This window comes from Antechinus flavipes, chromosome 4 (genome assembly GCF_016432865.1).
Source record: "Antechinus flavipes isolate AdamAnt ecotype Samford, QLD, Australia chromosome 4, AdamAnt_v2, whole genome shotgun sequence".
NCBI classification, from domain to species: Eukaryota; Metazoa; Chordata; class Mammalia; order Dasyuromorphia; family Dasyuridae; genus Antechinus; species Antechinus flavipes.
Window position 1 is genome coordinate 373,615,508 of NC_067401.1, and position 238,432 is coordinate 373,853,939.

Consider the following 238,432-nt stretch of genomic DNA (forward strand, 5'->3'; position numbering starts at 1 on the left):
TATCCTAGGCAAATCATCTAACTGCCTGTTACCCTCAGGCAACTAAAATTGCATTACAGGGAAGTTTCAGTTCTGCATTGAACTGTTCCTTGTGAGGGCTTCCCTGTATCAATGATATCACCAAGAGAGAAAGAAAGGAAGAAGAATAAGAAGGAAGGAAGGATAAGAGGGAAGGAAGGAAAAGAGGGAAGGAAGGAAGGAAGGAAAAGAGGGAAGGAAGGAAGGAAGGAAGGAAGGAAGGAAGGAAGGAAGGAAGGAAGGAAGGAAGGAAGGAAGGAAGGAAGGAAGGAAGGAAGGAAGGAAAGAAGGAAGGAAGGAGAGGAAAGAAAAGAGCAAGGAAAATTTTGAAGGATTTTAAAAGTCAAAGAGAAGAATTTGTGTTTTAGCCTAGAGACAAGAAGGAGCCACTGGCACTTCTTGAGCAAGGATGTCACGACAATACCTTAGAAATATAAATTTGTCAGTTATGTGGAGGATGAGGAAAGAGCCTGAAGGAAATGAGACTGATTGGGATGTCCAGGTCAGAAGTGAGAAGGCAGTAACCTAGGGCGGTAGTTGCGTGAGTTGTTACTGCTGTTGTTTGTCTTTAATTTTCAAGGGCAAGGTCTGAAATTGCCCATGGATTGGATATAAGTGAGGCAGAACTGTTCAAAGTCATCAGAGAGAGAGCACAAATGTAGACTATATCATGGAGGAAGAGCCAACAAATATGGCAATGGATTAAATATAAGTGAAGAGTCAAGGATGGCTATGTTTTCTGACCTGTGTGCCTCAAAGGTTCATGGTGCCTTTAATGAATTTTTTTTTCCTGAAGGAAAATGCAATGGACACTGAAGACTTAAACAGACCCCATAGTAATGAACATCTTCCTGATGCAAAAGGCAATGGAAATACCTGAAGTATAGAGAAAAGAATGGACTAAGGAACCAATGTCCAAGTACCAACAGCCTTTGGTAGTACCTTCTAAAACAGTTTTGATTCAAACAGATGCTGAATAATTATCAGTCACATCAATATGGTGCTGGATAGGATTTGGTGGAATGGGAAGACTTTAGGGAGAAAAGATATTGAATCATTTCTGTTTTAGACACATTGAGTTGAAGTCATTTCTTAAAATTAATAAAACTATTATTTTTAAAATATTATCTGTTTCATCATATTTAAATTGACTTCCTGCTTCCCTTTCATTAGCCTGAAGGAGTGAGATTTTACTATACACTTTTTAATTCAGTCTCAGGATTATTGCACATCTGCAGCATAAGCATGATATGGTAGAATGTACTAAACAGCTGGCAAAAAATACCCACTTTGGAACACAACAGCAGGGACTCTCCATGCTCCTGTTTCCCTCAGAAAACTTGATTAAGGGTGGTAAGGGAAGAGAAGTATATATCCTCCTTGCTACCAATCAGTCTTTAACAACACCCAGTAGCATATTCTTGGGAGGTGAGGGGAAGGTACTGAAACACCAGAAAGTGAAGGATCTCATAAGAAAAAAAGATTTCCAGCTTCCTCTACAGAGCCTGTGAAATAAAGTTAAACCAACTGCAACCTTCCTCCCACTGCTGTCTTTCATTTCAACACAGAGTTAGCAGTAGGTGGACATAGTCCCATCTATATGTATATTGACAGGAATATCACAGGACACAAACACACAGAAATGAAGAAAATAAAAGATAAGAAAATAGAAGATATAGTCTGTCCCTAAAGATATAGCAATGAATTAAGTAGAGAGAGCAGTTTCTTGAACAAAGTGGGTACTCAAAATATTTGTTGCCTTTGAATGTGTGAAAACCTTATCTAGACTGATTATAAAAAGAAAATGGAAGTTTATTTATAGATTTAAATTAAGAAAGAACCTTTGAGGTCATCTGATCCAAAACCTTCATTTTATAGAAGAGAAAACTGAGACCCAGAGAGGTTTCTCAATCAGCCCAAGTTCACACAGCTAGTGAATGAGAGGAAGGACTCTGTTTTTTGCTTTTTTATCTAAAAAATGGGGACGATACTACCTGCCTTCCACTCCCTCCAAACATTGTTGTAAGGCTTAAATGAGATAATGGATGTATTTGGTGGGGGAGTTGGGGGAGAAATAAAAATATAGAAAGTGCTATTACAAATGTAAGGGATTTGTAAAGAATTACACACTTAAGAGATAAAACTGCCTATACAGTCCCTTCAGCGTCAAAGAGAGTTAATAGGCCCACAGATCAAGGTGGAGGGATATGTGTGGACTCGACAAAGGGGTCCCTCAAAACGTAGAAATGGCCTTCACTCTGCCCATCAACTATCAGAAGACACTGAAGAGCTGGGTTTTGAAAATGCATTTTTTATTATTCAGCCTTCAGCAGAAATGTCACCTTTCTAAAAGCAAGCTGTTATCATGCGTTCCCTATGCCAAACACGCTGCCTCTGAGGAGATGGATTTTATCTCAACATTTTTACTGATTTGTGTTCTCTTTCAAGGAGTTCCATGCCTTAAGGCACCTGCAACACTAACAGCACAAGAAGGTAAGGTTATGGTGGAACCGTCGTGGACGACATGAAACAGTGATTTTTGAAAAACAGGTCCGGAACTGCCATCAAAGCTGCAGCACACAGTCACCCTGCCCAATAATTCATGTCCTCTCAGTATGTTTCATTGTCTTCTGTTGGGCTCCCTGGTTGGGACCATATTCTCAAAGAAACTCAATTCTGTGACAGGGCACCCATCAGCAGGCTGGGCCGCATGACAGGCCCAGAAGCAGCCAGCACAACTGCCTTCGATGCTTGCCAATAAGCCAGATGCTGCCACATATTGGCATCTGGGTCCTGGAATAGCAACCATGCTTTCAGTCTGGCTATGGATTTTGACCCCAGCTACTGGAGGAGACAAAAGGAGGAAAAAGAGACAGGGAACAAGGGGCGGGAGGGAAAGAGGGAGAGAGGACAGTCTTTTGGTAATTTCTCTGCTAAAGATCTAAGAGTTTAGGCAACAAAAGCCTCATTTGGAAGCTGCCGAGGATTTTGGGATGGGAGGGTGAAGAGGAGGCAGGGAACATTCTCCAGACCCCGGGAGTTAGCTGAGCACTAGGGGAGAGAAGGGGGGCTGATTTGAAAGGAGCCAGCTGCAGTAGAGAGCAACTGCCCAACAACCCCCCAACACACACACACACACACACACAATGTGCCCACCCATGATTACTCACAGTAAATTTGCAGCAAAGTAGGAGAAGGTGGCAACAGAAAGCAGCCTGATGCTTTAAGATATAACCTGATTAATGGAAGCGAGTGGATGGGAGTAGGGAGGGTATAGAGGCCAGGTGGGGCAATGAAGTACTGAAAGATCCTTGGGAAGGGGAAGGTGGAACCTTGAGGCTTGTGGTAGATCTCCATCGGCTCAGGGTGCTGAGAGGAGTCCTGGTCCTGCCTGATGCAGTGGGGCAGAGTGGGCAGAAGTGGGAGACATTGAACTGAGTAGAGTTTGCTAGGACTGCAGGGAGGGAGCAGGAAGCAGAGAGAATCCCTTTCCCCATTTTCCATGATGAGAGGAGACTTAATACCAGTGGATAGCATAAAGGACGTTGAACGCCAAGTCCTATGTTCAGGTCCTAGATCTAACACATTTTACCCATATAATCCCAGCAAGTGATTTATCTCTTTGGGTCTCAATTTCCTTATCTTAAATAAAATGTTGATAAAAATATTTGTACTACCTGCCTGATTTTACCTCACACTGGACTGATGTGATGATCAAATGAGATCGTGTATATGTAAAGGGTATGGTTTTATAGAGATAAAATATATACATGTGTATATGTGTGTGTGCATATAGACATATTTATCAGTCAATGAACATTTATTAATTACTGTATGCCAGGCAATATGCTAAACGCTGGGGATCCAAAGATACACAGTTATGTTCAAACTATACACCAGAAATAAGAAAAATAAAAACATAATGAAAGTAAAAACCAGAAACAGTGAAATAACCAAAAGAGAGAAAGCACACACATTAAGAAAGAATGAGAAAAGTTTTCTGGTGAAAGTGGAATTTTAGCAGGATTTGAAGATTTGAATGAAATCAGGAGGTAGAGATAAAGAGGGAGGACATTCCAGGCATGGAGGAATATTTAGTGGAAATATGCAAATTTTGGAAATATTTTTCTTTGACAAACAGCAAGAAAGTCACTGAATTGAAGAAAACATGGGGGTTGTAAAATGTAAAAAATATTGAAAAGGTGTGGGGATTTTGAATGCCAAACAGGATTTTATATTTAATCCTAGAGGTATTGGGGAGCCACTGGAATTAGTACTGAGTATAGTAGGGAAATGGTTAAGCCTGTGCTCTAGGAAAATCATTTTGTTAGCTGAATGGAAGTGGAATGGAGTGGGGAGAGACTTGAGGTAGGCAGATCAAGCAGCAGGCTGTTGTAGTAGTATACTCATAAAAGATAAAAGCTTTTGTCGGGGTGCTCTCAGAAGAAAGAGGGGAATATATTAAAGTGATGTTACAAAAGTGAAATCAAGAGGCCTTAATAAAAGAGTAGGTATAAATAGTTGGAGATGACAACTAAGTTGTGAAACTATGTGACTAACGAGATAGTAGCTTCCGTGACAGCAACATGGAAATTCAGAAGTGCAGAGGGCTTATGAGGGGAAACAAATTCAGTTTTGGATGTGATGATTTTAAAATATCTACAGGATATGCAATTCAAGATAGCCAACAAGCAGTTGAAGAGGATAGAAGTCAGCAGATAATTTAGGGATGGATAAGTAAATTTAAGAATCATCAGCATAAAGATGAAAATTGAATTTATGGGAGTTGATGATAGAAAGCGAAGAGAAAAAGGGTCCAAAAGAGAACAGTCGCAGTTAATGAACATAACCTTGATGAAAATTTAATAAACATCACTGAAAATGAGTAGTCAGATGGGGCAGCTAAATGGCACAGTGGATAGAGCACCAGCCCTGAAGTCAGGAGGAGCCAAGTTCAAATCTGGCCTCAGACACTTAACACTTCCTAGCTGTGTGACCCTGGGCAAGTCACTTAAACCCAATTGCCTCAGCCAAAAAAAAAAAAAAGAAAAAGAAAATGAGTAATCAGAGAGGTAGGAGGAGAAATGAGAGAGTAGCTAGTAGCCCTAATACTTTAGAATTCATAAATTATTTAAATTAGTGAGAGAACTTTGTTAATGTAGTTGTGAATTAGATCCTTTTGAAGGGCCAGTTAGTTCCTCTCTGCTTCCCAGACAATAGCTCCAACCCAACCCATATGGTCCTCTATATTACAAACATGTTATTGATAACAAGAGGTAGTGGAAGAGAATATTCGTATGGCTCAGTACAAATGTATCCCCACTATGGGAAAAATAGCTTAAAATATGTCCTACTAATAATAGTTTGGGCAGAAACATTGACTTTATAAATCAAAGCCAACATGTTTATATTGAGACAGTCAGGTCATCACATGAGCAGAGAGACAGATGGAGAAATTGCTGACAATGCAAATGACATGCTGAAATATATGAAGTTATCTAAACATATTGCAGAGGCTTGTCAGTAGGTCAATATATTTACCACTGGTCAAAATAGACCTTATTAGCAATCTCACATGATATCTCAATGTCTTACAAACCCCAGTCCCTTGGTTTAATGCTAAAACAAGGCACTTTACTGTACTCGTTATCCTCCAATACTTGCTCATCTTTAGTGACCAATTTAAGATTACTGTCTCAATATTAATGTTATTAATCTGGACACTTTCATAGATGTCTTCAAAAAGAGTTCTCTCACTCCTAAAGTAATCTCATCAAACGTGATCCTGTAATTTCTCAGATCTCAACTGTCATCTGGGAAAGGATGCCAAAGTGCCTTTTTCAAGACTACACCCAAGCATGTAGTATATAGCCTTATTCTATAAGTGTAAACAAGCTATACAATCTCTGGGACACAAAACCTAGCCTTCTATCCCTCACAGGGACAATGAGACCAAACAATATAACACAAGTAAAAGCATTTGAAAGCGTTCAACAAATAGGTCACATAAATGCAGGGGACAGTTAATACAAGATTCACTCAAGCCTCATTTATAGAAAACCTGCAAAATATGTGGCACATTTTTAAGGCAATTAATATACGGACACGATGTCTCAGGAAGCTAATTATCTATTTTTTTAAAAAGCTGTTCCTCCTGTGCAAAAATAATGTTCATTCTCCAAATAGACAAATTTTGGTCTACCTGAAAGGTGCTGATTAAGCTATGATTACCCCAAGTCAGTAGCAAGCATAAGCCCCTGAATCCACTGACATCCCAGCTTGAAGCAACACAATCTTTTCCTTCCTAGCAATTTCAGGTTACCCAACAACTCTTCACATTGATCTCCAAAAAGGGAAGGTCTCGTTTCTTTCTTTAGTTCTGAGTCTACAGATAATACTGCATGGATACCAGTTCTGCTTAGAACACTGAACACCTGGTCAAGCTTAGAAAGTATAACTAAACCATAGAATCAAAGAATCACAGAACTTCAGTTACAAAGGTTCTCAGAGATCATTTTAGTGCAACATATATACCTTATCAGGAATCTTATTCAACAACTTGGACAAATGGTGGTCTCTACTTGAGGATTGCTAGTGTTCTTACTACATCCCCAAGCAACACTCCACTTTAGACATATCACTCGAATTATTAGTTCTTTTTGTTCTTATCTCAAACAGAAATCTTCCTGTCTGTTAACTTCTATCCATTTCTTCTAGTTCTGACTTATGTGCCCAAACAATTAAAAAAAAATCTATCTTCCCTCCAAATGTTTAAAAGCAGCCTCCACTTTCTGCAAGAATTTTTAGTGACTCCTTATTGCCTACAAAAGAATCTCAGATAGGTACTTAATGTCCTTGATAACCTGTCTCCAGCCTACTTTTGTTTTAGAAACTAGTTTAGAAAGTGACTCTGTGGATAAGAGTGTTGGGCTTGGAGTCAGGAGGATTCCTCTTCCTAAATTTAAATTCAGGCTCAGGCACTTACTGTGTGACCCTGGGCAAGTCATTTCACTCTATTTGCCTCAGTGCCCTCGTCTGCAAAATAAGCTGGAGAAGGAAATGGCAAACCACTCCAGCATCTTTGCCAAGAAAACCCCACACAGGGTCATGAAGGCTTGACTAAAATGACTGAACAACATTGATAAAGAAAGCATCCAGAGAAGCCTAACCAAAATATGAAGCTTGAGTTCATGCTACATGAGGATTATTTGAATGAATTGGGGAATATTTAAGACAGAAAAAATTTGCAATGATCTGATGCTTCAAGTGCTTTAAAGATTATTATATGGAAGAAAGAATAGACTTGATCTGTTTGGCCCCAACAGGCATAACCAAGAACAGTGGATAGAAGTTGTAAATTGCAAATTAGGCTTGAGTGAGAAAAAATTTCCAGTTAAAGCTGCCCCAAAGTGGAAGGGTCTGTATTTTACTAGAAGTCTTCCTCAAAAGGCCTGATGAATAGTTCTTGGAAAAATGGAAGAGGAAATACTCGTTTAGAAAGATGTTAGACTAGATGACCACTGAGGCTTCCTCTAATACTAAAATTTTGGGATACTGTGATTTTTACAGCTGTATCTCATATTACTTCCTTTTGTGCCCTCCATGCTTCCAGGGTCACTAATGATCTAATCCAGGGGTCCTCAAACTACAGCTCGCAGGCCAGATGCGGCAGCTGAGGATGTTTATCCCTCTCACCCAGGGCTATGAAGTTTCTTTATTTAAAGGCCCACAAAACAAAGTTTTTGTTTTTACTATAGTCCGGCTCTCCAACAGTGGGAGGGACAGTGAACTGGCCCCCTATTTAAAAAGTTTGAGGACCCCTGATCTAATCAGTGACCATGGTCAGAAAATATCTTCAAAAATAGAAACTCTTTTTGAGTTTTTAGTGTGAACTCCTCTTTAAAACAAATTACTTGCTGAAGTAGATTCTTTGGGGGAAAAGGAAATCTAAATAAACCTTAAAGTAAAAGATGATGAGTTACAAAATATAAGGGAGGAAATGAGATTGAACTCATCTATATTTAGCCCTAAATCATGAATTACATTATCATTAATTGGGGAAAACAATTATGTTTCCCTCCAGTCTATTACTTAATTTTTTTTTGGTGGAAAAGGGTCTAAAAGTACATGTACATACAGATATGTGCATGCACACATATGTCCATACACACAAACCATGAGTAAACAGATTATTGATGAACATAAATACACATAAAATTATATATACGTATATCCCATTGATGCATATGTATAGACATCTATATGGTTTATCAACATGATACACACCTTCACATGCATGCAAACATGTACATGAATATAGTTGTGTGCACAGTGTGGATATATATACATGTGTTTATATATATATATATATATATATTGTATATATGCATTTGTGTCTAACATATCAAATCAATATTCTCTTGGATTGAATTTTACTCTAGGAAGGAGTTACTTCACCAATGAACTCTTCATTCATATTTGTGAGAACTCTCATTCTTGCAGCATATAAATCAGAAAAGGGCAGTCTAAGAACCAGAAAGAAGAGGAAAGAAAGAAGGGATTTTCCTCAGTTCTTCAAATCATTCTGGGATATCTTTATCCCCCCCGCCTTTGGACAAAGCCAAGTCTCTCAAATACTTATTATGGCTTTTTTTCCCTCTAAGACAACCTTGAAGCATGGTGTGGTGACAACAAACTTTGACAAACAAACCTTTTTTGATCCCTTATGTTTTTCATTGTCCCTAATCTACTTCTCAAGAAAATTATTGAAATCCCAAGTATACTAGAGATATAATATGACAATCTAAGGGAAATATCCCTTTTAATCAATTCTCTAGATATCCACTAATTACTAAATAAATTGAATTCCATGAGAAAAGTGTATCTAAACTTTTAGAATTTGGAATTATGGAATTCTGTGTCTGCACAGTGCTTTGGACTTAATTAAATGCTTAGGAAATCTTTGCTGAATGAATAGGTCAAAAACCTGTCATTTGCCTCTTGATTCTCATGCCTTCTCTCTGTTAACTATTTCCTTTTTATCCTATCCACAGCTTGCTTTGTATATATTTGTTTGCATGTTGTCTTCCTCATTTGCTTCCTAAGGGCAGGGACCATTTTTTGCCTCTTTTTATATGCCCGCACATCATAGATGCTTAAATTTTTAAAATTGAATTCCAGAGGGCCTGATTAGTCCTTCCTTTTGATAGTTAGCAAGAGATGCAACAGGGGATAAGAGAAATGGTGCTAGATTTGGACTGGGAAAACTTGGGCTCTGGTTCTACTTTTGGTTTAATAGTTGTATAACCCTGAGTAAATCATTTACTTTCCCTTTCTCCAAATCTCAGAGATTCCTTATGTGTAAAATGAGGCTTTGAAACTAGAAAGTTTTAAAGATTTCTTCAAACTTTTAAGATTTTCTGATGAGCAAATTGCATTTTTGGAAGTGACTTTGCAACAATTTGTCTTGGTGACCAATTTCTCCAGAACTTGAGCTTTTTAAAAAACCACATCTTACATCTGATTGAAAGATGCCTTGTTCTTCCCTCTTCTTCCCTTGTTACACCAACAAAGAGTTTTTCTGTCAAAAAGCAAACTAAAACTGTCCAGAAAGATAATTTCTAAGCTTCTTATTTTCCTACCACTTTTCTTCAGAAAGGAGATATTGACTGAACTAGTTCTCAATGAATATGACAACAAATCCTCTCTTAAACGACACTTGGGCTCCAGGAACATTCCTGTTTCTGGGACAGTTACATTTTCTTGCTAACCATTATGGAATTAAAGAGAATCTGCACCTGAATTCAGTTTGACAAAACTTTCATGACAAAAACCCTGACCCATCTGTTTGACCCCACCATGGGGGCTGTTCTTCCTAACTTTACTTCTCTCTTGTTTTTCATGAAGTTGATTCTGCCCATATTTTTCCCTGAAGGAAGATACCTGTATCAAAGACAAAAATCATGAGAGAGGAACAGATTGCAATTTTAAAAAGACCCACAAATGCAAGCTGCATCATTTGACTACTTGATACCGCTATCATAAATCTCACAAAAGGGGAAGCTCATTCTCGAGTTTCCTATTTACTGTCCTTGGGAGAACAAGTGATTCCCGAGTCACAAAAAACCTGTGGCACTTTACTTCCTATTTCCCTATTGCTATTATGTTTAGTACTTTATTTAGAAAGAGCTGACTTCCTAGCCTTTGCCATTCAGGAGCCCTTCAACATAAGGGCTTAATACAAGATACTTAAAATGAGCTGAGTAGACATCAAATGCTCCAAAACCTAAATTAATTAGATGATAGTTTTAAGTTCTGCAATGAGAAAAAAGTACCAATTTTTAATCTTACTATGCCTGCCAACAAAAGACAAAGCTATGCACTATAATAATTAAAAAATTAAGGTAGACCAAGACAAAGTTTTGAGCATGATAAATTTATTAATAATTTACTTCCCCAGCAAAGATATGACCTAATTATGGGGTTAACAACACTTTTTATAGGTTGGAGGAATATCAAAAAAATAGGAAATTTAATCATATATGGAAGAAAATAAGATTGGATAGAAATTGGGAATAAGGGGCTAGTAACAACTTGCTTCTTCCCTCCTGTCTGAGAAATGCTCATTGTTTGAGTCCTGCAAAGAGAGAGCAAGCAATCCAGACTTCTTTGGATAACAAATCAGATACACTTAAAGGATAGGTTGGTGGTTTAAAGATACTAGACCAGACTCTCTGGTGTACCCCTGCATCCTTCAAGGGTAACAGATTTCCTTGACACAAGAATAGAACAATGATTAACAAGAGAACTGGATTTCTAAGCTTAATTCATTACAGGCCAGCTAAATTCCTGAATTAAGTTCAGTAACAAAGAATCATGACTTAGGTAGTTACAGGACAAAATCAATTAATTGTAAAAAGAATCAATTGAAAAGGATACAGAATCAATCTGATTATTTCAATATAAAGACAGAATTTAAGGCAAGGTAAGGGGGGAGAATACCACTATTTCATCTTTGCTACTATTCTGGAAAAGTTAAAGGACTTTGAAGTAGAAAATTAACAAATGTAGGTAGGTTCTCTAAACCTATTTTCATCTCTCCTAACCTTCAGCTCCCATATTCTAATCTGGGGATGAATAGATCTAAATCCTGCCTTACTCCTTTCTATGGTCTATTCTTATGGCAGAATAAACAAAAAATTATGCAGATTACAGACACAAGTGGAGATGTCAGACAACAATATAAAGGTGGAAGGAAAGAGAGAGAAGCGATTTCTAAAAACCAAGTTCTTTAGTGAACTCAGCATCAATCAACAAGTCTAATACAGAAGTGATGGGCAGAAGTTGCAAATTATTAATATCAGAAAAAACTGCCTCTATTACTGCCCATCTTCAAGCAAAAGCAAATTGATCAATGGGATACATGCCAGTTGAATTCCTTTGTATAAATTAGATTAAATAGCCTTGAAAACTACTAACTATAAAATCTTATGATCCTATGAACTGGGACAAGTAGGAAATGCTATAACTTAATAACAAACTGACAACATGTGGCCTTTCCCCTCAGAACTGGAAAATGATAGTAAACTTGAGAGGAATTCAACCTTCCTTCTTTGAATTTGTAAGAGAAGATTAAAATATATCCTAGATTTGGGGAGCACAGATATTAATAGATTCTGAGACAGAGAGGCAGGATCCTATAGCTTAAAATTCTGCTAGCAAATTCAACTCAGGCAGGATGGGAAGTTCTCAAAAGTTAAATTCAGAAAATATTTTTTTTAAAATCCATTGAATAAGAAAAGGGGGTATCATATATAAAGAAATTAATATGCATACACAGGAAACTCATTAGCCAACTCATCTTTAAAAATATAAAAATAAAGACAGGTAACACAGGATGAATACATAGTCATGTCATACAAGAACAGTGTCAAGAGTGCTACAATTCTGAAAGAATTAAGCCTAGTGAAGAAAGCTAAGGCCATAAAGACATTTTTAAAATCCATATTGTAAAAAAGAGGAAAATCAAGAAGGAATAGGACTGCTGCTCAGAGTAGATAAGACGAAGATAGCAGAAAATAGACAGAAAGCAGAACCACTCAAATCTTATATTGCTTTATTTTTTCTGCCAAGGAGAATGCTCACTGAACTGGAAAGGATAGAACAAATATGGCTAGCAGACAGCTGAAAACTGAGCTAAAAGGAAATACAGTAATAGAGAACCTGGATAATCTTGAGAAATTCAAGTCATTAGCCACAAATTCTATTAGATGTCAGGCTACTGAAAGAACTGTCTAAAGTGATTGCTTCAACTTGCAATAACTAAACAGAAGAGGCACCATAGAACTGGAGAAAAGTGTAATGGGTTGAATAACCATCGAGTGCTCCTCCAAAGCTCAACAGACTAAAAGGTCAAGCCTAATCTAATAAGAAAGATGACACTAGGGACAAATGTAAAATCTTGCATATGGGTTCAGATGTTCACTTGTACTTTTACAAGCACAACATGAGAGAGGCGTAGATGAATAGCCATTCATCTAGAAAAAGAAATTCTGGCTAATTACAAGCTTATCCTCAGTCAAAAAAGTATGCTTTTTTGCCCTCCATTCCCCTCAAAACTGAAATAATCCAAGCTGCATTAAGACAAGCAAGGTGTCTTGGACTAGGAAAGTGACAGTCCTGTGTCAGATCTGGATTAAGGCTTTATCAGGAGTGCTATATATAGCTCTGGGGATCACAAATGAGAAAGGACAATGATAAGCAAGACTACAAGGAGGAGGAGACAACCAAAAATAAAGGAGCAGGAGCTCATGCCATACAAAGCTAAGTTTAAGGACCTGAGAATGTTTAGCTGGAGGTGGGGGAAAGAGGAGCTACTAAGGAGGAGACACAATACCGGAACACCAAATGAGGATAATTTAGTTTCAAATTCGACCTCTGACACCTATTAGCTGTGTGATGCTGGGCAAAAACATTTAACTTCTCTGAGCCTTCATATCCTCATATATAAAATGGGTGCAATGATAACATCCATCTCACAAAAGTTATGAGGATCAGATCAGATAAAGCATGTAAAGCATTTTGCAAACTTTAAATTACGGTATACTCTAAGTTATTATTTGAAGCAAGAATTCAATTTGTCTCTACAGAGGACAATGACTGGAAGTTGAAGATTGACTTAGACTTAATATTAAGAAAAACCTCCTCAGGCTATTTTCCAATGGAAAGTACTCCTTGGGAAAAGTTAAAGGTTCCCCCTCACCAAGGAGTCATCACACAAAAAGTGGAAGATATTTGCCTGGCAGGTTAGAAAAGGACTTTGTATTCAGGTGTGAGTTGGTCTCTGATTCCATGAAGTGTATTTTGAAAAGTAAAGTAAGAATCTGAAATCCTCCAGCTGACACGAAGAAAATGAATATACCAAGGATTAGATGAGACCCTCTCAGAATAAGCCCCATCCAAAGGCTTTGGAGAGATTCAACAGGACATGCTACACAAGTTATGCAATAATATTTGTGAGACACTATGGGAGGAGATACTTGATGCTAAGTGGAAAAGCCTTCCCATGTACATGAGTTGTCAGTGTTTGACTTTTTTATATTTTACACTGAGTCTATCATGGCTCCTGAGCAAAAATCTCTTCAGATTGTGCTTGCTAGAAGTTTGTACTATTTTCCCTAAAATTTCCTTAACCATAGAGTGAGAAATTGGTTCACAGTAAGTCCAACAAGTAGGACTTAAACTAAAGGACAAATAATTTCATAGTGCACATTCTCACGAACAGAGGGAAAAATAAGAAAGCCCAGGGAGAATGAAACAGTGGAGTCGTAGGTAGAAAGAATAAGAAGAACCAAATAGCAATGTGGGCTTTCAATGTTTCAGTTATTCTACCAAGCAGATTTATATAACACTCAACCCTTAGTTCATATTTGAAATAAGTAACTGAGATGTTTGTTTTCTCCTTGTTGCTTTTAGATCCTCAAATGAACAGCACAAAAGCATGCCAAATTACCTTCATCACAATAAATGATTATTACTATCAATAATTTCAGTAATTTCAGAAGTAGTCCTTTTGTAAAGAACAAAAAAACCCACTATATTTAAGTAATGTTTTAAAAAATACAGTAACAATCAAAGATTTGTTCATTTTGTGCAAAGATATGTGGCATTGTTTCCCCCTTTCCTTCCAAGAGAATACACTACAGCATTAGCATTTAGAATAAATATTTGTAAATGGATAATTCAAAAATATCATGGACCCACTCCTCCTACCCCCCCAAAATGTATTAGGGTAATCAGATTTGTCAAAGGCATATAAAGACATATGTCTACATTTAACCCAATTGGTTCAATCAAATTGGTTTGATTAGTGTACCATTTTTTCTCATTTGATTCATATCTGTTCAGGTATGCACATGCACGCACACACACACATAAATTTTTATACATATACATTTAAGCAAGATAATGTTGAAAACTGTTACAGTGGAATAATCCTAACAGATCAGAATTACTCGTCAGTTGACTGTAACTGTAACCTGAGCCTAGGGGACACAAATCAAATGGTACAGTAAGGTGTTTCACCTTGGTACAGAGAGTCACAATCAGGGCACTTCTGGAAGGAAGTTCTGCAAGTCCCAGGTCTGAGCAGGCAGATTTCCTACCAATCTGACACAGGAAATCATTCCTATTGCTCACCTGTGGGAGTTCCTGTTTTGAGACAAGGGAGTGGTGAATCGAAATCCAATTGCAGAGAGTGATGTCATCTTGACCAATATGCTAAAGGGGATGATCTTGGTGACCTGCTCCCCAACCTCCAGTGTTGTTACAACCCCTCAGATGGCATTCAGGTCACAAGAAGGAGGGGGATGGAAAGAGAAAAAAAAGGTAGTGGAATAGCTGAAAAAGAAAAAAGTGCTTCCAGATTTCCTTTGTTTCACTAAAGCATTTTCCTTTTCCATTTCAATTTAGCGAGTGGACCTGGTCACTGGCAGATGGAAGCTGTGCAGATGCATTTGAGGTGGGGGTAGGCTGTCATCAGATCTCAAAATACAAGCAATTTAAAGCCTGCATGCAGAATACTATAAAAATTTCTGGTGGCTGAAGGTTCTGCCTGTCCTTTGTTCTTTGGACAAAACTCTTTGAACTTTAAAAAGTCTGCAAACAGAAGGTTTAGAAAATAACTCCACTACACTACATTTATCCTCTCAACAGTAAAACAGATTGGTATGCTGAAGAACAATTATATCTACACACAAATATTAAATATTACAAACATTTGGGAATGTTCGTACTCATACTTTTCAAACAGATCAGCAGGGAATTTGCTGGTAACAAATTAGCAACATTTTTCAATTCAACTTTGATTGGATTTTTCAGATTCTAATTATACCAAACTATAAACTAAGATTCAGCAGGGCAATGGTGTCAAACTCTAAGGGAAACTGGGGATATTAAACCTAAACTAAAACTGGCCCACTAAACAGGATTCCTGTATGCCGCATATTGACTTAGAAAACCACATATTAACATTATCTCTGTTCTTTTGTATTTTTATTTATTTTGTTAAATATTTCCCAATTACATTTTAACCTGGTCCAGCAGCTCTGGGGAATGTTGCAGGCCACAATGCCAATAGCCATTTGATACTTCTAAAGTAAAGTATAAGGAAAATATGCAGAAAAATATACCAGTTTGGTCTAGATATAGACTGCCCCTAACGTGTGTACTCTTTAAAAAGGAAAAAGAAAATCAGTATACAATGAAAAATATTTACACACAATAACTATATAATTTTTACCATGAAAGTCCCATTTTATACTTCTTTCTATTTAAATAATGGTATGGTATTCATTTCTGTCATCACAACTCTATCTCTGTCACTTTTATTATTCTTTAGTATATATGTAAAAGTTAGTGTTTAAAAAGACTGTAACTGAAGGCTGCACTCAAATTTTATACATGCCATTTGGGGAGGGTGAGGAAAGGGGAGGATGGAAGCCTATATTTAGAACAACACAGTAATCAATTTCAGGGAAAAAAAAAAAGCTTTTGGCAGAAATTGATGAGGATTTTTTGTTTTGTTTTTTAAGTGAGGATTAACATTCTCTCAAGTAGAAATGGGTGGAAGCCTTAACAGAAACTGTTACCAGAAAAAAAAAAAATCAATATTTTTACCAATACATTTACCATGATTTCTTGGTCCTTATTAAGGTGATACAATTTGGGGAAATAAATTACTCTATTACTTTTTGTGTGATGATGTCTTTTAATACAAATTACTAATAATGGCTCCAAATGCAGGTGGAGATGGTTGAAGAAAGGTAGAGCATATGAATATAAGTTGCAAATGGCCAATGTTAACTGACAAAACAAAGTTGAGAGCATCATGGACTGTTGTTTGTTTTTTCCCTTATGTGGGCTTCCCAAGGTGTGAAACAATATATAACCACATTCAAGATGCATCTGAGCAGAGCTTGATGGGTTCACGAGAATATACATTTTTTTTTCTAGCTTTTTAAACTTTGTATATGACATTATGCATAAAGCACTTCTAGTATCTTATTCAGCACATAACATTAAATCATTTAATCATTTCAACCAGTTGTAGCTGAAAAGAAAATGGTGTTAACTGACACTTCAAAGCTTTCCTTACACATGGCACTGAGTTCTGTGCTTCCAATAATGTATCAGAAGTACATTTTTAAGTGCATTCCTTTTTCTGTTGAGTGTATAATTTCTCTGCAACATGCACACTCACAAGCGTGCGCACACACACAAGTACACACAAACAAATTTAATAGAGACCACACCTTGGTTAAAAGTTTACAAACAATAGTCCCTTGTTATATAAACCAACTAATGCCCTATTTAATCAGTAATTCAGATTAAATTGTTTTCTTTTGGCCTTTCTCTTTCCCCATTTCCTTTAAATGTCTTTGTCCAAGTGATTTGGTGCCCTATAAATTACTGCAAGTCAGCCTTGCCAGAGACACTTGTCACTGAGCGGACCAGAGGTTGTCAGATGACCCCTGGGTTGCTTTCATCTCATTAGTTCTGCCCAATCCACAGGGGTGAAAAATGGATGAGACTTGATGTCTTCAACACCAGCAACTCCAGCACCGAGACGCTCCACAGGGTTGAACTGCAAGAGCTAAAAAAGCAGGATTCAATTAATAAGAAAGCTATGATTTAAAAAAAAAAAAAAAAAGCTTAGGAAAAATAGGAGAGACTGAGTCTACCCTCAGGAGAGCTATGCTTTATTAAGAACCAACTGACTGTGTTTACTTGTAAATAGCAGTACAATCTAAACACTCCCTGCCAAGCACAGGTTCAGGGTTTATCCTGCCATAGTGTGACACTGCTTCTCTCAACTGCATTTAGTAAAACAGGTTAAGGTTGTGCTAAGTTATCGAGATAAATTCTACTGAGTGAACCATTTACTCCCTATATACACTTTAGGAAATTCTAGAGATTATCAGATTTCCTAATGCACTATTTGTTTCATATAAAGGCAGAAATTTATATAATGGTTCCCCTAGGGTTAGAAATAGCTGAAGCATGTACTGGGAATAATTGACCCACTGGACAGAATTTCATCTAATAAATGAAAATTACTTTTTATTTCTTAAGATTTAAATCATGGCTCCTAACTCCCTGGGGCAATTTACTTTATTTTGGAACTTCTGTCTGAGGCTGTCAAGATCTGTGAATTAGTATAAACTCACTCTTGTCCACTATATATAGTAGATTTAACCAGACTATAATACTTATATCTCATCTAGATGTTCTGCTTTGCTGTTGTCCTACATCTTCCTACCTAGAACTATTCTAGACCAGACCTGTAGAAATCAAGCTCCTAGTTCCTGAGACAATTGATCCATTAAACTTTGGAGTTCCTGCCATAAGGCTAGGATGTCTAGACTAGGGAGCAAATAAAAGTGGATAATTCACCTATTCTAACCAACTTCTGCCAATATCTTTCACTTCCTACACAGCCATCCAGATAGATTACCATTATTGCTTTCTAACTCCTGGAAACAGTAATCAAATCAGGAATTCCACTGCATCTAGTAAAAAATTCTCAACTGCCCAAAATTCCTTTACATGGCTACCATTCTACTTTATATTTATCTCCTTGTTAGAAAGTAAGCTCCTTGAAGTTTGAGAGTGAAGGATGGGGAGCAGACTCAGAGCTATGTCATTTTTTATTTGTATTTCTAATGCTTGGCACTGCAGTACTTGACATACAGCACATACATTTTTATTAATCCACTCAGAGATTGGCATTATTTATGATAAATTAATAATAATCATTAGGTGGTTATATTACAGAATCATGTGCAACATAAGAAAAGTAAAAAAAAGATATACATGCAATATTTCAGGTTGGTATGCTCCACAGTGGCTAAGAATTATTGGAAGAAATCACAGTCTTTTAATATATAATTCATAGGGTGGAAATATATTTAGCATGACTTCATATGTCTATTGGGAAATCACAGTTCTTGCCTTCTCCATGATTAGGAAAAGAGCAGAGAGAGAAAAAGAATTTTGAACTGAAAAATTAAAATAATTTTTAAAAATATATTTATAGGATATGAGTTGATTATATCTCAACAAGTGTTACATCCTATGGATTCTCTTTTTGAAAATTAAAATGTCCAACACTCTACTGTAAAAATCTCTTGTTTCATTAAATACTAGTTAAGAACATTCAATTCTTTCCCACTATTCTGCTTCCAATATGCTAGACTTCACCTGAATAATCAAAAGATTATAGATTTAGAATGAGAAAGGACTTCTGGAAGTTATCTGGTCCAATCTTTTCATTTTATAGTTGGAAAAACTGAGAACCAAGAGTAAATGATTTGTCACGGGCCACAAAGGTAGCATGTGCCAGAGGCAAGACTCAAATCCCTTCCAACCTCAAAGCCAGTGTTCTTTTCATTATATTATATAGCTCCTCCCGAGAAATCCTATCATTTCTTCATTATGACTTCTAGCTCTAAGTATCTGTGCAGTAAGTTACAAAATGATTGATTCTGCTCATTTCGAATTGATGACGGGCTCTCACTATGGCTTCACTAAAATTTCTGTAGCTCTATACCAAAGTAATTTTTCAAACTCTTCTTTCCTCAAACCTCCTACCAGAACACTGGTCTCTGCATTTATAGGTGACCTAGCCTTCAATCTCCTCCTAACCTCAAATGGAGGTTACTCAAAGGGAGCTCCTTCAACTTCCTTTAATCCCACACATTTCCTGCTACATAAACCATCTTCTCTTGTCCTTCTCTATGGTAGCATTGGAAAAGGGACTTTTTTATATTTTTTATTCTTATAAAAGCTAATCTCTCTACTGCATTTAGTTCCATCTCCTCATGCCTTCTTCAGGACCTTGTTACAGCAATCATTCTCTTTCTTTCAGGTATCTTTCTGTCTTTGTCTTTCTACTTGTTCTTTCCTACCTGCCTACAAATACACTCAGATATCCCCCAACATAGTATAAACAATCTCCTTTTGACCATTCTAGCATTTGAAACTGTTGATCATCTCTTATCTTCTGTATAACTTTTTCCTTCTTGGCATCAAAGATTTTTTTTTCTCCCCCTTTCACTGATTTCTTATATGCTCCTTGACCTCTTCAGTTATGTGTTCTTCAAGGTTTGGTCTTTATCGAACTCCTCACCTTTCTACAATCTGTCCGTCTCTGCTCAAATGACTGCAAAAGCTACACCTTCAGCCTTGGACACTCTTTTATTTGTTCCAGGCCTACATTTCCAACTGACTAAAGAACACAATCTAAACCTAGCTGTCACCCCAACACCTCAAAATCCTGTATGGCCAAAATTATATTTCTTCTTTCTTCTCCCTAACCTGCACCTTAACTTAACTTCATTATTTCTCTTAGTGGTACCACCGTTTCCCACTCTCATATGCTGGAAAAGAGGAGTATCTTTGACTCTTCTCTCTCCTTTACTTCTAAGTCAAATCAAGTCCACTATTATTTTTACCTCCACAATCTCTCACATCTGTTTTCTTCTCACTTCTCACCCCTTCACTTCTCTCCTATCTCTGCTCCTTATTCTCCAAGTCCCAGCAACCTTTTTACCTTGGAAGAGCTCTATGCCCTTGTATCCATGTCTTCCTTTTGGGGAGTTTCTCTAAAAGCTTCCATTTTGAGAAATTACCCAGGTCAGTCCCATGCTCATTCCTTCACTTCTCCCAACTCTACCCTTGACTCTCTAGACTTGTCCTCCATGCCCCCATCTGAGTACTACTCCTCTGCCACATATCTTCACACTTTTCATCTCCTTTATATATTATCTTCCCCCATTAGAATATAAGTTCCTTGGTCAAAAGAGATATTTGTAAAAAGTACTTAGCACAGTGCCTGATACCCAAAAGGTACCATATAGATTTCTTTCCCTTCTTTTCTTCCCTCCTTCCTTGAGGGCAGAAACTGTCTTTCTTTGTTCATTTGTATTTCCAGAGCTTAGCAGAGTACTTGTTACAGAGTAAACCTTTATTAATGCATATTGACATAACTATTCCCACTGCCACCAAACTCGTACAAGTTCTAATTATTCTCTCTGCTTGATTACTTCATTAACCACCTAATAGGTCTTCCCGTCACCATACTCTCCATCCTCTACTCTGTTCTTTATACCACTGCTAGACAATATTCCTCATTTATAGATCTAGGGAAGACACTTCTACTAAAAATATAGATATAAATATAGATATAGATATAGATATAGCCTTTCTTCTGAATAAAACTTGATTTCCTTTGCCTGGCATTCAAAGCACCACAACTTGCTGTCATCTTACCTGTCCAGGCTTATCTCACTAACTCTCTGTCTGTCATGCCCCATGTCTTACTGTCTACATGCTTTTGCTCAGCCCTTTTCCTATACTTTTCTGCTCTCTTTCTCTTCTCAGTTCTTGAACTCTACACACTTCAGCACAACTCAAATGCTACCTCTTCTGAGAAGCCTTCTCTTATTTCTGCAGTGGTCAAGACTTGTGCCTGTTGAGGCTTCATTTTGTACTTTGTTTTGCACATCTCTAAAGAACTTAAGGTATCCTATTTATCTATATATCCACTGTAGCTCACTGGAAAGCCATTAGCTTTGGAAGAGCAAGAAGCACATCTTATCCAAATACTCTCTTCCCTAGAATTGAGAATGGTGCCTATAGACACAGTAAACTTATAATTGTCAAACGAATTAAAGCAAATGCTCTATAGTCACAATTAGCTAGATTGAAGCTAATTTTTTCCCAATAATTTTGATAAGGAAGGACCACAAAAATTATTTCAGCAAATTCTGAATTTCATCCAGATTCAGAAGAAAGCTGCTAAAGAGGTGCTAAAAAACCTTTCAAAATGATACTTTTCATACTGTAAGAACATCCAAAATACATCCCATTTGATTTTAAAATTATAGGAGGCATCAGGCATCTTAACACAAAGCTAACACTGCAAGCACACTGATAAAGACTTGTTATACTGTTAAATTACATTTCTGACTATGAATTTCAACTCTCAAGCAACAAAAAATTGAAAAATATAAATAGTGTATTTTATGGAGTAACTGTTTCTACCACCTCTCTACAGGACTATGTCTCCAAAAACATTACAATACAAATAAGATTCATATTTGACTCTCATTAAGTGAAATCACTTCAGGAAGTGGAGTGATTGATGATACTGCATGGTATAAACTGATACTGCCCAAGTATAGGCATTTACACAGCACATCCAGCTTCTTCCAAGAGAGAGTTCCTCAGGAAAGATCATGTTAAGTTGCAAATTCTCTCTCTCAATAATATTTGTCAGTTATGGCCGATTTGAGGCTGATGAAGCTGCTTTCTTAGGAATTGTGTAGAAAACAAGTAATAAGGAATGAGGATACAGAGATTTATGTTCCAATGGCATCCTTTACATATATCTTTCTTCTTCATTATCATCATCATCACTGGCATTTATACAGCAACTTATACACCTTCTCATTTGAACCTATACTACCCTAGGAAGTCATTGCTCTTATTCCACTTATACATGAAGAAAGTAAGTCACAAAGAAATGAAGTGACTTGCCTGAGATTAAGGCAAGTTAATGAGGCAGAATTTGAGCTGAGTTCTTCCTCATTGCAAGACCAGCTTTATCTACTGGACCATCTAGTTGCCTCAAAGGTATACTGTAATTTAAACTAACTGTAAACTTAAATACATAATCCTAAATATTGGAAAGATTCTAAAAATGAGAATTTTTTTTAATTGGATGAAAAATGTGTTAACTATGTTAATATTAATGACATTTACTTTATTGGCTGAACTTCATTGGTTATGGCACACCAAATGTTTTCTAAGAACACAAGCTCCGAGGAAATTATTGTTGTTGGAAGCTGGGAAACACAAGAATCAAATGGGTACAATTTTCCATAAGACAAAATAATCACATATCTATAATGTTTTTTGTCAACTGTGCAATCCCATAAGAACATAAAAGAATAAAATGACAAATTACCAATCATAGCAAGATGCCTCTTTTTCTTTTACCAACAATATTTCTTTGGGTAAGCAAATTAAGACACAGAGCTTATAGATCTGATCTTCCAACCACTAAGTTATGTATCTATATATAGTGATATAATTGCCCAATCACCAATCCCTGGAACACTCCAGTGGACACCTCCTTTCAAACTAACATCAGTGTATCAAAGATTATATTTTGGATCCAGATATTCAACTAGCTCTGAATATTCCCTGTGATACTACTGTCTAGCGCATATCTCTCATATTTTCCAACATATGTCTCCAAAAGAGACAACAGACTTTGTCAAAAGATTTTACTAAAAGCTATCTTATTCTTTTCCTACAAAGAATGTTTCAACTTTTGTTTTTTAATTCACTACATGAAGAACTCATGAAGAACTCAAACTTTCTAATTAATTTTTTTAATTTTTCTCAGAATTTGTAAGGAAATTCTCTTCCTAACTTAAGCACTTCTTCCCAAAATTAGTTTTTTCTTTATTAAGTGACCTTTCTTATTCTCTTTTTCACACTAGTATAAGGCCCAAGAACTGAAAGATATCCTCTGATTTGATGAAACCACAGCATAATGGATAACAGTGTAGAAAGCCCAACATAAAACACTAGTAGCAACTCTCAATACTCCTCAGCAAGAATCACTAGTCACCTGGAGACAAGTGTATATTGCTAATTTAATTCTTTGCTAATTTTACTGGGAATTGCACCGGGGGTTAACTAAGGTTCAAATAGTGATGCCCAAATCTGCCTTTGAGGTAACAAATATTAATGATCTACTTTATGCCATTTGAAATCAATTTTCAGGTGCCAACAGTTAAGTAGATCTAGAGGATTTCTTTAAGATGAAAACCTCTATTTGTACTTAGAAGTCAGTGTGACACAGGGAAAACTGTTCTAGACCAAATACTAGGAGATGTAGGCTCAACCCCCTAGCTCTCCTAGTCTCGGTTTAATCTGGGGCAAGTCAGGAAAGCTCTCAGCCTCAATGTCTTCCTATGTAAAGGGACTACAGAGGATGACCTCTAAGCTCCCCTACTAAGTTTAAATCTTATACATCACCTATGATCCCACAAATTACCATCATGTCCTAAGAAAAGAATTAAAATTCAACAGCCAGTCACTGATATACTTCCATAAAATGTAATAACTATAAGAGAGCAACCCCTGACAGGCCTGGAGCTAATAAGTTATCACAAAAAAAATTCCCAAATTTTAAATATCTATGATGTACAAGAGACCACAATAGGTGTTGGAAATATAAAAACACAACAGGGCATAATCTCAAAAAATTTTTGTTATCTTGAAGAATACAAGAATTAAAAACCTTATAGGAAATATAAATTCAAGTTTTTATATATGTGCATGTATGAATTATATATATATATATATATATATATATATATATATATATATATATATATACACACACACACACACATGTATGTATGTGTGTATGTATAATATTAGATATATATATACATACACACACATATGTATGTATGTGTGTATGTATAATATTAGTATATTTATACATGCATGTTTATACACAGATTGTGTATGTATGTTATGCAATATACATGTTTGAGATGTACATAAACATGCAAATACACAGCTAAAAGTTGTCCCTAAATTGTGCTAAAATTTTCAGAACAATAATGTTCTCTGAAGTGAGTGCTTGTGTGATGATGAACGATTTTCAAGTTTTTACTGCCTCTCTTCATCTTTACCAGTGATAATGACAAAAGGAACTTAAATTGGAAGAGAACAAATGGGAGAGTCTACATTTGAAATTATTACTTAATTTATTTTAGGTTCCGGGGTCTATGGGATCCTGATAATTTGCATACTTGATATACTTGATCATATTTAAGTCAATTAAATTACCTGTTGAATGAGTGACCGGGCCTCTTCGGAGACACACTCTGGCAGGTTCAAAGCAGTATGCGTATTTATCCCAGCAGGATGGCACTCAGCCAGAGTCTGAAACAACCAATCAGGGATACTTATTATTGCCTACATCATCGCTGTCTATTATACTCTGGCACTCATGGACAGACCAATACAGAAGGGAAGGCTGACACATCAACTGAATGTACTGTAATCTATATGGCATCACCTTAATAATTCAGACATAGGAATATAGGTTAAGAAAACTTCTGACTTTGAATTATGCTTAATGGAAAGGAAAGCATTCCTCTGGAATAGACAAATCTAGTTCTACTTTAACACCTTATTATTTGAAACTGTCCTAGAAAAATTTTCTTGCCATTGTATACATTTATATTAGGTTTCCAAATCTCTCATCTCTTCTCCAGCCATATCAGCATGGATTAATAATAATAACAATGACACTGATGATGATAATAGCTAACATTTTAAATACATAGCACTTATTATGTGTCAGGCACTGTGCTGAGCACTTGACTATTATTATCTCATTTGTTCTTCACAACAACTTGGGATTTATGTGATATTTGTATTTCTATCTTATAGAGGAAGAAACTAAGGCAAATTAAGTGAGTTGCCAAGGGTCAAAAAGCTACTAAGTGTCTAAGACTGGATGTGAACTCACATCTTCTTAGTTCCAGGTCTAATGCACCATCTATGCCACTATTTTGCTAGCTAGGTTCACATAACAATTGTCTGTCTTCCACACAAAAATTATACAGTAGGACTTGCTTAAGAATGCATAATTTTTTAAATCTGATTTAACTGAATATTATAATCCTTACTGCTTAGCAAGACATACTATTTCTTAGCAAAGGAAAAATTATACATTTCCTCTTTTTCCCAGAGAACACAGTGTCTTTTACAAATCTATTTCCTTAAAGATAATGATAAATGTTGGAAGGGATGTGGGAAAGTTGGGATACTGATACATTGTTGGTGGACTTGTGAACTGATCTAACCATTCTAGAGAGCAATATGGAACTATGCCCAAAGGGCTATCAAATGGAGCATAACTTCTTTTTTTTTTTTTTTTTTTTTTTTAGGTTTTTGTTGTTGTTGTTGTTGTTGTTGTTGTTTTTAAATTTTATTTTATTTAATAATAACTTTGTATTGACAGAATCCATGCCAGGATAATTTTTACACGACATTATCCCTTGCAATCACTTATGTTTCGTTTTTTTCCCCTCCCTCCCTCCTCCCCCCCCCCAAGATGGCAAGCAGTCCTATATATGTTAAATATGTTGCAGTATATCCTAGATACAATACATATTTGCAGAACCGAACAGTTCTCCCGCTGCACAGGGAGAATTGGATTCAGAAGGTAAATATAACTAGGGAAGAAAATCAAAAATGCAAATAGTTCACATTCATTTCCCAGTATTCCTTCTTTGGGTGTAGCTGTTTCTGTCCATCATTTCAAATGGAGCATAACTTCTAATCTAGCAGTGGCTTTCCTGGGCCTGTATCCCAAAGAGATCATAAAGGATGCAAAGGGACCCATGTGTGCAAAAATGTTTGTGGCAGCTCTCTTTGTAGTGGCAAGCAACTGGAAACTGAGTGGCTGCCCATCAGTTGGAGAATGGCAGAATAAGTTATGGTATATGAATGTATTGTTCTATAAGTAATGTGCAGGAGAATGATAGAGATCTGGAGAGACTTGCATGAATTGATACTAAGTGAAGTGAATAGAACCAAGGAACATTGTACATAGCAACAATAAGATTATGTGATGATCAATTCTGATGGACATGGCTCTTTTCAACAATGAGGTGATTCAGGCCAGTTCCAAAGAACTTGTGATGGAATGAGTCATCTGTATCCAGAAAGAGGACTGTCAAGACTGAATGTAGATCACAGCATAGTATTTTCACTTTGTTGTTGTTTTTTGCTTGCAATTTGTTTTCTTTCTTATTTTTTTCCTTTTTGATATGATTGTTCTTTTTTTTATGTTTTTATTTTTAAAATATTAAGATTTATATTTTAAGCTTACATAGTTTTCATCATTCACTCTTGCAAAACTGTGTTCAAATTTTTTTCTCCCTCCCTTCCCCCTACTCTCTCCCCTAGACAGAAAGTAATCTAATATATATTGAGCATGTGCAATTCTTCTATATATATTTCCACAATTATGCTATGCAAGAAAATCAGATCAAAAAGGGAAAAAAATGAGAAAGAAAACAGCAAAGTAAAAATACTATTTTGTGATCCATCCTCAGTCCACACAGTCCTCTCTCTGGATGCAGATGGCTCTCTCCATTACAAGACCATTGGGACTGGTCTGAATCATCTTGCCGTTGAAAAGAGCCACGTCCATCAGAATTGATCATTGTATAATCTTCATACTGCTATGTGCAATGTTCTCTTGGTTCCACTCACTTCACTTAGTATCAGTTCATGCAAGTCTCTGAAATCAGCCTGCTGATCATTTCTTATAAAACAATAATATTCCATAACTTTCATATAGTATGACTTATTCAGCCCTTCAACAACTGATGGGCACCCATTCAGTTTCTAGTTCCTCTGTCACTACAAAAAGGGCTACTACAAAAATTTTTGCACATGTGGATCCTTTTCTCTTTTTTATTGCTCTGATTTTTCTTGTGATAAATGATAAATGTGGAAATATGTATTAAAAAAAATCTATTTCCTTACAGCATCATGCTTAAAAATTATTGAGCTGAAAGAATATAACTATCTACTAGAGGAAGTGAATAAAATTAAGAAAAATAAATCTTTACTTGCAAAACAACAACAAAAAAACTTTACTTATAAATGTACATATTATATAGTAATTTCTTAAAAATGAGTACATTGTAATTTTTAGGTCACAATGCTAAAAAAACCTCATTTATAAAATTTTAAAATACGATTATAATGTACTGCATTAAGACATAAGTGAATTAGCAACTAAACATTATATATAATCATATACAATGAAAAATTCAGGGAATTTGTTTTAACATGTTATTAAGTTTAACCCAGACTTGATATTTCATATCAGTGTGTTATTATTGAGAGTTTATTATTACTATATTACATATGATATAATTGTTTTTTAATTTGGGGGCTCCAATTCATTTGGGTACCAAGAAAATATAATATTTTTATTACTAATACAGGCTAATTATTAATTACAATAAAAACTAATATAATGTCTTTAACTGTGCTCTAGATCTAAAAATTACTGCTAAGGGTCAGAATTCCAGAGCCTTTGAAATTAGGATTGTACTTGAGTAAAATATATGAGGCAGCCTGAGTCACTCACTGCTTACCTTGCCAGTGAGAAGTTCAAAGAGGACAGCACCCAGGCTCCACCAATCACAGGCTTCGGTTTCCTCCGTAATTGCTCCAACCTCTAAACACACAAAAAAAGTTGGTATTAAAATTCTAAAGGTCAATTATACCTTCAAAATTAACATATATTTACAAGGTGACTTTCTAATGCTGAGAGAGCACATACTAAATACTACTAGGCTTTCAAAATTTCTGAAAGTTACTTATCCCTTTAGTCACCTACTGTGGCTGCATTATTTTTTCGACCAGACATTTGTTCTCTAGTTGATGGAGGAACACCTTCAAGATGTTATGTTTAATATACTCAGATGAACATATCTGACTAGCACTCTAGTTAATTTTCCAGTTGAGGCAAACTACAAATAACTCTTTATCAAGGGCTATTATTCAGTAAGTTACTACTCACTAGCATTCTACCTGAGAATGAAATCCAATGAGAAAATTCTCATTTGTTAAGCACCTACTGTGTATAGGTACCTGTGCTAGTCTCTGATGTCAGATAAGACACAGTCACTGTTCTCATGGAGCTTACAATATATTAGAGAACTGGGACACATACATAAGTGATTACAGTAGAAAACAATACGTGATGTGCATGGGGTAGGAAGGATGTAAGCAAAATGTTAAAGTCTGAAGGAGAAAAGGGTATTAGGTAAGGGTTTATGAATTTGAGATGGACTTCTAAAAGATGGGTAAGAATTCAACAGGCCAAGGAAAGGTCAAAGGAAAGAAGGGATAATCTAGGCATAGCAAATAATAAAAGCAAGGGGGTAAAGAAAGGGGGAAAAAAGATATAAATAAACAATAGGATACGGCCCAGTATGGTTGGAATATGAAGGGCCATAAGATAACAATTATTACTACTGCCAGTCAATCACACGATGGACCTGGACTAGAATGGCAAAAATGGGAATAAAAAAGGAGGGATGAAGAAGAGAGATAATATAAAGAATCAAAAAGGATTTAGTAATAGATTGGATTCAAGAGACAGGAAGAGTCAAAAGTAAAAATTTCAAAATTGAGGCAATGGATAAAATGGGAGTGAGATTGATAGAACAGTGAAATTATGAAAGGAAAGATAAGCTCAATTGGTTATCAGCAGCATCAGCATTACATGCAATACATATACATTTATTAAATATATTACATATAACAAGATTATCAGATTATGACACAGGATGAGGATAAGAATAAGCATAAAGAGTTTGGGGTATCAATAGGACATCCAGGTAGCAATGTCCTGTTGTTAGTCAGAGATAAAAGTTTGGAACTCAGGAGTCTAGTCGAGGCCAGTTATGTGGATTTGTTAGTCATCTGTGTCAAAGCAATAGCTGAAGTTTGGGGAGTAAATGAGAACAACAAGGGAAGAATAAGAAAAGAAAAATAGAACTAATGATAGAAGTTGGGGAAATACACACCTTAAAGATGTTGGAAAGAAGACCATGAACCAATGAAAAATAAAGGGAAGGAACTGTTTAAGAGATAGGCAACAAGGAAAGCGTAATATCTCTAGGACAACAATGAGAGAAAATCAACAGAAAAAGACTAGTCAACAACGTCCAGTACTACAAAGAGATCTCTTTTGTGCTTATACTTAGTTGTGCGACATTAGTACTATCATATTCAATGAACTCATACACATAATAACTGCCTTTTTTTTTTTAAGTAATCAGACATTTTCAAGAAAAGCCCTAGAAATTAAGATCTAATAATTGGGGGTCTACAATTTTATCAGAATCAAAGAAGGGGATACTGGAATATTCTCTAATCCTACTTTACTAGAGGTATCTCTCTCTTATTCCACATGAAGTTTCAAAGATCAATGGAAATTACAGAGACTTGTATCTCATATTTCCACAGATACCTCCACCAATTATTTCATATGGGTCACCTGGATCTTATAACATGGACTTATCAAGGACAGCTAATTATTCTCTTAGTATCTTCCTATTTATAATAGGGTCTTAATTCCCTACCAGCCACTTTTATTCTCTTACAGTCTAAAGTTTTGTAGGTAGAGAAAAGCAAAAGAAAAGTAAGAAATAGCTATTATTCCATTTCCATCAATTTATCCTCTCACCAAAATTAATCTTTAGTCCTATTCTTTTCTCCAATATAACAAAAAGAAAAAAATTAATATCCTCAGTTTTACTGATCAGTCCCAAACCATTCTTGGCTCTAGACTTTTGATATCATTCTTACAGGAACACATGACATATACTTGTCATTGCTCCTATCTTCTCTATTTTAAACCTATGCTACTTGATAAATTTTCTGTACAACTTTATTAATCATTTAAAACAACGCATGCAGTTTCCTCCTAATGAAATGGTCTGTGTCTTTAGAATTTCACTCTTGAGAATTTCCGATGCCTCCTTCAGCTGACTTTCCCAAAAGAATGTTAATCCATTGTATCCTACCATTTATCTGAATTCTTTTAAATTGTTCTTCCAACATCTAGGATGTACTAGACTATATAGCCAGCTTTCCTCTCCTTCTCCAGTACATATCTAAGATGGAACAATCAGTTCCTTTTGTAGTTTCCATTATTTCCACTCCAGCAAGCAGTTGTTCCTTGTTAGTTAGAATGAAATCCAAAATAGAAGTTCTTCTCATTGTTTTCCTCTACTTTTTAAAAATGATGAAATCATCATCAAAGCAAGCCAAAAAACTATTAGCTGGCCTGCATTGGGCAGAGAGAGCTTTAATAGATATCTGGATAATGGAAGTATCCAATCATTACTCTATCATGCCTTGAGTCCAGGTTTATGATTTATTTTCTACACTCCTCACCTAATTCCTCTTTCTGTCCAGGTGGTGTATAGTATGCTCCAATAACAATGTCACTTCTGTTTCCCAAATATATTTCTGTCTGTTCTCTTCCTCTTAGTCAATTCTGGACCCAGTTTACTATCCATCTGCCATGTCTCTCTGAGTTATATGTACTGATAGACAAGCTCTTTAGTTTGTTCATCCAACTGCATATAATAGTCTGGACAAGAGATATTCTCCATAATAGTTGATTTTTCCACTGTTCAGATTTAGGCAAATCAACTAATTGATCAAAATGCATTTATTAAAGTCAAGCACTATTCTAAATGAGTGAGATAAAAAAGTGATACCTACCCCAAAAAAGCTTATATTCTATTGAACATGTAAATCTCTAAGTATAAACAAAATAATACAAAATAACTTATATGGGAAGGCATTAGCCGCTGTGGGGATCAGGAAAGATCTAACAAAGAAGGTGCTACTTAAACTGAAATATTCTGAGTAATTATGGATCTTATTTAGGAGACTCTGACATGTTCCAGAGCATCATGTAATTGACACAATACAATCCTTATAAAGGCAGCTATAGGGAATCCTTATTCCACGATTCTCTGAAAGACTTCATGAGAGTGGCAAACAACTTTGGCAAGCATAATTTTCCTTTTATGCTAAATAACATCAAGAAAACATTTTCTTAAATCAAACTACCTACATTTTTGATAGAAGTCAATTGTTTATCAATAGAGAAATCATTTCTGAATCTATTGTCTACATGTAATGCAAATATCAGAACAAAAGTCAAGCAATGGAGAATGAGAAGATGACATTGCAGATTACTATCTGCAACAGCTTCAAAATGTTCCAGTCACACAAGTTTAGTGCTATAAAATGGAGGAAATCGGAAACAAAGGAAAAAACATTGGCACTCATTATCACCACTTCTTACAGAAGCTAAATTAATATAAGGCATCATACCAAAGAAGTCAAAAGAACCCTGAAACTTTCTCAGACAGTAAACATGATTTCTTTGCCATGAAACACAGCAGCCAAGTCTAATATCAATTTATAATAGAAACTCATTTGTGAAATACTATAGAAGTGGACAGTAGATAATAACAGAAAAGAAAACTAGTTAAAAGAAGGCTTGATATGAGACATAACTAAGCCAGATTGTCTCAGAAACATTTATAATAAAACTGATGACAACACATAGATTCTAAATGGAACAACTATGCCACCTATTTTCCTCATCTATCACAGAGGAATCATGAAATAGAGATTAACTCCTTAAGTCTTGATGTGCTACAAGAAAAAATGCAAATAGCAACTAAGGAAAAATGAAATTGGGAAGAGTAATTATAGTGGACTAAGTACATGTAAAAGAGATTAGTATTGAAAAATAAATGTTTTTGAAAGCAATCAAGCAGGGATTTTTTAAATATTTGAAAGATGGAAAGATATTAAATAATTGGGAAAAATTTCAGACACATTATAATCAAAAGAGTAATTAAGAAAACATCAATAACCATCAATCCATATGTCTTTTTCTCCTTTTTCTTGATTAATATGACTATTTTCACAATGATAAACTCATACGGTATGGGTTTTCTTGAAGAAACATAATAACGAAATAGGTAAGGTCTGCCAACAATCTCTTCCTAAAGACATCATCATCAGTCCCGTTTATTAGTAAAATTATTACAAGAATATGAATGCTTACCAAAAGTGTTTTCCTTTGTCTTATGTAAGGAATATCTTACATAAAATCTAAATGGAAGAGAAACCCTCCATAGATGATCAAACCTTATTCTTTTTTGTGGATTATATTATGCCAAGACTTCTTCAATGGAAGTCATGAGGTTAAGTCTAACCATAAACACAAGAATCCAAGCAGAGGAAAAAAGTATATTATCCTGAACAGAATATGCAGTTGGATGAATATTCTTTTGAGTTTACTGATCCATAAACTATCTTGGACAGGTACTACAGAGAGATGGTGAGTGGAACCCAAAAAGAAAGAAAAAGGGCTGGATTGAATTTTGGAAGAATATACAACATTTTCAATTAACCAGAGCTGTTCCCCAACATGAATCCATCTTTCTAAAAATATTATTCTTCCAATGATACTAGATAGGTAGCTAAGGATTATAAAATGACAATCTCCAAAAAGCAAAACTGTGAATAACCAAAAATGTGAGAGGTGTTTCATGAGTGTAAGGCTAAAGCATATTATTAACAATGACTGCAACACAAGAACAACAACAAAAGCTATGATTGGAAAAGGAGGTGGATCTATCATGCACTGATTCGTTAGGATTACAGGTGAATAGTTTAGGTTTTACATTGGTAATCATAACAGAACATTGCAAAGAGGTTCTTTGGTGAGTATGTGGGAACACTGGCAAGAAACATATAACCCAAGAAAGTGTAGAAGAGTTGACACCTTCACTGTTTTAGGAGAAAAGTCATAGATCCATTTTAAGTACTATTGAAACTAGTGGCTAACTTTAAGATTATTTGTAGATTAAAATTAAGCAAGATGATCCTACCCCTTGTTAACATAGGTAATTGGTAAGGATCTCCTAGTAAGATTTCTCATAAGTATTCAAAAGACCTTAAGATTATTTTGTTTGGTTGATTTTTGATTATATGTTATTTTTAATGATCTGATGAGTCTAAGACTTAACTTTTTATTCTTGCCTCATTCCTATTCTCCAAATTCCAAACATCTTGCTTTCAGCCTAGGCTTAAAAGTAAAGTCATTTTCATACCACTATCCAATTAGCCAATAACATTTTTCCTATATAATGTCTCTCCCATTACGTCCTTCCCTTAAGTTTCCATTACCACAATACTATTTTTTTTATTTTCAAACTATAAATGACTTGCATTCTAAGTGTTCGTTTGTTGGGAACTTGGGTTCATTTTTCCATAGAAACAAAATAATTAATGATGGTCAGGATCCTAATCTATAACATATTGCCATCTTACAAAGGTATAGCTAGATAGCAAAACTTGTCTAAGAAGTTTAATGGCCTATAACCTCAAAATGGAGGGGCAAGGAAAGAAGAGAACAAGAAAGAGAAAGAGAGAAGAGGAGGAAGAGTAAGAAGAGGAGGAAGAGGAGAGAAAAAAGTAGAAAAAAAGAAGAGAAAGAAGTAATAGTGACAGCAGCAGCAGTGGCAATCTAAGTCTATATCAAGAGAAATAATTTCCAGAAGTAAGGAGATGGCAGTACCATTGTACTCTGCTTTGGACAATCTGGAACACTGTGATGAAATATGAATACCACATTTTAGGAATACACTGAAAAGTTAAAGTGTTCAAAGGAAGACAGTCATGACTGGGAAGGCCCTAGAGGTTAGGCCATATGAAGCTTATGTAAAAAATGGAAGATACAGCCTAGATAAAAAGACTTAGAAAGGATAAATGTCCTTCAGGCAATCTGAAGGAATGTTATGTCTTGAAAGAAATGTTCCTGGCTCCTGCAGAGAGAACTAGGATCAATCAATGTAAGCTACAAAGAGGTCAATTTAAATCTGTTATTAGAAAGGAAAAAACCTCTCCCTTACAGTTAAAGGTATCACCAGTGGAACAGACCACCTGGAGAGGTAACAGATTTCCTTTCATTGGTGTTCTTCAAGAAAAGGATGAATGTCCACCTGTAGACAAGTTGTAGAAAGAATTCTTATTAAAGATCAATTTGAACTAAATGGCCTCTGAGGTTCCTTCCAAAAGATTCTATGATGAAATAAATTCACACAAATATAGTTTCATGATTCTTGTAAAAGTTCCTGTACTTTTACAGAAATTTTGACATCTTAATTCTTTACCTGTATAATTAGGACAGGAAGAACTGCAAATGAACTGAAGAGCAACTAAAAGATATATAGTAGATAAAAAGTTACAACACATTATCAGTGTTGTCCTACAGGCAAAAGATTCCATTAGGACAAGTACTAATATAAAGTCCACGTTTTGAACTAGTGAAACACTAAAGTAATTCAAAGGAATTACAGCCTGGTGGGTAGATCTTTTATGCAAGGCAAGAAACACACTGACGCAAATACATGAACAGTTTGCAGTCTGCACCAACAGAAGGCATGTCACCACTTAGGAGAGCACAGATCTAACTCAGAAATAAATCGAATTACCTATTTCTAAACAATGAAGTGTTTGTAAACCTTAAAGGATCACATAAACATAAATTATTAATCTTATTGCTTTCTATCCAAATTGATTTCTACCTGATTGGATTTCAAACAGTATAACAATGAACTATGAAAAAATCAGCAATATGAAAAGTAGAATCTATTTCCGTAGTAAACTACCAAAAATTATTCCTTATTCTTAAGTATCATCTCTGCCTCTTAATAATGCCTTTTATTTTTTCATTAAAGACACGTCTAATATTTAACATGTATAGGGCTGCTTGCCATCTGGGGGAGGGGGTGAAGGGAGGGAGGGGAAAAGTTGGAAATGAGTGCAAGAGATAATGTTGTAAAAAATTACCCAGGTATGGGTTCTGTCAATAAAAAGTTATAATTATTAAAATAAATAAAGACACATCTAGATATAACTTCTTTCCTCCCCATCCATCCCTACCTACTCCTAATGAGCCCTCTTGTAACAAAGAAACTAATAGTGTAATACTAACAGTGACTATGTATAGCAGCAAACAATGCATCTAATACCAAAAAACACAAAGGTTCATGTTCACTTCTTCTCTGGGGTCAAGAATGATCATTACAATTATTCAACCTTCATCTTCATTTCAGGATTCTTTTCAATTATACTATTATAATTATGGTGAATATCATTCTCCTGGTTTTGCTTAATTCCTACTATGTCAATACATATAAATCTTCTTTTGTTTCTTAGAATTCTTATATTTTTTGTTTCTTGTGGCATAATAATATTCCATCACATTCAAATGCTATTTTTAAAGCAATTTCTCAATCATGAGTATCCACTTTGTTCCCAGTTTTCACTTAAAAACAAAAAACGCTGCAATAAATATTCTGGAATAAGGTTGTGATATCTTCACCTAAAACCATTAAGTTTTTTGAAAGTCAGAAGAGTATTATGTCAGATGTAAGGATGAGGACAGAGAAGGCAGTAATAAGTCATTATTTGGATAGATTATTTTTACACAATAGGTCAGGCCCATCGATACTGCAAAAAAATCACCTAACTATTCTCCCTAACTTCAAGTTCTAGGTATTTTACTACCTGAATAATATTCCTGCAGATACCAGGCCTTTTCTAATTATTCTTTTCTCCAGGCTGAAGATTCCCAGTTCCTTCAACTTATCTTCACTGAAACAAGATTTTTAGTCTATTCAAAATCTTAAGTTGTCTTCCTTTGCTTCAGTTACTTTTATGCAGTGCATAAAAGTGAATATGACAGACATGAGCTAAATAGGCCAGACCATAGAAGATCATTTCAATTGTTCTAGACATGATTTTTTTTTTCTATTAATGCTGTCTAACATCACATTAGCCTTTTTGGTTAATGTACCTAATTTTGTTATTGTTCAGTTGTCGTGTCCAACTCTTCATGACCCCATTTGATTTGGTTGGATAGTTGGTTGGTTGGTTTTGGCAAATATTGAAGAAGCTTGCTTTTCCTTCTCCACTTCATTTTTACAGATGAGAAAACAGGTAAAAAAAGTTAAGTGACCTGCTCAGGGTCACACAAATAGTGTCTGAGGCCACATTTGAATTCAGGTCTTTTTGACTTCAGGCTCATGCTCTGTGGAATATACCATCTAGCTGTTGTACAAGCCTAATTAGACTAATTCACTGAATTCACAAGCAAGAGAGGAAAACTAATGGTTCTTAAGTGTAAATAAATAACAGTAAACATTTTAAAGAAAAAAGTCAATCTTACAAGTAGGAACACATTTTTAGTTTCACTTTTCTTTTTCCCTGTCTACCTAACTGATTAACAGGGGAATGGCTAAAATGAAGTTTATACTTCTGTTCTTATTCTATCTTTGGAGTAAATTGTCTTCCACAAAAGCTTTAAAAAAAAAAAAAAGAAAGAAAAAAGAAAGAAAAGAAAGGAAAAAAGAGAAAAGCAGCCTGTAACCCCATCACTGAACATTAAAAAAAAAGTCTGATTATAAACTATGGCCTCAATTTTCAAATACGGAAGGCAGCACTCCCCTATACACATTATCTTGAAGTTTTCTTCATTCTATAGATTTTGTGACCTTGATTTCTAAATGATGAATTTAAGATTCAAACACCTTGACAGTTGTGTTCTACTGTGTTCTTTACTGAGTACAATATATATAATACACATATAATGCTTCCAAAGTATGACCCAACACAATGCCTTGATGTCCCAGTGTGAAGAAAAGCTGCAGACTGAAATGTTAACAGGTTCTTCAGGATCACAAAAGGGAGTCTGTGAGACTCAACGGATCTGGGACCAGAGCTCATTCAAGTCTCCATTTCTTATTCTGATCTTTACAATTTCAAGTAGTGAATGGCACCCTTAAAATGACTGTTATGGGAATTCAGCTATGTAAGACTTCTCTTTCCCTACTTCTACTTGTTTTTCCCTATTTCCCTGCTTTCTTACCCCATCAAATACCCTTAGCTTTTCTTTTTTTCTTTATTCTTTTTTTGGATCATAAAATAGCATGCTCAGGTATTAATTACTCCTCTTGTTATACCTGAAATCTAAAATGGGTGATGACTAATATTAACAATAACATTATTCAGCTCATTAATATTTACAAAATATTTTCCAAAATCTAAATCAAGCTGAACCAAAAATAAGATTACCTTTCTAAATGGTCTTTTAAACTCATCTTTAATTGTGCATCAATTATTACAAAGAGGCAGATTTTTAAAATATACCATAGATCCTGACAAATATTTACTGAATGAACTCTCTTTTCCTTAGAGTACATCTTAAAATTCTTGAAACAAGTTTCTGAAAAATGAGATTAATTCCTAGCAACATAATATTATTACAAACAGAAGGCATTCATTAATGCTGATTTGAATCTAAAATACAGTATAGACTTTGAGTACAAGAAAGGTTATTTTACAAAGTGTAGTGATCAGCTGTTCAATATCTTCAATGAAGAGAACAAGAGCCCAAGTTATAGCAGAAAGGATTTAGGTGAGAGATCCATGGAAAAACTTTCTAACAGTGATGGTCATAAAATAGAAGGTGGGTGACAGAGGTGGAGAATGACTTGATAAATTTCTTCTCTGGCCTTTTTACAACTGAAGAGACTCTGGTCTCTGTGTGTGTGGCACTGCATAAAAGTAAGGGGGCAGTCAAGAGGGTCTTTAAACATCCTGTCAAGTTCTATGATTCTGAATTAAAAAAAAAAAAAGTCTCACAGAGGCATACTCTTAAGACTGCGCACGTACAATGCGGGTAGGAAAGACACGAAATTCTTTTGACTGTCAAAACTGCAATGGCTGCATTAAAAATGCTTCTCTGGCAAAACACGTACAAAAAGATTTCAAGCATAAGCCAAGAACACTGATTAATACATACCCGCGTGGCAGTTGCTATGAAACAGACTATAACACCAGGTGAACAGTTGGGCATCTTTCTCTGGGATCAAAAGTGAAGAATGATTAAAAAAAAAAAATACACCATATATACAGTATTCAGGACTACTTAAAAATATTGAAAGCTTTCTTTCAAAAAATATTTTTTAAACCTTGAAAAAGATAGAAATCATTTTCTATTTTATTACTGAATAACTAGAAATAGCAAATTCTGTTACTGCTCTCTTGTCCATTACCAATAAAATTCATTTTATTGAACCTCGATTTCTATTCATTTCCTTAAGTCCTACGGTTTATATCTGAAGTGTCCTAAAAGGAAACATCTTTAAGAATCAGCCATAATGGTAAACAAAATGATTTCTAAATAAATAACTCACAAAGAAAAGGAAATTACTCTCCCTAAACAGAAAAAAATAGTAATGTCAAAAAAGCTTGAGTTTTTAAAAATCACCTTTAATTCAAGAGGTCTCACTTTCAACCAACTAGTTGGCCAGAAAAGACAGTGTTATCTCACATCCCCTGCTGCTGCCCTAATGAAGTATTTAAAAGACATGGTTATATAACCATCAACATAAGTTGTCATTCCTTTACCTTTTACTCCTCCTTCACTTTTTTTATACCCTACTAGTTTCCTCCTACTTAGAGACTAATCACCTGATGACAATGAATCAATGTCACAAATCCTAACCAGTATCATCTTTTAATATGTAGCAAAGAAAGAACCAGTCAGTTCCAGCACCAGATTTTGAGTCATCCAAAATTCTTTTAAGGACACCAGCTGTGTGGTAACATATGAGTCAAATTCCAGAACTTTCATTTTAACATTGTCCAAAAAAGAATTTCCAATGTGAGAAATTGTAGTTATATAGGAGAATTTCATTAATTCACACTAATGATTCAGATACCAACAGCAAGCTTTGAAATTTTACATGGGAGTAAATTTTAAAATAAAACACAAGGTATTTTGTACAATAAAATGTGTTTTGTTTTACTCATTTCTATATGCCACAGAACTATTACATAAACTAGGAGTACATAAGTTTCAGGGTTAGTAAAAACACAGAATAAGTAGATTTTCTCTCAAGAATTGGATTCATAATTCCTCCCTATGAATGAGTGTTAATCGCACTTTAAGATTAAGTAAAAGTTTCAGAAAGTCTCAAAACCATATTTTACTTTATCTTAATACAGGTTAATTTGACAGTGGAATAGTTGCCACCTATAGTTAGACAGGGTGTGAGGAACAGTAGAGAGAGGAACAAGTATCACTTGTTCTTCCTTCCTGTGCTAACTTCTCCATTATGTCTTGGTCTAAAAATCCAAGAAAAATTAGAGCAACTCAAAATTACAATGTCTGTATCATCTCTCTTCCTGACTCACAGATCTGAAAGCCATACAGATAGGTGTTAAAGGGAAAGGTAACTACTGTATTTCTATACCTTGAAGAAACTGTTCAGATACTGAAGTGGTCATATTTTACAGAATGCTCATATTTGGACAAGATTTAGAAGTAATTGAGTCTAATCTGTCTTGATGCATGAATTATTTTTTTTATCTTCTACTATTACTTTACCCTTCCAAATAGTCTTCCAAATATTCCTCCATGTCAGTGACATGACCAATGCTAGGATAATAGGATAAGAAGGACGCAACCCTTGCTGCCTCTGGGACAAGAAAGGTTGACTTTTCCAAAACAACTTCTAATTCTCATCGGTCTCAATTTATTCTCTCAGTCAATCACATTTTTATATGGTGTCAGTTGCTTTGATCCAATGGTCCAGGCCCTGTAATATTCTCAGATTAAAGGTACTTCTTCATACTTCATGAGGTTATAGAAAAACTCCTTGATGTCTGCTTTATGCCACAGGATTACATTCTGGCTCTTCTGAGACTACATTAACTAAATGGGGAAGGGAAGGATCACATACGCTTTCTCTTATATACATGTGCCCAAAGACAAAACTGAAATGACACTGAAAACTGTAAAGCAAAATGAAAAGACATAATAAAAGCATAGAAATCAAGATCAAGATTTGAATATATGTGCAATGTAAAAAGTTGACTATCTTTGCCTTCTATGCAATTATCTTGGCATCAAAACCTAATTCAGGACTTTCTTTTGCCAAAAAAAAAAAAAAAAATTAACTGGCTAAAATCTTTGCATTTTCAAAACAGGAGGGATCTACAGTTCCAAGGGTTAGATCTGTGATGGAATCAGTGAGATGCATGAGTATTTCTCTTAAATCTGATATCTGATGTTTGTTTGCTAAGTAATCAGCACTGGAGTGAAAAGAAACCTACAGAAACTGTCTAATCCCAAAGGTATCAAAGCCACTCAATACTTCCAAATGACAACTAGATTAAAACATAACAGGGGAATATTCACCAAAATAAATAAAAATGCAATGGAATAGACAATATTAATATATGGTTTTCTAAGACGATGTGCTGATGCTGATATCCTATATGTTTTATTGACTACTCTTTTAATTTAAGTTTTACATCACTTATCTAATCTGTTGCCCTGCCTTCTCCAGATATCTAGCTTCTACTATTAATATTGCTGTTCCTAAAAATCTACAGAAGTTCCACAATCTCCTTTGGCACCAAATTCTGTTGCTTTTACTTTCCTTCCAAAAGAAAGTGAGGAACATTGCTTATTCCTGAAATTTGTTTGTAATTTTTTAGAAGATGTTAGAGAAATTATTTTTTTAATTTACAAAATAATATGTGTAATTCTCCTATATATTTCCTCAACCATTCCCTCTTTTTCTGCTATGATCCTTGATCCTTTTCACCCTTCAAATATAGCAATAAAAAACTGCTTTTAAAAAGTCATATAAAAATCAATACTAAGCCAACATTTGTTGTTAATATCCCTTGAATTTAAGGGGGGTAATTTATTTAATATGCTATATAGACATTAATAGACTTTATAATGTCACATCAATAATTCAGCACTTATCAGAATATCAATATTATGTGAAAGTTTAGAAGCCACAGCTTATCAAATATTTTGAAAGGATGGATGCTTGTCCAGTAAAGAATGCCAAAGGATATATGTGCTTTCTTTTTAATCATCAGAATAAATATGATGCTAAATATTTGTCCTCAGAAATTTTTAATTGTCTCTGACAAAAGAAATTTAAGTAACAAATGGGGACTGATCCATAAGAACTAAGAAAGGACAAAGGGGTTGTAACTGTGCCAATTTCTTTGACTCCCTAAAATTTGGCACCACACTCACTTTCATAGAGTCAAATCGAAAAGGAACAGCATGACTGAGTTTTTCATGCCTACTAGGAGTGTTCAATAAATATTAAATCACCATTATAAATGGTGGAGAATTTTGGCAACATTCTTGCAAGGAACTCGGTCTGTATATTTCTCAGGTAAGGAGAGATGGGGCAAGGAAAGCACACATCAGATCAATTCATTAATGACATACCTGGACCATGGAAAAACCCACAACCTTTTTTTCTGCATTGAAAATTTCTGTTTCACCTAGGGCACGAGAACATTAGTACTGTGTTCCTCCATAGACAGCCTTTCCCTGCAGCATCTGTTGCTAATTGAAAGGGACTCGAATTACAAAATCCTAGTCAATTTCTCTCCCTAGCCCTTGCTGTGTATAAAGATTTTCTATGCAGGAGCAAAGCATTAGTCTTCTACTACAGCTGATGACTGAAGAGCAAAAAAAGAAAAGAAACACAGAAGAAAGCGCTTTTGTATGTATGTGTCCAGCAATATATCAAACTAAATTTGGGGAACGAAGAAGAGTGAAAAATGCCTTTCATTAGCCCAGCGACTGACCATTCTACAAACACAACTATTCAGCAATGGAATCCTAGTAATGTTAGAGCAAACCAAATTCTGTTTTCTAATTTGATATTTTTCACTTTTATGTCAATCTTAAATAGGCTGGCTATGAACATTAACAGTTCACCATCTTCTATTTCTATTGCACCTTCCACTTAAACATTGCAAGAAATAACAGTTTATCCCTCATGAATACTCCTGATATCCTAATGACATCCTGAGAAATGTATCCAAAGTCAGCATAAAATATGATTATTTTAAAATTTTAATAATGTAGATTTTAGATAGGTAATTATGTAAGTGACACATAAAAGCAAAATGGTAAAACAGCTTGCATTTATGTAGTCTTTCACAGTTTGCAAACCAGCTTCCTTGCTGCAAGACAGTACAAGTATCTCCTAATCTAACAGAAGAAGGAGATGAGGCTCAAAGAAAGAGCTTAAATAAGTTGCCCAGGACCATATGGCTAATGTGTAATATATAGTACAGCCTAGAGACTTAAACCCAGACCCTTCTGGGTTTCCAAAAAAGTCATTAAATTTTGGGAAAAGATATCATAGCACAGCACTCGTGTTCTTCCTGAGACAGAAAAAAAGTAGTCTTCATAGCCAGGGATAGGCTCTGATTTTTTTAAAATTTTGTATCCTACAGCAAAGAGAGGAAAATATGATTTGTCTTTTAATTGTTACTTATACAATTTTCTATAGCTTTTACAATCTAAGTTATTAAAGTTGAGAGATTAAAAATTTGTTTTTAAAATGGAATATAGTTTTGTTAAGATCCTATGCTACAAATGAGGTAAATGGCAGAGAAGACTCATTTCAGGCCTCAAAAGAACCTCCAGGCAGATTCTTAATTCCCTTGCTATTATTTCAACTAGAGCATAAAGCTTCTTTATCTTCTCTTGTCTATTCATGTCCTTCTGTAATGGTTACATATAAGCTAGTTTGGGGCTCTTATTCCTAAAGTGGAAAGAATTGTTTTTTCTCCTTGATCATAGAAAATGATGACATCTATTCAACAGTATACAATATTCTTGAAATGCGTTTTTGTGTGCTCGATTCAAACACTCCCCTGACCACTTAGATACTGTGCAACTTTGTAAAGACATTATGAAGTGTTTAAAGGTTCATATCGTCTCTTGAGTACACTTAGTGTACAGAAGCACAGAAATCAAGATCAAGATTTGAACATATGTGCTATATAGGCTAGCGACACAAATTATAGCATTATAGGGAAAAAAAGTCATAAACATCAAAATGCCCTCATTCCTAATATCCAAAAGATATATACAATTTTTTAAAAAAAGAATTTCAACCTAGAAATAACTAAATGAAAACATACTACAAATCATTAATAATAATGTAAATTAAAACAAACTAAAACTCTTTTAGGTGTTATCTCAAACCCTTCAAACCAGTAAAAATAACATAAAATAAGAATGGTCAATGTTTGTAAAGATGAAAGAAGAAAAGTATATGACTCCAATACTGCCGGTAGAAGTAAGAATTGGTTAAACCATTCCAGATACCAATAATTATGAAAAGTAAAACTATCCATACCAACTCCATTAATAAGTATATATCTCAAAGACACCAAACACAGAAAAAAAAAAAAGTCCAATAAATGTCACATATTCGGCAGTACTCTTTATGATAGCAAAGATCTAGGGGGAAAAAAGCCAATTGACTGGAAAATAGCTCCAAAAATGTGTTGTATAAGAATGTAATGGAATGTAGAATAATCCTCATGTTTATATTAGCATTCCAAAGTTTTGTGAAGTGCTTTATATATCTCATTTGCTCCTCACTTTGACCCTATGAAGTCAGTGATATGATTATTATCCCCATTTTACAGCTGATGAAGCCAAAGCAGAGAGGCATTAGGTAATTTGCCCAAGGTCACACAGCTACTAAGTGTCTGGGAAAGGATTCAAATTAAGGTCTTCATGATTTAAAGTAAAGCTCTCTATTTATTAATCATACCATAGTTTCTTTCTTAAGTGGTAAAAAAAATTCAACAAAACATGTAAAGATCTGTATGACTAGATACAGATAAGCAAAATCAAAGATAGATAAATACATTACTATATGTAAATGAAATGTTCATGAAAAATAAGTCGAATTCCAAATAATAGGAAATCCATTAATGATCTCAGAGAAGTAGGACAGAATGTTTTCAGAGATGGATACTATAATACTGTTTCTGTTCAATTGTTTTTCTTTATTACAAAGAAATGGTTAAAATGGAGGGAAAGGAAAATAAGAGATTTCCAAAAATGAATGAGATATGAAAACAAAAGGCATCAACTAAATTTTTTTTTTTAGGGAGGGGAGGGGAAGGCATGGTCATCAGTAACTACCAGCTCTCCTCTTTCAAAGAAGGTGGGAAGAACTGCTATGCTCTAACTAGATCCATTTCCTTTACTCTTCTGGGATCCCAGTAGAATGGCTCATGTAGCAAACTCATCTTATGATTAGATAACTTGGGGGTGAATTTTTTTTTCCTCTACATGTACAAGAAAGTTCCTGGACTTTAGTTCCCTGAAATTTGGGAATTAAAACAGAGTATATGCCAGTCTGGTTCAGGTTGATTTTATCTCACAAAGTTTTTGATTTCTTTTCACTGATCAGCTTTAAGTTTCTAGTCGTCAATATGAACCTGGTATCCTGGTTTTGAACTCTCTTGAAATGAACTATACAGTTTGAAACAAAAGTCTTATTTAGTTTGATCTGGTATCTCAAAAATAAAAATCACTTGTTCATAGAATTCTGTAGGCACCATTAGGACACAGATTTCTTGTGAGATTAAATAAAAAACAAGATAACTACCATATTATTTTTGGTTGACTGGCTATAATGATAATTCTGAGTTCTGTACTGTCTCTCTCTTCCTTAGTCTAAATTTTTAGTGGAAAAAAAAAAAATCACGCACCATTTTCCATTGATCATATGACAACTCCATTCTGAAGAGCCATCAGATGTCAGAGTATTATCCAACTAAAACCATTAAAGATGACTGATGAAAAACATACTAAAAGAAAAAGGTGAAAACAAGAAGCATATCCTTTTCCTTTCTCTCTCTCCCTCCCTCCTTCTCTCTCCCCCAAACAGGTCACACAGAAAGTTCTACATACACAGCGCCTGTATGTCAGCTTTAGGAATTCTATTTACTTTACAGTCATCATTTTTTTTAAACCTTAGCATTTTATCTTATGTTAATATTTAAAAGCATTTGTAAAGAAGTAGATAAAAGAAGTCAACACCAATTATTCCACAAAGATTATAACGGACAAGATCTCACAAGGTACACATAGTAAGTACTACATCTCATCAATGAGTGTAACCAAGTGTTTAAGACTCAGCACTTTGCATTTTTCTTGTTAAATATCAGTAGCAGGAGATACTTTACTATTTTTTTTTAAGGCAATAAAGCTGTGAAGCAAGTTCACTATCTTCCAAGATCAGCTTAGGTCTGAAAAGTAGGAAGCTTCACACTGAAGCGATTATTTAAAGCTACAAGTATCTATTCCCCTGTTCCTCTTTTGAATGAAGGAATTCTTCTTAGCTCTTAAAGAAAAAGCTTTACAGTAAATAGAAAGGATTAAATCTTTCTTCCCCTAACAATCTAGTGTTGAAGCAAACTTCCCCTAAAAGTGTCAGGTGATAATATTATGAAAATGAACAAAGGTGCCTTACTTCTGTCTCCCTTAAAGGAAAGCATTCAGAGTTCACATACTGAGTTAACCCTGACGACACCAGCCCAAGGAATATTAAAAGTCATTCAGACATGAAAGATGCCTTGGAGTAAATTTTCTCCTACCTACAGTTAAAGAGATAATATTCTTAGGGATTCTTGGGGTAGGCTGTTATGACACATCAATATAATGCTCTGGAACAAATTTCTATTTCATTTCTACTATTTGAAACCACTAAGACTCTGTGCCTACCTGGGAAGAGTATAAAATAAATGGGAAAGTCAGGAACTGAGAGGAGTATTTGCTTCATTACAGATAGCTGACTAACTTGGTGCAAAGTTAATGTTAGATTAGGGAACTTCTCTTTCAAGGTAGGTGATTAGAGGACACATTCTGGAATATAGACTACTGAGTCCTGTATAATATTCACTGTCCAACTAGAGGGAACTCAAACTCCTGGATCTGATATAAAAGAGGAAAAACTTCTTTAGTAATTGGCCAGATAAAATAAGGCTTGGAATTTAAATGGACACCCCCTTCTCCTGCTAGATGTGCTCTAATAGTAAGCCACATCTAGTTCTAAAACTGCAGGTTAAATGATGAAGTTCCTTCAACAAAGTCTTCATTTTACTAGAGAATCTTAAAGTTGCCAAAAACAGAAAGCCCACAGATTCTTTGATAAGTGATTTATTTGAAAACTATGTTTTCCTACAGAGTTTAAGTGGAAATCAAGAAACTGCTAAGTTTTATAAAATAAAATGGGAAGGGGAGACAAGAAATGAGTAGAAAAAACTGACTTACTAATAACTTAGAAAACAAAACAAAACAAAACAAAACAACAAACCACACAAGTGGGTATGGCAGATCTACTCCTGAGTTTTACTTAAGCTTAGCCTAAACAAGAGTTCTTTTATGAAAGATAAAATTTCAACATTAACAACAAATATCTTCTCTCTTTCACATGTTTTCTGTAGTTCCCCTTTACTTTTTTTCTTCTTCCTTTCCTGTTTTTAATACTTAACTATGCTGACATGCTACACATGCTAGCCATACCTGTATCATTCCAAAATAACCTTTTTGCTTTTTCCTTATTTTCCTAATACCTGAAGTTAGTTGCCTCATGTTTGGTTAAATTACTTTTTATCTCTAAATTCTCATACTCTACTGTCTTTTAATTTAATTTAACATTCCTTCTACCATCTTAATTGATCTCTTTTTGAGCACAGTGGTATCAGGAATCATTATTTGTACTCTTGGGGACAATATCGTAGGAGAATAATAAGGTGACCATGGACTTTGGACTTTAAGAAGAAAGATGCTAAATTATCTAACCCTTTAGTGCCATCATTTAACTATATCACATCCATTTTATAGACAGAAAAACTAAATGACTTGCCCCATGGTCATTCAATGAGCCTGTGGCAAAGACAGAACTAGAATCCAATTTTTCTAACTTCCAGAAATGTAAATAATGCAACTCCACACCAATTCAATGAAATTTTAAGGGATTCATAATCTCTGTCTTGGTTCTTAATTACTAAATGAACAGCTATCACACTAAATATCATCCTTAAAATACAAGTATCTAATATCACACATGTTGGGGAGGAGATGAGGGGAAAGGAACCAAGGGAAATTATCTAAAAGAAATATACTCACAAATTATTTGGTAAAACAGGATGGTAGAGGAAAAGCTGTCAGCAAAATAAATGTCATGCTCTAAAACCCAATTTTGCGGACAGTTTTCAGCATTTTTCATGTTGTGCTTTCCACAGTCAGCTGTGAGCTGCTTCCTAGTGTGAAATCGCCTAAGAAAGGGAGGGAAGCTGTCATCTGACATCTGGGAGCGTGGAGATCAGGTTGTGGTATGAAGCATTTTGGACTTCTTCAATTTAAACAGACATTTACCTGCAAATTCTTAATTCTAGAAAGCTTTCAATGGGAAATATCCATTTAAATTTCAAGCAGGAGATATACAGGGTACATTTGCAAAGATTCATAATGGGGTAGAAAAATGAAGGTGAAGGACACACACTGATGGGGGTACAGGGGATCATATCAACTTGTTTAAGACTAGAAAGAGGAGTTTAAGTGCTTTATAATAGCATGAAAACTGTGAGAGATGTACAACCTTACTCTCTTTCCCAGACTGTATTTAACATGGCTAGCATAGACTTTGACTATAAAAGGCTTAACATTATATGCCCTTCTACTCTCCTACTATTTTTTAATGGTACAAGATTCAGATTGTTTAGAGTGGAGGGGGGGGGGGGGGAAGAACAGTAGTAAGGGGGAAAAAAAGTACTTCCCCTCCACCACCCATTGCCTTTTTATCTTAGTTTTGCTCTTAGAAAACAATCTTTAGAAAACCAAAGCAAAGAATGCCTATCTATTGTGAGAACTGAACAGTTACTGTCGGTTAAGCACTTAAAAATTCCCAGCTATGGTAAGATAAATAAAAATAGAAATAAAATCGTAAGAGTTCCAAGGAGTCCATTTGAAGATGCTATTATCTCAGAAATAGCCAATTTATCTTCATTTCTATTCAGTCATCCCTCTGAATGAATAGTGGGAAAGGGTTCTAGGATCCTTAATCCTGGAATCATGTGTTACCACATCCACAGGGTCACTTCTACAAGGAGTGCCTTTCCTTTACTCTCCCTGCCAGGCCAGGGTTTTGTGTTGCCCCAGTGTGAAAGCGACCCCATATACCCACACATGATGACACAGAAATGAAACCTTCTCTAGAGAACTGTAATAGATAATCTAAGGACACAAAGAAAACCTAAAAGGAGTGGTTTCCACTTTGAAAACAGGGCTGGGTTTGATCAGTGAATTCGTATGCTCCAGACCCTCTTGATAAGGCTGCAGCTGCAGTCATTTATGTGCTGGCTTTTTCACAGATGTAGACTGATAAAGCTTGGTGGATTTTTTTGTCTTTTTGTTGTTTGGTGGAATATTTTTTTTAAGTATAGAAAAAGTGACAATATTTCTTTTTTAAAAAAGTTCTTTGTTTAGTTTTTAGAAACTTGTGAATATCCAGCCTCCTTGACAGTGTAAAAGTGATTGCTGTATTGTTCAAATGGCAATGACTTTTCTAAATCTAAGATCACAGAGTTGGCAAAAATTATACTTAAATAACAGAAGGTGATCATTTGCATTTCAAAATTTATCTATCTTGCTTTTTCCTCCAATTAGACCAAAACATGTTGATTCACAGGTTTCTCTGTGTGTTTGTTTCTTTTTTAAACTTATTTATAGAGCAGAATAATGGCCCCCCTGCTAGTTTGGCATTTGCTCAAGTTTCTGTCCATGTAAATCGAATCTGTTACTGGAAAATTTTCTCAAAATACCAAGGCACATTAACCAGAAGATAAAAAGATACATTGCTGATATTATAAAGTACAGGGCAGGTGGATAATGTTTTTAGGACAAATATGTGATAAGGATTCCCAGAAGGGAGGAGGAAAAGGGGTAGAGAGTGAGAATGAGGAGTGGGGGGGTTATAGGGGCAAAGGGCTGTTTAAACATAAGTGAATCATTCTCATCATAATCTTGTGACAACTTTACTTTCTAACCAAACATCAGCTGTTCTAGAAATGCTCTAGAAATACTCAGAAAATAACAATGAGGATGTAAAGGTTAGGGGAAACTTTCAAATCTTTTGGCATTTAGTAAAGATATATAAAAAGACAAAATACTATACTGATTTATGATTTGTTAATAGTTTTAATGTTACTACATTATGGGGGGAACACTTTGCCATCAGTACTGTCAGCCCTTTATAAAAGAGTGATAGACATTTTCTTTTTTTCCTTGTAATATAAAAAACAAAATTGGATTTTATGTTTGGAATTCTTCAACAATGTGGTTTCAGCAAATTAAAATGTTAGGCTCTAATTCTGAGTCACATTGACTTTTTTATTTGTTCCACTCTTAACTTAAAAGATGTTAATCCATTCAAGGAGTAGAGAGAGACTTTCCACATTAGCCAATGTATACAATGATACTAGAACAATTTTGAAACTCACAAAGCTTGAAAGTACAATTCTTGTTATGCAAATAATTACAACAAAGCCCGTTCTTCAGTGTACAGCTTTTATCTAATGCTGGGGAAAGGAAAGCAGCCAAAGAATTGGAAAACAAAAATCTATTAATGGTAGAATGCCACCTGCTGGTGAATTATGAGAAACGTAATTTCTTGGGAGATTTGTCTTAAAACAGACATTTTTGAAAATCCTCAGAATGAAATGCATTATAAAGTTACACAGTATTGAAGGCACATTATAAAACTCAGCATTGCTTTGTTTTAAATAAAAAGTGTCCATAATTGCAATTCATTGTAAGTATGAAAATGAACAGTAAAATAATCTCCTAAAATGGCAAAAGACACCACTGAACAGTTTCTCAGGTCTTACTGCTGAATGTAGATAAGATATGGAGGTTGTATGAAAAACATCAAACAAAGTTAAAAACTCTGCTGTGTCCGCTATAAAAATGAAATTATGGAACTTCAAGAACACTTCACCACATATATTGTCCTATTAGCCCTCTGCTTCAGGAAATTTCATTCTACCAGGTAATTCCTCAGTTTTCACTCAAAACAAACACCTCAAACTGAACGTCCCTGCCACTCCTTTGTAATGATTACAGAGTTATTATATAATATTAATGTGCATTTTTGCCTGTAATATTATTCTTTGCCAAAATAAGAAAAAAAAGGAGGAGGGGAGGCATACATATTTTGAGAAAGGAAGTGAGAGACAGAAACAAAGAGGAAAGAAGGAGACAGAGAGAGAATGAGAACAAGACAATAAGCTGAAGAAAGTAATTTGATCAAGGTGTCCTTTTCATTATGAAGCGATTTTGTTTTCTCATTAACTGAATCACATGAACAACATTTCAAAGGACGGTATCAACCTACTGCAGGAAGGCCAAAAAATGTACTGTAGTCTTCAGAAAGCATAACTATCCAACTATTAATTTGGGATAGGATGAGAAAACAAGGAGAAAAAAAAAGAAACTACTCATCAGATATGATGAAACTGCCCTAATATTTGTTTATAGAACTAAAAAGTTTTGCTAGCTCTCAAATACAGAGTTGATCTTGACAAATTTCCACTTAAAGACATCAAGTTTTTAGTTGTACTTATATCGCAATATTTTCCAGTTAAGTTACTGCAACAAAACATTGTGAAAGTAAACACTACTTTACTTGATAACTGTTCTATAGTGAAAGATCAATAATGGTGCTAATCATTACAGTATTATCAGCTTGAGCTTCCTTTCAAGGCTACTGCTGATGACAAGCAAAGAAGTCCAAAGAGGTTCAATGCTGAGTAAAAGGTAGAGAACCTTTGGATTCCAAATGGCCCATTTATACTGATGACAGGTAGAAAGGACCAGGAACTGAAGGCCAATTCATGTGCTTAAGCTTCTGAATATGTTTACAAAGGATTTAACACACCAGAAACAAATCTCTAATTTTTCAAAGTGAGGACAGTACAGGGCCGACAGGAGAAACTTATGGCAAATATTTGACTAACCAAGCGGATTTAAAATATCAACAACAACAATATCTGTGTTCTCTAAAAATTTCAAACAAAAACTATAATAACTTTAAATAACCATTTTGAAAGATCAAGTTGGTACATCATTTATATCACGTATTACAGCTTTTTTAAAAAATGCCCAGCATCTTGTCTATTTTTATTCTCTTTACTATTTACTATGAAACCAACATGTTAAAAGGAGCATGAGGCATTTCCTAGTGTCCCTTATAAAGAAAAAGAAGTTGAAGTATTTTATTGAAGGAATTCAGTCATGTCAAGCCTTTATTTTGTGATTAATAGAAAGATAAGTAATCTTACGTATTTTCTAGTTCAATAGTATCTCAGTTTTTGCTTTTCTCTCCCAAATTTTGCTTTTTTTTAAATGAACAAATTCAAAACAAAAAATAATTGGTAAATACACAATTTCTATGAGAAGGAATGAGAAAAATTTTAGAACTATGGCCAAGAGGATTTTTAAATAGTATCTAGTTCAAACCCCCTCATTCTTGCACAGTTCTAAATTGTATACAATATATACCAAGGTTACACAAATTTATAAGTATTTGCTTTTGATGTAAAAGTGATTAAAACAAGTCTCCTGGGCCGATTTAAATTAAAATCCAATCCATTCTGGCAAATGTGAACAGATATAAGAAAAGAGACTGCTGAGAACATCTACCAGGGACAGAGGACAAGGTATGGTATAACCAAAGATTCAGTCAAACTTCAAGGGCAGCTGGTAATAGTACCAAGAACATTCACAACGAATGAATGGTCCCAGGAAACATTCAACCCGCTATTGGATTCATAGCAATTCTGCCCTCCATGCTGAGCCACTGCCCTTTGCTCCAGCCCGGAGGTCCCATCCCAGGCCTCTCACTCTTCTCCCTTCCCCTAATATACTTTTCAAGTGAAACATTTTAGGTGATTGCTCTAACCTGGGGCACAGTACATTCTCTCTATGGCATCGCTGTCACAGGAATCTTCAACCTCACTCCACCTGCTAAAATACGTTAGCTGAATGTGTCCTAAAAACAAAACGACAGGAGAAATCAAAACATTTTTCCCTTCCATTTTCTGCAGAAGTGAACTGTAATTACTCCTTTTGTAGCTAAAAACAGTATCATTAAGAATAATGGCATCATTAAGTACTAGAAGCTATTACTGGGGGTGAATTTGCTGCACTGATAATGAAGCTCTAGACAGGAAATGAAGATACTAATTACAAGATAAAACGCCTACTCAGTTAATTGGAAGCAACAGCGAATAAAAAGAAATGCATTTGCAAAAGTTCCTGACCTCTATCATTCAATAAGATGTTGTTTGGGTTCAAATCGCGGCACACAATTCCCTCTCTATGTAAAGCATCAAGGGCTACCACCATTTCAGCTGCCCATCTTTGAATGCAGCCTTCTGGGATATAAAACCTGGAGGTTAGTGCTAATTTTTTATCGAGGTCCTCAAAAATCTGATGTATTTCCTTCTCTCCTTCTAGTGCTAATCCACTGTCACCCTTAGCCTTAATGTCTTTTGGGTCTAGCTGGAATAAAGAAGGGGTTGGCTCTTCTTTACCAAGGTCTTCGGCTCGATCTGCAAACAGCAATACTTCTTCTTTTTTTAAAGTGTCTGGGTTTATAGTGTATTCATTAGCACCTGAGACTGGATTAGAAATAAGGAATAGGTTTTCTTCTGTGCTATTTGTAGTTAGTGTGGGAGCAACCATTCCAAATCCTTGAAACTCAGCACCTGAACCGAGTAACAAAGACTGATTTCCTGAATTGGTTTGATCAACAGGAGCTACAAGTAATGCCCTAGTCCCCTCCCGAGCATAGTGTTTTTCTTCTATCCTATGGAATTGGTGATTACAGGGATCCTTCGATGCCTCTGTGTCCTTTTCTTCCAGCCCTTGGCATGGTTCTGTGCTAAGATTGAGGCATAAAACATCAGGAGCTTCTAAAAGTTTACTTTCTAAGATGCCTATATTAGTCTGTGTCAACTGAGCAGGCCCCTCGGGCGCAGTTTCTTTTGTTGGCTCCAACACACCGGGAAGATTGACAAGAAGATCAGGCCTTCCTTCGTCAGTACTACTTACATCATCAAAAGCAGCCTCTTTAAAAGAAATAACAGGGACAGAGTCATTTGAACCCCTGCTGATGGTGTCCTGAGCTCTTAACCCCAATCTAGTTTCACTAGCATCAAGACTCCCAGAACTGCTGTCCTGATCTTGAAGGGCAAAAAAAGGCTTCAAGGGTTCTGACTTCAAGCTATGTAACTTTTCACCAAAATCAAGTCCAAGGAGTTCATTAGTGCTATCCTTACTGTCTATCCTAAAGAATGCCATAGGGCTATTCTTTGATCTACTAAGAGAATCTGATATTCTTGGTGAACTAGCTACTTCACGATTGGCATCTTCGGTGAAAAATTTTAGTTCCTGAGAAGTCAGCTGAGAGCTGAGGTTGTCGCTGCCAGGAGCAATCTGAGCTGGGAAGCTTCCTGTATCTTTGGTTCTAACACCGTTTCCCTTCATCTTCATCAAAGGCTCCTCATTCAAGGACCCGGGTTCAATTTTTTCTTGCCCATATTCATTGCATAATGTTAAGTAACTAGTAGTGCATTCTTCTTCTGAACTTGAGCCAGAATCTGGCCATTTTGGAGAGCTGTCTTGGCCATCTTCCTCCTGGTTGCTACTGTCCTCTTGGGAACTTGGTGTAAGACTAGTCTTCAAATGCAGGACTTTGAGCATGCTGCCGCCATCACTTTCTCTGGACTCTAAGCTACTGCTATCCTTAGGACTAGGAGTTGGCTGCTGTAGGTGAACTTCAGCAAGAGTATTCTTTTTGACTTCCTGGATATCAAGGCTTTCTTCTGAGCTCCTATTTAAGAATCTACTAATGTAGGACCACAATTTTCCACCTACGAAAGAAAAAAAGAACAAAAAAAAAAATTAAATCTCAGACAACCACCACCAAGAGTCTTATCAAAATGGAAATTTACATGTTCCTAATTATAAAAAAAAAAAAAGGTCACTGTTTAAATACAGTAATAACTTGTTCAATAATAACTAACTTTCTAAAGCAGCACACTTGAGAAAGAACTTTAATTGCTGATTACCAGTAACTGTGGTTTTAAACAAATTTTCTGAAGGTCAGTGATTATGAAAAATAACAACCAATTCCTTCATTTAAAGGGGCACTAGTTACAACAAACACTAGTATGAAAGCTTACAGTTAGTTTTGCTTTACAGCTTAACATAACTAGATGATAGAAGCATCTGATTATGTTTTGATTTGTTTATGTATGAATTTTTTCAAGCATGACCCTTTGGGTCAAGTGGAATACATAAATAAATGCTATTCAAAATTGTATTGCATACTGAAAAAAATCAACAATGCGATTTCATTTTTTAAATGCCCAATCTAAGGTTAGAGGTTAGATTTGGTATCTGGTATATAATTATGCCTTTACAAATGACATACTAATAATTCTTCCCCCTCCCAAACATGTGCTGTGTAAGATCAAGTAAAGCCCATTAGTGAGGCAAGCTAATATAGTATCAGGGATCTATAAAAACTAAAATTAGAGAAATCAATCCAGGCTAGTGAACCAAGTATTTTAGCAGCAATATCTTTTATATAGATATTTCCCAATAACTTACTTTTTTACCTTTGAAATCTTACTTCATCTTACTAGTAGGTAAAATGTAATATAGATGCATATGCCTACATTTTATCAAATAAGAATATAACTATGAAAATATAATTTACAAATCTAAAATAAAAAATTAAGTAACCTCAAATTCAGCAACAGAGAAAGCATATTTGCAGCAAAAATAATTGTAATTTCCAAAATAGGGAGTGAAGAAAAGTGCATCAAAAACAAAATCCTTTTATTAATATGGAAAAGCAGTTCAGTCAATACATTTGTATTATCATTATTAAGTATTATGCCTAGAGTTGACTAAATCACATACAGAACGATGTTTGGCAATTCCTCACACTTTGATTTTATTGACTAAATCAATGAAGCATTAAAGGAAAAAAAAATCCACTCCCTATGGATTCCGAATATTTGCTTTTACATTGTGATCTTCTGAAACAGAGATCTAAGCAGAGAGAGAAAGAAAAAGGGAGGAGGCAAGGAGACAGGAAAGAAGGAAGGAGGGGTAGGAAAGAAAGAAAAAAAGGGAGGGAGAAATAGAGGGAGGGAGGGAGAGCAAGGAGGAAAGGAAGGGAGAGAGGGAGGGAGGGAGGGAAAGGAGGGAGGAAGAATTGGAGGGAAAAAGGAAGTGAAAGAAGGAGGGAGGGGAAGGAAAAGAGGGGAAAGAGGGAGGAAAGAAGGGAGAAAGGAAGGAAGGAAAGGAGGAAGGGAGGGAGGAAGGAATGGAAAAGAATATATATATATGACGGCTATTCTTTTTCTTTTTTATTTTTCCCTAGATATTATTCTACCTTTTCTTTTATTTTTGTTAATAACTAAAAGAGGATATTCATAGGTTTTTACCTATTTTCCTCTGATATTTTACAAAAGTTTTAAGTTATACACTTGCTTTTCTCTATAAACTATTCTTAATTTCTGCCATTTGCCAATATCTACCATAAAGCTTTGATCTTTACATACTGCTTTAAACTCAACTATTCATAAAATGTAGTAAGTCTCAGTTCACTGCCTTCCTAGTGCCTTATAACATTTAAACAACTCCTCCCACTATAACTGTTACAAATACCCATATTCCAAAATGATTTACCACATATATACCATGCTAATATCAATTATATACTCTAACACACTAGTGTTGTGTTGCCCTCATTCTAGTCAAATTATATTATGAAAAATAAAATCAGGGACAGCTAGTTGGTGCAGTAGATAGAGCACCAGCCCTGAGTCAGGAGGACCTGAGTTCAAATCTGGCCTCAGACATTTAACACTTCCTAGCTGTGTGACCCCGGGTAAGTCATTGAACCCAACTGCAGAAAGAAGGAAGGAAGGAAGGAAGGAAGGAAGGAAGGAAGGAAGGAAGGAAGGAAGGAAGGAAGGAAGGAAGGAAGGAAGGAGGAAGGAAGGAAGGAAGGAAGGAAGGAAGGAAGGAAGGGAGGGAGGGAGGGAGGGAGGGAGGGAGGGAGGGAGGGAGAGAGCAAAGAAGGGAAGGGGGGGGAAGAAAAAAATCATTATTTTATTGTATAGATAGGCTGAAAAAAGAGACTTAAAACATTTATGACCTATAAAATGTAGCTAGTCTTAGTTCTACTTATCTTAAGGACATATTTGCTTACAAAGTAAAACAAATAAAACAGAAGTAGAAATGCTTAAGGAGAGAAATGATTATATGGACTTCAATCACAAATGGATATAAGGGACTTATTTCTACAAGTAGAAACAAAAATCCTATTTCTTACTCTTTATAATTATGACGTGTCTTTCTAATAAATTCAATGAGAATTTTCATATATACACATATATATGAAATAAACTGGACTTGATTTTTAAAGTATCTTTTAAACATTATAAAGTTATATATATAAATCTAAATCTATTTGTTTCATCAGAAATTTTCAAACTTGCATTTGGCAAATATGTATCTTGGTTCTATCTACAAAATTGTACTAAGTGTTAAATACTTCTAATAGTTAAAATCTACCAAGGGAAAAAAACTGTCAAAGTTTAATCTAAATTTACTACACAATTTTTCTAACTTGTCCTGTTCTTATCATATATTTCTGTTCCTGGAAAGATGTTCAAAAAAAAAAAGGCCATGGCTCAATTTCAGAAGGTTGCTGTTTGAGTGGTCTAGATTCCTGGTGGTCTAGAGGTCAGTGGCTATAAGAAAATGTTAAGAATCCCCTTTAAATCGGCCACAGGTTTTAGGAGTGAAAGAATTTACTCATTCCCGAATATTAGTTGCAAAATGAAAGTTTATTGTTAGATAGAAATCAGTTTACCAAGAGACTGACTTCTATAGTGGCAGATCTATAGAAAATGGAGTTTTGCACCGAGAATGCAATTCTCAGTGGACAGAAGATCCTGACAGTAAAGGGAGATACCAAGGTCCATCAGCAAAAGACCTATTATATTGAGTGTCTTGGTGGAAGCTGGGACATTGGGGCAGCCCAAGCAAGTCAGACCCAGTGGGGGTTGGGACAGCCCAGATCTCCTATTGGAATTCAAAGAAATGCTGTTTGACCGGGATTTGTAATTGAATCAAACGCTCTGGCATCCCGGAAAGACCACTTGTCTGGGGAGGATATACCTCAGCCAGGAGGGGCTGGGAATCTGAAAGGAATCACAGATCAATAGGAAATACAATTTCTTAAAGGGACCCCAACCCGCTTCAAAAGCACTAAAGCACTACAAGGTGTAACGTGGTTATATGTGTGCTTCACAAATATAAACTTGGTGACTGTGGAAGCCAGACTTGGGGGAGGCCAGAGGGAGGGAAATCAATTAGGAAGTTATGGCAATAGTCTAGGCAAAAAGTGATAAACGAACTAGGCTGGGTAGTACAGAATGCAGAATACAGAGAAAGGAAAGGCTGCAAGGGGAAATGAATAGGTAAAATGTACAAGATTGGTACATTAGGGGATAAGGAAAAGTGAAGTTTCAGTTTAGGTGAATGGAACAGTGCATCCTTTACAGAAATGGGGCATTAGGAAAAGGAGCAAGTTTAAGGGGAAAGATGATTCTGTTTGGGATCTATTAATATTGAGATATGTATATGATATCCAGTTGGAGAAGTGTAAGGGGTAGTTAGACACACTCTCTCTTTGCATATTAAACACATACACACACACACATACACACGTATGTATATCCATGTGGGCATATCAATTATATTTAATATAGGTGCTATCTTTTTTATATTAATTATATAATTAACATATTAATTATGATTACATATAATAGTAAATATTCTGTAAGAGAGTAGCCAGGCACTGTTCTAAGATTGTGAGCAGGTGTAACAGTCAAATAAGTAAGAGGAGAAAGAAACAAGAGATAGTGGTGTCCCAAAAGCCTAGAGAGGAAAAGATTTTCAAGGTAGAGAAAAGTATCAAAGGCTTCAGTGAAGTCAAGGAAAATGAGATTTGAAAAAAGGCCAATGGATTTAGCAAATAAGAGATCACTGGTACATTTGGAAATAAGGTTAGAAACTAGTTAGTAAGAGCTTAAAAAGAAAAGATCTATATAGATATATATATTCTATACAGAATGTGTGTGTGTGTGTGTGTGTGTGTGTGTGTGTGTGTGTGTTTTCTGAGTCATTCGCATAGAGATGGGAGCTAATGAGAACAAGAGAAAGACGAACAGCACTGTAGGGTATACTCATACACAGGAGAATAGAGATGGATGGATGATGAAACTGTGAAGGAGTTCTAAGATAGACAGAAAAGAACTAAAAACCCAGAGAGAAGAAAGTAACCAGAAGAAACACTATAGAAAAATCAAGAAGAATGAGTACTGGAAAAAAAAAAAAAAAAAAGATTACTACATTTGTAGAAAGCAGCTTAAGCTGAATGGTGGCAGTGGAAGCCAGAATGCAGTGGGTTGAGAGGTAAGTTGGAGGTGATAACACTACGGGAAGCAGGGTAGATATCTATTTCTAGGAATCTCAGTAAGAAAGAGAGGAGAGATATAAAATGATCACAAGAGCACAGAGCTAGAATTATCTGGGATGTTTCTCTAAAGCCATATAATCAATACCTTGATTTTAAATCGTGAATCAAGGAAGTTAATTAATTTGCCCCACATCACATAGAAAGTAAAGTTTTAAAAGTAAAGTTTAAAGGATTGAACCCCTGACTCCAGGAATTCTATTGACTATACCATCCTAAAGGAAATGGTAGAATAAGTTAATGGATGAAAGTTTATGGATGGGAGAGATTTATACACATTTGAAGATAATAGAGAAGGAGCCAGTCAAAAAGGAAAGGTCAAAAATAGAAAGGACCTTTGCCTAAATTTTCATTTCAGATAGTGATGTGAATATTCATAGAGAAGCCCAGTTCTCCTACATATACTCCAGCAAATACCTAAAGGGGCACCAGATGGAACAAATTATAAACAAATGGACTAAGTAATTAGTGTTTAGAAACTCAAAGGTTTTAACTCATCTTTAGTAAGAATTATTTAACAAAAGCTTAGGGAAAACTAGGCAGCAGCCTGTCAGAAATTAGGTTGAAATGAATTCTTCACACGATATACCAAGGTAATGTACATATGACCTAACCTCAAAAACCCCCAACTTGATCTAATCATCCCTGCTGACTATCAACCCATTTCTCACACCTCCCTTTAGAGGAGAAAAAACCAAGAGAAAGTGATGTCCCAAAATCCTAGAGAGGAAAGGTATCAAAGGCTGCAGAGAGATCAAGGAGAATGATTGAGAGAAGGCAATGGATTTAGTAAGTAAAAGATCACTGATACATTTGGAAATAAGGTTGGAAGCTGGATTGTAAGAACTTAAGAAGAATGAGAAGATCTATATAGATATAGATAGATAGATAGATAATAGATATAGATATAGAAGATCTATATAGAGATATATATTCTATGTAGAATATCTATGCATATGGTATGTGTGTGTGATCAAAGATGAGAAAGAACTATTTATATATACATATATACACACATATATATACACATACATAAATATACACATGTATATACATAACACATATATAGAGACAGATAGGTATACATATAAATATATGTCTATATATAATATGTAGATCAGTATTTTTTTTGTGAGGGTAAAGAATGGAAAATAAGGAGGTACCCATCAATTAAGGAATGACTAAACAAATTATGGCTTATGAATGCAAGAGAACTTTTGTTGTTGTTTAGTTGTTTCAGTCATGTCCAACTCTTCATGATGCGCTCTATTGGGGTTTTCTTGGCAGATACTAGAGTCCTTTGCCATTTCCATCTCCAGTTCATTTTCCAGATGAAGAAATCGAGGCAAACAGGGTTAAGTGACTTGCCTGGGGTCATACAAATAATAAATGACTAAGGCCAGATTTGAAAATAGCAAGATGGGTGTTCCTACCTTTAGACCCAGTGAAACGAAGAAAGAGACAATTTCAAGAAAAACCTTGGAAGACATATAAACTGACCCCAAGTGAAGTCAGCAGAACCAGGTGAATAATTTATACTTTAATATGAATGCTATAAAAATGAACAATTTTATAACGACTTAAGAACTCTGTTCACTAAAATGATCAATTGAGATTGGAGAAAACTCATGATGAAGAATGCTATTCACTTTTTGACTAAGAGGTAACAGACTAATATTTAGCTGGAAATGATTGTTTTAATTGACTATGATTATTTGATATAAAGTTCCCCTCCCACACTGTAATTATCCTTAATAACAGAAAAAATTAATGTTTCAAATGATTGAAAAATTAAAATTTGATTTTAAAAATGTAGATGGGTACCAAAAAGATCAAATATCAAGAAGACAAAAGGAAAAATTAGGGAAAAAACACTTGTATCCTCTCTAGAATTACACAAGACATTCAGAACCTTACAGAGATGCAGAAGCCAATTTGAACTCTAAAAAATGTTCTTGTGCCTGAGAACACTGAAAAACTCAACATTCTGAAAGATGAAATCAACTCTGAAACTTATACTTTCTTAGATAATTTCCTACCTCACTGCAGGATGTATGTCATCACTGCCCTCTTCATCTTACCCTCTCCAGGTTCCTACTGTTTTCAGCTTCATTATATGTTATTTTCTTCAATTAGATTGTGAACCTCCTGAAGGAAAAGATTCTTAACATCTTTCTTTGTATCCCCAGCAAGTAATAGTGTCTAGCACTTAATAAGCATTTATTAAATGTTTACTGACTTGCCTATTGACAACTCAAAATAAGGACATACCATTCTGGCAGACCCTGACGGGGCCCGAGATCATTGTAGTTCTATGAGAGAATAGGAATTATCAGGACCACAGCAAGAAACAGAAGCAATTACTAGCCAGGGATTTGGTAAGGAAAAAAACAGAGAAAAGTGCATTCCAATACTCACACTGTACAACTAGGAAAAAATGGAAGAAACTGGGGATTGCAGCAAAGCATGAGCCCTGGTTACCCAAACTGGAACCAGATTAGCATCAGCATACAAACTAAAGAGAGGTAAAATCAAACAAAACCTGCCCACATCATCCAAGTGCATGGGAGGAAACAGAGGCTGGTCTTCCCATAAAATTCGATTCAGAAATAGTCTGGAGACAGGAGCAAAGAAAACACAACAATGAATGTAAGCAATAAAAACAATGAATTAAAAGAAGCCCAAGAAGTTAACCCATAAAAAAGGTTAACTTCATAACAAATCAAAGTAGAATCTCAGGGAAAAGAATGGTTTAACCACAAAAACTATAATAGTGGCTAGAAAAAATGAAGCAAAAGATTTTAAAGAGGAAATTAGAGCTCTTCAGGGAAAAAAAAAAATTTTAAGAGAGTAAATAACCTAGAAAACGCTGCCAAAAAAGTAGACTATGAAAAACAGACTGCAATAAATAGAATTCAGTGATTCCACAAGAAAACAAGTAATATTAAAACAAAGACAAAAGACTGAATGAAAAAAAAAATCATGTAAGATCTACTATTTTTAAAAGTGAACTTGAAAACTGAACAATGGACATAAGAATCATAAAACCATTAAAATCATGATTAAACAAAAACTTGGAAGCTATTGTTTTAAGAAATCACAAAAGAAAAATAGCTAGAAAGACCACTAAAAGATCAAGACGAGGATAAGGGAAAAACTATGCTATAACTTTTATAAATAAAAAAAAAAATTTAGAATATAATGTCCCCCCCCCAAAAAAATAAATGAATAAACAAAACTTATTTATGCTATAAACTCCTGGGGGGAAGGGGTAGAAAGAGAAAGGGAGTGGAATAGATCAGGACTTGTAGGGACTGCCTCATGAGCAGAGGCTCTGATGGCACTGAGAACGTATCATCAACGGGAGACGTCTCCATCTCTTATTGGCTGTGTGTGACCTCACAGACCCAACATAAGGGGTGGGGACCAGGAACTAGGAGGAGTGCAGGATGTGATCACCTACAAAAAAGAGCACGAGCTCCTGTGTCCAGGTGCTCTGATGAACGAAGACCCACTGCTCGAGGAGGCAGAAGTCCCAAGGCCTGGGATTAGGTACAACTGGCGATCAGTAATCTCAGAAGGAGGTTACCAGTGGCAGCCCACCATGGGGCAGCGCTTTCAGGATTGCCAGGTCCCACAAGGGAAGGTTCAACATCCCCGTGGAGAGACAGGAAGGCAGGACAGCATAATGGTGAGGGTATAAATTGACCCGTGATCATGCCCAATGACACAGCTGTGGTCACAGCTCAAGCCTTTATTGTAGGATCACATCCTGCACTCCTCCTACTTCTGGTCCCCACTCCTTATATTGGGTCTATGAGGTCACGCCCAGCCAATAAGAGGAGACGTCTCCCTTTGATGATGCATTCTCAATGCGGCCCCTCAAGAAGCGGTCCCCCTACTAGCTGCAGAGATCACAGCAGGCATCAAAGCCCTTTTACTTCCTTGCTGCACTGTGAGAGCTTCCTCTTCGGACCCTTACAGTGCTCCAACATACATAAACAGGGAAGTAGAAGGAACATGTCAGGACTCAGCCAGGATTTAGGTTTGGAAAGAAATCAACAGAAGTAGGGCATTAAGGGAGTTAAGTAGAGTGAAAAGTTGAACTTTTTTAACTAAAATGTCAACATTTTGACCAGAAGAAAATAAGACCTTATTAGAAGTAATGCCCAAAAAAAGCAATAAGAGGTACAGTGATGAGAGACTGCAGTGGAGATAAAGAATAGCTGAGGTCAAGGGAGTTTATGGTCAGATAAAGGAATATCAGTATCACGGACTATGGATATAGAGTACTTATGAGTGACAACTAGATCCAAAATAACTATTTGTGGTTGATATGGAGTAAAAATGAAGACTGTAGGAGGTAAATAGCTTGATGACCAAGAAGGAAAGGCTAATTGGGGAATTAACAATGCATAAGATGAAATCCTTAAGTATAAAGACAGCAATTGGGTTGGAGACTCTGAGCCAGGTCCAAAACTCATCAAAAAGGGGGGAAGAATGAAAACAGCCACCTGGATTAGGAGGCAGGATGATGATGTAAATCTCAAAGAAGGTGAAGTAGCTAAGTGAAAATGGAGGAGAATACCTGAAAGGAACAAGAAGTATGCCTATTCTCTCTTATGACATTGTGGGTCAAAGAACATGAGATTCTCGTTTGCTTACAATTAATATTGAGATGTTATATGCATTGCCAAATAAATATTAATTAATATAGGCAGCTAGGCGATATAATCAATAGAATGCTAGACCTGGAGTCAGAAAGACCTGAACACAAATCCTGCCTCAAAAATTCACTAGCTATGTGACTCTTGGAAATTCACTCAAACCTCTCCCAGCCTCAGCTGTGTTTTCTGTAAAATAGGGATAAAATTACCTGTTTTCCAGTAATGCTGTGAGAATCAGATGAGAATATTTGTAAAGTAGTTTTTAAATCTTAAGGTACCAAATAAATGTTGGGTATTATGATAATTGTTATTAATGTAACATAAGTCAAAATTTTACATATCAAATTTGATAACTTCTTCCATGTATAAACATGGAAACCTCATTACAAAAATATACTATTTGATGTCTTTTTAAAAAGCCTGTGATTATCTTTCTCAGCATTAAAAAAATCCTTCTGATTCAAATCCTGCCATACCCAAACAAGAAAGTACAGAACAGCACCAACTTTCCTTTAGTAATTTCCTACAAATGAAAAATCTGTAATGTGATATAAAATTAGTTTGAGCTCTATGAAAATTCAATAAAACTACTCTAAATAATTTATGCTCAGTTATCTCAAGAAAATAGCTGTTATTATCCAAACTTTATGTCGTAGGAAAACCTTCAATTTATTTCATAAAGTATTTATTTCTGAAATTTCCAGCCTTGATAATAACATAAAGAAAAATCATATATCAGAGTTTAATAACGATCCACTTAAAATTAATTAATTAACTAATTAATTAATTGATTAGGGGGGAAAAGACAGTACCACTCTGAAGAGTTTGTTTCATTGAGAGTTTCTTGGAAGAACCTTCTCAAGTTTTTAATAAATACCTCTAAGAGAGGCAGAAAACTGAAGACAGTGAATCTTGAAGGCAAGAAGCCTCAAATCCTATACCTGATATCCTAGCTATCCAGAGCAAGTAACTTCCCAGTACTTAAAGGAAAACTGAGTTACAGAGAAGATGCTGGTCTGCATTGCTAAAATGACTTTCTTCACCTTTATCTTTTCTCTACTAGTGCTTTTCTCCTAATAGCCATGGTAAATTTCACATGCTTTAAGGAAAGGAATAAATCTGAAGTCTCCAGGAGGAACTATATTGAAGATGTCTTCATCTGAAAACAAGGGAAAAACAAGTATTTCCTAATGTATCCAAGACTTAAAAATGGGTTTTTCCATAAGCACAGGAACTACAGCTTGATTTCATTGTTAAAGCAAAATGGAAAAGGAAAAATCCTCTAGCACCTGCACAGTTGGCACCTTCATACTTTAATACAAAACAAAACTTAAATCATTAATTTCAACTACCTCTAATATAGCCTGACAAATTAACTTTTTGTTTTGAAGGGTTTTTTTTCTGTTTTTAATTTTTCTGTTAACTCAAATTAATTTCATTAACTAAAAACTGAAGCAATCAAGGATAAACCTTCCATAACGCTAGAGTAGCTTTCTAAAAAACACACAGGAATTATATATATTAAAAGTGAAAAATGACCAAACAAAAAAAAAAAAACTCTTTGCTACAATTTAGCCTATTGGTAGCCATCTTTATTTGTATGCTCTTTCAACCTAACCATTTTTATATTCTTTAAACCTAAACATAAAACCACAAACTATCTAAGCTGACAGTTGTTATAATACTAAAGTAAAATATAAACATCAATGAAAATCAATATTACCTAGCTAATTGCATGTGTTTGCCTGAAAGGTTTATAAATTAACATCAATGATTTTTTTAATACTTCAGAACATAAAATAATGAACAGAGCATTAGGGTAAAATTTAAAAATAGATTTAATGCTAAAAGAAAGGATGTAGTCCAACCCTTTTATCTTAAAGATCATGAAACTGAGACTGAGAGGTATTAAGTGGCCTGCTCAGAGTCACACGACTAAAAAATGGCAAAAGCAAGATTCAACCCCAGGTTTTTCTGGTTCTTGGCCCAGCATTCAATCTACTGCACCACAGTGAGTCCTTCAAATCTGTTTTTGAAAACCTGGCAATGTTTCTTGGTATTTATGAAATTTGGGTTTCCTCATTCTTAAAGTAAAGAGTCTGAACTATATATATGATTTCTAAAGGGACCTTCCACTCTATATTCTATGGCCTTCTTTTATGAAATCTTACATTACCAAATGATTAAGAAGTAATACCTCTCTAAGATGAAATAACTGGAAATTTCTATCTTTTTCTGTATCATAGGATACAATTCTTTGTTTTGGTTATAAAATAATGAGTGAATAAATATTTGACTTATTAGATGGAATTGGGTCTTTAGTCATTATATATATATATAATTACAACACTTCTGTTGGAACAATGATCATCTCACCACTAACAAAGGTGAGTAACCTAAAAATCCAAAATTGTTTTCCATTGCTTGAGTTTATTTCTGAATTCATGTGTATGTGTGTATCCTCTTAAGGATTTCTCAATGCTTTTCCCTTGAAACAGACTGTTAGTGTTTTGATTCTGATTGATATGACATATTTCCTTGGAAGGGCCTGTTTTGCTCTCCAAATTTAGAGTTCTGGGGTATATAAAATTATTTATATATTTATATTTATTTTATTTATTTCTATTTGTATTTTTATGTATATATTGTTTATATTAATATTTTTGAAAGTCTGTAAAATAAAAACTCTCAATTATATCCTACTTTACGAGACTTACAAAATACCTGCTTCACACCAAGCCTATGAGATCAAATTATTATTACCTTGAGTTTCTACTATATTGATTTCTACTATAATGATTATGTTGTATTGATTTCATATTGCAATTGATTCTATATCTGTTTAGGTCACCTTTCTATGTCCTTGAGTTGAACTCAGGAATTCAACTGTCCTTCTAAGTTAATTTAAAGTTATAATTGGGGGGAGGGGGGTGCGGAGCCAAGATGGAAGAGTAAAGGCAGGAACTCACCCAGCTTCTCTCCCAAACCACTCTAAATTTCTCTAAATAACGACTCTAAAGAAATTTTAGAGTGTCAGAATATCCAAAAGATGGAGCAGAACATTTTCCAGCTGAAGGCAACTTTAGAGGATCAGCAACAAAGATCTATGACACCAGGGTGGAAATCCAGTGTGCAGTCTGGTGCAGGCCATGCTAGTGCAGTCCCAGACCCAGCCCGGGTCCAGCCCCAGCTTGATATCTGAATCAGCAGCAGAACTGTGCCTTCCAGACATCTCAGCCCAGAGACACCAAAATGGACCTAGAAGTTCAGCAGAAAAAGTCTGTGAAACCAGGGTGAATCCAGGACACAATCCCAGCACAGGCACTGCCAGCATGGCCCCAGCCTCAGACCCAGTCCTGGATCCGGATCGGACCGCAGTGAGACTTCTGAATCAGTGGCAGTACTAGTAGCTTCCAGTACTCTCAGCTCAGAAACACCAAAGAAGGCTTGGAAGGTCAGCAGAAAAGGGCTGTCCAACCAAGGTGGGAGCCTAGCATTTAATTCCAGCACAAGCTGTGACAGTGCAGCCCCAGCCCCAGCTCCAGCCCTATCCCCAACCCCAGCCCCAGCCCTAGTCCTAGTCCCAGCCCAGACTCCAGTGTCAGTAAGGTAGAACCTCTGAATCAGCAGCTGTGCTGGAGGCTTCTGCACATCTTGATCCAGGAACACCAGAGAGGCCTTGGAAGGTCAGTGGAGAGGGTCTGTGGCAATGGAGTAGGAGTCTGTGGAAGTCTGGTGTATGGTCCCAGTGCAGGCTGTATCAGGGCAGCCCCAGCCCCATTCCTGGGACCAGAACAACAGCCAAACAAAATTCTGTTGTTTTAGCACACCAGGTCTTACAGCTACAATGCGGGGGACAAGTCCAAGGCAAAAAAGAGTGCTTCCAGTCAGGTCCCTAGAAGGAGCTCTGAAAACATTTGCATAAAACCCTGAAACTTGGGACAATGTACCCTTCACCCTGGAAACAGAGCCCTACTTTAACAAAGAGTTAAAAGGCTAGGGAAATGACCAAATAACAAAAAAAAAAAGTTTCTTATCATTTAAAAGTTATTATGGGAACAAGGAAAATCAAAACACACACCTAGAAGATGACCAAAAAAAAAAAAAAAGTCAAAGCTCCTACATGTAAGGTCATCAAGAAAAATAATAATTGGGCTCAGGCCATGGAAGAGCTTAAAAGGGATTCTGATAATCAAGTAAGAAAGCAAATTAAGAAAGGGAAAGGAAAAAGGAAAAATTAGGAAAAGAACTGAGGGTGATACAAAAAGGAAGTGCAAAAAGTTAAGGAGGAGAAGTATGTCTTAAAAAGCAAACCCAGCCAATTGCAAAAGGAGGTACAAAAGCTCACTGAGGAAAATAATTACTTAAAAAACAGAACTGAGACTGTGCATCTCCTTTAATCCAGCAGGGTCTCTACTGGGCCTGTATGTCAAAGAGATCATAAAGGAGGGAAAGGAGTCACATGTACAAAAATGTTTGTGGCAGCCCTGTTTGTAGTGGCAAGAAACTGGAAAGTGAGAAGATGCCCATCAAATGGAGAATGGCTGAACAAGTTATGGTATATAAATCTATGGGATATTATTGTTCTATAAAAACAACCACCAGGATGATATCAGAGAGGCCTGGAAAGACTTACATGAACTGATGCTGAGTGAAGTGAGTAGGACCAGGAGATCATTTACACGATAACAGCAAGTTCTGATGGATGTGGCTCTTTTCAATATCGAGGTCATTCAGGCCAGTTCTAATGATCTTATGAAGGAGAGTGTCATCTACACCCAGAGATAGGACTGTGGGACTGAACGTGGATCACAATATATAGTATTTTCACTCTTTTTGTTGTTGCTTGCTTGCATTTTGTTTTCTTTCTCATTTTTTTTCCTGATTGATCTGACTTTTCTTGTGCATGATAATTGTGGAAATATGTAAAGAGGAATTGCACATATTTAACATATATTGGATTACTTGCCATCTAGGAGAGGAAATGGGAGGAAAGGAAAAAATATGGAACACAAGATTTTGTAAGGGTGAATGTTAAATGCTATGCACATGTTTTGAAAATAAAAAGCTTTAGTTAAAAATAGAATTGAGTAAATGGAGGCTAATGACTTTATGAGAAATCAGATACAATAAAGCAAAACCAAAAAAATGAAAAAATAGAAAAAAAAAAAAGTGAAATATCTCATTGGAAAAACAACTGACCTGGACAGATCCAGGAAAGATAATTTAAAAATTATTGGTCTATCTTAAAGTCATGATCAAAAAAAGAGTCTGGATATCTATCATCTTTCAAGAAATTATTAAGGAAAACTATCCTGATACTCTAGAACTAGAAGTAAAATAGAAATTGTAATAATGCACCGATCACCTTCTGAAAGAGATCCCAAAATGAAAACTCCCAGGAATATTATAGCCAAATCCTGAAACTCCCAGGTCAAGAGAAAATACCGTAAGCATACGGAAAGAAACAACAGTGGAGCCACAGTTAGGATAACACAAGATTTAGCAGCTTCTACATTAAAGGAATTAGAATACAACATTCCGTAGAGCAATGGAGCTACAATTATAAATCTAAGAAACACCTACCCAGCAAATTGAATATAATCCTTCAGAGGAAAAGGTGGTCATTCAATGAAATAAAGAATTTCCAAACATTTGTGATGAAAAGACCAGAGCTAAATGGAAAATTTGATTTTCAAATACAGACTCTAGAGAGAATAAAGATATAATTAGGAAAGTGATATCACAAAGGATTTAATAAGGTTTATCTGTTTACATTCCTACATGGGAGGATGATACTTATAACTCATTAGAACTTTCTTATTATTATAGCAGTTAGACAGAGGGCACAGGTGTGAGTTGAATATGAAGGGATAATATCTTTTCAAAAAATGATGAAATTAAGGAGAGGGGAATGTACTGCGAGAAAGAAAAAGGGAAAAGTACAAAGGTGCAAATTATCTGCCATAAAAAAAAAAAGAGGCAAAAACAAATTCTAGAATGTATTATAAAGGAAAAGACAAAAAAAAAAAAAAAAACCTTTTGCAGTGTGGGGGAAGAGAGGGAAGAGAAGGTGAGAGACTGAACCTTATTCTCGAGAGAATGGTCTCAAAGAGGAAATTACATATATACTCAATAGGGGTATAGAAATCTATCTTATTCTGCAGGAAAATAGTAGGGGAATGGAATATGGGAAGCGGGGAGGATGATAAGAGGGAGGGCATATTTGGGGAGCAAGTGCTAAGTAGCAAAACATTTGAGGAGGGACGGGGTAAAATGAAAGAGAATAAATGGGGGAAATTCAATTAGCAATAGTAATTGTAAAAAGAATTTCAAAGCAAGTTTCTCTGATAAGGCCTCATTTCTCAAGCATAAAGGGAACTGAGTTAAATTTATAAAAAAAATAAAAGAGCCATCCCCCAACTGACAAATAATCAAAAGATATGATCTGTACCCAAAGGGCTATAAATTCATGCATATCCTTTGACCTAACAACTGTACTTTGGGCATGAATACCAAAAAGATTTGGGGGGAAGGAGAAAGGAAAATAACTTATGTACAAAAAAGTATTCATAGCAATTTTCTTTTCAGGACAAAATAATTGAAAATTGAGAGGATGCAATCAATTGGGGAATGCTCAATAAACTGTGGTCTGTGTTTATGATGAAATATTATTGTAGATGAGAAGGATTCTCTCGGGAAAACAAACAAACAAACTTAGAAGTCCTCCATGAACTCAAATGAAACAAAATGTGCTATATACAAAATAATAGTGATGTTCTGGGATGACCAGCATTGAATAGCTTTGCTGTTTTCAATAGTACAACCATCCACTACTACTCTGAAAGACTTTGATGAAAAATCCTATCCATGCCCAAAGAAGGAACTGATAGTGTCTGAATACAGACTGAAGCATTCTCTCTTTCTATTTTTTTTAACTTAATTTTTCTTGAAGGTTTTTATTTTCATTAGGGTGGGAGATCCATGATTTTTTCCCTCACAACTTGACTTTTATGGAAATATTTTTGCATAACTTCAAAAGTGGTTTCTTAATTGTGGATAGGCTAAAGGAGAGAACCTACAACTCAAAAAATTTTTAAAGTAAATGTAAATTTTTTTGTTTTGAATTTAATGGGGAAAATATTAAATAAAGTAAAATAAAGTTATAATTTTTTAAAAATTGTTATCTCTTATACTGGTAGCCCCTAGAATACTTCCAGCATAGCTATAGCTGTTTGTTTTCTTTGGGCCTCACAAATTAACTTGGCACTGTCCCCAAAAGATAAGCCATCTGTCCTAGTCTGTCCTTGTGAAATTAAGGGAGTTTTTAATCTCTTCCAAGGAGACGGCTAGACTGGTAGTTTTGATCCTCTAGCAAAGATTACAAGATGCATATGGGTCTCATAAAACAATTAATATTCTTTCATTGTCAGAGAGTGGCATGATTAGCCTCACCTGAATGCCAGCCCACCTTTCTTGGTATAACCAATCATAATGTCTCCCAAAACTTCTTCTTTGTTGGGTCAATAAAAAGTGTCCTCTCCTTCTCATTTGGATCACTGGCTTTACTGAGATTGCCAGTCTAATCTGCTTTGTTAACAGTTTATGAATCAGTGTTAATTAACTGATTTTGCTCAGAGCCCTGTACCTCAATTTACCTTGCCACAAAGGTGTAGTAAGATGGGTAGTATAAATATTATTAATTTACATTTTACAAATTGTGGTATATGAATGTTATGGAATATTATTGTTCTGTAAGAAATGACCAGCAGGATGAATACAGAGAGGACTGGCGAGACTTACATGAACTGATGCTAAGTGAAATGAGCAGAACCAGGAGATCATTATACACTTCGACAACGATATTGTATGAGGACATATTTTGATGGAAGTGGATTTCTTTGACAAAGAGACCTAACTAAGTTTCAATTGATAAATGACAGACAAAAGCAGCACACCCAAAGAACGAACACTGGGAAACGAATGTGAACTATCTGCATTTTTGTTTTTCTTCCCGGGTTATTTATACCTTCTGAATCCAATTCTCCCTATGCAACAAGAGAACTGTTCGGTTCTGCAAACATATATTGTATCTAGGATATACTGCAACATATCCAACATATAAAGGACTGCTTGCCATCTAGGGGAGGGGGTGGAGGGAGGGAGGGGAAAAAAAAATCGGAAAAGAAATGAGTGCAAGGGATAATGTTGTCAATATAAAGTAATCATTAAATAAAAAATAAAAATATAAAAAAAAAATTTACATTTTACAGATGATGAATCAGAGGTTCCTAAAGGATAACTATCTTTCTCATGGTCACAGCACTAATAAGAATCAAAGTTAGGATTCAAATCAAGGAAGAATTCCTGAATCTAAGATTCAATTATTTCATACTACCATACTAATATAAAAGGAGAAAATTTTCACTGGAAAGAATATCACTTTATATAGTTTTAAATGAAAAAGTAATATGAAGTGAATGGAAATAACAAAAGATAGTAAAAGGATGAAACCTCTCAATTCCTATTTTGCTTTTGAAATCTCTTGAAACTGAAGTTCAACATTAACAGGAAGTGAAAATTTAAGTGATATAAAGGATATGGACCAGCAGTACCTTGCTTCCCTCAGTGAATTTGACGTCACCAGGCCTGGACAAAATATATGCTAGAGTACTATCGCTTCTCGGCCTTTTGGCTAAGATCAAGTGTAGTATCTATATGCTAGAGTACTAAAAGAACTGGAAGAAGTGGTTTTTGAGTTGCTATTCATGATGTGGAAGAGTAGAGAATAGGAGAAATACTCCAGACTGGAAGGAGAAAATTTTGTCCCAATTATTTCAAAAAACAAGTTGAATCTACAAAGCATAGTGATTTTTTTATTCTTGGTAGAATTCTAGAATATGTTATAAAGGAAATGGCATATAGTATTAAAAAAGAAAATAATGATCACTGAAAGACAGCAGAGTTTCATCAAAAACAAATCATATCAGAATATCCTCAATACCTTTTCATGAAAAGGTAACTAAACTGCAGCCCAGGGGAAGATGTAAACAAATTATACTTTTATAGTAAAAAACATTTGACAAAATTTCTCACGCTGCTCTTATGAATGAGAGAGCTATGAAATCAATAACAATACAAGTAGATGGATTTGGAATTGGTTGAATTATGGGACTAAAAGAATAGCTATTGATGAGACAATGTCAGTTTGGAGAGCGGTTTCCATTGAGTGCCCCAGAAATCCTTTCGAAGCCTTGTGACATTTTGATATTTTTTCCAGGGACTAAAATAAGTCAGTCAATAAAATTTTATTAGGAATTTACTGTATATCAGGCACTGTGCTAAGCACCAGGGATAAAAGATTAAAAAAGTCCCTACTTCAAGGAAGTCACATTCTCACATGGAGATAATATGCAAGCAACTATGTAACAACATATATATAAGGTAAAATGGAGACAATCTCAAAGGGAAGGCACTAGCACTGAGGGGTCCAGAAAGAGATTCTTGCAGAAAGATCTGTGTTGAGACTTACAGAAAGCCAGGAGGCAGAGATGAAAAGAGGACACTGGGGGATGCTCTCCTTCATCAAGGGGGATAGAAAGTAAAAAGCCACGTAAGACAGGGAAATAGCTAGCAGGCTAGTGTCCCTGGATGGTAGAATTCATGAAAGAGAACTGGGGAGATAGTGAGGAATTAGATTGTAATAGGCTTTAAAAGCCAAACAGAGTTTGATTCTGGAGGAAAGTGAAAGTAGAGTTTTTTGAGTAGAAGAAGGACATGATCAGACTCACACCCTGGGAAGAACACTTAAGCAACTGGGATAAGGACATACTAGTGTGCAAAGAGACTTGAAACAAACAGGTTATTGAAACAATCCAGGAGTGAAGTAGGAGGATCTGACCCAAGCAGTAATCATGCCAGAGGAGAGAAGGGAATCTATGGTAACTGATGAGGACACGTAGAACAGAACAGTCTTCAGAGACACCATGGCTAGCTGGAACAACCTGGATGAAGAGCAAAGGAAACTGAGGAGTAGTTGAAGATTGAGCAAAAAAAAAAAAAAAAAAAAACACCCATTACATCTGGCAATTAATAGATCATTGGCAACTCTGGAAAAATCAGTTTCATTGAATAAAATCAGAAGCCAGTTGCAGAGACTTTAAAAGAGAAAGGAGAGAAAGTGATGATATGAGTGTAGAGAGCCTTGTCAAAGAGTTTAGCAACAAAGGGGAGCAAAGACATAAGACAGCATCTAATGGGTACAGACAAGTCAAGTGACAACCAAGAATATGGCCATGTTTACAGGCAGCACATAAGCAGGCAGTAATCAGGGAAAGAATGAAAATCAGTGAAAAGGTAGGAATGATAGCGGGGCAACATGCTGAAGAAGATAGGCTAAAATTAGATCAAAGGTGCACAAAAAATGTTTTTTCTTGGCAAAGAGCAGATCCACCCCTTCATGAGAAAGAAAGAGGTCAAAGAAGACAGAGTGGGGGGAAATATCTGAGGAAACTAGATGAGCAGGCAAAAAGAAAAGGGAGCTCTAGTTAGCTTCAATTTTTTCAGTAAATTATAAGGCAAAGTTCTCAACTGAAAAGGTGGAATGGGGAGGTGCTATATAAGATCTGAGGAGCAATAAAAACATTTGGAAAAGCAAATATGGTAAGTGGGATAGTGAATCAATTAGGGAAGGTCCAATTGAAATTATGTAACATAAATTTTTAGCAGAGCCAAGCAGCATAGTTGATGGTTTTTTCCAGCAGCACTTGAACAAAGGCAGCTGATGAGGAAAGTGATTTAAGAGGGTCCTTGGCAAGGAATGGTCAGCAAAGGAATAAAAAGATAAGGAAGAAAATACAGAAGATAAGTGTATAGTTAAACAGGCTCATCAAGGAGCTAAGATAAGACAAAGAAGAAGGGGCAGCCACTGAAAGAGCAATAGCCTGGAAAAGAACTAAAGGGTAGAGGGAATGGATGATGAAGAACATGCTTAGGAGTTACAAAGCAAAGGAAAGAATAAAAAAGGAAAGACTGTGAAAAAATGAGGGAACTTCAAAATTTATGAACATAAAAGTAGATGGAAGGAAAAGATCATGGGAAATGAGTAAACTAAGGAACTGAAAAGCAATGGTGGCAAAGGGAGAATCTAGAAGTGCCAATGTAAATTCTGCAGATAATCTGCTAATAGATATACACCCTAAGGAAGTCAATGACAAGAACAAAGAACTGAAATATTGCCAAATATTTATAACAGCACACTTTGTGACAACAAAGAATTTAAAATGAAGTGGATGCTGATTGATTAGGGAATGTGAAAAAACTATGTATATGACTTTCACAGTAAGAAATCACTTATATGAATAATTCAGAAAAACATAGGAAGATTTATATAAACTGATTCAATAAAGTACGCAGAACCAAAAACTAATAATGAAACTTACCTTCACCTTTATGGCATAATATATGACATATTACATATTTCATGTAAGATATAGGACAGAATATTCTATGTAAGATTAAGTTTAATCGTCATATTTCTAGCACTGTTTTCCTTTTCAAAAGGAAAGATTTGGACAAAAGCTTATGATTGTGACATAGAGAATAGGCATCAATAAAATGTGGTGTGTTTTTAATCTGCAGATGATACAAAACTTTGAGGAGATGACTAACATGGCAGATGACAAAACTCAGATCCAGGAAGATTCCACAGACCAGAATGATGTGTCAAATAAATTATGAGAAAATTTAACATAATAAATATAAAGTCAAAAATCAAATTCACAACCACAAGACAAAGGAAGCATTGTTATTGTACAATTGGCATGACGACCAAGTGGAAGATTTTGTGGATTACAAACTCAACATAGGTGATTAACACATATGATTTAGAGCCCGAGGCCAGTATTCAAATGCCAACTACATTGCTTTTTTACCTTTGTGATAAGTCAAAACCTCTCTGGGCTTCAATTCCTCATCTTTAAAATGACAGGGTTGAACTAGATATCCTCTTACAACTCTACATGAATGATCTATGAGCAAATTGTATAATAACATTTCAGTGTGCATTAAAAATGGCACATTATTCAGAACAAGGAACAAAATAGTTCAGCTGTACGTTGCTCTGGTCAGGTCATTTCTAATATCATATTTAGGAAAGGCAAGCTAGAATACAGAAAAGCAGGATAATGAGAAGCCTGGAGACAAGAAGCCACAGAAAGAATACTTCAAAAACTTAGGGTATTTAGCCTTGAAAAGAGAAGATTCAGGGTTGCTATGAAAACTGTCTTAAAGAATTTGAATGGGTTTCAAGTGGAAGAAAGATAGATATGTTCTGTTTGATTGCAAAAGGCATAATGGAACACAATGGGTTAAAGGTAAAAGAGGCAAACTTAATTTGATAGAAATGTTTCTTAGCAGTTAAATATATTCAAATGTGGAATTGGTTATTCAGGATGGACTAGGTCCTCAAGTAATAGCTAGGTAACCCCAGTTAAAAGATTCTGTAGAAGGGATTCTTCAAGTATGGATTGTATGAAGTGATCTTTGAGGGCTCTTACATGTCTTAAATTCTGTGATTCTTTGAACCTAAACATGAGACAACTATGAATAAATGTAAATTCTCAAAAGAGAAATAATATACATTTTTAAGCATAATATATGGCTAGATAAGACAAATGCCTGAATAGCAGGCAAAAAACCCAGACCCCAAATATCTACTCAGAAAAAACCTAAAATTCTCACCATATCAAATGATGATGAAGAAACTCAATAATAAACTGTAAAATGTTTTCTTCTACCCCAAAATATATATATATTTTTTAAAACAGCCAGAAGATACAGGCAATAGAAAAAGAAGTAATCAGTAAAACTATCACATAGGAATAATCCAAAAAGATTACAACCTACTAGTAGAAGAAATGGGCAAGAGATACAGAGAGCTTGCCAAGACTATTTGTCCTAAGGCAGCAAAAATGAATGGCTCTCAATTTGGAACTATGCCCAAAGGGCTATCAAACTGTGCATACCCTTTGATCTAGTAATGTCTCTACTAGGCTTGTATCCCAAAGAGATTATAAAAGAGGGAAAAGGATCCACATGTGCAAAAATGTTTGTAGCAGCCCTTTTTTGTAGTGGCAAGAAACTGGAAACTGAGGGGATGCCCCATCAATTGGAGAATTGCTGAATGAGTTATAGTATGTGAACAGAATATTATTGTTCTTAAAAAATAATAAGCAGCCTGATTTAAGAAAAGCCTAGAAAGACTTACATGAACTGATACTAAGTGAAGTGTACACAGCAAGAACATCATACACAGCAAGATTATGTGATGATCAACTGTGATGAATTTGACTCTTTTCAATGAGGTGATTTGTTGAATTTCCAAGAGACTTGTGATAGAAAGAGCCACCTGCATCCAGAAAAAGCTTATGGATCACAACATAGTATTTTCACCTTTGTTGTTGTTGTTTGCTTACTTGATTTTTAAAAATTTCTCTTTTTTTCCCCTTTTGAGCTGATTTTTCTCATGCAGCATGATAGATGTGAAAATATGTTTAGAAGAATTGCACATGTTTAACCTATACTGGATTATTTGCTGTCTAGGGAAGGAAGGGGAGTGGGGTAAAGGAGGGAGAAAATTTTGAAACATAAGGTTTTGCTTTGGGTGAATGCTGAAAACTATTTCTGAATGTATTTGGAAAAATAAAAAGCTGTTATTATAAAAAATACTCAAAGAACTTTAAAAAATATAATAGATGCCTCCCTACATTGTGGTAGAATACCTTAGAAGGAGAAGGGAGAAAAATAGAATTTATTTAAGAGGATATTTATCTATTAGAAAAAGCCTTACAAATGTGGTATATGATTTTAATAGAATTTTATTACATTGTAAAAAATGACAAGATTATTTCAAAAAATCTTAGGTAACACAAACTGATGCAGAATGTGATAAGGTAAAATTAACAGACAATTTATATAATTATATTTGAGAAACAATTTTAAGTAATTTAAAAATATGTAATTTTGAAATATGTAAGAAACTCTGATCATTGCAATGACCAACAATGTCTCTAGAGGATCTAGGATGAAGCAGGTCATTCAGTTCATAACAGAGAAGTAATGGGGCTCGAGCAGAATGAGACATACATTTTTGTATACATTTTGCTTAATTAAATTATACTCATGTATTACAATGCTTTTTCTGCCTTGGGATGGGAAGGGGGCAGACCAAGGTGCGTGTGTGTGTGTGTGTGTGTGTGTGTGTGTGTGTGTGTGTTTAGAGAAGGGATGAGAACTGCTGGAAGGCAGGGGTAAACAGTGATAGGAAAGCCAAAAAAGAGAAGTGCAATTGAAACATTTCCAAATATTCAAAGAAGAGAATTTCAAAATAAGAGATTCATAGTTTCACATAAAATCTTTTTGGGTTCTGCTGTTTATATGAAAGTGGCTTTTTTGTGTTCAAGTTCAGAATAAAATATTGAAACGAGAGTACTTGATGTAAGTAAAATAATGCTAATAAAAGATTATCTTAAAATATAAATCCTATAGGTTGTAAAATGGTTAGAGCAATGGACTTGGAATCAGAAAGATCTGAGCTCAAATATGGTCTCAGAAACTTAATTGTGTGATCTGGACAAGTCACATAAGATGTTTCCTCATTTCTAACATGGGGATTAATAATAGCACCTAACTCTTAAGAGTTGTTTTGAGAATAAAATGAGAAGATATTTGTAAAATGTTTTGCAAATCTTAGACATGCTATATAAATGCTAGCTATTGTTATATTAATCTTTTCACCAACATGATATCATTACATGATACATCTTTGAATCTTTGAATATAAATGAATAGATACGAGATACTTCAGAGATTTACAATTCAGACATGGATACTACCAAGGTGACAAAAGTACTACAAGAAACTGATTTTGTAAGCCTTAAAACACTATTTAAAGATGAGTTGTTATTATCAAGATGAGTAAGTTATTAAGTACCTTATGTATACAAGGGCCTATGTAAGGTAAGGTAAGGTAAGGAAAGGTGAGGTGAGAAAGACACAATGTTTAGCTAGTTTTCCCTTATAGAATTTATATTCTCGTGAGAAGATAATGCACAAAAGTAGATACAGATAACATAAGATATTTCATAACACAATAATAGACAGGGTGATGAGAAACAAAGTATTAGGTGAGATCCAAAGAGAAAGATCATTAACAATTAGTAGGATCAGAAAAGGTTTCATGGAAGAAATAAAGATATGATTTAATATGCAGTTCTCTTTTTTCTCTTTAAAATAGTATTTACTGACATTTGTCAACTTCATAATAATAAAAAGGAAATTTTAAAAGATATAAGAATTCAACAGGTGAAGCACTATAAGAAGGTATTTTAGGCAGGTGAAACAGGGTGAGCAATGAACCCAGGGATGAAAGAGTATAGGGAATGCTGAGAGAAACAAAGCATAGTCCAATTTCCAAACTTGAGCACATCAGAATTAATTTTTTTTTTAATTTTCATGAATGGAAAAAAATGATAAAGATAATCAAAAATAATATTAATCTCAAATTCATTTCTATTTGGGTACCAGATACATTATGTGTTTTTCTAATTGTTTCTATATATAAATTAATAAAAATCAACTTGTATTTCTTGAAATCAGTAAACTCTCTGAGTTTACTGGGAGGGAGGGAGGCACAAAATGGGGAAGGAACAGTGTTCTAAATAAAAACAAGCAGAGAGAAAAACACAATTTAAAATGTTCCATTCTAATGGAGAAAGATAACATGGATTTTTAGAGCTAGAGAAAATCAGGACCAAAAGATAATTAAGGCAGGCCAACCTGGGCCCTTCCATAAAATGGAAGTTTTAAAAGTTATTCAATAATGGGAGAAAAGCTGGGATGGGGGTGGGATGGAGGCAGAGTAGATTATGAGGGTGTCCAAAAGAAACCAGGAGTAGATACTTGCCACAGATAGCAAAAAACTTCAAACTACATGAAAGCCCATCAATTGAGGACTGAACAACTGTAATACTATATTATTGCACCACATGCAATAATGTATATAGGGAATTCAGAGAAACTTAGAAAGATTTGTATGAACTGAAGCATGGCAAAGAAATTAGAGCCCATAGAACAATATACACAATAACTTTAATGATATAAATTAAAATAGCAATAAAATGTTAACCAAACTCAGATTAATTTTAATAGCCAATCTTTGTTCAAAGGAAAAAAATGACAGAACACATTTCCCTGGTGGCATGCAGATCCACAAAGTTGCATGTACAATCAGATAGAGTAACAGTATTAGTCAGATTTTGCCTATTTTATTTAGTTACAAGAAAGGGTTTAAGAGGGTAAGGAAATATATTACAAATAAACGAATATAAAAAAACAAAATGTATTAGGTAAAATACATATATCCATATACACACATATATACACAGATGCATAAATATATGTGCATGTATATATGTGTGTGTATATATGTTTGTATGTATTTTCCACAGATAATCCACAAAGTGAATAATCCACAAATAGGTAATGGAAGATTGACTATAATTACATTCATCTTGGTGACCTTGTTCTAAATTATTATGGATTACCATTATGCAAGTTATTTTGTTCCACACCAGAGGTGGCTGTATTTTGCTATCAGATGACATGACCTCTAATTCAATAATGACTGTAATGCACTGGTATTCTCAGATAAAAGCTGTCTATAATGTCTGAACAAAGGTGAATTAGTTATCCAATTCACACACGCAATTAACTCTCTTAATACCTAAGAGACCATGGAGCCCCTTCTGAATTTACTATTAATACTGCATATGGAGGTCTTTCCTCCATCTGTAGTTATCCTGTGTTACACTTCATAATAAACAATATTAATAGTTTATTACCCCTATCAAAAATCTTACATTGGTTATCACAAGAAATCTCATTGCAAGATTAATCCATCATTGAAAAATATATATCTTATTTAAAATGTTATACCTATTAGAAAAGCCCCCAAACTTTTTATTCCCAATAAGGTAAATAAGGAAAAAAGCCACCACACAAGATTAGAAACTATTAGAGTATCCTTTGGCTATTTTAAGAAAACATCTCAAGAATAAATAGTTACTAGCTGAATTTAAATTTTTTTCCATATTCATTTACACTGCCCCCTCCCCCCCAAAAAAAAACAGAATAATTACTTATACTATAGTGTTAAAGGGCAAAAAAAAAAAATCAAAACATAATTTTTTTACTTGCCACCTGTTCCCTCTACTAAAAGCTGAAATTTCATAAATAGTTAGAAGGCAAAACAATGTGCTTCTGCTTTGAACCCATATGTGACGCCACTGGCTGTATTAATAAAAATCCAGATTAAAATAACTAGGTAATGTCAAGTGTTAGGCAAATATCCTTGCCTTTTAAAACAGGAGGTAATTAATTAATTCTTTGGGGAACGCTTTTCATTTTAGCCACCTAACATTAATATGTCTTCTTGGCAAAGATGAGAGAACAGAATAAAATGCCAAAAATCAAAACTGGTTCTCTTAATATTTACTTAATGCTGTTCTTTGGCTCTATTTGTTTCTGTGGAAAGTTAAAGAGTAAAGTACTTTTTTTTTAAAAGACCATTACTATAGTTTGAACAAGATACTCTGTTCTTCTGGATTTTTCATCCCTTTTAAATAACTTCCCTCACTGAAAGGCAAGATCTCTTCTATTTCTGTGCTACAAGAAAAACTACAACACAACTGGTAGGTAAAATCAATGTGAGGGGGACATTCATATTAGTGTGAATGGAAAGTTAAAAAGTTGATATTCTTTACTGTGCAAACAATTTAAATCAGAGACCAACCTTCTGCATGCTGCAGAACCAGAAATACAGACTCCTCAGAGATGATGTACTTGTGCAGACACACCATGTTGGGCACACAGCGGGGGATGATGGTCTTTCTGCTCCTGCTGTAGTCACTGCTTTTCCTTAGACCCTGACAGAGAACAAAAAGGTCAGTTGTACCCTCAGCTGCCTTTCGAGCCTGCTGTGCTCTGTGTTTATCAACCAAACTAATCTATCCGAGTTACTCTAGGCTTCAGAGAAACCACTCATCTGCTGCTCTATGCCCCTCGGTCCCTGGAGGCTCTGCTGATGGCATCTGGCATGAATCCAGAGAACAGAAGATGGCACAAAGCTGCCATTAAAATCAATTACGTGGGTCAGTGTTTTTATTAGAGTCTCTCTCAAACTAAGTCATCAGGATGACACTCTGAGTTATTTCCCTATGACCTTTTCTTAAATTTTATTTTATGTATACACTTATATATGTATATTTAAAACAAAAGGCATTGTTACACAAATCCAAATTCTAGGGACAAAAGAAGCACTCCCACACCAAGCTGGTGAATTTCAAATTCTATTATTTCCAGAATCAATGAGGATCCTTCAAGGGAACAATTAAGTGTTTTCTAAAGAAGAAGGTGTGTCCATTTTCAGGAGGTCACATCCTGAATAAAAACTGCTTGAAAAACCTTCAGCAATAAGCAAATCATGTCCTCCCCAACCCCCCAAAATAAATGTTTCAGTATTTGTCAGTATGACCTGCCATACTGATAAGCCAAATGGAAAGTAGCTGGAAAAGGAAATAAAAAGTTAATCTATTCAATTTCTAGATGCAATGGAAATGCTTAAATGAAATATATTTTTAGAGATGTATTGTCACTATCCATTTCAAATACCACTTCTAAATTACAAATGGAAGGTTTTCTTAACCTGCCTTTGGTTATAAATTCAGGTAAAAATATAATAAAAATTGAATTTACAGTGTTGGCATCAAAAAAAAAAAAAAAAAAAAAAAGAACTGAGGGTCAGAACTATAGATAACAAGCTCCCAAATGACTACAGGAAAGATTTTGAAAATATATAAATTTTATTTTAGCTTTCATTGGCAATATAATGTGTTCATACTCATACACATATATATTTATACACACACATACAAAGAAAACGAAAAAGGAGTATACAAAATTTTTTTGAGTGATTCTAAATTCCTGCTAGTCTGTAAACTTCAGTTTTCTACCAACTACCAACCCTCAAAGGTTGTGACTGAAACATTTTTAACCACATTATCTCTGTTCTTCTTTTAGCTCCTATTCTGAGTATATGGCATTAATTTATTATTATCTTTTAATTCATGATTGTAGTCAATGTACATATTGTTCCTCTGCTTTCTTCATTCTACATCATTTCATATATCTTCATATATTTCTTATAATTTTTCATATCTGTCATTTCTTATGCCTCCCAATATTCCATTATGTTTCTATATATAATTTATTATAGGAACAATTTAAACCACAGCATATTTGGGCCCTTAAGAATTATAATCATGATCACAAATTAAATTTTGTATGATTCTCATCGATAAGAGAGGCAGTTTCAAAGCCAGGAAGACCTGAGTTCAAATAGTTCTTCTGACATATACTGTCTACATACTTGACTTACTAGGCAAGTCATTTAACTCTTTAGGGTACCAAAGACTTCAAAGAAGCTAAATTTCCTTGCATTAGTAGGGAGAATTTTCTCATTTAGAAGATCCCTCCACAATATATTCACAAATCTAGTCCCAATCTTAGGCCTTATCCCTTACAAATCCTGTATAACTCTTTCTATGGAAGGAAATCAAGAAAGGAAAGTGAATTAAAACTATAAACTGTGTTCTATTAATTGAATATAGTATTGCACAAGTATCATTTAACTTTGATTCTGCAGCTCAACCCTAAGACCAATCTACAAGCTAGAGCAAAGCTAACAAGATGAATTACATTAGCATTAAATGTAATGTTTTATGTTTGGGTTCAAAAAATCGACTGCACAAGTATAAAATAGAGGAAGAACTAAGTAAACAGTAGTTGGGCTAAAAAAAAACTTTTTTTAAAAAAGATTCAAGTGTGTGGGAAAGTGTTAGACTCCCTTCCCCAAATTAACTAATTAGAGACATCTTCGGGTACAAAGAGAAAGCATTTATTCAGTCCCTGTAGGGAGAGGCCCAGACATACCTGGGAGCCATCCCAACTCCCACCAGCGGCAAGTAGTAGCTGGTTAAATAGCAAAAGACCCAAGCCTTTTCACTGGACAGACTAAAAGGAAGTAACATCATTGACCAATGGTCCCCAATGTTTTCTGCTTCTTGTGGATCATATCACTTCCTTAGGATCTGGCCTTTAGAGACCTCTAGCCTTGAGATCATGTAATTTCCTGCAACCTGGAGCCCCAGGCCTGATTTTCTGGCTTTAAAGATCTCTGGGACTAGGGATCACGTGACTTAGGCCTAGACTCAGACCTGAGAAAACTTCATCCTGTCAGTCCCATTCACAAGTGAGCAACGGCAAGATGATTCATCAGTAGGCTATGGCAAACCAAAAACATTTGCACAACTATAAGTTGCATGTTGTCTCAGACAAGGAGAAACAGGGCCTGCTTCATAGCACATCAGGAGTTTATATTTATTTCTGATTTTCACAATTTATAAAAGACACTGGTAAACGAGAGAAAAATCAAAATGGTGACATGCCAGATGGGGAATGTTGGAAGATCCAAGAAAACAAACATAAGAAAAAAGTATAGTAGAGGCATGATAAATGTCTTCAAATATTTAAAGGATTGTCACATGGTAGAAGAAAGATCTATTCTGTGGCAGAATTTGGAGTTATGTATAAAAGCTGCAAGAAGGCAAATGTAGACTTGATGTTTGGAAACATTTCCCAACAATTAGGGTAGGAAAAAACTATCTCAAGAATTAGCAGGTTCCTTTTATACCAAGTGGAGATCTTTGAGAAACCTTAGCATGGCTACTTGGTGGGAAAATTGTAGAGGATTCTTGTTTAGATACAGGTTGGATTTGATGGCCCTCCGAGGTTCCTTTCAAATGGGTGACATTGTGCCCTACTGTCACATAAAATTAGGTACAGGAAACATCTAGTTATCTGGAGAGAGGTTATTAAAAATAAACTACAAAAAAGAAAACAAATGTAGAAAATAAAAGTATACAAAATATTCAGAATATTGAAAATATAGCTTTTTCCTTCTGAAGTATTTCTTCCTTTCAATTTTTTAATCCGGCAAAACACAATAATTTTACTTACTTTTAAAATGAATGTCTGTTGTGTCCTTGTGTCCATTACAAGTAAAACCTACAGAAGGATTAATTTAAAAAAAAAGAAAACAAAAGAAATATTAATATTTTCTCTACTGAGATTAAATATCACTGAACAGAATTTTCAAAAAACAACCAGAAAATGTGTAGTTAAATTCTGAATAGCCACGCCAGTCCTACTAACCCAAAACCTAACCCTATGCAAACAAATGTTTGTTTTGACACCACTAAAGATGCATTACAATTTTTAATATATTTTAGATACATTGCCTAGTATGTAGAGGACTGCAGATAATGGAGGAATTCTGGGTAAAGTATAAGACCATTCAGTCCTTAAATGCCTTGGTATGATTATATCATTACAGCACACTAAGTATGTGCCAACTAGAGAATCATTATATCCTCACATCACACTGAGCAAGTGCTAACTATAAGCACCCTGCTATTGATATGTAAATACATTGCTTTACTGTAGAACACAGGTGGTCATGCCCTCCTTGACTTCTCAGGAAGGGTAAGAACACCAAAAGGAGGTGGGTTGCCAAACCAGATATTGTCAGCAGATTCCTTCTGGGTTGAAGGATCTTATACCTTACCCAGAGTTCCCTCAGTATCTGCAAGGACTTTTGTTTTTGTTTAAACTTTCAAGGCTAATTTTTTTAAAAATCAATTTTACACAGGATTTTTCTTCTTTTTCATAGAATGTATAATGGACTGATTAAGCAATCACAGAACATATTCAATAGTTTATTTTTTGTTTTATTGATGTTTTGTTTTATATTATAAACATTTATAGATTATTCATCACTATGTGAGAAGTCCCTTGTTATCAAAATAAACAAAACTAACACAACAGTTATCTAAAAGCTTATGCAATATTCCATATCTGTAGCACCCCTCAATTTTTCTATGCTTATATGAAAGTGTATATAACATTCCATATCTATAGCACCTTTCTATTTTTAATTGCTTTTTAATTAAAATTAAGGCATTTTCTCTCCTTCCCAACCCCACTTTGTTGGGGAGAAAGAGAAAGAGAAAAGAAAAACAATTCCTCTTAATACATATGCAGAGTCAAGCAAAACAAATTCACTCATGGGAGGTTACTCTGTCAGGAGATTAATGGTATTTTATTCAATGAATCATTAAATAATGACTGACCAGAAATTTATAACCTAAGAGTTAGAAGCATTCTTAAACATCATGTAATCAAATCTCTTATCCTTTACATGAATTCCTTTCAAATTATGGTCTTAGTATTCTAACCTATTAAATGCTACTCATTGGGTCATATATTAGATACTATCTAGAATCTAATTTCTGAAACAACTCATCGATGAATGAGCATAATTCTGGATATGTATCTTTAATTTAGAATTTTACTTGGTAATGCCTATAAATTAAGAAGAATTATTTTTGTGAATGACATAATACTTTAACTTATTAACAACTCTCAATAATTTAAATGCAGAATGTTCTAATAAGCAAGCTTCTAACTTATTCTAATGATCTACTATTATCAAGCAACCTGGAATAGATTGTGTAATGGGAAAAGTGGGGGGAAAGGGGCATAAAAGGGGTGGATGAAGAAAAGACAGAGAATGGATAAGAATAGGGTAGCAGAAATAAGAAGCAGAGAAATAACACCATATTTTGGGGGAAGAGGGAAGAAAAAAACAAGTTGAGCAGAGAGTGGTTACATAAATACTAAGTTTTGGAGAAGACTAGTGCCAGTTACCCTCGGGCAATTAAATTAAGCCAACTGAAATAACAGTCATTTAGTCAACAAATACCTAATAAGTGTCTATATGCATAATATTATGAATGATACAAAGAAATATTAGACATGAACCTTGATCTTCAAGATCTTACAATCACCATACAAAGACAAAACCATGGACCTAAGACATTCCTAAAGGAAAAAGAAAAAAAAGGTAAAATAATGATATCAAGAAGCATATTCTTAAATGCCAAATGGCTGGTACCAGCAAAAGGTCCTGCTGAGTCCAATAAGAGGGGATTCTGAAGACATACCACAAGGAAAAACAAGATGAGCAAAGGCAAGGAGCAAAACTGAACCAGATGTGTACGTATAAATAGCAATAATAAATATATATTTTCTATTATTATCATATAATATATATAATTAGCAATAATAATTAATATGTGACCGGGGCACAAGGTTTGTTTGGGATATAATGAGGTTGGGGGAGGAGGGAGTCAGAGCCAAGATGGCAGTGAGAAGACAGGATATTTCCCGAGCTCCGCATAGTTTTGCTCACAATCATGCCTCTGAACGGATTTTGGAGTGACGGAACCCATAAACATTTGGAATGTAATAATTTTGCAGCTTAAGATATCTTAGAAGGACTTCAGGAAAGGTCCGTCTCATTTGGGGAGGAGAAAATACAACCCACTGCAGGCATATCACTGAGCTGTTGGCCCAGCACAGGGAATCTTGCTGGAAGTTCTTAGCCAAAGCAGTGTTGGCTACTCTGTCCTGGTTCAGAAGGCCAGTGGCTCAGAAGGCCAAGCAACCACAGAAGGCAAATTGTGAACCCCTGAACCCAGCGTAACAGGCAGGATTTGGCCAAGCCAAACCAGCACAGTAGGAAAGCCTGTCCTAGAACAGTCAGTGACAGGCCCCCGACCCCCTGCAAAAGAAGCTTGGCACAATCTCCCCTGTGTCCTAGGAGCAGAACTCACTGTTAAAAAATTAACAAACCAAAAAAAAAAAAAAAAAAAAAAGAGCCCTGAACACTGAGAGGCACTAAAGAGACAGGGAAGAACAGAACATAAACCTAGAAGAGGACAGCAATAGCAAATTGACTACAAGTGAAGTCTTTTCTTTAAAAATAAATTTGATCAAATGGAAAAAAAAATACATTAAAGAAAACAACTTCTTAAAAAAATAAATTTGGCAAAATGGAAAAAGAAAACAACTTCTTAAAAAATAGAATTAGCAAAATGGGGAAAAAAAAAAAGTCCACTGAACAACACAACTTTAAAAGTACAACTGGCCAAATGCAAAAGGAGGTTAAAAAAACTAACCAAAAAAAAAAAATCACTGAAAATTAGAACCTGGGCAAATGGAAATGAATGACTCAATGAGAAAGCAAGAATCAGTCAAACAAAAATTTTAAAAATGAAAAAAAATGGGATATAATGAAGTTGGAAAGATAGACTAAGCCCATATTACACAAGGCTATGAATACCAGTCTAAACCATTTGGACCATCATGGAAGGTAAGAACTAAAACACAGTTATTTTAGGAAAATAATTTGACTATGGCAAATAAAATGCAAAAGATAAGGAAGCATGCTTAGAAAGCTATTACAATAATCTAAAAAGCAAAATCATAGTGTAAAATCGGTGGAAATGAAGACAAAATGATAAATACAAAAGATTTCACCAAGAAAAAAAACAGAGCTTAATTGATTGAAAAGGATAGAGTAAGGGAGAGGAGAAGTCAAATATGACACCAAAGTTTTAAGTCTAGATGAGGATAATAAAAGTAGAATTATATTTGACAGAAATAGGATTGCAAAAGGGTCCAGGTTAGGTGAAGAGAAGCAAAAACAATGAGTTTGGTCTTAAGCATTCTAATTTGATGTAAGAGTAGATCATGATAACATAACTGCCTAAGAGGCAAGTGGAGGTACGTAAATGAAGAACAGGAAGATATCAGAATTAGAAAAAATGACTAATAGTCATCTACTGAGAAGAAAGTTGAGTTCACAGTGGATGAGCTCACTAAGGGAAAAAGTATAGAGAGAAGAGCGGAAACTGCTAACTAAAAAAGCAGCTAAGTTGAACGGAGAAAGTAAAGAGTTTATGGCAACTGGAAGAAGAAACAAAAATTTAAGGCAGGCGAGAATCAAATCCATTATGCCCCAATAGCCACCCTTTATTACACCCTCATTACTAGCTGTGATCTTCCAAAGCATGCTAGAGACATACCTCATAAAGTGAAAATAATTGTTCAAAAATCTTGGGTCACAAAATGTAAGGATCCAAAGGAACCTTAAAAATGATTTCATTTTAAGACCCTCATTTTATAGGTGAGGAAATAAAGAGTTTAAATGGCTTGTCCAAGGTCCAAGGTCACCCAGTAAATGGCAGAGTGTGGATTTAAAGCCAAGTCCATTGTTCTTCCAAACAGACTCTTCCTCTAGGGTAGAAAGAACTCAGAGGCCTGAATAAAATATTAAATAAATTTCAATTGCGAATGACAACAAGCAGTATCTCTTAAATGTTGTTTGTTTGGTTTGATTTTTTAAAATCAATTCACCTAAATCACTTACCACAACAGTATAGCCAACTTAGGATAAATTTCAATCCCACTAAATATCATTTCATTTGACTAAAATGAAAATTTACTTAGTATGCTACTTATGCAACTATAGGAAAAAAAATCTATTTTCTGCTAGAATCTTAATTAAATGAAAAGAATATGGTTGTATAAATCGGGAATGATATCATTTTGCTAGCTTCATTTAACCACACAGGATAAAAACTCACAAAATTAAGATAGATAAAAATGTCTAAGAAATACTCATTTATTTACATTCACTTTCTTCTCTTACCAAGTTTGTTTGTAACTAAACTATTCACATTGAGGCAATAAACACAAGAACATATGTGATTTTTTTTAAATGTGCCCTTTGACTGTCAATTTCTCCCAAACAGGTGTTGGCTAAATGATTATAAATTGGCCTCTGGATACACCTCTTCAACTGAGCCATACAGGGTTGGTGATAATATAATTAGACCTAAAAACATCAGGCTGGTGAATGCTTTCCATCTGTTTGGCAATAATGTTTAGTTAACAATAGTCTTTAAAAGAAGCACCTTCAACTTCTGTTCTTAAAGTTATTGATAGGGCCATTCTTAACACACCAGCACTCTTGCTAACAAGAGCTTTAGGCACTTGAAAATTATTAGCCATACAGCTGTATACAGAGAGGAACGACTGCATTTAACATCTGTATCTTTGCGAATTTACATGCATCGACCTCATTTAAAGTCATTTCTTAATGAATGGTGCTATGGATCTATATTAATATTAGAGTTGCATGCACAAAGATCATAAGGAGCCAAACATTTTTTTAATGCCAACAGTAGGCCAATCTGTAATGAAGTTGTCAGCATAAAGGACGGAATAATAGCTTCTTTAACCCTCAAACAGAATTTGTTCATTTGAGGACTAGAACACACCAATTTAAAAACTGCTCATGGGTTTGCTCACCTTTATAAAGACAAAAATCTAATCTGGTACTAATTTGATACAATTGTCTTTCCAATAAAAGGCTCCTAAAGCCATCTTTTATTTCATGATAAAACAAGTGCTATAACTAAAACTGTCATGAAATAATTACCTTTGATAGCTTACCTTATTGCAAGAACACAATTAATGTATTTTTCACTTTCATTTTTCACACTTCCTTATCAGCACTATATTAGCATATGCTCTAATAGACAAGATTACTGCATCTTCGCCCTATGGTAACATATAGAATGACTGCTAACTAGAAAAAAAGCAGATAACCTATCCCTCCAGGGCTAGCTTCATCTGTTCTTTAATTACAACAGCACAAATGAAACTAGAAGCTGCTCTTTTATAAAAGCAAAGGGGAGAAACCTCAAATGATAATGGAACTGGGTCTTTTAGTTAACTATCTATATAATCCAAGACAGTCTACTCTCTACTTTCTACCATTGCCAGGATTTGGAGAAGGGGAAAAGAAATGAATGAGAAATAATGTGTATCAGTAATTAAAAGGAGTAGTGGGGTAATTTGTTTTGATTTTTTATAGCAGATTTAGAAAGTATAAGAGACCCAGCATCACAGGAAAATCTTGGACACAAACAAAAGGCAAGAGAGAGGGATGTATTCCTTATATGATCTTAGAAATTTAGTTTAAATTTATTTATACCGGTAATACATGTGGTTCCAAAAATACCACAACACTAATTCCTAAATCGAGAAAGATCACTTCAGCAATCTGAAATAATATTTGTCTACACTACTGGATTGGTTATCTTATGAATTTCTCCAAAATACAAATCAGGCAGGACTTTAAGAAAAAACCCAGTAGGGTACAGGTCAGGTAATATAGCAGATAATGAAGCTAGAGCACTACTTGTTCATTTTTATGTCATTTGTTGGAAGAAGCCTAAGGGAGGCCTCTACTGAACCCATTCCACTGTGGGGAAATCACACATGTCTATGCATAACAGAAAGGAACAAGTCAGTACACAAAAGGACAGAGAGAGCGTACACCAGAAAGAAGGTACAAGTTGCATTTGGCAAAAAAACAGCTTTTCTCAACTCAGGTCAAACGAGTAAAATTACAACTGTATCTTTCAAATACATTCAGAATTTGGTTGATAAGAATAACCTCTGCTTGGCAATGCTACAGAGGTTGGTGAATCTATCCTGCTGCAGAAGTGAAATGGTTTCTAACAAATTCTTCATATGAAGCGCTTGTTCCTGTTTATCAAAAGAAATTTTCTTCATCTAAAACCATATGTTTGGGATCAAATGTTACTTATGTTTAATGTGAGAAATTTGGTCTTCTTTGAGTACTTCTACATCTATCTATATACTTCCTTTGCCCCAATAAAATTATAAAAATGTGTGACAGAATTTTCCATTTCTAAAGTTCTAATCCCAGAAAATAACAAACCTCTTGGGTGACCTTCGACATTATTAGTTCTCTCTTCTGGGAACTGACTTTTTTTTTTCCTTTGGCACAGGAAGACCAACAGCATTTCATTTCCTATTGCCCAGTAGCTCCAACAGCAAAGGATACTGAGAGGTAGTTGTTAGCCCATTAGAAGAAGCAGCATCAGGAGCATCAGCATGAGCAGACTGTGTAGAGGCACTTGTCTCATGTTATGCCATGAAACCAATCTGTTCTTGGCTATCATATGCTCATAAAAGCTATTTCAGAGATGAGGAATGAGGCATGAAGTGGAATGACTGTACATGGTCATTTTATAACATTTATGTACTATTATCCAATACCCTTAGCATCCATTTTCAGAAGGGACACAAAGTGCAACAGCAGGGATGTTTAGGATTTACAGTGAAATGACTAAATTCCTTCTTAAGATCCTACTGATGCTATGTCTATGTTGGAAGAGCCTTCGATGTGTTACACTGTAAGGAGCCACAAGAGTTCATTGCCACAGGAGCTGACTAGCCGAAAGGATTCATTAAACTAGCTGACACTGTGGCCCACCTCACCCTCCTTTCTACAATCGTCTCATTCTGGCCCCCAACAACGTCTCTGAAAAAGAATTAAAACATCTTAAAATAGAGAATGATTAAAGGACCAAGATTGTCAGGTATGTGTGGGTATACGTGTGTATGTAAAAGGAAGGTCACAAGGGGGAAACCTAAGAAGAATCTGATTTAAAGTTCACTTGAAACATATATCTTAATATTTAAAATTTGTTTATATAACAGACATATGCACACATGCATAGATACATATATACATACATATATATATACACACACACAAGCACATGTATATGTGTGTGTATGAATACTCATATAAAAAGATCCTTTTTTATATATCCTTCTCCTCAACATATATATCTAAACTATCTAGCTTTACGTACTATAAACCAATCAGCTTGGTCACCCAGGAAGGTAAGTGAAAGACTAGAAAGGATAGGAAACATATAAAGCTAAGTTGATAAATAACTGGAGCTTAGCTCTAAGAAACTAATTTTAAATTTCCTTAAAAGCAGACATTAATAAATGTTTCAGTATGCTAATTTTTTAATTAAAAGATATTTCTGCAGTAAAAGCTCTTTCATATGCACTACTGATTCTTCATCAAACGTTAAGTTCTCAACTTAACACCAGTATAGCCGGTGGCAGCCTGAAGGTTTACCATCTGCTGCCACCCAAAGTCACTGTGGCCACCTTCAGAACATATGCATCAAAGCCCTGAGATAAGAGACTGAAGGAATACTGCCGAAGTCAGCATAAGGGGAATCACAAACCCAGAGGCAGGCAACAGGCAAAGTACCAGAAAAAAGAACATGGTGAACCATCAGTCACCCTACCACACACACAACCCAAGGTCACAGGAGACACCAGTGGCTGAACAGAGAGACAAGCAAAATAATACCTCTTATGGTACTAACAAAAATCTAACCACCTTAACAGCTTCAATTGTATGTTGAATTTTTTTTTTTTAAAGAAGCCTAGTAACATTTAAATTTCCTGCATTTTCATTTGGAATAGTTAACAGCAATCACTGGAAGGGAAATAAAATGATTTTAATTGAATTGCCCTTATCATCAATCAAGGAGATGTGTGTATACACACACACACAGATATATGTATACATCTATATATGTATACATCTATATTATAGATAGATTTCTAAGTAAGCACTTGAATTCCTTAGAATTTTGTTTTAGATATCTAATTTTTCTAAAATAAACTTAGACCCACAAGTATTACATGAATAAAATTTTGATAGAAGATATGAAGAAATCTACTAAATGCAAATCCTTAAATCCTGACTTCCTGCTACTGAAAAACAAAATTCAACATTTATTCTCAGTAAAGATTACAATGAACTAATTTTTTTGGTATTACTAATACCAGAATAAAAAGAAGTTTTTAAGTGTTTAAAAGATATTTATCTCAATACCCACAAACAGAAATAAAAATGTGATTCGAAACATTAAACACCCAAGATACATTAAGAACCCAATCACTCTCCATGACTATTCTGTAACACTGTCCCATGTTTTGCTCAAAATGAATTCACTTACATAATGATTTATTAAGATTTATTAATCTTTGCTTTTCATCTTATTGTGTGTATCATGCCCAGGGAGGAAAAGCAGAAATCTTGGGGGGGAGGAGAGGTAAAATGATATGAGGTACAAGTAAATGTCAATTCTGAAAAAACCATTAAATTTATCATAATTTTAAGTGGAAAACTTTTCAAGGCTTCCACAGGGAATTAGTAGAAATACTCATGTACAATATGAACCATTATCACAAAACCCATTTGTCCGTCCTATCTTCCATCTAAATTCAGTTAATCTAACCACAACCTGTTGTTTGCTATTAGGTAAGTTTTTTGTAAGCTGTTAAAAAGCATTATAAGGATAAATACCACATGGAATCATGAATGTCTTTATTCACAAAATTTACGGGCCTGTTTTTAAATCAATTCAAACAGCATTTATCAAGCATATACTATGTGCCAAGCACTTGTACTAAATATCAAAGATAAAAAGGGTAAATAACAATCCTAACTCTCAAGAAGCTCACAGTCTAATGAATGAGACAATATTAAAACAACCATGGAAAGGAAGACATATACAGGATAAACTGGGGATCATCTCAGAGGGAAGGTGCCAAGATTAAGGAGAATTAAGAAAGTTTGAGATATTAAGTAGACAGTTGGAATTGCAAAAAGAACAGTGAGATTATGGCTGGATACGTAAGATTTGAGACTAAGAAATGGCCAAACACATAGAAAAATTGGGAGATAGTAAAGACACCAAAACCAAAAAAAAAAAAAAAAAAAAAAAAAAAAAAACAGAAAGAATAAAGTATCACAAGAACATGGTAATCATCAGTGTTAAAAGATGAAGATAAGAATTGAGAAAGTCATTCAATTCTTACAATCTCTTGTATTAATTTCAGCTAAGGACTGATGATTATGATCCTTTCCTCAACCAGTTTATATTAAGATAGAAGGTAAATGACAGTCAGCAATACATGTATATGTGTGTTTAAACACATACACAGGGATGACTTTCTGCCTTGAATATTTTTTAAATCCTGGGCCTATACATTTATTACTTCATCAAACCTGCTTCCAAAGGGCATGGTGTGCCTTTGTAAGGAGATTGGATATAAATATAGCAGAAAGCAGAATATAAAAGACTGAGAAATTGGGTTGGAAATAGAAATACTGAAGTGCCAGGAAAAACAACCACTTAGACAGCTCTTCTTATGTCCAAATGCTTTAGAAGCAAGATCTCTGTACCTTAGCTATTCTCCATTTTGCTCAACTGTCTTTGTGAATCAATTTGTGCAAGGCCACAAAGAAATTATGCTAAAGCAAGGTTAGAACTCTGGAATTCTGGGCTTCTAGGCCCAAGTTCAGTTCATATCATTCAAGCGCATAAAGAATATTCTATTTCTTTAAACCGCATTCTGAAATTAACTTTGGGTGTTAATATAATACCATATTAAATTTAGATGAAAAAAATTCAATTAAATATAGTCTCAGTTAGTTTTGGATAATCTCATTTCCATTTGAAGGTAATCAACCAGTATTTATTAGGCACTTTCTAGGTACCTGGGACTGTGCTAAACACTGGGTAAACAGATTAGCTCAATACTCTTAAATTTCCATTGGTTTGAAATACTTCACTGTTCATTAATATTTTTATTCATCCTGATAATTCTCTCTATGTGTTTGTCTATAAAATTTGTTTTAGATTGTAGGTTCCTAGAGAATAGTAACTATGTCTATGTAACCTTTCCTATTTACATTGTTCAGTAATGTATTACATAAAAATGGGCACTGAATTAATGCCTTTTTCATGATTATGCTGGGGGACAACAAGGTAGCACAGTATATAGAATACTGAAGCCTGGAGACCTGAGTTCAAATCTGGTCTCAGACACTAACCAGCTGCTTGGCCCTGGTCAAATAACTTTACTGAATCTTTGCTTCAGTTTCCTCTCTGCAAAATGAGTTGGAGAAGGAAATGGCAAAACCATTCCTGTATCATTCCCAAGAATACCCCAAATAGGGTCACAAAAAGGCAGACACAACTGAAATGACTGAATAACATGATGATGCTAAAAGGACCTACAGATGCATTTTCAAATTAGCATATTCACTGAAGAAAGAATTAATCCAGTTTTCAGGTGAAAGAAAACATAGAATCCCAATTAAGAGAACACCAGAAAGGTAATGGAGAAGATTTAAATATATTTTATTTCAAAGTATAATTTACAGGATTCTTTTGCATGTACAGATTGCTATACATAAATCCTGAAATTGCTTAAATTTTGAAAATTGTATTAATATATACTAGTAGAGTTCTTATAGCATGAATCCCATCAGTAATGTTAAGGAAAATCACAATGTATGATGAAATGAAAGAAATACAAAGATAAGCTTTTCACTTTCAAAATGGCAGTTTTGCCCACAGGAGAAAAACATCCAGCCAACAATTCACAGACATCCACTGTATGAGGAGGTGAAAATATATTTAATACAAGTGTGTGAGAGTTCAACACTCAATGTAACACATGTTAAGATACACTTATAACCTGTAGGCAGTGTCTTCAGAGACTTTGGAGATTATATTCAAAAGGCTTAAAAAAAAATACAGTATTTCCACTCTTTCTAAAAGTTAATCAGCTTGTATTTATAGAAGACCTACTATATGTTTAATATAATATTTAGACAATATAGAGGTTTAGACAATATGGGAGAAAGAAATTTAAAATATGGCCCCTGATTTCAAGGAGGCGAGAATTTAGCTAGAGAGACAAAACTAGAATACAGGAAGAAACTACAGATTAATTAAAGATACTATGCACACATGTCAAATTATCCCTAGCTCTCTCCTCTTATTTCAAAAATTCTAAGATGGAACCTCTTAAGATGTCCAGCTTTTAGACATCAGCAAAATTTCTCCCTACTGATAAGAATCAGAATCAGAAAATTAGTTGCCTCAGTGCTTCCTGAATCTTCTGAAACAGAATTATTAAATTAAAATAAATTAAATTAATTTTTAAATTAAATTAAATTAACCAATCATTAATTGCTCTTCTTTTGTCATGGCAAGAGAATTATAACAAATATCTGGATAACTGAAGTCCTTTGTCACTTCTGTATCATGCCTCTTCCAGATTTGCTATATGTTTTGAAATCTCATTTAGTTTCCTCTTTCTATCCAGATGGTCTGTGCTATATTCCAATAACAATATCACTTATTTTTGCTTACAATGATCTTCACACAGATGCTTTCTTATTGTGTTTCTTTTACTCTGGTTCCTGGATTCTCTCATGAGTATATCTTCCTAATGTGCAATGCTATTATGGCCTCCACCTTCCCTTTTTCCCATCCTTCTAGTCAGTCCAATCATAGATCTCATCCCATCAAGTGTAAATTATACCATTTTCTTCTTTAAATTAGGATCTCTCATTCATCTTGCCTGTTACCTATAATTGGTGCATTTGTGTACAGCCATTTGAAGTAATGTGAAATAATGTGGTGAATACTAGACTTGGAATCATAAGAAGAGTTTTTTAATCCCATCTTAGATAATTACTAGATGTGTGAATATGGATAAACTTTCGCTGCCTTAGTTTCTTCATTTAGTTAGATGAGGATAATACATGTAGTACCTACTACTATATAGAGATGTTGTGATGAAAGTGTTCTATAAATTTTAAAGTACTCAAACAAATGTCATTATTACTGCTAATTTCTTGAATCTGAGTGTTTCTACTGCAATCTCCCTACTTTTTTTTTACCTATGTTTTCCATCTTGGTAAATATACGTAGAGAGTATTCTTTGTCCTCCACATTTTGGTCTAAAACCCTTTTGTTTAGATTTGCAAGACATCAGGAAATACATTTTTAGCACCTCTTATGTACATTCCATCCTTCATCAAGAACCCGTCATTCCCAAATTTTAAACCATAATCAAAATGTCCAAAATCTATTTGTAGACAGCACCTTCTTAATCAGCTATTCAATTCCCAAAGCTGTCTCTCTTTTCTAAAGCCCTTGTTTTCAATCAGCCACGATGCTGAAAATATAACCTAAAATCTTCAGTTCCTTGCCAAAGACATCATAATCTTAATTGTATGGCATTGATTATAACCTATAATCAGAAAGAGGAAAGCAGGGCAGGCTAATATATTTGGATAAGACTTCATGGAGGAAGCAGACTTTGAGCCAAGCCTTAAAGAACAGGGAAGGAGTGGTATGTGGGAGGTAGGAAAAATGGTACTAAGGAGGTAGGAGGTGGTGGGAGGAAACAGCATTTGCAAATGTACTGGGTAGGAATGATGTGTGGCAGGGACAATGAAGAAAGAGATATGACTAAAGCATGGGTTGTGTATTAGGAAACGGGGAAATAAAGTTAAATAAGTAGAATGGGACCAAACTAAATAGGCCTATTTCCTCTATTTCATCTCTACCTCAATTCTATTTCACCACCTCGTTATATCTTATTTTATGAACTTCTATTTAGGTTTCTGCAATTACAAGGATTGAGAAAATGGAGGGCTTGAGTGAGGACAGAGCCATATTGGTAATGTATGCCTCATATCAGAAGAGTTCATTCAGGATATCAAAATTCTAATGCAGTCCTTCCTAGATGATTTTAAGTGACTTACCTGGCTCAGGTCAAAAAAAAAGCAATAATTATCATCTAATGACCAAAACTGTTGTTAATGTCAAACTATAAAGCTCTCAATTAGGATCCAAACGAGATAAAAAAAATTTAACAAAATAAATGAAAATACAATATAACATAGGTAATATTAACTTGATGCTTTCTAAGTCAATATACAGCCCCATAGGGATGTCTTCTATTTGAATCTATTACAAGGAATAATGATTTAAATTATTTTTTTTAAATGAACTCTTTGAAACAAAGATATTATATAAATGTAAAGTATTACTACATTATTATTGTATGATAAAGTATTTTGGAAGAGTAAAATTATCATAATGTATGTATGTGTATATATACATATGGGTATGTGTATTTACATACAAACTATATATATATATATATATATATATATATGTAAAATAAGGCATTAAACATTAGAGAAATGGAATAAATTGTCAAGGCAGTGAAGTTCATAAACTTGTTCCTTAATTCATGTGTCATGTAACATTACAAATGTGTCTGTAAAATACAAACACATGCCCTTTATTTTCAAAAGGGATTATATATTCCCTTAAAATGGCACTATTTGGTTTTATATGCTAGTTTGGTCATTAAAAACTAAATATAAATAAATATTTTTTCCAATAACATGCATAAAAAAATAAAGTCTGATCTTTTGGCTAATGCTTGCAGCAACTATTTATAGAGAATAATTATGGTCTACCACCAGATTTTCTGTGTGACTCTGAGGAAATCTCTGGGTCTCAGTTTCCTTATTGAAAACTGAGGGCATTAGATGAAATGAATTCTACCAACATTTCCAGTTCACATTTTGTGATATTGTTTCTTAGCATTCTAAGCAGATCCAAGTCACCTCTCTTCTCCATCTTTCAAATAGCAAGTCTGCTACAACGGTGACTGATTGATAATCATTACAAATTATGATATGAGTTGCATTTTAATGAATTCTTTTTTTTTAAGGGTTTGTGATCTTTATTTTTTTTTGTTTTTTTCTTATCTTATTTTATTTTATAATAACTTTATATTGACAGAATCCATGCCAGGGTAATTTTTTTTTTTACAATGCATTTTAATGAATTCTTAAAAGTATATCTACTGCCCTTATACTTATATGTGGCCTCCTTCCTCTCTCTCATCTCTACCTCAATTCTATTTCATCCTTTCTTTATATCTTGTTTTATTAACTTCTACTTAGGTTTCTAGACTCAATGATATTAAGTAAACTCACATTTGAATCCCAAAATCATCTATTAGAGATTCACAAAGATATATGAGTATGGATAGATGAATACATATAATATTGTTCACTTGATGTTGGAGCATTGTCAACAGAAAGATGGGCCATGATGATATAATAAGAATACTGCCCCTGTGTAAATGAATAACCATAAACTTATCACATGGTTGTTCTGCTATGGCTCAATTGTATTTCAAGACTTCTAGTCTAGTGGAATAGTCAGCTTCATATCTAAAGGCTAAACACCACAGAAATGGTGACTTCTTCCTGAACAGTTTCACAAGAGTAATATAAAGTTAAATCCTTTTAGTATTTTTAGAGGCCCTGATGACAAATGTTTGGTCCTTCTAAATATTGAGCTTTATCCATTTAATAATACATCTAGTAGAAAATCTTTAGTAGGGCAACCCTAGTAAATCAGTGAGTTTCTTGTTCTAGGTCCTGTTCCAGATGTGACGACCAGCCTATGGGCCGTATAAGGACAGGGAAATCATTTGCAAAAGCAACTTCAGGCTATGATGAGCTGAAAGCTAGGTACAACAACCTCCCACTGCTTGAATTCTGTAAGTTGAGAATTTCATATGGGCTGCAAATGATGTTATAAATATCCAAATGACCTTTGGCAGAAAAAAGCTTCCCACCCCTGCCCTAGTCAATCAAAGGGTTTAAGCATTACTGGGATTTCCCTACTGTACAAACTGGATATTTGACTGTGATAACTGTGAGAAGGAGCAATGAATACTAGATAAAGAACATGGTTATGACATCTGCTTGTATATCCATGGTCCAGATCTCTCTTTGGATACATGAGTAATAAAACCGTCTTGGGTACCTAGAAAAATTGCAAAATACTGAACTAATACATCTCTAAAGTCAGTTGTAAAAAAAAAAAAAAGTAATTAAAAATAGATATCTTAATATAGCTTTAACTCTACCGGTGATTGAAAATGGCTCAGAAAAATGAATATTTATTCTAACATACTATGATCAGAAAAATGCCAAGAATACTGGTAAAGGAAGGGAGAAAGGAGGGGAAGGAGGAAAGAAATAAGTTATCTATTAAGGGTTTACTATGTGCCTGGCACTGTGCTAATTATGTTAAAATTATTCTTTCATGTAATCTTCACAATAACTCTGAGAAGCAGATGCTATTATTATCCCACTTTATAGTTGAAAAAACTGAGGCAGGCAAGTCGTACAGCTTATATAAAGTCAGAGGCTGCATATGAACTCAGATCTTCCTGCCTCCAGGCCCAATGATCTCTCTGTTACATCACACAGCTGCCTCTGAGTACTCCAGGCATGGGGATCAGCTAGGACAAATGCACAATGTTTGGCTATCAAGTCAGTCAGTGCAGCTGGATTACAAAGTAAAGAAAGGAAGCAGGACAGACAGAAGAGGCAAAATCACAAAAGGTTTAAAATGCCACATAAGAGTATTTTATTTTTGATCCTGGATACAAAAGGAACCAATCAGAATAGAAAAGTAACATGGTTGGAACTTCATTTAGAACCATCACTTTGGCAGCTGAAGGGAAGGTACACTGGAATGGGGAGAGACTAGAGGAAGGAAGACCAACCAGAAAGCTCCTGCTTGTAGTCTAGGTGAGGGGTGATAAGGGCCTGTACTTGGGTGCTGGCTGCAGGAGCAGAAAAAAAGGGACATAGAGGAGAAAGATAGTGTCACTCATTTAAAAGTATCTAAGAAGTACCTATTATGTGCTAGGACGTTGCAAAGGTAAAAAATAAGATCAGATAATAAATTAGTTTATGTATTCTATTCCTAAAGCTATAATGCTCAGTTCCTCTGAGTTGCATAATCCCATACTGTCAGAATTAGATGGGACCTCCGACTTTCTAATCTAACCATATCATCTACGTCATACTTGAAAATATAAATATAATGTAGCCTATATGTTATATGTGATTCATACTATATGCTGCTCTAATGTGGGTTGTGTGTGAATATGATCTGTGTGTGGTCTCGCATGAGAGAATATTAGACATCTGTCAAATATATGATACACTATGTGTGTCACATATATTATGTGCACGTCGTGTATTCTCTCACATGAAGCCCTGTGTGTGCACATAAGCATGCACATGTATAAAAGATTATGTGTGTACATGTATGGCCATTGGAGAAAATTCACAGAATTAAAATATGATACACCATATGCAAATACTATGTCCCTATATATTCTGCTTATATACATAAATTCTCTCACACATATGTGTATATATATATATATATGTATATGTATAAATATCTATAATCTCATAATAAAATGTATTATATTTCTATGCATCCAATTTTATTTATTTATAAATAGATTGCTTCACAGATTTCTCTTTCCCCTCACAGGGCAGCTACAGAACCTGGAGCCCTTGAAGCTGAAGTAACTTTACTATTTACAACGGAGGACCCTTGGATAGGGTCGCACCTGTGTGACTGCCTCGGCCGCTGCCAGGGCACTCTAGATGGAGCCTGGACTACTCAGCTCCTGCTGCCTGTAGGGGAGCTGAATTTGTGTAATGCAAATTCACATGAAACGAGAACTACTTCAGCAAGAAAAAATTCCTTTCTCATTTTAAAAAGGAATGTGAGTATTTTCAAGAAGACCTGAGATCCACGCTTGCAACCCAGGAGTAATCCTAGATTTTTAACTCTCTCTCACCCTTCAAATTAAATCTGTTGCCAAATTCTATCACGTTCATCTTGACGATCTTTCTCAAATACACCCCTTCTCTCCTCTGACACGGCCACCCTTCCAGTGGAAGTCCTCGTCACCTCATGCCTGGATTACTGTAATGACCTGCCGATGGATCTATCTGTCTCATAGCTCTCCCAACTCCCTACTACTGTCCATCCTCATTCATTCAGCTGTCAATGTAATTCTCTTTAAACAGAGGTCTGATTATGTCACTTCCATCCTCACTTACATATACTCAATAAACCCCTTGCTAACACCTCCAGAATCAAATACATAATCCTCTGGTGTTCAAAAGCCTTCAAAATCTAGCATTATCCTCTAAATTTCTTATATTTTAGACACCCATCCCTCCCCCAAATCTGTTCTTCAACCCAGTGACATCAGGCTCCTAAGCTATTCCTCAAACAAGGCACTTGTTCTTCAGCTGAATCCATGTTCTCTCTCCCTCATCTCAGCTTCTTGCTTCCTAGCTAAAATCTCACCTTCTACAACAAATTTCTCTCAACCCCTCTTAAGTATCCTTTATATAGTTCCCTGTACATTTTTTTTTGGGGGGGGGCATGTAGTCTTTCCCCTTAGATTGTGAGTTCTTCAATGGAAGGGACTGACTTTTGCCTTTCTTTGCACCCTATGGCACTTAGCACAGTTCCTGGCATTTAATCAATGCTTACTGATGATCTAGATCTAGTCTTCATTCCACCATTTTCTAGTATATGACTCTGGACAAGTCACTTAATTTCTCTGAATGTGAGTTTCTTTACCTATAAAACAGAGAAAATAATAAGTGTACAAACTACCTCACAAAGTTGTCAAGAGGGAAGCCCCTGATAACCCTTAAAAGTGCAATCTATGTTAAAAAAAAAAAAGTGCTATCTATAAATTACTATTATTGCAAAGTCACTCTCCTCTCATAAGGTATCAATCTAATCAATCTAACAACCACCACATATGAAAAGCTATTGTGAAGCTCAAATGAGAAATATATATTCAAGAGCTCTGAAAAATATAAAACACTAGAAATGCAAAGTATTATTATTTTGACAAATAGAAATAAGCTGAAATATCAAATGTCACTAAGAGTCACCATACCTGATATACTCCAAGTGGAATACTTCTTTAAATTTGGTCTTCAGGTTTTATAAATCTGAATACTGCACTACTAATTCCAAGTCTCTAGTTCAATATTCTACTAAATGAAATATTCTGAAACAAATTACTTGATGAGTTATATCTAGTAATGTTTCTCTATAACAGATAATCTCTTTTCTGAAAGACTTCACTAGTAGCCACTATGCAATTAACTTCAATGTTCTATAAAATTTTCAGTTTCAGTATAGCATCATAAATCTATTTTACCATATCAGGATCACTCAATAAGTTTTGCTAAGTATCAGAATACTTCATAATTTCTAACTCATGGTGAAAAATAAGTCTTCATGAAACTAAAAATATGTATCTTCAATATTAAATAAAATAGTTTCTTTTGTTAAGTGTTGCTACATGGCAATTTAATCAACTACATAAAAACCAAACAGATTATTTGAAAGGATATTGTTTGTTTCTTTAATTACACTTGGAAAATATCCTATATGCCAATAGTTATGTGCTTTAGTAGTGTGAAAGCATGTTAACAGTAAAACCCATCTTGGATTTGCTATTAGGTTTCTGGGGAATTTTCCATTCTAATCCCCAAATAAATAAGAGAAAGTTATTTATTTCTCTTTGACTACCAAGCTGAGCATGCCTGTTAATGTTGAACAGTACTGAATCACTGTTCCCCATTAGTCACCCCTAAAGCACAAAAGGCACTGGTTTATCTTTTCCTTGCTCTAACACCCAATACTTTCTAAAAGGTCCTACTCTTCTGAATGCCACCAAACATGTACCTTCTCCTTTAGCTCAAATATATTTTGCATGACCTTACATGAATTGCTTAGATAAAAGCCTTTTTTCTTCTGCTTTTGTTATTTTAAAGTGCAGATGCATTTGAGTCATTTTCTCCTTTTGTTTCATATCCTTAAGATCCAAAGCTTCAAAGACAGAATGTCAGCATGCAGTCGATTTATGACTGAACTCTTGAAGAGACACTGAAGAATTACCTTGTCAATCACCCCAAGGACTCTGAAGGCCTTCAGTTCCTCGGCAGGGCTCCTTAGGTTCCAAGAGGGCCTTGAACTTAGTGATCCTGGAGGCTAATGGAAGATATCAAAGATTATACATCAATCAGGGTGGTACTTGAAGGAAGGCTGCCTGCTGAAGCAAATGCCAAACTGAAGGAAACTAAATTTATCATAAATCAGAGAGAGGAAAGATGAAAGGAGAAGTTTCTGTTTGTCCTTAATGCAAAAAAAAAAAAAAAAAAAAAAAAAAAAAAGTTGCAAGTAAATAAATCAGGATAACATTGAAAACAAAATTTTAAAAAAGAAAAATTAATGAGTTGATATAGTTTCTAAAGCTGTAATTCAACTCTGGAGTATGCAGCTATAATCAAAATTTTTAACAAATGGATCAGGGGCCCAATAGTCAATCACAACCTTACATTTATCCCAAACATCACCATAGTTATTTAGAGGTAAAATGTAGACAACATTTTACTAATACAACTATTTGGGGAGGAAATTCAACATATGCCCTATGCCCTTTATCATATAGATAGATTCCTTAATGAAGCTTAGTATAAATATCCTTAATAAAACACAGCTTCTGGAGTTCCCCTTACGAAGAAAGAGCAGTTATGTGGTATAATAGTTGGCGTGCTGAGTCTGAATGAGTTCAAAGCTATCTATTACTATACTGTCCCCATTTTACAGAAGAGAAATGGATGCATGTAGGATCTTAAGTGACCTGCCCAGAATGACACAGCTACTAAGTGCCTGAAGCAGGATTTAAACTCAGGCCTTCCTGATCCCAGTTCCAGCATTCTATCCACTACATCGTCTAGCTGCCTCTAGACAGGTAGAGAGAAAGAGAGAAGAAATACAGAAGTCTGTAATGGATGAATAAGGAACATGAACATAGTGTTTTAGAAAGCTGCAGGTTAGGAAATATGGGTCAAAGAGGTTAGGGAAGTTCTGAACAAGGGATGGAGTGATATGATGAAAACTTATTTAAAAAGAGGAATCCGAAGCCAGGGATGATGGTACATATCTATAATCACTGCTGCTAGGGTGGCTAAGGCTGAGGTATCATTTGAGTTTGGTTTTGACTCTAGGAATTTAATTCCTTCCCCAGGAAAAGCTCTTCACCTGAAATAAAGTCATCATAGAGACTAATTCTGCTTCGAAACTCAACATGCTCTCAGCAGACTAAGTTTTCTTACCCCACTGATTGGGGGGCGGGTGGGCAAAGCAATAACCCCCTCCCAAAATCTCCCTTTAGAAAGTGTTCAGAATTTTACAGCTAACTTCATTCTCTACTGGCCATTCTCCACAAACACTTCTCCCTCTAGCTACCCTTTCAGTTTCTTTTTTGTGTATTGTCTTTACTCCTTAGATTATAAGATCCTTGAGGGGTATTTTTCTTTCTTATTTATATCCCCAGTCTTAGCACAGTGCTGAGTACACAGTACACACTTAATAAATGTTTACTGATTACTGACTTGAGCTTGAGAGTTCTGATCTGAGGCTGAAATCTATTAGGTCTGACACCAATACAGATAGCAAGAAACCCCCCAGGCTGCATATGAAAGGGAGAAATGATCCACGATGGATATGGAAAAGGACAAAACTTCCATGGCAATCAGAAGTCAGACTGGGTCTGTAAATGGTCACTATACTTCAGTCTGGGCAAGATGGGGAGACCCAGTCTCAAAAAAAAAAAAAAAAAAAAAAAAAAAGAATATAAAAATAATATGAAGAATGGACTGGAGTCAGTAATTTATAAGTTCCTATTCTGTTCACTTTATTTATCTTGCTTTTTGACAACATGGTTGATATAGAAATATGTTCTTCCTGACTTCACAAGTATTATAATACTGCTTGCCTTCTCAATGGGATGAAGGGAGAGAATTTAGAACTCAAAAAAAAAAAAAAAATCAATGGTAAAACTAATAAATGAATAAATGAAGGGGGGAGGGAGGACAGAAGAGCAGGAAAGAGAAGTAGTTCCAACCAGGTATTTGCTGGAAACCAAAACATTGACAGTTCACACAAAGGGTTTTTTTTTGTATTTTCAGAGCTCCAAGCCAGAGAAATGAACAACAGCAGCAAAAAGAAGAAAAGAAGTATCATCATAAAGAACCTTATGCTTATTTTTTTATATACAGGGCTTTGAATATAGTTTTTTCAATTGGAATAAGGAATCATAGGTTTAAAGAGATTTTAGAGAATTTTAAGGAAACTTATCTCAAATTTAATTATCTCATTTTAAAAGACAAGGACATAAGTCCTAAAGAAGTTAAATAATGTGTCCAAAGTCAAAATTTGGTAGCAAAGTCAGTACTAGAATCCAGTCTCCTGGTAATTCTACAATAACTTTTTTGGAGGAGGGGAAGGAATCATTGCTCAATTACACACTTATTCAGAATTCCTTCCACCACACCACAAAAGAGATTCTTTAGCAATGATGAAGATTAAAAAAAAAACAACAATCATGTCATCTACTCAACAAATACAATGGATTCTATTGTATTTTTAATTATGTTACAGAAAGAGATATAACTACAATGTTTATATTAATAAAACATTTTATGATATGGTGCAGTAGATGAAGTCTTGAACAGCAATTCCAATAATTTTTCAATCAACAAGCATTTATAAATGCAAATACCCATATTTAGAAATGTGTGCATAACATAAGAATACATATCAGTATACCTATAGCATGAACAATATGAATATGAGGTGATTATGAGAGGGAAAGCACTAATTGCTGGGGAAATTAGGAAAGTCTTGTAGAATGTGGCATTTGAGCTGAGTGTTAAAAGCAACCACAAAGCAAAAATGAGGAAGAAATCACTCCAATCATGGAGAACTGTCGGTGTAAAAAAACATAAGGATGAAAGATGAAGTACCATTCGTATATAACTTGAAGCAGGCCAGTATGGCTGTACTGTAGCACCCATATAAGGGAGCAATGTAAAAGAAATCTGGAAAAGCAGGAGGACATAAAGTTAGGAAAAGTTTTAAATGTCCAACAGAGGAGTTTATTTTTGATCCTAGAAGTAACTAGGAGCCGTGAGACTTTGTTGAGGAGAGGGATTGACAGAATCACACCTCAGGATTCAGAAAATCCTTTGTTTCCTTGATAAGAAACAGAAGACTTCTATTTCTCCCCTGCCTTTTAAATATATCTTAAGGACAAATGGAAAGTGTAAGGAAATTCTGTGAGTTAATACCCCAAAGACTGAAGAAAAACAATCAAAAAAGAGGTATAATAATGCCAAAAGAATCTTCTGGATTTTCTATTAACAATAGATGATATTCACAAGATGAGGACCAGAATATCTCTCAGTTTTCACCAAAACCTAATATTTTTAAATTCTACAATAACTTCTTTGGGGGAGGGGAAGGAATCATTGCTCAACTACACATTTATTCTTAACAAAAAATTTTTATTTTATTAATGAAAAAAAGTGAAAGTATCCAACCTGAAATACAGGCAAACAGCCCAACTGGAACCAAAAATAATGCCAGTAGTAAAATTTAAAAAGCAACATATACTTCATACCCAGAAAAAATTAATAAATTGGCATTTATTATAACAATATGAACAAAAAAAGAATAAGCATTTATTAAAAGGTTATTAATTACAAAGCACTGTATTAAGAGCTGAGTATACAAAAGGCCAGACAGTTCCTCATCTCAAGGAACTCACATTCTAATAGGGAAAGATTGTGTTTGTGTGTGTGTAAAGATGGGAAAGGAGGGGAGAAGAGTGGAGGAAGACAGAAAGAGAAAAAGAGACAGAGAAACTGAGATAGAGATAGAGATAGAGATAGAGATAGAGATAGAGATAGAGATAGAGATAGAGATAGAGATAGAGATAGAGACAGAGACAGAGACAGAGACAGAGACAGAGACAGAGACAGAAATAGAGACAGAAATAGAAAGACAGAGACAGAGAACTCAGGCTTCAGCTATAAAAACTATGTAATTATAATGATCAAGTCTGGCCTCAGAGAAGAGCCAATACATCCTTTCCTTTATTGTGGAGGAGAAGAATTATGGGTAGGGAATATAGCATACACTGTCAGACAAATGATGTTTAGCTAAATTGTTAGGTTTTTTTTTATTTTCCTTTTTAATCTTTGTTACAAGAAGATTCAGTGGGTAAAAGATGGAGAGAGAGCTATAAACAGAATTAAGAGAAATAAAAACAAAAGATACTGATAAAAATATTACTGCAGTGTTTATTCACAAACAAGAAGCATAAAAGAAATTCACAAATTCCATATATAAATTTTATTTTTTTATTCAGATTTCATGATCCCATGAGAAAAGCTTATTTATATCTCAGACAATGTACCCTATTTTTAACCCACAAATTTAACTCCTTTACTGTCATTCTTTATGTATTTTGAATTTTTGTTCCAAAAAGTATTTCTATTTTTTTCTAGAACACTAGAAATTTCTCAGTCCATTCAATATCAACCTCAAATGAAACAAAACCAACTGTCTCTTTCAATATGACTTTTCAATTTCACTTCAAACAACTCCTTTATTTTTAGCTAAAACCTGATCCTTTCACTGTTCTCAGGGCCATTTAATATAGAAAAAAAGGAGGGAAGACTCTTGCAACCCATTCTGCTTCTTTTTTTTTTTGGTCTAAAAGTCTTCTGCAATGAGTAATACCAATGGATCAAGACTATAAAAACTGAAAGATGAAAAAATTAACAAACTAAAAAAGAATAAAATGAGATTACTTTTGCAAAGATAGATTAATGACACATTTTTGTTACAAAGAATTTGGTTTGGTTTTTTTTCCCCTCTAATAGACTGGGAAGAAGAAAAAACAGAATTTTGTCAATTAAAAAATTATACTTTAAAAGAATACACACAGAGGCTACAATATCACCTATATAAAAAAACAAAGTTTGTATCCAGATGTTCTAAAAGTGCTGAGTGCTCTAAGATTCCTTCTTGCCCTCAAACTTATGATTCTGATACTTTGTGCACAATGAGTAGGAAACAATACTTCCTTTAAAAATTAAAAAATAATAATGTTAGAAAGAACTAGAAATCAATGAATATATAAACTCATTTTATAAATGAGAGATCTCAAGATATAACCTTGTGCATCTATAAAAATAACTGAGTGATAAGACCTAAAAAAAAAAAAAAAAATAAGTTCAAAAGGCAATTAGGCAGAGGGTTTAATAATACAGGGCAACTAGGGAACAAAGTTTTAGACCTGAGGTCAGGAAGACTCATCTTAACACTAGCTGAATGACCCTGGATAAGTTACTTAACCCCAATTGCTCCAGTTATCTCATTTGTAAAATGAGCAGAAGAAAATGGAAAACCACTCCAGTATCTTTGCCAAAAAAATTCCAAATAGGATCACAAAGAGTTGAACATGACAAAAACATCTGAACAACAAATAATGAAAACCAAATGATTATAAAGGAAATGCATTATTACTTCTCTCCTAAAAAACAAAAAAATCTTACTATAAAGCCGCATGTTCCAGCATAGCACACCCTTTCATTCTGCTGCTGTCCCTCTTCTACACTTTTTCAAACTCATTGTCCCCAACATTCCTCTTTCACCCTAAATCAACCTTCTATTTTCCATACATATTTCATTTGTTGTTGCTGCAATACCTTTCATATGTGTGCCACACTCCTTATTGAGAAAGCTTTCCCTTCTCTTCTCCTTTAATTCATGCTCTTCACTCTTTCCAGAGCTGACTCAAAGCTTACCTTTTCCGGGAAGCTTTCCTGAACCACATCCATCACTCTGTTCTGATCTTTCCTTAATTAAAGAGCCCTTCAATACTTATGCCAAATTATTTCAGATTTGCTCATACATTTTTCTGTTATTATGGCACTGCTACTTTGTGAAATGTTGACTTTCTATATACATAAAACTACTAATTCTCCTACCTCTAAAGAGGACTTCCCCAATTTTCAGATAATTAAGAAAGCCTACTTCTAAAAGACAATTGAGTACTTCACTGTAAAAACTCTTCCAAAATAATTTTTTTTTTGTCCTAGTCTCCTAGGACTGGTGTGATTAAATACAACCCTACCACTATATTTGGTTTCCATTAGATCCTACAGTTCAGGGGAAATGTGAAATATCTTTTGTAAATCAGACTAATAGCAGGTGACATCTTAATAAAAAATTCCAGAGTTGGTCAAAAAAGACTGAGTTAAATTAACAATAGGGAAATGGAGTATAAGAAGCATAACTAGGGATTAGTAATAAATGTGTGTAGAGAGGGACAGAAAAATAATTTTTGTAACCTGATGATTTTGTAAATTATATGCATGATGCATTTTGCTTATATGTGATTTCAACCTAAGATCCATATTCACTATGTTATGCCCTATTATTATAGTCACACACACCCACCCACACACCCCCTTTCTTCCTAGCCATTAATACTGGGAGAATTGAGTCAGGAAAACCTTGAAGCTCTGGCCACTTTATATATCAATGTATCATTAAATACATATCAATGTATCATTAAAAACCCCAAGTGCCTTATCTCAATCCTAGTTGGGATAATTCCCCCTCCTTTTGAGCATTGCCCATAGCCTCACTGTCTCCTGCCCTCTGACCTTCTTATCTTGACCCTTATCCTGTCAGGATTAAATTATGATCCTTTCCTGGAATTATGGCTTGCCAGCTCACCCAGTGTCCTCACCCCCCTTAACACGCCTTTGTTTCCTCTATAAGACTGTATATACTCAGATTATATATTTTGTTTGCAAACCCTGTTTAGCTAAAACCTTATTAAAAAAAAATTCCCGCCCTCAGTTCCTCTGGACCAAATGAATGATGAACATGAGTTCCATTCAGTCAACTAGCTTAAAACTCTCCACATTAAAAAGATTAAAAGCCAATCTCTGTCTTACCTCAGTTTTTTGGGCATTACGACCATTGTCATAAATGACTTGGATAAAGGAATTTAAAGCATACACATCAATTTTGGTTTTTAACTTTGCAAATGACATTAAATCAGTCAGAATGGCAAAGCCAAAAGATAAAAAAAGTTAAATTAAAATTCAATATAAAGGGTCCCCCTTGAAGGAGGAATTTAAAATAAGAAAGAGTTGTTTTCATCATGTAGCCAAAGAAAATGAGAGACATGATTTCACAGATTACTTGATAATGTCCCTTGCACAGATGTAAATATGAGACAGATCAAAAACAGATTTTTTTATAAAGTAAATATGGTACAAAACTAATTAAAACTTCTACTTCATCCATTTTTAGAAAAATAAAAGCTGTACCTGGGATGATGCTCCATCACCAAGGTGTGGTTTTAAATAAAAACCAGAGAGGTGCTCAGCACGCATTAGATATTCTGCTGTCCGTTTCTTCACTGCTTCTCGTCTAGTAGGACTTGACTCACCTAAGATATAAGAAAATGAGTACAACTTATGCTAAGATAAAATAAATTTGTCAGCCAATTTTTAGACGAACCTAATTTCTTGACTACTCAATTACTTGACTGCTTGATCATTTTCCCCTTTTCTTTGCTCAGTAACATTTCTACCAGAAAAAAAAAAAATCAACTCAAAATTAACAAGCAGACTGAAATTTAATGAATGAAATTAGATGATTTCCATGTATTTTTATTTATATTATTATGCTTACCTCCCATTACTAAATATACATAAGAGCTGGCATAATGACTCAAATTTCCTTAGGTATCTAACATACATAAATTATTTTCAACATATATACTTGAGCTCAACTTTGATACTTTAAGCTTATACTAAGTATCTGCAAATAGAAATAAACTAATTTTTTCTAACTTTCTCCCTCAAAAACAAATTCTACAATGAATTTCTTTCTTCTATAAAGAGCAGACTTTTTTAAAACACCAAATTCTCAAAGAACTATTATCAAAGGATCACATTAGGAATAGGGAGAGACCTAAAAAAGACTATCAAGTATAGACCCCTCATTTTGCAGAAGCAAGTGATAGGATATGAACAGGAAGTTTTTCAAAGAAATCAAAGCTATTTGTAATCATATGAAAAATGCTTTAAATCACTATTAAGAGAAATGCAAATTAAAACAGCTTAAGGTACCACCTCTCACAAGTATCAGATTGGCTAACATGACAGAAAAGAAAAATGACAAATGCTGACAGAAATGTAGGAAAATCAGGACACTAAAATACTTTTGGTAAAGTTGTGAACTGATCCCCAATCTACAGAACAATTTGGATCTATACTCAAAGGGATATTAAACTGTGCCTACCTTTTGATCCAGTAATACTACTTGTAAGTTTATATCCCAAAAATTTCCCAAAAAGGGGGGAAAGTATCTATTTGTGTAAAAATATACTTATAGCAACTTTTTTTGTGGTGGCAAAGAATTGGAAATTGAGATAATGTTCATCAATTTAGGAAAGGGAGTGAACAAGTTGTGGTATATGATTGCGATGGAAATATAGTGCTCTAAGAAATGATGAGTAAGATGTTTCCATAACATCTGGGGAGACATATATGAACTGATGCAAAGTTAAGTGAACAGAAACAGGAGACCATTGTACACAATAACAGCAATACAAGGCAATGATCAACAATGAATAACTTAGCTATTCTCAGCAATACAATGATCCAAGACAATTCCTAAGGACTTATGATGAAAAATTTGCAGGGGTCTAAAAGCAGGAATCATGCCATGCTAAGGGACCTCTCTTTGGCATTGTTGCCAGCCAGGACCCCTACCCATTGTGAAGACATTCTCTTCTCAGCATTAACCTCTCTTTATCTCTCTGCCAGGATTTCTCTTGTAGGATCTTTATCTCTCTGCCAGGACATTGCCACTGAAGAAGTCAGTGTCCTAGCAAAAGCTGACTTAGCAGTGCCAATAAACTTTCCCCAGTCTAATATTCTTTCACATTGGACCTGCGCCAACCAAAGAGGGATTTCCACAACTCTCTGCACTGCCACTAACCTCATCATTTGGTTCCCTGATGGGAAATCGAAACATTTGGTTCCCTGACCAGGAATGACCTACCTCATAATAAAAGAACCCTAGAGACTCAACTGAAAAATTAAATAATAACCTTAGTAAAGTTGCATAATATGAAATAGTCACACAAATATCAGTATTTCTGATTGTGTAATATGCATAATAATATATAATGATATATAATAAAAACTAGCAGTGAGATAGAAATTTTTCACTTCAAATAAATATAGAATGTATAAAATGTAGAAAGCTTTCCTACCAAGAATCACACAGGAATTATATGGATAGATTACAAAACATTGTTTACAATAATCAAGAATCTCTCCCCTCTTGACTTAACTCATTTTCTGAGAGGAATCACAGCCTTTACATTCTCCCCCTACTCCACCATCCAATTTTGGGAAGTGCTGTGTCACCCAAGGCTCCGACTAATGCCCTGGGCTTGGGACTGCTAGGAGTTCTGATCCCTCTACTGCCACCCCCATGACCGTGGCCTCCACTTGGGTTCAAGCCACTACTGCTGATCCTGTTCTTCCTGCTTCTCCTCTGCTGAGCACACCAGCAGTTCCATGCCCCTTCCAAGAGCCAGAGACAGCCACATACATGGTCCTGCAGGAAGCCCCTGACCTGCCGGGCAAGGGACACAATCTCAGCAGTGTGGTCTCTGCTGAGAGTCTGGCTCACTGCAAGCTTCACTGGGGAGGAGCTGCCCACGGCCAAGGGCAACAGTCTCTTCCCCCTTTATATTATTATCTTGGGTTACAATCACTATCTACTGCCTTCATTCTTATTCAAATGACACCAAAAAAAGAGCTAGGAAAAAGCACAAAACTATATAGAAGGACTCTACTACTCATGCTCAACCAGGCCCTAATCAGCAAGACAATAACTTTATACCTCCCAAATCAATTTGCTATCACATTTTTTTCTGAAACCTGCTTATGATTCCTTAAAGCTCCCATGGCACTCCTTTCTCCCACTCTTAGCTGAGAATCTTGCCTCATATCTCCCTGAAAAATTTGAGATCATTCCTGAAAAGCTGTCTCTTCTCTAGTCTTCATCTGACATCTTACCCCTAATACAAAGAAATAGTTCTAATTTTGATTATATATTTTGCACAAATAAATCCAATGGAGCTAAGATAAAAAAGGAAACTATTAACTGAAAAAAAAATCAAAAAGAAAAAAAAAAGAAAACATCTCTTCCTATATACTTTATACAGTTCTTTTTCATTTTCTCCAGCTGACTAGCCCTGTCTTCTTCATTCTTTTACTAATCATTAAAATTTCTCTCTCTCTCTCTCTTTCTCTCTCCCCCCACCGCTCACACAAAATATATAATTATGTATAAATTCATATATGTATAAATATATAATATATAAATATATTTTATATAATATATATTTTGAGAGAAAAAGAGAGACAGACTTCTTTCATGCTGCCTATAAGCAAACCCATGTCTTTCTCTCTCATCTCCAAAGACTTTTCACTTCATCCCAGCTAATTATTGTGTTGACTTCTGGTAGAAAAACTCCTTGAGAAAGCCATCTTAAACCAATACCTACATTTCTTTTTCCTCTCAATCTCTTTTTAAATTTGAAAAGACTACCTTCAAATCCATGATGAAACTATTCTCTTCTCTTCAAAATTACTAATGATTTCTTAATTATCAAACTTAATGACCTTTTCTCAAGCCTCATCTTTCTTAATCTTTTGGGAATTTTGACATTCTCAAACATGTATCTTTGTTACTGTCATCCATCATGTAAAAAAAGAATATTCAAAACCAAACAACTTTTTTGTTATTTTGTCTTGTTTTACAACACATAAAGGCATACAGTTTTACAAAATGGTGTTGGTGGGTGTAGACTGCTTAATTTTTAATCACCCCCTTATTCATACTCTCCTCTCCAGGCTTTGTGATGCAACTCTTGCCTCGTTCTCCTCTTACCTATTAGACCACTCCTTTTCAGTGTTCTTTTTGTGGTCTTCATTAAGGCTAGTGAATATCTCCCAAGGCCAAGTCCTGGATCTCCTTCTCATCTCCCTCTGTACTATCTCACTTGGAGATCCCATTGCTTCCTTTAGATTCAATTATCATCTATATGAAGAAGATTCTCAGAATTCTCAACCTCTACTCTTACATGTCCAACTACCTATTAGACATCTGGAAATGGATGCTCCATAGAAATTTTAAACTTAACAGGTCCCAAACTGAACCTATTATTTTTCCTCAAAATTCTCACTGCTGCCTTTCTTCTTTCTGTTGAAGGTATTACCACCTTCTCAGTTCAGGCTCTGAACCTTGATACCAACCTCAGTTCTTCACTCTTCCTCCCCCACTTTACATAGATAATCTACTTACTGTCAAGAACTTCTGATTCTATTTTCCCCCATCTCTTATATGTTTTCCCTTCTTTCCTCTGGCATTGTGACCACCATGGTGCAGGCAGGTTCTCATAACTTCATGCCAAGACTACTGTGAGAAACCTGTAGTGGGTCTCCCTGCTTTAAGTCTCTCACCATTTTGGTCCATCCTTCACTCATCTATCAAAATGATCTTGCTAAAGCACAGTTTTGACCATGTCATCCTTCCTCCCATTCAATAAATTCCAAAGGTTTTCTATTACCTCCAAGAGCTTGGATTTTAAGCTCTGAATAATCTGGTCCCTTTCTGGTTTTCTAATTTCTTTCACTTTACTCCCCAACATGTGCACGATAATCTTATGACAATGGCCTCCTTGCCCCCAGATGATATTCCAACTACTTCGATTATGCATTTTCTCATGCTTGAAATTCTTCCCTTCTAATCTCTGCCTCTTGGCTTCTCTAGTTTCTTATAAGTCTCAGCTAACATCCTACCTTTTGTGGCTTAGCTGTACTATATCTAAAACTGTATTATAAAGCAGTAATCATTAAAACCATTTGGTATTGGCTAAGAAACAGAGGAGTAGATCAGTAGAATAGGTCAGGTTCACAAGAGGCAAGTCAATGATTATAATAACCTTGTGTTTAACAAAACCAAAGATTCTGAAGAGGGGAGCTTGAAATTCTAAAAATCCTTAAAGGAGAAAATCTCCTTCAACTCTGCCTCAGTGAGGGACCCCACCCCGAGGGACAAACAGTTTCATCCTTGTTATCTAGGTGGGGTCGGCTCAGTCCTGAAACTCATTGAATTCTATTCAAATTCCAGCTCAAGCTGAAACCCAGGGATGAGCCAACTTGGGACTCCACCCATGAGTTCCTTTCAGATAAAGCTCCCATTATAAAGAGCCAAACTAAAACCCTCTCTTTGCAGAGATTCCAAACATGCCAGCTATGCTATGCTATGCCATACTATGCCAAGGAGCCTCTGTCCACTGGAATATTCTTTCCAGTGCCATCCTCTCTTTATCCTCACTTGTTTCCTAACCAGACTTTACGCCTCTCTGTCAGGATTTCTAACCTTACTTCCAATCCACATAATAAACTTCTTTTATCAATCTAGGTTTTCAGGTCTGTAAATTCTTTCAGAGAACCTCTGTGCCATCAGAAGGGGATCCCCAAAACTCCCTACCCCTGCGCCAAATCCTGAGAGGTTGCAGGGGAGTCAAATCTCTCCATTTGGTTCCCTGAACCCCGAACCTGCCACTAGACTTATCATTTAACTCCCTTGACATCAGAAACCCTAATCTCATTTTGGTTCCCTAAACCTTATCAACTCTATCTTCTGGGATAAGAACTCACTATTTGACAAAAATTGCTGGGGAAATTGGAAAATAACATGGCAGAAACTAGACACTGACCAACACCTAATACTCTATACCAAAATAAGGTTGAAATGGGTTCATGATTTAAACATAAAAGGTGATACCATAAGCAAATTAAGAGAACAAGGGATAGTTTACCTCTTAAATCTATGGAGAAGGAAGGAATTTATAACCAAAGAAGAACTCAAGGACATTATGAAATACAAAATGAATAATTTTGATTATATTAAAAGGTTTTTGTACAAACAAAATTAATGCAGATCATAAGGGAAGCAGAAAATTGGGAAAAAATTTATATCCAAGGGTTCTGATAAAGACCTCCTCTCTAAAATATATAGAACCAAGTCTCAAATTTATAAGACTACAAGCCATTCTCCAAATGATAAATGGTCAAAAGATATGAACAGAATTTTCAGATGAAGAAATTAAAGCCATTTTGAGTCATATGAAAAAATGCTTTAAATCACAATTGGATAGAGAAATGAAAATTAAGCCAATTTTGAGGTACCATTTCACACCTCTCAGATTGGCTAAGACAACAGCAAAAGATAATGATAAATGTTAGAAAACTGGAAACAATACATTGCTGGTGAAGTTGTAAACTGATCCAACCATTCTGAAGAACAATTTTGAATTATGCCCAAAGGGCTATCAAACAGGGCATACCCTTTGATCTAGCAGTGTTTCTATTGGACTCATATCCCAAAGAGATCATAAAGGAGGGAAAGGGCCCCACATGTGCAAAAACATTTGTGGCAGCCCTTTTTTGTAGTGGCAAGAAACTGGAAACTGATTGGATGCCTATCAGTTGGGGAATGGCTGAATAAGTTATGGTGTATGAATGTAATGGAATATATAATTGTTCTACAAGAAATGATCAGCAGGATGATTTCAGAAAGGCCTGGAGAGACTTGCATGAACTGAGGCTAAATGATGTGAAAAGAACCAAGAGAACATTATATACAGGAACAAGAACACTATGTGATGATCAACTGTGATGGATTTGGCTCTTTTCAACTATGAGGTGATTCAGGGCAATTCCAATAGTCTTGTGATGAGAAAGTCATCTGTATCCAGAAAGGAACTAAAGGGACTGAATGTGAATCACACCATAGTGTTTTTACCTTTGTTGCTGTTATTGTTGTTTGCTTATTTTTTTCTTTTATTTTTTTCCTTTTTGATCAGATTTTTCTCTTGCAGCACAATAAATGTGCAGATTTGTTTAAAAGAATTGCACATGTTTAGCCTATGTTGGATTACTTGCTGTCTAGGGGAGAGGGGAGGAGGGAAGGGAGGGAGAAAAATGTGGAATACAAAAAAAATGAAGCATACACACACACACACACATACAGAAAGAGAGAGAAATATACATATATACAAAAATACATACATGCTTTAGTTGTAAAAATTATTTTATTTTGAATATATATACTTATATTTAAATGTATATGTATAATATTATAAACGTATATGTATATATGTTCTCTATTCCCCAATAAACTGTTAGGCCAGAGTAAGTAAGCAAGGAAGCAAATAAATGAATTAATGAAAGAAAGAATGAATGATCATTAAATAGACAGATAGATTGATAAAACAAAATAAAATTCTACTTTCAGCAAGAAGTCTTTCCTGGGTCCCCTAAAAGCTAGAACCTTGATTCTAAAATTATCTCCACATTATCCTCTACATGTCTTGTATGTACCTGGTTGTTTGCATGTCATCTCCTTAGAATGTAAACTCCTTGAAGGTAGTGATTTTTTCTGGTTCTTCATAATCCTCAATACTAAGCAATGGTGTTTAGCACTTAAGCAGGTACTTAATGTTCATTGATTTGACTTTATAGTGGCAAAGAGGTGGAAATTAAAGACTGGCCATCAACTGAAGAATGTTTACCAATTTCAATGTATGAATATAATAGAATATTGTGCTGGAAAAAAAATAGGAGTTTCGGGGTAATGTTGGAAGAACTGTTAAGAGTAAATTGAGGGGCAACTAGGTGGCACAGTGGATAGAGCATCAGCCCTGAAATTAGGAGGACCTGAGTTGAAATCTAGCCTCAGACACTTAACACTTCCTAGCTATGTGACCCTAGGCAAGTCACTTAACCCCAATTGCCTCAGCCAAAAAAAAAAAGAAAGAGAGAGAGAAAATAAATTGAGCAGAATCAAGAAAATTATTCATAATACATCAATAATATGAAAGACTTAAGATTTACAAACAACACAATGATAAATCATGATTCCAAAAGACTAAAGATGAAGAATGCTTGTTGTAAATCTCATATCAAAGAGAAGATAGACTAATATTCAAAATGAGATATATTTTTGTACATGGCCAATAATGGCATTTGTTTTGGGGATTTTTCCCCATTGGAGTTTAGGAGAGTGAGGCTGGGATGACCAAAATATAACTGAACCCAGAAGATAACATAAGCTCCTTAAGGATGGAGATTGTTGCTTTTTTTTTTTGGTCTTATTTTCATCACTTAGCACAGTGTCTGGTATATGGTTCATACTTCATAAATACTTATTAAATGGAAAATAAGTCTGTTCTAAAATAAAAATTAAGTCTCCTAATTTTGTCACTGTCATTGTAGTATACCTTATTTTTTTTTTTTATCACTCTCTCTTCTGAGTTTGCCCCATATATATCCTATAACATCTGTACTCTACCCTTGTCAAGTGTAGATGGTTATCACTAGCATCCAGCACATAAGAAGGAATATCCAAAACAACCTGCTTTGTTTTATTTTGTTTTGTTTAGTTTTACAACTTCAGTCTCATAAAGGCATATAGTTTTCTGAAATGGCCTTGGTGGCTGTAGATTTTTTTAAGTGCTAGTCTATTATATTTAATAACATTTTATTTTTTCAGGTTAGTTCCACCATCTCTGCATCATCCTAAGTGTTCTGACAACAAAAGACAACCTTGAAAAGAAAAGTGATTTATGGTTCTGCACATCTACCATGACTCAGGAGCCATCAGCCTTTCAGTGTACAGTATGCACTGGTCAGCCAGGGAATTATCTTTCCATTAGCATTTAACCAATCCTCAGCTAACAATTTCTTAAACCAAGCATCCTATAGCACCTAGAAGTTCTCAGAGCTACCCAAACACAGAGGGGAAAAAAGCTATTGAAATTCATGCCCAAACATTTCTTCAATTATGTTTGTTTTCAATGCTACTTAAAAACTTTTGTGATTTCTATGACAGCAAAGGTATATTGGCTCACTATTAAAAGATATGAAAATTAAATGTACACAAAAACAGTTTTCTCTTGTATTTTACAATTTTCTTCTCTTCTATTTATCTCTCTTATTTGGGATCAAAAAAGAAATTACTCTTTTAAAAATCATAACTGTTCCCTCAGAAAAACTGTTAGTCAATTCCTCAATATAATAACTTTTCCAAGAAAAATCATTGCCCCAGAAAGTTTCCCTTATGTTCCAAAATTAAATATCTTTAAAGATTAAATGTGCAGCCAAAGAATGAAAAGAGTAAGAGAAGAAGGTAAGTATGAAGTGCATTCATAAAAGATAGTAAGAAAATCTAAATCATGAGTTCAAGAAAGGAAAGAGCTGGAACACTTTTATGACTAATATTATAATGAAAGTGTAACTATTTTCCAATTTCCACTCCCCTTATACGAATTAGGTCCTATTAACAAAACTTTCAGAACCTGAAGACAAATATAATGACTTTAGATCTCTCTTGAACCCAGATTCATGTAATGTTTTCTGAAAGAGGTTAAAAATCAGTAGACTTGCTGATAGTAAATTATTCCCTTCATTCAAAAATTTCTAAAACTTTTCAGGTTATTAGTTACTAGCATAAAAATGCAAACTTTAAGTCTATTTTTAAATGTTTTGAATTGTTTAAAAGGAATTATCATGCTACACTCAAAGCAGGTAATCTCAGGAGCTCATTTCAGGATTCAACTTAATAACATGAGATAAATTTCTAGACTTTCTATTCCTGTCTAAATTAACTTTCAGGATCAAGGACACATATTTTAGTCTCCTATATATACATATACATACACACACATACACATGTGTAACACATATGTACACAAAAACACATGTGTATAAACACATATGTATTATGACATGATCTCTAATCCCATATGTTCAGGATATATTATCTCCACAAATATTATAATTGAAGCAATGATACATATCACCTGAATCTATAATTACCAAGTATTACAATTAGGGACCATTTCATACACAGAAAAAACACAACTATGTGCTGCAGGGACTCCAATTTGACAAGAATTACAGTATTTTACCCTTTCTATTCCGTTCATCACTACCTCTTTCCTCTTATCCAATGATAACAAAGAAGAGAAAAGTGCTATGGGTAATACACACAAGAATATCTGCTCATAAATTTCATAAACATAAATTTTCAGGTAACACTCATCAAACTATTATCATACAACAAATAGCAATTTACATTACTATACACAACATATCTATGGGTTATAAAAAAGTGGCTAAAAACATCCCTGCTTCATAAATCTGGTAACAGCAAAAAGTAATCAGAGTTCTTAACTTAAAATAAATGAGAAATAAACATTTAACTTTTTTTTTCAAAGTTCTTGGTAACTTTTTAATACTATTTTCATTATTCAATATAAACTAGCAATGGTCTTTCAATTTAGATGTTTTGTTTTGTTTGGTAGTTTTTGGTTTTGTGGGGTTTTTTTTGGGGGGGGGTGGAATTAGAGATCTGACAAGTACTTATATTTCTTCTGATCAGGATCAAAGCTTTTTCTTTGATCACTGGGATTAAATCAACCCTGTCATTTTAATGTTTAAAAACTATGTTGCTAAAGATATAAAAATGTGGTAATGCTGATGACAGAGACCTTCTAACAAAAACCCTTCGAGAATCCTCCTCTATCTCTCTGCATTTGGTACAGAGCAGCTGTGCCTCACACAGATTCACATGAATGAAAATATTTAGGCGAGAAACCACCCACTTAGTTTATTTTCCATATGACTTTCCTGTAATTATTTTGTAAACTGTTCACACAACAATACATAAAAACATCTGCAAAAACAGGTAATTAATGTGTCAAGCCAAACTAATGCATTTTTTATGGTGTCCATGCTTCGTCAACTGTAATTATAACTCTTTTTAAGCAAATGATGATGTGTTTGTTGCAATGTGCAAGTGGTTATTTTAGATGCTCTGTTTACTGTTCATACAAACTGAATATAAAACTCCATAGCTACTTTCCTGCACATCAAAGCTTTACCTAGAATTTTGCAGAAAGAGAACAAATGACTCACTTCTTTCTTTTATGCAATTTCCAATAAATATTTTCATCACAAATGAAAGCCAGAATTCAGGTGACCACCATTCAAAGAACATAAGCTGGTATGAAGACAGAGATGTTCCTTCTAATAGTTGAGATTTTCTTTAATTTTATTCTGCTTGGAAGATAGCACAGTATACTAATAATCTCCTCTTTGCTTAGAATGCCTACATAGTATTGATTAGAAGGCTGATTTTTTTTTCTAATGGTATAGTATTCATCCTCAGTCTCAGTCATGTAAAATTCTACCTAAAAAAGTATTTTATATTCAGGTCAACAGTTGACTTTAATAATATATAAATCCCTATTGTACCTAGGGACTAATTACCTGAGCAATTAATCCTTTAGGAGCAGGGGAGGTTAAGAGAGGGAGATTATTTGTGGGGTGTGTGTGTGTGTGTATGTGTGTGTGTGAGAGAGAGAATATACACATCCATATAAACACACCTCAAATAGATGTGTATATATATATATTACTGCAATAATTGATCACACTATTGATAATACCTCTATAAATATCCTTAAAGTATATGGAGTAGTCTTAACCTTTAAAACTCTTTCTTCTGAAAAACTAACAGAAACTAAGTTGTCTTTTTTTAAACATAAATATAAGGCATACTTTGTGTTTCCTTTTTGATCCTCTTTCTCCAATAACAGCAAAAAAAAAAAAAAGGAATAAATTAAATCTAGTTTATCCAGAACCATGAGAGAAGGAAATATTCTAAGTAAACAAGCTCTCTCAAACTAAAAGCTGAGCTTGTGGGTTGTGGAACATCTTAGTTCAAATCCTGTCCCTAACTTAATAATGTGTGATTGTAACCAAATGGATCAAGCTCTACAAACCTTAGCTTTCTCATCTGCTTGTATTACCTGGCTCAACAGGTTGATGACAGGTGGAAATGAGAGATAGTGTATGTGCACTGTACAAACAATAAAGCCTTATAAAAATTGACTTATTCTCATTGAAAATTCAGCTGTGATTATCCTTTTAAGTGTCAAAACTTCATTTTTATTGTTCAATGAAAAAAAAATTTAACAATAGTAACATAACATTTATGATGAGCTTTGAGGTAAAAAAAAAAAACTTCCCAAATGTTATTTCATTTAATATAACAACTCTGTGAAGTGAATGCTATTAAACCCATTTTACAGATAAGGAAACTGAGTTTGAGAGGAGGTGAAATGACCCACAAAATTCAAACTCTGGTCTTTCTATCTACAGCTCTAGTATTCTATCCTATGAACTAGCTAGCTGTAGAGCGCCAAAGATAGCGGGGGAACTCTGGATGAAATATAAGATCCTTCAGCCCAGAGGCAACCTGCTAACATGTCTGGTTTGGCTCCCCATCTCCCCCAAGGGCCCTCAGCTTTTCTGAGAAGTCAGGGGGTGGTGACAACATGTGCTGTGATTGAAACAGAGTGTTATCAGGTGGAAGAGTAATACCAGGTACAAACTACATACAATAGCAAGTTGTTTATGTGGTCCCACATGCACAGTATATATTTAGTGCATGCACGGTGTTGCTTTGGTTACATAAGGGTATGAGGGTATATAAGGGTGAAAGAACTTGGAATAAACGGACTCCATATTTTCATCATCCTCAGGAGTCCCACCTCATCACTCCTTCTCTAAGATGGTGTGTTTTAAGCATCCCAGCATAGGGGCTCTAGAAAGCACACAACACCCCAGTGTGGGGGCTCTAGAAAGGATAGTACGTTTTGTCATCCCAACTTAGGGGCTCTAGAAAACAGGACACAACAGCTAGCTGCCTTCTAAACTGTATTAAATACCATAGTTTCCCTGATTTTCAAAGAAATGTTTCAAATTACAAAAAAAAAAGGAAGACTACAATCTTGTGAGATAGGAGGTCTATTATTATCCCCAGTTGACAGATAAGGAAACTAAGACTAAGAGATTAAATGATATACACAAAAGCACTGAGGTAATAAATATTTGATGAAGGACTCAAATGCAGCTTTTCCTAATCCCAAATCCAGTGTTCTACCCATCATACCACCTACCTATTAAATATGCTTGTATTAAATATGTAAATATGATTGAAAAAATTTCAATCAAACTAAAAATTAACAAATATGAATAAAAGACATCTAATGGCTCAGAAAACACTGCTAAATCTACAGCCAGGAAGACATGAGTTCAAATCCAGTCTCAAATACTTAGCAGCTATGTAAACCTAGGAATGCCATTTCATGACTATGTACCACAATTTCCTCATATGGAAAATGATTTTTATAAAGCATCTACTTCCAAGGGTTGTTGTGAAGATAACATGAGATTTATAACTTAGCAAACCTTAAAGTGTTATAGAAAAAGTATTATTATTTTGTTGCTGTTGTGCCATTATTTTCTACTAATGATAAATGTTGTATCTATCTTTTGATAAAATTAGATGGCTTCCAAAGGATTCAGAGTTAAAGGCATGTTTAAAAAAATCACCTAATTCAACCTCTTCTTTAACAGATGAAAAAATGAGGTCAATGAATTAAATGAGGCCCAGAATCATCTATATTATAGTGGTATCACTATATGACACATAGTGATATCACAGACAAAACAATAGTTTAGGACTTAGAAGACCTGAATTTGAGTTCCAAATCTTCTACTAAGAAGGGGACTGAAGGAGGGCTGAATCACTATTTAAAAATTTTTTTCATAGTAAATAACTTTATTCTAATGCTTTCAGAGAAAAACCTTTTAAGAAGCTCCATTAACAAAAAGGACATTATAAAAGACTGCTAAAAATCAAAAGTAACTAAATTTAATTTCTAGTAAACAAAAGCTCCAGTCTCAGAGGGAAAAAGCTAAAAAAGGCAGGAGCCATGGAACAATATTTCATGTACAATATGTTTTTTGTAATTTAAAACATTTCTTTTCTTTGAAAAGGCAGGCCACCTTTATATTCAGAGTAATTCCCTAAATAAAAGTGTCATCCTATTTCCAGATGATTGGGAAAAAAACATGGAAGGCAATTTGAATGACAGAATCACAATACTTACCATCTGATGATAAAACTGAGTGCTTTAGACTAGATTAGGGAAACAGGACAACTATAGTGCCCAACCACCGTCCCAGTAAGTTCTGTCTAAAGAGATAATTTAGTCTATGTCTCAGCTTTCATACACCTTCCCCACCTCCATATTTATCTTCAAATAATTCGTTATACTCATCAAGCATTCACTAATCTGTTACTTATTGGAGAGAAAAAAAAATTTTAAATACCACTTATTTCCTTTATCATATACATGTAGTACTTTATGAGGAGACGATGCTAGTAAATTTTGATGAGTTATCACCAAGAAATCAACAAGACATGTTAACTTTATAAATTTTCATTTCTAAAACATACTTCAATACATCAAGTATTTCATGATTTCACTAGCATTAAGTATTCCCCAAGCTAGTGCAGTCTACAAAATCCTGTGATCCAATTATCGGTGATCCTAGTAGATGGTTCTCACGAGACATTATTACTGAGAAAGTGAAATCTCCTGATGGTCAACCTTCTACTGATGAACTTCTCTGAACTAAGAGATGATGGTCTTCAAATAAGAGAGATCAAGTCTACTGCTGAATCTGTACTGAAAATCTGTCCAATTAATAAGACTTATCACTAGAATAGACTCTGAGAACTGAGAACTTCTAATCAGGATGAAGAAGATTCCAAGTGTAAAAGCTACTTCCTCTTTCCTATATGAAAACTTCAGGTGCTAAAAATAGCTGAAAAAAAAAATTTGTGTAAGAAAAAAAATTTCACTTACCAAAAAAAAGGTATTCTGAGATAAAGAGTAGAAGAGACACAGACTGTTGTGAGGAATGGGAAGACAAAGTGTCTCTAGTTTGAATGTATTTAGGGAACCTGTTTGAAGACAGCAATAATTGAGGTAGTAATGGTGACTACATGACACTATGGTACCCATCATTTTTATGTGCCTTTTTAAATTATTTTGAAGTTTTAAACTAACATAATAATAGAACTTTTTGGGCATTATGGGAAAATTATACAAGGTTCTTATTATGTAAGGATTATATAAGGGTTGCATCTGACAGAAAAAAAGGATTTCTTGAATTTTTACCTCAGAAAGTAAAGAAGAAACACTGACCCAAGGGAGGTATTTAGGAGCAGTTAAGAAGCCAGAGAAGAAGTTTTGAGAAGAGACAAGAGGAGAATAATCTGAAGAGCTAGAGTCAAAGGAAGCAGAGGATTGAAGATTTGCAAGACTTAAAGCTGAAACAGCCGGTTCTCTCTCATCTTTCCTGAGAGCTTCCTGTTTAGAAGAGCACTGTTTTCCTGGTTAGCTGGGAAAAGACTAGAACAACTGCAGAAAGCTCATTGGCTAAGAGCTAAATATGCTGTTTTGTGAAGGGACACTGAGCTGTTGCTCTTGGGCATCATTATTAATAACTAAGAAAGGGAAAATCTCTCAGGGGTGCCTGTATCTCCTTTTCTTGTCTCTTCTGCTTTGAAATGATATATCGGAAGAAGAAATAGAGGTTTTGACCAGGTTTGCCATAAGAAGATGCTTAGAGGTAATTGGGCAAAACAGAAGTCATGCTAATTTGCAGACCTGATAATATTGGCAATTGTCTAACTTAAAGGAACGGCTTCTCACTGAAGGAACATAACACCTTTCTCAGGGCCCTGCCGAGGGTGGTTATGAGCAAAAAGAGCTTCCTTGATTCCAGAGCAGAAGACAGAAATGGTATAGCTACCAGAAAAGTGACTTCAATTAACACATACTGTTCCTAAAATGACCAAGAGCATCAAGGTCTGTAATCAGTTGTGAGATGCACATGACACATAGGTTTTGCCACTTGTTAGCTTTAAGTCAATTCAAGCCAGTTTACTGAGAAGGGTGGCTAAAATGAGCAGGCTACTGAAATTAGTCTAGATATGAAGGGATGGGGGTCTACATTCTCAAAATGGCAATGTAAGAAGAAACAATGAGAAATTTGTGAGAATGAGAGAATATAAGAGATTTGTAAAAGCAGAAATAACAGGATATGGCAATTGATTCTATAAGGAGAGTGAAAGTATGAAGAGTCAGTCTAGGATGATACAGATTGCAAGCCTGAAGTATCTAGGAGGATTATGGTCCCTTTAAGAGTAATACATTAGTTAGGAAGAAGGGAGGGTTATGGAGAGAAAGATTATGAGATAAATTCTAGATATGATGAATGTAAGACATCTATAGAACATCTACTTTGAGATATCCAATAGCAGCTAGAGGTATAAGATTAAGCTCAGGAGAAATTTGAAAATCATCAGCATAGAAGTAATCACTGAATCCATGAGAACTGATAAGAAAGAAAAAGGAAAACAATATGAAGAGAAGAAAACAGAAGAGAAGAGGGCCTTAGAAGATATCCATGGTGAATGGGTATGATTGCATGAAGATTCAGCAAAAAAAACGGAGAAGGAACAGTCATATGGGCAGGAGAACCAAAGAGAGCAATGTCACAAAAACATAAAGAAGTGTGTTTTCAGCAGTGTCAAAGCCTACAAAAGGGTCAAAAAGGTTGAGAACAGAGAAAAAGCCATAATATTTGGCAATTATGAGAATGATGTTGACTTTAGAAAGATCAGTCTCTGTTGAATGATGAGGTCAGGAATCACACAGCAAAGAGTTAAAAGGAGAAAGAGAAGAAGTAAATGGAAGCAACAGTTTAAGACAGTCTTTTCAAGAAGTTCAGCCATAAAAGAAAGGAAAGCCTATAAGATGAGAGCTAGTTGGCACAGACAGCAGAACTGAGGAGGTTTTGAGACTGGGGAAGACATGAACTTTTAACAGACAGGAGACAGGGAAAAAATAAGTGAGAAAGTGGGGATACAAGAGGGGGCAATCTGCTGGAGAAGACAGAATTGAATGGCATATGCCACTTTCCCTCACAAATATCATGAACTTTGGACAATGGTGGGAAAATAGAACTAAGGTTTCAGGATAGTCGGTAATGTTTAACTATTACTGCTTTTGTCTTCTATTAAGTAACTAATGTTTCATTATTCCAAATTTTGCCTTCCAATGGGTAATATTATAGCATTAGTGCTTTTGCTCCATCCTTTGGAAAATTAATGGGATCACAATTTTATATATGAGAAGCATCCTAGTTGGAACTCAAAAGCTATAGTAGAAAAATAGCAGCATTTTATTCACCCTTCACCAGGCTTACCCTTTAGAGAGAGTTGTGACATAGCACCTTGGGGATAGCTCCTCTTTAGAGAGATCATAGCTGTCAGTATGAGAGCAGGTTGAGGTGAATAAGGCAACTCAGGCGCGAGAATGAAGGTTACCATGCCATGACCCAGGTTATAGAAGTAAGATTTTGTTAGAAATTCTAAAGCAGAGCAATTGAAAATTTCTACTCCATAATCTGTTTATTGTTTTCTAGCATTCTAAAATCTAGAGATAAATTTTGTTATCTACACTCCTTAAAAGACCAATATTTTAGCAACTTTCATATAAAGAGATTAAAAAATATACTCGAGTATTTGTATTTTGAATACTTTTAACTAAATTAAAAGAGTCTGAGTATAAGCAGAGGCACCTTAAAAGAAGCTCTACTCTCAACTCTTTTTTGATGATTCAAAAAGTCCCTAGAAGGCAACTCAAGTCAACAAACATTATGTTCCCACTATGTGCAAGGGGCTTTCTTAGCATATTGAGACAGAATTTAAAGAACATGATTGAGAGATACCACATAGATAAGAGTGCATGCAACTAGGAATGTAACAAACTGTTGCCAACTGCTTGGTAGATTGTGTTACCAATGACTTCTACCCCTCAATTAGCCCACAGTTGAAAAATGATTCTCAAAGAAAGAGAATGTGTCAGCAATAATTTTTAAAAAGGTTTTTTTTTAAACAAAGTTTAGTGATGTTATATAAGACATTAAGTGAAAGTTACAAGAAATTTAAAATTCAGAAGACCTGTACCCTTCACAAAAAAGTAAAAAAGCCACATCTGAAGTTAAGGCAGTAAAGTTATCTAGATATTTTCAGCAAGATAATAGTTCATATTAACATAGGAACATGTTATAGTTCCTAAATGGAATATTCTAACTAGGAAAAACCCATCAAACTTTTTCTTCTTTCTTTAAAAAAAAAAAAAAAAACAGCCAGGAAAAACCATTTAGGAAAGAAAGACACATGAGAATATCATGTGATGCATGCTTTTGTTAATAAGAATTAAAGAGACATCTCGTGTTTATTTTTGTTCCAGTATCTATTTGCTACATGTCTTTACTACCAAATATATCCATATGATCCACAACCCTCTCCCACAAGCTTTAGTTTATCAAACTGCTTTCAACAGCACATAAATGAAAAGGAAGGAAAAATAAGAGGTAGATGTCAACACTGAAAGTCTGGGTTACTCAAAAACTCTTTGCCTGGCTTAACTGGAGAGTTTCCTCACTTCCCCAAGGCAGACCTGGGCACTCAGAAATGAGCATTTTAATCTGATATGTTAACCTCAGACTGAGATGGGAACAGAGCATCAGTTTCAGACTGAGTCAATGTTTCCACTACCAGGCTGTGCTTTGTTCTTTCCTGGGTATAAGGAAGGCGCATGGCTGCTATTGTCTGACTCTTCAACTAGCCTCCAGCTGTGCAGATGGTATGGTGCCAGTTAGGGAAGAAAGACATGGGCAATCTTCATCAGATCTACTAACAACTCAGATAAGCCTCTTTAGAACATGTATACTATCTTCATCCAAAACATGGGGCAGAAGCAATGAAATGAGGAAGTGTTCCAACCAACTAGAGCCCCAGTATAATCTATTATTACTTTTCTCAAGAAGAAAGGTTTTTCTATAGCTAATCATCAATACAAAAAATATCACAAATTTTCTTTACCATACAAAATATGCCAACATAGCCAAAGTTGTTATATATAACATTATAACAAGAGATAAAATTGAAATGCTACAGGGTAATTCTTGAAATAGGGATGCTGTAATAACAATTCTGCTGTACTAGGATCACCTTTCCCCCAAGGAAATATCTCTTCTGTTCATAAATGTCAAATCAAGCTCATGAGCTTGAGCCCCCAATTTGCCCACAAATGAAGGGATAATGTCCATCTGCCTGTTAGTTGTTGACTGGTGTACTGTTTCATGGAATCAATGGGCCAGAAGCATTGTGCTGACCTCAGATTGCCTGAGGCACAAACAAAAGGGAGAAGGACAGCCAGATTCACAAGCAAGCAAGTTAAAATTGAGGTCACTTTATATTATTATTTTAAAACAATAAAAATTCTAGATCTGTGGTTCCTAAAGATTTCTCTAGTGAGAAAAAGCTAACTATCCAAACCAACACATAACAAAGAACTGAAGACAATTAGTCGATCTCTTTTGAATTTTACAGGGATATGAAGGCATACAACATCACTACATAGAAAAGTTGAGATGAGTTAGAAAAAATCTAATATATACTATGTCACAAAAGTCAGTGCAAATTTAAGCTATTTTACCTTAAATAAGCTAAAAAAAAAAAAAAGAAATAGGAAATAATAGCAAAAGTATTATAAAATCAATTCACAAACTTAATTCAATAAAGTTATCAACTCTACAGAGTCTGTTCTGATGCTTGCTATTAGCAAGCATAGTCCATACTTCAACATTTAGGAACAGAAACCTTTATTTTCTGCTGCCACCAAGTGGTAACATTATGCACTACTCCTTATGACAATAAGCTATAACTTTATCTAAAATTTGTCAACTCAAACCTGGTTTGTTTAAAGTCATATCATTTAAAATACAGGTTGATTTTATAAAGTTAAACATCATGAAAGTAGAGGGGGAAGAATGTCTCAGAGCAGGTTAATTGCTACAATTAATTAGAAATCAATAGCAAGGAGGAAATTACCACAAAAGTTACTGTGTGAATAAAATTAAGTATTTTAAGAAAACAATGCTTTGTCAGCAAGTTTACATTTCCAAGTATGGGTAATATTAATCCACTCAAAAACAAGAACTCATTTAACAAATACTGATTAAATCCTTCTAAAGCACAAAGCACTATTTCAAGTGGAATGAGAAATTCCTCTCTGAAGTTTATACCTTAGAAGACACATAAGACAGAGAAAATAATTTTACAATAATCATATGTGAAACTTTCCATGTTTCATATGTATTTATTGTGTAATGAGGTACAAACAGGAAAGCAATTAAAAAGTCATTCTTCAAATCTAAATTAACTAATTAAAATATACTTTGAATATAAGCCTTAAAAGTATCAACTGGAATTATATGCTATAGTAAATTAAATTGTCCCTATGAAGCATATTTGTTCCACAAAATATGTGCAAGTTTTCAGGAACAGGTCATGGGTTCTTATAGAGGAATTAAAAAACTGGAAGGTCCTTTCCAAGGAAGAAAGGTTTCAGGTATGGAACTGGTGAAAATGATTTGACTACAAACCTAACCATCAAGTGATTTTTCTGGGCCATAGAAACCTATAAAAATTGCCTAATAAGCTGCAGGAGGTCTTTACTCTATGCCAGTGGAGAAAGCACTCACAATCAGGGAAATCTTGAATACTCTTTCAACTACTTAAGATGAAAAATGGAGTAAATGTTATGAGCTATTAAAAAGGCAAACTGATTACGCAAGATCGTTTATTCCCCCTATGCACATCTCCGGTTTATCTATACCAAAGATTTCCAAATTGTGAACTTCGTCCTCATTGAAATTATTTGTCCTTATTATTTGTCCATTATTTGTCCTCACCAAAATTATTAAATATTTTTAAGTACAATTCTTGCACAAATACAATTTCTTTTTCAATACAAACCAAGCTAAAAATTGATGTTAACAATGGTAAGAATATACTAAATATAACATATAAAATACAATATATACAAATAAGGCCATATTCTACGCATGCTGAATATTGATACAGATACAACATGCAAAACGATTGTCAAGGACTCATAACATAAATGAGTTGCCAATACTGCTCTTTGTTGTATTTTAATTCAAAATTTTAAAAAATCTTTATGAATTAATTAAAAACAAGATTATTCATTATATTTCTCAACATCATCAATTTTGCTAAGTTCAACATAAAAAACTGGCTTCCAAAAACATTGATTTTTTCCAAAACTGAAATATTTGAAAAAATAGTACAAAGTAAAAAAAAACAAATTTAATTTTCAACAATTATATTTCTTCCCAATCTTTTATTAGGAATAATAATAATGACTTTAGAAAATGATTGTTGGGGGTGGGATGAAGAGAGAGAGAAAAATTTGGAACATGAGGTTTTACAAGGATGAATGTTGAAAACTATCTTTGCATATATTTTGAAAAGAGTGATTATTTTAAAAAAGAAAATTATTATTGTTACATGATAAAAACACAAATAATCCACTTGAGGAGAAAATTCACTGAAATATCTAAAACTGGCTCACGACAATAATAGACAGTTTAAGTAGTAGAAATACTGATACATAAAAGAAAAACTCTATGTCCAGAAAACATAGCTCAGTATCCTGATCATTGGAATTCCCAAATACTGGTATTTGAAGGAGTACAGAAATTATAGTGTTTGCTTTGTACAACTGCCTTTACTGCTTTAAACATAACAAAATAGGAAAAATCATTAAAGAGTACATGTATTTTGACAAAACAAGAGAATAACCCCATAGAAAAAGTAAACAATTTTTTTTTCAAAAACCATGTCTATGACATCAAAAGAATTGCTTGGATAATATAAAGTTATATATGTAATTGAAACAAAATTTTAAATACCGTACAAAGCAACTTCAAATAGTTCTATCTACCCATAACACATTAGGAAGAATAAATGTCTATCAGGTTGGAGATCCTGATGATCAATTAATTAATAAAATAAAATCTTTATTACATTTGCAAATGAATGAAGCAACAAATGTAGCTAATGAGGCTCATTTGATTACATATGTGTGATAATATTGTGGAAATTGATATAAAGAGATTGTTACCTATTGATGGCAAAGCTATATAAAGAGAAATTTCCGATATAATAGATGAATTCCTTAATGAAAATGACAATGTGGAATAAATGCATCAGATTCTATCGTGATATAGCTAAACAGATGTAAAATTGAAGGAGTCTGCAAAAGTTTAAAAAAAATATATGGCCCCTCCTGCTATCTAGACACAATGATGCTCACTTATATGGAGAAATATGAGTAAGAATTTATTTACAGCTTTTCAAGTTGTTACAAGAGTAATCAATTTAATATTTAAAAAATTTAAAAAGAGAGCTCTCTGCAAAACAGATGATATAAGGACAGAGCAAAGAATACTTCTATATTATTACAAAACATAGAGGCTTTCTCATGCTACTTCTGAGAATGTCTGAATTTGAACTAAAAAAACTGCTCTTAATGGTAATTGTTAAAAAGAAAAAAAATTATTTTATAACAAAAATTCCCTCTTGAATATATATTTGATATTTTTAAATTAGGACTTTAGTATAACAAATAATAGCAAAACAACATCCTTAAATTCATAACCTGATCTAGAAAAGATAAAGTCACTGCAAACTGACCTCATTATCTTTTTCCCAAAACCCACATTTATTCTGAACTTCACTATTTCCATCAAGGATGCTATGATGCTTCCAATCATCCAAACTCAAAAACCCAGTGTTATCCACAATTCCTCATTCACCTCACATAACCACTCAACTGACAAACCTTGTCACCTCCACTTCTACAACCTCTACTTCAACTCTCCATTAATATCCTAGTTTAGGATCTCATCACCTATCACCTGGACTAGCAGAATAGCCTCCTAATTAGTTTCCTTAAATTTAGACAATACTGCCTCCAATCTATCCTCTACATGACAGCAAACTGATTTTCCTAAAATGTAAATTGTTAGTGTCATTCCACTAATCAATATGATCCAACGGTCCTTAATTTTCTCTAGTATAAAATATAACCTTTTCCACTTAGCATTTTAAAAACCATTCACAACTTGGTTCCAACCAACTAGAATTTGAGCAGGAACCATGGCTTTAACTTTCTTTGTATCCACAGAGCTTAACACAGTGCTTGGCACAGCAGGTGCTTAATAAATGCTTGTTGATTTGGCTTAATACCTATCAACTGACTGACACCCTACCTTTTTAACTTTATTACACACATATTACTACCCTCCACATCAACTATAATACTGCTAAATCGACCTCCTTACTAATCCTCACATATAACATTCTTTGTATAAAGAACAGAAAAAATTTGTATAGAAACAGGAAATTCAGAATGTCTAGTTTCCTTCAAGGATTAGCTCAACAACCAATTTACATAAAATCTTTCCTAAACCTCCCATATTCAGGTATACCTCCCTCCATCACTTCGAATCTATTTTGAAAAAATGCTGTATAATGTGTACATGTTCTCCCCAGCTAAACTATCAAATCTTTCTTCTCCTTCCTCAATACTTTCTACTGACTTCCCTGACTTCCTTGAAGGCTCAGGTAAAATCTCATCTTTTAAAATAACCCTTTCCCAAATTCTCTAAATTCTACTGCCTTCCTTCTATTAAGTTTTTCCTATTTACTGTGTGTGAGAGTATATGTAGCTTGTTTTGTATATGTGTGTTTACTTGTTTATTTCCTCCATTAGAATAAATTCCTTGAGGGCAGAACTGGCTTGTGGAGGGGAAAGGGAGGTTGGTGCCTCTTTTCATCTGGAGTACAGTACCTAGCACAAAGTGAGTCCTTTAAAAAGTGTATTGACTGATCAAGGATAAGGATTTGATATACTTTATTTTTCTATTCCTAGCTCTTAGCACAATGCACGTAGTAGGTATTAATAAATACTTGTTGACTGATTCTGAAACATTTCACATAAGAATTTCATAATGGGACCATCACTAAGTACATCAGTTTATCAAACTGTAATACAATGACATCCTCAAGGCATACTGACATATTTAGGAATTCCACACTTAAAAGCCCCAGATTTCTGAGCTTTTAAAATTTCTGTGTCTGTTTTTAATAGGTTTTTTTTTAATATCTTCCTTCAATATTACACTGATAGATGTAACTTCTCACTGCTGCTAGTAAGCCCTCACAGAGTAGTTCCTTTCCACTTCCAATTTATTTTGCATCTGGAAACAAATAAGAAAGTTTATTCTTTTTTATAATAAAATAATAATTACAAGGAAGTGCACAAACTATATAGTTCATGTAGTTTATTTAGTTTAAGGAATCATTTTTGGCTACTTAGAAACCTTTTATGCTTATTTACAGATTCTTGACTACATTCTGGATAGGTGAGACGTCCAAAAAAAACTGATTACAGATAGTTGAGTTATTATCATATTGGGTTTATACCTGTCTTAAATATGCAAAATAGTATAAATTATATTAACTAAACTAGTATACAATGAAAAAAAATTCCAATATATTAATAACATTTTATTGTCATAGTCAAGAAAACGGTGACTACTAACATCAGATTTTTAAGAACATAGTAACTATTTTCTCATCAGATTTTCCTTATTTTATTTAATTTATATTAATAACTTATTAATGGTGTCAAACACAAGGTTAGCACAAAATAAGTACTCAAATAAGTTTTAGGTTATAATAATTTATATATAGAAAGATTTTCTACTCTGGAAATTCTAATAAAATCACAAGTATGAATAAAAACCAAAAATATTCATTTAATATAACATTTACTAAACTATACATTATAAACAAAATAGCATATTGAAATCAAAGAAGTTTTTATTTTGGTTAAATTATAGTTTGGTAGTTAATTAAACAAAATTAATCTTTTATTTTTCAAACACTAGAACTGCTTATGTGTTGATAATAGCTCCCCTCATAACTTTTGTTATAATAATATTGTTTATAATAATAAACCACTTTATAACTTAAACTTTATGTAATACTTTATGATTTGCAAAGAACTTTATATATTTTATCTCATTTGACTTCAAGTACTAAAAAAGCATCAAATGAAAGTTGAAGACAAAAAAGAAATTGACACTGAACAAGATAGAAAGTAATGAAACTCAAAGGCAATGAACTGACTCATAATAAGGTAAAGAAGAAAATTATAGAGGGAGAAAGATGTAACTATTTTTCCCTCCCATTTTTCTCGTCATCTCTTTCAAAGAATTCTGCATCTTTAAAAAGAAAATGTTTAAGACTATAAAGAAATTTCTTAATTATAATGTTGCTAATTTAAGAGGCCTTCATCACACTTCCTCAAATAGATTCCTGCAATAGCCTGCTGATGGCAGGCAAGTTAAAGCCACAAATCTGACCATTTCACTTCCTAGTCAATAAACTCAAGCACATCCCCATTACCTCCAGGATCAACTATAAAATTCTCTTCTTGGGGGCAGCTAGGTGGCACAGTGGACAGAGCACCAGACCTGAAGTCAGGAGGATCTGAATTCAAATCTGATCTCAGACATTTAACCCTTCCTAGCTGTGTGACTCTGGGCAAGTCACTTAACCGCAAATGCCTTAGTGGAAAAAATTCTCTGCTTGGGTTTTTAAGACCTTCACAACTTGTCTTTATTCAAATTTTCTTACAATTTACTCCTCTCCACTTGTGTTACAATCCATGAAGACTGGCCTTCTTGCTGACTCCATGTCTGGAATGCTCTCCCTCGTCATGTCTACCACCTTCTAGTCTCAAGATTCAGTTCAAAAGCCACCTTTGGCAAAAAGATTGTTCTGCTGGCCCTGATCTCTCTCATATTACTTAGCTTTTATGCTACATCCTTCAAGTATGAATGTTGTAGTTTGTATGTTATCTCTCCCATTATTATGTGAGCTCATTGATGGCAGAGACTGTGTTTTTGCCTTTCTTTATATTTCCAACACAGCACCCATTAAGTACTGAATAAAGGCTAATAATAATAGTGTCTGACTAATCCTAACTGTAAGATTGGTAACTGAAAACAAAGCTCTCAGAATAATCCTACCAATGATCATACCAATAGAACTTGAAATTCAACTACAAAGACTGTTCTTTCTTAAAGGAAGAAAATTTAAACAAGGAAAATAATTTTCACCTAAAGGACTATCTTTCATAAAGACAAAAAAGGACTGGCAAATTAATCATATGGAAAAACATACAGGACATGAATGAATGGATACTATTTTTAAAAGATCAGTGGAAAGATAAATCTTTCTGTCTCAAGACATCTAGTTTGAAATGCCCAATACAAAACTGGTAATGTGAAACTGAAGCTTAACAGGGAGGGGGGATGTACAGACAGATTATAGATATACAGATGAAGATATGGATATAAAAGTAGATATAAAGATGACATAACTATAGATATATTATGTATGTATAGAAGCTGATGAGGTTACAAAGAAGAATGAAAGAACAGGATTTAGCACAGAAACTTGGGAAACTATCCAGTTGTGGAATATATAATTAATGAGGCAAAAAAAGATAGATCAAGAGTTCTAAATTTCATTTTTTTAATACAAGCCTCAGGGCAAGGGGAGTCTCAAGAAGATAAAACTGCTCCGGAATCCATGTGGTTTTTGCACAAAAGAAATAACTATGAAAAGACATTGGTCAATTTGGAAGAAATGCTAATTTCCAAAGAGAGAATTCTGGTTATGTTAGACTGACCTACATTAACTACAATTATCAAAATTAGGAACAAATGTTTCTGATGCCAAACTTCAAAGGTTATTGTATATATAACACTAGACTGAAAATAGAAAGTATCTGGCTGGCACATATAGCATCATTTTTAAGTTTTAATAGTTTATATAAGTATAAAAATAATACATTAATATTACACACATTTAAAGATATTATTTTTTGAATTATATAGATATATACATAGATATATACACATGTATATACACAAAATACACCAATTAGGAAAAAAACATACCTTGAACACCTTCCAAGAGCAGATCAACTCCTCTTTTATAAAAACTAGAAGCAGCTTCATAGTCTTCCTCTTCCTCCTTCTTTAAAGCCTGCTTTATTAATTCACCTGCCTTCTCCAAATAATCTTTTTTGCCAAGCCTGGATTTTAGGCTTCCAGCAAAGAGACCACGACTTTCCCGCTCTTCCTCAGTTTTGCTTCTTTCTTTATCTGAAGCAACAGCTCCTGGTACTGAAGGTTCTGGAGAAAGATTGAGACCAAAAGTTCTACTGGGAGAATTTTGATTGGATGCCATTCCATCATCTAATTCAGCAAGGGAGTCCACATCAACAGTCAGAGAGATCAGATCACTGTCACTGGAGAAACCTAGACATATGAGCAAAAATGGCAGCCAAAATTATACCACCTGGCTAATTCTATATGCTATCTCATACCAATCAGAGCAGTTGCAATTTTGTTTTACCAAAGCCCACCACCAGAAATTAGTTCTAAGATTTCCTGAGTTTCTACCTGTAATTGGTATTTCTTTTGCTTGTGGAAAGTCATTGAACTTGCTTTGATATCAAACTGAAAAGTTTTAGCAGAAAAATCTATTTTACTCTGGAGCTATTAAGATTTTAAAAAATCCTAATTCAGTACACTGGACTGTGCCAGCCCTCAATAAATATATGTAATATATACTTTATAGGTATATTTTTAGATAACCTTATATATTCCACCTTAACTGAGGAAATGTAACCCAGTGAACTAAAGAAAGGATTAAAAATGGTAGTTCTAATTCTTTTGTCTATCTCACCACAGTTCTGTCATAAAAATTCTGTGCCTAAATATCCTAAAATGCAAGAAATGGTGCCTGAATTTATTATTAATTATTAATATTTTATTAATTATATTACATTTATTAAATATATTAAAATAATAAAATCTTTTTTCACAATTGCATAACTGGCCTTATGGTAGTTTGGGAGGCTTTCCATCAAATTATAATTCTCATTTTGACAGGTTTCATGAAGGTTCAATTTAGCTATCTACATTAGAAATTAAGCAATGATAGGAAAGGAGGGTCACAAATTAAGCAAGTCTTTACAAAATCAGAGGAACCAAAGGTATGGAATACTGCATTTAATGTCAGACTTCTTTAATGATTAGCTTTTTTCCCCTCATTTTTGTCCTTTGGAGCAAGAAACAATTCACTGGATAGAAATATATTTATAAATGAAGGTGATAAGAAAAAAAATTTTAATTGTTTCCCAAAAAAAAAAAAAATTATTGGTACAAATTGTCTGTATCAATGTTGAATTTTGTCCTTTCTCTTATGAAAAAAGAAGTCCAGTAACTCCAGAAATATAAAACAAACTACCTTCCAGATTACTTTCACTAAGATAAATATGCTAAAATACAACAAATTTTTATTTAAAAATAGTAAACTTGGTAAATAAAATAGGATGAGCAACTATTAATTTTAAGGCAAATCTGAGCTGTTGGCATAATGAAGGATAATAAAAGACATTGTATTTTATATCACATTTGAAAATAAAAATTATTTTTGAAATTAATTTAGAATTACAAATTTAGTATCATTACCTCTGTAAATAGATAAAATAATGTAACTAATGAAGATTTCCCAAGCTATTACTAGAGGCTGAGGAAAGAGGGATATATCAGAAATTAGTTATATAAAAACTCAAGATAAAAAATTCTAAGATCTCTTTTTTAAAATTCCAAGATACAGTATACTGTTGACCTTCAGAGTTAGAAAGACCTGAATTCAAATCTTGCCTCAGACATTTAGTTATGCAACACTGGCTAAGTTAATCTTCCTCAGTCTGTTTCCTCACTGGTAAAATTGGTTTAATAATACCTCTTATCTCAAAGAGTTGTGAGGATCAAATAAGATAACATATTTAAAGCATTATTCAAATCTTAAAGTGCTGAATAAATGCTAGCTAGTGAAGAAGAATGAAGAAAAAGGAGAAGGAGTAGGAAGAGGGGGAAAGAAAAAGAGAAGAAACAGGAGGGAAGGAAGAAGAGGGGAAGAGGGAAGAGGAAGGGGTAGAAAGAAAGGAAGGAGGAGGGAGAGAAAGAGGGGAAGGAAAGAAAGGGAGAAAAAGGGGAAGGAAGAAGAGGGGAAAGAAGAGTAATTCCCATTTCTTAGATGAGAAAACATTCCAGAAAAAGAAATTACTTGTCAAATCTAAACAAAGTCAGGACAAATGCCAGGCAGAATTTGGGATGCCTGTCATGAGAGAGGCAACAATGCCAGCCTCTAGCCTTGAAGGTCTTGTCTTAAAATTATTATTTGACAGTTTTCTGAGAAATCCCAACTATAATTGCAAGCTGAAATTTTTACCAGATTTTACATACAAGCTAAACTTGATTTAGTAATATATGCAAAGAAAATGACCGTGATATTTAGATTTTAAAGAGGATAGCACTGCAAAAAGTCAAATAAAATCTGTCTGTTACAAAAGAAGATCTCACCTCCACCTTCTGATTGACTGGTAAGTGTCACATCATCAAGACCACTCAAATCTTTTCGAACTAAAAGACCAGAGGAGGAAAAAAAAAATGTTACTGGCATATCTGGACTAAAATTACTAACTTCATAGCAAGTAGTTTAGAAAGGCATATTTTTAAAATACTCTAAAGATAGGAATATGTTACTGCATCTAAACCAAAAGTTCAGATGAATTATTTGCAATGTCAAAAAATCTACATCATGTTCTTAGTTTCAGTTTATTCTCTTACAAGATCCTTCCAATGTCTATAAAATACCTACATATAACTTTTTTCTCATTATAAAGTAACAATAAAAAATAAATAAAAGCAACAGAATTCCACTGATTCAAAAATTACTTTGTTATAATATCAGATCCTGGTAAGAAAAAAAAAAAAAAGAAATCTTGTTCTATTCACTTTTTTTTTTTTTTTTTTTTTTTGGTACTCTAGGCCAGTGAAATTTATAATCAAAATTTTATGCAAAATCCAAGGAGTTTCTCATCAAAATTGCCCACCTACCATACTAAGGAATTAAAAACAACTTTGAGACAGAAAACTTATTGTTTTTTAAAACATTTCTACAGATCAATTTCCATTTGATTTCCTCATACTAGTGCCTTTTACAATGGCCTTTTACAACCTGTGGGCAGTTGTTGAAAGTAATGGACATACAAGGTTCGGGGGGAAACAATAATATTCTGGTTTGCAACCAAACCACAAAAGAAAGGAAATGTTGAGTTAAAGGTCTTCTGTCCACTCTCCGGTGTCTTGTCACTGTTACTATAATACCATCTATCACAAGATCCTGTTTCATGCCCTGGGTAATTTTCCTTTTTAACATGTACAATAATACCAAAGTGCAATAGGACAAAGGTATGTATACTCAGTTTTTTGGCTTTTGACCACAAAAATCTAGTGATATAGTCACTTCCTCTTACTTTGCTAAACTTACTAATTCCATTACCAGTATACTGGTTCAAAACAGATTATTAAAATACCTATGAATAAAATTCCTTAGGAAAATTTCTCTAATAAACTTATTAGAAACACTTTTCACAAACTGGGAGCATTGGGAAGAGAAGAAATACAGTTTGGCTGTTCTAAATAAAAGAATGCTAAAAGCACTAGGCAAGAAAGAAAAGGGAACATTTTGTATAGTCGGACATGGGTGGTTAGAACTATCAAAAAATTAGGCCTGTGTCTTTTTAAACACAAAAGATCAAGCTACACTAATCAAAATTAATCATAAAACCTTACTACTTTATACCTGGGACTGAGCAATCCTAACTGTTGAGAGATTCCAAATTTTACCCCTCTTTCCCCTCATAGTTTCCCTGACATCTTCCTAGTCTCATCTCAAATTCTATCTTCTGTAGGAGGCCTTTCCATTTCTTAATGTATTTTCTTCTGTGATTTCCTCCCATCTATTCTAGATGTGTATAAACCTTTTATATTTTTATAAGTTAACTCCCCTCCAGTTATTTTTATGTTATCACCCCTATTAGGATGAGAACTCCATGAGGACAGGAACTGTTTTTACATTTCTTTGTCTCTCCTGACTCAGGTTAGTACAATACCAGGCACATAGAAAACACTTAACAAATGCTTTCTGATCACTTCATATTTCACTCACCCAGCCTAGACAGTCTGCCATGTGACTTGCAGAGAATGTGACATCAATGTCCTGGCATTTGTCTATTTCTCACATAAATATACACACTTTCTACTCAATACTCGAAGAAGAGGAATCAAAGCAATACCACACTTGCTTCTGGAAAAGATATGGTGATTACCTTTTACAACTACTCCCTAGACCAAAACTCCTTGCCCTGAGTACCACTCTTTATCTCCTCTTTTCAGAATATAAGCCCCTTGAGAGCAGTTACAATGTCACATCTGTATTCCCGGTGCTTAGCACAGTGTCCAGCACATAGATAATACTTAATAAACTTGTTTCTTTAATTCATTTATACAGAAGGATATCTAGAATGCACAAGAGAAAAAACTAAAAGTATAGGAAAGCATTTATAAAATAAGAAAACAGGGAATAATATTTTGAGGATCTGCTATTAGAAGAATATGAAAAGTAAATGATTATAGTAAAAACAGAACTGCCCACAGTCAGTAGCTTTATAAGCATATACAGAGTATTTTCCAGCAGCAGCAGAGAAGATTGCTATTAGCAGTAAAAATTATACTGAGTTGAAAAATAAGCATTCACTTTCTATTTTTCTACTCACTGGTCAATTGTTTCCAAATTCATGAGGATTAGTTCCTAGAGAATATAATCTTACTATTCAATTTGATTTGTATACAAGTAGTGTATGGAAGGAGTGATTTAGAAGATTTTAAGTAGGAGAACAGTTAACAGATAAGATATAGAGCAAGCAAATCATGCAATGCTCTAAGCAAAGACTAAGGAGTCAGAAAGCACATCTCTGAGAATTAGAGGGTGTTTGTTATAGGAAAGAATTAAGAGATACTCAAAGCAAGCACCTGGAATTCAAAGCTATCTAGGTCAGTATCTAATAGCATATACAAAATACACTATGTATACAACATAAACACAATGTATGCAAAAGTACAAACCAATTAGAGGTCAAACCAAACTTAAAAAGGAGTCTTCAACCTTCACCATGAAGAGTAAAGATACATCTTTCACCATCACCAGAAAGTTTAAAAAAAAAAAAAAAGAAAGAAAGAAACAACTAAGGCTTTTTGGAACTGAAACATGGGAAAATGTCAAAGGCCTCTACGAAAATGTTCCGCCTCCAGGTTCAAATCACAGAGATTCAAGTCTCAGGACCATTAGAGGGCCCCAGGTGACTTATGAAAAAAGCCACTGCAGAGATGAGGGATTTTATTTAGCATCCCAGTTCACCTATCTGCCCTCACCTTCAGTGCTTTGAACTCCTCAGAGTAAGGTAGTACTGTGAAATCTGTCTAGGAGATCACCTCTAAAGGAAAGACACCAACCTAAAAAGGTGAATTGTCATAGTGCAGATTTCATACTATAAACTATCAGGAATCTGTATTTGAAGGCCACCTGTCAAAAAGACCAGTTTTCTTTGGAACAACAGGTGGTCTTCTATGATTGACTGTACATAAAATACATGGTAGTATTAGTATTAGCTGATAACCTTCAGGAACTTACCACCTGCTGGGCTCCAACTATTGCCAGAGTCTGCCAAGGGGAGTTTCTACTTCTCCCTGTAGTAATGGATCATGATTCATATACAAAGCAAGAAACCTAGGCAGTCGTTGGACTGTCGATAAGATAGAACAATCTTTGTAACATATTATTTTTTGCTGCGTTAAATTCTACATACTATGTATGGGCTATATCAAATGCAAAAGATATGTGAGTAAATCTAGAAATACAGCTCTCAAAAAATGGTTAAAGATCTAAGCCTAAAAAATATAGTTAATTCTTTTTCAGTTGACTAACAATATAGTATGTGTAATTAAGAAACAGATGTGATTAAGTTGAAATCCGGGGGAAAAAAAAGAAAGAAAGAAAGAAAACTAACATATTTCCTCATACCTTAAAAATATCCTTCGCTGAACTTAATAGTCTATGCTACTACCTAGGCTATTCAGAGGCAAAACATAGGAATTAATCATAACAACTGAAATTGATATGGTGGTTTGAGGTTTGCAAAGTACTTTATAAACACTCTCTCAGTCTTCACAAAATCCTGCGAGGTAAATGTTGCAGATATTATTTGCATTTTATAGAAGAGAAAATGAAACCCAGAGAAGTTTTAAAAAACTTGCCCTTGGCCTACTTGCTAATAAATCCCAAAAGTGGGATCTAGAACCACATTTCTTTAGACTTTATGTGTAGCACTATTTCCACCACACATACTGGTACAGTTAATATATATCAGAGAGAAAAGTGAACATCAAAAAAAAAAAAAAAAAAAAAAAAAAACCAAAGAAACAAAAATTTAAAAAAAAACCACATGTCTAATCCACCATATCCATAAGCACTAATCATATTCAAATTTCAAGAATTGTAGGAATATTTATCAACCTGCCTCTTTTTATTTACTTAGCATCATACCCTGCTATTCTCTGCTTTACATATTTACTCCAAACAACCTTGTAAACTGTTCCTTGGACACAACTTATTCACTACCATTCTGTGGTTCTCTTTCAAAAACAAACCTCTCCTTCACTTCAGTAAACAGTATTCTTTTACTTCAAAACAATGCTTAATAGTTCCATCAATAATTTTGTGACTTTTAATAGTAATTTAACATCTCTGAAGCTAGGTTTTCTCATAAGTTTGGGCTACATAATCTCTAAAATTTCTCCAAGTTCTAAAATTGTAGAAAAACGATTAAATTCCATGAAGCTTCCTTTAACTTATTCTAACAATAGATTTTATAAACTCATATTCCAATATTCACAACACTTTTTATACAAAGATATTAGTTGTGGCAGCCAGGAAAACTAATGAAATCTTGGGCTGTTTCCTGAAATAGGGAATTAATGGTCTCACTATATTTTGCCTTCCTGAAATAGGGAATTGGTGGTCTCACTATATTTTGCCTTCATCACACCTCATTTAAAACAGTTTTCATTTAAAGAGGACAATAATAAGTCATAGAGTATCCATAGGACAATCAGAATGGTGAAGGTTCTTGAATCTACATAATGTGAACATCAGAAAAGGAATTAATTATGTTTAGTTTGGATTAAGGAGAGAAGAGGGGAAAATAATAGTTGTCTTCAAAGATCTAAATGGCTGTGATAGAGAACTTTGTTCCACTGCCCCAGAAAACAAAATACCAGAAATAATGGGTGGATTTTGCAAGGGGACAAATATTTTACTCATTGTCAAGAAAAACTTAGCAATAATTAGAATCAGCCAAAAGTAGGATAGTCTGCCTCTATAGATAGACATTAGCGTCTTTCTCCTCAAAGGTCTTCAAAGATCACTCAGCAGGGATTTTCTGATGGAGTTTCCCCTTTTATGTGTGAAATGGAATAGATGACCCATGATTGTTGCTATAGAAAACCTCAAAAAGAAAACTCTTTATTCTAATAAATATCAGCTTTGTTCTGCAATATATAGTTTTAAAAGAGTTGCCAGTAGCACTAATAGTTAAATGTTATGCCCACAGTCACATCAATGTGTCAGAAGTGAGACCAGGTCTTCAATGCTTCCAAGGCCAGCCCTCTGTCCATTATAATCCCCCTGCACCAATATCAACATTTACATAATTGTGTATATAATTTTATATATATATATATATGTGTGTATATATATATATATATGTGTGTGTATATATATATATGTATACATTACATAAAATCAGCTAACATTTATATAATTTAGTTTGCAAAGAACCTTACACATAATATTCTCCAACCTAACCCATCCCATTCTTGTTGTTTACTATCCTACCTGAATATGAAGGCCCAATCTCAATACTACATCCTCTACAAATTCTCCTTTGAACTTTAATCAGAAATGATCACCTTTTTCTCTGAATTCTTAAAGCACTCTCTCAATATTTCACTTATGAACTCATCACTTTACCTTTAATTCTGATTATTTTTATAGTTTGTCATATATTTCAAATAAATACAATATTATCCTTGATGAAGTAAAAACCAGTCCATATCTTATCTCTGTACTTCTCTCAGTTCCACTAGTCTCCAAACAATTAAAGTTGAGAATCCATCCAAAGTCAACAAAAAGCAAAGAAAAAACTAAGCAAGAATAATCTGTGTTCATGTATACATACATACATACATATATACATATGTATGCATACATATGCACTAGATGCGTGCATGCCTACATACATGCATACATATCAGAGAGAAATTACAACCAGAACAGAAGATAGACTGGTCACATAAGAATGAGAAACAACAAAAAGAAAATCTGTGTGCTTCATTCACATCCATGTACTATCATGAAATCTAGAAGAAAGTACACAGTATGTTGGGTGGAACTCTGGAGTTTAATTCATGTGATAAAAAGCCACAAGACACGAAGGCATGGATGGGTTGCAATTTATGGCATTAGATGCAGCTGTCATATTGAACAGAGAAGACTTCCATCTAAATATTTCCTTTAGCATTTAAGTCATATATAATATGAGACAATGGACAACAGAAGTCAAAACTAAGAGAATAGTAACTCCAAGTTCAGTAATGATATACCACTGAAAAGGTCTAATCAACAGAAACCAGGAAAATCCAAGGTGTCAGTTTAAAGTTCTAACAGTGCCACCTAGTGGATATAATAACTAACTTCTAATATTCATAAAAATATTGTTATTTTAAAAAATATTTTAAAATATTTTTGCTATTTTACTATATCTTGAGTTTGAAATTTCTTTTAACATACAAATAAATAATTCACATTTTAATCCTATTAAATATTTCTTTGTAAACTAAGCAACCAAAGTTTCTTACTATCACTAGAAACAAGAATAAAATAGCACTAAAATAATTTTTAAAGTAAATAGTTTAATACTAATATATTTTCAAAACAAAATAATATCAAGATTTTTCTATAAATGTCCCTAGGGAGATTCTAAATAGAAGAGGCATTCATCATAATAGAATTTAACTATAATAGATTTAACTATAGTCCCAACTTGCAGGCAGGAAAATATACTACATAATCTCTTCAAGTCCCATTCAGTCCCAGAGTTCCATACTAAAAGAAACTATTCTTGAAATAAATGTCTTCATTTTCAAATCTAATTCATATGACAGACTACTACTTCCTTCTCAAGTATTGAAATGTGTCAATGGGTACTTTGGTAGTTCTTAATCAACAATTTATGGAATGACAGGCAAGCTTTGCTGTATCAATAGCTATTTAAATACATTTACTATGCTTCTAACAATGCTACAAAGGAAAACTGAATAAGTCCCATTTCTGTAGCAGTGGTGATCATCTATTTTCCCAAGCTTTTGTTTTGATGTATGCACCTGGAAAATGTCCTTTCCAAAAATGCAAAGGAAGTCAAGTAATGTATTAGAGAGAGGAAATGACACAAGTGAACAGATGAGATTATACACACATCAAAGGCTCTGATAACAAGGCCAGCATGACAATAAAGCAACCTATAACCTTAAAGCAACCAAACAGATGAGGGAAAATGTGTCAAGAAGTACCATTTTCATGTTTCATTCTTATCACAGCTGCCTCATTTCCACAAATCATGCAGGTAACTTTGCAGTTAAGTTCAATTCTACCGAAAGGCAAAGACTGGTAATGAAAATAAGATGACATAACTAATTTATCTTTGAATTACATCTTTAAAAATATCACAAGTTACTCATCCTTGAACTCTCCAAGTAATAGGATGTTTGTTCCACTATGAAAATGGGGTGAAGAACTCCACATTTTTAAACATAAGATTATTTCTAAAAGTTGATGACTATGAAACCATAGATTTGTGTCCCTTTATACAAAGATTTCCTATTAAATTGTAAAAATCACAGTTGTCTTAATGCCTACCTTTTATGTCCCAGAAACAGAACTATGCAAGTTGAGAAAGTCAAGAAAAATCCAAAAGCATCCCTATCCTCAAGGAATTTACATTCCATTAAGAGGAAAGACTATGAACAAAAATAATTTAAGAATATAATATATAGAGTAAATACAAAATAATTTGAGGCTAAAGGGAATGCACTAAAACTCTGGGGAACAGTTCAGAGTTTTTGCTTTCAAAATGAACTTTTTGCTAAGTTAAACAGGAATTTAGGTATTTAATAAATATTTTTTGATAAAGGAAATTATCAAATGAGAGAACCTACTCAAGAAAGAGAAAAGTCCTTTTATGGTCCATAATTATTTCCAAACTAATGCTAAAAATATACTCTATTATACATACAAAATTATTTCTCTCTCTCTCTCGCACTCTCTCTCTCTCTCTCTCTCTCTCTCTCTCTCTCTCTCTCTCACACACACACACACACACACACACACACACACACACACACACACACACACCAATCCATACTAGTCTGGCAAAAACAGAATAGCTTAACAAGAAAATAAATAATAATGACACAAAAAAGGTCTAAAATGTAAGAGAATTAAATCAGTTAAATAATTTTTTAAAAGTACAGAACCATGAGAAGCCTTATAAGATCTTCTCCAATGATTATTTTTAAATGAGAAACACAAAGCCCTCAATGTCATCAGTTTGTACGTTTTCCTCAGAAAACTTTTATTTTAAGATAAAACAGTACCTATTGATTTTGTCTGTTTTAAAACATGATCACAAATAATGCTCCCTTGGCTTCAAGCAGCTGTTCTCTGAATATCATAGAAAGGTGATCTACTTCCCTTGTATTCTGACTAGGCAGTGAGAGTCCTTGAAACAGAAGAAGGCCTGTTAAGGTTAGCCAGACACATACTAGTTTATCTCCTCTTTCTCGATCCATCTGCACACTCAATCAAAAATATGAAAAATCATAATCTACTTTCAAAACATCATTCATAATACTTCACCTAGTAGGAATTGCTCTGGAAAGAATTACAGCTTTGTCTCTAAACCCCAACCACCTCCACTTGGTGCACTCACTTCCTGCATAACTGTGGAGCTTGACTTATAGTTTTTCTGTCCTTCTATTATTGGATGCCCTTTTCCTCTGATTTCTCTGAAATTTGTAGACCTTTGAGTCTGAGAATAAATCTTTCACTTGCCCACCATGCCAGATAATCTCAGGATATTGAAAAGCCATTTCACAGAATTTGCAGGCCATCTGACACTTCTATTTGTATTTGTCAACTGCAAATCTTTCAGGAGGATTAATTAGTCAAAACCCATAAAAGCTCTGAAAGCAGCCAAGCATTACCGAAGTGTGTTTAACATCATTTTCAGATGCATTTTTTTATACCTCATGAATCTCAATATTATTTGAGGGAAGTAAGAATTAGAAAGATTGTAACCAAACTTTATGTACTAATGGGGGGGAGGGGAGAATGTCACTATGAGCACATGGAGAATTCATAAACCTTTTTCTTTTATTCTTCAATATTTTAACCCAATTTTCTCCTTCTTATAATTATTCCTACATATACAACTCAACCTTGGAGACAAATCCCTAATTCAGGAAAAGCCTTTCTTCAATCTCAATAACAAATACCCATCACCTGCCTTGGAGCATGCACTCTAACCTCTTTTCCAAAAGGGCTTCCCAATCAAAATGAACTACTGCTACCCTTTAAAACCCATGGCTTCACAGAAACTTGAAAGAGTAAGAATTGTGATCAACACAAGGACCAACCATAATTGCAGAGAATTCATATTGCTGCCCAACTCTGACAAGAGTTGAAAGGATCAGAGTACAGAAGATTATCTTCATTTTATACTGCCTAAATCTTATTTATATATTTACATGATGTTTCCCCTATTAAACTGTGAGCTCCTTAAGGGCAAGGTCTGTATTTGCTTTCTTTATATTACCAGAACTTAGCACAATGCTTAGCACACAGCTGGTGCTTAATAAATGCTACTTGACTCGATATAGCTACAATTATCTGCCTATGGTAGTTTTGATCATGTTACTCCAATGTTCAAAAACCTACAGTGATTCCCTAAGAAGTTAAAATACAAATGAGTGAGCCTGGCACTTAAAAGTCTTCAAAAATCTGACTTTCAACTTGTATGTACAGACTATTTCTTCTAATGGCCCTTCACACACTCCACAATCCTGCCAAACTGGCACAGTACATATTTACCAAAGTCAGCATGCCCTCTCTAATTTCAGTGCCTCACACAAGTTATCTCCATATGTGGAAAACACTTCAACTCCACATTCAGACTGCTTCACTTCTATTCAAAGTTAGTTTATATGCCACCTACTTGAAAACTTTTGCTGATCTGCCAAGTTACTAGTGCTCTTTCTCTATTTAAATAGCCTTATAATTACATAGCTATAGACATATTATATCCTCCCCACCATGTAAGCTCCTTGAGGGCAGGAATCATTCCATTTTTTGTATTGGTATCCCCAACTCCTTAACATTGTTTTGTATATATCAGTCAAATAATGTTTACTGAATTGTGTCTGAAAAGCAACCTGGTTGATTTCAAAAAAGGCTCACCACCAAACTGACTGCAGTGTAATATTTATTTATTTATTTGCTTGTTTATTTATTTGGTTTTCTGACAAAGGCAATGCTTAAACACTATCTATTGAGTAACAGAAAAGTATTATCTACACTGACAAAATTACAAAAGAGGAAGCACAACACTGTAAGCTAAAGAATTGGCCTCAGAAAACTTAAAAATACAAAATTATTACAAGAAGTGTATTTGAAGTGATAAAGTCTACAAAGCTAAAGCATTCAAAATGCCACTGTACATTAGCTTACTGTTATGTAGGGCTCTACAGTTTGGAAAGCACAATCCTCAAAATATCCTTTTAGGAAAATTATTAACCTTGTTTTACAACAGAGGAAATTGAGGCTCGGAGAGATTAAGTGAATTTTCCAAGGTCACTTTGACTAAGAGTTAAAATCAGGTCACAAAAGCACTTTTTCTAACTTTGGTCCAATTACCAAACATCTGCTCCAGATTAAGAGCCTAAGGGCAGATCTGAGTTCTAATCCAGCCTCAGATTCTTAACAACTATGGGACCCTAGATAAGTCACTTGTTTGCCTCAGTTTCCTCATTTGTAAAAATAAAAAATAGCACCTGTTTCCTGGGGTTGTTGTAAGGAAACAATAAGATGTCAATCATAAAGTTCATAGCACAATTCCTGTAAGCTGTATGGAAACGTTATCTATTACTATCAATGGAGAGAAAATTTTCTATAGACCGGTTATAAACCTTTGATTTTCCAAAGGCTGACAGCAATGCAACATATCACTTGAGGAAAATATGAAAATTAGAAAAGGTGAGGTATTTGGGACACCAAATACTCTCAAATATCTGGACCCAGCTTCTCTTTGCAAGATCAGACACTATTTACATACTCATGATTTACAAATTTCTCAAATTAGTAACACAATATTTGTGAAAAAAGGCATCTACTAACCTTCAGTACTACAGTCAGAAAAACTGTCAACGAGGGAATCTGTGTAAGGTTCAGCAGGGCCAATCAATTCAGAACCATCATGAACTTCTCCACCCTGAAAAGAATACACTGTTCATGTTATATTCCAGGTCAATCAGTTAAAATGTAAAACAGCAAATTAGTAACAAGTAAATGATGGCTGCCGTAACTTTGATAAGAAAGTAAAAATACTAAAAGGCTACAGAATAGTAAAATTTATGACATATTTCATAATAATATATAGCTTACTTTATGGAAATTATTATTTCAGGATTAACCAACATGTGAGAGCTAGTCAAGTGACCCAGTAGATGGAATGCCAGGCTTGGAATCAGAAAGATGCATCATCCTGAATTCTAATCTGGCCTCAGACACTTACTACTGTGACTCTGGACAAGTCACTTCACCCTGTTTGCCTCAGTTTCCTCATCTGTAAAATGGGTTGAAGGAGGAAATGGCAACACACTCCATTATCTTTGTCAAGAAATCCCCAAATGGGATCACGAAGATAGACACAACTGAAATGACTGAACAACAAATAAGCAAATGGGTAGAAATGGTAAAGAAAAATCCATGATGATGTGTATTTATCTAGAAACCAAGCTTGTTGAAAAAAAATTATCATAATATATCATCTGTGAGTTCTAATTCTAAAAACAAACTAATATATTGTTGGTGATAGTATGAATTGTTCAAACAATTCTACAAAGCAATTTTGGATTATGTTAAATACACACACACACACACACACACATATACACACACATATATATATATATAATATATTTTTCCTATCTCAGAAATGTCCATATCTTTTGACTTAGGAATCCTGCTATTAGCATATATCCTAAGTAAATCAAAAACCAAAAGATCCTATATATAGCAAAATTATTTATAGCAGCACTTTCTGTAGTAGGAACTAGAAACCAAGTAGAGGCTCATCAAATAAGGCATGGCTAAACAAACTGTTATATAAAAAAAAATATTATAGAACCTTATGAAATTATAAATATAAATATTGAAAAGGATGCAGTTATACAGAATATCCAAAAAGTCTTAGTTCTTATTTTAAGTTATTAGAATTATTTAAAGCTATTAAAAGTATAAAACTATGCTGAGACTTTGTAAGTTTAAAAAAAAAAAAAAGAATGCTGTGTAATTATGATGGCCAAGCTTGAACTGAAAAATAGATGAGGAAATGTATCTCTTCCTCCTTTGTTTATAAAGTTAGAGAAATATGGGTGGAGGAAAATGAACACAGTCAGACTGATTTTATGTTAGTTCTACTGAAAGGATTTTAACTCTTTGTTACTGGAGATGACTCACTAGATAAGAAAGAGGGCAGGAATATAGAAATCATGGTGACTTTATATCAATAAAATTTTTAAAGAATAAATTTCTTATTTAAATTTTTTAAATGTCATCTCCTTAGAAGAATTCTTTCTCTTTAGACAGTCAATAAACATTTATTAAGCATCTTTTATATGGTAGGCAAAGTGCTAAATTCTAGGGAAACAAAAGAGGCACGAGACAATCCATTACCCTCAAGGAGTTAAAAATCTACTGGAAGAGACAAAAAGCAAACAAGTATGTAAAAACAAGTTACATATGGAATAAATAGGAAATAATTAACTGAGAGAAAGCACTAGAATTAAGAAAGGTTGAGAAAGGTAAAAGATAAGGTTCTAATTGGAACTTGAAGGAAACCAGGAAAGAGGGGAAAATGGAAATGAGGATGGAAAACATTCCAGGTATCTTCCAGCCAAAGAAAATGTCCAAAGCTGAGATACAAAATTTCTTGATCATGGAAAAGTGAAAAGCTCAGTGTCACCAGGTCAAAGAATAAATGGCAAGATGGAAGAAGACTAGAAAGGTAAAAGGGCTTTGAACAAACAGAAATTGTTTTATTCCATATTGAGTGAATGACTGAAATAAAATAAAAATTACATCCTCAAATATTTTTAATAGATTTAGGAACTGCTTCTATCATGGGGCATTTTTATGGTTTTTTTTATTTTTTTAATAGCTTCATTTTTATGTTTTTAGCAAAAGTATTTTTGTTTAACCAAATAAGAAATTATGTTCAACAAAAATGGGAAGAGAAAATTAGAAAGCAGGCTGTCAAAAATGAAGTTAAGACCAACATTTCATACTACATTCAACAATAAATTTCAAACAAATAGATGATCTCAGTGTAAAAGGTCACATCTTTGATAAACAGGAAAATCAGAAAAGTAGATAACTTTTACAACTATGGATAAGAGAAGAATTTTTGATGAGACAAGAGATAGAGAGGATCACCAAAGATAAAGTGGACAATTTTGATTACATGAAATTAAATTTCTACACAAAACTGATCCACGTAAAATCAAAAGGGAAAAGTTCTTGTGAGAGAAGTGATGAATTCAAGATGTAGAATGAGATATACATTTTCAAACATAGTCAATGTAGGAATTTGATTTATTTAAACCAAAAATAAGAACCATAATTATTTTGCAATATCTTGATGAAGGTGGTTTGCAACCACCTGATGACTAATAGTGGACAGAAAACAGTGAAAAGGAAAAAGAAACATATAACACAAAACAAACTATGTAAATCAGATGGTCTTATACACTGTTATAACAACTACTCGTTGTCCTAGAATAAGAAATTTTTGAAACCTTGTCTAAATGCTTACCTCAACTCTGAAGTTTTGTTTAAAAGGACTTCTTTCACAATTTTAAAAGTATTTGTTCACTTCTCTTTATCTCTACCTTGAACAGAGAATGTCTTCTCATTCTGATAACAAATCCTGCTAGCTATATTGCAAATCTTGCTCCAAAATTTCCTTTTCTTCCCTTGAATTACTCTCCCTTTCTCTACATTACCCCCACTCCATAAAAGGTATTATTTATCTATCTTAAATTGGTAGAGAATGTGTACTCTAAGTTGTGCACTCTAAGTAGGCCTGAAAAGTTATTAAAACTAAATATATTTGTGGGAAACAGAAGCTGCTACTGCTTAGAGTACACATTTTCTACCAATTTAAGATAGTATGTTAATAAGTTGTTTGCCTTCAATTTAGCCTCCAATCTTAGAACCATTGTCCCTGGACACCCTACTGAGGGGATATGTCTCTGCCAAAAGGCACCATTCCAACTATGTATATTTGTATTAGAAAAAAAAAAAAAAAAAAAGCTTTGTTTTGCTCTTTTGGGGAGAAGAGGGAAGACATAAAGGATTTTTAGTTTATTGCTCCAGAGTACAAAGGAATAGAGATAATTTTTTTAAAACAGCCATTGAGGCATTTATTTTATTTTTTTAAGAGAGAGAAAAGTAACAAAAAAGGAGGCCAGAAAAGGAGGACAGCTTTGAAAATTACTGGTTGATCTTATTATACTCTTAAAAAGAGAAGCAAATGGTACATAATAGGGATTGCCAGTTTTACAGATAATCTTTTTTTTTTCCTATTCTATTATATACAAGCAAATATTCATTCTATTTTGGTATTTGTTAAGAATAAAAGCAAATATAAAATTAGAAGGAAAATGGTGCATTAGAAAAACCTTTGCATCTTGTTTCTTTGATAAAGGTCTCCTATCCAAGATACATAGAAAACTAATTTCAGAACCATTCATCAAGAGATAAATGGTCCACAGATATAACCAGGCTGTTCTCAAAACAAGAAATGAAAGCTTAAGAACAATACAAAAAAATTATTTCAAAACACTAATAACAAGATAAATGTAAACTAAATTCTGAGTTTCTACTTCACTTCTATAAGATTGACATGGATGATATCAATGAAAATGACAATTGTTAAAGGGGCTGTAGGCAAACAAGAGATCAATGAACTATCAGTGAAGCTGTGAAATAGTACACCTATTTGTAGAAAACAATTTGGAACTATACCCTAGAAAAAAACTAAACAGTACTCATCCTTTGACTCACTGACACCACTATTAGGTTTTTAATCCTAAAGAGATCAGAACAAGGGGAAAAGACACAACATATAAAAATATTTACAGTGGCACGTTGTGTTATCTAATAAAAGAACTCACAACTAAACCAAAGGGAGGAATACCAATTGGGTAATGACTAAATTAAATTATGATACATACATGTAATGGAATATTACCATGCCATAAAAAATTAAGAAAGGGATGAATTTCAAAGAAATATGAGAATATTTGTGTGAATGTACCCCCTCCCCAAATGGAGCAAGAGCAGGATTACAATTTACAGGATGACTACAACACTCTAAAAACAATGATGAATGACTTAATCCTGATCAATGCAATAACCAATCATGATTCCACAGAACTAATGATGAAGCAAACTAACCAACATGCAAAATGAGATATGTATGACAATGTGAGAAGTGATGTGTAAATTTGTTTTCCATGAATATGTTTCTTTGATTCAATGGAAGCTTCCATTTTTGTTTTAAATTCAGCAATGAGGGAATAAGTCAGGAATACATTAATGAAATCAATGCTTCTCAACTAGAGAATCACAAAAATGAAAAATTATTCTAAAAGAAAAAAGAAAAAATTCTAAAGATGTTATTTATCTAATTGCTAAATTGCTATATAAAGCTTCTGATTGGCAGTATACCCTAAGAAGCTTTGAAAAATTATAAAATTCAACTTATTTAACCCAAAGGAAATTAAAATGCTAATGATATATTTTATAGAATTCCACAAAATTATACTAAAACATATAGGGGGGAAAAAAGAACATAAGCTCCTTGAAGACTATTTTTATTTTTCATTGTTCCCAACTGCTTAGTTTAGCACTGTACCCAATACATAATTAACATGTATTGAATAAATGACTCTTTTCCCGATCAGAAGTTTCCATAATACTTTATATTAGGAAGAGGGCTGAAGCATAGGTTAAAGTCTTAATTTTTTTCCTTTTCCTTACTTAGGTTCTCTGGAAACTAAACTGGAATGGTCTTATTAATTTATAAAGACGCAACTAAGACAATATGACTGATACACATGTAAAATTAGAGTTACAAAGATCTTAGCTAACATCTAGAACTATTTTATGAAACAATCAATGTACCTCTAAGATCAAATCATTTGTAAATATTTGAACAGAAAATGTATACATCAAAGCTAAAGAGATAAAAGTCATCTATTACAACTCCCTCATTTTTTACAGCTGAGAAAATAGATTCTCAGGGAGGTAAGATAGTTTGTCTAAAGCTACATATACCTAATAGTAAATGGCAGTTAAGATTTGAACTAAGGCTCTCTGATTCTGAGTTAAATGCATTTTTCACTAAACTGTCTTATCTTAGAAACTGTAGTTCACCCTTCATTTTAGATGAGAACCAATGACATAACAAGATGATGTCTTGACTTGCAAGTGAACCAGATTTAAGTGAGGCAGAACTGTACAAAGTCATAAGTTTCACTCTCTTCCAGAGTCATCAAAATTCAGTGGCAAGACAAAAATCAAGACAACTAGCAATGGTCCAGGATGCAGTGGATGACCTTGGTGTCTTCAATGTCTGATCAAGCTCTAAGTGCTCCACAGCACCTGCTTCAGCTGCCTTCATGGACAATGGCACAAGCTGTTGTCATCTATCCATTCTGCTAGAAGAAATCTTCACATGCTCAGGGTAGATAAGAGTACCAAGCCTGGAGTCAATAAGAACTGAGTTCAAATCCAACTTCAGATACTTACCAGCTAAGTGATCCTAGGCAAATTTTTTGTCTTTCTCAGTTTCCCCATCTGTAAAAAGGGGATAATACTAGTACCTATCTCCCAAGGCTATTGTAAGGATCATGTGAGATAACTGCTATAAAGCACATAGTAGCACAGGGCTTAGCACTATATAAATGCTAGCTAAAATCTGTAGTAGTAGTAATAAACTTCTTCAACAATAACAATAACAAATGTTAAATAAAACATAAAATAGGGAGATATACTTGTCAAAAAGTTTCTCTACTTTGGGAGATGGAGGAGATACAAGGCAAAGTTCAAGCTGAAAAAGGATTCTCTGTGTATGATCATGAAAATTAAACCCCAGATGGAATGTCTTCCAATGCAGATGACAGGGTGCTAATTTTATCTAACTCCACAATATTACAGAGACTTCTGGGAAAAAACCATCAGCACTAAAAGGACTTTAACTTGATTATTCACCAAAAAAAAAAAAAAAAGAGCAAGCAAATGAAGAATGTCTACTATCCCATTTATAACATGCACTAAATGGACAATCTATAGAGCTTGTCCACTAGTATGTCTATATGACAGTGAAAATAGAGAATTACAAAATTACAAAGGGAGAAAAGAACAAATTGGATTGAACCCCAAGCTTTTCCCTTACCTCCTTGCACTCTACTTTCTAGTTATAGCTTTGAGAATAATAATCAAGAGGCAGCTAGGTGGTGCAGTGGATAAAGTACCAGGCCTGAAGTCAGGAGGACCCGAGTTCAAATCTGGCACCAGACACTTAAGTGACCCTGGGCAAGTCACTTAACCCCAACTACCTCGGCAAAAATAATAATACTAATAATAACAATAATGAGAATAATAATCAAATCAACATAATCAATTTTGACAATGGCAATCAATTGCCCTATGACTCAATTACTATTCCTCTGAATTTCCTGTCCAAATCACTTCCTCCTTGGTCCTCATTTCATTATATATGTTGTCCTTCCTTATTAAGATGTAAGCTTCTTGAGGGCAGAGACTATCTTGCTTGCTTGCATTGCATCATGCTTAGAATGCAGTCAGCACTTAATAAATGCTTCTTCAATCATTCAGCATACTACAAATAATATCATATGGCACTGAGTTGTAGAATACGAAACTATTTAGCAAATTAAAAATAAAAATCATGATGAGAGCAATAGAGGGGTATGTATTGTGTAAAAGCAAGCTACAACAATAAGGAACTCTGAAGAACCAGAGTAAAACATGTTATCAAAGAATCATAGAACAGGAAAAGAAATTGGACTAGTCATGAAGTAAGGATAAGGAATGACAGATAACCAACCAGACATCCAATAGGACTAGAAACTGTTGGGAGAAATTAAAGAAAACCTCCAACACACTGGGGAGTTCCCTTCTGGTAAACTTATATACAGTGCTTTTTATCCACAAGAGGTGCATATTATTTCAGAGGAGAAAAAAAAAAGGGGGGGGGGAGGGGAAAGGGGAGGGAAAAAAATATATATAAAAAATGGCTGGATAAATTGAATATTTTTTTTAAATAGCTAAAATGATTTCATTTACAAAGGGATCAGACCAGATGATCTCTAAGGGCTCTTCTAGTTATAAAAAATTCTATAGTCCTATAGCTTATGAAATAACTAATAACTGCTTAATAACTGCTAAGCATCTACTTCAAATACTATTAATTTCAAATTACACCACTTCAAAAATTAAGTAATGAAACTCAAAAGGAATAAGAAGAGCTTAAGACTTCACTGTTATAGAGACCACCTGGTAAGAGAGCTATTTCTAACAAATTAACTTGATACCTTCACTACAACTTAAAGATTTAGAGAGTTGCCTAGCCCTAGAGTACTGGAAATATAAATGACTTAACACAACCTGAAAAAATGGAAAAATTAAAAACTGCAGCTTTCAAGTTTTAAGATGTTTAATATACATTAGATTACAATAAAAAGTGTTAAATAAATACACAAGTTATAACAGACCTTGAAAAAGTCTTCAAGATGTTTACTAGAATAAAGAGCTGGGATATTGGCAGAGAACTGTAAGAGATCTTCAGCACACTGTCTTCTTTCTTCAATCACTGTTTCATCAAATCGCCCTGAAATAGCGATAAAAATCACGCATTCAGAAAAAAGAATTATAGTTTTCAATACTGATTTACAATAAGGTTCGGAAAAAACCTCTCTGTTCAGCAGTAGTCACAGCAGCCAAATGGAAATGCCTCCTGCTTGCTGTGGCTTACAGTCCTCTGTGCTTAATTCTGGCAGTCCAACAAGAATAAGCATCCTCAAGAAAAAAAGGACAGGAGGAATTGTCCTCGATAAGGCCAGGGGATGGATAAATTCTTTTTTAAAATGCCATTTGGCTATATGGTCTTGGGCCAGTTACTTCACTCTAGAGAATGACAATTCTCACAGAGCTGTTGTGAGGATCAAATGAAAGTTCTTTGTAAACATAAAGGGAAAATAAATGTCAGTTAGCTTCATCATCATCATAATCAAAGTAAGCAATACATACACAATAACATCTGCTGATGCAACAAGTTTTAGGATAAGGAAAACAATCAATCAACAAATATTAATCTTCAGTAGCTCAGACACTGTGCTAAGCACCAGAGATACAAATAAGCAGAATGAAACAAACCCTGCTGAAAAGAGTTACATTCTAATGGGAAGATCATGCCCAAGCCATTTAACCCATTTCTTTTAGTTTCCTCAGTGCTGAGGAAAACCCCAAGGGTTGGTGTGAGGATCAAATTTTTGTAAGACATTTAGCAAATCTTAAAGCATTATATAAATGTTAGCTAGTAGTAAAAGTAGTATTTAAGTGACAATTTCTGATGAGAGTTTTAGATAAATTCATTTATTTAAAAAAAAAAAAAAAAAAAGGGGAAACTATACTAACTGCTGGTATTTTAAGATGGCCAAATAAAATAAATCTCTAGAAAATGCTTAGTTCTAATGCCAACTCTAAAACATGAAGGGTTGCTGACTAGGGGAGGAAACACCATTCTATCACATTCCTTCAACCATGACTTGACCCGGGGAAAAGAGAAATGTCATTCCATGGCACTTCTTTCATAGCTCTCCAAGACTGACCTGATAGCCTTCAAGAAAGCATCATTCCACTGAATTCCCTTCACTAATAACCTGCCTGAACCTGCTCCCACATGAGTACCACCTATAGCTATATACTGCTGTCTAATGTCCTGAGCTCTCACACTGTGGTCAAATTCTGAGGGATAATAATCACCTACCTGAATTCACTCCTCAATGATTAACATTCCTACCCTGTAACACCATCACCACTAAGTGATTTTGAATCCCAGATATCATTATTCAAATCCAGTTCTCTGTTCTTAGCTATCCACAATCTTATTCTTTCCCTCACTCTAAATCCCACAACATCTCACTTCTACACTGCTATCTGGAATGTCTGGTCCATAGGTGACAAACTTGTTTTCACCTTAAATCTTTTCCTTTCTCATTCTTCCCAACTTCTGGCTCAGAGACATGACTCCTCCAGATGACAAAAACTCCATGGTCACCCTTTCCAGTACTGTTGGCATTTTCACTCTTATAAGTCTTTATCTTTCACTCATATATAAGTAGAAAATGTGGAATACTACTTGTTCCTAAGACTTTCCCAACTATTCCTCTACTACCATTACTCAGTAGCCTTTCCTCTTTGAGGTTCAATCAAGATTTTGATAGCTTTTCTCACCAATTTCAAGGATACCCCAAATCTTTCCTCAATTTACTTAGTCCACAGCTCAGTCTTTCTCTCCTTCCCATATTTCTGCCTTCATAAAAGTGAACTTCAACATTCATATTGATATACCTTTAAATATTCTAATCTTCTGGTAAATCAACTTATTCTTTTCATCCGAATCTAAGCCTTACTATTTAATCTGACATTGCACTGTTAGCATTTTTTCCCATCTATCCTACAGTTGAACTTTCCTATAAGTATTATCTCTCCCAATTAAAGAATAAGCTCTTTGAAAGAAGGGAAAGTCTCTATTTCTATCAGTGTTCTCAACATAATACTTGGCATTAAGCAAGTACTTAATTGTAATGGGCTGAGGCTTGAGTTGATGCACTGAGGTCCCAAGCACGAAGCTAAATAGTAATTGGACCATACTCTATTAATATATAAGCTTGGAGAAAGAATGGCCCCCACCCACTCTTTGTGCAAGTCCTGATGGGTTGTATAGGAAATGATGATTTTGGTGGGTGGAGGCAGGGGAGTGGAAAAGGAAAGGGGAAGGAGAGACTGCTGGCTGGCATCTTGACACAACTGCTCACATTGCCATTGTGACGGCCCTTCAGCTCAGGTCTCTCTCTCTGCTAGCTGACTTCCTGTAGCAGCTGCCCATATTACTATCGCAATCTTCTTGCCCATATTGCTATCACAATTTTTTTTCACCTCTTCACTTCAATAAAGATTGAAGATTTTTCCCCTAACCTGAATTCCTGACTCCAGCTGATTTTAAATACGCGGTCATTACACTTAATAAGTGTTTTGATTCATTGTATTTAAAAAAAAAAAAAGTCATGTGAACACCTTTCATTAAATTAAGTGCTTGTTTTTTCTATGTATAGTATATGAAGTTGTTTTTTGGTTTTTTTGCTCCAGCTGTGATGTGGAAATATCATGTGAAACAAATGTAGATCAAGAAGTTATTTGCAATGTAAAGGTTGTGGAGGAACTTGCTCACAGTGAGAAAAGAGGACTCAGAAGAAAGGGCTTGTACCCAAGCCTTCTGATTCCAATAACAGCCTTTGATCCACTATGCAATTGTAGCTTGTCCTCATATGCTAATAGCAACTTCAAAATAAGTAAATTTCAGTGAAAACACAAAAAGGCAACACACCTAATTAATCTGATCTAAAATAAGCTTAAGGTAATAACAAAAGTGACCAAGTGATCACTGTCCAAAAAAAAAAAAAAAACTATACATATATATACACCTATAAATACTATACACATAAACTACATATATATACTATGTGAATATGTAATAATAAATATGTGTATATGTATGTATATGTATTTTAAGTGAATATGACACAGCCAAATAATTCCAGTGATAGATAAAAGATAACAGTGATCATTTCCTAGATGCTAATTCCTTAATATAATCAAAACTCCATTTAAACAGCAACAAACACAAATCAACAAAGAAAAGATCTAATTCAGTTCCAATTGATCAAAGATGGACAAAATCAGCTACAATCAGAGAAGGAACACTAGGAAATGAATGTGGACTACTTGCATTTTTGTTTTTCATCCTGGGTTACTTTTAACTTCTGAATCCAATTCCTCCTGTGCAACAAGAGAACGTTCGGTTCTGCACACATATATTGTATCTAGGATATACTATGACATATTTAACATGTATAGGACTGCTTGCCATCTGGGGGAGGGGGATGGAGGAAGAGAGGGGGAAAAGTCGGAACAGAAGTGAGTGCAAGGGATAATGTTGTAAAAAATTACCCTGGCATGGGTTCTGTCAATAAAAAGTTATAATTATGGGAAAAAAAAAAAAAGAAGCAATCATAAGGGCCTTTCTTATGTTTTCTTCAGTGAGTACAAACAGTAATATTTTAGTCATCATAGTTTTCCATACATAGTTATCATATAGGTAACAACTAGTTATCATTGGAAAAAAACATGACCACCAAGAAGTGGCCTTATTTTTCTTTTAAATCAATCAAAGCTTCAAAAGCTAATAACAGCAAAACTTCTTTTTTGTCCTTCAAATTCCACAAGGGCAATGCTATTCATGTTAACTTCCTCAGGGTTTTTGTGTGGCTAACAAGATCAATGAATAACCAATAATTCTCTCCATACTACTTACACAAAAGTCTTACTACTATAAGTTATTGCCTTTACCATAGAAATAAAATATTACAAATGGAACTGCACAAGATAAAGAAATGGATTGCTCATTTATTCAGATTAATACCATACTTTCATTGTATAACATGTAGTCATATAAGCAAAAGTTGAAAATAATTGATAATTAAAATTAACTTAGATCCTCTATCAATTTAGAAGTTACTTCCATCCTCTGACATATCTGTTGTTCCAAAATTTATGGTGACTTCAAGCCAGCCAGTATTAAAGGTAAGCAAGATCTAGATGAGGTCTTTAACAAATCAGAATAGTTTCTAAACATTAAAGAAAACATATTCTTGAATAGTTGAGAATCTTAAATTGTTGTGCTAATAAACTTTCAAAACTATGTCTCCAACTATCCTCTAAAATCTTAAAAAATACAAAGCAATTAAAATAAAAATTTTAATCTACTCTCAACCTATCATTGCTATTTTCTCCCAAGATTTAAATTTAATAAATATTATTTTAATTTGAAGTATGAAAAAAAAATTTCTGTAACCTCAAAGGTTAACTTCTCTTATTTCAGTCAGTAAATTAGTCATCAAACATTTATGGACACGCTATGTTCTAGGCAATGTCATGACTACCCTACTAATATGAAAGGCAATAGGAAAAAATATTACTTTACATATACCCATGCTTTCCTTTTATAAAATATTGTGCCAAATAAAACAATAAAATAAAATCTTTCAGAAAATAACATACTCACTAATTTGTCGGTTTTTCAAAACTGCCTAACTGAAAACTAGCACTGAAAATTAACCTATGACATCTTCTCACTAAATTTTTTTTTAATGTTTCTAGCAGCCATTTTTGTAGTGGCAAAGAACTAGAAACTAAGTATATGTCCATCAGCTGGGAATGGCTGAGTAAATTATGATATATGAATGTAATAATGAATATTATTGTCCTATAAGAAACGATAAGAAACAACAGCAAGTTGATTTCAAAAAGGCCTGGAGAGACTTACATGAACTGATGCTAAGTGAAGTGAGTAGAACCAAGAGAAAATTGTAAATAGCAACATCAAGATTATGAGATAATCAAGTGTGATGGACTTGGCTCTTTTCAACCATGAGATGATTCAGATTAATTCCAAAAGATTTGTGATGGTGAAAGCCATCTGTATCCAGGCAGAGAATTGTGGAGACTGAATGTGGGTCATTATATAGTATTTTCAGTTTTTTGTTTGCTTGCTTTTTATTATCTTTCACATTTTTCTTGTGTAGCATAATAAATATGGAAATATGAATAAAAGAATTGTACATTTTTAATATATATTGGATTGCTTGTTGTCTAGAGGAGGGGATGGGGGAAGAGAGAAAAATTTTAAAGTATGTGTTCTTGGGTCCTGGGCTCACTTCTAGTCATTACACCACATGCCTCTGTGTCATAAAAGTAGATTTATGCTCTATTGAGTATATATAGTAAAACTTAAATTAACTAGAATGCTTAGAGATTTGAGGGTTTTAAATAAAGGGATTAATAAGAAAATCATTTTTGTCCCAAATTTTATCACTGAAAAAATCCCAAAATACAAAAGTATAGTTTCTTGTTATAGTTACAACAGTATGATAAATACAACTCAGTACTCCTCTGATAAATAGGTAAGATGCAGTCAATGTTCGTAGGTCATTCATCTGATAAATAGGGAAGATGCAGTCAATGTATATAAAAGTTAAAGGAAATTCATTTTTTCAGGTAGTGACCACAGAATACTCTAAAAGGTTTTTTTCTTCTTTAAGTAAATCCTAGATATAAATGTGTTTTCTTAATATTTTTGTTTCTTTCTAATAAAAATAGAGTACCAAAAAATTCAAAATAATTGTGGATAAATTTCCAACCAAAACACACTAATGAGCATCTATAATAAATATAAATCCCTGTCCATGCAGCCTAAACTGGGCGTAAACATTCAGACTTCATACAATATCATTGACAGAAGAAAAAAGGAGAAACAGAGGTAGGTAATGGGATAGAAAAATCATAAAAGGGTGAATCTGCCTTAAAATTTAGAATGGAAAGCAAATTCATAATTTTACTTTTGTAGTCAAAGAAGATTTTTGAATAAAGAATAAGTTTCAATTTTCCTGATATTTGTATGTTATTGTAGCATTATCACAATCTTTGTGACAGTTGTTTTAAAGGGAAAAACATAGAAAGGTGTTCTTTTTACAAGAAGCTGTTGAATGTGCATCAAGTATGCCCAGGAAGTATGAACCTTAACTAGTCTTCTCCCAGGTAAATTCTCATCTTTTGGAAAATACCAAAAACTCACACTCTGATGATATTTCCCATTAATAATTAGAAATAATGGTAGGAAATATATTTAAAGAATATAAAGGCTTATCTTTAAATTATAAACATTTCTCAATTAGCCAGAATTCAGGTTCAACTTTACCCAGTTTGAGCTACTTTGCCCTGGCAGCAAACCAGTAGATCAGCAGAGAAGATATAAACACAGAGGGTAAAGCTTTCAACCCAGAAACACTGGGGTCTCTTGGGACATGGCCACACACACCCAGCACCAGGAATGACTCAGGACTCTCTCAGAGTCTCAGAAAGTGGCCACTGTGCAGGCAACACAGCCATCTGTTCCACTGCTGCTTCACTGCTACCTCCAGTAGTCTGAGGAAGCTTGCTAACACCACACTGCCCAAAAAGCAGACCGCATTTGCTTTTTGTTTGTTTGTTTTCTTCAATTCTTTTTTGTCAAAATGAGTAAAAAGCTAAAGCACACTCTTAACTATTGATAGCTTCTATACGGATAGAGAGCAAACTTCAAACCCTGAGGAGACTAAAAACAGATTGTCTCTAGATGACTCACCAAAGGGGGATATGATCTGATCCCCACAACACAAGGCTCTCATAGAAGAAATTTAAAAGGCTCTTACATGAGAGCTAGAAGAAAAATGGGGAAAGAAAAGGGAAGTTGGCAAGAGAGTGTGGATAAATCATCCCACTCATTTAAAGATAGAGTGGATAAAGAAATCAAATCCCTGAAAAACAGAATAAGTAAATTGGAAAAGGTAAACAATTCCAAGGAAAACAGAATTAGAGAATAGGGAAAAAAAATAGCTCTCTAAAAAATAAAATTGGCAAAATGGAAAAAAATTCCATAGAACAAAACAACTCATTTAAAAATTCAATTGGACAATTACAGAAAGAAATTTAAAAAGTAAATGAAGAAAATAACTCATTAAAAATCAGAATTGAATAAATGGAAATGAATGATTTGAGGAGACACCAAGAATCAGTCAAGAAAAACCAAAAAAAAAGAAACAATTGAAAAAAATGTTAAATGCCTACTTGGGAAAACAACAGATCTAGAAAATAGATCTAGGAGAGATAATCTAAGAATTATTGGACTTCCTGAAAATTATGATAAAAAAAAAGAGCCTAGACACTATTTTTCAGGAAATCATCAAAGAGAACTGCCCAGATGTTATAGAAACAGAGAGTAAAATAGACACTGAAAGAATTCATCGATCACCTACTGAAAGAAATCACAAAATCAAAACTCCAAGAAATATTGTGGCTTAATTCCAGAACTATAAGACTAAGGAAAAAATACTACAAGCAGCTAGAAAAAAAACAATTCATGTAAACACATCCAGCCATTCTGGAGAGCAATTTGGAACTATGCTCAAAAAGTTATCAAACTGTGCATACCCTTTGATCCAGCAGTGTTTCTACTGGGCTTATACCCAAAGAGATACTAAAGAAAGGAAAGGGACCTTTATGTGCCAAAATGTTTGTGGCAGCCCTGTTTGTAGTGGCTAAAAACTGGAAAATGAATGGATGCCCATCAATTGGAGAATGGTTGGGTAAATTGTGGTATATGAATGTTATGGAATATTATTGTTCTGTAAGGAATGACCAGCAGGATAAATACAGAGAGGACTGGCGAGACTTACATGATCTGATGCTAAGTGAAACGAGCAGAACCAGGAGATCATTATATACCTCAATAACGATACTGTTTGAGGATGTATTCTGATGGAAGTGGATCTCTTTGATAAAGAGAGCTTTAATTGATCAAAGATGGACAGAAGCAGCTACACCCAAAGAAAGAACACTGGGAAATGAATATAAACTGCTTGCATTTTTGTTTTTCTTCCCGGGTTATTTATACCTTCTGAATTCAATTCTCCCTGTGCAACAAGAAAACTGTTCGGTTCTGCACACATATATTGTAAATAGGATATACTGTAACCCATTCAACATGTAAAGGACTGCTTGCCATCTGGGGGAGGGGGTGGAGGGAGGGAGAGGAAAAATCGGAACAGAAGTGAATGCAAGGGATAATGCTATAAAAAATTATCTTGGCATGCGTTATATCAATAAAAAGGTATTTAAAAAAAAAAATTCAAATACAGAGGAGCCACAATAAGGATTACTCAGATTCCAGCAGCGTCCACATTGAAGGATCAAAGGGCCTGGAATCTGATATTCTGAAAGGCTAAGGAACTTGGTATACAGCCAAAAATAACTTACCCAGCCAAAATGAGCATTTTTTTTCCCAGGGAAGAAGATGGGCATTCAATGAAATAGGTGAATTTCACCTATTTCTGACGAAAAAACCCAAACTAAACAAAAAGTTTGATCTCCAAATATAGAAATTAAGAGAAACATAAAAAGGTAAAAAGAAATCTTGGGAACTATATTTCTGTTATGAATATGCATAAAACACACATGTATAATTTGGTTTTACAATTATAATGTAAAAAAGAAACTAGAAATGGAAAGGAAATTGTGCCAGAAAAAGGGTAAAGTAGGGGTAGTACATCTCACAAAGAGGCAAAGGAAACCCTAATATATCTGAGGGAAAGAAGGAAGGGAGATGAACAAAGTGTATATCTTACTCTCATCAGAATTGGCTTAAAGAGAAAAATATTAGACATATTCAATTTATGGTGAAACTTCGCCCACCTCATTGAAAAGTGAGAGGGGAAAAGAGAAAAGGGAAGGAGTAAACTAAACAGAAGGGAATACAGAAATTGTGAGGAAAATGAGTAAGAAAAGGGGAGGAACTCTAAAGTGGGGGGAGGGATCCTAAAAAGGGAGGGCTGTGAGAGGCAAGTGGTGCTCACAAGTTTAATACTGGGGAAGAGGGTAAGGGGGAAGGAAAGGAGAAAACCAAAAGCATAACAAGATGGCAAGAAATACAGAATTAGTAATTTTAACCATAAATTTGAATGGGGTAAACTCCTCCATAAAGCGGAAGTCGATAGCAGACTAGATTAAAAGTCAGAATACTACAATATAATGTCTATAGGAAACACACTTGAAGCAGGGTGATACATATAGAGTAAAGGTAAAAGGCTGAAGCAGAATCTACTATGCTTCAGATAAAGTTAAAAAAGCAGGAGTAGCCATCTTGATCTCAGATCAAGCAAAAACAAAAACTGATCTAATTATAAGAGATAAGGAAGGGCACTATATCTTGCTAAAGGGTAGTAAAGATAATGAAGCAATATCAACATTAAACATATATGCACCAAGTAGTATAGCATCTAAATTCTTAAAAGAGAAATTAAGAGAGCTGCAAGAAAAAATAGACAGCAAAACTATAATAGTGGGAGACCTCAACATTGCACTCTCAAAATTAGATAAATCAAACCAGAAAATAAATTAGAAAGAAGTCAAAGAGGTAAAGAGAATTCTAGAATTCTAGAAAAGTTAGTTGTAATAGTTTCTTTGGAGAAAACTAAATGGAGACAGAAAGGAGTATACTTTTTTCTCAGTAGTTCATGGACCTATACAAAAACTGACCATATATTAGGACCTAGAAACCTCAAATTCAAATGCAGAAAAGCAGAAATAGTAAATGCATCCTTTTCAGATCACGATTCAATGAAAATTACATTCAATAAAAAGCCAGGGGAAAATAGACCAAAAAATAACTGGAAACTAAATAATCTCATCCTAAAGAATGATTGGGTGAAACAGCAAGTCATAGACATAATTAATAATTTCACCCAAGAAAATTACAATAATTAGATGTCATACCAAAATGTGTGGGATGCAGCCAAAGAGGTAGTAAAAGAAAATATAACTCTAGAGGCCTACTTGCACAAAACAGAGAAAGAGAAGGTCAACTAAAAAAGCTAAAAAAAGAACAAATTAAAAAACCCCAGTCAAATACTAAACTTAAAATTCTAAAAATAAAAGGAGAGATTAATAAAACTGAAAGTAAGAAAACTATTGAATCAATAAGTAAAACTAAGAGTTGGTTCTATGAAAAAACCAACAAAATAGATAAATCCTTAGTAAGTTTGATTAGAAAAAGGAAAGAGGAAAATCAAATTATTAGTCTTAAAAATGAAAAGGAAAAACTCCCCACTACTGAAAAGGAAATCAGAACAATAATTCGGAATTACTTTGCCCAACTTTATGCCAATAAATTCGATAAGTTAAATGAAATAGAATACCTTCAAAAATATAGCTTGCCCAGATTAACAGAGAAAAAAGTAAATTGGTTAAACAGTCCCGTTTTAGAAAAAGAAATAGAACAAGGTATTAATTTCCTAAGAAAAAATCCCTAGGATCAGATGCTTTTACATGTGAATTCTACCAAACATTTAAAGAACAATTAATTACAATGTTATATAAACTATTTGAAAAAATAGGGATTGAAGGAGTCCTACCAAATTCCTTTTATAACACAGACATGGTACTGATACCTAAACTAGGTAGGTTGAAAACAGAGAAAGAAAATTATAGACTAATCTTCCTTAATGAATATTGATGCAAAAATTTTAAATAAAATATTAGCAAAAAGATTACAGAAAATCATCCCCAGGAAAATATACCATGACCAAGTAGGATTTATACCAGGAATGCAGGGCTGGTTCAATATTAGGAAAACTATTAGCATAATTGACTATATCAATAACCAAATTAACTAAAACCATAAGATCATCTCAATAGATGCAGAAAAAGGATTTGATAAAATCCAACCTCCATTCCTAATAAAAACACTTAAGAGTATAGGAATAAATGGACTTTTCCTTAAAATAGTCAGGAGCATCTATTTAAAACCATCAGTAATTATGTAATGAGGATAAACTGGAACCATTCCCAATAAGATCAGGAGTGAAACAAGGTTACCCACTATCACCATTACTATTCAATATTGTATTAGAAATGCTAGTTTCAGCAAAAAGAATAGAGAAAGAGATTAAAAGAATTAGAGTAGGTAATGAGGAAACCAAATTATCATTCTTTGCAGATGATATGATGGTATATTTAGAGAACCCCAGAGATTCTATTAAAAAGCTATTAGACCTAATCGACAACTTTAGCAAAGTTGCAGAATGCAAAACAAATCCACACAAATCCTCAGTTTTACACATTACCAACAAAATCCAACAGAAAGAGATACAAAGAGAAATTCCAGTTAAAATAATTGTCAATAGCATAAAATATTTGGGAATCTATCTACCAAAGGAAAGTTAGGAATTATATGAGCAAAATTACAAAATACTTTCCACACAAATAAAGTCAGATCTAAACAATTGAAAAAATATTAAATGCTCTTGGATAGGCCAAGCGAAGATAATAAAGATGACAATACTACCTAAACTAATCTATTTATTTAGTGCTATACCAATCAGACTCACAAGAAACTATTTTAATGACCTAGAAAAAATAACAACAAAATTCATATAGAAGAACAAAAGATCAAGAATTTCAAGGGAACTAATTAAAAAAAAAAATCAAATGAAGGCAGCTTAGCTGTACCTGATCTAAAACTATATTATAAAGCAACAGTCACCAAAACTATTTGGTATTAGCTAAGAAATAGACTAGTTGATCAGTGGAATAGGTTAGGTTCACAGGAAAAATAGTCAATAACTATAGCAATCTAGTGTTTGACAAACCCAAAGACCCCAGGCTTTTGGGATAAGAATTCATTATTTGATAAAAACTGCTAAGGAAATTGGAAATTAGTATGGCAGAAACTAGGCACTGACCCATACTTAATATCATACACAAAGATAAGATCAAAATGGGTTCAGGATTTAGGCATAAAGAACAAGATTATAAATAAATAAGAAGAACATAGTATAGTTTACCTCTCAGACCTGTGGAGGAGGAAGATTCCTTCTTGTTACCAAAGAACAACTAGAGATCATTATGGATCACAAAATAGAAAATTTCGATTATATTAAGTTAAAAGGCTTTTGTACAAATAAAACTAATGCGGACAGGATTAGAAGGGAAGCAATAAACTGGGAAAACATTTTTATAGCTAAAGGTTCTGATAAAGGCCTCATCTCCAAAATATATAAAGAATTGACTTTATCTTATAAGAAATAAAGCCATTCTCTAATGGATAAATGGCCAAAGGACACGAACAGATAATTTTCAGATGAAGAAATTGAAACTATTTCTAGTTATATAAAAAGGTGTTCCCAAAATCAGTTCCAATAGAGCAGTAATGAATTGAACCAGCTACATCCAGTGAAAGAACTCTGGGAGACGACTATGAACCATTACATAGAATTCCCAATCCCTATATTTTTGTCCACCTGCATTTTTTATTTCCTTCACAGGCTAATAGTACACTATTTCAAAGTCCAATTCTTTTTGTACAGCAAAATAACGGTTTGGACATGTATAGTTATATTGTATTTAATTTATACTTTAACGTATTTAACATGTATTGGTCAACCTGCCATCTGGGGGAGGGGATGAAGGGAAGGAGGTGAAAAACTGGAACAAAAGGCTTGGCAATTGTCAATGCTGTAAAATTACCCATGCATATAACTAGTAAATAAAAAGCTATAATAAAAAAATAATAAAAAGGTGTTCCAAATCATTATTTATCAGAGAAATGCAAATTAAGACAACTCTAAGATACCACTACATACCTGTCAGACTGGCTAAGATGACAGGAAACGATAACGATGAATATTGGAGGGGATATAGGAAAACTGGGTCACTGATGCATTGTTGGTGGAGTTGTGAATGGATCCAACCATGCTGGAAAGCAATTTGGAACTATACTCAAAAAATTATCAAACTGTGCATACCCTTTGATGCATCAGTGTTACTACTGGGCTTACATCCCAAAGAGATATTAAAGAAAGGAAAGGGACCTATACATGTAAAAATGTTTGTGGCAGCCCTTTTCATAGTGGCTAGAAACTGGAAATTGAATGGATGCCCACCAATTGGAGAATGGCTGAATAAATTGTGGCATATGAATTTTATGGAATATTATTGTTCTATAAGAAATGACCAACAGGATGAATACAAGAGGCTTGGAAAAACTTACATGAACTGATATTGAGTGAAATGAGCAGAACCAGGATATCATTATACACTTCAACAACAATACTACATGCGAATATATATTGATGGAAGTGGGTATCAGTTCCAATTGATCAATGATGAACAGAATCAGCTATACCCAGAGAAAGAACACCGGGAAATGAATGTAGACTACTTGCATTTTTGTTTTTCTTCCCAGATTATTTTTACCTTCTGAATCCAATTTTTCTTGTGCAACAAGAGAATTGTATGGCTCTGCACACATATATTGTATCTAAGATATACTTTAACATGTTTAACATGTATGAAACTACCTGCCATCTAGGGGAGAAGGTGGAGGGAGGGAAGGGAAAAGTTGGAAAAGAAGTGAGTGCAAGGGACAATGTTGAAAAATTACCCATATATATGTTCTGTCAATAAAAAGCTATAATTTTAAAAAAATCCAGGTTCAAAAAAATATTTTCATAAAAAACAAGAAGCAAAAACAAAATGAATGTTAAGTATAGAACTGGGCAATTATATATGTGATGGTGCTTTGCACAACAGTAAGTATGTGTCCCTTATAGTCTAGAATGAATACTTTACATTGTGTTACAGAATACATTAGCTCAAATTCTGTCTCCTCTAGACCTCAATTTCAAGAGTCCTCAAAACTACCTCAAGTAGTCAGGTTCAGATTCAAATAAGTTCTGGAAAATCTACAATTGAATGGAAGCATACCCTTCTCACATGGCCTGGAAACTGCCATAAAAAAGACAATTTCTGAGTAAAATTTTTATAATAAATGAAAATATAAACAGGGCTCCTAAAATCAACTTTTCCCTAAGTATTTTCCCAGGCCTGCCTATTCTGGTTTCACTTTCCTTCCTTCTCAATCAGTCTTGATCTTGTCACTTACCAATTCAATATTCCATAGTCCTCTGCTCTTAAATCTTTTAGCTCTCTGTTCTATCAATTCTCATGCTTTGCAAAAACACAACCTTGCATTATTCTCACCACATGCCAACCTTGTTCCAAATCATGTGCTGTAAAACAGAACTAGACAAAGTCATACAATCATGCTGACTCATTGCTCTAAAAATCTGATCTCAACTGGTCCCTCACAGCAGCAAGGAAATACTTTTACTCCCTGATTCCACATCACATTTCATAAAGAAGCTGTTTCAAATCTCTTCAACTTTCTTCAAGCCTTTCATACTTACCCTCTTACCCCATCCTCTAGTCTGGAAACCTCACTTCATATTTTATTGAAAAAAGAAGCCATCTGCCTCCTGACATTCCTTTTCTCCCCAACATCATTTATATTCTCTTTTTCTCAGCTCTACTAAAGAGGTATATTACATGATTTAGACATAAAGTGTGATATAAGCAATTTTTTTCTTTTGATTCATGCACAAATTAGGTTGAAGAGAGACAGAGTTGCATGAAGTTGTTGGTCTTACTTTCTCTTCCAATCATCATTAATCAGTGGCAGGACAGTCATGAAGACTAATGATTGCTCAGGATGCAATGGATGATCTTGCAGTCTTTAATGTCTAACTAAGCTCTAAGCATTCCCCAGTATCCATTTCAACTGTCTTCACAGCCAATGGAGCAAATTGTTCCCATCCATCCATTCCACCAGAAGAATTCTTCACATGATCCAGGTAGACACCTTCCTCAACTCACCATCAGATCTGAGACCGTCAGTTACCCTTAACCTAGTTTAGCCCATCTGTCAAAATGGTTTACCAGAGTGTGCCTACTGTGCATGCTACAATTTCTTAGAGCCACAGGTGAGAGTCAGATGGATCAAGTAGACACTAAAGTTCAAAAGCAGACCTTACACCAGAAATACCAATTTTCCTGAACACATTCTACATTCTTAAATAAATTAGAGGAGCATGGAAAAATGTAACTGTCAGATTTATGAATAAGGGAAGACTTTATGACCAAATAAGAGATAGAATCACAGGAGGGAAAAATGGATAATTCTGACTACATTAAATTAAAAAAGGTTTGCACAAACAAAACCAATGTTGCCAAGATTAGAAGGAAAACAGGAAAGTGGGAAAAAAATTTACAGTTTCTTTGAAAAAGGCCTCATTTCTCAAATGTGCAAATAACTGAGTCAAAATTATAAAAATAAAAGTCATTCCCCAATTGATAAATAGTCAAAGGAGATGAACAGGCAGTTTTCAAAAGAAATAAAAGCTAACAATAGTCACAAGAAAAAAATGCTCCAAATCACTATTGATTAGAGAAATGCAAATTAAAATAACTCACTTCTATTAGAATGGCTAATATGACAGAAAAGGAAAATGACAGAATTTGGAGGGGATGTGGAAAGAGTTGTGAACTGGTCCAAACATTCTAAAGAATAACATGAAACTATATCCAAAGGGCTATAAAACTATACATAATCTTTGACCCAGCAATACCACTACAAAGTCTGCATCTCAAAGAGATCAAAGAAAAGGGAAAAGAGGTATATATACAAACATATTTCTAACAACTCTATTTGTGGTGGAAAAGAATTGGAAATTGAGAGGATGCCCATCAGTTGAAGAATGACTAAGCAAGTTGTGGTATATGATTATGATAGAATACTGTTGTTGAATCATTTCAGTTGTGTCCAATTCTTTTCGAACCCATTTGAGATACTGAAGTGATTTGCCATTTCTTTCTCCTGGTCATTTTATAGAGAAGAAACTAAGGCAAACAAGGTCACACAGCTAGTAAATATGTGAGGCCATATTTAAGCTCAGGAAAAATAAATAAGTCCCTGGCTTCAAGCTTGGCAAGCTATCCATGCTGTTTCAGAAAACCTGGTAGACTTCTATGAACTCATGCAAAGTGAAGAGAGCAAAAACAGAAGAATATGGTATGTAGTAATAACAATATTGTAATGATTATTAAAGACTTAGCTACTCTGATAAATATAATTTCAAAAGTCTCATGATAAAATAACTATCTTGAGAGAGAACTGATGAAGAAGCATAATATTTATCATCTTTATTTTTCTTGCTTTTTTTTTTGACAGCATGGCTACTATTGAAATGTTCTGCATGACTTCACATGCATAATAGGTATAATATTGCTTGCCTACTCAATGGCAGGGGAAAGAATTTTCCTCCCTGAACGGAGGCAAAAGAATTTAGAATTCAAAATTTTATAAAATGACTGATTAAAAAATGTAAAAAATTTAAAAAAGAAAATAAGACATTGTAGTCTAGTCTTTAATAAATTCAGAAGAAACAACATACTTTCTAAAATTAAAAGCAAAAAAGTAATTTTACTAGACGGTATTCAAATGGTTATCAACTAGTCTAAGGTTAGACATTAAAGGAATAAATATGAGAAATATTATTTCAACTTTCAAAAATTCTACCCCAAAGTATAAATCCTAGACAAAAAGTGAAAAACATTTAGCACCTGCATATTCGTTCCTTAGCAAAGAATTATTCTGAAAATAAGAAACATTACCTATAAAACCAACCCATTATAATTTTGCTCAACAGACATTAACTAAGTACATACTAAGTCCCTGGCACTGTACTGGGTTCTGTGAAAGACAGAGAAAACATAAGTTTTCTGCCCTCTAGAGGTTTATAATCCTTTCAGGAAGACAAAGCATAAATGGAAACTGGAATGGGTGAGTCTGCTGCAGTGTATCTTGATTTGAATCTATGTGAAGGAAATAGCAAGAATACAAATTATATAAAGAGAAAGCAAAGAGTGACTAATGTAGGCCAGTACTCTTTTAATGAAAAACATAATAGTCAAAGATTTCAAGTTTTACAATTATTAATGTATTCAATGTTTATCTAAAAAACAAAAATTAAATATTAAATCATCTATTTAAAAAATCTAAGCCAAATGAATTTTTATAAACCATCTAATTAACGTAAAATACACTAACAAAGTAGATATAGGGAATCCTTTTCTATCTATCATGTACACAGTATCCCTTAGGAGGAAGAATGTTTGGTTACTTAATTATCTCAGAGACCATAACTGTTCCATTTTGGCCTATTAGGAACATAACACTTGTTTCTACAAGTTCATTATGCTACATGTACACAGCAAACGAGAGCAGTTTTAGTCTCCCAGGTACAAACATAAGAAAGAAAAATGAAAGAAAACAATCTTGCTTATGATTTATGTGGAATCGATTACAAGAAACAGCAGTTTTAAAAGCATTAAAACAGAAAGCCTAGCTCTTAAGCAGACAAATGGATGAAAATGAATTTACTAAGTGCCAATTACTTTCCAGACAGTATTCTGAGAGCTTTACAAATATTAACTCATTTGATCTTCACAATAACCCTTTAAGGTAGGTATTATCTTTCCCACAATTGAGGAAACTGAGGCAAAAAAGGTTAAGTGATTTGCCCTGAGTCATAAAGCTAGTAAGTGTCTGAGATCAAATATGAACTCAAGTCTTCTAGGTTCTATGTTTAGTGATTTATCTAATTTACCATCCAGCTGCCTCTAAATGGCAACGTATACACAACACGCATAAAAAATAATCTTACATACACAATTTTTTGTTTCACTTAATAATTACCAGGCAAGTGAAAAATTCAAATTTACAGTTTGTTTTCTTATTCATTTACTTTCTTTTTATGATCTGATTTCTCACAGCAAGAGAATCATATAAGTATGTTTATACATATTGGGTTTAACATGTTTAACATATATTGAATTGCTTGCCATCTAGGGGAGGAGATGGGGGGAAGGAGGAGAAAATCTGAAACACAAGGCTATGCAAGGGTCAATATTGTCAAATTATCCATGCATATGTTTTGAAAATAAAAAACTTTATTTAAAAAAAAAACAGAAATGAGTTTCTAAAATTAAAAGCAAAAAAGTAATTTTGTGTGTGAGGCCATATTGTTGCTTTCTAAGATGAAAACCAGCCAAGACCCAGAATCTGAATTCCAGATGTGGCTGTATTATTCATGGGCTTTTCTGTAGAAAATCTTCCATGACAGGATATACTGTGGGTAAACTTATTCCATAGTCCTCAAGTTACTGTTTTGGAGACACTGAAGTGAGTGGACAACTTGTCTTTACCCAATGGTATTGTTTCATAACCCCTTGAGAATGCATTCCTTTTCAGTCTTGACAATGTTGCAAATTATATTCATACATTTTTTTTCAAAGCAAACACCTGTAGTTGTGCAGTTGGCTCCTAGTGAGAAAAGAACGTGTACGGTGGAGAAAACAAACTCTGTGATTGAAGACCTTTCAGTCACTCTGTGGACTATTCCAAGATAACTCTATATTTTTAACACCCTTTAAACAAGAACAATGAAATTGATTTGATCATTCTTTCTGAGCTATAAGTCCTACATGATAATGCAATTTTCAGTATCAACTAAGCATCTAGCCAAAGATCATTTTTTTGATCAGTACTCTCTGGAGCTGGCAGGCTTGAATGAAATTGAGAAGTACTATGAACAAAATGCTCAGCAATTTAAGAATATTTCATAGATTTCTTCTGACTTCCTATAAAAGTCTACAGATGAAATGTACAATCTTAATAATAGGAATGCAGTAGAAGTAGTAATAGTAATGATACTTGACTCTATCCTTGTGAGAAAGACAGTCTATTCTTCAGGCAAACAAGATTAATAATCCAGGAAATCCAAACGTGTGTACGTGTGTGTGTGTGTGTGTGTGTGTGTGTGTGTGTGTAACATAAGTTACAAAGTAGTCCTCAACATAATTTTTGGATAGTTTTGGACCTCCTGGATCCCAGAAATAACAACAATATTTATAAGATGAAAAGTCAGAAGGCCTGAATGTGGATTAACCTCGTTCTATGCATCCTATAAAAAGAATGTGGGAATTACCCATATTTTAATAAATCTATTGGCATGATTTAAAGTGATTAGTGTCTTTAAAATATATTAAAAGACTAGATTTGTTTTCTATCATGTGTGTACTTATAACCATTTTTCAGAGTGGATACAAAGACTTAATCCTGCTATGTTTCTAAAATTGCATCAAAATAATTTACACCTTTAATTTGGAAGTAGACACTAAAAATACTTTAAACCCCCTCCCCAAATATAAGGGGACATGCCCATACATGGCTGGATCTCCCAACATGAAGGCACCATGAGTTTCCATACCACAAGGGTAGAAGTAGCCTCCTTCAACTGGTTGCAGAACCAGAATAAGTTCTATTTTCCCCAATAGTATTTTATTTTTCCAAATACATGTAAAGATAGTTTCAACATTTATTTCTTTTAAAATTGTGTCCTAAATTTTTCTCCTTCCCTCCCTTACATCAAACCCCTTCCCTAAGACATAAAGCAATCCAATATAAGAAGTCTTCATCTTTCAGAGAAGAACTTAGTCATTTCCTTTAGTTTTATTTACCATTGATTTTTGAATGTTGAAGTATTAGCATCATCATAGAAACTGAGGTCTAAAGAGAAGAGAAACATATGTGGGTATTAATATATGTGTGTGTGAATACATGTATGTAGGATATGTTTTATATAGAAAAAGGTAATCTCCAAATGAAAGATAAAGTATGATATTATAGAAAAGACACCTCAATTCAAATCCCACCTATTTTCTGTGGGGACTTGGACAAATTACTTAACCTCTCAAAGCCTCAGTTTCCTCATATGTAAAATGCATAGGGTAGAGCACATGGCCTCTAGTCCCTTCTACCTCTAAATCTATGACTTTAATATAATTAATAAGTTGTAGGAAACATTTCAATTATGAATCTAAAGTCATGTTTTTTATTACGAAGCATTCCAAAAAAGACTCAGCAATGTCCATGACTACAAATAACCATTTTAAGAGAGAAGCAAGAGAAAAACCAAAATGGAAAAGAAAATGAAAGAGCTTGCTAAGAGAATAGAATGAGAAATGAAAGAGAGGTATAAACATAATATCTCTATTTTGAGCTGGAAGGAACTAAGAAGCAATTTAGTCCAACTCTCTCAGTTGCAGGAGAGAAAAGCAAAATCTAAAGAGACTGCCTTGCCCAGCTCATACAGGCAACTCTCGAAGCCAAGATTTCAACCCTTATCTCTAATTCCAAATCCAATGCTCTTCACCACAAGTTTTTCTCCAAAGGGATAAGAGAAAGAGACAGAGTCAAACAATGATACATGTATCATGAAAAATGGCAGTTACATTATTAGAATTAACAATAACTAAAGGTGTCAGGAATATCCCATTCATTGACTTTTTTTACTCTAATTTAAGGAATCCCAAAGTACCTTGGTATCCTTGTTATAAGGAATACCTTCAGGGAACTTCTTTGTATTCTTCTCATCTGATGAGAAGAGACTCTTCCTCCACTATACAAAAGCCCATATAGAAATGTCATATCAATATTGTATGTAGCTAAGTGATCTGGAGGTTACTAATCAATGAGGCTGGCAAGATTCTTGTGTCTTAAATCAAACATAAGGAACAGCAGCTTAAAACATAAGGAGAAGCAAGATAATCCTGAACAAACTGGTCTCTCTGATGTTCTCAAAATTGGGCATTTCTGGCATCTGGACCTACTTAGGGCCTCTGCCAATAGAAATACAAAGTAATATATAGAGTTAAGATCAAATACCTAGACCATTTTGATTCCAACCCAAATAGAGAAAGTCCTTGTACAACTTTACCAGCCTGTGAATTGCCAAGAGGTCAAAGAGCAGGAAGGTATCTAGCAAGATATTCAGATCATTTCAACATTCCTTTTTCTGGGTTATATGGCTAGAATAACCTATAATGTTAGAAGAAAACCAAAAAACAGCATTAAAAACATACTTACAGTGTTTTCTATAAATTTAACTCTGAAAGTGTATATATTTTAAGGAGAAAATACTACCTCATCCACATGAAAATAAAATTCAGGACACCTGATTACAATTAATCGTCTTAATATAGGAAATGTAACCAAAAAGTATGAATTCTATTTTCAACACATCAGTAGTTTCAGAGTCTACCAAATATTAATATTATTAACAATTAACAATTACTAATCAATTTCAAAGTTTTCAAAAATATGCTTACCAAAGACTATTGCTTTAGCAAAAGGCGGAAATAGTTCTGTATGTCTGAATAAGTTTTTGTGAATTTGCCAGAGGTCTTTGTGCAGTTTCTTAAAATCACTGTATCTCTTCCAAACGACTATCTGAAGCAGAGAGAGAAAAAAAAGTCACAAATTAATAGAATTACTTATAATAATGCAATTTGGGCTACATATAGTAAACATCAAAAGCCATGACATGCTCGAATATAAACTATCCTTTAAAAAAAAAAAAGTTTCCAGAAGTTTCATCCATGCATAGGAAAACAGCAATAGTGTAAGTCCTAACCAGTATAGTTAACTGTTTTATGGTTAATTTGCATTTAAAATAAAAATACAAATAAAATTTGCGTTTCTGGCTCTTGTATTGTTCCAATGTAGATCTTTGAAAATTTGTCACACAAATATATTTCATACAGTTAATTAAAATAGAGATAACCAATGTCATTACATACTTTACTAATTTTTTTAAAAGTCAATTCCTATTTCCATGGGGTTAGAGTAAGTGGTCAAATATATATTCTCACACTCCGGCACTTAATGATTCTGAAGAGAACAATTTAGATAATTGATACTGTTGACCCCCATCTTGGACACTTTTTTTCTAAATGTTGTGACACTACTCTTTTTGGTTCTCATCCCATGTCTTTGACTGCTCCTTCTTAGTATGCTCTTACCCTCCTCATCATGTACATTACCCAAGGCTTTGGTACTGGATACTCTTCTCGTCCCAATTGGCATTCTTTCTTAGTAATCTCACCAGCTATGACAAGCTCAATTACCACTTCTATGCAGAAGACTCCTCGATCTATATTACTTCAAGAAAGGAGCCAGAAAGTAGACAATTGCCGTGATTAGTAGAAATAGGTTAGATTTATTATCCTGATCTGCATGTCTCTGAGACATCTTTGCCTCCTCCATCAAGTTTGGGTCCCAAATTACATCCCACAATGCCTTTTGTACATTTTCAGCCAAACATCTATTGCCCTACATATAATTATAGTTACTAGTTCTTCTTTATTCTCCCTCCACAATATCTTTTGTACCTATCTCATCTCTACTCACAAAGCCACCATCCTAGCCAAATCACTAATACTACTTGCCTGGACTATTGCAATAACCTCCTAAATGGCCTCCTACCTCACTTCTCACCCCTTTCCCATCCTTTTTTCTGCATAACTACTGAAGTAACATTTCTAAGACACAGATCTGACTATATTATTTCTCTTCTCCAATATATTATTACTTCAAAAGTGCTTAGAGATAGTTATATGATATCAATTATACTGGGCTTGGAGTCAGGCAGACAAGTTTGAATCCTGCCTCAGACACTTACTAGCTATATGACCTTGGGCAAAGCACTTAACCTCTATTTGTGTCAGTTTCTTCATCTGTAAAATGGGGACAATAATAGCACCTATCTTCCATTGTTGTGAGGATCAAATGAGATAGAAAGCAAATGAAAAGCACTAACATAGGGCCTGACACAAAGGGGTGTGTGTGTGTGTGTGTGTGTGTGTGTGTGTGTGTGTGTGTGTGTGTGTGTGTTTACTATTATTACTATCATCATTATGTGATTCTAAGCAACTCATTTATTTTCTTCCATCCTCAGTTTCTTCAACTGCATAATTGGCATAAAATCATCCTCAGTTTCTTCAACTGCCTAAGGGGGCATAAAACCAGCGCCTACCTCTCAAGACTGATGTAAGAATCAAATGAGATAAGATATGTAAAATACTTTACAAACCTTAAAATGTTATATAAATGCTAGCTTATCTATCATCATCATCATCATTATTATTTAAAGCATTTCACTATTTAGTTCCGGCCTACCTTTAGTATAACTTCCCTTAACATATTCTGTGATCCAGCTAAAATGGCCTCTCACTATTCCTCAGACACAAAAGTTCATTTCCTATGTCTGTAACACTGCACAGGCTGCCACCTTCCCACCTGTAATAATTCTATCCTCACCTCTATCTTTTAGAATCCTCGACTTCCCTCAAAGGTCAGCTGTAATACCAACCCCTATATGACTGCTACCAAATGGTAGAATCCACCCCCCCCTCACCAAATTACTTTATATTTATTTCATGCACTTATTGTACTTCTTTGTGTACATATCATTTCAATTAGAAAAGTTCTTTTAAGTCAGAGGATTTTATCTTTCTTTGCATCTCCAGCACTCAAGAGAGTGCCTAAAATATAGTAAGTAAATAATAAATGCGTGTTTAAAAAAAAATTTATAATTTTAAATGCCCAAAACATATGAGCATTTGACTAGGTAGATAACTTTACCCATATTACACAAAAAGAAAAATTGCCATGCAAATTAAGTTATCAGCCTCATTTCCTAAATCTGAATTCATAAAATCACTAAGATAAGAACTTAGCACAATACAATAGAAAATAAAAAAAGTGCTGGCTCTGGAGTCAGAAAATCTAGATTCAGATCCCACCTCAGACATACACTACTTGTGTGACCTTGGTCATCTAACCTCCCCCAGTCTCCACATCCTTTAATTGCATTTAAGGGACTGACTCAATGTTCCCTGAAAAGCCTCCTAACTCTAGTACCTGTCTCTATATCTATATCTATAAACATAGATATAGATATAGATATATAAAACAAAAATCCTATAATTTTTAGGACAAGATGAATTCTAGGCAAGATAGCTTCAAATACGGAATATTTTAAGAAAGGAACCAGAAAGTAAACAATTGTCCTGACTAGGGGAGCTAGGTTAGACTCATTATCCTGATCTACATGATTCTGGGCCATCTCTGCCTCCACCAAGCCATCATATCAGTACCTTCCTGGGTCCCTGGTTTTCACTTTATTTTTATTTGTCACTTTTCAATTAAATTATAAACTCCTTCAAGGCAGAGATGGTTTCTTTTTCTATTCTTGTTTTTATTTTTTTTTTTTATCCCTAGCTTTTAGCACAGTTCCTGCCATTAGTAGGATGATTGAATGGCTTATTGAAATGTCCTCAGTTCTGGAAAAAAATAACTTTGTCAGTACTTTGGATAAGGTCAGGGTAGCAATTCCTAGTTTGAAATAACACATGGCAAATTCACAATGGCCATTCTCTTTGCCAAAAGGGGATATTTATTTGGAAGAAGAGCTTACACATAAATGAAGAGGTAAAATAGGCATCAGGGATGGTAAATATGAAATAGATTTGGGAAAGCAATAGGGTTCCCAAGGAAAGGAGTTTGCAAGAATCCATTAAAGGAATATATTATGAAGTGTGAGTAAGTCATTGACTGGTAGGCTAAATCCATAGGCAGATTTTAGCAGAATAGTTATAGTAAGGAGAAAGATGCCATTAAAGGAACACACTCTGAGGAGGAAGAGATACCACACAATGGAAAGTTCTGAAAAGAATTTAGCAAAGATCTTCATCACACTCACATCTTTTATAGGGGAAATATAACCTTGAGGGTTTCTCAGGGAAGAATTTGGTAGCTCACGAGGGATCACAGAGGAGGAGCAGGGGGAATCGACCTGGCTGACAAAATCTCAGAGATGTCTAAAGATATGCTAATAAAGATCTCAAGGATTGTTTAAAGATGCTCAGAGGCTGGAGGGATAGAAATAGGGGCTGAAAAAAAAGTTCCATCTTTATTCAAACAGAATAGTCTATACAAACAGGATAGGGGAGGACTTGGTTATGCCTGATAAGCCACATGGATTTCTTCCTAATATGGGAAGAGAGAATAAAGCTCATTTCAAAGTCAATATCATTTTTTAACACACTCAAAATTTTCTGTGTACAACTGCATTTTTAATACTAACAAGCAAACAAAGAAACTAAGGAATCAAGTATAACTTAAGAGGAGTCTTGACAAAAATATCTTCCCACAATTCCTGAAATTCTTCACTACACTTAGTCATATTAAATTTCACCAAGTATAAATCCACTTAGTTGAATAAGTTTCCTATTAAAAAATATTAACATCTGAATAGGAAATCTCTATATTATTAGTAAGTTCATTTCAAATCATTGTAAGAACGTGACTTTCCCCATGTGAACCTAATCTCCATCCGAACCATGTGAACCCAATCTCCATGTGAACCTAATTCCCATGTAAACCATGTGAACCTAACCGAGGTAGGACATGACTCCCCCTGTGAGAAATTGACCATTTTTTAACTTATAAGATAGGCACGTACCACCTGTGTTTTAGCTCCAAATACATGATTCCAGGAACTCGACACTCCTTGGAACCGTTGCTGTTGATAAGGACTGGCCCCCTTGTCAATACAACATTTGACTAAAACCACCTGGAGCCCTAGTCGGTACGTCCCTGTCTTACATGAGGTCTTCATTTGGCCCAAAGCCTTCTTTGTCCTGATTCCTATAAAAAGCAGGCAAAGCGTTCTCCATTTTGGAGCCTCACCCACGGAGATATTCATCTGCCTGGGACCTACTTTTCCCAATTGAGCTGAAGGCTGCAGAATGGGGCCCCCAGCCACTCTACTGTTTGCTCAAATCGGTGAAGTATTCTCTATCTCTTTCCTCTATCCTAATCATAATCCTCATCATTCTTTGTCTGTTATGTGTTATTTGCTATATTAGTTGTTATTGCAAGCAATCTATTCTGTGTATTGTATAATTAAATTTTACTTTCACTTTAATTGAGTCCGAGAGCATCATTTTGTAGGAGTGAATCTGAACCTTTCCCTAAAATCACAAAACATCATAATCCAAGATATTTTAAACAGAGTACTTATCAAATTATTTTAATCAGATTTTCTTTCTTTCACCTCAACTTAATACCATTCTGTGCCCTCCCTATTTAAAAAGAAATTCTGATTGAGAAGCAACATAATGCATTGTAAAGAAAACTAGATACGGAGTCAGAAAACCTATGTTCAGATCCCAAACCTGTCCTTTTCAACCTTAGTGACCTTCAGGTCTAAACTTCAATTTCCTTATTTATAAAATGAAGAAAATGTTGAGATCAAAGATTTTAATCAAAACTCAAGGATACCAGTACCTCCTCCAAATGACTGCAAAACTGGGAAGTTCTAATCACAACCAAGTAAAAATGTGATACTATCATAGATAATGAAGTCAATATGGCCTACAGAGATCTGTTAGCACAGAACTTCTAAAGTCCTTCTCCAGACTATATCTACAATCTTATGATCAGAAAAATGTAGGAGAAGGATAGGGAGAAGGATAGGTAAAGTTCCAAATGCAACAAATGTTAGCAGACAGGACTGGAGGTCAGAGTAAGATGGATAGAAAATAACTGACAATGCGTTATAAATAACAAGTGTTGCCTCTAAGCTGACATATTCATAAAAAGCAATCAAAGGGGAGATCTATCAAAACATCTTATCAGTTTGTTCATGAATGAAGACCATATTAAGCATTTAATATGTGTCAAAAAACCAAGCTAACTCCTTGGGATAGAAATAGAAAAGATACTCCCTCACTGATACATTGTTGGTGGAATTGTGAACACATCTAGCCATTCTGGAGAGCAATTTGGAACTATGCTCAAAAAGTTATCAAACTGTGCATACCCTTTGATCCAGCAGTGTTTCTACTGGGCTTATACCCCAAAGAGACACTAAAGAAAGGAAAGGGACCTGTATGTGCCAAAATGTTTGTGGCAGCCCTGTTTGTAGTGGCTAGAAGCTGGAAAATGAAAGGATGTCCATCAATTGGAGAATGGTTGAGTAAATTGTGGTATATGAATGTTATGGAATATTATTGTTCTGTAAGGAATGACCAGCAGGATGAATACAGAGAGGACTGGCGAGACTTACATGAACTGATGCTGAGTGAAATGAGCAGAACCAGGAGATCATTATATACCTCAACAACGATACTGTTTGAGGATGTATTCTGATGGAAGTAGATCTCTTCGATAAAGAGAGCCTTAATTGATCAAAGATGGACAGAAGCAGCTACACCCAGAGAAAGAACACTGGGAAATGAATATAAACTGCTTGCATTTTTGTTTTTCTTCCCGGGTTATTTATACCTTCTGAATTCAATTCTCCTTGTGCAACAAGAAAACTGTTCGGTTCTGCACACATATATTGTATCTAGGATATACTGCAACCCATTCAACATGTAAAGGACTGCTTGCCATCTGGGGGAGGGGGTGGAGGGAAGGAGAGGAAAAATCGGAACAGAAGTGAATGCAAGGGATAATGCTGTAAAAAAAATTACCCTGGCATGCGTTCTATCAATAAAAAGTTATTAAAAAAAAAAAAAAAGAAAGAAAAGATAGTCCCTGCTCTCAAAGAGCTCACATTCTTTTGATGGTTTTAAATAATCTAGGACACTGGTTCTTAACTCTTTTTGAATCACAGATTATTTTGGCTGTTATATGAAGTCCATGGACTTCATCTGAAAATAATGTTTTTTTAAAAGTACAAAATAAAATACATAGGATCTCAAAGGAAACCAATTATATTGAAATAGTTACAAAAATATTTTTAAAAAACAAAGTTCATGGATCACAAATTAAGAATTCCAGATCTGTAAGATCTAGGACATAGCTATTTGGCAAAGGAAAAATAAAATAAAATAAAATTTATAACAAACAGTACTAACTTACCAAAATTCCAACTTTTTAATAGTCATGCTTCATTAAATTAACATCACAGAATCTTAAGAGTTGGAAGGACATCATATCCTAAAGGAATCTCTATTCCCACATATCTTACAAAGGTGTCATTAACATAAAAAACTGTCCCAAAATTCATTGATAAGTACTGCTGCCAATCAAAATTTCCAATACACAAAGAATGGGAAGGAAAACCTACTTGTTATACACTCAGAGCAAGTTGTTGTTTAGTCATTCAGTTGTGTCCAAATCTTTGGGAATACATGGACCACTGTGTTCATGGAATTTTCTTGGCAAGGATTCTGGAGTGGTTTGCCATTTCTTTCTCCAGTGAATTAAGGCATGGATTAAGGCAAACAAAGGTTAAGTGACTTGCCCAGGATCACACAGCTAGTGTTTGAGGACAGACATGAATTCAGGTCTTCCTGACTCTAGGCCCGAGTTCTATCCACTGAACCACCTAAATGCCTCCCATAATCAGAGCATATACTCATAGTTATATAAAAGCCACTGGGTCCCAAAAGTCTCAGCAATTTCATGTAGGACTTAATTGCATCAAGTAAGATATATAGAATAGAATTTTAGGGAGGAAAAAAAAAAGATAAAGATTCATACATCAAAGAACAGAAAGAAGGGGAAAGATAACAGATAAGATAAAAACATGAGACAAAACTGAAAGCTGCAGACTAATTGAAACCACTTGACACAAGAGCTATGACAAACTCATCTTAAATATCTAGAGCTAGAAAGTCTTTTCTCACTAATCAGTTAATCACCAGAGCTAAAATTTGACATCTCAGCTAAAGCTTTCAGCAAGCTCCAGTTTGTTATGCAACCAGTCTTAATGAAATGGCCGTGATAAAACCAACACAGCAAAACACCTGCCACATTATTTAGCTTCTGTTCGAATATCTCCATTAGGAGAAACCCACCACTTAAAAGTTAAGCCATTCCACTTGCAAAGAAGTCTCACTATCAGTAACATTTACCTGTAATGGAGTTTAAACATGCCTTTTTCCAACTTCCAATCAATTGCTAGTTCTGTCCTCTAGAGTCAAACAAAACAAGTTTAATCCTTCCCACATCTAAAAGGCTTTCAAATCCCAAAAGCCATTAGTCAAATAACCTCCACAGGTCTCCTCTCTTTAAAGTTTCTTCAACCATTATTCCTATTACATAAACACAAGTTCTTTTTCATACAGTTGTAGTCCTCTAGATGCTGGCCAACTTATCAATGTCCTTCTTAAATTGTGTTACCCAGATCTGAATATAATAATACTAGCCCACACTAATCTAACTATATCAGAGCACAAAAGAATAATTATTCCTCATTCTTAGAATCTATGCCTATGATAATTCAGATCACAGTTATGATATTAGTTTTTTTGATTGCCACATCAAATTCCTGACTCATATTCAGCTTGCAATCCACTAAAATTTCCAGAACTTTTTCAAACTGCTATATAACCATAGGTCCCTATCTTGCGCTTGTACAACTGAATTTTTGAACCCAGGTTGAAGGCTTTATATATTGGATTTTGCTCACCACAGGATAATGGCATTTCTTTCACTAACTATTTATAGCCTGAAAAATGTAAATAAACTGGAGTCACCTATGTCTACATTATAGAAAGACTACCTATGTTACACCCAAAATCTCTCATATAAAAATAAATGCTAATACTGAAAAAATAACATTCAATAGAATAATCCATTTTTTTAAAATATGGATATCTATGATAGTGCCTTTAAATTTCAAAACCTGCTTTTTGGTTTGACAGATTTTTTTTAAATAATTAGAAGACTAAAGGAATTATCAAGCAACAGTTCAATGATATTTAATATATTACTGAAAAACTTACAATTCTGATGACCTTAGAAAGGCACCTTATGCTTAGTTTTTAGAGAATAAATTCCTTCTCTTCTCAATAGAAACATATTAGATCCATCAGAATTAACTGTGTGCCTAGAATTCCAAAGAAAGATCAATTACGGCTGGTGAAAAGAATGAAAATAGTGATATTTATTAGCAAGATACATAAATTGTATGGCAATTAATTTTATGTTCATTAAGATATCCAAACTAAAAAATCCTTTTTTGTAGTGGCAAAGAATCAGAAATTAAGGAAATGTCCATCAATTGGTAAATGGCTGAACAAGTTGTGGTATATATGAATGTAATGTTCTATAAGAAATGATAAGTAGGCAAATTACAGAAAAACCTGGAAAGACTTATATGAACTGATGCTGAGTGAGGTAAGCAGAACCAGGAAAACATTATACACAGAACAGCAATACTGTACATTGATCAACTATGATAGAGTTAACTCTTCTCAGCAATGAAATGATCCAAAACAATTCCAGGAGATTCATGATCACATCCAGAGAAAGAACTATGGTGTGGTGTCTGAATGTAGATCGAAACATACTATTTTCACTTTTTTAATTTTGATTTTGTTTTTCTTTCTCATAGTTTTTCCTTTTTGTTCTGGTTCTCCTTTCATAAGATTACTAAAGTGGAAATATGTATAACATGACTGTACATGTATAGCTTATCTTGCTGTTGTGAGAAAGGGAAAAGGGAAAGGAGAAGAAATGGAGAAAGAATAATGTAGAAATTAATCCTACAAAGATAAAGCTATCTTTACATGTAAATGGGAAAAAAAATACTATTAAGTCAAAAAAGGAAAGAAAAATGAATAATTACAGAATTATAAGTATCAAAGGAGTAAAAAAAATTTTATTCATCAAAAAATATTGTTTTTCACTGTTTTAAGTAGTATTCCTTCTGTTAAGTCAAGAGAAGAAAATAGTAGTATAATATATAATAGAAAGAGCACTGGCCTAAGAATCAGAAGACCTTGTATTTAATAGTTCTTCTAATAACTTTGGCAAATCACAAATGGGCATTAAATATCTGTTTTGAATTTATAAATACTCCTCTTTTTGTATTACTACTTCATTGTATCTTTCTCTTTAAAGATTGGTTAACTCATAAGAGATCACAAATGTATATGATTTTGAATGTCCCTTCCACTCTATAATTACAAATAATAAATTTTACCTGCCTGTATATATAACCTTTCAGAAATAAATATCATACCAAGTTCAATTTCATAACATGCAGGAAAATGAACACTTTTTACTTCAGAATTGATTTATCCTTATAGACTTCCTGTGATTAATTTAACTTTAAGATTATTTAAATTCACTAAAATGCTTTTCAGTGATATACTTATAATTAAGAATAGAACCATAGCTGCTATAAATTCATCAGCATACTAATTTTTAGGGTCTTACTATCACTTTCTGATATGAGTCATCATAAGTCACTTTTAAACAATGAAGCTATAAAAAGCACGTATGTCGATCTAAATTAAAATCATGACTTCTGCAAAAACAACTACAAAATGATGTTAGAACATCATTTGATTTTATATGCTTCTAGTCACTCATTCTTATTCAATATCTAATAATATTTTGAATATGAAAACTAAGTATCTAATTTTGGCTGGTTCATCCTAAGAAGAGAATATAATCTAAAATATGATCGTCATATTTAAAGATGATGCTATTGATAATGCTATATGCAAATGAATACACTTGGTTAAAAAGACTAACTCATGATGAGAAGCAACTTTAATATTATATACAACTATTGAGTACTTAGTGCTAAATATACTGATACTAAATATACGATAGATTGACAGACAGGTGGACAAATATCCTTCCAGGAAACTGGTTCTTTCATGTCTCAGACGTAATTGGAAACCTATTCTTTATCTATTTTGTATATTTATTAGATGTTCAGTGAGTGATTAGGTAAGAAAGTAAATCTAGGATCATATAAAGAACCAATGAATTTGAATCATCATGTGCTCGTAAACCAATTCAAAGTTGGTAATATTGTTCTGGGGCTTATTCATTTCTTGGGCACAAGGTCTTCCTAACCTAAAGAGAATTACAAAAGCCAAGCTGAGTCTTAGAAATTGGAAGCTTCGATTATAAAGTTTACATTGCATTCATATAGGAATAATTCTTCTTTTATATTAACTTCTAATTACCCTACTCTAGTATGTTATTTCAAATTTGGTTATCTTTCCCCTTTAAAATAAGCCCCAAAAGTACATTATTGTGATTTGAAAGAAATAGAAAGGAACAAATGACAAAATCTTATCTTTGGTCACATCACAAAAGAAAGACGGTTGATATAGCAGATCTCAGCAACCAATAACTACAAAACCCAATAAGATTCAGATAGTATGATGCCTCAAGGTGGTCAGTCATCAAGAGTTTTAGAAAACAGTTAAAAATGAAATCTCTATGACTAAAAGCAAAAGTCCCTTAGATCACTAAATTTTTTGCACACAGAGAAGATTTTGTTTTCTATGCAGTTATGGTATCCGAATTTTAGAAGACCATCCTTAGTGTTGTTCTATTCCAACTGATAAGTGAATCATCCCTTTTGAACAAAGAAACATTTTCTTTGACTACTACATACTGAGTGACTTTATCTGCTGTTACTGTTCCATGCTATTCTACAACTCTGACAAAATAACCTAAAATTGTGTTTCACTTTAATCTTAGAGAATATTTTCCATCAACCTAACTATACATATATAAGACCCATTTAAGAAGTTGTGCTAAAAATAAGTTGGTAAACTGGCTAGGTTCTAGGATGTAGTGTCTCTTAATGCTACCCTAACCTTGTAGCTCCTCTTTGAGCTACTCTTAATGCTCGTCCATCAACAGCATGGCTAGGCCACACTAACCCATCTTCAAGCACCAACCCGGATAACATAGAGATAGACCACCAGGAGGTAGGGGTGAAGCGAAAGAGAACTTTATTCTTAGACAGCACATATTTATGCCCCCCCTGAGGATCCAGAGGAAGGGGAGGTCCTTTAGGAACCTGGCATAATAGGATTAGCCTGAGAAGAGAGAGGGAGGCAATCTAGGTTTTGAGAGAACTAAGGAGGGAGATATGGTACCTGGGGTCAGATACCGCTTCCTGGGGCTATGCCTCACCTCCACATAGGACTCACCTGCCTGCACCTCTCATCCCTCAGATCCTCCCTCATGCCTTGAGCCACATTCCTTGCTCCCAAAGGCTTTTTAACCCTTACATCTCCCCCTCTTTTATTAATAAGATTGAATGTTCTCATGTTGACAAATGAGAAGCTCTTCCATAAACACCTCTAAAAAAATTTTAAGAATATATATAAAGCATCCTAGCAAAGTAAGCAAAAGCAAAAGAGGCAACAATACAAAAATGGCAACAGAGAGCCCATGGGATTCAATAAAAGGGGATGGGAAAGGAAGTGTGTTGGATTCAATCACTAAACCAATCTGGCAAGGGTAGTCATCTCTCTGCTCTGGCGCTGTTTCGGGCATCTCTTGGGTCATCTCTTTCTCTTCTTTTTCAGTCCCTGCTTTAATAGGGGCAACTTTCCTTGTCCTTCTTTCTGGAATCCAGCAGCCTTCCCCATCAGGACCTGCAAGACATAAATATCCTGGCCTTCTCCAAAGTATTAAGGATGGACCTTGCCAATGTTCTTCCATGTCCTTCCAAAACCTTTTGAATGTTCTCCAGCGCTTGTAGCGCAGTTTTCATGGAGCTTAGTTTTCTATCCTGTCTATAAGATTGTGCCAAATGTATCATTCCTGAAGAGAGGCTGGTGGCCCTATCCAGGCACAAAAAATTGTGGAGAGGAAGGTGGCCATCTGCTTAGAGGCATAAGCTGGTCCATTGTTGGTCTTTATAGTATTAGGAACTCCATGAGAGGAGAAGCAACTATACAAATGTTTAATGACCAAAGGAATGTTCACACAGGAGGCCACTGTGGCTCAAAGGAATCTAGAAAAGGTGTCAGTACAGACGTGGATGGCCATACAGCCCACATACGTCACATCCATTTGCCACAAATCATTGGGGAATAAACTCCTGGGATTAATTTCTTTACTAGGTGGAGGAGGGAAAAACTGAACACACTGCTTCCCTGTCTGTCAAGTTTGTTCCCCAGTGAGGCCATAAAGGCAACATAGAGAAGTAGCGGTTAGTGGAGAAAATCATGGGCACATTCAGGGGGTGTGGTGATCGTAAGAAGGGAGCATTGTAAAGCACAGTCCACCACCTCATTAGCCGTATATAGGTCTCCTGCACAGCATTGGTGAGGATATGCATGCAGGATATAAATGGAATTGCTTCCTAATCTGTAAAATCAGCTGCAAGTCAGTAAGGAGGTCAGCAATTGAAGGATTCTGAGGCTGTAAGACAGTATCCTCAATGCCTCTGAGCACTTGGACAGCATATAAGCTGTCTGATATGATGTTAATGAGCTCTGGGTAACTCTTACATCCTTTTAAGATGTCATATAAAGGATGCATCAAAGAAACAGGAATAAGGGCACGAGCCCTTAATCACTGAATTTGTCCAACCAGTTTCTGAAATCGGTTCAGAGTATTCACCTTGTCTAAGTGTAAGTTAAGTATCTGATTAGTAACTGTAGAAGTCCGCATGCAGAGTCCCAGGTAAATGATGGAATAGTTATGTGGTATCTTTTCTGTGGCTATCACCAGTCCATGTGGAGCGAGAAAGCTCATGGTCTCTTTAAGCAGAGCAGAGAGATCTTTCCCACTGCTCCTTGATAACAGTATATCATCCATATAGTGCAGTATCATGACATGAAGCTATGCCCTCCTAATTGGTTCTAGCACTTGCGCTATGTACACCTGACACAAAGTGGCTCTACAACACATCCCTGGAGGGAGAATTTTCCATTGGTAGCACAGGTCAGGCCCTGCGTTGTTTATACAAGGAATGGTAAAATCAAATCTTTTCTTATCCTCTGGGGCCAGAAGTTTGAAGAAGAAACTATCTTGTATGTCTGTTACTGTAACTGACCAACCGGTGGGTACTAGGTTAGGAGACAGCATGCCAAACTGTAGGGCTCCCATAGGTTCAACAGTAGCATTAACGGCCCTAAGGTCCACTAGCATTCTGAATTTTGCAGACTTTTTCTTTATGATAAATACAGGGCTATTCCATGGATTGGACATTGGTTCTATATGTCTGGCCTTAAACTGTTGTTGTATATTTTCACATAAGGTTTGGGCTTTATAAACTGAGAAAGGCCATTGGGGCACCCATGTTAGATTTCCATGTTAATGGTGTAGGTATGATATGAAAGGTGGTGCCCAAACCCCCAATGACCCCAATTAAAAATCCTGTGGAGGTGGTATATAAACTGAGGCCCCACAAGTCTTCATCATGCCCCTGCCCCATAGATTGTACCTGAGACCTGCAACCACCAGGGATCGGAATATCCTCTGTTTGTCTGCAAACTGCCAGCAGGTCTTCTGCTGCAACCCTTTTAGATATAGCAGCCGCAAGGGCATCCATTTGAAAGGTACTGGAGCCGTCATTCTCACATCTCTATCATCTTTCCTAGGCCAGCCTCCCCATCTATACTAAGCATGGCTTTCTGGCAGTTAGGATTCTCCCGTGCCAATTTCTGTATGAGGAGGATGGAGGCTTCTCCTCTGCCCACTGACCTCTCAACAGCCACCTGTAGGCAGGCCACAAACTCAGGAAAAGGTTCATCTGGGCCCTGTTTAATCCTAGTCACTGAGGGCTTCTGCTTTCTAGAAGCTTGAATTTTGCTAAATTCTTGTTGAGCACATTGGGACATAGCCACATACACTGGTGCATCATATTGCATTTGATCCTCATCCTTTTATATTTTCCAGCTTTCTGTATTATTTGTCCTAAACTTGTCTGGGAATCTCCAAAGCCTTCACAAAAGGGCGCAGAGGGAGCGGACAGGAGATATATCTCTTCAGGGAGGGCAGGGGATGAGGGAGAAGGCCATGCCTCAGAGATGAAGGCAACTTTCCCTCTGTTTGCTTTCTCCTCCCTCGAGTTATCATCGTCCTTTTCCTCAAGATCATAGGTCTCTCTGTTTACTTTCTCATTACTCATCATATCCCTGCCCCCACCTGTTCCGTCATATCCACTTCCTGCTTCTTCCTCATTACTTCTTCCTTCTTTTCCATCACATCCACTTCTTTTGTCTTCCTGTTTATTTTCTGATTCTTTCCCACAACTTAACTTCCGCCAGCTCCATTTTATGGGCACGGCTGGTCCAGTGAGTGCTGGTTTCTGACCCGGATTTGTTTTATGACTCTCCATTTGCACTTCATTATCTACTTTTAATGGATTGCGGATTGCACCTCTTAAAGTGCCCCCAATCACTTGATAAATGAGATGATGCCGTTCCGGGATGGCTCCCGGAGTTTCCTTTTCATAGGAAGCCATCTGACTACCTACTACCTCCCACTTTTTAAAATCCATTTCCAATTCTGCTTGCTTTACTATTCTATAAGCTTCTTTCCCTGGTACCTCCTGGTCTGGGACCCTCACAACAATTTGTCCCATTTCCTAACTTTCTACTCACTCACTAGAGCAGAGTTCTGTCTCTCTTCCTACCTGTAGGCCTGCTACAAGGTGAGGTTCTAGTCAAAATTGTCCCTGTTTGGGTGCCACTTGTAGTGTCTCTTAACACTACCCTAACCTTGTAGCTCCCCTTTAAGCTACTCTTAATGCCCGCCCATCAATGGCACAGCTAGGCACCAACCCAGATAATATAAAGACAGACGATCAGGAGGTAGGGGTAAAGCAAAAGAGAACTTTATTTTTAGAAACACATATTTATATCCCCGTGAGGATCTGGGGGAAGGGGGAGATCCTCTAGGAACCTGGCATAATGGGATTGGCCTGAGAAGAGGGAGGGAGGCGTGCTAGGCTTTGAGAGCACTAAAGAGGGAGACGTGGTACCGGGGGTCAGACACTACCTCCTGGGGCTATGCCCCACCTCCACATGGGACTTGCCTGTGCCTTTCAGCTCTCAGGTCCTCCCTCATGCCTTGAGCCTCATTCCTTGCTCCCAGAGGTTTTTTTTAACCCTTACACTAGGGCATTTTTCCTACCTTACAAACTAATATGAAATATAGCTTTAAGACTGATAAAACTGCTCAAACATTAATAAACCTGCTCCAAAAAGTGGAGATTAGCTACAAGCTTCATAGCTATTTTTAAAAGTGGATCTACTTTCCTATACAGCATGATAAATGTGGAAATACATTTAGAAGAACTGTATATGTTTAAATTTATTGGATTACTTGCTATCTAGGATATGGGGTGGGGAGAAGGGACGGAGAAAAATCTGTAATACAAGGTTTTGCAAGGGTTAATATTGAAAACTATCTTTGCATGTATTTTGAAAATAAAAAACTATTATTAAACCTTTTTTTAAAAAATAGATCTAATGACTGCTCTATGACTCTTCAGTTTTATCTAGCAGTTAATGTCACATTTGCAATATATGGATAAAGAAATATAGCTATGTAGCTACTCTTTTTGCATATACTTTCCACCTATTTCTACCAAACACAGTGATTTTACTTTTTTTTTTTTTTTTTTGGCTGAGACAATTGGGGTTAAGTGACTTGCCCAGGATCACACAGCTAGGAAGTGTTAAGTGTCTGAGGCCAGATTTAAACTCAGGTTCTCCTGACTTCAGGGCTAGTGCTCTATCCACTGTGCCACCTAGCTGACCCAATTTTATTGTTTTATTTTTTTTAATGGCTTTTTACTTACAAAACATAAGCATGAGTAATTTTTTAACACTGACCCTCGCAAAACCTTCTGTTCCAACTTTTCGCCTCCTTTCCTCCACTCCCTCCCCTAGATGGCAGGTAGTCCAATACATATTAAATATGTTAAAGTATATGTTAAATACAATATATGTATACATATTTATTCAGTTATCTTGCTACACAAGAAAACCGATTTTACTTTATTATTATACAGATATATCAGCCACTGTCTTGGACTTTGATGCTAACAATGCAATTTTGCAATTGATGCTGTATACATCATCTTATACCATTTGTCAAGATTTAAGAAAGTTGTTATGATATCTAAGGTAGTCACTAGTCTCAGAAACACAAAATTAGATAAGTTAATTTGTAACATAATCATATAAAATAATCTCTCTTAATAATAATAAAACATAACCTCATTTACATAGCACTTTGAGGACTATATATTACTTTTTTCAAAACCAATCTTATAAGATAGGTCATACAACTATTTTTATTCTCATTTTACAGATGAGGAAACTGAGGCCCTAAAAGGTTAACTGACTTGCCATATTCACATAACTAGTATCTGAGATAGTTCTTGAATGCTGCAATTAATTGTACTAAGTATTATAGCCTCTTACTACATTGCTACAACAAAATAATTGGTAAAATATAATTTTATAAAGAAATGTGAGGAAATCAAGCTGAGTAAACAACCTATATTTCTTTCAATACAATAGTTGCCATAATCGGTGTTTTTCTTTTTATTATCTAGTAAAGAGAATAAACAAAAGAATGTAAAATCTAATATACAAACTATTCTCTCTACTACTAGGCTTCAAAGAATATCAAAACAACTGAATGTACAGAAAATATTTAAATTTATATTTAAAACATTTTTAATGAGCTCAAAAAATAATCAGTAAAATGGGGACTCTAGAAGTATTCTAGTAATCAAAAAATCTAGCCAAAAGAGTAGCTAAAAATATAGTACACATAATAATATCAAATGAGTTTTTAGAAAAAGAACTGAAAATTCAAAATAATGATTTATATTTCCTTATCTTTCCTTTTCCCATTACAGCTAAAATATACAAGGGTAAACCCAAACTTTCAAGGAACCTTAAGAATACAAAGCCCCTCAAAATATAAAAAAAGTAAAAAACAAAAATAAAATGAAGTCTCTTTTATTCAAAAAATAGTTAAGAGGGCAGGGGAAATTCCATGACCTATTATTTTCTTTAATCTTTGATGTTTCCAAAACTCTTTAAAATCGAGATGTGAGTAAAAGCACAACCAGAAATTACAAAATCAAATGTAATTATTAGTATCCAACGCTAATAAAAATACCAAACACAGATCTAAAATTGATGGGAGACTTCACAAAAAAAAAAAAAAAAAAACACAATGATATATAAGTAACAGTAAATTTTCCCCAAAATGTTGTGTCCACCTTAAACATAACACTAAGCCTATTGTTCTATTTACTTGATCCCCCCCCAAAAAAAAGAGTGTGAACTTTCTCCATAAGATATATATTTATGCAATGTGTAAATGTGTGCATGTGTGTGTATATACATATACATATATACATACATATATATTATGTATACATATAAACATATACATAATATATATGCATATGTGTGTACACACACACACACACACATATATATACGTAGGGCAAGGCAATCAAGGTTAAACTCTTCCAATATATAAAGGAGCCAGATAAAGTTTTTTTTTTTTTTTTACAAAAACGTTCGAGACTTTTTGACTGACCCTTTAATATAATCATATCAGCCCAGAAAAGGCTTTTAGATTCTGTAGCTTGATCTTCGATTTTATGATTAGTTTTCTTAATTATCCTTGTCTTTCCTCACTGTCTCCAGCCTCAACCTTCAGATCTATTGATTCTTCACTTTTCTATTAAGTCAATATTGCCATATTATTTTTTCATGAGCTTTCTTATATTAGTAAGGTCCTTTGGTTTGTTTTTAACCTCTGCTTTGCTACTTGTATATCCATTCTTTTTTTTTTTTTTTAGAGCTAAACTTCTCTCAATCATGAAAACAACTTAGAGAATTCCTATTATGAAAGAACATTTAGAAATTATCCCAATTTTATTTTAAACTCTAAATCATGAAAACAACTTAGAGAATCCTATTATGAAAGGACACTTAGAAACTATGCCAATTTTCATTAACAAAATGTAGTGCCCATATGGAAAACTGAGTTACAGCAATCATGAAAAGAGCAGGAAGTATTTCCTGCTTCTTGGTTTTTTTCATCTTAGATTACACCCTTTACTGCTTTGATTTCTACTATTGTCAGAAGCAACAACTACCTATATAACCTTCTCAGCAGTTATAATCTTTCAGAGTTAGCATGATTCCTTTGATAAATAAATAAAGAATTGAGAAGGGGGAAAAAAGAACTGAGAGAGAAGAAAGGAAAATGGAGGAGAAAAGGATAAACTGAATTTATTGTAAAAAATAATAATTCCAAGTGATTCACCAAGTGAATGGATCAATTATTTCAAACATTAACATGACATGAAGGGAAAAAAATTATAAGTTATAAAGGATCTTATGAGATTCTAGCAAATGAGGGACAGAATATAATTCTAAGGAGCCCAAATTTTTAACCACTCTGCAGCTTTTCATTGCTGCCATAATCCTCTTTATTTTCCAAGTTGCTTATGGACATGAGTTGCCTCTGACAATTATACTACCCTTGTCCAAATTATACTATTCTCAAAACCATACTGATGTACTCTTCAAAGAGGGCCCTAGGCCTAAAGTAAACAAGGTTTTACTGTATTTCTAAAAAAGAATTTCAATCTGGTCTTTAAGTCTGCATCCAATAATTTGCGACATTAAGCAGCTACACAGACAGTACCATGTTCAGCAGAACTAACACAACACCTAAAACAAACAAGAGTTCCTCCACCTATCACAACATAGCTAAAAAGCAAAAATGGCCCCAGTGGAGAGTGATTTGATCCCTAAAATAACAACTATCAGAACTATTTTCTTTTGGGAGTTGTTTTTGTAGTTGTTGATTTTTTGAAAATTTAATCAAATGGAAAGTTGAAGTCCTGATTGGTTGACTCATTTTTTACAATTACCAATAACTATGCAAAAAGAAGCATGTGAAATGAGATTAATGAGAAAACCAAAACAGTTTTATTATAATTTAGAGAATATACTTTAAAAATATGGGGAAGTCAGCTATACTGGAAGACTTTTAATGCCTTTATATTATCATTTCTAATAAAGCACCATGCAATAGTCTGACTGAAAGACACTTACAATAATTTTTTGATGAATGGTTCACCAACTGTTGTTATTAAAAAGGGTTTTCCCAAAAAAATGATGATTAAGGAAATGGCAGAGATTGTATTCATGGATAGATTCAAGTCAGGATTCTCCCTGGAAAAGGGGAATATCAAGCTACAAAATGATAATATAACAGTCCCAACAAGATTTCTCACAAAGGAACTACAATCTACTTTCCCTAATACAGTGGCAACATTTTCAAAAACTTATAATTTACAAATTAGTAATTATCAAGAAATATTTTAAATTGGTAGAATTGCACCATAGTGGGTTGGTAAATTTAGTCAAACTCCCAGAATATATAACATGAAATCTGAAAAATAACATTTAATTTGAACTCTCTCTAGTCATATAAAATAAAATCAAATATAAGATTGATGTCAAACTGAGTCAATACTCTATATAACCTCGAATACATTCTACATAAAATTTTGTGAAAGAGAAGAAAAACCTTATTTTACATCCCTTTTAAAATGAAAATCAATCAACAGACATTAAGATGCAACAAAGTTCTCACTAAACTAATATTAGGCAGAGGGTAACTTCAAATAATGAATTCCATAACAAAATTTTGAGGAGAAAATGACAATGAAATGTTCACAAGAGTATCATTAATAGTGAAATAGAGGAATGAAAAACATATTGACAAATGATTCAGACTACTCAAACTTGTCAACTGAACCCTATATCCCAAAATTAAATAGCTAGAATTCTTCATGTACAATTTTAGTCTTAAAATAAGCTACATATACCAAAGAAATTTTTTCTCTTCTAAAAGGGCATACAATTATCCTTTTATCACCATTACAGTTAAGGGCACAGGGCCAGAACTTTTTGGTCCTCCCTTTGTATCAGAGATGTCTGATTTTGTTTTCTTTTTCTTCACTGTTTAGAGCACTTTACTTTAAAATTTGAATTAAGAATTTGGTCATAGGCTCTGTGTCATCTGCTGACCTTTTGTGTTATCTGCAGTTTCCACAAAACTCCCAAAAATTTCCCATTTAATTTCTTATGCCAACTCACAATATACCAAAACTACAATGAGGAAAGTTGCAATGTCAAAGGGGCTAATTATATTTCTATAAAATTTCATTTTTAGCAAATTATCATACTAGAGAGATCTGAAATAGGTTCAAAATGCTAATTTGTTGTGATATAACTAGGAGCAGATTAGCAAAGAAAATTATAAGGGGGATAACTATACCTTTTTTTAATCAGGGAAAGAAAATTCCCAATGAAGAAACTATCTCGCTAATATAGGTCTGTACCTGGTCTGCTACAGTAAGAGAAAAGCTTAGAGCTTTGGTGAGGGTTGAGGGGGAGGATATTAAATGACTTGGGCCCAATTATAGCCATCATGGTTCAGGAGTAGGACTTTAATACTACACTTGTTTACTCTTAAGTCAGTTCTTGATCCATGACTTTACAAAATCTCACAGAAGCAGTCTTGATATATAAAATGTATACATTGGGACTGTCATGCAGAAAAACATTCTGTTAAATTTCTCTAGTGGTATTTAACTAAAAATTCGTCTAATATATAAAATTTTCACAAGTAATGTGTTACCTCCTGGACATCTTCTGGATTTCTTCTTGAAACAATCTATAATAAAAGAAACATAAGAGTACCCAATCAGTCTCAGAATTTCAACTTGCACATGACATTAGGTTACAAAATGGTCAATAAAGCTTATTAAAAGAAACTTAGTAACAAGTCAATCACACAGAAATCAGTTCCCAGGCTACTTGGGACACAATCAAAACCCAAGAAACAAACCCAAAAAGAGGCGTGGGGAGGGGGTGAAGTAGAACCTCTGAGTCACCAAAAATTCATATCAAAATGAATTAAGTCTAAATTCCTACATTTATTCATAAGACATTGTTACATTCTTAATATAATAAGCTCTAATTTAGCACATGAACCTAATAAGCCTTGTTATGTTGTCTATAGTAGACAATAAGCAGCAAATTAGAAAGGAAAAGTAGAGAGGGAAAACTGCTAGTCACAGCAAAGAATCCATACAAATTTCTTTTTTTTTTTAACTGAGATTTATTTAAAGATAATAAGCCCATTACTATCTGAAAATGTTCAGAATGTAAAATGACCCCTCTGACCTCTGCCAAAGGTTCTGAGTAGCCAGTTTTATCAGATATTTATCATATATTTCCGACTTTTAATACATACAAATCTGTAAAATCTCATAATTAAATAACTATCAATTATTTATGTTAAGGAACAGAGATATAACAATTAATTTGATAATTCATGTAATCCAAATATCTAAATTTTTTCATTAATTCCAAATTCTTTCCCCAAAACATTTCAATAATTTTGATAATATCTTATATAACTAACTTGATTTCTACCTTCTTTACTTTTACTTTTTTCTCCTTACAAAAGTCCATTGAGAACATGGATAATTCAAAAACTGGATAATATCCCAGAAAAATCCAAAATTGTCTAATACCATTACAAACCAGTTTAAGATAAATATTCTCTTATTTTAAAAATGTAAATTAATTGTATTCATTTATAAATTAAATCAATTTTTAAAAAACAAAACAAAATTTTAAAAGCTTAGAATGTAGTCTCATGCTGGCAATGAGTCTCCAGAAATATAAATAATAATAACTATAGCTATAAAATGCTATTTTAGGAAATGATGGATATTTGATTTCTTTGCTGCTGCTGTTATTCTTCCTTCTAAATAAGGAAGTCATTATTATTATTAAATAGTATTAATAACACTTGTTGAAAACTAATTATTATTCATCATAACTTGTCCAAATATTAATATAGATGGCAATGTTACTAATTAATAACATTGGTTAAGAACTATTTTAGCAATAATAATTACTAGAATAAAACTAATACTATAGTAGCTGATAGTTATAGTGTTTTTAGGATTTTAAAGAAATTTATTTATGTTCTCAATTCAATCAATTTTAATTTAATCCAAAATTTGTGATAGGGATAAGGATTAAATCTGAAATTCTTTAACATATGGAACTTCCAGGTGAGAAAATCCATTCTAGTAACGATCAGCAACTTCTCACCGAATTACAGTCTTATAGTTGAATAAATAGAGCATACAGCTGCCAACTTCCTAAAGTACAATTCTGACCATAATACTGTCTTACTCAAAAACCTTCAGTGAGTCCTAATTTTTCCTATAAGACAAAAATGCAAAATCTTTGGCCACATTTTAAGGCTTTCCACAATATGATTCAACCTACCTTTCCAAATATATTTTATATACTTCAGATCAGGCACTATACCTTCTAGCCAAACCAGACTATAGCCCTAACTAAAACCTGATACTCCCTGACTAAGCACATTTTCACAAGCCTCTTCTTATCCCTAGAATGCTCATTTCTGTCTCTCAAGAACTTTGTCTTTCTCCAGGACTCATTTCAGGAACTACCTTTTCTGTAAACCTCTTCCCTGGATTCCCGCAGTTAAACATTCTCTCCCATCACCAAAATATATATGAAATTGATAAAAGCTATTTATCCCAAGAATTATATGTTTAAAATGTTCTAAAAAAGAAAAAAAAATAGCCTGTCTATAAAAAACACTCACATTAGTTTTATTATTTTTTTAAAAAAGGGAAAAAATTCAAATGTTCAACATCTGGGGTAAAATTAAATAAACAATGGCACAATATACTTTGATTCAGCATCTCTACTGGGTCTGTATCCCAAAAAGATCATTAAAAAAAAGGGAAAAGGATCCACATATGCAAAAATATAGCAGCCTTTTGTAGTGTAGGATCTGGAAATTGAGTGGATGCCCATCAGTTGATGAATAGTCAAATAAGTTATGGTATATGAATGTAATGGAATACTATTATTCTATAAGGAATGATAAGCAAGCTGATTTTGGAAAAGCCTGAAAAGGCTTACATGAACTGATGCTGAGTGAAGTGAACAGAACCAAGAGACCATTATATACAACCACAACATGAAGATCAACTGTGATGTCCTTGGCTTTTTTCAACAATGGGGTGATTCAAGGAAATTCCAATGGACTTGTAATGAAAAGAGCTGTCCACATGCAAAAAGAGAGCTATGGAGACTGAAACTGGATCAAAGCATAGTATTTTCACTTTTTGTTATTGTTGTTGTTTGCCTTTCTTCCCCTCATTTTTTTTACCCTTTTTATCTGATTTTTCTTGCACAGCATGAAGAATGTGGAAATATATTTAGAAGAATTGTACATGTTTACTTGCACATGTTTTGCTTGCTGTCTAGGAGAGGAGAAAGGGAAGAAGAGAGGAAGGAAAACTTGGAAAACAGGGTTTTTGAAAAGGTGAATGTTGAAAACTATCTTTGTATGTATCTGGAAAAATAAAAGGCTACTATTACTATTATTATAAGAAAAATACTAACTTTTAAAAAACTAAATAAATAGATGATGGCACATCGACAGAATATTACTGCTCTAGAAAAATGACAAATATGAATTTAAAAATATATATGAAAAGGCATACTATAAAAATTGACCCAATGAAAACATGTTAAATAAAACATTAGCAAAGATTTACAGCATTATTCAAAAAAATGATCCACTATGACCAAGTTAGATTAATACAAAGTACGCAGTTCAATATAAGGTAAACTATAAACACAGTAGGCTATATCTTTTTTAAATTACATGATTATAGCGAGATAGAAAAAAAAAAGCCTTTAATAAAATGATACTCATGTTTTTTTAAAAAGTGAAAAACATAGGAATAAAGAGAATTTTATTTAATATCTAAAAGCAATAATTGGAATTATTTGTGATGGAAAAACACTAGAAGGTTTTCCAATAATATCAGTGGTAAATAGAAGAAAGTCTATTGTTACTGTTAAAAATCTGATACTATTCTAGAAATGCTAATCATAAAAATAAGAAAATGAGAAAATAGTCATAGGAAGAAGAAAAATTAATTCTATCTGTAGATGACATTCTCAAGATTCAACAAAAATTTAAGCAAAATAATAAGTAACTTCTACAAAGCAGCAAAGCATAAAATAACGATAACAAAATCATTTCTTTTTCTGGATATTACTAATAAAAAAGAATGAAGAAAAAAACTTCCATTCAAAATAACAACAAAATACCAAGACAAAGTCAAAACTTAAATTAGTATGATAATATATAACAAATATATGTATAAATATGAAAAATAATGTAGTCCTGGGCTACACACCCAAAAGTAGACAAAAGAATAACAGACTTGAATTTGAAAAACAAAGGTCAAGAATTTTGAAAGCAGAGAAGAAAAAGGAAGGAAAGGAAAAGGAACAAGAAAGAATAATGTAACATTTTCAGATCTCAAATTATACTGCAGAATGACTCTCAAAATTATTTTGTCCAGCCAAAAATTTAAAAAGTAGTCAGTGGAAAAGACTAGGTAAACAAGATCCAAAAGCAATCAAAGTGTTAAATAAAACCAAGGATATTAATTTCTACAGTAAGTACTTTTTGTTTAATAAAAATTGAAGGGGAAAGTGAAAAATACTTTGGCAGACTTACACCAATATCTTACAACATATACCTCTTGAAACTCGAAACAGAAACATAATATATAAGATTATATCTTTTAAAAAAAAATTTAGAGGACAATGGCAGGCATACAGCTATGACTAGAGGAAGAATTCTTAACTAAGCAAGGGGCAGAATAGAAAACATAAAATAAACGATAGACAATTTCAAATACATAAAACAGAAAAGGGTTTGTATTGACAAAATCTATGTGAATAGAGAAGAATGCTGCAAACTGAAGCAAATCTCTGATATAGACTGATTTCTCAACTATATAAAGAACTGATACAAATATATAACACTGAGGAATATTTTCTAATGGAAAAGTACACAAAGAACACCATTTGCAAAAAAGTAAATACATACTATCGATACATACATACAATAAACATGATCAACAATCATATGAATCAATGAATCCTGAAACAAACATATGAAAGAATAAGAATGAAGAAATAAAAGCAAGTTAAAACAACTTATCATTTCAGATTAATCAAACTGGCAAAGGATCACAAAAGAGGAAAATGGTAAATATTGGAAGACATGGACACAAATGCACTATTTGGGAGAACTGTGAGTCAGTCTCACAATTTAAGGAAACAATTTGGAATTAAACTTTTAAAAAATCACTAAACTACACATATCTTTTGGGTAAGTATTAAAGCACTACTAGGCACACAGTACAAAGATGTCAAAATTTTAAATTCCACATTTACATAAATATTTCAGTAGCACTTTTCATAATTACAAAGAACTAGAACAAAAGTACATGTCCTTCAAGTAGACAATGAGTGAACAATTTATGGTATAAAAATAGTATCAGAACATTATTTTAGGACAATAAGAAACAATGGCCATAAAGAATTAGAATAACTTCAGAAGAATTGCCTAATCTGATACAGAAGGAGGTAAGAAAAACCAAAACAAATGATAACCACAATATTTAAAGGAAAGTAACACTGAAACAATTTAGCATTGTAATCAATGTAATACTCATCCTTGACTTCAGCTTGATAAGAAATATGCTTCCTACTCATCTGTAATGGACTGAGGCTTGAGTTGATGTACTGAGGTCCCAAGCATAAGGCTAAATAGTAATTGGACCATAGTCTATTAATATATATGCTTGGAGAAAGAATGGCCCCTGCCCACTCTTTGTACAAGTCCTCCTGTATTGTATAGAAAATGACGATTTTTGTGGGTGGAGGCAAAGGGGAGGAGAAGGAAGCGGAAAGAGAGACTGCTGGCTGGCGTCTTGTCACAGCTGCTCGCATTGCTATCGCGACCGCCCTTTACTTCCAAAGCCCTCTGCTAGCTGGCTTCCTGTAGCAGCTGCCCATACTGCTATTGCAATCCTTCTTCACCTCTACTGAAAATAAAGATTGAAGATTTTCCCCTTAACCTGAATTCCTGACTCCGGCTGATTTTAAATACTCAGTCATCACACTCATCCACAAAACAAGATAACTATAGAAGAAGGCCTATATTTCCAGAAATGTTCAATATTTTGATTTGCTCTGTAGGTTTTACTTGCTACAAGAAAGAGTTCTTTTTTTAAAGGGGAGTCATTAAATAAATGCTTCCGGAGACGTCAGTGGCAGAACCAAGATAGTGGAGTAGAAAAATACTCAGCTGATTTCTTCCAACATTCCCCTCCAAATGACTTTGAAATAATACCTCAAATCAAATTTTGAAATAACAAAATCAGCAAAAGATTAGAATGAGACATTCTTCCAGGCCAAGACAAGTTAGAAGGTTGGCAAAAAGATCTGTGACATGAGGGTAGAGGCTAGGTAACTCAGAGCCTACAGGGATGAAACAGGTGGTTAATAACAAAAGCAGCAGCAATTTCAGGAGCCCTCAAGCCAGAGGCAGTAAAGGGAATTAGCAACTAGCCAGAAAGAGCATCAAGGGGATGTTGTGCTGGCACTAGACATAGAACCAGACTTTACCAACTTCATTGCCATAGTTCATACTTCATTGGGCACAGAAGAAAACTTCTGTGGGAATCCTGAAGGGCAATATTATTTCTATCCCAAAGGGATCAGGAATGCTTGGAACAATATCACTTCTGATCCCAAAAGCAATGGGGCCCTTTCTGAGTAAGGATCAGAGTACAGACCAAGATAGCAGTGACCACACCTCTCCCCAGGTTCATTTTACCTGGGAAGAAACAAAAACTTGCAAACCCTTAGAATCATCTCTAAAAACACACTGAAAAAACAAAACAAGGAATAGAATCCAATATTAGCATTTAATTCAAAACTAAGAAATAATGTGGGAAAAAGGAATAAATTACAAAATTACCAAAAAAAAAAAAAAAACAGGTTTCCTATGATAATTCCTATGATAATAGGATAATAGGATAATAGAAAAAATCAAGACATGAACTTAGAAAAAAATTAAATCAAACCAGTTCTAAGCAAAGCCTCAAAGAAAAATGTGAACAGGATTTCAAGAAATCCTGAAAAAGCTAAAAAAAAAAAAAAAAATTAAGATTAAGTAAATGTGATAGAGGAAAAATTAGATGAAAAAATTTTGAAAGCAAAGAAATAAATTGTGAAAAGACAATAATTTGGTAAAAAGAGGCAAAATACTTTTGAAAATAATCTCTTAAAAAACAGAACTGGTCTAATAGAAAAAGAGATACAAAAGTTGGCTGATGAAAAAAACTATTTGTATAGCAGAACTGGCCAAATGGAAAGGAGGTATAAAAGTTCATTGATGAAAATAATTCCTTAAAAATTAGAATTGGTGATAAATGGTCAAAGGATAAGAACAGAAAATTTTCAGATGGAGAAATGAAAACCATTTCTAATCATATGACAAGGTGCTCTAAATCACTATTGATCAGAAAAACACAAATTAAGACAACCCTGAGATACCACTACACACCTCTCAGATTGGCTAAAATGACAAGAAAATATAATGACAAATGTTGGAGGTGATGTGGGAAAACTGGGACACTGATACATTATTGATGGAATTGTGTATGGATCCAGCCATTCTGGAGAGCAATTTAGAACTATGTTCAAAAATTATCAAATTGTGCATACCCTTTGATCCAGCATTGTTTCTTTTGGGGCTATATCCCAAAGAGATCTTAAAGGAAGGAAAGGGACCCACATATGCAAAAATATTTGTGGCAGCCCTTTTCATAGAGACAAGAAACTGGAAACTGGGTAGATGCTCATCAGATGGAGAATGGCTGAATAAGTTATTGTATATGAATGTCATGGAATATTATTATTCTATAAGAAATGATCAGCAGGACGATTTCAGAAAAGCCTGGAGAGACTTACATGAACTGATGCTAAGTGAAATGAGCAGAACCAGGAGATCATTGTACAGGGCAACCTCAATATTATATGATGATCAATTTTGATGAACGTGATTCTTTCTAACAGTGAGATGATAGATGCCAGTTCCAATGATCTTAGGATGAAGAGAACCATCTAGACCCAGAGAGAGGACTATGGGAAATGAATGTGGATCACAATATAACATTCTCATTCTTTTTGTTGTTGTTTGCTTGCATTTTGTTTTCTTACTCATTTACTTTCTTTTTATCTGATTTTTCTTGTGCAACAAAAGAAATGAATAAATATGTTTATATATGTTGGATTTAACATTTTATTGAGCCTATATCCCAAAAAGACCTTAAAAGAAGGAAAGGGACTCACATGTGCAAAAATGTTTGCTTTTAATATGTTTAACATATATTGGATTCCTTGCCATCTTGGGGGGAGGGTTGGGGTGAGGAAGGAGAAGAAAATCTGAAACACAAGGCTATGCAAAGATCATTGTCAAAGTATCCATCCATATATTTTGAAAATAAAAATCTTTAAAAATTAAAAAAAAATTAGAATTGGGCAAGTGGAATTTAATGACTCTATGAGACATCAAGAAACAATAAAACAAAGTCAAAAGAATGGGGAAAATAGAAGAAATTGTGAAATATCTTATTGGAAAATTAACTGACTTGGAAAAAGAGATAATTTTAAAGAGAGATAATTTAAGAATTATTAAATTATCTGAAAGCCATGATCAAAGAAAAGAGCTATACTATAAATATTCATATTTCCATATATTATCAAAGAAAACTGTCTACGTATCTTAAGACTACAGGGTCAAACAGAAATTGAAAAAAATCCATAGATAGCCACCTGAAAGAGAACTCAAATGAAAACTCCCAGGAATATTATAACCAAATTCCAGAGCCCTGAAGTTAAATAGAAAATACTTCAAGCAGCAAGAAAAAAAAAATTCAAAATCATGGAGCCACAGTAAGATCACACAAAATTTAATAACTACAACCTTAAAGGAGCAGAGAGCTTGGAATATGACATTCTGAAAGACAAAAAAGTTGGGATGACAAACAAGAAAAACCTACCAAACTGGGTATTATGCTTTAAGGAGAAAAAAATGACACTTAATGAAATAAAAGACTTTCCAACATGCCTGCTGAAAAGACCACAGCTGAATAAAAATTTGACTTTCAAATATAAAACTCAAGAGAAATATAAAAAAGGTAAACATGAAAGTCAAATCATCAGGGACTCCATAAGGTTAAACTGTTTACTTTTCTATATGGGAAGATAACTTAAGACCTTTATTATTATTATTTGGGCAGTTAGAAGGATTCTACACAGAAAGAGCATGAGAGAGTGAGTCAATTATGTTGGGATGAGGTGAAAAAAAAAATCAATAGGCAAAAAAGAGAGATACCTTGGTAGGAGAAAGAGAGGAAGAATAGGGAAAGTTATCTCACAAAAAAGAAGCACACAAAGAACTTTTACAATGGGGGGAGAATAAGGGAAAATGACCATTGTTTAAATCTCACTCATGAAGGAATTTGTGACCAAAGAAGAACTAGAGATCATTACTGATCACAAAATAGAAAATTTTGATTATATCAAGTTTAAAAGTTTTTGTAAAAACAAAACTAATGCAAACAAGATTAGAAGGGAAGCAATAAATTGGGAAAACATTTTTACAGTTAAAGGTTCTGATAAAGACCTCATTTCCAAAATATATAGAGAATTGACTCTAATTTATAAGAAATCAAACCATTCTCCAATTGATAAATGGTCAAAGGATAGGAACAGACTAGTCTCAGATAAAGAAATTGAAACTATTTCTATTCATATAAGGTGCTCCAAATCACTATAGATCAGAGAAATGCAAATTAAAACAACTCTGAGAAACTACTACACACCTCTCAGATTGGTTAAGATGACAGGAAAAGATAATGACGAATGTTGGAGGGGATGCGGGAAAACTGGAACAATGATACATTGTTGGTGGAACTGGATTCACAGAATTCAACTATTCAAGAGCAATTTGGAACTATGTTCAAGAAGTTATCAAACTGTGCATACCCTTTGACCCAGCAGTATCCCAAAGAGAAGGAAAGAGGCCCACATATGCAAAAATATTTGTGGCAGTCCTTTTTGTAGTGGCCAGAAACTGGAAACTGAATGGATGCCCATCAATTGGAGAATGGCTAAATAAATTATGGCATATGAATGTTATGGAATATTATTGTTCTGTAAGAAATGACCAACAGGATGATTTCAGAGAGGCCTGGAGAGACTTATGGTAAGTGAACTGATGCTAAGTGAAATGAGCAGAACCAGGAGATCATTATACACGGCAACAAGAAGCCTATACAATAATAAATTCTGATGGACGTGGCTCTCTTCAACAATGAGATGATTCAAACCAGTTCTAACTATTTAGTAATGAAGAAAGCCATTTACACTCAGAGAGAGTACTATGGGAACTGAGTGTGGACCACAACATAGCATTTTCACTCTTTCTGTTATCGTTTGCTTGCATTTTTTATTTCCTTCTCAGGTTTTTTTTTTTCTTTCTAGATCTGATTTTTCTTGTGCAGCAAGGTAACTGTATAAATATGTACACATATATTGTATTTAATATATATTTAAACATATTTAACATGTATTAGACTACCTGCCATTTAGGGGAGGGAGTGGGGAGAAGAAGGGGAAAATTTGGAACAGAAGATTTTGCAAGGATCAATGTTGAAAAAATTATCCATGCATATGTTTTGTAAATAAAAAAGCTATAATTAAAAAAAAAAAAGATAACACTTTGTTTTTTAAATTTATTTTTATTTTATGGGAAAAAAAATAAGTATTTCCATAATGAGTATAATAAAAAGATGATTGCACATGAAACTGCAAAAAAAAAAAAAAAACTAACTCATATACATTGTTTCAAAAGAAGAAAAGGGGAATACATACACACATACATACATACATGTGATGACAATGTATTTAAAATCAGCTGGAGTCAGGAATTTTCTCCCTCTCTGCATCCACTCCCCCAAGACAGTAAGAAAAACATGTGCAATTAAATATGTGCAATTCTTCTAAATGTATTTTCATATTCGTCATGCTATGCAAGAAAAATCAGATCAAAAGAGTAAGGGAAAAAAAAAAAAAGAAAAGAAACAACAACAAAAGGTAAAAAATACCATGTTGTGATCCACACTCAATCCCCACAGTCCTCTCTCTGGCTACAGCTGGCTCTCTCCATCTAATAGACTAGCCTTGAATCATTTCATTGTTGAAAAGAGCCACGTTCCTCAGTGCTGATCATCACATAATCTTATTGCTGCTGTGGGCAATGTTCTCTTGGTTCTACTCATTTCACTTAGCATCAGTTGATGTAAGTCTCTCCAGACCTCTCTATAATTATACTGCTGATCACTTCTTATAGAACAATAATATTCCATCACATTCATATACCATAACTTATTCAGCCATTCTCCAACTGATGGGTATCCAGAGTTTCCAGTTCCTTGCCATTATAAAAAGGGCTGCTACATTTTTTCACATGTGGATCCTTTTCCTTTTTTTATAATTTCTTTGGGATACAGGCTCAGTAGAGACATTGCTGGATCAAAGAATATGCACCATTTGATAGACCTTTGGGCATAGTTCCAAATTGCTCTTCAGAATGTTTGGATCAATTCACAACTCCACCAACAATACATTAGTGTCCAAATTTTTCCACATTCCTTCCAACGTTTGTCATTATCTTTTCCTGTCAACTTAAACAAGAGATGTGTAGTGGTACCTCAGTTGTCTTATTTTGCATTTCTCTCAATAGTGACTTAGAACATTTTTTCATATGACTAGAAATGGTTTTAATTTCTTTGTCTGAAAATTATCTACTTATATCTATTTATCAACTGGAGATGACTTGTATTCTTATAGATTTGAGTCAATTCTCTATATATTTAAAAAATGGGTTTATCAGAACCCTTGGCATACATCAAATTTTTTAAAACTTGTTTTCATTGGGGCATCTAGATGGTGCAGTAAATAGAGCACCAGCTCTGAAGTCAGGAGGATCTGAGTTCAAATCTAGTCTCAGACACTTAACATTTCCTAGCTGTGTGATCCTGGGCAAGTCACTTAACCCCAACTTCCTCAACCACAACAACAACAACAACAAAAAATTTGTTTTTATTAATGTGTGTGTTCCTTCTGTGTATCAGATTGCAACCCCTCTCTTCATTAGAAGATGAGTATCCATGAATTAGTGATAACAGATAACAAATCATAGAGCCATAAAATATTAAGTCATTGATAAGTGCCTGAGCAAAGACTAGAACTCAGGTATCTTGATTTCAAAGTCCAATGCTTATTCCAGTATACCATAAAGTCTTGTTTCTATTACTTTCTATTATAAGTCATGGAATAATATGCAAAGAAGCACTAATTCACAGTATTGAAAGACCTATTATCTTTTCAGGAAGTTTGTAAATTTCTAAATTTTTATGAATTTTTTTTTTTTTTGCAAATTTTCTAAGATCAAAAATAAATAAAACTATCTCAGGATTCTTTTAGGTTTATAAAATTCAAAGTTGTAAGGGACCTTAGATATCAAGTACTTCCTTCTGCAAATGAGAAAACTGAGCAACACAGAAGTTACTAAGTGCTTGAAATCATGCTATACAGATATCAAGGAGCCAATGTAGGATTCGAACACAGATCATCTTTCTCCAAATTCATTGTCTTTTACGTTACCTCTTACAAATTGTTAGAATTCTTACAAGGTGCTAAGTCAAGTGGAATTGATAGAGACAATGGTTGTTTAGCAGGATGTTTAACAGTTCTCTAGATGTACTTAGTACTTATTATAAGTTCCACAAGAGTCACACCTTTAAGAGAGTATATATAAGGCTCTCAAGCCCATTAAGGAGGAAGCCCACAAGCTCACAAGCCCACTCTCAGAAGCGGAGTCAGATTCATTCCAACTTCCATCTTTGTGCTGGCTGGAGACATTCAGAGGAAGAGAGGCTGAAGCTGGTAGAGACAAAGGACTAGCGGCAAGAGCTCTTGGAACCAAGGAGAGAGATAGGCCTCTAAGAAAGCTAACCAGGCCCAAGGAAGGAGACAATACTTGGAAAGAGAAAATAAAGGATCTGGACTTTAACTCCTGGCTCAATTTGAGGTTATTATTATTCTGAACTGAAACTAAGGCTGCCTCCAGAAGCCCCCCAAGAGACCTGCTCCCAGAGAACAATGTATTTTTAGAGAAGAACATTACACAAATGACAGCAAAAAATTAAATAAACACATAACTATTGTCTCAATTTTGACCATCCACATATCCAATACAAGTTAAGAAAATAGTAAAAAGTTAAACTGGAGAATATGTTGATAATTGGAAAATAGTTCATCTAGTAAGCCTGTTGGCCTAAAGAAAATAGAAGAAATCTAAAACAAGACAAAATGAGAAAAGCAATGTTACTACCTAAAACAGAAGAATGTGCTACTTTGGTGAATCATTGAGACCTATTCCACAGAAATATACTGCAAGGACTAAGAATCTGGAGAATATCATCTGAAGTTATAAGTTTAGGTATAATACACTGAGAGATACACACACATATGTGCAAGCTTCAACTTGCTTTGATTATTTATTTCATGTGATAGTCTCAAGGGAGCACTTCTTTACTTAATTCTCCAAAGGAAAAATGTTTTTCACCACTCAAAGAAACCTGTTTAAAAACATTAACAATTACTTTTCATTTTATTTTACAAACATTAATTATCATTCCCTACTAGTTCCGTAACTGAACAATTTTTTAAAGAGAAAGAAAAAACTCTCGTAACAAAAAGATATTGTACAGTGAAATAAATTTCCACATTGGCCACATTTAAAAATGAATGTCTATTTTGCATTTGAAATTCATCACCTCTTTGGCATAGCTAATCGTTTGGACTTATAATTTATCTTTGCATTTAAAAATCATTCAAAATACTTTTTCTTTATAATACTGTCACTGCATAAATTGTTCTCCTATAACATTATACAAAGTAATAGCAAAATTTTTGATGATCAATTATGATAGACTTAGCTCTTCTCAGTAATACTTAAAAACTAAGACAATTCCAACAGACTTGGGCTGGAAAACACCATCTGCATCCAGACAGAATTATAGAAACTAAATTCAGATCGAAGAATACTGTTTTTATCTTTTTGGTGTATTTGTTTTTCTAGAGATTTTTTCCCTTTTGTTCTAATTTTTCTTTCACAAAATGACTAATATGGAAATATGTTTAAAATGACTGTACATGTATAATCTCTATCAAACTGCTTGCTGCCTTGGGGAGGGGAGAGGTAAGGGGAAAAAATGGAGAAAAGAAAATTTGGAACTTAAATTCTTACAAAAATGAATGTTCAAAGTTATATTTACATGTAATTTGGGAAAAAAATGTATTTTTTGTGGTTCATGATGCTATATGGGGAAGGGAGGGAGGAAGGGAGGGGGAAGAGAGAGGTAGGGAGGGAAGAAAAAAGGGAAGGAAGGAGGAAGGAAAGAAGGGAGGAAAGCATAAACCGGGGTTAACAAGATGGCAAGTAATACAGAATTGGTCATTCTAACCATAAATGTGAACGGGGTAAACTCCCCCATAAAGAGGAAGCAGTTAGCAGAATGGATTAAAAGCCAGAATCCTACAATATGTTGTTTACAGGAAACACACCTGAAGCGGGGAGATACATGCAGGTTAAAGGTAAAAGGTTGGAGCAAAATCTACTATGCTTCAGGCGAAGTCAAAAAAGCAGGGGTAGCCATCCTGATCTCAGATCAAGCTAAAGCAAAAATTGACCTAATTAAAAGAGATAAGGAAGGACACTATATCTTGCTAAAGGGTAGCATGGATAATGAAGCACTATCTATATTAAACATATATGCACCAAGTGGGGTAGCATCTAAATTCTTAAAAGAGAAACTAAGAGAGCTGCAAGAAGAAATAGACAGTAAAACTATAATAGTGGGAGATCTTAACCTTGCACTCTCAGAATTAGATAAATCAAACCAGAAAATAAATAAGAAAGAAGTCAAAGAGGTAAACAGAATACTAGAAAAGCTAGATATGATAGATCTCTGGAGAAAATGTAATGGAGACAGAAAGGAATACACTTTCTTTTCAGCAGTTCATGGAACCTATACAAAAATTGACCATATATTAGGACATAAAAACCTCAAACTCAAATGTAGTAAGGCAGAAATAGTAAATGCATCCTTTTCAGACCACGATGCAATGAAAATTACATTCAACAAAAAAGCAGGGGGAAGTAGACCAAAAAATAATTGGAAACTAAATAATCTCATACTAAAGAATGATTGGGTAAAACAGCAAATCATAGACATAATTAATAACTTCACCCAAGAAAACGATAATAATGAGACATCATACCAAAATGTATGGGATGCAGCCAAAGCGGTAATAAGGGGAAATTTCATATCTCTAGAGGCCTATTTGTATAAAATAGAGAAAGAGAAGGTCAATGAATTGGGTTTGCAATTAAAAATGCTAGAAAAGGAACAAATTAAAAACCCCCAGTCAAACACTAAACTTGAAATTCTAAAAATAAAAGGTGAGATCAATAAAATTGAAAGTAAAAAAACTATTGAATTGATTAATAAAACTAAGAGTTGGTTCTATGAAAAAACCAACAAAATAGACAAACCCTTAGTAAATCTGATTAAAAAAAGGAAAGAGGAAAATCAAATTGTTAGTCTTAAAAATGAAAAGGGAGAACTCACCACTAACGAAGAGGAAATTAGAGCAATAATTAGGAGTTACTTTGCCCAACTTTATGCCAATAAATTCGACAACTTAAATGAAATAGAAAAATACCTCCAAAAATACAGCTTGCCCAAACTAACAGAGGAAGAAGTAAATATCCTAAACAGTCCCATCTCAGAAAAAGAAATAGAACAAACTATCAATCAACTCCCTAAGAAAAAATCCCCAGGACCAGATGGATTTACATGTGAATTCTACCAAACATTTAAAGAACAATTAACTCCAATGTTATATAAACTATTTGAAAAAATAGGGATTGAAGGAGTCCTACCAAACTCCTTTTATGACACAGATATGGTACTGATACCTAAACCAGGTAGGCTGAAAACAGAGAAAGAAAATTATAGACCAATCTCCCTAATGAATATTGATGCTAAAATCTTAAATAAAATATTAGCAAAAAGATTACAGAAAATTGTCACCAGGATAATACACTATGACCAAGTAGGATTTATACCAGGAATGCAGGGCTGGTTCAATATTAGGAAAACTATTAGCATAATTGACTATATCAATAACCAAACAAACAAAAACCACATGATCATCTCAATAGATGCAGAAAAAGCATTTGATAAAATCCAACATCCATTCCTAATAAAAACACTTGAGAGCATAGGAATAAATGGACTTTTCCTTAAAATAGTCAGGAGCATATATTTAAAACCATCAGTAAGCATCATATGCAATGGGGAAAAACTGGAACCTTTCCCAGTAAGATCTGGAGTGAAGCAAGGTTGCCCACTATCACCATTATTATTTAATATCGTATTAGAAACACTAGCCTCAGCAATAAGAGTCGAGAAAGATATAAAAGGAATTAGAGTAGGCAATGAGGAAACCAAACTATCACTCTTTGCAGATGATATGATGGTATACCTAGAGAACCCCAGAGATTCTACAAAAAGCTATTGGAAATAATTCATAATTTTAGCAAAGTAGCTGGCTACAAAATAAATCCCCATAAATCCTCAGCATTTTTATACATCACCAACAAAACCCAACAGCAAGAGATACAAAGAGAAATTCCATTCAGAATAACTGTTGATACCATAAAATATTTGGGAATCTATCTACCAAAGGAAAGTCAGGAATTATATGAGCAAAATTATAAAAAAGTCTCCACACAAATAAAGTCAGACTTAAATAATTGGAAAAATATTAAGTGCTCTTGGATCGGCCGAGCGAACATAATAAAGATGACAATACTCCCTAAACTAATCTATTTATTTAGTGCTATACCAATCAGACTTCCAAGAAAATATTTTATTGATCTAGAAAAAATAACAACAAAATTCATATGGAACAATAAAAAGTCGAGAATCTCAAGGGAACTAATGAAAAAAAAATCAAATGAAGGTGGCCTAGCTGTACCTGATCTAAAATTATATTATAAAGCAGCAGTCACCAAAACCATTTGGTATTGGCTAAGAAATAGATTAGTGGATCAGTGGAAAAGGCTAGGCTCACAAGACAGAATAGTCAATTATAGCAATCTAGTGTTTGACAAACCCAAAGCCCCTAACTTCTGGGAAAAGAATTCATTATTTGATAAAAACTGCTGGGATAATTGGAAATTAGTATGGCAGAAATTAGGCATGGACCCACACTTAACACCATATACCAAGATAAGATCAAAATGGGTCTATGACCTAGGCATAAAGAACGAGATTATAAATAAATTAGAGGAACATAGAATAGTTTATCTCTCAGACTTGTGGAGGAGAAAGAAATTTGTGACCAAAGATGAACTAGAGACCATTACTGATCACAGAATAGAAAATTTCGATTACATCAAATTAAAAAGCCTTTGTACAAATAAAACTAATGCAAACAAGATTAGAAGGGAAGCAACAAACTGGGAAAACATTTTCACAGTTAAAGGTTCTGATAAAGGCCTCATTTCCAAAATATATAGAGAACTGACTCAAATTTATAAGAAATCAAGCCATTCTCCAATTGATAAATGGTCAAAGGATATGAACAGACAATTTTCAGAGGATGAGATTGAAACTATTACCACTCATATGAAAGAGTGTTCCAAATCATTATTGATCAGAGAAATGCAAATTAAGACAACTCTGAGATACCACTACACACCTGTCAGATTGGCTAAGATGACAGGAAAAAATAATGATGAATGTTGGAGGGGATGCGGGAAAACTGGGACACTAATGCATTGTTGGTGGAGTTGTGAACGAATCCAACCATTCTGGAGAGCAATCTGGAATTATGCCCAAAAAAATATCAAAATGTGCATATCCTTTGATCCAGCAGTGTTTCTATTGGGCTTATATCCCAAAGAAATACTAAAGAAGGGAAAGGGACCTGTATGTGCCAAAATGTTTGTAGCAGCCCTGTTTGTAGTGGCAAGAAACTGGAAAATGAATGGATGCCCATCAATTGGAGAATGGCTGGGTAAATTGTGGTATATGAATGTTATGGAATATTATTGTTCTGTAAGAAATGACCAGCAGGATGAATACAGAGAGGCTTGGAGAGACCTACATGAACTGATGCTAAGTGAAATGAGCAGAACCAGGAGATCATTATACACTTCGACAACGATATTGTATGAGGACATATTTTGATGGAAGTGGATTTCTTTGACAAAGAGACCTGAGTTTCAATTGATAAATGACGGACAAAAGCAGCTACACCCAAAGAAAGAACACTGGGAAACGAATGTGAACTATCTGCATTTTTGTTTTTCTTCCCGGATTATTTATACCTTCTGAATCCAATTCTCCCTACGCAACAAGAGAACTGTTCGGTTCTGCAAACATATATTGTATCTAGGATATACTGCAACATATCCAACATATAAAGGACTGCTTGCCATCTAGGGAGGGGGTGGAGGGAGGGAGGGGAAAAAAAAATCGGAACAGAAATGAGTGTCAATATAATGTAATTATTAAATAAAAAATTAAAAAAAAAATAAAAAAAATTAAAAAAAAAAAAAAAAAAAGAAAATAGAAGAAATCTAAAACAAGACAAAATGAGAAAAGCAATGTTACTACCTAAAACAGAAGAATGTGCTACTTTGGTGAATCATTGAGACCTATTCCACAGAAATATACTGCAAGGACTAAGAATCTGGAGAATATCATCTGAAGTTATAAGTTTAGGTATAATACACTGAGAGATACACACACATATGTGCAAGCTTCAACTTGCTTTGATTATTTATTTCATGTGATAGTCTCAAGGGAGCACTTCTTTACTTAATTCTCCAAAGGAAAAATGTTTTTCACCACTCAAAGAAACCTGTTTAAAAACATTAACAATTACTTTTCATTTTATTTTACAAACATTAATTATCATTCCCTACTAGTTCCGTAACTGAACAATTTTTTAAAGAGAAAGAAAAAACTCTCGTAACAAAAAGATATTGTACAGTGAAATAAATTTCCACATTGGCCACATTTAAAAATGAATGTCTATTTTGCATTTGAAATTCATCACCTCTTTGGCATAGCTAATCGTTTGGACTTATAATTTATCTTTGCATTTAAAAATCATTCAAAATACTTTTTCTTTATAATACTGTCACTGCATAAATTGTTCTCCTATAACATTATACAAAGTAATAGCAAAATTTTTGATGATCAATTATGATAGACTTAGCTCTTCTCAGTAATACTTAAAAACTAAGACAATTCCAACAGACTTGGGCTGGAAAACACCATCTGCATCCAGAGAGAATTATAGAAACTAAATTCAGATCGAAGAATACTATTTTTATCTTTTTGGTGTATTTGTTTTTCTAGAGATTTTTTTCCCTTTTGTTCTAATTTTTCTTTCACAAAATGACTAATATGGAAATATGTTTAAAATGACTGTACATGTATAATCTCTATCAAACTGCTTGCTGCCTTGGGGAGGGGAGAGGTAAGGGGAAAAAATGGAGAAAAGAAAATTTGGAACTTAAATTCTTACAAAAATGAATGTTCAAAGTTATATTTACATGTAATTTGGGAAAAAATGTATTTTTTGTGGTTCATGATGCTATATGGGGAAGGGAGGGAGGAAGGGAGGGGGGGAGAGGTAGGGAGGGAGGAAAAAAGGGAAGGAAGAAGGAAGGAAAGAAGGAAAGAAGGGAGGGAGGGAAGAAGAAAGGAAGTTGTTCTGCTAGTTCTGCTTACTTCAGTGAAACTAATTCAGTTCAGAACAGCATCAATTCATTTTTTAACAGTCTCCTTTGAAATTATTCCATAATTTCTTATGAAACAACAATACTCCACCATATTCATATACATAAATTTGTTTAGACATTCACCAGTATATGGGTATGTCATTACTTTCTGATATTTGGCTACTACAAAAAGAACTGCAATAAATATTTTTGTACGTTTGGATCCTTTTGCTCTTTTTTTGTTCACTGAGTTACTAGTATTAATATGGCTGGATCAAAAGGCATAAAGTTTGGTTAACTTTAAAGTCACAATTCCAAAAAAGGAAATTTATTTTAAAAGTTATTTTTATCAGGTGCAGCTAGATGGCACAGTAGATGGCCCTGGAGTCAGAAGAAGCTGAGTTCAAATAAGACCTCTGACACTTAATACTTACTAGCTGTGTGACCCTGGGCAAGTCACTTAACCCCAACTGCCTAAACAAAAAACAAAACAAAAAGTTAATTTTGTCTGGACTAAATATTTTAATAACTTTACCAATGGAAAAGTCAGTCAAAATCTTAAAAAATAAATAAAATACATATCACAGCAGGGCAGGAGAAGGAAACTATTATAAGCTATTTTCCACTTCAAATCATTCCAGCAGCACAAATCAGGCTTTCTGGATTGCTAAAATCTCTTTGTTTTAGTGTTCCATGGTCCAAATATGAACAAAATATTAATTCAGGGAGTATTAATATAATATTTATTATTATGTTTTTAATTTATGTTAAAAATTTTTGTAATGAAGAGTTCCTTATTACAGTGTGTTGTCAAACTTTTTCCAATCCCTTTTCACTGGATAAATTTTTAACAACCCCAGATATGTAGATGTATAAAATAGATATATAAATCAAACATTTACTGATAATCATAATTTCACAATCCCTACAACTTAGCTATTTGACAAAGTTAAAAAAAGCTTTGCCTATCGGGTACAAATATTTAAGTTCTGGATTGTAAACCTATCCTATCTTATATCAGAAAAGAACAAGTTTTAATCATTCACCTGAATAGCTCATATTGAGCTATGATTTCATCAGTGATATGGTTCCTCCATTGATGCAAATTCTAACCCTTCTAACATCTTAATAAAGGAGCTCCTAAATTGCTGTAGTAGAATAATATTCACCACTGTAATGAGCTTGTCCAAATTTAGCTAGGTTGGTATCTGAAAAAAAGCCATGTAATATCTGGTTAGGCTCATACTCAAAGCCTTTGCAGCTTAGGAGGAGCTTTTTTATTGCATGACCTCCTCCAAGGTCACTTCCGTTCCACAAGAAGACAACAGAATAGGACTTTGATGGGGGGAACAGAGAATGTAAGTAATTAAACATTTAATTGGTAATGTTACCAGATAGGACATAAAAAACTGACAACTATAAGTCTCCTTATATTCTAGAAATTAGTTTCTTTAGTAGTGATTTATGGATCCCCCTAATCTTACAAAATGTCCTGTATAATCATGAAATAGCACCTCATAATGTTTTCTTACAAGGCTCCCAAGTACAGCAAATCTTTCATTACTCAACATAAAACATCTCCCCAAAAACCTAATCTTTCCATTCTACCCATCAATGCTCTGTACCTACTCTTCCATTCTCTATATATCCATATATTATTCCACCCTCCATACGCTCAGTAGGACCCGAGCTTGATTTTGTCCTTGAAGTCTTCTTTGACTACTCCAAGTATCAGTGATTTCTTTTCTTTAAATTAGCATATACTTAGTATAATTACTAGTTTGAAAAAATTAGTCTATCTTTGTTATACGATTTTAAGTAACACTTGAAAGGTAATATATTATTTAAATAATATGTATTACCCTAAATTGCCTAACTTCTTTATATGTATCCAGGTATTATATAAGTGAATATATATATCATATTTATGTATATGTGTCTGCTGGTATTGTATATGTATGTATATATGCACACAAACTTGAAAAGGCGCAGAAACCTCTACTTTCTCCATCTCTAACGAAGAGTGAAATATATAAATGCCTCACAGAATACTGAGCACAAGACATTCAATAAATATCTGATGCTGAGAACCTTCTTCTAGGTTCAACTTTACATAACAAGACACCTGATTCCTTCGTATCTGTCACAAAAATCAACTTCACTAAAGTATAAAGATTTCAAACAAAACGAGCCTTCTACAATAAGGAGAATCACTTCACTCCTACAGAGAAAAATGCAATATTCCTCTTGGAGAACACATAGACCACCATTCTATTGCACTTAGCATGTAATACTGCACACTAAGAGTTATTTGTGGTTGTGTCTCATCACGCAGACTGTAGCTACCTAATGGCAGAGGCAACACCTTGTCCAAAGTTGGTATGGCTCTAGAACCTGGGCAGTGCTACACCAATAGGCATGTTGAATGAGGAGTGTAATCTGGGATCAGATTCAGCGTGTCACAACGAAGCACACCTGCAGGCACCTGGGAGACTCCACTGGGGCATGGAGCACTCCAAGCTTCCGTTTCTGACAACAGCGATGCTTTACCTGAAGCTAGGGCAGCCTATCCCATCTCGGTCACCTGTCCCCACCCTCCCTGGCTCACTGCTACACATTCTGCCTCAGCTAAATCTCCAGAAAACTCCTTCATTCATTCAACAAACGGACACAACCATGCACTTGCCCAATTCAAGGCACCGGTGGGGAGGAGGTAGGGGAGGAACAAAATATGACAGTCCCCGCTTTCACGGAGCTTACAGGGACAAGGCACACGTACAAAAACCCACGCAGGACGCCGGGTGCACTGGGGACGCGCAGTCAGCGGGGTGCGAAGTGTCACCGCGGTGGTTCCATCGGGTCCCACCCCCACTCCCACCTCCCCAGCACCTGTCGGCTGCAGCCTGAGCCCCACCCTGGGCCATATACCCGCCCTTCTCCCGCACTCTCAGGATCTCAAAAGCCGCCCCCGCCAGACACGCGATTCTCCATCTGTCCCGCATCCCCGCGCCCGGGGCCTCACTCACCCGGGCGGTAACCTTATACACAGTGTACCCCCTCGGATGCCGCTGAGGCTCGGTGACTGTGTAGAAGCGCGCCAGCTCCGCAGCCCGCTCCCGAGGAGAGGACATCCTCCCGCCGCCGTCACGGCTGCCGCCGCCGCCGCCACAGTCCGCCCGGGACCATCAGAGCATCTCTGGCCAGCTTCCTGCCCGCCCTCCCGGCACAGCCCCGAGGAGACCGCGAAGGAGGAGGAGGAGCCCCGGAAGGCGGATCCTGGGCATCCCTAGTGCGCGCGACTTCTGGGCTACTCCGCTTCCGGGTTGGGAAAACCACTTCCGGAGTCAAGTCGGCTTCAGACTGGGGCGGGCCTCGGCAGTCGGCGCGAGTGGCTCCTGGGCTTAAGTCCGGAACCACCGGACCTTGACCCGAACCGGAAGTCCAGTCGGGAGGCGTTAAGAATATCCCCGTGCCTCCGATCCTGCGAGGGTCCTACCCGTTACTGTGAAACTCAAATATCCCCTCTGCCTTTGTCACCAAAGAATTCCCTTTGAGAGAGCCTCTTCGTGATGACAATATCTCCCCCACAACCTCATCACTATTAGTCTTTCCATGGTGATACAAAATCTCTCTCTCCCCACCTCCCATCCACCCCATCATTGTGAAAGCCCACATACGCTCTGCCCTTGTCACTCTGACAGCCCAAATCTCTGCCTGCTACCATGGAATCCCACCTTGTCACTCCGTGAGAGCCTCTCCATGGTGATACAGTTTCCCTCCCTCCTGACAACCCCAAACCCTCTGCTCTTGTTCCTTAAAAAGCCCCAAAACCCTTCATGCCTTTTTCGCTATGGAATTTCCTCACCTCTTATTTAAATGGGAAAGCCCAGGAACCTTTCTGCCTTAGTCACTATATGAGCCTAAATCCTCTCTCTGTCTTTGTTACCATCCACCCACCCCATGTCTGTATGGGAGGAACTAGTATTCCTGGTGAATGAGAGGAGGTGAGATCTTTCAAGATAGTTGTGAAAATCGAGTAAGGCTTCATCTACTTCAGAGTTAGAGTAGGCCTGAAGGGCTTTGAAGATTGAGTCAAGAGCATACTTAAGTCCCCTTCCTGCTGTCCTCCTGTGACTTCAGTTTCTCCCTATTTCAGTCAAAATTGGTCAAGTTCAATTTCTTGGGAAGCTCACACATCCTCAGCCAATAAGGATGAGGGTCAGTGGTGGGAGGGGATATTTGCCTTAGGGATTAAAGATGTTAACCCTGCCCTGAAGGGGCTTCCTCCCTTCAATTGTCTGCTCCACGGGTGGGACGCCTGAGTCTCTGGAGAATGTATAATAAACTTTGCTTCTAGAGATCTCTCCAGCTTTTTTTTATTAAATGGTGATCCCTCATCATTTCTGAACCACACACTGGTCACTATGGGGTCCCTCTTCCTGTTAATGTGAGACCCCAAAATATCCCCTCAGCCTTGTCAACTTGGAATTGCCAAACTTTGGCCCACTTCAAGAAGTCCCCAAACCCCTTTTTGTGGGATTCCCCCATGCACATTCCCCTGGCTTGCCTTCATGAAACATCACAGATTATGTGGACTATCTCGTCCTCAAGTCTCTCACGTGATACTCAGAGAACCAAGGTTTTCTGCCTCAGGTTTTATTACCATATTTCCTGTTCCTCAGGAGACAACTCATAATTCGCATTTTACCACCTGATTCTTTATTACTGAAAGCTCAGAGCCACACTGACCTCCCCTGGCCTACCCAATCTCACACCTCTCATTTTCACTGTTACCATCATCATTACTATTATCTGGGAGAAAGTAAATGAAATATATTTGTGAAAAATCTTGTAAACCATAAAGCACTATGTAAATGAAAACTATGCCTTGTTCCTTAACTATGCTTCCAGTCAATTAAGAAGCATTTATGTGCCTACTTCAGGCAATCATTGTGGTAGACACTGGAAAAACAAGTACAGAGAATGAAACAATTCTTATTGGCAAAAAGCTTATTTTTTCTAATGGTAGAGATACATACATGTGATGAGGTTTAGATTTGGGGTACCCAAATGAAATTAGGGTTTCTGGTGGCAAGGGAGTTAAACAAGGTCTAGTGGCTGCGCAAGGGTAGGGAGTTCTGAGGATTCCCTTTCTGGCGGCTCAGAGGTCCTCTGTAAAGGAATTTACAGACCCGAAAACCTAGATTGATAGAAGAGGTTTATTATGGGGATTGGAAGTAAGGTTCAAGTCTAGTTAAGGAAATAGGTGGAGGGTAGAGAGAAGAAAGCACTGGAAACAGCATTCCAGTGGGCAGAAGCTCCTTGGTATAGCTGGCATGTTTGGAACCTCTGCAATGAGAGGGTTTTAGTTTAGCTCTTATAATAGGAGGTTTTGGCTCTTGGGTGGAGTCCCTGATGGGTTTCAGCTAGGGCTAGAATTTGAATTTAATTCAATGGGTTTTGGGACTGAACAGACCCCACCCAGATAACAAAGATGAAACTGTTTGTACTTGGGGTGGAGTCCCTCACTGAGGCAGAGTTGAAGGAAGTTTTCTCCTTTAAGGATTTTCAGGTTTGCGGTTCCCTCTTCACATGTACACATATGTAAACAGCATAAATAAGGAGCTTAGATGTCTATACTATTGAATGAATTACTATGGGGAAAATGTTACCAAAAATATCCTGGGCAGTAACTGGAATTTGTTACATGTAGATGTGATGAGGAGCACTGAAAAATTAAAAATCACTTCAAATTTTAATTGAATAAGTTCATGATTAACCTCCAAGATGAGTAATTAAAGAGAAAATATGCTTATTTAGGCTGCATTCTTATTCTTTGGAAAGCAGTGCCTATTATAGAAGCGAATTACTACAGTCTTAAATGAAACATCACAAAGTGCTCCCATCAGAAATGATACTGATCTGGAGAAATGAATGAACAGACTCAGAACAACAATGCCTGTATTGTTTCGAGAAAAGATACTGTTTCTATTCTCTCTTATCTGTGTCCTGCTCCCATCATCAGCCTGAATCACCAAGGAAGAACTTAGACATTTCCCCTCTCTGTAAGATAATCATAGTGAGCTAAGAATCCTAACTCCATATACATAAGAAAAATAATTTTAATTTGGAAACTGAATAGAAAGCAGTGTCCTACTTTTTCACAAGTAGGCTACCTCTTAGATATTCAATTTTAGATACTACCCCCTCATTTAATGTGTAACAGAATTGAAGGTATTATTCAATTAGTTCTTCAAGCATTTACTAAGCATCTGTTATATGACAAGAACATATTTAGGATTAGGTACTGGTAATACAAAACCAAACTGAAACAGATCCTGCCATCAAGAAGTTTCCATTCTATCAGGGAAGTTACAAAAAAAAAAAAAAAAAAAAAAAAGGACAATTAGAATAATTAAGGCATTGGAAGGGCTACTATATAAGGATAAAGTCATAACATTTGAAAATTAAGGTAAACTGAGAGGCAAGTTTCCGAGCATGATCAATTTATTGATTAGGCTAACAGTAATCAATAAGTCAATGGCTTCCCAATAATCAAAGATATCAAGGTAAGGCTTCCTATCTTTCAGATAACTTGGAGAAATATAAGAGAACAAAGAATAGGTTGGATAGGTGGGAAAGACAATTCAATTGATTACAGGATAGACAACTTCTTGGGGGTGAGGACAATATAATTAGTTACATCAAGGAAAGAGGTCTAGTAACCATCCCTCTCTGACAGTTAAGAAACATTATTTGATTTATGAGATTCATCCATATCTTATAATCTTTGCTGAGAGATCAAAGCTACCAGACTTCTTATCTCCTATGAAGAGATTTACAACTCCCTTAATTGTGCAAGGAGAGGCAAGGACAGGCAATATATCTTATGGGAATGGTAACAAGTTAACTTTAGAAGCTAACAGATATCCTGGAAATATCCCAGAAGCTATAAGTATGAGAGATGACTAATTTTCTTTTCATAATAATTTTAATTCAGAGGGAAAGCTAAATTCCTGAGCTCAACTCAAGGTCACAGAAATGTGGCTTCTAGCAGATGCAGACTCAATTATAAAAATCAATACAGTAGAAAATCAATTACATTATACAATCAATACAGTAAAAAAAATCAATGTAATATTAGCTTGATCTTTTCAAATAAAAAAGATGAGAACCCTTCAATCTATAAACATGAAGTTAAAAAAAAAAAAAGAATATTGCTGAAATTTATAAGATTGTGATGTTATGCCACAGTTTTCTTTAACTGTCCTGACTCAGTTTCCCTGTCTCAGTTACCTTAACTGTTCTGTCTCTGACCCAGTAAAACTAAGGATTATTCGCTCTCAGGTTATAAATTAGCAAGATAAAAGAGTAGCTCTCCTGACTCTTTTATGGATTTACAATATTCCTTTAGAATATTCCAAGATAACCCATGATATCTTTACTTCTTTGTCTCTGGAATTTTTAGGTTTTATGGCTTCCCCTCCCTGATAAAAAACTTTCCCTCCCTTTCTCTTCTTTGTCTCCAAAAAGGTATTTAAGAAGTTGGGGTTCTTCCATTCATTGCTGGAGAATGGCATCTGGCAGCTGTATGCTGGACGCTGGATTCTTTGGGTCCTCCAGCCCTGGGACCAATATGGATTCCTTGGTCCCAGTATACTTATCTCTGTCTGACTGGATAATCTGAGACGAGAGTCCTGTCCAGTCAATCTTACTCTCCAATTAATAAAATATTAAACCTCTCTAATCTCTCTCCTGCCTCAGTTTCTCCGGCATTACAGTGACAATATAATAGGCTGGCCTTATCTTCTAATAATTTAGATTTGATATTGAAATGACCTTACAAGTCATTCAATAGTTAACAAAAGGAGATTTCCTAACCACAGCATAGAATATACTCAAGACATCCACCAAGTCTAAAGTGTTTCCTACTCCATAGGAGTGGACTTTTTTTATGCCCTTACTGAAGTTATGGCAATATGGCCAAAAGACACCATTATTTCAGTGGAATTGAAACTTGAGAGTTAGGGCTCTGGGTCAATCAAACCTTTAGGACAGCTTTCTTGTTTCTTATGGAAAGAACCCTGGGAGGATCAAGTAGAATCCCAGCAGAAAATGATCCTATCATATTTCATCCTTTGGTGGCAAAATCCTAAGGGTTGTATAGAGAATTATCTGTCATTTAAATAGTTATAAGATTTTTTAATGACAATCCTAACCTTCATATTCAAAGATCCTGATATAGGCAATACTGGGAAAGAGAACAAAAATAAACTACTAACCTTAAAAAATTTTTAAAAATCAGCAAAACCAAAGGAGAAAACTTTAACAGCTCCTTGAAAGAGTGACCAAAAATGGGAAAAAAAATGAATATCTAGACTTTACCTCCCATTTTTGGAAGAACCAAAACCTGATTCTCTACCATGTGGTAAGTAATGCCAAATCTTTTGAGTTCATAATGAGTGTCCTGAAATAAAAATGTAGAAATAAGCAAGAGCAGCAAGGGGAATATGAGGACATAACATAAATGATGTTGGAGTACACCAAAGATACTGGGGTTCTGGAGCATGGATTACAGAGTCAACTCTGAAAGAATTTAGGTTCAAACCATCTCCAAATCAAGCAAGAACATTTATTTGGGAATTTACCTGGGGTGAGGGATGATGTACCCTGCAGACTTCCTCCTTAAGAGAAAGAGGCAACCCAGTAGAATGAAGCAAGGATTTATACAGAAAAAAGGGGGGGAGGAGGGGAAGGCAAATTGGGCAGAACTGGAAAATTGGCTGATCTCAGAAATTTTGCATATGTTTGCTTGATGTCAGACAAGGCATCCATGGGGGAAAGTCCCTGTGTCTGTATTATAGAAAAGGTCCTTTTGTTCTAATGGAGAGAGAGACAGAGATAAATACAGAATCAGAGCCAGAAAGACAGAAACAGAGAGAGGCAGACAGGATTATAGGGGCTGGGGTAGCAAGTAAGATTTCATCTAAGACATTTCTATTAGTCAGTGAGTCTTTATCATAGGTCATGATCATCTGCAGTAAAGTAGCTAAGAGGTCATAAGTCTCTTTGTCATATCCTCAGTTGATAGAGAGGCTTTCCCTATAGTGATATCCACTTGGTGTTTCTTAACCTGCCAACCAAACCTTTCCTTTCCTTGGGAGTTTTTGGGAGTCCATTAAGGAAATAATATCAAATATTTGTCCTTTTTTAGTCATTTTCTGAAAGACCTTCCGCTTCTTTTTTTTTTTCCAGGTAAATTCATAGTCATCACAGTTAGAGTTCTGCTTCCCCATGTTATTAAAAAGTAGAACGTCTCTCAATGATTTCAAGCCACCAAAACTTTCTAGAGAGGGTTTGATAAAATGTTTCTAAGAAAAAAGAGACTTGACAATTAAAAGAGATTTGGAATTATTTTCTCAAGATTTATAGTCTCCTGAAGGAGCAGGAACCTTGAGGTCTGGATGATTCCATTCAGTCAACTAACATTTATTAAATACCTATTATTTGTCAATCAGCATACTAAAGCTGAAGATACAAAGGAAGACCAACAAAAGACCCTGTTCCAAGGATCTTATACTCTGATGAGGAAACAATGCAAACAACTACATATAAGTTTTATATATATATGAGAAAATGGTGGTAATCTCAGGATGGTGGCACTAGCATTAGATAAAACTTCTTGCAGAATTGGGACTTTAGTTGAGATTGAAGCCAGAGAAGCTGAAACAGAGTTGAAGACCTTAAAATTCTAGGAATAGAGGGCTTCCAGTGAAAATGCTCAAAGTCAAGAGAAAGAGCTTATATAACATCAACAAAGCCATTGTCACTAAATCATAGATTATTCATAGGAGAATAAAGAGAAAGAAGCAAAACAGCAAAAATAGGAAAGAGCCAACTTATAAAGGACTTTGAAAGTCAAAAAAGGTTTTTATATTTGATCTTGAAAGAAAGAGAAGGTTAATAAAGTTTTCATATTAGATAGGGGGAGGAGGATGATACAATCAGACCTGTGTTTTAGAAAGACCTTTTTGACAGATGAGTACAGGATAGATTGGAATATCTCTGCCTCTTGGAATCCTGGTTTCCTCAAAGACTCAGCCCAAGTCCTACTTTCTATAAGAGTCATATTCAGTTCCCCTTATCTGCTATCACATTTCCATTCAAAATGCATGCTTTGTATGTGTGTATTCTAGTAGAATAGAAGCTCCTTTAGGGCAGAAAGTTTCATTTTTATCTCTATATTATTAAATCCTATAAAGCAGTCATTCCTTACCTATTTTCAATAATCTCTAACTGAAATTCTTTTTCACTTATGTAGGTAACAAAATGCAGTACTTGTATTAGCAGTTCTTATGATTTTGTCACAAGATGTCACAAATACACATATTTTCATATCATAGTATAGCTGTTACAGATAGCCCATTATATACATATTATTATAAAACATTCATTTTTAATATTTTGATATGTTTTAATATAATTTGTTTCCTTTGTAATTCTATTTATCTCAATTTGTGCAAATGACATATTCTGAGAATATTCATCAGACTATCAAAGTAGCCTATGACACAAGGGAAGGTTATGGCAGGTAAAGAGAATAATGTCTAAAGAGCTGCCCTCACTTAGTTACAGTTGCATTCTTTCTTTCTTTTCTTTCTTCTTTCCTTTTTTTTTTTTTTTTTTTTAATTTTGGCCACTCTCCCAGCACAATTTTTAAGAAGAGTAAACATATACATAGAGTATACTAATAAAAAAAGGAATACATGTGGACACAAAACTCACATCTCTAGAACTATAGTATCCTCTTCATGGTGTCCTGCTACTTCCCTCCATATAGTGTTTCCACTGGGTATTTCACTCTTCTAGGCTCCCTTGGCCTACTCCTTTTAACCGCATTATACCGTCACGCTTCCTGAACTTGTTTTGTGCTAGGTACAGTGTGTTCTACTGGACAAGTTACTCTTCTGCAAGATGCTATTGCCTTTGAGGAAAAGGAGAAATGATTCTTTATTCCCTTCTCTTCTATTACACCTTTCCTCCCATCCCATCCAAGATACAAAAGAAAAAGGCAAAAAATAATTCGTTGTCAAGAGCTAGGTTCTTTCTAACTGGAACTGATTCCACAGTTGGAAAACTGTTTTTCAAGGATCATAAGAACCAATTCCTCAGTCAACCAAAGGCTAATTATTCTAATAATTCTATTAACTTTGATTAAAGAATCTCTTCTGCACATCATTTACATTGGTTTTGAAGTTTCTGGCCTAAATGGTGACAGAAATTGGAAGAGATTTATGCTAATGGTTGTTGAAGAGTTCAAACTATAGTATAGTGTAATATAGTAAACTATACTATATTTGACTTAATCCTAGTATCTCATAAGCATCCCAGAAAGACTCATTCTGTTTCTAGACAGGAGAGCAATGATTCAGTGAATCATTATACACTAGATGATATCTTGTGTATAATCTAAAACATTCTGGGTCTGTCTAAAAACAGATTTACCTAGACTTCATTAAAGCACAGGTTAACTGTACAACCCTGGGCACTCTACTTAACACCATAGTTTCCAAGAAACTCCTTAAAATTAGAACTTTGCAGAAAAGGTATAGATCTGCATAGATAGAATTTTTCATCAGGAACTGATTCCCTACCCTGACAAAGTCAGAGATGGGATTAAAAAAAAATGTGAGGCTGTATACTCCAAAGATCCTTGAGAAAGGATCACAGCTGGCTCCAGACTTTAAAAGTGACTGCTTACAATAATAGTCTATCCAAGAGAGCCAGACTATAATTGAACAAGAATCAGGCCAGCCACAAACAAAACAATTCGCTCTTTTTTCTGAGACACATCTCAGTTTAGGTTTTATGAGTAGGCTTCTTTAATTTTATTGAATTTCATTTGTAGCTGAGATGATGTTTTATTTGCAATAAACTTGTTTGCCACCCCCCTCTATACCACCCAACTATATGGTGTCCTCCTTTTCATTTTAACAATATCTTTCCTACTGCTCTTTGTTAATCCACATCCTTTTCTTCAAAATCTTTCTCAAATACAAAATCTTCTTTTAAATCTTAGTCATATAATCAAAGACTTAGAAGGAAATTCAAAGACATTTCCTCAACTTTTTCATTTTACTAATCAGGAAACAAAAGCTCACAGAGGTTAAGTAACTTGTTTAAGATCACACAGACAGAACCAAGAATTTAACTTGAACTTCTGGCTCCAAAGTCTAAGTCTCAGCCAATCTGATTGGGATCTTGTCATTATTCCATATGCCCTCTTAACTTTGTGTGTGTGTGTGCTACATTCCTTATTGAATTGCAAGCATTCTGAAGTCAAGGATTATGTTTCGTATTTTTTCTGTAACTCTTCTTCAACTACATTGTTATGTCCCAATTAATTGTGACAACTGATTCCTTACCTGTCACAGGGAGAAGTTTCTGAGAGGAAGAATGAATATGAGGACAATACCTGGTTGTATCTTATTTCCAGTGAAGACTAATAAGTTTCATAGAATTTAGAATTAAAGGAGACCTCTGAAATTATCTATTTTAGGGGTTCTTAATCTAAAAGTCTATAGATGGATTTTAGGGAGTCTATGAACTTAGAAAAAATTATATATTTATGTCAGCATAATTTTTACTTTATAATGCTATGTATAGTTATTGTGTATACCAAAACACATTAATCTGAAGAACCCATAAACTTTACCAGATTGTCAAAGGGGTACATTGCAAAAAAAAAAAAAAAAAAGGTTAAGAATCTTTGCTCTATTTCAACTATTAGATTTTGTTGATGAGGAAACATAACCAGAGACATTTTAATTTGCTCTAAATTGTACAAGTAGAAAGGAATCTAGGTCTTCTGATCCAGTATTTTTTTCTACTTTCACTGAAATGTAATTTCTTCCTTTTAATGAAATATATCGTAATCATGACAAAAATACTTAATCTTTACATTCTCCATCAGACCAAACTCTAATACCAGGCCTCATTAAATAAAAAGAGAACTAGATCTGGTCAAGAGACCACGGTTCATATCCCAGCTCTAACAATTATTAGCTATGTGATCTTGGACAAACTTTTTAACTTGTCAATTTCTTCATGTATAAAATGGGGTAATAATACATACAATTCTACTAAACAGAATTGTTGTAAGGAAAAGTCTTTATACCCTTAAAGCATTACAGAAATGAAAGCTATTTTTATTTTTAAAAACATATTTAATTCTATGAAAAATAAGAGTTTGTGGCTGGAAAATTACTGTAACAGTCAAAAAGATTCTGAAAAGAAAGAAATTAATGTCACCATGACAACTTCACAGATATTTTTGTTCAAAGGCTGGTTTGGTTGTGAGGGCACTGATTATAGAATTTGGGAATATGATGTGAAGGGCACATCATGTGCCCTAAAAGAGGGCAGCATGCATGTGTGGAATCTGAGAGGAACCTCAGTTTGAATATGATATATAAGTAGGTTTCATGTAGCCAGCATAATCTATTATTTTCCAAAGTTCTATTTTAGTAGAAAAACCAGAAATAGTTTTCATTTGCTAGCATTTTGTCATGTTAACTGAAATTTTCACTAACATGAAAAGCTGTATGGGTCATTTTTGTAATACTTTACAAAATATAGGGATTTTGCTAATAGAGTGGGAGAAATCAATTTTATACTAATGGAATAATTTGCTCATCTCTGAGCTTTTTGGGATTATACTTATATCAACTCACCCCAGACAACATGCTCTTATCTTCATATCTGTTTGACATTTCTGGCTAGCACCCTCTATGTATTAAGTTTTCACTATATTATTTTGTACTTCTTTGTATTCAGCATTCTTTTTCTTGTTTGCCTCTGTTTCCTCAACAAGATTGGAAATGTAGGCCTACTATTTGTGACTTATTTTATCTCCTCCAAGGCATAGTTCACCTAGAGCATAAAGTACCCTCTCATAAAAATAGTAAAACTAGTAAAAAAAAATACATATATATATATATATATACATACACATATATCTTCCTTGAGTCAAGATTCTTAGTCTGAAAATGGTTGTATATTCCATTTATCTAAAAAAAAAATCTGCTTCCTCAAGGATTCATGTATCCATTGGAAGAAACCTTGTTAAGAGCAGACCTAATGTCAGTGCTCTAGTAGTTTAGATTTGTTAATGGGTCAAAATGAGGTACGCATAAATCATTAAACAACTAACAAAAAACAAAAACTTTGCCCTAACCCAGAAAGGATATGCAGCAAGAATATAGTGATCCTTAGCTTCTCTAGCCATAGTTCCTTTTTCCTCCATATGGAAACTCTCCTGGTTAGCAAGCAGGGCATAGTGACTTGAATGATTTTTAGAAATCTACCAAGTCAGAGGGTCTGGACTCCACAGGAGTGGGACTTTTTATGCCTTTAGGTGACCAGGAAGATCTATTAAGGGAAACAGAAATCAGTCAAGACTCAAGGACAATTTTGTTGTCTTTTACAACTAAACTCCTTTTCAAGAAAATGGGGCAACTCTAGTCCTATCACATATGACCCCCATGGTACCAAGGTCCTATGGATCTTCTTGAGTAAAGGAAAGGTATCAAATACAACCCCTAATACTGAGTGCTCCAAAATCTGATGAAAATGTAACCAGGAAATATTCAACAAAGTAATTAAAGAAACAATAGAATACAAAAAATGTAATATATGGTTTTCTAAGTCAATGTGCTACCCAGATGGGTCCTTATATATGATTAATGGCCCCTGTTTCTATTTGAGTTTGACAACACCTTTGATTATAGAGGACCTTTTACTATTTAAAATTTCAGTGGTTCTCAAACTTTTGTTTTCAATATCTTTATCCTATTAAAAATTATTGAGGATCTCTCCAAAGAGTTTTTGTTTATCTGGATTATATTTATAGACATTTACCATATTGGAAATAAAAACTATTTTTGAATTTGTAGACCCTCTAAAAGGGTTTCAGAGATCCCCGGGATTCTCTAGATCATACTTTGAGAACCACTGATTTAAATGCTTCAGAGTTTTTATTGGGCAATCCTGGCATAGGCAGTACTAGGAGAAAAAGAAAAGGAAAAACAAACAAAAATTTCTCTCCTCCTGAGACAACATAAATAAAAAGAAGCGGGGAGGGGAAATGTGGAAGAGGAAAAAATTCAGAAATCCTAAGATTTTTCTCCCCTCCTCCTTCCTCAAAAATTTCAAATCTCAGATTTTGATGATCTAGTCTGTATTGTGGCTGATGCCACATTTCTGCAGTTCATAGAGGGCTTCCTAATGAAAGGTGGTGACGATGATCTAGTGAGCCGATTAGGCAGACAAGGAACATCAGAGCCACAAGACAGGCTATGGCTCCTCTGGCAAAGGCCATTATACATCAGGGTTGTCTGTAGTAAAGTGGCTAAGACTGTAAGTGAGGTGCCAGTATATGTTGGGATAAAGTCTTGAAGGTCACTCTAAATGATACTTTCCTTCTGTCCTGCCTAAAACAGCAGTATGCTTCAAGATTTTGAAACTGCCAAGGTCAGAAATTTCACTCCCTGTACCAGAAATAATTACAGAATGTCCATGTATGTTCTACAAATCTCAATTCTCTCAGAAACAGCTCTATAGCAACTGCCACCTAGAGCCAAAATCTCGGCAAGGTGATGGGGCCTACCCTTGTGCGAGATCCCTTTTTCACATTAATTTATTAGTTCATGTGATGAATATGAAAAAGATACAAAAACATGGAACGACACAAACTGATGCAAAGCAGAATTCAGAAACATATATAATTATTATAGCAATGTAAAGGAAAAACAACAATAACAACAAAAATTCCTTTGAGTGCTAATAATCACAATAATCAAATGGATGGCCAGAGAAAAGATTTGAAAATGCATCTCCCTTCTTTGCAGGTGGGAAACTATTGGTATGAAATGTTGTATGTACTGTTGGCTCAGTTGATGGATTGGTTAGTTTTTTCTGACCTGCTCTTCTTCTTTCTTTTTTTTATTCTATGTTGCAAGGATAGGCTCACTGGGAAAGGGAGAGAGGAAGGATATATTTAGAAAATAAGAGTGATATAAAAGCAAAATACATCAAAAAACAAATTCAAATGTAAGTATTGATTTTTCAAGTAGTGAGATCTCTATTAGTACAATCAAATGTCAGAGAATTTTAGAGGTTCATGCCCTTGGTAAAAAGTTAGATTAACTTCTAGTCATTTAGCTTAAAGTTCTTTCCAATATTGAGATATTAATATTTTGATGACGCAGATGCTGAAAGTCACTGAAACGACCAATGCATAAAACCAACTCTTTCTACACTATACACAAGTGGAATTGACTCTTTGTTTTGTATTTTATTGGATGTTGGTAGATTAGATCATTCCAAGATAAAAGGGGTTTTGATCAATGCTCAGAGACTAGAAGTGCCTCATCTGAGGTTACACAGTTCCTGAATTGCAAGGCCAGATTTGACACTAGTTTCTCTGACTTCAAATCCAGTGTGTTCTTTCTCTCTATAACAGTAGTTCTCAAAGTACGGTCCAGGGATCCCTGTGGGTACTCAAGACCCATTTTAGAAGATACTTGATATCAAAATCATTTTCATAATAATAGCTAAGATGTTTTAATTTTTAATACGGTAAACATCAATACACATACACACACACACACACACACACACACACACACACAACACACACACACACACCATACAAACAAATATTCTTTGGGGTCCTCAAAAGTTTTTACGAGCACAAATGGATCCTGAGATCAAAACATTTGAGAACCACTATTACATAACACACTATTTCTTAGTCTTACGCTGTTTATAAAACTTGTCTTTTAGACTCATAATTGGCCAGAAAATGAATCTATTTTTGACTATTTCTTCTAATTGCTTTTTCAGTTTGTGTATTCCCTAAAATAACTTTATTATAGTATCATGAAGTAGGGACCACCTTGTATAATTCTCTTAATTGGCCAAGGCAACTTGCGCATTGTCTCTCTCTATATATTATATACATATATACACTAGATTTTAATATCCTTAATTGTTATTTTGCATTATCTACATCAATGACATTACTTAAAGCATAATTGGAAGTTCATGATAATTTAATAGCTACATTCCTTGACTAAACCCTTAATTTGTCCAATAAAGAAAACACACCTAAAAGTTATTTTTGGAAAGAACTCTAAAAAATTCCCCACATCATTTCTGTATTTTAAAAAGACTGTTTTTTTTTTTTTTTTTTGGTAACAGAGTGAATAATGGAGAAATCAAACGCCAGTAGTCTTTAAGTAGAAAGGACTAAGTGGTTTGTGAAGCATCAAAATCCCTAGAACCTACTGATTCGTTTAACATTAAATGAAAATGAAAATCCAATATGGAATTCTCTTTAATATTAGGTTCTTGCACAATAATATCTCATGCTTGACATTTCCATTTCATTTATTATATTCTTAAATTTGGAACAGAAAATAGCAAACTGCTTTGTTATTATGGAACACTGAC

At 34.5% G+C, this 238,432-nt stretch overlaps 1 protein-coding gene and 1 pseudogene across 2 annotated transcripts; one reads left to right on the plus strand and one right to left on the minus strand.

Moving 5' to 3' along the window:
• Positions 1-10,437: 10,437 nt before the first annotated feature.
• Positions 10,438-224,208, minus strand: RPS6KC1 (ribosomal protein S6 kinase C1). Of its 2 annotated transcripts, none has more exons than XM_051998401.1 (16): positions 223,945-224,208; positions 201,683-201,718; positions 180,520-180,640; positions 159,294-159,409; positions 151,606-151,699; positions 140,559-140,618; positions 138,081-138,317; positions 111,411-111,532; positions 104,110-104,202; positions 84,605-84,652; positions 81,321-81,453; positions 52,498-54,111; positions 52,137-52,226; positions 27,792-27,874; positions 24,454-24,549; positions 10,438-17,170 (listed from the first exon to the last, which is right to left on the minus strand). In XM_051998401.1, the coding sequence occupies exons 1-16, from the start codon at positions 224,047-224,049 to the stop codon at positions 17,060-17,062; spliced, it is 3,159 nt and encodes a 1,052-aa protein (XP_051854361.1). In that variant the 5' UTR covers positions 224,050-224,208; the 3' UTR covers positions 10,438-17,059. The 2 variants fall into 2 exon arrangements, with proteins under 2 accessions (XP_051854361.1, XP_051854360.1); XM_051998400.1 differs by having other exon boundaries at positions 138,081-138,443.
• Positions 72,145-72,240, plus strand: LOC127563702 (uncharacterized; annotated as a pseudogene).
• Positions 224,209-238,432: the final 14,224 nt, after the last annotated feature.

Excerpts from the sequence above, each read along its gene's own strand:
- RPS6KC1 (XM_051998400.1), bottom strand. The coding sequence starts at position 224,049 with ATGTCCTCTCCTCGGGAGCGGGCTGCGGAGCTGGCGCGCTTCTACACA. Across the intron at positions 151,700-159,293 it reads ATCTTGAAGACTTTTTCAAG|GGTGGAGAAGTTCATGATGG; the intron begins GTCTGTTATAAC and ends TATTCTTTTCAG. Across the intron at positions 84,653-104,109 it reads TCCTTGGGGTGATTGACAAG|GTTTTACTTGTAATGGACAC; the intron begins GTAATTCTTCAG and ends ATCCTTCTGTAG.